Genomic DNA, 263471 nt, shown 5'->3' on the forward strand with positions numbered 1-263471 from the left:
CCCTTCATCTCTTTGAGATGAGTCCTCCCGAACCAGGGACATTTCATCTCCTGTCGGCTTTCCCCAAAGATTTAGTTTAAAAACTGCTCTGCCACGTTTTTGATTTTAAGCGCCAGCAGTATGTTTCCTTCTGGGGACAAGTGGACACCATCTCTTTTGTACAGCTCCCGCTTGTTCCAGAAAGCATCCCAGTGCCTAACAAACTTAAACCTTTCCTCCCTACACCATTGTCTCATCCACACATTGAGACTTCTAATTTGTGCCTGTCTCTCCAGCCCTGCATGTGGAACAGGTAGCACTTCTGAGAAGGCTACCTTGAAGGTCCTGGCCTTAAGTCTCCTGCCTAGCAGCTTAAATTTTTCCTCCAGGACCTTACGACTGCATTTTCCCACATCGTTGGTGCCAGCATGCACCACAAACACTGGCTCCTCCCCAGCACTGTCTATCAACCTATCTACAATATGCGTAATGTCCGCTACCTTCGCACCAGGCAGGCAAGTCACCATGCGGTCAGCACGTTGTTTTGCCACCCTGCTGTCTACTTGCCTAAGGATTGAATCACCAACTACCAAGACCCCCCCCCTCCCTCCCTGCCCAGGGATGGTTCCTTGGCTCGAAAGGATACCCACTCACCAACTGAAGAAGAGGTCCCTTCTGCGGGCACATTCCGCTTATCCTCATCACGGTGCCCTGTTCCCTCTCGACCCTCATACTCCCTGGCAGCAACAGGGCTGCCATGTTTAGAGTGGGGCTCATCTAACACGTCCCCAAGAGTCTTCTCTGATTGCCTAACTGACTTTCTTTGCTTCTCCAGGTCAATCACCTCAGCCTCAAGGGTACGAACTTGTTCCCTGAGGACCAGGAGCTCCTTGCATCGAGCACACACCCAAGACTTCTGTCCTGTGGGCAGACAGTCATACATGTGACACTCAGTGCAAAACACTGGAAAGCCCCCACCCCCCTGCTGGCATTCTACCTTCATGATAGCTTTTTAAAATATACAGTCCCCCTTTAAATCCTGTTGTGTTTAAGTATCCTTGTGTCCTTTTGGAGGGTCCACTTACCTTATTAGGAACACAAGGAAAATAGGGATCCAGGTTCCTGGTCCTTCCTGCGCTTCTTACACAGCCCCCAGGCCAAGAGGCCTTTAGCCCACGCCCTTTGGCTCACGCCTCTGGCAAGGTGCAGCCTAATAATGCAAAGAGTGTGGGGCCACAGTCTGCCCCAGGAACACAGCTACTCTAAGTCAATCAGTAACAATCACCTACAGCCCACTCAAAACAAACAAACAGCAGTTCCTCAGCAACCACACAAACTCTGAATTCTCAGCACCACACAAATCATACAAACTCAGAATTCTCAGCAACTTCCCCAGCTGTTTAGAAAGCTAACCTTACCCTTCCAGCCCTTTTTATCTGTTCTCTCTCAGAGCTCTCTCAAATGTGCTCAGCCTCTGGCAAGGTGCAGCTTAATCAAGGGTTGAGTGCTAGCAGTACTGTTGTGGTTGCATAGCAATGACTACTGACACCATTCATTTCTTTAAAGTTATGGGTGCTCCCTTGTCATTTGGGGGTCAACCCCCCAATTTTTCATTTCAGATTCCCCCACCCCACAAACCTAGGGCTTTGATCAAGTTTGTAGAAACATCCTCCATTGTACTTCTGCAGTTAAGCCATGACACAGATCAGTTAATTTAATTTAATATTTAGATCTATTATTATAAACATCTTAATTTGTTTTCATCTTTTTTAAGCTTAGTATTATTCATTATTTTTAGATTTTTGATATTTTCATAACTCATTGGACACTGCACCTTCTCTTCAGATTTCCATATCCATAATTTCACTATTCATTATTCACCAATCTACTTTACCATAAACGTATTCTCTGCATCCCTTCCAATTATTATTTACTCACAATACATCATTGGTGTTAAATATTCAACCCTATTTAGAAAGCACTATGGCTTTTCAAGATCAATTAATGTATGCTCAATTAAGAGTTTAATATTGTACTTGCTATTCAGATAGTAATTATTTCTGCTTTTCGACCCATTTGTGTATGTATCTGATTTGATTCACACGCTTTATATTTTTATATAGTTGTGTTAACTTTTCAATGAACTGTTATTTATTTATTTTTTAAAAAAAGTTTGTAGAAACATCCGTCTTGTCTGTTTATGAATCTAGTACTTATGATTTAAGTATCCACAGATGAGACCATGTTGAAAATTAGATATAGTAGTAAAATAAGATTGTAATAAATAGAAAAACCTATATGATCAGAACAGATATTTAAATATACTAGGGATATTAGCAGTATGCTATTCTATTATATGTTTGTTTAATTCAGGGCTTTTCTTTTTTTGGTAGAAAAAGCCCAGCAAGAGCTTGTTTGCATATTAGACCACACCCCTTGACATCACCATTGTTTCACACAGGGCTTTTTTGTAGAAAAAGCTCAGTAGGAACTCATTTGCATATTAGACTATACATCTTGATGCCAAGTCAGCTGGAACTTCATTCCTGTGCGTTTCTGCTCAAAAAAAGCCCTGGTTTGATCATTAGTATGCAAGCATGGTGATTTCAGCACTGCTTGTCTTTGAAAGTGTGTTAGAAATTGAGAAGAAAAGTCTGATTGTCAGGACATTTTTGTTAACATCCAGATGGGATTTTTCTAAATGAACAATTAAACTAGGAGTTTTTTGTGTTCTTTTATATATTTCCAGGGGAAAATAATATATAACTATATTTGGAACAAGATAATAAAATGTATTCACTTAAAAATAAATTTACATTCTCAGCACAGATTTGTGCACATGGCTAAATAAGATATTAAAAATTGTTTCGATCATTTTAGGAGATCTGTAAGGAGATTCCAGAAGAAGAAGAAGATGATAATATTGGATTTATATCCCGCCCTCCACTCTGAATCTTAGAGTCTCAGAGCGGCTCACAATCTCCTATATCTTCTTCTGCCACAACAGACACCCTGTGAGGTGTGTGGGGATGAGAGGGCTCTCACAGCAGCTGCCCTTTCAAGGACAACCTCTGTAAGAGCTATGGCTGACCCAAGGCCATTCCAGCAGGTGCAAGTGAAAGTGCAAGTGAAAGAGTTGGGAATCAAACCCGGTTCTCCCAGATAAGAGTCCACACACTTAACCACTACACCAAACTGACTCTCTTGCCAAACCTATGATTAGAAAATGCATGTTAAATATATAGCTTGAGGTTATCATTAAAAAAACCTTGGTTTTTCAATTGTGTATTTTTTTAAAAAATGATTTCTTTCCGTTATAAAAATCTTAAATTTTTTCACTTTAAAGCTTTCTGTAAACTGAAGAACTACTTATGATTTAATTGCAAGCTTATTAAGAATTTGTATCTTTAAACATAGAGATAATGGAGTATGAAGTTCCTATTTGTTCTAGTTCAGCAGTAACTTGCGTTGCTTATGTTTCATTACTTAACAGCAACAGATCATCATTAATTTAAATTAGGCAGCATCTTTTTCTACATCTCAGATGGATTCTAAATAGGAGATGAAATTTAATTTGTCATTTCGGCATGGCCTAAATGTTCATGGCACATATATTTAACTCATCCTGACACAGTTTTCTATGGCAAATTAATCCTTCAGAGTCAGTGAGGTGCAGTGGGAGACCCTGATTCAAATCCCCACTCTGCCATAGAAGCTTACAGGGTGACCTTGGGCCAGTTACACACCCTCAGCCTAACCTACCTCGCATGTGAAGATAGAATGGAGAGGAGTGTGATGTAAGCTGTTTTGGGCTTACATTATGCTCCTCTCCATTCTGTCTTCCCTTCTGTCTATGTACAATGTATTCATGAGCTGTACCTAAACACTCCCATTTGCAAATATTGAGTCAGCCAGGTAAAATGGGTAAAGCTAAAATAGAGGCAGAAAAAAATGCAATTTCCCTACCACATTCCAATGTAGTTGGAACATTTGTTTTAATTTTATTGATTTTTAAAAAATATAGCTAAGATGACAAATGAAGAATAGGTAACAGGTAAAGCAGTGCATCTGCAAAGCATTTGCAGACCAGTTCTACACGTTCAGCCTCACACACTATTTTTCCAAGCTGAAACGGCCACAAGAAGGTCTGTTAACTCTTTTTTCAGGTTCCACATATATTGTCTACAGCATGTGGAGCCCCACACTGGGGCAAACAGGACCCCCACAGATATTTGGGTTAGGAAAATAGCATGGGAGAGAAGGCTACAGTTCCTACTTGCCTCCTGCCATATCTCAGGAACAAGTCCCTGACAGTTATGGCTGTTGCTTATATTGGTATTATTTCCTTTGTTTGTTAAGATTCCATTATTATCATGTTATTGCCACTACATTTATATATTGTACTAACTCCATATTGCAAGTGTATTCACAAATACTAACCCCATTGATTTTTATAGCCATTTGGTATTTTGTGTTCTGTGGGATGCTGCAGGCCAGCAAGTGAAAGAAGGACACAGGGAGACACAACTAATCTAGTCTCCCTGGGCAACACTGATATGAACCAACTGAACTGGAGTGTGTGGGATGTGACCTTGACTGGGAGCAACACTGAGGCCCCTAGGAAAAGAACTTTTTATAATTCAAAAGACTTTTGGTAGGTGTGGGGAAAAGGGGAGACATTATGCTATAACCTATAAGAGCCAATGATCTGCCAGTCCAATTCAATCTGGCAAGACTTGATCTTGCTATGCATGTCATTAGGTTGTGCTGAAGCCTCATCATTAAAAGCTTCTTTTGAACCAACCTAAGGAGCCTCATGTTTGAATTTGGGCAAAAACTTACACCATGCTCCTGATCCAATCTGGCCCTAGAGGGCTTAAAACATTAGTTTGATTGCAATTTGGATTAGGAACCCCCCAACTCAACATGTGTCACACATCTAGTTTGGCCCTCCATGATCCACTGATTGTAGTTTTGTCCTCCAACATGCTCAAATATACCCCTAAGACTTATGCAGGTTTCAACTTGGGATGTTGTTATTCATAACAAACCTGCTGAGCATCTCCATTATTCTCTTGTAATTTACATTCCTGCAATGGACACATTCTTGACCTCCTTATACGTAAGGAAAGAGTTTGGTCAATCTTATTTCTATTTCTTGAAATCATAATTAGTTTTACACTAGAGGTCTTATGAGAGAACAAAACTGTTTTTCGAAGCTGTTCTCATTAATAGTGAGAGAATTATTTTCATAGAACACACTCAATGCTTCTGACCTGTATTTTGACCCCTATCAGTAGCAGCATTTTAATGGAGTCTGCAAAGGAATTTTGTTAAAAGAATTGACACCAAAGGAAGGAAAGAAATTATTCATGCCATGACATGTAAAATTCACAGATTTTATGTGTTTATTCATTTCACTCAGCTCTCATCACATTAATAACAAAACCATCCAGATATATTTTGCAACTAGTTTGGGTAGGAACATTTTCTACTGAAAAGAGAGAACAAGGGAAAGAGCAAATAAAGGCTGGTATTATTTAACTGGGATGCATGTATGAGTTAGGATTATGAAACTATAATTCAAGCATAGAAAAACATCCCTGAATGCTTAGAAATTTAAGGTTCAAATTACATGATAATTCTCTAACTAAGATGACGCTTGAAGTTTTGCATATTTCCATATACTAAATGTAGAGTTTGAAGGTATATTAGGTAACTATTTGAACATTTATAGTTTTTTTAAAAAAAAATCTATAATATGTTCTAAATAATGTAAATATTTTTGTGCTTATGGAGGAGAGACATCACAGTGGTGGCTGTTTCTTCTATTAAATGCAATAAAAATGCTTAGTCTATCCAAGATGTAGATTACAGTTCTATTTTGTAAAATAGCATTAAAACAGTAGTTGCTAAAAATGTCTCCTATAGATGTGAATGATATACAGTCTTAAATCTATGTTCCTTCCAAACTGGGTTAAGAAACAAGCCCTGTCATCACTTTGACACCTTATTTGCTTGAAAGAACTATTCACCATCAGCATTATTAACAGTGCCAAAACTGACACTACAAAACTACAAAGATAACTTTGTTGCTTTTTTTTTTCTGCTTAGAGCTGCATAATATGCAGCCATTGTTTTATAGGTTTGGCTATGTTTGGATGTGTGTTACCAGAGAAAGTCTTTCAGCTCCAGTGTTGTAATTTAAATCTTTTGGTAACAGTAACAGCAGTAATTAATATTTTAATACATAGTTGATAAGACTAATTACTTGTTCTCCAAAAATCCAAATAACTGGACAGGCCCAAAGCATATGTTTCAGAGATGCATCTTGCAAGTTACAGTGCCAACAATGAGACACTTAGTCCTTTACTAAAAAAGGTGCTGTGGTGTCCACTGACCTAACTTATTAAAATACCTCATAGACTGGCCTTGAATTCAGCAGGAGCTCACAGGAGCGCAGCTCCTTAACCTTAACCTTTCTGAGAGTTCCACCTCTTCCTCCCCACCTACCTACCTTGTCCATTGAATAGTAGGTGTAGCTGCATAATAGGCTTCCCAACCCTCCCGCCCTGGCGGGGGACCCCCGTTTTTCCAGCCTCTTCCCCCGCTCCCCAAAAAAACGGAAGCGGGGGAGGGGGGAAACGGCGCCAAGGAGCGGGCGACGCCGCTGCGCAGCTGCCGCCTCTTCTCCGTAGCTGCTCCTCCGAGATGGGCTCAGCCTGAGGAGCAGCTACGGAGAAGCGTGGCGAGCCCCGAATCTGGGTCCTTCTAGGACCCTGAGCAGCAACGCTGGAGGAGCAAGGGGGCGCGCTTTGCTTCTCTGCCTGGCCCCTCTGCTGGGCCTATGGCTGCACGGGCGGCAAGGGGCATGCTGGGTCGGCCTCGCAGAGGGGGCCTTACCGGACCAAAGGAGAAGCTTGTCGTGCACCTCAGCCTGGGAGTGGGAGTCATCGGCCAAGAGGGTGGAAGTGGCGGCGTAGGGCAGCGGCGATCCCAGGCAGGCGCTCTGGCGGAGGGCTTCGCAGGGCGTGGCGCTTTTGCAGCGCCACTCCGCCGCATGGCTCCCGTTGGCCGCCCGCACCAGCCCCCGGGGCCCGAGCAGCAGTAGCCGCCACCAGCCCCCCATCCCGCCCACCTAGGGGGCCTCCGCCTCCGGCCCGGCCCCCCCAGGCCTCGCCATCGCCAGCAGGGAAAAGTGGTGCGTAAAAAGTTTTGTGTAAAGTTGGGCAGGGGTGCTCCTCGCCTCTCCCTCGCCCGCGCCTCCTTTGTTGCCGAGCCCGGCAGGCAAGCAGGCAGGGGGTGAAGGAAGGAGGGAGCGCGCCTTGGCCCGGAGCCCCGGAAAGTTGCTCGGGCCAGAGGAGGAGCCCGCCCAGGAACCGCCCTCTCCAAAAAACACCCCCACCTTCGCCAAGCCACGGGCCCAGGGGGCGGAAGCGCGCCCCGGGAGGGGGGAAAGCGCGCACCTCGCTCAGCCCCAACGGCTTAAGGAAGGGAGGGAAGGAGAAAGGAGAGAGGGGCCAGCGCAGGGAAAGGGGTGAGCCCCACCCCTCTCCCTGAGGCGTGCAAGAGATCTGACCCTCTTTCTCTGCCTCTCTCTCTCTCTCTCTCTCTCTCTCTCTCCTGCGCAGGAATGTTTGCTCGCTGGGGGAGAGGGAGAGGACCCGATCCGGAGTTGCAGTTGCAGCTGGAGTAGGGTTGCCAACCCCAAGGTGGGGGCAGGGAATCCCTCGGTTTGGAGGCCCTCCCCCCCTTCAGGGTCATCACAGCCTTGATCTTGGCTCCACCCCTAATGTCTCCTGGCTCCTCCCCCAAAGTCTCCTGGCTCAAAAGTCCCCAGATATTTCTTGAATTGGACTTGGCAACCCAACTGCATAACTATCCCTGGATGAGCTCCACCACCTATTTTTTTACAAAATGACTCCTGCTCATAGACAAGAGGGTCCCAGACTGTAGCGAAATCTGAATGGTCATATTGTGATGATGAAAAAAATCCTATAGACAAGTCATTTATTTGCTTAAACAGAGTACAATCAGAGAAATACCCTTGGAGACTGTATGAGTCAGCAATTTATGTGAAAAATGAAAAATCCCTTTTTGTAGAACTATCCACATGGTCTTTGCTCCCCTTATCCTTTTACTTTGCCATTCTGTGTGTAGGCTGAAGGTTTGGAGGCTGTGGTGGAATGGTTGAAGCAGAGCCAGCTAAGACTGAATTCTGCCAAGATTCTTTGGCTGGGGAGAGGGTTAGGCTTGAGATGCCATCTCCCTGGACCAACTGTCAAGAGCCTGGATGTGATTCTGGATGCCTCCTTATCAGTGATCTGTCCCAGATTACAAATGCTGCCAGACTGGTGCTCTTCCAGCTATGCCATGCCATGCCATGCCATGTCTCCCTACCTGTCTCACCCCAACCTAGCCACAGTAATCCATGCAATGATCACTTCCAGATCAGACTACTGTAGCTCACTCTACATAGGGCTGCTCCTGAGACTGTCCCAAAAACTCCAACTGATCCAGAATGCAGCAGTGTGAGTCCTCACGGGGACTTGACATATGACACATATCCAACCGCTCTGTTTAACCCCCCTTCTATCTATAGGGCCCCTTCATTGGAGGCAGCGCCAACACCCCAGGCACAGCATCCCTCCTTGTCCCTGCCCAGCGCACTCCTCCTCCCTCCACCCTCGCCTTCAGTGTGGGCGGGCTCAGCCGGCAGCAGCATGATTTGCATCCCATGCCCTGCTGCCATACCCAGCTTCCCTCACGTCTGTGCTTCAGTTCAAGCTTCAAGCACAGACATGGGGAGGCGGAGCTACGCAGCCGGCAGCATGGCGTGCTGTGCGAGTTGTGCCATCGCTGTCTGAGCTTGTAAACTTCCCTCGCTAGCTGAACTTGTAAGAGGGAGAGTGGCAGAGAAAGAGAGAGCAGCGAGAGAGAGAACAGAAGAGCAGCAGAGAGGGGGCAGTGAGGGGGAGAGTGGCAGAAAGGGGGCAGCTAGAGAGAGAATGGGAGAGTGGCAGAGGGGGCAGTGAGGGGGGGAGAGAGAAACAGCCAAGCCACAAGGCCCCCACCACCAAATTTTTTAGCTCCTGGGCCCCTCCAACCAAAATTTTCTGGCGAAGGGGACGCTCCCTGAGGAGCTTTGCACTCAGTTGATAAGAACTTGCCAGTGGTCCATGGCCCAAGAGACATCTGGCTGTCCTCCACCAGGGCCAGGCATTCTCAGAAGTTTTAACTGGCTGAAATGGGGGGGGGGGGCTGGATTTGTGGAGTTAAAGGGAAGGATGGGGTTGGGCCTTTTCCCCAGTCAAGTAAAAGTTTTTTTTTAAAGCCACTAATTATATAGCCTAAAATAAATTCTTTAAAACAGCTGAATATGCCACCAAGCTAAAAAAAAAAAAAAAAAGGAACAATTTTTATAATCTCTATCCATAAGGTAACTGACCCTGACAACAATAAGTAGTAGCATATCTGGTAGGGAAGATATGATGCTCCCATTCCTTTAACATTATTGTACTAAGCTGATCCAAGGTGGGGGAAATAATAGCATGAATGTGTAGCTTGAAGGAAGTCATTCAGGGAATAATCTAAATGTAATAGCATTTGAAACAAAACTGGATTGTGAACATAGGCCTTGAGTTTGTTACTGCACCATTTCTTTTGTCCAAATAACCACTAGAAGATCCCAAGAGACATCAGCTTAGGGGAAAATAGAACTCTTTTAAATAATAATGCACCCCCTAAAATGAATTCTTGCAAAATCCTCCAATGAGATCTTGTAAATTGCATGTACTAGGAACGACCTCAACTTTTGAAATTTCATTTGTGGCTTTATATGAGAACCTTAAATGCTAAGCTATCATGAGCTTGGTTTACTGCAGGATGATAAAAACATACATTGGTGTTCTTGGCTTAAGTCCATGATTCCATGAAGTCTAGTAGTCCAGACCTGGTGATTGCATTTTTAAGCTACCCTCTCTTACTTTTAAACCTCTCTGAGTTATTGCTTTAAAGAATTATGCATCAACTGTACTCTCAGAAATGCATTTTCCACTGAGGTGCGCTGAAAGAAGCTTGTGAGCAAGCTATTTGCCAAGGAATGCAATCTATTATTGACCCGATATTAGTTCCTCTTGGCCTTTTTTAGGCTTAAGACACTTGAGGCAAAAATAATAGTTTTCAGATATCACATACATAAGATCCTTTTATACTGTTTGCAGCTTTTATCTGGAAATAAGTCCACTGATAAAGTGATTCCAATACAGGTAGATTTTCATGTATTTTCAACTGTGTTAGCAATTAAGATATCCAATTCTCTGTTGATTAATGAGCAATTAGTGCAGATAAAATAATAAGCATCCTTTAGTCAAAGGTTTGGATAATACATTTTGTATAATAATAAATATGGTTCCAGGCAACTTCTTGAAATTCACGTTTACCCTGCTCTAATGATGTCAAATATGTAAGCATAGCTCAGGCCCTCTTTCTTTCAATCTTCGTAGATCTAGATTTTGGTGTGCATGGGTCCATAATTTAGTGAAATTAACCTGGTGAAAAAGTGAAAGCAGTTCATTGTTGTCATGTGTGAGAAGGTTCTCCTATCAGAAATGAACATGAGAAGGACAATGTAGAAATGACTGTTTTTGGTTCGTACTTACACATTGTGTACTTTAACCTAATCTTTTTGCCTCCAGCTATGGCAATAGCAGCATACCTGTCCTCATAGGCAGCTCAGGGAAGGGAATGGGTACACATGTGTGCAGGGGTTTTTTTTATATATAGCAGGAATGCACAGGAACACAGTTCTGACTGGCTTGGCATCAAGGGGTGTGGCCTTATATGCAAATGAGTTCCTGCTGAACTTTTTCTACAAAAAACCCTGCGTGTGTGTCAAAGTGAGGAAATAAGTTGTTTCTTTTGGAATGCACATGCTAGCTGGAGAACTGGGTGTCTGAGAGTCAGGTAGCCAGCAAGATTTCCTTTTCCTCATTATTATTCTGAAAAGACCTTCCATACGTTCCATTGTGAAGTATTCACACACACCCCTTATTTCTCCTTGCGAGGTCAAGCAAGTGAAAGATGCAGCCACCAGTTGCTGCAGTGGTGTAACCATTGGATACATGCTAACCATGAAAAGGGGAAGGTATACTTTTCCACAGCCCAAAGAATTATGAGGCCTGGCCAACTCAGGCTACAACTCCATTTCCATGAGGGGAAATGTAGATCATGCTTGAGGATTAATCATGAAACAGATTTTACTCTGTCTGTGACATACTTTCCTCTGTTCAGATTTTGTGAAAATTGCCAGATTAAAGCCATGTTAGAGAAGGAGAAGGAATGCTGTAAATAGTGAATCAGCCCAACCAAAGTCCTTCTCTAGAATGGATAGTGTACTCATGCAGTTAAGATGCTATTTTAGAAGCAGATAATCTCAGTCATGGGAGAAAAAAGCATGTATCCTCTGGGCCCCTGGCTGATTCATTACGTTGACCTATTTGTACAGAAGTATACACGGTTTGACCCCTCTTTGTGCTTGTGCAATCAATGGCTAGAGATATGCACTTGCGGGGTGGGGGGTGGATGGGAATGAATTTTTCAGATTTAGTTCAAGGAAAAGGTATCCATACCAGCATTCTGGATTATTCCACAGAAATCAAACCACACAAATCAAACATTGTCTACTTTTCCCCCTGAGCACTAACCTACAATTGCCTGTTCCCCCCAAACAAACGCAAACTAACTTTTAAAATATAAGGCTACATGGGATTGTTTCAGCTGAAGTCTTTTAAAAACCGAGTTTTTAGCCACCTGGCTTCAATTGTTTTCAAGTTCAGTTTAGCCTAATACATTTTAAAAAACTAAAATTCTTATGTTCAATTTTTTTTTTTTATAAAAGGAACACCTGGGGTGTTTTTTTTTTAATAAACCAAAGACTGGTTATTTATTTGCTTGTATTTTTATTTCTTCATTCATTTATTTTGGAGAATACTCACCCCTAAACTGACAAATATGGACTGATGGAATATGAAAAATGCAGTTTATGTATGACAGTCCATTTGCATAAAGGAAGCATCAATACATGGAATGCTATGCAGAATTAATCCAGAAAGACTATTGATTTGAATGGGTTTAGACTGGAGTAATTTGTATGATATTGTTTCCTAGATTGTCAAAATGAAATGCCATTTCAGCGCCCAGAGAAAAATCTGGACTCTTCAAAAGCAATTGAATTGGAAACTCGGGGGGTTTGGTAGAAAAAGCCCAGCAAGAACTCATTCGCATATTAGGCCACACCCCCTGGTGTCACCATTGTTTCACGTAGGGATTTTTTGTAGAAAAAGCCCAGCAGGAATTCATTTACATATTAGGCCACACCCCCTGACACCAAGCCAGCCAGAACGGCATTCCTGCTCAAAAAAAGCCCTGTGGAAACTAGTTAATGTGGATTTCTGCAAACAAGAATCACCAGCTTCTGGGTCAATCCCTACAATTGTTCAGCAAAGATACAGGACTAAGAGCCAGTTTGGTGTAGTGGTTAGCGCAAACTCTAATCTGGGAGAACCAGGTTTTATTCCCCACTCCTCCACATGCAGCTGCTGGGTGACCTTGGATCAATCACAGATCTTGCAGAGCTGTTCTCTCAAGAGCAGTTCTCAGAGAGCTCTCTCAACCCCAGCTACCTCAAAGGGTGCCTGTGGGGAGAGGAAGGAAAAGGAGATTGTAAACCACTCTGAGACTCCAAATGTAGGGTTGGGTATAAATCCAATCTCTTTTTCTTCAAAAATGTTTTTTATTTAGAATGATCTTCTTCATGGTCTCTGTGCATCACACTCATGGGAGAAGGCGCCGGCGCCGATCACGATCGGTAACTTCAAAGCTGCGGATTTCCGCGCCCCCGTCCCGGTGCGCACGCACAGACACTCCCCTTCCCTGCGCATGCCCACCAGGACAGGAGCGGAAATCCCGCCAGTTCTCTTCTGACCACCGCTGGGATCAGTCGATCTTCGCATCGGTCGGTGGATTTCTTCTTTGCTAGTTGGATTTCCTACTAGAACTGACTTACCTCTATCCGTGAGTGGGGAGGAATCGGTGTTTGTTATTTTTCCTATCTCTAGTTCCCTTTCCCCTTTTTCCCCCCTTAGCCGTTTCCCCCCCCTCACCCCCACGCCTTCCACGCATGGAAAAGCGCTGGGGATTTTTCAAAAGGTGCAGGACGTGTGGCAGCAAAATCGCCCCTCCGGACGGCCACACCCTGTGCCTACTCTGCCTAGGAGAAGCGCATAAACCGGACTCTTGCCTACACTGCGCAAAATTCTCCAGGCAAACGAGGAAAAACTGAGCAGCCCGCCTCGCGGCAGCATTGATGAAGCAAGTACTGGCTCCTCGCGAAATGGCGGCGGTGTCTGAAAGCGCGCCAAAGTCCTCGGTGTCGACGGTCGATTTCGACAACCCCTCCGACGCCAATCGCCCCCTGAAAAGAGTGGGCTCAGCTGCGAGGTCGGATGCCTCCACACCAGCCAAGAGACCTAAGGAGGCCAAAGGGGATTCTTCGGAACCGAAGAAGAAGAGGGTGGACAAGCAGAAGCATGTCAAATCCGCTTCCCGCTCCTCCCCGAAGTCCCCGCAGGACCCGAGGGCGCTACTCGTGCCACTGATAAAACTGCTCGCATCTCCGCGCCGCCAGCAGAGCCCACCTAGACTGCAATAGATGTCGACGCAGATCGCGATCTCGTCGGACTCCGACCGGGATCTCGACCCAGCTCAGCGTTCGGTGAGAGGGGAGAGCCCTCTGGATCTCCTCCAGGCCGATAAGAGCAGCTCTCAAGACCGCAGTGAAAGATCCAGGCGGGATCGATCTCGGAGCCCTTACAGAGTCTCCCCCCTGGTTTTGAGGCACGAATCGGTGCCGACAGGTCATTCGAACAGTTCGCATCGGGATAGGTCCTGGAGCCCTTGACATCGACGGGACTTTAGAGTGTTGAGAGACAGATCCCCAGAAGACCCATCCCCTAGCAGACGTCAGGACTCCCCGGGACCAAGAGCGCCACCCCCGCTGTCTTGGGACCAGCGTCAATGGCAGTACCTATATGGATCCTGCCCGATGCCTTCGATGTTTCCTTGGTTCCCCCCCAGACAACCTGACTGGGACCAACGCTCGGAGGCATCACACAGGTCGAGAACATCCTATCGACCACAGAAACGGACCCCGTCGGCATCAGTATCGAAGCCCCCGGTGGAAGACCCTCCCAAGACAAAGTCACCCAAACCCCTTGCCAAGGAGACCGCACCATCAGACCCGCATCGGGACCGACCATCGCGTCCGTCTGCACAGTCTGACTCTCCCGGGACATCGCCGAGGTCGTCGGGAGACTCGGTATCGGGGGACCCTGATACTTCTTCCCCGGAAGAAAGCCCTCCTTCAAACAAGGTCGGCGAGGACCAACCCATTTCTCCCTTGGAGGACTTAAAATCCTATGGGGACCTGGTCAAAAGAATGGCCCAATCCCTATCCCTGTCTACGATCCAGCCACAGCCCGTCATCACAGACACTGTGTTTGATATCGTGCAAAGGGATACATCATCGGCGGTTGCCCTTCCAATGACTACGGTGCTACTTCATACTGCCAAAACTTCGTGGGACAAGCCTGCGTCGACACCGATATCGTCGCGCAGGCTTGACCACATGTACCGTGTACAGGAGTCTACAGCTGACTTTTTATTTAACCATCCGAAGCCGAACTCTGTAGTTGTGGCATCATCGTCTAAGGCTCGGAAGACCCATGCTTCCCCCCCGGATAAGGAGGGAAAGAAACTTGATGGTCTAGGCCGACGGATCTATTCGGCAGGAGCTCTGGCCCTGAAGGTTGCCAACTACGCCGCTTGTATGGGGCGATACCAATACGCCCTATGGGACCAAATCTCCACACTACTGCCTGGTCTCCCGGAACAAACAAAAACCGCTATCAGGAAGATCCAGGCTGAAGGCATGACTGTGGCTAAGCAACAGCTTAACTCTGCCAGGCATGCCGGCGACATTGGGGCAAAAACCCTTACTTCAGCTGTCACGCTAAGAAGGCATTCTTGGCTTAGATCCACAGCTCTGCAGGCTGATACCCAAGCTTATGTTGAGGATTTACCGTTTGATGGGAAAGGGCTGTTCAGTGCCAATACTGATACAGTCCTGCAGGAAATGGATAAAAGCATCCGCACATCCAGAAACCTAGGGGTACCAGCTTCGTCCAGGCAACAAGGCAAACGCTCCTGGTCGCGATCTTGGACCAAGAAACCCTTTCCCAAGCAGTCAGCCGAACAACAGTGGAGGCCTAAGTCCACGGCCCCTTTCTCCAAACCACAATATGGCAACAAGTCCAAGTACTCCCCAACTTCCTCTCAGTCGTCTCGTCAGAAGGGAAACAGGCAGCCTAAGCAGGGCCTTTGACTGTGTTCCCCCATGTTTCCCCCGCCTTTGCTCTTCTTCAGACCGCACCCGGCTCTGGCCTTTTCACAACTCATGGGCAGCAATAACTTCGGACCAGTGGGTACTATCAATAGTCCGGCTGGGCTATCAAATAGAATTCCAACAGGAACCGAAGGTTCCAACATTCGTTTACACCACTCCGTCGCCAACGCTTCAAGAAGAAGTGACTGCCCTTCTTCAGAAAGAGGCCATAGAAAGGGTCCCGTCGGACCAATTGAGACTGGGGTTCTACTCCCGGTATTTTGCGGTTCCAAAAAGAGACGGTGGCCTCCGTCCCATCATGGACCTGAGGGGCCTCAATTTGTACATTCCACACCAGAAGTTTCGAATGACGTTGCTACCCAACATACTTCCGTTGTTGAATCCCGGGGATTGGATGGCAACCCTAGACCTGCAGGATGCTTATTTTCATGTAAGCATCCATTCATCCCACAGGAAATTCCTCCGGTTCGCCATCGGGACTATGCACTACCAATACAGGGCCCTGCCGTTCGGGTTATCAACAGCCCCCAGGATGTTTACGAAAATCATGGTAGTGGTAGCGGCTCATCTCAGACTACAGGGTGTAGCGGTATATCTGTACATCGACGACTGGCTTCTGGTGGCCGAGTCGGAGGCCAGGCTCCTCCAGCACATTGCAGTAACTCTATCCCTTCTAGAAGAGTCGGGACTGAAGGTGAATACAAAAAAGTCCTGTCTCCAGCCCTCCCAGAGGGTACAATTTATAGGAGCAATCCTAGACACACGGCTGTGCAAGGCCTTCTTACCAGAGAAGAGGGCAAAGGACATCATGGGCCTGGTGCAGATTTTCTTGGAGAGCAAGTCGGTCACTGCTCTTCAAGTGCAGCGGATGTTAGGACTTATGGCATCCACTACAGCTGTACTGACATTTGCCAGGTTCCACATGAGGATCCTTCAGTTATGGTTCTTGAGAGTTTTCAGATGCGGGCGAGACTCCCCTCGTCGCAAACTATCAGTTCCAGAGGAGGTACTCAGGACTCTACTTTGGTGGCAGCACGAGCGCAACCTGCTGCAGGGAGCTCCTTTTTACAAGCCACGCCCGACAGTGACTCTGACCTCAGATGCGTCCCTGTGGGGGTGGGGAGCGCATGTGAATGGACTATGTGTGGACGACAGATGGCCCAAAGACCATTTGCAATACCACATCAACTTCCTGGAGCTTCTGGCGATCCATCATGCACTCCTCTCATTCCGACACTTGCTGGCAGGGCAGACGGTTACGGTTCTGACAGACAACACCACCGCACTCGCATACATAAACCGCCAGGGCGGCACGGTGTCTCGGAAACTCTGCCTTCTAGCCTTGCGGGTCTGGGAGATCTGCAAGGGGATGGACACGTATCTGGCTGCAGCCCATTTGCCGGGAATTCAGAACGGATGTGCAGATTTCCTCAGTCGAGGGGGGGCTTCCATACACGAATGGGAGCTCAACTGGACCTTTTTGCAACCGGTTTTTCAGAAATGGGGGACACCGGAGATCGATGTCTTCGCCACCCGCTACAACAGAAAGTGCGAGAGGTTCTGTTGTCGGGGGGGGGGACCCGATGTCGTTGGGAGACGGGCTGTTGATACACTGGGACAATCGCCATGTTCCCCCCGATCCCTCTTATTGTTCGGGTGGTACAGAAGATTCACAGGGAACGCCCGAGAGGTGTTCTGATCACTCCATGGTGGCCCAGACAACACTGGTTCACCCGCATCCTGCGGTTGTCCGAAGGAGTTTTTCACCAGTTTCCCCCTGTGCCAGATCTACTGCTCTCACAGCAGGGACGGGTGGTCCACCACGATGTTCCACACCTAAAACTGACGGCGTGGAGGCTCCGGTGACCACACTTTCAGAAAGGGTTCAGCACGTCCTCCTTAACTGTAGACGGGAGTCTACAAGGAAGTCATATGCCTATAAATGGACTCGTTTCGTGCACTTCGTCTCTGGGGCGGGGGGTGACCCCAGGAATGTAGGCCTTCCGAGCATCCTTGACTTTCTCCTTACCTTACTCGACAAAGGCTTGTCAGTGTCCTCTGTTCGAGTATACCTGGTGGCCATCTCAGCCAATCATGAGCGCATCGACGGCCACTCGGTTTTCGCTCACCCGACTACAAAAAATTTCCTGAAGGGACTGGTACGACTGTACCCTGCGGTTAGGAAACCGACCCCATCCTGGGACTTGCCGGGGGTGCTAGAGGCCCTCACGGGCAAACCCTTTGAACCTATGGCCACATGTTCGGTACAGCTACTTTCCTGGAAAACAGCGTTCCTGGTAGCTATTACTTCAGCTTGGAGGGTAGGGGAACTAGCGGCACTACGCTGCGACGATCCCTACCCTCAGTTTCGACCAGATGGGGTGTGGCTACGCCCCGACGTGACTTTTCTGCCTAAGGTAGTGTCCACTTTTCATCTGAATAAGGACATTTGCTTACCAGTGTACTTCCCGAATCCGTCAACGGACTCGGAACGATGACTTCACGCTTTGGACGTGAAAAGAGTGCTCTCTTTCTACCTGCATAGGGTGAAACCTTCACGTAAGGACCCTCGGCTCTTCATCTCCTATGCTTCAGCCTCTTTAGGGCAGAGAGTTTCCTCGCAGAGACTGTCAAAATGGTTGACGGAGACTATTAAGCTCTGCTACCTGCTACGCAAGCGACCTTTGCCAGGGCCGGTCAAGGCCCATTCCACAAGGGCAATGGCCACTTCCACTGCATTTATGAAAGGGGTGCCGTTGCGGGACATTTGCAAGGTGGCCACTTGGTCCTCTCTGCATACGTTCATCAAGCATTATGCGCTGGACCTCCGGTGGAAGCATAGTTCATCTGTGGGCTGTGCAGTCTTGCAGTCGCTAACCTGTTGACGGACCGTACAACCCTCCTCCAGGTAGGCTGCTAGCTTGCTATTCTCCCATGAGTGTGATGCACAGAGACCACGAAGAAGATAAACAGGTTTCCTACCTGTAACTGATGATCTTCGAGTGGTCATCTGTGCAGTCACAATACCCGCCCACCTTCCCCACTGCAGGGCCTGTAAGACCTACCTCTTCAAAATAGCCTTCAACTAATGCCAAGCCAAGAAAGTGCCGCTGGATATGTTTTTAGCTACTGAACCTTACTGAAGATTTAATGTTTATAGCACCATAATGTTAATTTTAATATAACTTGTAAATTGTTTTAATGATGATTTTATAAGTATAACTGTTGTTGTATATTGTATTCTTATGTTGTGAGCCGCCCTGAGCCTGCCCTGGCGGGGAGGGCGGGATACAAATAAAAAGTATTATTATTAATGCTCTGACATGTTGATTTTCTCATCGACTTCTTCCAAAGATAATCCCATGTATCCATCTGTATTTCCTTATTTACATTAATTGCCCATTTAATCATTTGAGATTTTACTGCTTCTTCTTCTGTTGACCAGTTCAACAGTAATTTATATATTTTCGATATTAATTTTTCATTATCTCCAAACGGAACCTTTTCCAATTCCATTTGCTCACGTCTAATTCCAACAGATTTAATATCATTCTCCATCAAACTTTTTATTTGTTGCATTTGAAACCAGTCATACTTGTTTAGCTCTTCGGCAGATTTTAATTCAACTTTATCACCTTGAATCTTTAGCAGTTGATTATATGACACCCCTCTCTCTTCATCAGATTCAACTGTTATTTTTATTACTTCTGCTGGCACTATCCATAACGGCTTTCTTTCATCACCATATTTCTTGTATTTTATCCATGTATTTAGTAAGTTGTTTCTAATATAATGGTGAGAAAAAAGACCATCCATCTTTTTTTTCCCATAGTACATATAAGTATGCCAGCTGCCCAAGATGCTTTATGAAATAAAAATAGTTTAAAAATTAATATTAAAAATTCAAAGATATTAATTAAAATCCAATTTTAAAAATGCCCCACATTAGCGTATAAACTGAGATAATTAAAAACAAAGTACAGACAGCATAAAACAACAGTTTCCAGGCTGAAATTGAGTTTAAAAAATTAACACTTTATTATAAACCTGAGTAAACAGAAACATTTTGACCTGGTGCCTAAAACAAAGCAACAAGCAAGCCATAAGAAGTGGATTCCACAAGCAAGGTGCTACTACTGAAAAAGCTGTCTCTGGTTTCCACTTACATCCAGGGCCAAACCTAGACTGTCTGGCACCCTAGCCAAGGCTAACTTCTGCCCCCCCCCCACCCCCACACTGATAATATCACTGAATCACAAGGAGGGCATCCAATCAGTACTCAAAGAAGTCCAACACCCTAGGCAATCACCTAGTTTGCTTAGTGGCAGGGCTGGCCCTGCTTGCATCACCTCTGAAGAAAGGGGCACAGAGAGCAGGGCTTGTGAGGCAGATCATAAGTGACACGCTGGACAATACGGGACGAGGTGATCCTTCAAGCTTCTAGGTATTCTTATCTTTTGATACTGACATTTCTCACTTATTTTCTGAAGTACTTCATATTTAATAATGCCGTAGAAATTATTAAGAATATATATGCTTCTTTCTTCTTTATTCAGACAACCATATCAAAACAGCTTTCTCTCAGATTGCAGTTTAAAACTTAAACTAGATAAGATTCTGGGAGTTCTGTGTTCAAAGTTCCCAACAGCATTTTTACTTTATAAACAGAATTCATGCAAAGGGACTCACAGAATACAGAGAAGAAAGGTTTACTACAGTCTTGCAGACATTCTGTTAATCCCATTGGAGCAAACATACAGGCATAAAATATGTTGCCAGTATGATTGCCAACTTCCAGCTAGGGCCTGGAGTTCTCCTAGAATTATAACTGATCTCCAGACTACAGAGATCAGTTTTCCTGGAGAAAATGGCAGCTTCACTGGGTGGACTCTATGGTATCACACTACTGCTGAACTCCCTCCCTGCCCCCAAACACCCCTCCTCAGGCTCTACTTCCAAATCTCCAAGAATTTTCTAATGCAGAGTTGAAAATCTCATGCCAGTTTCAGTGCAGCAAATAGCAAGTTTGCAGGTCTGTGTCAGACTTAGGAAAAGCTGCTTAGCAATCCTGATCTGAACATGGAGCACAGCTAAAAGATACTTCAAACATGGAACTCCCAAATCATAATATCTGATGGCCAGTGTACCCCAATCTGCAGATACTTAAATATGCGGATCAGGACCAGGTGGAGAGCAACTCTCTCTTTGCTACTAGCCCTGCTGCACCCAGATCAAGCCCACCTGCAGCCAGAGACATCCAAATAGGCCAGCTCACCTGACCTTGGTATTGGGAGAGGTGGTTGGGCAGAGTGCCGAAGATTGGGGAAGAGGCAGACAGAGCACCAATGATGAGGTGGGTGAATAAGAGCAGGGAGGATGGGGAATAGGTTGTCTCCTTCCTGCAAGTTTCTTGCAGATCCCCATCATCTTGTCTAGTTTGGACCCAATGTAAACATTTTTACTTTACTGTCATTTGACATTTCTTTGAGATATGCATTAGATCCATACGTTGATAATTTCTGAATACAACATATTTGTATATGAATACAATTTAGTCATAGAAGTGTTTTCTTTGGGAATTCAGTTTTGCGCATGTCATAGTGAACGAAGACTTAACCAACAGTGCTCTCATAGGAAATGGCCATGCCATGGGAAATGTTGCCCAGGGTTCAGTACGAACTTTTAACACAGACCCCTCCCAACACACCACAGTTCCTTCTTCTCTTACACAGTCTCATGAATCATGACAGAAAAGTTTCTATTTTAATACTGATATGGTTTTTTACATTTCTGAAATCATGCTGGTGAGTTAGTCTGAAAGTTTGATTTCTCTAGCACTTGTAAAATAGGACTTCCTAACTGATAAATTGTTATAAGCATGCAGTTTGGGAGATTTCTGCATACAGATAGCAGTTTTGCATTTAGAACATGTTTCTTTCTTTCTTTCTTTCTTTCTTTCTTTCTTTCTTTCTTTCTTTCTTTCTTTCTTTCTCTCTCTCTCTCTCTCTCTCTCTCTCTCTCTCTCTCTCTCTCTCTCTCTCTCTCTCTCTTTCTTTCTTTCTTTCTTTCTTTCTTTCTTTCTTTCTTTCTTTCTTTCTTTCTTTCTTTCTTTCTTTCTTTCTTTCTTTCTTTCTTTCTTTCTTTCTTTCTTTCTTTCTTTCTTTCTTTCTTTCTTTCATATTGCTACCCTGCCAATTGTTTTTTCCAGGATGACTACTGCTGGGTATTGTATGCTATCTTCAAATGTTGATGTCTCATTCCCTAACTCTAGATAGGCTCAGCACAGTTGTAGCACCTGCTTTTTGTCCACTGTAGCTCAATTTCACAGCCCATTTGTGGAGAGTTAAGTTGAAATGGGGTCTGGCTCCTGCTAAATTCATGGCTGATCTGAATCGTTGAGGTCAGACACTAAATCACCTTATTTTATCTGCCAGAAACTTTAGGATGTTCAGGGGGTCCAGAATTTATAACTGGGGCTGAATACCCAACATTATTTTCTCCTAGCTACCTGTAAAGCTCAGTTCAATTTTATTACAGTCAGCAACCAGATCCAACTGCCAAGAACATTATCAGGTACACAGGTGTTCAAACTAAGCTCCAGTTAAAATAGAAATAGAAAATGTAACAAAAATCTGGATTTTTGTAACAAAAATCTGTAACAAATTCCTGGATGACGCTTCCACTTTGGATCCATTCCAGTCCGGCTTCCGCCCGGGCCATGGGACAGAGACGGTTCTGGTTGCCCTCATGGATGATCTTCGGTGACACCTGGACCGAGGCGGTATTGCTGTTGTTAGACCTTTCGGCCGCGTTCGATATGGACGACCACCGGCTGCTGGCCCGCCGCCTCGCAGACGCAGGGATTCAGGGGCTAGCCTTGCAATGGCTTTCCTCTTTCCTGGAGGGTTGGGGACAAAGGGGGGCAATTGGGGGGGAGCTGTCCCAGAGGCACCTACTTAATTGTGGGGTGCCTCAGGGAGCAGTTCTCTCCCTGATGTTATTTAACATCTACATGCGCCCCCTTGCCCAGATTGCCCGGAGATATGGGCTGGGTTGTCACCAGTACGCGGATGACACCCAGCTCTATCTATTGATTTATAGGAACATCGGGCTGCCGATGTTCCTATAAATCTGGACCGGGCGCTGCAAGCCGTGGCAGATTGGATCAGGTCGAGTGGGCTGAAACTGAACCCAGTGAAGACAGAGGTCCTTTGTCTAGGGTGCGGTAGTCCGGAGGGAGGGATCTCCCTTCCAGCTTTTGACGGTGCGTCACTGATACCAGTGCGCAGGGTCAGGAGCTTGGGAGTGCTACTGGAGTCTTCCTTGACAATGGAGGCCCAGATAGCAGCCACTGCCAAATCCGCCTTTTTCCACCTTAGGCAGGCGAGGCAGTTGGCTCCCTTCCTGGAGCTCAATGACCTGGCAACAGTGATCCATGCAACCGTCACCTCGAGGCTAGATTACTGTAATGCCCTCTACATGGGGCTGCCCCTGTGCCGAACCCGGAAACTGCAGCTAGTGCAGAATGCAGCAGCCAGACTGCTATTGGGCCTACCTCGGTGGGAACATGTGCGGGCTGGGCTGCGGGAGTTGCATTGGCTGCCAGTTGTTTACCAAGTTCGGCCAAGGACCAACCTACCTGAGGGACCGTCTCTCCCCATATGAGCCCCAGAGAGCACTGAGGTCAATGGGAAAAAACAGACTGAATATCCCTGGGCCAAAAGAAGTTAAACTTCAAAGCACCCGCACTCGGGCCTTTTTCGCTGCGGCCCCACAACTTTGGAACCAGCTCCCAGAGGAGGTGCGGGCCCTGCGGAACTTAGACCAGTTCCGCAGGGCCTGCAAGACCGTCCTCTTTAAACAGGCGTTCACCAATGACTAAATTAATGTTTACCGCCAGATTAATAATGTTTACCGCCAGTATCAGATCTAGGAATGTTTTAATCATTGATTGGTTTTAATGTGAATTTAATATGAATTTATTGTTTTATTATTGTGTTGTTCACCTTAAATGTTGTTAGCCGCCCTGAGCCTGCTTCGGCGGGGGAGGGCGGGATACAAATAAAATTTTACATTACATTACATTACATTACGTTATGTTACAAGGTGCTGGTTATTACCTTTAAAGCCCTATATGGCCGAGGACCTGTTTACCTTAGGGACCGCCTCTCTCCATATGTTCCCCAGAGAGCACTGCGATCCAGCTCACAAAACCTTCTGGAAGTACCTGGGCCAAAGGAGGCCAAACTAAAAATAACTAGAGAACAGGCCTTCTCTATAAAAGCACCCCAATGGTGGAACCAGCTGCCGGAAGAGGTGCGGGCCCTACGGGACATTAGCCAATTCTGTAGGGCATGCAAAACCTCTTCTGGCTAGCCTTCCAAGATGGAACCTGAAATAAACACCACGCCATCACTAACATCAATATAACTGAGATAGCAATGAGATGAGATTATTTTAGATTGATTTTAGACTTTTTATATTATGCAAAAACTTAATGGTAAATTTTAAATGGTATAGAAGTGTATAATTGTTTTATTGTTCAACATGGCTTTTGCCACACCCTGTAAGCCGCCCTGAGCCTGCCCCGGCGGGGAGGGCAGGGTATAAATAAAATTTTATTATTATTATTAGATAAAATTACATAGTAAAAAGAGAGTAAAGTATGAAATACATAAAATAACATAATAGATAGCCATATTTGAAATGTGAATCTGGAATCTAAAAATCAAGAACTGTATAATAGACCTCATGATGCAATCTAAGTCAAGGCTTAAAAAGGATAAGACCGAAATGTATTGCAGACTTTGATTGCCTGTTCACAGAATCTAGCTGTTAACAAATTTCATCCGTTAATATTTTATCTAAGCATATCTGGTGCACACCTACCACCGGACTGACTACAAAGGAAAGAATTGTCTCATCTCAAATTTGTTTATAGAGGGGGCAGTGGAAAGAAAATATGTCCCGTTGTTTGCACCTCTGCTTGAGGGCAGGGGCAAATCCTCTCAGAGTATGAAATCTTCTTATATCTCCTTCCAAAATCATGGATGGCATGGCATCACATCTGAACAGTGTAAAAGCCCTCCTGTTAGGGAATCTAGAGTTTTAAGATATTGGGCCATTGCCATGATGTATTTCATCTTCACAGGGGCCCTGAAGCAAGGAGACTTCATTGTCTTGCTGGCATTCCATGTCACAAATCCTTTGACTAATTGTGAATTTGGCCTGCTCAATGGTCTGCAACAAAAGGGTGCCAGGTGAAAGACCTATTCTTTCAAGGCTTCCCTCTATCCCGTGAAGCCAACTCAGTTGGTAAGAATCTTGTGTTATGAGGGGAAGAAGTCCTTTTGGATTGATATGTATCTTAAGACATTGGGAAGCGGATGCCAACAGAATCCTCACCTCAGTCCTCATTTGACCCGTTTCTAGATGGAGAAGAGAGTTAGGAACAGTTGGAGGGGTCTGTACAAAAGAATTTAGATTGTATATTTTCCAGTAAATTCAAGTTTGTGGCCAAAATACCAATGAAAGTGCCATACAGAAGTTGGGCTATTATTTTAGCCTGAAAAAGTTTTGATGCAGTGCGTACATAAAGGCCCCCCTTAGAATGAAAAAAATCTTAATATCACACACATAGTTCTCTTAACACACTGTGCTTTCAGAGGCTCCTTGATAAAAGAAGTGCGTCATCTGCATATAGTAAACTTCATATATGACATGAGCCAAGTTTTGGTGGATGATTTTTATTCTCTTGCTTATAAACAACAGGAGTTTGGACTCATTATACAGCTAAAAAACATTCTTTCTCAAAGTATTGTTTTGAGGATAAAATGAAGAGGGAAGATATATGCCTCCCTGAGCTTCTCAGAGGAGAAGGAGGAGAACAAAGATACAAAAGAAAATCACAGTAATTTAAATTGGGAAAATCCATTTATTTTCTGGATCAAGTGATTAGAGACAGAATAAGTTTCAGAATTTGAAAAAAGCTTCCCATTTTAGTTGGATATCAATAGTAATTATGATTTCTGTTTTTAAAACAACTCCTCTGCTAGATACCATAAAATCAGTAGTATAATGTGGTACCTTTACGGTAGTGCTGAATAGGGATGGGTATGAACCATGTGATGAGCAAAAATTCAGGCAGAATTTTGGACAGTTTGGGGCATGTGAACTGAGATTTATTGCTCACATGTTCGCTGAAAAAATCTCCAAGCTTTTGGGCATGGCTTGGAGAGTGAAACCCACCCAGAATCTCTGGTGCGAAAATGCTAGATGACAGGAGGGGTGATGACATTTTCCAGCCTTGGAAACACAAACAGGGACCCTCCAAAGCTTAACAGGCACTTCTGCCTGCCAGTAACAGAGTTCACTTCCCATTCGTCATAATGGGAGGGGATGATTGATAAGTTTAGAATAGGTGCACATTCACTTCATTGGTGTTGCGGTTTTGGACAGAGAGGGTGTACTTGCATGAAATAACTGTGTTGCTGGGCATGGAGGGGGAATAGATCAGCTATCTTAGGGGCCAGGTGGGTTGCAGCGGTGGGACTAGGACACCAGCCTGAGGCCAGCACCCCAGGCAAGGCACCACACCCGCCCCAACGCCAGCACCAGGAAAGCGTGCGTGCTGCCGCTGTCCACCATTGCTCTGCCTCTTGCATCTGTGACTTGAAAGGCAGAGTGATGGTGGACAGCAGCAGTTCACATGCTGACACCAGGAGCCTCACTGTTGTTTCTAAGCAGACTATTTCTAAGCACGGGTGGGTGGGAGTGCCTTAATCAGTGCCCTCTCCCCAACTCGGTGATCCCAACAGCTGCAAAGGGTGAAAAAATTAGGACTGAATTCCTCTTTCAAATTATAGCATTTTTGTTTAGTGGGATTTTCCAGGTGCCTGCTTCCTTGGTAGTTTTCCTTCCCTTTGAGAAACCAGTTTGGTGTAGTGCTTAAGAGTGGCGGACTCTTACCTGGGGGACAGGGTTTGATTCCCTACTCCTCCACATGCAGTCAGCTGGGTGACCTTGGGCCAGTCACCTTTCCTCTCAGCCCCACCTACCTCACAGGGTGTCTGTTTGGGGAGAGTAAGGGAAGGAGATTATAAACTGCTCTGAGACTCCAAGTGGAGGGTGGATATAAATCCAACCACAGTGAGAAAGGTGATCTATAAATAAAATAAAAAAGAAATGTATAATCTTTGCATCTGTTGAAGAGAACCCCGATTCAAGAAATCATGTTTTCAGTATTTGTTGGGGAAAATAGAAATCCCAGTAACAATTATGTATAGTGCTTTCATTTTCAAGCCAAGTCTATTGGGAACCAGATGAACCCCATTTACCATTTTGATGAAACTAAAAATAAAATAGAAAGGCAGTGGGGAGGGGAGAGAGGGAAGTTCAGAGCCCTGCAATTAATTGAGGAGAAGGCTCAATAGGAGTTTGGTGCCTGTAGAAAGCTTTAAACAGGTAAACCATATTTTTCCCATGACATCCTGAGTCAAACCCCTTCCCCTGTCCACGATTGCTTGGAAGGGTTAAAGTGCTGCTGACTTTTTTTTAATTTGATGCAACAGAGTAATACTGCTACCTGTCTGAAATTATGATGAGTTTGCGCTGAATTAGTAACTGAAAATTAGCTGTGGCTATTTTACTTGTTATAGAATGTCCTGGCTCTAACAGTGCAATCCAAAGTATGTAAGCCCTGTTGAATAAATCTGAGTAGGATTCTATGGATGGCACAGTAAGACAGACCTTGTTGAAGTACTGATAAAATACTCTCAATGTGCAGCTTCCTCTTTGAAAAGGCTTTGGGGCATCACTTTGAACTGAAAAGTATGCTGTCAAGCAAAACACCTTATTGAATTTTTATAGTCTTTTTATAACTCACTATTATGAAGAAAAGTTTTCTAAGCTTGGATTTAATAACTGCAACTCAATTCAGAGTTATTAATGGATTTACAAGATTACTTGTATTCCCAGGTGTTCAGGGCAAAAATATTTTCCCTGGTTTTCTTTTTCAAGACATGATATTGCTTCTGCTTCTTTGATACCTGCCTTTTATACACTGTTTTCATTTTCCCATGTTTTTAAAACTTTGTTCAGGAATGTAGTGATTTTTGCTTTCATCTCTCTGTCAAAATTGTATGAAACCTTCAGTCTAAATTTAACCATGGAGTCAAAATGTGGAAGTGCAAACCTGAAATCTGGCAAAAATTTCACAATTATGAATTTAAACACTGAGCGCTATGCATTTTCATGTGACAGATCTGATAATGAGAGAATGAAGTTGCTTCAAAAATACTTTTAATTTTCTAACTCAGACAATGAAATTTAATGGAGTGGGGCTCTGGCTTAGTGGTAGAGCATCTGTTTTGCATGCAAAAGATTCCAGGTTCAATCTCTGGCATCTGAACATGAAAACCTGGAGGGCTGCTGCCAACCAGAATAGATTATGTGGATAAGCCAATGGTCTGGTTCAACATAAAGCAGTTCCATGTGTTCAGTGGCTTGGATCTGTTGTATCATGAACAGAGTTGTGCTCATGAAATGGAACTTTCCTGTCTTTTTCTGTGCACTGTAGTCCCTTGTGCTCTTCAAAAAGTTATTCCTATAAATCGACAGTCTCAGAAATTATGTGTGGTATGGCACTGGAGGCTGCAGCTAGGGTAATAATAACAATCCTCTAATTATACTAGTGTATTTGTGGATTCAAGCCAATGTGCTTATTTGTTAACCTAAAGAAGGATCCAAAATGTTACTCAAATTATACAGTACTCTCAAACGATAGCTCCACCAATGGATATTTGGGGAGAAAGGGAGGGTTGCAAACTGCTATCAATATTCATACAGTGCTAGCCAGCGAATTGTGCCTGCAGCCCATATCATTCTACATGGCTGCCATAGTTTTTATAAACTCATGAGCACAGCAGCTTTGTATCCCACCGACCCCCAAGTCAGAAGAAAGAGACAGAGAACAGATTGAGTTTTAACTAGGAACACTTTATTAACTATTTAAACTTTGCTGCAAGTGCAAACTCAGAGTGTAGAAATGGGCCAAGGCCACAGGCCACCCCAGACCAGTGTTCCCTCTAAGCTGAGTTAGAGTTAGCTAGCTCACAGATTTTTGTCTTAGCTCAGGAAGGATGACCCCAGAGCACAATAATGTATGCAGTAGCTAACAACTTTAATACCAGTAGCTCACATAGTAGAATTTTTGCTCACAATACTCTGCAGCTTAGCAGGAACATTGCCCCAGGCCATACCTTGCCATATGTTGGGCAAGCCACCTTTGCCCCACATGCAAGCTGCCATCCCTTTAGTTCTCCACCAGCCAGCCTAGTGAACAGGTGCTGCCCTGGAGCTCCCCCCCCTCTCTCAAGTTGCAAAACTTAAAGGGGAGAGCCTAGCCAGGTCAGCCCCCAAGGCAATCCTCATTCCCAGGCCTGGGTTGCAAAACCCAAAGGCTGAGTCTAAAAGATCCCTTAACCCCAACTGTGAAAGCGCCATATGGTGCTCACCGTGTCTATTCTCCCTTTTCCTGAACTAAGCTGCCAAGTGACCAATCCTGTTTAATGGACCTACCACCTCACTTCCTTTCCTCGCTCATTGCCAATGGTACGAAGTAGGCAAAAATAACGCCCTCTCAGTCAATCCAAGGAGGGGCAAAAAATTCCTACTCAGCGCCCCTGCCCCAAAAAAAGGCGACCAGCCAAAGCCTGTACTTCATACCGGGCAGGAGGGTTGACCAATCATGTCATGCAAGAGGAGGAAGCAGGGCGAAGCTACCTTAAAATCCTCCTGGCTCCGCCCCTGCATCAGGATGTCAAGATGTCACCACCATCCAATGTCCTCCCATGCTCCTCCTCCTCCTTCCAGGGAGGCAAAGTGACTCTGCCATGATAGCCTCTTTATGGCTCTGTGGCAGCAAGGAGCTGGATTAGTTACTTATACCCTTTCTCCAAAGAACTCAGAGTAAAATGTTTATTTATTTATTTTTATATAGTATGTCATTCTCAATTTAGAGTTGAGGGGGATTACAATTTATAAAAAGGCCCTCTCAAACAATTGTGGTTCCCCGTTTTAACTTGGTAATAATCCTGTACCTGATAAGCTTCCTATATGAGCATGCCTTGGACACAGCTCTTTTGTTCACTCAACAGTTTATTCATAGCATCATATGGACTTTTTAAATGCTGATTTTTGATATATACTTAAATATATAAGCACGAGAATTATGATGAATATACTGAATGAATTATGATGAAAATACATTAATTATGATGAACTACATGAATATGATAAAAATATAAGTAAGTATATTTCTGTGGTTCACTAGAGCCAGAACCTTGTTTCTTCAAAGAGAATTTCCAAGAATGGCCATTTTAGGAAATTAAATAACAGATCCTTCAGAACTTGAAAATGTTGGTTGTCTTGTAAAATATCCTAGAGATATGTGAAAGTTTTATAATGATTTATGAGTTAATTGGGCTTTTACTGAGGGTACCACTTCATTTCGTAAAATGGCTTTTCATATCTAAGCCTTGATGATCCAAAGCAAAACATTGGTGCCAGCATTTGGCTATTGAATTTCTACCCAAGCCACTTCTATACTTTTGGAATGTTTTTAATCCTCCAGTCTCTTGGGTTCACCCTGCAAGCTTGACTTGCACATATGATGTCTGTAGGAAAAATAATTATATTCACTTTTCATTCTCTCTCTCTCTCGGCTTGGCTTCGCGAACGAAGATTTAAGAAGGGTGCAATAGTCCACGTTTGCTGCAGGCTCGCTGGTGGCTGACAAGACCAATGTGGGACAGGCAGGTCCGGCCACAGCGGCTGCAGGGAAAAGTCTGATTTGGGGTTGGTGCTGTAGCAGTGCGATTCTTCCTCAATCTCCTTTTGTCCTCAAGACCAGCTATGCGTGTGTTCTCAAAGGAAGAGACAGCCTGGTGGATGGTGTGCCTCCATGCTTTGCGATCTGAGGCTAGGTCAGACCACTGGTGATGGTTGATGTGACAGGTGCTAAGGGATTTCTTCAAGGAGTCCTTGTACCTCTTCTTTGGTGCCCCTCTATTTCGATGGCCGGTGGAGAGTTCGCCATACAGGGCAATCTTGGGAAGGCGGTGGTTTTCCATCCTAGAAATATGCCCTGCCCAGCGCAGCTGCGTCTTCAACAGCAGTGCCTCGATGCTGGTAACCTCTGCCCGCTTGAGGACTTCAGTGTTGGTCACAAAGTCACTCCAGTGGATGTTGAGGATGGTGCGAGGGCAGCGCTGATGAAAGCGCTCAAGGAGTCGCAGGTGATGACGGTATAAAACCCACGATTCGGAGCCATAGATGAGGGTTGTCATCACAACCGCTTTGTAAACATTGATCTTTGTGCCTTTTTTCAGATGCTTGTTGCTCCACACTCTTTTGTGCAGTCGGCCAAATGCACGGTTTGCCTTTGCCAGCCTGTTGTCAATCTCCTTGTCGATCTTGGCATCTGAGGAGATGATGCACCCTTGGTAGCTGAACTTCTGGACTGTCTTCAGAACTGATTCACCCACAGTGATGCAGGGAGGGTGATAATCTTCCTGGGGTGCAGGCTGGTGGAGAACTTCTGTCTTCTTCAGACTAACTTCTAGGCCGAATAGCTTGGCAGCCTCTGCAAAGCAGGACGTCATATGCTGCAGAGCTGATACCAAGTGGGAGACGAGTGCAGCATCATCAGCAAACAGTAGCTCTCGGATGAGTTTTTCCATTGTCTTGGAGTGGGCCTTTAGTCGCCTCAGGTTGAACAGGCTGCCATCGGTGCGATAGCGGATGTAGACACCATCGTCCTCATCTAGATCTACTGCGGCTCTTTGAAGCATCATGCTAAAGAAAATCGTAAAGAGAGTTGGCGCGAGAACGCAGCCTTGCTTTACACCTGTGCCTATTGGGAAGGGCTCCGAGAGGTCGTTGCAGTGTCTGACTTGGCCTCGCTGGTCTTCGTGTAGCTGGATGATCATGCTGAGGAACCTTGGGGGACATCCTAAACGTTCCAAGATTTGCCACAGGCCTTTCCTGCTAACGGTATCGAAAGCTTTGGTAAGGTCGACAAAAGTCACATACAGAGCCTTGTTCTGTTCCCTGCATTTCTCTTGGAGCTGCCTGAGAACAAATACCATGTCGGTGGTGCTCCTGTTAGCTCTGAAGCCGCACTGGCTCTCTGGGAGGAGTTCTTCTGCAATGGTGGGCACCAGTCTGTTCAGGAGTATTCTGGCAAGGATTTTGCCTGCGATGGAGAGCAGGGTTATCCCCCGGTAGTTGGAGCAGTCTGACTTTTCCCCTTTGTTCTTGTATAGGGTGATGATGATTGCATCACGAAAGTCCTGTGGTAATTTGCCTTGTTCCCAGCAGGTGACAAGTACTTTGTGAAGTGAGCTATGTAGTACTGTGCCCCCATGCTTCCAGATCTCTGGTGGAATTCCATCAACTCCTGCTGCCTTGCCACTTTTCAGTTGCTTGATGGCTTTAACAGTCTCTTCTAGGGTGGGGATCTCATCCAACTCTGTTTTCACCGGTTGAAGTGGGGTGAGGTGGATTGCTGAATCTTGAACTACGCGGTTGGCACTGAAGAGAACCTGAAAATACTCCGACCACCGGTTCAGTATGGATGCCTTGTCTGTGAGGAGCACTTGGCCGTCTGCACTATGCAAGGGACTCTGAGCCTGATATGATGGACCATATACTGCCTTCAGGGCTTCGTAGAACCCTCTTAAATCACCAGTGTCTGCACACAGCTGGGTTCTCTCTGCAAGCTTGGTCCACCACTCGTTCTGAATGTCTCGAAGCTTGCGCTGGAGGTTGCTACATGCAGCGCGAAAGGTTGCTTTTTTCCCAGGACAGGAGTGCTGAGCAAGATGTGCTTGGTAGGCAGATCTCCTTTTTGCCAGTAATTCTTGGATCTCTTGATTGTTCTCATCAAACCAGTCCTTGTTCTTCCTTGTGGAGAACCCGAGGACTTCTTCAGAGATCTGCAGGACGGTAGTTTTTAGGTGTTCCCAGAGTGCTTCTGGAGAAGGGTCTGTGGGGCAACTGAGGTCCTCAATTCTTGACTGGAGTTTTGCCTGGAAGGCAGCTTTAACTTCGGCTGACTGGAGGCTGCCAACCTGAAACTTCCTCCGAGGGATACCTCCTCTCCTGGGTGTGGGTTTAAAGTGAAGACGGAGATTGCAGCGTACAAGACGATGATCCGTATGACATTCTGCGCTGGGCATTACTCGGGTGTGTAAGACATCTCGAAGGTCTCTCTGGCGCACCAGAATGTAGTCGATAAGGTGCCAATGCTTGGACCGTGGGTGCATCCAGGTTGTCTTCAGACTGTTCTTTTGCTGGAAGATAGTGTTGGTGATGGTGAGCTGGTGCTCCATGCAGAATTCTAGCAGGAGGCGCCCGTTGTCATTGCAGTTGCCAATGCCGTGTTTGCCAAGTACTCCTTTCCAGGCTTCCGAGTCTTTACCTACTCTGGCATTGAAGTCGCCAAGGATGATCACCTTGTCCTCTGTAGGGGTCTTCCGTACGAGGTTGCGTAGATCAGCATAGAACTTGTTCTTTTCTGCAGGATCTGCTTGAAGGGTTGGGGCATACACACTGAAGAGTGTTGCATGCTGCTTGTTTTGAAGTGGGAGGCGCATGGACATGATGCGATCTGAGTGACCTGTTGGAAGGTTTTCGAGTTTGGAGGCGATGGAGTTCCTGACCATGAAGCCAACGCCTGAAAGGCGGCTCTCAGCCTTTGACTTACCCGACCAGTAGAGGGTATAGCCAGCACCGTGTTCTTGAAGACTACCTTCCTCAGGGAAACGGACCTCACTGAGAGCTGCTATGTCGATATTCAACCTGAGAAATTCGTGGGCAACTAGAGCAGAGCGTCGTTCAGGGCGACCACTGACTACTGTGTCAAGCATGGTTCTGATGTTCCAACACGCAAGCTTTAGTCTTTGCACACTTTGTGAGGCAGGTGCATGCCTTTTCTTTGTTGTTATTTTTCGACCGCAAGTAAGGATGCCCGTTGACCGCGGCTAGCCAACTGGGGTGGGGGAGACGAGCTTTGTTTAGGCCACCTTTTCTAGGCCCCTCTCCGTGTGGAGCAAGCAGTGCTGTCCCTAGATAAGGCTGCTTGGTCGTTCAGGGTGCTGCCGAAAGATGCTTTCGTCTCCGGGTTAGCATCAGGCGACCAATATCCTGAACCGCCTACATGCAGGATCGGGACTGCGGCTTCCAGTGGCACCTTCCACCTGCCGTTTCGCCCCTTGCCTATCGCTGCAGGACTTGATGCGTTGTGAGTTGTGTGTGTGGATATGCCCTTCAGGCCTGCGCAGAGGAATTTTTTAGGTGAAGCGCAGTGTGCGCGGTACTGGCTCCACCCTTTCACCTGGGGGTCATCTGCCATGGCCCAGTAAGCCGGGACGCCGGCAGTGAGTCCTCCAGGTGGTAGGTGTTACATTAACGAGCTCTATCTGCCCGGGTTTGATGTTAGAGTTTTCCTTCTCTTAGGCTGACGAAGTTGGTGGGCCCAGCCTGCCCATCCGGTTATACCGCCGGACAATTCGGTCGCACCATGACGTAGCAAACTCTGTGAAAACGGGGGGGACCAGCGAGAAGGTGTTGCTACGGATGCAGTAATGCAGGAGAGGCCATTGCAGTGACCATCTGCCAGGCATAGCCAGACAGTGACCACGCGGCGTTCACTACACCGGGAGAGGAGAGGCTATGTATTGCGCATGCACTTTCCCTGGGGGGGTAGGATTCCCAGAGGGAGCCCACCCCCCACCCCCCCACCCCACTTTTCATTCAATAAAGTCTCAAATGCCAAATCAACATTTCATTGGCACTTTTCTTTAAAAGGAAGATCAACATTTTAAAATGCCTACATATATTCAGGAATACATTTTGGTGGATTAATTGCCAAGGAGCATGGGTGCATTTCCCCCCTCTTACTCCTTTCATTCTTCTCCCCTGAAAGGTAACAGATCAGTTCTTCCAGTTAAACTATAATCAAGGAGCAGTGAAGTATATTGCAGAGAGCACTTCCGGGAAAAGAAAGGAACAGAACAGGGGCGATCCACTCATTCCTACTTTTAAGTTCTCATTAAAAATGTTGGCATGGAAGTGATTCTCAGGATGTTTCCATTGCAGAAACTCTCTTCTGTATCAGACACATGCATACGCAAAAGACACACACACACAGAGAAACCCCTTCAGATTTATCTTATACTTGAAGTGGGTTCTTTTTTAACATCTTTGTCTATATTTCATAATAGCACAACTGTAGTGTCCTGCAAAATAGAAACAACAATAAAAAACACTTTCATATAATCATTTGCTCCCTCATCCCCAAAATAAAGATGCCACACACACAAAAGAGCTTCATCTGGGACTTATTTGTTAAACTGATCTGAGCCTTATCAATACCCACCCCTCAATGCAGGCATCTCCCCATTGGACTACTAGAGGCATTCCATCATTAACGGGCAATCTCACCCAGGCTTCAAGCACAAGGCAGCCTTAACCCATCAAATGATTTCCCTGGTGTGCATGCCAAGGTATGCTGAAACAGGCTGTTATTCCACCACCTTTTCCCCATGCTGGCAAACATGATCATTCAACAGGTGATGCCTTGTCCCTGAGAGGACCTTGTTGCATATCCCCAAGAGATACTGGTTTGGGAAGACTTTCCCAAAAGGGTACTCTCACAATAGTCTACTCATTTAAACAAAATCCTGCACTGTTCCAGCTAATATCACAAGGGGCGTTTTCGCACTCACCTTCAAGTGGCGCGACCACCCTCTTCACGCCGGAGGATCTGCAGGGATTTCGCATAAGAAGCGCCGGAGCAGCCAAAAGAGCCGGCGACTTTCGTCGCAAAAGCCGCTCAAACGTTTTCCTGCTTCTTGGCGGTTTCCGTTTGAGCGGGTTTCGCGACGGAACTTTCCGGCTCTTTTGGCTGCTCCGGCGCTTCTTATGCGAAATCCCTGCAGATCCTCCGGCGTGAAGAGGGTGGTCGCGCCACTTGAAGGTGAGTGCGAAAACGCCCAAGGACCTAATCAGTCTTTATCAAGTCTAATTAGAACACATCACCCTGATAAATTGGTAAATCCAAGAAGTAAAAAAGAATCTGGGCAATTCTGATAGAGTTCAAAAATTCCTGCTTGGTCCAAAAGCAACCAGCTATTTCCCATCTTACAAAAATAACAGAATGGGTGCATGAGCAGCTCTGAATGGCAAGTGCCTCTATAGGGGAGGAGGAAGCTTTAAAAATGTGCTTTCTCCTTTCCTTTGATTGGTGAGGAGCCCAGCCTCCCATCAAACTTTACCATAGAGCTTTTGACAATTCCTAGATCTACCCTATGCCACTTAACCTTTTTTTTACAGGAGGCAACATGACTCCACATGAGATGCTGTGGGGGGTTTTGTTAACTCAGTAGTGGGCAACATCAGGGAAGGTGAAGGGAATGGGACCCCTAAGTCTACTGGCCAACCTACATTTAGCTGCTCCCCTATCTTTAGCTTTCTTCCTTCCATCCCATGACAGTCTCTCTTCAGAGAAAGTCTGGCCCAATTTTGCAGTGGCTGCTGATACCAGGCCCTGTTGCACAGTGGCTGTAGATTGCATGGAGGGTCCAGTTCTATGGCAGCTGGCACCGGGCTAGCTAGACCCAGTTGTGCAGAGGTATGGGTAGTGGTCTCATTTATTAATAATAATAGTTACTATTAACTAATATTATTTTTCCAATTTTCCAAACTTTATTGTATCTATTATGAAATACAAACAAGAGTAAACTAAGCAGAATAAAGCAAAATTACATCAGCAAAATAACCTATCAAGAAATTAAAAGTTAACTACTGTCTATTAAATTTTCGGGACACAAAAGTAAAGCACAATTGGAACAAAAAATCCCATAAAAATCTGTGGCCAAATTCACAGGATCTTCATCGCTGTCAGATGGCCATCGAGCCTCTGTTTAAAAACCTCCAAGGAAGGAGAGCCCACCACCTCCCGAGGAAGCCTGTTCCACTGAGAAATCGCTCTGTCAGGAAGTTCTTCCTAATGTTGAGCCGGAAACTCTTTTGATTTAATTTCAACCCATTGGTTCTGGTCCTACCTTCTGGGGATACAGGAAACAATTCAACAGCATCCTCTAGATGACAGCCTTTCAAGTACTTGAAGATGGTGATTATATCACCTCTCAGCTGCCTCCTCTCCAGGCTAAACATCCCCAGCTCCTTCAACCTTTCCTCATAGGACTTGGTCTCCAGACCCCACACCATCTTCGTTGCCCTCCTCTGGACCCATTCTAGCTTGTCTATATCCTTCTTAAAATGTGGTGCCCAAAACTGAACACAATACTCCAGGTGAGTTGTTACCAGAGCAGAGTGAAGCGATACTATCACATCACATGATCTGGACACTATACTTCTGTTGATACAGCCCAAAATTGCATTTGCCTTTTTAGCCACCGCATCACACTGTTGACTCATGTTCAGCGTATGATCCACTAAGACCCCTAGATCCTTTTCACACATACTACTGCTAAGATAAGTCTTCCCCATCCTATAACCATGCATTGGATTTTTCCTACCGAAATGCAGAACTTTACATTTATCCCTGTTAAAATTCATTTTATTGGTTCTAGCCCAGTTTTTCAGCCTGTCAAGGTCATCCTGTATCCTGTTTCTGTCTTCTACTGTACTTGCAACCCCTCCCAAGTTAGTATCATCGGCAAATTTAATAAGCATTCCCTCTATTCCTTCATCCAAATCATTGATAGAGATGTTGAACAAAACAGGTCCCAGGACAGATCCTTGAGGCACTCCATTTGTCACTCCTCTCCAAGAGGATGAGGAACCATTCACAAACACTATTTGGGTACGATCTGGGTTGAGAGACGGTAGCTCTCTCCCAGACTGTTCCCCCGGGATACTCGGTCTTTCACCAGTCACGGACTAGCGGGCGGGGGGGAGGGGTGGCACTTCTCATACGAGAGACTTACTCCTTTAGGGCTCTTCTGGCTCCACAGATCCCAGGCATTGAATGTGTTGGCCTGATGTGGGATGTTGGGGAGGGGTTGGCGATCTGGCTGGTGTACCGAACGCCTAACGCACCGGCCGGCGCCTTACCATCCCTGGTGGAGGCAGCGGCGGGCTGGGCGTTGGAGCACCCAAGGCTTTTGGTCTTGGGTGACTTCAATGTCCATGCCGACGATGCGGCCTCCAGCCAGGCGATGGACCTGGTGTCATCCATGGCGACACTAGGACTCTCCCAGGTTGTTACAACGCCCACTCATCAGGCGGGACACATGTTAGACCTGGTCTTTGTGGCCGGAATATCAGTGACTGATATTGCAATGGAAGCAGTGCCATGGTCAGATCACTTTGCCCTGAAGGCTCGTATGGAGGTGTCACCCAAAACCTGTTTAGGCGGAGAGCGTATTTTAGCTCACCCACGGAGCCTGATGGACCCGGAACGGTTCCTAACGGCCCTACGGGACACCTGGCTCACTGGCAATTCCCTGGATGATCTGGTAGAGTCCTGGAACGATGGGCTCTCCAGGGCCATCGAGGAGATCGCACCCAGGCGCCCTCTGCGCCCCCGCTCGAAGCCGTCGCCCTGGTTTAACCGGGAGCTGCGGCAACAAAAGCGGGGACTCAGATGACTGGAGAGGCAATGGCGGCGTACTCGAGATGAAGTGACCCGAACATCTTATAGAGAGAGTTTAAAGGCCTATGAGATGACAATCAAATCCGCAAAGAAAGCATTCTTTGCGGCTAAGATTGCGTCCGCAACTTCGCGCCCGGCACAACTGTTCGACATAATTAGAGGAATTACAACGCTGCCGCAAGGCAGACCAAATTCTATTGAATTGGAAATAGGCTGTGAGGCTTTTGCGAAATTTTTTGCGGATAAAATCGCGTCACTCTGCCCCGACCCCCCTGCCAGTTTTGAGACAGTTAGCGAAACCGAGGCCCCGAGCCTGTCTTCGGATTATATTCTGGATGGCTTTAGCCCCCTCAGCCTGGAGGAAGTTGACAGGATTCTCTTATCGGCTCGCCCAACAACTTGTAAATTGGATCCATGCCCTTCCTGGCTTATTTAATCCTGCCAGAGGGATCTCAGATATCCTGTACGGGATATCATAAATAGATCCCTGATGGAAGGGCTTTTTCCAGTGCCGCTTAAAGAGGCTGTGGTCCGTCCCCTCCTAAAAAAACCATCTTTGGATCCGGCCCAATTGGCACACTATCGGCCGGTCTCAAATTTGCCCTTTTTGGGCAAACTTATTGAGAGGGCAGTGGCGATTCAGTTACAGACTTTCCTGGAGGACGCTTCCGTCCTTGACCCATTTCAGTCCGGCTTTCGCCCGGGACATGGGACGGAGACGGTGTTGGTTGCCCTAGTGGATGACCTTCAACGGCATCTGGATCGGGGTGGCTTGGCGGTGCTGATGCTGTTAGACCTGTCGGCTGCGTTTGACACGGTCAACCATTGGCTACTGACGTGCCGCCTCGCCGACACGGGGATTCAGGGGTTGGCCTTACAGTGGCTTTCCTCTTTCCTGGAAGGTCGAGGACAAAGGGTCGCAATTGGGGAGGAGCTATCCCGGAGGTGCACACTCGATTGTGGTGTGCCCCAAGGGGCGGTTCTCTCCCCGATGTTATTTAACATCTACATGCGGCCTCTTGCCCAGATTGCCCGAAGGTACGGGCTAGGGTGTCACCAGTATGCTGATGACACCCAGCTCTATCTACTGATGGACAGCCAACCGGTCTGCGCCCCGGAAAATCTTGATCGGGCACTACAGGCCGTGGCTGAGTGGCTCAGACTGAGTGGGCTGAGGCTAAATCCTGCGAAGACAGAGGTCCTTTGCTTGGGTCGCCGCGGGCCAGGAGGGGGAATTCCCCTACCAGTTTTTGATGGTGCGCCGCTAACAGCGGCGGACAGGGTCAGGAGCTTGGGGGTGCTATTGGAGCCTTCCCTAAAGATGGAGGCTCAGATAGCAGCCGCTGCCAAGTCCGTGTTTTTTCATCTTAGGCGGGCAAGGCAGTTGGCCCCCTTCCTGGAGCGCGGCAACCTAGCAACAGTGATCCATGCTACGGTCACCTCGAGGTTGGACTACTGCAATGCCCTCTACATGGGGCTCCCCCTGTCCCGAACTCAGAAATTGCAGCTGGTGCAGAATGCCGCGGCCCAGCTGTTATTGGGTCTCCCAAAGTGGGGACACATTTGGCCGGGTCTTCAGACCCTGCACTGGCTTCCAGTGATCTACTGAGTCCGGTACAAGGTGCTGGTTATTACCTTTAAAGCCCTATATGGCCCTATATGGCCTGGGACCTGCCTACCTGAAGGACCGTCTCTCCCCACATGTTCCCCAGAGAGTACTGAGGTCGGGAACACAAAATCTCCTCACTATCTTTGGGCCAAAAGAAGCCCACTTGAAATCCACCAGAGAAAGGGATTTCTGCGTTATGGCCCCTACATGGTGGAATCAGCTGCCGGAGGAGGTGAGGGCCCTGTGGGACCTTGTCCAGTTCCGCAGGGCCTGTAAGACGACCCTCTTCCGGCTAGCCTACACCTAGCTAAGATGAGAACTCAATGTAGCTTGCCAGACTTCTGTTTTATATGTTTTATATGTATTTGGAACATTTACTGGTTTTTAAGGTTTTAACTGTTTAAATGTTTAATGGTTTATATATTTAAATATTGTTTAATTTTTATGTTGATCAATTGCTGGAAGCCGCCCTGAGCCACTTGTGGGAAGGGCGGGATACAAGTCATAGATAAATAAAAAAAAAATTGTCAACCAGTTACAGATCTACTTAACTCATTCTCATTCTTTAAAGGAAAACTGTGAGATCACAAGTGCAAAATTCTATTTTTGAAAAAAAAAAATCCTAGGTGCAGAAAAGCAAGGTTTTAAATGGATCAGTGCATCCAGCAATCCTGCCATGGTCATGGCCTGATGTGGGTGTGGATGGATTTGTGATAAATGGGGAAACAGTTGTGAATCAGAGAAAAAGAGGGCTAAAGAAGAGTTGGACATGTATCCAAAGAAAGAATGATTCTTTTACACATTCCAAAACACTACTGTGTTGGTTAGATTGTTAACAAGATTAGATTGTGAAAGGTTTTGCTACTTCTCTCTACCTTCTTTAATCTAGTATTGTACTTCAATTATCTTCCTCTTTTAATAAAAGCAATAGCATTCATAAGTTATTTCCAGTTTGTAGACTGTGGCTCAGAGCAATTCCTTCTACTTTTGTTCTGTAATATATGTATTTTGAATCTTGCAGAGTTATCTGCAGACTCTTGCCAGATTAGATTTGAAGTAAGCTGATTTTTATCAAGCCACTGGGTAATTCTGACCATTTCATCTGACAATTTTAGTACTGTACTGTGGCAGCTGACTTGTGTAAGTAAAGGATTACTGTAGCATCAGTATACTGGAAAAAAAAATCTTTGTGAACATTCTTTCAATGTGTATTCATTAGAGGTAAGAGGTGGAAATCTATCACATTTGTGTTTTAAAGAAAAGAAAAAATCTTGTCAGGTTAAGTACCAAGGGGGTTGGGAGGTAATTTTATGTGGCTAAACTACACTGAAACAAAGATGGTGGGTTTTTTTAAGTGCATGCTATGAAGTGCAGTTTCTAATACATCAAAGTTGCTGCAGTTGTATCCTTCCCATAGTTCATTAAGAAAGCTAGGATGTTCTGCCACAGGTTTCATGGTTAAACTAGTTGCAATGCTATCCAAATATTAAATGCATTACTAAATGTGTATGTTAAATGTTTTTGATTCTGCTTGAGGATGACATTTTTTTTCTTTAATATCATTGCCAAAACAGGGTGCTGTGTTTTCCTTAGGATAGTTAGTGCTGGATTATGAGTAGATAATCTCTGTACAAGTCAATAAGCCTTAGAAGGATTTCAGTAGATTGTTGATAACAAGAAATCTTGTCTTTACGAGTTTTCTTTTTTTATCTTGCGTTTCTCATTCACTTTCCTTACTGTTCCGTAAATGACTTCACATTCTGACAAAGCAACGCTCTGCTTTGTCTTGATATGGTGATTCTGTTTGTCCGGCATGGTCACATGAAGGATATATTATAATTGCTTTCAAGCATCTTCTGGCAGCATTTTTCTGAGCAAAAGAGGGTATGTTTGGGTATACTTTAAAATACATGTATAAAGTATGTGTCGGGGGGATGGTTTTATACAGAAATGCCTGTTGTTTTTTAGAAAATGTAAATTCTCTTGGTTGCTATTCAATTTTTCTAAGAACTTTGCTTTTCAGACTATTTGACAATATTATAGAAAGACGTAGCCCCCACAGGCAGCAGCTAGTTCCTTTTGGTACCGTGAGGCAATTAATCAAGTTACATGATGCTGTCTGTACCGGGTTTCCCATTTAGCTGTGATAGGAGAAACATTTACACAATATTTTATAATGCATGATTCTTGTTCAAAAGATGCCTCTACACAGCAAAAAGAGAGAGAGTAATGTCTAAGGCCATCTTTATGTGATACATTCCTCAAAAAATTATAATGGTATGAAATCCAGAAGCTGATAACAAGAAGCCCAAGTACACTAGTCCCTCACAATTCATGTTTATTTTTGTTTTTCCCCCAAATATAATAATTTCCCAGTTCCTACTATAATTCCAGTTATAATTTTTATAGAGCTGCCTTGGTTTGTATGCTTTGTGCATTTTGGGGGAGGGGGGAGGATAGTTTATGAGTGTACGGTATTGACATGGAAATTGGTTTTTAATTTTTATATTGTAAACATTGTGTCTGTAGCTTGTAATGAGACTTACAAACATCTGCAGTATGATTTCTGAGCTGTATGAGTTTCACGGTGAGCTAGAAACACTAATGTGTTTTGTGAGTTCATGGTCCAAAACTGAAATAAAAGTACCCATACAAATATGCAAATCACTATTTTTATTTCTAAAATGACTTTTTTTGGCTACATAACTCGTATTTCCAACATGTGAATAAATCGCCTGTATAAGCATACTTTGTAAACTGTTCAAATGTAATTTTAGTCATACTGGATTGGGATCTCATGGAAATAATACAATTCAATAAAGCAAATGCAGTTTAATTAAGACAGTGTACTTGTGGGATTGCATGTTATTAAAATATCATTTTCATCCTGTTAAATTATTGTCTTTTTTGGAACATCCTTTTATAAACAACACCATACTGGTTGTAACTGATCAGAACAAACCATATGGTTCTTAGCTGACATAATTCAAAAAGCTGTTCCAGAGAATCCCTTCTAGTTACAGGCTAAGGTTGCAGCTAATTAGCTGGCTTCTCTAGTAAAGTCATTGTCTGGCTGTTAGTCCTGAGTGGTGATATTTAGTAATGAAAAAGGTAAAAGTACTCCTCATAATTATCTTCCCAGAAAAATGCATGCTGTGTATCATATATCTTGGTAGTAACACCGGCACTATTTTCAATGTGAAATATGTTTCAACCTGTAAACCCCTCCATCATTGGATTGACATTAGGGATGTGCATTCGGTTCGGACGAACCGAAAATACAGCCGAATCAACACTGATTCGGCTGTATTCAGAATAGGCTGTAGCCGATTCCCATTGCCGCCTATTATGCGGCAGCTGAATACGGCTCGCTGTATACTGCCGAATAGCTATTCGGAAGTATACGGCTGTCAGTGCAAAAAGCGGGAAAGTAGCTTCTGCAGCCTCAGGGGAGCTGCTTGCCTACTTTCCCACCTTTAGTGGCTCTTCCCGCCTCTCCCATAGCCTCCCTGGGATCAGGGAGGGGGGGAGGGGGAAGAGGAGCCCCAGCAGCCAATCCAAAGCATGCATTTGCAAAATGCATTGCAAATGCATGCTTTGCAGGGCTTTTTAAGGAGTCTTCCTTCCTGGCTGGACTCCATTGCTGCTGTGTGTGAGAGATTGTGCTGCTGCTGGCCCTTGGCTTCAGCTGCTGCCTGCTGCTCTCTCACTCAGCCTTACCAGACTTCCCTGGACTAGAGAAGACAAGGTAAGACAATATTGGGGTTCTTGTTTTTATTTATTGTTGGTAAAAGGACTTTTTAAGACTTAGAGTCCCTTTACTTATCCAGATTTGGGTGGTGGTGGTGGTGGGGTAGCTTATTTGGGGTTAGGGGTTTCTGCTTGGGGAGGGGGCCTGGGGTGGGGGGGTTGCCAATTTGCCCATATCTTAATTTAGTGAGAGGACTTTTAAAAGTGCAGTGTCCTTTTACTTTTCCTGACTTGGGTGGCTTGGATTTCTTGGGGTTAGGGTGAAGGGTTTTTTGGGGGCAGGGGAGGGGTTGGCAAAGTTCCTGTACTGTTAAAACTTAATTTTTTTACTGTTTTAAAAGTATTCAGTGTTTGATTTATTGCTGCTGTGTTGTGCTGCTGCTGTTAACTCTTCTCTTCGGGTTCTTGGGGGGGGGGTGCTGTTTGGCCTAATTTCCATTGTTTAAAAGGCCACTTTTGTCTCCCTTTTCCTGGTTCTGGTTTTAGGGGGGGTGTTGTTGACTGATTTGGCCTGAGCTTTGTTGTTGGTGAAAAGGCCACTTTTTAACACTTGGCCTTTTGTGATTCTGCTGGTTTTGTTTTGGTTTTTTTTAAATTACCTCTGGTTGGTGTGGGGGTTGGCGAGGGTGTGTGTGGGCTGGGTCACTTTCTTGTTTTTATAGAGTAGATTGTGTGTTCTGTGGCAGGGAAGCTGGCACCTGGGTGAGAGACCCAGAACCAGGAGGCTTGTTGTGGTTGGCCAGCTCTCCCCATGTTGTTTGGGGCAGGGCTGGAGAGCTGGCATCTGTAGATTGTGTGTTCTGTGGCAGGGAAGCTGGCACCTGGGTGAGAGACCCAGAACCAGCAGGCTTGTTGTGGTTGGCCAGCTCTCCCTATGTTGTTTGGGGCAGGGCTGGAGAGCTGGTATCTGTGTTAGATAGAGGGATGTAGTGCATTTGGGTCCTCTAGAGATTCTCTGATGTGAAGTTAGGTTTGGCTTTGGGTGCCCCAGGAATTGGACCCCCTGGTCCAATTTTTTTTGGCCTTGTGGGTTTTGTGTGGGACAGTGCCCTGAAGCTGCACAGCAGTTTGGGGGGCTCTCCTCAAAACCCCCTGCTCCCCAGAGCCACTTTTCCCATGACAATTACAGTGAGGAAGTGGCTAATTGGGCTTTCCCCCATCATTGTTGGCAATGGGCCTTTTGGAGAGCCCAAAGACAGGGACCCCCTGGCCCAATCTTTTTGGGATTTGGGGGGGTTGGATGGGAGAGTCCCCTGCAGGTCCCCTGCAAATTTGGGGGCTCTCCCTCAAACCCCCTGCCCCCAGTAGCCACTAATTATGCCCTATGTTGCCATTGATTTCAATGGCCCATAGGGTATAATGATGGAATAGGGGCACCCTCTTTGGGTGCCCCTGGAATGGGATCCCCTGGCGCAATCTTTTTGGGACTTGGGGCAGTTGGAGGGGAGAGTCCCCTGCAGGTCCCCTGCAAATTTGGGGGCTCTCCCTCAAACCCCATCCCCTCCAGGCGGCTTCAAATATACCCTATTTGCCATTGATTTCAATGGCCCATAGGGTATAATAGGGCCGTATATTCGGTAATAGCTGCGCATCTACTGTATATGCGGCTATTCTGAATGCGGTATTCAGGAGTATACGGGGATTCCGAATCCCCCCCCCCCCCCGTATACTTCTGAATCCGTGTAAAACCGAATAATTTTTTTTTTGCACATCCCTCTCAGGGATTAAGTATAACTAGGAAATGTGCAAAATTTTGCTGCATCCTTATCCCCATGCTCTATATTGTATTTTTCACAGAGTTTGCTATGTCATGGTGCGACCAATTTGTCTGGCGGTATAACCGGATGTGCAGGCTGGGCCCACCAACCTTGCCAGCCTAAGAGAAGGAAAACTCTAGCATCAAACCCGGGCAGATAGAGCTCGTTAATGTAACACCTACCACCTGGAGGACTCGCTGCCGGCGTCCCGGCTTACTGGGCCATGGCAGATGACCCCCAGGTGAAAGGGTGGAGCCAGTACCGCGCACACTGGGCTTCACCTAAAAAATTCCTCTGCGCAGGCCTGAAGCCTGCGCAGAGTTGCTTGATGGCATCAGTTGCTTGATGGCTTTAACAGTCTCTTCTAGGGTGGGGATATCATCCAACTCTGTTTTCACTGGTTGAAGTGGGGTGAGGTGGATTGCTGAATCTTGAACTACGCGGTTGGCACTGAAGAGAACCTGAAAATACTCCGACCACCAGTTCAGTATGGATGCCTTGTCTGTGAGGAGCACTTGGCCATCTGCACTAAGCAAGGGACTCTGAGCCTGATATGATGGGCCATATACTGCCTTCAGGGCTTCGTAGAACCCTCTTAAATCACCAGTGTCTGCACACAGCTGGGTTCTCTCTGCAAGCTTGGTCCACCACTCGTTCTGAATGTCTCGAAGCTTGCGCTGGAGGTTGCTACATGCAGCGCGAAAGATTGCTTTTTTCCTGGGACAGGAGGGCTGAGCAAGATGTGCTTTGTAGGCAGATCTCTTTTTCGCTAGTAATTCTTGGATCTCTTGATTGTTCTCATCAAACCAGTCCTTGTTCTTCCTTGTGGAGAACCCGAGGACTTCTTCAGAGATCAACAGGATGATAGTTTTTAGGTGTTCCCAGAGTGCTTCTGGAGAAGGGTCTGTGGGGCAACTGGGGTCCTCAATTCTTGACTGGAGTTTTGCCTGGAAGGCAGCTTTAACTTCGGCTGACTGGAGACTGCCAACCTGAAACTTCCTCCGAGGGATACCTCCTCTCCTGGGTGTGGGTTTAAAGTGAAGACGGAGATTGCAGCGTACAAGACGATGATCCGTATGACATTCTGCACTGGGTATTACTCGGGTGTGTAAGACATCTCGAAGGTCTCTCTGGCGCACCAGAATGTAGTCGATAAGGTGCCAGTGCGTGGACCGTGGGTGCATCCAGGTTGTCTTCAGACTGTTCTTCTGCTGGAAGATAATGTTGGTGATGGTGAGCTGGTGCTCCATGCAGAATTCTAGCAGGAGGCGCCCGTTGTCATTGCAGTTGCCAATGCCATGTTTGCCAAGTACTCCTTTCCAGGCTTCCGAGTCTTTACCTACTCTGGCATTGAAGTCGCCAAGGATGATCACCTTGTCCTCTGTAGGGGTCTTCCGTACGAGGTTGTGTAGATCAGCATAGAACTTGTTCTTTTCTGCAGGATCTGCTTGAAGGGTTGGGGCATACACACTGAAGAGTGTTGCATGCTGCTTGTTTTGAAGTGGGAGGCGCATGGACATGATGCGATCTGAGTGACCTGTTGGCAGGTTTTCGAGTTTGGAGGCAATGGAGTTCCTGACCATGAAGCCAACGCCAGAAAGGCGGCTCTCAGCCTTTGACTTACCTGACCAGTAGAGGGTATAGCCAGCACCATGTTCTTGAAGACTACCTTCCTCAGGGAAACGGACCTCACTGAGAGCTGCTATGTCGATATTCAACCTGAGAAGTTCGTGGGCAACTAGAGCAGAGTGTCGTTCAGGGCGACCACTGTCTACTGTGTCAATCATGGTTCTGATGTTCCAACACGCAAGCTTTAGTCTTTGCACACTTTGTGAGGCAGGTGCATGCCTTTTCTTTGTTGTTATTTTTTGACCACAAGTAAGGATGCCCGTTGACCGCGGCTAGCCAACTGGGGTGGAGGAGACGAGCTTTGTTTAGGCCACCTTTTCTAGGCCCCTCTCCGTGTGGAGCAAGCAGTGCTGTCCCTAGATAAGGCTGCTTGGTCGTTCAGGGTGCTGCCGAAAAATGCTTTCGTCTCCGGGTTAGCATCAGGCGACCAATACCCTGAACCGCCTACATGCAGGATCGGGACTGCGGCTTCCAGTGGCACCTTTCACCTGCCGTTTCGCCCCTTGCCCATCGCTGCAGGACTTGATGCGTTGTGGGTTGTGGATGTGGATATGCCCTTCACACCTGCGCAGAAGAATTTTTAGGTGAAGCGCCGTGTGCGCAGTACTGGCTCCACCCTTTCACCTTGGGGTCATCTGCCATGGCCTAGTAAGCCGGGACGCCGGCAGCGAGTCCTCCAGGTGGTAGGTGTTACATTAACGAGCTCTATCTGCCCGGGTTTGATGTTAGAGTTTTCCTTCTCTTGGCTGGCGAGGTTGGTGAGCCCAGCCTGCCCATCCGGTTATACCGCCAGACATTCGGTCGCACCATGACATGGCAAACTCTGTGAGAAACGGGGGGGACCAGCGGGAAGGTGTTGCCACGGATGCAATAATGCAGGAGAGGCCATTGCAGTGACCATCTGCCAGGCATAGCCGGACAGTGACCACGCGGCGTTCACTACACCGAGAAAGGAGAGGCTATGTATTGCGCATACACTTTCCCTGGGGGGGGGCAGGATACCCAAGAGGGAGCCCACCCCTCCCCCCCCAGAGCCCCAGATACACCCATATCAATTCTCCATTATACGCTATGAGATCGATCTCCATAGGGAATAACAAAGCGCCCAGCAGACATTTCCCTCCCCCCTCCTCCCCCCCATTTCTGATGAGTCTGAAGTGGGGGACTGAAGTGAGTCTGAAGTGCTCCCACCTGTGAATTGGCATCACTACTCACGACTTGCTGAACCTCCAACTTCTTCAAAGTAACACAGACAGCCAAAGGTTCAAGTTTACTTTTTCTATGCAAATGACCTTTGAAAAGCTTGTGCAACCAACAGAGGGTCTGGACTGCTTTCACAGTCACTGGGAGCAGTCATGTTGTTCTGACCCCAGCCCCATTCAGCCTTAAAGACACAGACACACCATCTCAAGAGGAAGCCTTCCAAGTGGAGTCTGAAGCCTCCAGAGGAGGAAAGGTACATGGTGGCTATGCGGGTGGGGCTTCCCCCCGCTGGCCTGCTGACTGGGAGTGGGAAGGAGCCTGGGAAAGTGGGAGAACCCCCCCTGGGACCTGGGGATTGGCAAGCCTACACAAAACAGAGCTCAGAAGACTTATCAATTACTCATGGAGTTTGAGTGTTCTCTTTTGAGTATCATACCATCTGGGTGCTCTCCTTGAAGTTGCTTAAACTACAGATTTTCCCTTTCATAGCTATAAAATATTAAGCTAGGTTTTAACAATATCCTTCTTGGTCAATGTTAATACATTATTTCTCCTCTTATATCTTGTACTTACAATGGTATCATAACCAAATCCTTATGTTTGGTAGGGAGAGTAGCAAGGTGGTGGTGTTGTTGGTATAACTTGGGAAATAGCTAGCAGAAGCTGCCTAAAAACAACTTCTGAATTATCAGTATTATGCCACTCATTATGTAATGTTATCCATACAGACTGGTTTAGTGAAATGAGTAGACATAATGGAAAAGGCAGCCAGGATGACTTTGTGAAAAGGAAGTTCAAAGGCACTCTTGTTGTTCAAGTCAACCATTCTGTACACCCAAATTATTCAATTATGTTATTTGTTTGTAACTTTCCTTCTTAAATTCTACAATATGGAAATTGTTATTTGAACAATGTAAAACATTATTAATTATATGGTACTGTCCAAGGGATTGTCTTCTTTTAATAGTATTCTAAATATAAATATCTAATTTATTTAACAGCTACACACAATTTTCATTTGCTGATGGATTATAGAAGAGTGTTTATTTGGTCTATAGATGCCCATCAGTCCCCAGAAATATAAAAAGAAACTTATTTTTGGTTGGCTGAAGCATTTGCTTTTTGTAAGATACAGATTTCTCTCATTAACATATTGATTGAGAGTTGAAGTAGAGCAGAGGCCCCCAACCTTTTTTATCCCAGGGACCGGCCCCAGGGCTGGCCGGCCCACCACAGCCCCAGAGCCAGCGGCCACCCCCCCACCCCACGGTGCCTCCTCCTCCCCCCGTTTCCTCCTCCTTCCTCTGCCCCGTCCCCCACAGCCTTGCCACCTGCCCCTGCGCAGCCTCACTGCCTCCTGATTTTACCACTTTAAGGCCAGGGAAGGTGAAGCACCTTCCAGACTGACCTCCCCCCCCCCCGGTGATCAGCTGATCCAATCTGCCGGGAAAACTACGGCAGCGCAGTTGTTTCAGCGGTCACTAGCAGCTGCTGCCACAGTTTTCCCCGCTGATTGGATCAGCTGATCAGCAGAGGGTGAGGGAGGTCAGCCTGGAAAGCACTTCATGGCACCTTCCCCAGCCTTAAAGTGGTATAAACAGGGGACGGCGAGGCTGCACGGGGGGACAATGAGGCTGCATGGCGGGGTGGGCACTCATAAACAGGCTGGGGACCCCTGAAGTAGAGGATAGCTTGTCTGGAGCATTAGTGATGGTGTGAATGTCATGACAATCATGTCCTCTAGATTTTTTAAAATGTGTTTAACAGTGACAATCAGCTGTGAGCTAAATCATTTTAGCTATTTATAATTCACCTCAAATGGCTGTGCAATAGTTGAAATGATAAGAATTTCCTTTCCCTGAGGGCTATTGTAATGGTTAGAGCACTGGTTACATGGCAGAGCCATTTCTGAGCTGTTGTCGTCATGAAAATAGTGAATTGAGACTTACTGTCTGATTGTGAATGTACTGTGGGAAACATGTATTAACAATAATTGGAGGAGGAAGAACTCGGAGTTGCCTTCCATTTGGAGTGTTATCATTACTGAAGTTGTCTTCATTAAAAAAAAAGATTGTGGAGTATACCATTGCTAGAAGAAACTTCAAAGCAGGCTATCAAGTCGACCTCCTGTACATTGGAACTCTACTTCATCTTTGGAAAATCCCTTGTGGGGCTTCTTTTGTATTGAAATTGTTCTTTATTGACTGTTTCATCTGTAAATGTTGTGAATTGTAGTACATTACACTTTTTGGTCACTATAACCTTGGGTTGTTTATTGTTGCATAATTCCCAGGTGGGGGCAGGGAATCCCCCAATTTTGAGGCCCTCCTCCTGCTTCAGGGTCATCAGAAAGGGGGGGGGAGGGAAATGTCTGCTGGGCACTTCATTATTCCCTATAGAGACTGATTCCTGTAGGGTATAATGGAGAATTGAACCTCAGCTATCTGGGGCTTTTTGAGGGGAGGGTGTTTTTTGAGGTAGAGGCACCACGTTTTAAGCATAGCATCCAATGATTCTCCTCAAAATACCCTCCAGGTTTCAAAAAGATTGGGCTAGGGCAGGAGTGTCAAACATGCAGCCCAGGCACCAAATCAGGCCCTCAGATGGCTCCTATCAGGCCCCGAACAGCTGGCTGTCATCTGCTTCCTTCTGCATAGCAGCTTGCTTTGAAAGGCTTGCTCAATTGCACAGCAGCTACAGAGCAAAATCTCTATTTTCTCCACTGGCTGGCGTTCCTCCCTGGGGAAGGAAGGATAGAGGCAGAGCTTTCTTTGCCCAGTTCTCTGGATCCCATGGGAGAGATTGATACCCAGCCTTTCCCACTGTGGGGGTCTCACAACGGAAATGTATGCAACATACTTTGTACACATTGCTTATTAATTTTGTTGACTGTTGATAAAATAAAACATTGTCTGATTTTTTTTTTATTTCAGGTATTCTATAGAATATAGTAGTATCATGATATCAAAGAGTAAACTGTCTAGCCTCTGTGTAGATGATGAAAGTCACAAAATTGGGCCACCCACAGACAGGATATAGTCCTGTAAGGAGTTGAAGGATGCTGACAGTTTGGCTTCTTTTGCCTAGTTTATGTGTTTCTTCTTTGAATTTTCTGCATACTTGGGCTATTTTCTGAGTATGCAGAATGATATGACTTTGTAAATTAGCCAAAAGGAAAGGGGGAAAGAGAATGCTAAAAATGGTCTGTTGAGGACTGATTGTGCTCTAGAATTGACAGAACATTGAGAGCATCTGAATGTCAGTTAAGGGAAAAAGATGGAAGAAAGACTAATCAGCCTGCTGAAGCCATTGATGTTCTCATGGTCTTCTGACTTCTGTAAGATATAACTTTTCTTTTCTTTTTTCACTGAATAGGCTTAGGTATCTAAAGATATTGCATTAGTAATAAGCAGGGCTTTTTTGGTAGAAAAAGCCCAGCAGGAACTCATTTGCATATTAGGTCACATCCCTGACATCACCTTTGTTTTGCGCAGGACTTTTTTTGGTAGAAAAAGCCCAGCAAGAACTCATCTGCATATTAGACCACACACCCCGACACCAAGCCAGCCAGACTGCAAGCCTGCATGCTCCTGCTCAAAAAAAGCCCTGCTAATTAGAAAGCATAAAAATTAATATTTGGTCCAGCATTTTGAAAACCTGTACAAGCAAGCATTCTCAAATTAAAAAATAATGAACATTGGAGTTAAATTTGATTCATTTTGATTCAAAGGGATATTTTACATTTGATTCAAATTTGATTCAAAGGGATATTTTACATAAATATGTAAATGAAACCAATGTATGTTCTGCATAAATTTGAAAAATCAGTGCATTTTGTAGATGTTGTTAGATGGGAAATGTACAGCTTACTGCAAGGTGAGTGCAGTTCTTCATGGCTTACAGTTTCTTTGCAGTTAGTACAAGAGGCGGGAGCAATCTGTTTTAGTTCTTTATGAATAAGGAGCATGCTGACCATGCCTGTTCCCATTGTGCTCTCATTGCCACTGTGCATGCTGATGCATTTGCAGGGACTTCCATTGCCCTTCCCACCATTAGTATGCTATTTGCCAGCCTTACAAAACTGGCACTAAGTATACCACACAGTGTTATGCTACTGAGAAATAAAAAGTTAGCAAAAAGCCTACTGATAGCAGGGGGAAATGGCAGGTGCAAGGAGATATTAGGAGAAAATGTTGTTGGCTGTAGGCAAGGAGGTAAGTACAACACTAGGCATCCAGCCACACTGTCTGCAGTTGGTTGTCATTTATTTTGTTGTTGTTTTTATTTTATGGGATGCTGTGCTTGTACTGTGTCGTATGTTCCTCTTTAAAATGGGCATGTGGAGAATTTCACCTCCTGATAGCACAGCAGACATGGCTACAAGGAAATGCTAGAGTGGTTATCTATGCACGATTTTCTTTTAGTCAGAGCAGCCTGCTAATCCACAATGATAATAGCACAAATTAGGGATAAGGAGCTCCATTTTATAGGACTTCCAGGTTCATGTGCATATTTGTGCCAGACCTTGTGGCTTTAAAGGACTTGCTGCAGGTAGATAAGAGGGTAATGTTTGATATTTTTGTCATTCCTATTGGAATGGATTTCAAATCTGTTGTGAATTCAGGGCTTTTTTTCTGGGGGGACACAGTGGAATGGAGTTCCAGAGCCTCTTCATGCAAACAAAATTCTCAAAAAATGTAATGGCAGATTATATAAATGTAATGCCAGATTATAAAAAAGTCCATAGGGGCACCCATGTGTTTCTCCTTCATTTCCCTATTAAGAGTTCTTGTACCTCTTTTTTTGGGGGGGGGTGGGAGCCCTGTGTGGACAGTCACGCCTGCCTCTCCCATCCTGCACTGATGCTTGCTCCCTGATTCACTGTACCAGAAGCAACACCACATGAACAGTGCAGTCCTAAGTAGACTTATACCCAGAAGGAACTTAGTGAAGTTGTACTCAGTATGGTGACATCAAGACTATATTGTATTGAACTCTACATAGGTTTCCCTTTGAAGTCAAGTCACAAGATGGATTGCAGAATGCTGCAGCTTGACTGTTATCATGAGCTAATTGGAGCATGCACATTACCCCAATTCTACAGTCACTCCACTGGCTGCTCATCAGTTACTAGGTTCAATTCAAGGTATTGCCTATCCCATACAGATCACATATCATGGCCATAAATCTCACAAATGTGGAATCATTTATCTCCTTATGTGCTACCATAAGAGCTTTGTTCATCTAAACAGGTCTTCTACAGGTGTCACCAGGGATTTTTTTTTGTAGCAGGAACTCCTTTGCATATTAGGCCACACACCTCTGATGTAGCCAATCCCCCAAGAGCTCACAGGGCTCTTACTACAGGGCCTGCTGTAAGCTCTTGGAGGATTGGGTACATCAGGGGTGTGTGGCCTAATATGCAAAGGAGTTCCTGCTACAAAAGAAAACCCTGAATGCCACGCTACAAAGTGAAAATATCAACAACTACTCATTCACAAGCATTCTCTGTTGTGGCCTCTACCTTATATCAGGAAAGCTCCTTATCTCCTGGCATTCCACACTATGAAAAACTGAATTATTTTTAAGCAGGTAATACAGCTATACTATAATGGAATCATTCAGAAATATGCTTTAAAGAATGGAAAGGGACTGTGGATTACACTGATGTATATAGTATGTACTATCTGTTGCTGTCATGTTATTCTACAATATAATTTCTATATTGTTTAACATATCATGCTAATACTTGTTTAGCTTTGGCTCAGATAACTACTTGGTTTCAGATTCCTGCAATTCTAATCCTATTCTTTATTTATTGGATGCCCCATCCTATGGATTGTATTGCTTTACACTGTGTAAACTGTCTTGAGTTCCAATGAGAAAGATGAATAAGAATTAACATAAAATAAAATGATGAGAATAAATAGATATTTAGGATGTGCACTACATAGGTTCACAAAGTAGAAGGTTCTAGACTTGCTATTTGGCACATTTGGCCAAAAGATGTCCCAAAAAGCCTCTGTTTTTTGTAAAAAGAAGAGCTCTAATGAGCTAATAAAATTTGTTTGCATAATTCTCCAGGAGAGCCTGCGTTCTCCAGGAGAGCCAGTTTGGTGTAGTGGTTAAGTGTGCGGACTCTTATCTGGGAGAACCGGGTTTGATTCCCCACTCCTCCACTTGCACCTGCTGAAATGGCCTTGGGTCAGCCATAGCTCTGGCAGAGGTTGTCCTTGAAAGGGCAGCTGCTGTGAGAGCCCTCTCCAGCCCCACCCACCTCACAGGGTGTCTGTTGTGGGGGAGGAAGATAAAGGAGATTGTGAGCCGCTCTGAGACTCTTCGGAGTGGAGGGCGGGATATAAATCCAATATCTTCTTCTTCTTCTTCTTCTTCTTCTAATTAACTATCAAAATGTTTTTGGAGTACATAAATGCATTTCTTTGAACTGAAAGTTCTATCATGTCCTCAAAATAATCCCGAATTTCCCTCAACCCGAAGAACTAGTGGATAGCATTTCAAAACATTCTGGAAACATTTAATTAACTTCTTTGGAAGAGGATGCATGATATGAAAACTCTCAGTTATTTGATTTTATTGTTTGTTTTCCTTGGTCATAATCTCTCTGTTGTTTAAGATGAAAGAAGAGGTAGAATTACATGCCTTTCTGTGATTAACTGGTATTTCCAAAATTATAAAATGACCTTGTCTTGTTCAAGACTGTTTTTGTCTCAGTACTTACAAATAAAATAGACTGACTCAAGCTAACATTTATAAACACAACTTCACCAACAGAAATGTTTAGAAAGAGCGCAAGTGATGTGGGTGCATAGAAAAACACAGCAAAATGGTCATAGAATGTTGGGGATTTGAAAATAACATCTGCCTTTGAGCTGCTTTCACATAGAAAGAATTCTCTGTAAGGTTGCCATCTCTGTGTTGGAAAACATCTGGAGACTTTGGAGGTGAATCCAGGAGAGGGGGGGTTGGGGACGGGGGAGACTCAATTCCATAGAGTCCACCCTTCAAAGCAGCCATTTTCTCCAGGCGAGCTGTAAAAGGGGGAGCTCTCCAGGCCCCACCTGGAGGCTGGCAACCCTAATTCTCTGTATTGTTTTCATTAATGAAAAGGAACACTTACTCTCAGCTCACTCAGAGAACCAGCTAGGTTCCTTCCATCCTAGATGTGTATATTAGAACCTTGTTTCGGAAAAATTATGCTGGATCCAGAGTTGCCCCCCAAGGACGAAATAACGAGACAGACACCAAGTGTTGGAATAAAATTGGGCCACTTTATTAATTAACTTCATAAACAGCAAGGGTACCCCACCAGAGGTGGCCTGGCCAGGGCTAGGGGTCACTGTGACCGCTCCGCTGCCATATCGGGTGAGAGACCCAGCCCCCCGGCCAGAGCTGAGTGCCTCAGCTCCCTCCGGGCAGGCCCAGCAGGGAGGCCCGCACCAGAGGGCCCAAACCCAAACGCACGTCTTGCCAGAAAGCACCCTTTAGCCGAGTCTCCCAGCAGTCTGCATTCTCCACCCGGGTCTTCAAACCCCAGGGTTGATCATGCCAGACCCTAAAGTCCCCAAAAGGGGGATGCTTCACAGTCCTCCCCGGGCCGCATAGTACCCTAAACCCCAAAAACCTGCCACTAAAGTGACCGCCTATTTAACAGCACCTCCCAATAGCCAAATCCACAATCCACTGCAATGCTATGTAGGGTAGGCGAAAAACACAACTTGAGCAGTGCCAATCAGCCAGGGTGCGAAAAAATTCCTACCCGGCTCCTCAAAGAAGCAACCAGCAAAAGCCTACATAACATACAGGGCGGGAGGGAGGGCAGAAGACGCGCCCGACGCAGACTGAGAGGAGCGCAGGTCTGGCTGTCAATTAGCCAGACCTCGCTTCCCAGCCTGCGCACCAGAACGGGCGCCCTCTGTCTCTCCCCGTCCAGGGAGGCAAACTCGTGCCTTTGCAGCCCAGCTGCTGCGCAGCGGGCTGCACGCACCCGAATCTGTACGCAAGCTGTTCCTGGTCAGGTAGCTCCTGTTTGTCCAAATGCTCCCACAAGGAGGCTAGGAGCTGGGCCCAGTCTTAGTCCTGGATTCTTAGCTATTGGCTGTAGTCTAGAGTACTTTTAATGTTATTCATACCATAATAGGATTGTCAGGTACAGCCTGGCAACCAGCAGGAAACTTGGAGACATGGTGTGTGTGTGTGCATGCGTGCCATAAATGGCAGTGTGATCACTTCTTTAAATTTATTTATTTATTTATTTATTTATTTATTTATTTATTTATTTATTCTATGATTTGTATCCCGCCCTTCCCATAAAAATGGCTCAGGGCAGCTCACAACAAACGATAAAACAGAATTTAAATTGACATTTAACATTTAAAAAGTCAGAACATTTAAAACCTAAAAACCTTAAAAACTTTAACATCAAATGCAATATAATTAACAGGAGTTTAATAAGCTACATTTATTCCCAGTCAGGTGTAGGCTAGCTGGAAGAGGGTTGTCTTGCAGGCCCTGCGGAACTGAGTAAGGTCCCACAGGGCCCTCACCTTCTCCGGCAGCTGGTTCCACCATGTAGGGGCCATTATGGAAAAGGCCCTGTCTCTGGTTGTCTTGAGACAGACTTCTTTAGGCCCGGGGATGGTGAGAAGGTTTTGAGTTCCCGACCTCAGTATTCTCTGGGGAACATGTGGGGAGAGACGGTCCTTCAGGTAGGCAGGTCCCAGGCCATATAGGGCTTTAAAGGTAATGACCAGCACCTTGTACCGGACTCGGTATGTTATTGGGAGCCAGTGCAGAGCCCGAAGACCCGGCCGAATGTGCCCCCATCTTGGGAGGCCCAATAACAGTCGGGCCGCGGCATTCTGCACCAGCTGCAATTTCCGAGTTCGGCACAGGGGCAGCCCCATGTAGAGGGCATTGCAGTAGTCCAACCTCGAGGTGACCGTAGCATGGATCACTGTTGCTAGGTCGTCGCGATCCAGGAAGGGAGCCAACTGCCTTGCCCGCCTAAGATGAAAAAACGCGGACTTGGCAGTGGTTGCTATCTGAGCCTCCATCTTTAGGGAAGGCTCCAATAGCACCCCCAGGCTCTTGACCTTATCCGCCGCCGTCAGCGGCGCACCGTCAAAAGCTGGGAAGGAGATTTCCCCCCCCCCCGGTCCCCGACGACCCAAGCAAAGGACCTCTGTCTTAGCAGGATTTAATCTCAGTCCACTCAGTCTGAGCCACTCGGCCACGGCCTGTAGTGCCCGATCCAGATTTTCTGGGGCGCATACCGGCCGGCCATCCATAAGCAGATAAAGCTGGGTGTCATCAGCATACTGGTGACAACCCAGCCCATACCTTCGGGCAATCTGGACAAGGGGTCGCATATAGATGTTAAATAACATCGGGGAGAGAACCACTCCCTGGGGCACTCCACAATCAAGTGTGCGCCTCCGGGATAGTTCCCCCCCGATCGCGACCCTTTGTCCCCGACCTTCAAGGAAAGAGGAAAGCCACTGCAAGGCCAGCCCCTGAATCCCCGCGTTGGCGAGGCGGCAGGTCAGTAACCGATGGTCGACCGTATCGAATGCCGCCAATAGGTCCAACAACATCAGCACTGCCGAGCCACCCCGGTCCAGATGCCATTGAAGGTCATCTACCAGGGCAACCAACACCGTCTCCGTCCCATGGCGCGGGCAAAAGCCGGACTGAAGTGGGTCAAGGACGGAAGCGTTCTCCAGGAAAGTCTGTAGCTGCCTCGCCACTGCCCTCTCAATAAGTTTGCCCAAAAAGGGCAAATTTGAGACTGGCCTATAGTGTGCCAATTGGGCCGGGTCTAGAGATGGTTTTTTTAGGAGGGGACGGACCACAGCCTCTTTAAGCGGCACTGGAAAAAGCCCTTCCGTCAGGGATCTATTTATGATATCCCGTACAGGATATCTGAGATCCCTCTGGCAAGATTTAATAAGCCAGGAAGGGCATGGGTCCAATTTACAAGTTGTTGGGCGGGCAGATAAGAGAAGCCTGTCAACTTCCTCCAGGCTGAGGGGGCTAAAACCATCCAGAATATGATCCGAAGACATGCTCAGGGCCTCGGTTACGCTAACTGTCTCAAAATTGACGGGGAGGTCGAGGCGGAGTGATGCGATCTTATCCGCAAAATATTTCGCAAAAGCCTCACAGCCTATCTCCAATTCAATAGAATTTGGTTTGCCTTGTGACAGCGTTGTAAGATCTCGAATTATATCGAACAATTGTGCTGGGCGCAAAGTTGCGGATGCAATCTTAGCCACAAAATATGTTTTCTTTGCAGATTTGATTGCCATCTCATAGGTCTTCAAACTCTCTCTATAAGATGTTCGGGTCACTTCGTCTCGAGTACGCCGCCATTGCCTCTCCAGTTGTCTGAGACCCCGCTTCAATTGCCGCAGTTCCTGGTTAAACCAGGGCGACAGCTTAAGGCGGTGGCGCAGAGGACGCCTAGGTGCGATCACCTCGATGGCCCTGGAGAGTCCATCATTCCAGGACTCTACCAGACCGTCCAGGGAATCGCCAGTGGGCCAGGTATCTCGCAGGGCCGTCAGGAACCGTTCCGGGTCCATCAAGCTCCGCGGGCGAGCCAAAATACGCTCTCCGCCTAAACAGGTTTGGGGTGACACATCCATATGAGCCTTGAGGGCAAAGTGATCCGACCATGGCACTGCTTCCATTGCAATATTGTTCACCAATACTCCCACCGCAAAGACCAGGTCTAACATGTGTTCCGCCTGATGAGTGGGCGTTGTAACAACCTGGGAGAGTCCTAGTGTCGCCATGGGTGACACTAGATCCATCGCCTGGCTGGAGGCCGCGTCGTAGGCATGAACATTGAAGTCACCCAAGACCAAAAGCCTTGGGCACTCCAACGCCCAGCCCGCCACGGCCTCCATAAGGGATGGTAAGGTGCCGGCCGGTGCGTTAGGCGGTCGGTACACCAGCCAGATCACCAACCCCTCCCCAATGTCCCACATCAGGCCAGCACATTCAATGCCCGGAATCTCCGGGGCCGGGAGAGCCCTAAAGGAGTAAGCCTCTCGTATGAATAGTGCCACTCCTCCCCCCCGCCCACTAGTCCGGGACCGGTGGAAGACCGAGTAACCTGGGGGGGTCATCTGGGAGAGAGCCACGGTCTCCCCATCTCGCACCCAGGTCTCGGTCACGCATGCCAGGTACACGTCCTGCTCCAGCAGGAAATCCCGAAGGACAACGGTCTTATTGTTAATGGACCTGGCATTGCATAACACCAGTGTCGGAGGCGAGTAGATTCTCCTGGTCCCACTACCTGTCACCGTTGGGATGGGATGCAGGCTGGAAGGTGGTCGAGCACTCTCATGTCTTGGCCTCCTTCGCTTGTAAGTCTGCCTGATCCCACCGCCATACCTTCCCCTCCCCAGGAGCACCGGAATCCCCAGACCAGTCATCTTCTGTGGTGTCTTTTAATGTCATTCATTTTATAGTGGGGGGTGGGGGGTGCCATCAATGGCAGCTCAATCACTTCTAGGAAAAACCAGAAGTAAAGTCATGCTTCTTTAGGAATTGCCAGAAAATATATGGTAAAGCCATGCAGTTTCTGGTGATTGCTAGAAAGAATATCCAGGGCAACAGCCCACTGGGAAATTTCTCTTTTTGGATGGTCAGACTACTCTTAACCTCCCCCCAAAAAACCAACCAGTTGGCGAAACCCTGCTCTAGGGACTGAGTAAATAATAAATTGAAATTTTTTGTTTGCTCGATTGTTGAATTGCCAATAAACCATCTCTGTGGGCGCCTGCAGTTTGAAAAGACAACTACTTTAGATTTGGTGTAATTGATAGTAAGTGAATTACAATTACAGTAGTCATAAAAGGCATTCAAATACTCGGGGATCACTTTTAACCACAAGTTAAGCTGGGTTTCACATCGTAACAACACCGTCAACTTGGCTAAATGTTCAGCTGCTCAAATTAAACAGTTTTTCTTTGCAAGGGGCAACCAATTAGTTCCAGCAGCTATTAAAGTGTTCAAAGCCAAAACGCTTGCCCAAATCCTCTATGGTATCCCTATTTGGATCTCAGCTTTTACCAGGAAAGTGGAGGGCATTCAAGCCTCATTCTTTAGACAAATTCTTGGTTTGCCAAAATGTGTGTCCTACTTTGCTCTCTGCTCTGAAGTGGGTCAGTCTTTGGTGGAGACAAAAGCCTGGATTGCAGTGTTTAAATTCTGGCTCAAAATTCATTTTAGAACAGATCCCAACAGCCTTCTTGATTGTATTAAAAGAGACCCATATATTTCATCCTGGACAGCAGTGCTTCTGTCTAAACTCAATCAATTGGGGTTAGAGGTTGATGATTTTTCTACCGCTGATGAGTCATATATCTTCAGATGTATTAAACTGAGACTATGGGAATCGGAGGAAACGAAATTACGGCCAACTGACCCTTATATTTGCTCTCCAGCTTCCTTAGGTCTTTATGCTTTTTGTAGCAAAATGCCCAATTATCTATCAGACCTAACCACTCCAAGTCATCGCAGGGCATTTATGTTGGCTAGACTAAACGCGTTTCCCTCCAAAGTTTTACAAGGGAGATATCAGCGAGTCCCTTTAGCCGACAGACTTTGCTCCTGTGGAGCAAATACCCCTGACTCAATCCAGCATATATTGCTTGATTGTTCTTTATACCATAACCTCCGTAAAGATTTATTTGGCAAGCTTTCTTTTTCTCCAGATTTGTCTATTCTGCCACCCTGTTATTATTTATTGAGTGATACTGAGGGGGTGGTTAGTGAGGCTGTGGCAAAATTTCTGGCTGACATCCTTAAATTTAATTCTGACCATGTTTGAATGCATCTGTAAGCTCGGTTTTATTTTGATTTTATCTCCAATGTTTAAATTTTTATATTCTGTGTATTTTTATCTGATTCTATTATGCCATTAAAGGTTTGGTATGGTATGGTAAATAATAAATTGTGACATCTTTTCTCTACTCGCGTAGAGTACCTACCACCCCTACAACATCACTCTCAGGTTTAGAGCTACAAGTACGTCAGGCCACCACACCTTGCTATTCTTCTTGTCTCTTTTAAAATCTCCAGAGACCATGACCATTTCACCTTTCAGATCCTCTCTGTCACTCACAGAGACATCAACAGACAGGGAAGCCCAGCCATCACTAACACTTCACCAAGTTATTGGGGCTCATACACTGTTCCATTCACATGCTGCCACAATTTATTCATATCCTAAAATAGATACCAACCGAGATCTTCACTGGTGAGTGTGTATGTTTGTGTTTCTGTCCCCAAGACACATAACCCATGCAACAGACAAGGAGAACTTTTATTTATGGTTTGACTATAACAGGGAAGAAAGTAAGGTAGAGGTTTCTTTTACCTTGAACTTTTGAACTGTTTCCCTGTTCCAGAGTTTGGGGATCTTTTGTTACAAATTGACTTTTTTTTTTCAGTTTAGTTTAAGCTGTCTTTGCCTCAGCTTCACTCCACAGTCATAGACCCCTTTCAGACAACCTTTGTAATCTTTTAGTAGCAGGTTGCTAATGGATTTTTTGTTTCAGCTTAAACACAGCCATTTTAGCAACTGGCTAACAGATTTTGTCTGTTTGTATAAAGCCACATATATCCTGTTGGCAAAGTGAGACTGAGCCATTTTTGAGGGTCTGACTCGCATTTGGTGAGTCTGGGCCCCATTTGCAGCATTGCAGGGGGGAGGGCAGAAAAGGTGAGGGCAGCCATGGCAGCTCTTGCTGTGGTGGAAGAGGGGAGCCAACAATGAGTGTGGGAAGCTGGGGCTCACCCAGCTTAGTGCCAAACCTATCAGAGTCAGGGATACCTGGTGGGGCAGGGGTGCCAGGTGACTACTTAGGGCACCACTGTGCTCCGGGTCCCCATCCATTTGGTGTCAGGCTGTTTGACTGATCCCCCCACTGCTCAAACACTCTGAACTGCGCTTTATGGCTCCAGAGTGAGCCTGCACATGATATGGGAGTCAGCTGTCTATCAAACCAGGCAGCAGGGACAGAAGAGAACTGACAGAAGTGCAGGGTGAGACAATTGGAAGTTGAATGCAAGAAGGGAGCAAATCGGCCATGATTTCAGGCAGTGGGGATGGACAGGAACCAACAGGAGCACAGGGTGATCCAGCTGGAAGTCGAGCCAATTCTCCCCACACACCTGGGATTTGAGGGGAGAGGTGATGGAAAGTATAAGGTGTTGGGCCATGCCCCCATCGTAGTGTTCAGCCGTCCCTCACCCCCACCCCAGGTCCATGGAAACAGCAGGCAGTTCGGTGGCAGCATGGAAGAGTGCCAACATCTAAGGGACCCTCCCCCACCTATTTAGGCATGTCAGGCATCGGGGCAGAGTGGGAGAGAATCACTCCCACCCTGGACTGTAGCCTAGTTCCTCATCATGACCCATCTTTTCTGTGTGGCTGCTGCTTGCCCAAGGAGCCTTGATGGCAGACAGCCATCACAGATCAGTGCAGGGCTGCCAGCAATGCCCTCAGCCCCAGTCAGCAGCCATGCTCCTAGGACTTGGATGGCGGTCAGACAAGGAGAGGGCTGTGTGATCAATCTACACCCCTGTGGTTTGCCCATGAGGGTGGCTCTCCAGGAATTACTAAAAACAGATCCCCATGTTGCCAACCAAGATATGGTGGTTGGAGATCCCCTAGAATTAGTACTAACCAGATTGAAGTGTTCCCAACCTCCAGGCGGTGGATGGCGATCTCCCAGAATTAGTATGAAGCAGTATGTAGCAGATTCACATGCTGCCAATCTCCAGGTGGCCCTTTCAAAAGAAGCTAAGGACAAATAGGTGGAGCCGTGTCTGATCCTTGGAGATAAGCAGAGCAGTGCCAAACTGAAATTGTATCCCTTGGTGAGCTGCCTGAAGAAGGATTCTCTGAAAGTGGATGGAAGCAGCAGCCACACCGGTTTGGAAACTGCAATCACAACTGCATTGGTGAATTGGACTTCAGGAAGTCCTACAAACGAAGAAAAACATTGTATATTGTAAAATGGACTGTAAAATAATTCCAAATTACCATGTGAAAAATACTGTGGTTTAAAATTTTGTTTTCAATATATGTATTAGTTAAAGCTCTCACAGAGTGTTCTAAGTGATATACCAATCACAGGTGGTGGCTAGGAAGCACCCAAAATTGGTGTAAAGTGGTGACATGTGTTGCCAGTCTCCATTCCCCATGTTTCCAACTGCCAGATGGTGGCTGGAGATCTGCTAGAATTAGTACTAACCAGATTCAAGCATGACCAACATTCAGGAGGCAGAATAGGATAAGAACATAAGAGAAGCCATGTTGTACCAGGCCAGGTCTGTAGCTATGAGGGGGCCTGTGGCGGCACAGCCCCCAGACTTCTGGAATAGGCCTTTTTACTCTGGGGCCTCTGCCATGGCTCTAGGGCAGTGGAGAGGTCGCTTCTGGGGCAGGAAGGGCATAAGCAGTCCCAGCCTCTGGCCTGAGTTAAAGGGCCCACCGATCAGCTGTTCACGGGCCCTTTAACTTGACGGGGCTGGGGGCACCTTCTGCTGCTAGCCCCGCACGCTATTTTAATGGAAGGGAAGGGAGGGCTGTGGCGAGCTCACCACCACCTACTCTTTCCCACCAGTAAAATAGCACACAGGCCGGCGACAGAAGCAGCCCTCAGCCCCGCGCGAGTTAAGGGCCCGCAAAACAGCTGATCCATGGGCTTTTTGGTGCGGGGGCTGAGGGCTGCTTCTGCTGCCAGCCCAAGCATTATTTTACTGGTGGGGAAGAGAGGGTGGTGGTGAGCTCGCCACAGCCCTCCCTTCCCTGCCACTAAAACAGTGCACGGGCCAGCAGCAGTCACGGCGAATGGGGGGAGGGTGGTGAGCGGGGGAGCACCGCAGCGGGGGGTCACCTGCCTAGGGCCTATTTGCCCTAGAGCCGCTCCTGGCAGCAGAAGCAGCCCAGCCCCTTCTGTTACTTAAAGGGCCTGTGGCCTTCTGTTACTTAAGGGTCTGTTCCATGGACCCTTAACTCACGCGGGGGGCTGCTTCTGCTGCCAGCCCACACATTATTTTACCGGTGGAGAAGAGAGGGCAGTGGTGAGCTCACCACAACCCTCCGTTCCCTGCCGCAAAAACAGTGTGCGGGCTGGCAGCAGTTGCAGTGATCGGGGGGAGGAGGAGCGGGGGAGCACCATGGTGGCAGCAGGTGAGCAGAGTGCAGCAGGGGGTGGCAGGTGGGGGCGAGTGAGCAGAGCGCCACAACGGCAGATGGAGGCGAACAGAGCATGGCAGCTAGGGGGCACCAGCGGGGTTGCCTGCCTAGGGCCTATTCGCCCTAGAGCCACTCTTGGCAGCAGAAGCGGCCCCCAGCCCCCACATGCTATTTAAAGGGCCCGTGGATCAGCTGTTTTGCAAGCCCTTAACTCACGCAGGGGCTTTCATCTGCTAATGGTGGGGAAGAGAGAGTGGTGGTGAGCTCACTGCAGCCCTCCCTTCCCTGCCACTAAAACAGCGCACAAGCCGGCAGCAGTGGTGGCAAGCAGAGGGAGGAGTGGCGGCGAGCAGAGAGTGGCGGCGGGAGGTGGTGGGGGCAAGGGAGAGGAGAGCTGTGGCAGCTGGGGGCGAGCGGAGCACGGCGGCTGGGGGGGGGTTTCCTGCTAGGGCCTATTCACTCTGCAGCCGCTCCTGGCAGCAGAAGCAGCCCTCAGCCCCCCACCACCACTACTTAAAGGGCCCCTGGATCAGTTGTTTCATGGGCTCTTAATTCGCACGGGGGCCTGCTTCTGCTGCTGGTCCACACATTATTTTACTGGTGGGGAAGAGAAGGGAGCGGTGAGCTCGCCGCAGCCCTCTGTTCCCTGCCACTAAAACAGCACATGCGAAACAGCTAATCCACGGGCCCTTTAACTCACCCGAGGACTGCTTCTGCCCCCAGCCCGAAAGCAAGTTGGTTGGGGGGAGGGCAGTGGCAAAAGAGAGTGGCAGGCAGGGAGGGAGCCACTAGAGATAAGGTCATTTGGGGCACTGGGAGGGGCATCAGTGCACCCCCGAAAAATGTAAATGCCCCCCCCCAACCTTCCAAATTCTGGTTATGGCCCTGGATCAGGCCAATGGCCCATTTACTCCAACACGCTGTCACACACTGGCCAAAAAAAACAGGTGCTATCAGGAGGTTCACCAGTGGGGGCAGGACACTAGAAGCCATCCCACTGTTGCCCCTCCCAAGCACCAAGAATACAGAGCATCACTGCCCCAGACAGAGAGTTCCATCAGTACCCTGTGTCTAATAGCCACAGATGAACCTCTGGTCCCAGACTTAGTACGAAGAAACTGCTTTCTTCCAGAATTGGTCTCCCAGAATCAGTATGAAGGAACTTCTTTCTTCCATTTTCATCTCCTCATTGTGCTTCTGAATTGCAGTGGTGTGCTGTTTAAAATGTTTGTAGTGCTTCCTACAATGCCACTTTCTCTCCCCTGCCCTTTTGGATCATGTGATCTTCTTTACCCTCTCTCTCAACAATCTAAGTTGAGTGCTATAGCACTAAGCCAACATAGCACTTCAGTGTTACAGCAGCACCATGGAAATGCCTTGACTCTATCAAAAGTCAATATATTGTTTTAGCACCATAGCACTCATCTTAGAATATTTGGGGGAAGGGTGAGAAATACTGCATGATGAAAAGGGGCAGAGAAAAAAGTGGCACAGTTTGAAATGGCCCTAGCACTTCAGAGATGGCTCATTAATGGGATGAATTTTGCTGTATGAACCCCCAACCCTGTGTTGCTTTCCTGAGAACTGGGGCCAACAATGGATAACGTTCTGTTTAGAATGGTAATGTGAAAAGGGCCATACTTTTTACCCTTCCAACCACTCTTTTAATTGCTATTATCCTGCTGTCTCCTGAACATTCCATCAGCTCTCATTGGTTGCTGTTATGGAGAGGTAGAACCTACCCTGTCTATCACATAAGTTTTATTAACCCTTAGTTTAATATTTTCAACATGCACTTGGAAACTGAAATTTGACTCATAACACTGATTTTTGTAGTCTGAGGATGTGTTTTAAATGTACTGCCCTACACATCTGCAGGTCTGATTCTGATATTGGGTTTATGCTGTGCTTATTTTTAATTGTTATTCATCATCTCTGTCTGTTTGTTAGAATTCTTCATGTATTTTATAATTACAAGCTGTTTGCAATGTTGTGTAAGATCAGGTAAATATTGATAAATAAACCAATACACACCCTGAATATTAAACAACACCCTTTCTGTAATAACATAATAAGCCTTTCCCAACAAGGATATCATCTTCCGTCTTTGAAGAACATGGTATGCTATTAAAGGAAGTGGCAATAATACATCTTCCAGAATGTTCCTCATAATTCTAATTAGCCAGCTCTGTTCTTAAAATGTAGTACTTAAAACAGAAGTTAATGAGACAGATAAGATATTAATTTGCAAAGCATTTAACATAAAATGCAAAAAATGAAATTATGTAAAGATTTACATGAAGAACAACTTTACATTATTAGAATATTTTACAATCACTGTTTCTAATAGAAAGCAGGCCACACACCCCACACCTCCCCCGCCCCGTATAGATGATAAAAGCTGTACAACAGGGACAAATAATATGAGTTATGATGGTTACATAAAATGCCACAACAGGAGGAGCCTTTGGCTTCTCTAAGGACTTTACAGGTATGGACAAAATAGATCCTTGTAAATAAAGTTTAAACAAATCTCACTATCCCCATCACACTGAACATGGTCAAGAAAGGACAGAATGTTGACAACATCTGAGTATCAACTGAAAGAGGGAAAAAGGAGGGATAATCAGAATGATCACTCTGAAACTGCCCTGCACTCTGCAGGCAGGCCCAGTAAGGTCTTTTCTTGATTGTTGTCTTCAGGTCCAGATAGCAAGGCTTGAGAGCATCAACAGATGCTGGCATCCATGACTTGGAAATGGCAACACAGGTTTGCTCCTAGTGGACCAGTAGATCCAGCACAGCAGCCTTCCCAAGCCTCATCCTAAATAAGCTGGAAGTAATCAGGTACAGCCACACTGCTGGCAGGTGTAGAACTCCTGCAACTGCACTGTGCTGTGGCCAGGATCCTGTGAAAAAGTATCATCCTCCCTGCCTGACTCTGAGGCAGTGTTAGGTTCTGCTGGTCTTTGGGCTGCTTCAGCCTGGGCCTTCTGCCACTGCCACTTTTGCAAAGAGGGGTCAGGTCCCTGGCGGGGGGCATGGACCTGGGTTCAAGACCTGCACAGTTGAGTCCTGGTGGCTCTCTCAGGGACTGGTGGAGGGTTTCATTGCAGGTTCTGACAGAGTGGTCTCTGACACATTGTCCACTTGTGCCTTTGACGTATTAGGCCCTCCATGGTCCCAATGGTCTCCTAATCTGGTGGCCTTGGTCCCTCAGTGTCTTCTGCTGAGTTCAGGTCACTGGACTGACTGAAGTGGGTCATGATGGAGATCTTAGAGGAACTGAAACAGTGTGCTTATTGTTTGCATTGTTTTCACTTGCCACTTTGTAGCTAGAACGTTGTAGATAAGTTTATGGGGCTCCAATGTATACAATTTGAGATTTCAAACGCTTCCCCTCAAAATATATAGGTTTAACTTAGGTTCCTATTATAGAAAGGTGTAGAAAAAAATTCTCATCCATCTTGCTGATTTTTGTCCAAGAGTTAATGGCTACTATTTTACCATTGTTATTAATACTAAACTATACTACAAACCTCATATTTCTGCTCCAAATAATCATTTAGTATGGATGGAATATTTTGTGACATCGCTTCATGAAGAATGCAGCCTCTGGAATTTGACAGATATTTGCAAATCATTATATAAGTCACATGGCACAGAGTGGCAAAGCTGCAGTACTGCAGTCCTAAACTCTGCTCACGACCTGAGTTCAATCCCGGTGAAAGCTGGATTCAGGTAGCCGGCTCGAGGTTGACTCAGCCTTCCATCCTTCTGAAGTCGGTAAAATGAGCACGGAGCTTGCCGGAAGGAAAGTGCAGATGACTGGGGAAGGCAATGGCAAACCACCCCGTAAAAAGTCTGCCGTGAAAACATTGTGAGAGCGTCACCCCAGAGTCAGAAACAACTGCTGCTTGCACAGGGGACTACCTTTATGGCCTGTTTGTATGAACTATTGCACAAACACCTATTGATATTGATGTTTAATACTTGTGTTTATGTCTTATGTTTTATTGCTGTTTTATCTTGCTTGGTCATTGTTTGACACTAACCTGTGAACTGCCCTGAGCCTGCCTTTGGTGGGGAGGGCGGGATATAAATAAAATAAATAAATACCTTTACCTTTTTTATATATAAGCTGCATTATTATTGAGCTAAAAGTCTTCAGCCCAGTTTAGACAATATACTGAGACAAGAATGGGGCATGTGCTACTTGTGTGTGTGTGTGGGGGGGGATTCCTTCTCTCTCCCTTCCACTTCCTGCTCCTGTCCACTACCCTGCAAAGTCACTGCTTCCAGAGCTGTCTTAGCTCCAGGTCGCCATTGCTGTTGCCAAGGCTGCCTAGGCTCCCATCCATGCCTGTATCACCACCAGGCCTGTCATGGCTCCTCACCCACACTGCCAGGGCCACTGCAAGCCCCAATTCCTCCCACTATTGCTTCCAGGGCCGCCACAGCTCCCAGCCACCCCTTCACCAGCACTGCAACCAGACCCAAAATGACTCCTGGCCTCCATCACCAGGCCCACTGTGATTTCTCCATCCCCCATTGAGGCCAACACAGTGTCCAATCTCCCTCCATTGTCACCACTGCTGCAGGCAAGCCCAATGTGGCTACTAGCCTCCCCTGTCAGTCCCACCAATGCTACATGTCCCACCACACCATCATCATCACTGCTACCACCAGACCCACCACCAGAGCAGGAGGAAGAGTTAAGTGCATTGTCCACACTATGTGCAGCCAATACTTTTTTGTTGGGGGGATTTAATCCTCACTGTACTTTTTAACATTTTCAGATTTTTCTGCAAACTTGGGGAGTCCTCTAAGTTTGCAGAAGTATCTGTTTTATGTCAGCGTAGATTTAATATCCACAGATTAGGCCACATTGGGTTATTAGATATAAGATGTTGACTGTGCAGTTCTGGGCCCATGGTTTCACACATATGACTTCTCAAATGCACAATGTTAACTAGAGTAATTGGTGAAATTCATAAGGAAGGGAAGATGTATGAATGAAATATCCAGATAAGTGTATTGTTCTTTCTGTCATTTATATCTCATGATGAGTGTTTCACAGTTGATTATTTAGCAATGAGATATATCTTTTTGTTGATGCAAACTTATTTAGAATTTTTTTCTGTCTGTAGTATAAATCTTATCCTCACTTAACTGAGGATATATACATAAAACAGTTTCTATTACTGTAACTTTGGTTGTTAACTTTTCTGCCAGTATTCTATGTTGTCCAGTATACAGTGCCTAATTATTGAAGTGGTTATCTTTTTTGACAGTTCTTTGTCTATGCTGACATAATGTAAACAGTCATTTTCCTCTATACTCAGAACAGATGTTTTTAAATAAAATTGTATCATCAACAGTACGGAAGAAATGAAGCAAGCGTTCTTAAGGTGTAATGTCACACTAGCTGAAACTAATTCATTTTAAATGAAAAATAAATTTATGTTTGTATGATGCAGAGCATATTGGAAAATCTAACTCATTTTGTGTTAGCAGAATCAACAAGGCAATATATGGCATTTTTAATTTTAAAAATCCAGAAACTCAACTCATACCAATTAAGGAATTTAAACTCTACAAGTTCTGACCTTTTTTGGTATCATGGAATGTTAAAAGTTTTCCGTTAATTTTGAAGGGCTTTGTGCTTCTTTTTTTTGCAACTTGTAATAGGCTTTGAACTAAAAAGCAGAGTGCTTCTAATGAAATGACATTGATCTGCAGATCACTATGTGTCATAACAACACGTGTTACTGACTGAAATGCAGAGGGGATCATAACTTGCAAGGCATAAAAAGGCCACCACTTTATTGGGGAACTAGACCACAAAGCATCCATGCAAATACAACCAGTATAGAGATTATTCTAGCTAATCCATCTACCCCTCTAATTTCTTGACCCGGACTGTACAGGTGTTTAGCTAAGTCAGCTGAATCTCCCTCATTAAGTCCATTTTTAAGTTTGATTGTGTTTGTTTGCTAACTTCGTTTATATTCCGCTTTTCTCCCCAATGGGGACCCAACATTCTCATCTTCTTCATTCTATCTACACAATAATCCTGTGAGGCAGGAAAGACTGCGAGCATATGACTGGCCTAAGGTCGCCCTGCAAGTTTCTATAGCAGAGTAGGGATTTGAACCTGGATCTTCCACATCCTGATCTGACCTTTAACCATTGCCATTCCTTCCTTCTCTTGGAGGGAGAGGAGATATGAGGTATGGTTCTCTCTGTGCTACCCTTGTTTGTTATCCTCTTTCTGCAATACTATAGCTGACAGCACAGTTAGAGCTGTACTTTGATCATGACTGTCCTACTAAGTCACATCTCATAAGCAGATGTTCACCCTTCCCTTGGTATCAGTGCAGCAAGAAATAACCTTTCTTACTTGAAGTTCATAACTTAATAGGAATTTAAGCCCAGGTTTCTTAAGCCTTAAACTCTGACTCTTGGCTACATTTGCTTTATTTGTAGGTATCAAAGGCCCTTTTCACATTTGGATCTCAACCCAGGTTTTCTCTGAGTTTGACTTGCAGCTGTTTGCTTTGCATTTATATCTGGTTATTACAGCATTCGTATACCCTAGGACAACTGTGGGGTAGAACTGGGGTGACCTCAATTAAATGTGGAAACAAAAAACAAACAAAAACCCAAGATAAAAACAGAGGTGAACTCAAGTGTAGTGTAGAATGTCAGTTTGGGGACAGGGTTGAACCAGGATTAAAGGTCTAGTACTGAAAGCCCTTTATACTACAATCCTTTATAATTTATAATCTACATTATAAAGTTGTTCATAGCACATGGTGTACTATTTTCATGACTGTTAGGGAAGTATTTTTTTTGAATGTTTGGATTCTTTGACCAAAGATGACAGTACTAAGATACTTTGGTGACAGTAGAGTACAGTATTATTTTCTTCTTGAATAAGCATAATTCATTAAGTCATATTTCTGCATTATACAAACACTCACATGTTTGTTGTGAAATACTCTTTTGAATACAGAACACACTTGTGCCACACATATTGGCATGTATTCCCCTTCTGCTGCATACTACTGAGCATCCTGAAATGTTGTATCTAGGGGACAGCAAACTGTTAGGAATGGCATGGCTGCAAAGTGGGGGATCTTCAGTTGGACAGGAGAATAGGAGAAAATTGTCATCTTCTCTTCTGCAAATAGAAATGCCACTCTGCTAGAGGAAGTGCATTTTTGGATACCATTAGGTCTGGTCTGGAATCAAAACCTCCATAGTAACCTCCATAACAAGCAACTGTTAAGGGTTTTTTTTGCTGTCAAGTGGCAGCCAATTTATGACAACCCTATAGATTTTTCAAGGCAAGAGACATTCAGAGTTGGTTTGCTATTGTCCACCTCTGCGTAGCAACCCCAGATTTCCTTGATAGTCTCCAATCCAAATTTTGACCTGGGCTGACCCTGCTTAGCTTCTGAGATCTGACGAGATCAGGCTAGCTTCGGCTATCCAGGTCAGGGCTTTAAGTAATAGGACTTACCAGATGCTTATTGTTGGTTCATTCTTTATTAGTCATTTGACCAATCATATAACACATTTACACATAGAAAATGCTAATTTTGTCAGTATAGTCCTGAAAAATCATAATTCTGTTGTGTCCTTTATTAAAAACATATATGACTTTAATATAATATTAAATAACTTTAATGAGTGTTAATATATATGGGGAAATTAACCAGAAAGATGGAAAAGAAGCTACTATAGAATTTTACAGCAAATCCTAGCATGCCCGGCGTGATGACATTACTTCTGGGTGATGACATCATACAAGGCATGACCTGCCCCTGGATGACCTGCCCCTGGTGGAAGCTTGGCAGCCCTACTCACTAGTGTAGCAACCAAGTAGTTGCTGCTACTAGATAGAAAAAGAGATGTCTCTAGCTGGGTCACAGCAAATCTTTTCTCAGGTCTATTACACCATCCATAAAATAACACTAGTGATATAAATACCTAACATGGATATTGTGGAAATGAAAGAGATATGCATTAAAAAGTTTTGTGTATATTAAAATGTTCACTAAATGTTGTGAAATTGTATTTTCCATGAATAACAACCAAAACTATTCTCACATATTAATAACTCTACACAAACTAGTTTTCATTGGTATGGATACAAAGAATTGTTACTGAGATCGGATTTCTTGGCAAATACAAGCTGCCTGATCTCCAACAGTTTGATGTCAGCTATCTAAAAATAAGACTTCATAAAAGTATCATGTGAAAAGTATTTGTACACTTGTTTTCAAAATGGCTTTGTGTCTATGTATGCAGGGGAAAAGAGAAAGTATCTATGTTGAAAAATTGCTTAAGCATATAATTAAAGGTTAAGTATGAGAACAATAGACATCCTTATCAATGACATAGTTGTAAGAACAATAGATTGAAAAATATGACAGGGAAGAGAGATTTTGCACTCCTTTATCTTTCTTCATTGGTAGATATCACATTCTGCAAAATAAATGAGCCAACAGAAATGAAAGCTCAATATTTGTGATAATTCAAGATGTACTATATAATTCTATCCTGAAAATGCGTGCATGTGCCTATGGGTATATGTTTATGAACCTACGTTTCCTTGGTTATTTTTCCAAGATGGTTTTCTGATTATGCTCAAACTCTGCTCCTGCAATTGCTAATGTCAGTAAAAACACTGTTCTTTTATTTTATTACAGCAGTATCAGAGCTTTACTGACATTGTTCTCCCAAATCTGTTAAGGAACAGTGAAATTAAGTTTGTATCTGGGGGTAAACATCTTTATATGACAATTCATTTTACCATGTATTGAATTAGGTTGTTTAGAATTAATACTCTGATAAGATCCCTCATTTTTAAAAACCCATGGAGAAACTAAAGTATAGTGCAAGGGTGGCCAAACTGTGGCTCTTTCACACATATTATGTGGCTCTCCAAGCTCCCACTGACCCGTTGGCTGGCTTGGAGAAGGCATTTATCTCTTTAAATCACTTCTCCAAGCCAGCTTTCCACCTCTCCCTCCCTCTGCCCCCATCTATTTTCCTTCCTTCCTTCCTTACTATGTGGCTCTCAAACATCTGTCGATAATGTCTTGCAGCTCTCAAACATCTGACTGAGTCAGGGGTATACATGGATGCGCAAAGCTATAAAAACATACTTTGAGTGGATCTAATAATGTGATATGCAACAGTTGTTCTGCAGTGGAAAGTGTGAAGCTGCTTTTAGCAGTGCATGAATCTTGATAACATAAGGCAGATATGTTATCATGGTTTAATTGGAAGTTATTCCTATTTATCTGAAATCGTTACTTTGGGAAGTCAAAGGTCTGCACTTTGCAGAAACCTCTGGAATAGAACAGAGAGTCCTACAAGGGTGAAGTTTGCGGCTTGGCAGCTGGGGGATTTGCTGAAAACTTCTGAGTTCGTGTGAAGGGCTGAAGGTGAAGGTGATTGTTGATGATTGATTAGAGTGGCTGTGTTCCCCACCCTCTTTGCACTATTAAGCTGTGCCTTGCCAGAGGCACGAGCCTTTGGCGCGAGCTGAAGGGCGAAAGCTAAAGGGCTCTTGGCCTGGGGGCTGTGTAAGGACCAGGAACCCAGATTCCTTGTGTTCCCAATAAGGTAAGTAGACTCTCCAGGTGGGGAGCCACATAAACAAACAGGGTTTAAAAGGGGACTGCATATTTTTAAAAAGCTATCATGAAGGTAGAATGCCAGCAGGGGGGTGGGGGCTTTCCAGTGTTTTGCATTGAGTGTCACATGTATGACTATCTCCCAACAGGACACCGGCTATGGCAAATCAAATGCAAGACTGTGATCAGGCAGGCAAAAAGGGACTATGAGGAGCATATTGCAAAAAAACATAAAGACCAACAATAAAAATTTCTTCAAATATATTAGAAGCAGGAAACCAGCCTGGGAGGCAGTGGTGCCATTGGATGACCAAGGGGTCAAAGGATTACTGAAGATGGGAAATGGCTGAGAAGCTGAATGCATTTTTGGCCTCCATCTTCACTATGGAAGATGAGAAGTGTTTGCCTGTTCCAGAACCACTTATATTGGAAGGGGTATTGAAAGACCTGAGTCAGATTGAGGTGACAAGAGAGGAGGTCCTAAATGTCAAGCATGTGGTTTCATTGACGAGTCAGGTTTGATACAAAACTATGTTTATTGATAGACCGATACTTTCAGTGTAACAGATTCTTGAGAGTGATGCTAAAGATACATTGATACAATACTTTTAAGGCATACTTCAAAGGGATTCCAAAAGGTGGGAGCGAGGGATGCGCTCTCACACATAAACTATCATAAATGTCTACATTCTCATAGTGTTATCAGGACTCCATCCTTGCTTTCCCCAGATGTGCCACACTCCCTAACTGGAATGTATGGGAAGGTGCTGATTACTCTTTCTCAAATTAGTTTCGTTTCTCTCTGCTTCTACTTTGCAAGCAATAAAGCAAGAAGGGGGAGGGGGAAAGAATAACAGAGTTAATAGATCTTGGTCCTCCGTGATATTTCACAGGCCATCTTTATGGAGGACCCTAAAACAATCAATTACCAATGGAATTCTACCATGCTTGACATACTACCCCCCTTAACATCAATGTCGGGGTTTTTGAGGGAATGTGTTATAGAACTTGTTTACTAAATCAGGGGCTAAGACGTTTTGTTCTGCTACCCATTCATTCTGGCTGGCATGGAAATGTTTCCACTTAATCAGAGAGTACAACACTCCATGTTTCACTTTAGCATCTAAAATTTCTTCTACTTCATGATGACTCTGATTCCCAATCTGGATAGGTTGTGGAGCTGGTGGTCGAGGGTGCCAAGGAGTACCACCCGGGTCTCTTCACAAAAGACTGCAATGAAAGACAGGGTGTATTTTACTAAACATCTTGGGTAACTCCAGTTCTACTGTCACTTTATTGATTACCCTTTTTATTTTGAATGGGCCCAGAAATCTGTAAGCCAACTTCTTTGAAGGCTGATTCAGCAGAAGGTTTTTTGTTGACACAAACACAGAATCACCCACTTTGAAATCCCAGATGGGCACATGGGATTTATCATATTGTTTTTTATAAGCTTCCTTGGCCAGTTCTAGATTCTCTTGGATTCCCTTCCAGCTTCCCTCCAATTTGCCCCACCATTGTTCGAAAGAGGTGGGGGTCTCAGGCCCGCTCTCCTCCCGGCAACAATGGGACAGGCTTGCCTTTGTATCCATTCACAATCTGAAATGGGGAAGCTTTGGTTGAGCTATGCACACTGTTGTTGTAACCATATTCGGCAAACGGCAAGAGGTCCACCCAATTAGTTTGTTGGTGGTTCACATAACACCGTAAATACTGTTCTAAAAGCATGTTCACCCATTCCGTTTTCCGTCCATCTTGGAATTGTACGCTGAGCTCAACCCCTGTTCTATACCCATCAGTTTGCAAAACTCCCGTCAGAAGTTGGCAACGAACTGTGGGCCTCTGTCACTAATGATCTTATCGGGGAATGAGTGGAGTTTCACAATATAGTGGAAGAACAAATAAGCTAGCCTCTTAGCGGTTGGCAATTGTGCACAAGGAATGAAGTGCGGCTGTTTGGAAAAGGTGTCTACTACTACCAGAATTACAGTCTTCCCCTGCGAGACTGGTAGTTCGACTATGAAATCCATTGATACTACGAACCAAGGATGTGTAGCTGTTTCTAGAGGCTTCCCCCCTCTTCTCTTCGCTATTAAGCAAATAGGGCAAGAAGCCACAAACTCAGAAACATCCTTTTTCATAGAGGGCCACCAGAACCGCCTGTTAATTAGGTGTTGTGTCTTCACATACCCAAAGTGCCCAGCCAACTTGTTGGAATGGCAAAATTGCAGGACCTCTGAGCGGAGGCTCTTAGGGACATAGAGTTTGCCATTTTTATGCCAAAATCCATCCTCTCCCTTTTGCACTTCACTCGGCTGGTCTTCCCCTTCATTTTCGGTCTCGGTGGCCAGCCGTCCCCCCCCCCACTTCTCTGTCTCCAGATTCTGCCTTGATTTGGACAGTGTGGTTACCATGGTGGCTACTTGGGAGGGGGAGATCAGGGAGTCCACTACCTCCTCTTTCTGGCTATTGTGCTGAGGGAGGCACGAAAGGGCGTCTGCCAAGAAATTTTTTGTTCCTGGGATGTGCTTCAGTACGAAATCAAATTTAGAGAAAACCCCCACCCGCCTAATTTGTTTCTCAGTGAGTTTACGGCGGCCGGTGAGCGCCTCCAAATTTTTGTGTTCGGTCCAAATTTCAAATGGCAGCTTGGTGCCTTCTAGCCAGGACCTCCAGGTTTTTAAAGCATAGGACCCTTCCATAGGACTTTGTCTTCAATAGTTCAGTGAGGGGCAACATTATTTGAGCGAACCCCGGTATGAAGGTGCGGTAGAAATTTGCGAACCCGAGGAACGATTGGAGCTGTCTACATGTCCTCGGGGGAGCCCAATCTAGTACCGCCTGAACCTTACTCGGGTCCATGGCCAGTCCCTGCCCAGACACCCTGAAACCCAAGTAATCGAGTTCGGTTTTATGGAACTCGCATTTGGACAACTTAGCATACAATTTGTGCTTTAGCAGTGTGCTGAGAACTTCCCTCACTAGCTGCCCATGTGATTGGAGGTCTTGAGAATAGATAATTATGTCATCCAGGTACATCACCACCCCCTTAAACAAATATTCTCTCAGCACTTCATTGATAAAGTTCATAAACACTCCCGGCACTCCTTGCAACCCAAATGGCACCACTAGGTACTCAAATTGTCCCATTGGTGTATTGAACGCCATTTTCCACTCGTCCCCCTCTTTGATGCGCACCCTGAAGTATGCATCTCTCAAGTCCAATTAGGTAAGGATCTTCCCCTCCGACACTGTATTGAGTAAGTCCTTGATGAAGGGTATTGGATATGCATTAGAAGTGGAAATCCCATTGATCTCGCAAAAATCAGTACAAAGTCTAAGCGAGCCGTCCTTCTTTTTCCTGAAGAGGACGGGGGCTGCGTGGGGGGCCATGGCGGGTTGTATGAAACCTCTCTTCAGGTTCTTATCTAGGAACTTCCTCAGTTCCACTTTTTCAGCTCACCCCATTGAGTACAGCTTTGCCTTGGGCAGGGTTTGCCCTGGGATCAGTTCAATGGCACAGTCTGTGTCCCTATGGGGCGGTAGTTCATCGGCTCCCTGTTCACTGAATACCCCCCTTAAGTCTCGATATGCCTTAGGGATCGTCTGGACTTCCTCCATTGTCAGGAAAACCTTCTCATTTCGGGGTGGCGGACTGGGCCCCACTCCTTATTCCAATGATGGGCTTGGCACCTCGTATCATTGAACTCTATTGTCTGGTCCCCCCAGCGGATGTTGGGTTCATGCTTTGCCAGCCACCCCACTCCTAAAACTACATCATTTGAGGAGGATGGGGCTATTACAAAAGCCCCCTGGTCCCATTGGTCTTTAATGCCCACTGGCACCAATTGAGTCTCTAACACGCATGGCTCCCCCCTCATCACTCACCCATCCATTTGCTTGAATTGGATGGCATGCGGCAAAGCTGCCGTGGGAAGCCCCAATGCGTCCACCAGTTTAGGGGTGATTATGTCCCTCGTGCAACCCGAGTCGATCAAGGCTTTCACCTGTATGAACCTCCTGAGTCTGCTGTTTTACAAAATCACTAATACAAAATATAGCGACCCTGTTACTCTCACCCTGAGTGGTGCCGGTTCATCAGCGACCTGCTGTTTGGCACCATTTAGAGCAGGTCGTCCTCGTTTCCCACTGGCTCGTCTTCCCAGGACATCTCACTCAGCTCATCGATGATAATGGTCTCCTTGTCCAGCACCGAGCTCATGGCCCCGCTGCTCTTCGCCACGTCCTTAGGGTGGCTGGTCTGCTTTCTTGGAGTTGGAGTGCTTGTCTTGGTGGTGGTTGACGCTGATCTAGAGGGGTTAGGGCAGCTGCTGGGCAGGTGGTTCGGGTCTCTGCAACAGAAACACTTGCGGATCGCCACGGACTTCCCTGCTCCTCTCTTCACCTGGGTCTTCTTCGCCTTCGTCTTCACCCCTGGTTTCTGGTCACGGCCCGTCTTGCCACTCTGCTGCTAGCGCTGCATGGCCACTCTCTTCATGTTGGTCTCTACCTCTCCCACCAGCTGTATTCACCCCACCAGGGTGGTTGGCCTCGCTTGCTGCAGAGCTCGATCCAGAACACTCGCATTCAGCCCCCGGGTGAAATGCTCGATCTTCATCAGCTCACTCCATCCCCTTACTTTAACCCCGTTGGTGCGGAACTCGGCTGCATACTCACGGATTGACTTAGAGCCTTGTTGTATGTCCCTTAGAGTGGCCAGCACGCGGGTCTCCTGTAGGGGGTCCTCATACTGGGCCAGTAATGCTTGGAGGAAGGTGGCCATGTCATCCAGTTCCGGGCTCATGGCCTCGTACAAACTCACATACCATTGCTTAGTGGCTCCCTTCAGCTTTGATCCCAGGTAGTCCACAAGGCTAAATTCGTCAGGGAAGGTGTTTCCCCAATAATGCATGTAGCTATTGGCCTGGATCGTGAAGTACTCCTCCTCTTCAGGGTCCCTGCCGAAGGTGGCCTCCAACTCCCTCCGTCGGCCGCTCTCTCTAGGGGCTGGGGGTGCCGCCGGTTGCGCCTGAGGCGGTATTGCCAAGGGTCTAGCCGCAAACGGTTGCGGGGCCCTTCTCGGGTCAGTCGTCCTCAGAATACGGTCGACTTGCCTGTTGAATTCTCTGGCCATCAGGGTGGTCATCGCTTGCATCTCATCCCGCAACCCTTTGGCAACCTCTGTGACGTCCTTTCTTACCATCGACCGGAATTCTCGAGCAATCTCGTCTTCCTCATCCCCCGGGCCCATTATTTCATGGGTCCCAGCCGCTTCCACCTCTGCCAAAGGTGGATTGATTTCTGTGCAGGTCGCTGCTGTGCTTCCCTCCTCTCCAGGCTCGGCCGCCTCACCTGCTCCTGTAGCCATCTTCACTTGGCATATGTGCCTGGTTAGGATGGCATCTCTGCGCGGCGGAGTCTTGTCCATTGTGGTGGTAGAGGTGCGCAGTTGCCACTGGCGCGGGATGACCGAGAGTTGTTGAATATGGAGAAGGGAGCCCTTCCCAGCGACTCTCCAGGCGTCCAACACGTGCCACGGTGGTGTTGGTGCTCACGCCCCTTCTTCAGGTTCTGGAAGTTCACTGCTCACTGGAATCTTTTCAGCCATCTGGTTACTAAGTTCCCAGGGCTGTTAAACTTCTTATAGGTTCACTCTCAAAATGTCAAGCATATGGTTTCGATTACAAGTCAGGTTTGATACAAAACTATGTTTATTGATAGACCAATACTTTCAGTATAACAGATTCTTGAGAGTGATGCTAAAGATAAATCGATACAATGCTTTTAAGGCATACTTCAAAGGGATTCCAAATGGTGGGAGCGAGGGATGCGCACTCACACATAAACCATCATAAATGTCTACATCCTCATAGCGTTATCAGGACTCCATCCTTGCTTTCCCCAGATGTGCCACACTCCCTAACAGGAATGTATGGGAAGGTGCTGATTACTCTTTCTCAAGTTAGTTTCGTCTCTCTCTGCTTCTACTTTGCAAGCAATAAAGCAAGAAGGGGGAGGGGAAAAGAATAACAGAGTTAATAGATATTGGTCCTCCATGATATTTCACAGGCCAGCTTTATGGAGGACCCTAAAACAATCAATTACCAATGGAATTCTACCATGCTTGACACTACAACTGATAGACGAATTAAAAACTAGCTCCGGATGGCATACATCCAAGAGTTCTGAAAGAACTCAAAGTTGAACTTGTGGATCTTTTGACAAAAATATGTAATCTTTCATTGAAATCTGCCTCCGTTCCTGAGGACTGGAAGGTAGCAAATGTCACCCCCATCTTTTAAAAGGGTTCCAGAGGAGATCCGGGTAACTACAGGCCAGTCAGTCTAACTTCAATACCGGTAAAGTTGGTAGAAAGCATTATCAAGGACAGAATGAGTAGGCACATTGATGAACACGAGGAAGTCCCCGCATGGGTTCTGTAAGGGAAGATTACTAACCTGTTACTAACCTCACTAACCTGTTACATTTCTTTGAGGGAGTGAACAAATATGTGGACAAAGGAGACCCAATAGATATTGTTTACCTTGACTTCCAGAAAGCTTTTGATAAACTTCCTCATCAAAGGCTCCTAAGTAAGCTCGATAGTCATGGAGTAAAAGGACAGGTCCTCTTGTGGATCAAAAACTGGCTAATTAATAGGAAGCAGAGAGTGAGTATAAATGGGCAGTCTTCGCAGTGGAGGATGGTAAGCAGTGGAGTGCTGCAGGGCTCAGTACTGGGTCCCATGCTCTTTAACTTGTTCATAAATGATTTCGAGTTGAGAGTAGGCAGTGAAGTGGCCAAGTTTGCAGATGACACTAAATTGTTCAGGGTGGTAAGAACCACAGAGGATTGTGAGGAACTTCAAAGGGATCTGTTGAGGCTGGGTGAGTGGGCGTCAACGTGGCAGATGATGTTCAGTGTGGCCAAGTGCAAAGTAATGCACATTGGGGCCAAGAATCCCAGCAACAAATACAAGTTGATGGTGTGAACTGGCAGAGACTGACCAAGAGAGAGATCTTGGGGTCGTGGTAGATAACTCACTGAAAATGTCAAGACAGTGTGCGATTGCACTAAAAAAGGCCAACACCATGGTGGGCATTATTAGGAAGGGAACTGAAAACAAATCAGCCAGTATCATAATGTCCCTGTACAAATCGATGGTGCGGTCTCATTTGGAATACTGTGTACAATTCTGGTCACCGCACCTCAAAAAGGATATTATAGCATTGGAAAAAGTGCAGAAAAGGGCAACTGGAATGATTAAAGGGTTGGAACACTTTCCCTATGAAGAAAGGTTAAAACGCTTGGGGCTCTTTAGCTTGGAGAAACGTCGACTGTGGTGTGACATGAAAGAGGTTTACAAGATTATGCATGGGATGGAGAAAGTAGAGAAAGAAGTACTTTTCTCCCTTTCTCACAATACAAGAACTCGTGGGCATTCAATGAAATCGCTGAGCCAGTCGGGTTAAAACGGATAAAAGGAGGTACTTCTTCATCCAAAGGGTGATTAACATGTGGAATTCACTGCCACAGGAGGTGGTCACGGCTACAAGCATAGCCAGCTTCAAGAGGGGGTTAGATAAAAATATGGAGCAGAGGTCCATCAGTGGCTATTAGCCACAGTGTGTATATATATGTGTGTGTATATATATATATGTATATATAAAAATTTGCCCACTGTGTGATACAGAGTGTTGGACTGGATGGGCCACTGGCCTGATCCCACATGGCTTCTCTTATGTTCTTATGTTCTTAAGAACATTGGTAGGCCCAAAGTCAGTCGTTAGATCAATTTTAAGACAGTTGCAATTGATATGAAGAGCTCAGTACCACCTCGGTCAAAACCTGGGGGGAAACTATGACCAATTTCCCACTCACCTTACGCCGTTCTCACGTTCCTCTTCTCAGCGGGGCTTCCTTCTCATTTCACACTATCTGCCCCGGGGCTGCAAGTAACGTTGGTGTTTTCATGTGGCAAACAGAAACTGGTTTTTAGAGGTTTCTGTTTGCTGCAGAAAAATGCAGACACTTGCAGCCCCATTGCAGATAGTGTGAAATTGGAAGGAAGCCTCGCTGAGAAGAGGAAAATGAGAGTGGCGTAAGGTGAGTAGGAAATCAGTGTATATCTAAGTGCTTCAGCACATGCTTTGCATGTACAAGGTCCCAAACTGAATCCTTAACTTAAGGTAAGAGCCTGTTAGCAGGACTTTGATCCATTCACCAGTAAAGCCAGAGCAGAGCTAAAGTTGGATCAATGATCAGACTCCATATAAGGCAATTTCAGATGGTTGTTTATTATGAGATGCTAAAGGCATACTTTATCTTGAACTTGGAAAAGGAGTAATATTCGCATTAATTAGACTGTTATAGTAGGTAGTCAACTTTTGACATGAGATGGGGCGAAATATTTTAGATGAAAGAACTTTCAAATATGGAAATACTCCAGATATAAGTCTTTTCCTGGAAACAACCACTTAAATGACTGTAATCAAATATGCAAAACCTGGCACTTTAAATAAGAAATTGTTTATTAAAAACTCTCTGAAATGATATAATATGTGGTTGGCAAGGCTTGAAAATGGTTTTTAAGATTAGCAAATGTGGGCATTATTACAGTTCACTGAATCAGTTCAGAAGATATCTGAACCACACTGAACTTTTGCTTCCCTGAGTATCCAAGTAATTTTACAGTTAAAGCTGCTTAGACTTTTAAAAAGTACTCTTCAAATTGCTTTTTCTGTTCCTCTGTTATATTCATCCCTGAAAAAAAACCTTTTGTTTTCTCTTTCTTTCAACTAGATCTTCTCATGATCCATGGCTTGGAAGAAAATGTCTGGGATCAATGCCAGTGGCATTGATCCTTTGCACTACGTTGAACTCCTGTAAAGTTGTGCCATGTACTGTTGTGTATCTTTATGGTATACTGTGTGTCATGGAATGCCCATGATTTGGACCAATTATCACACCTCTCTTTGACAAAGAGAAGTGGAGGATACAATAGACTTGAGCAACTGAATCCAGCACCAAGGACTTTTCCTGAAAGGTAGGACCACTGATAACAATGGAAATTAGGGGGGGGGGGGGTATGCAACCATTTTATCTATAGATTTTGTCAGTATAAGGTAATAAAAATATTATTTCTTTCTCTTATTCCAAGATCAAGCTGAACAAATGGATTTAGTATAATTAACATAGAGATCAATTGCTTTGAATAATTTCTGGTGTCATACCAAGAAAATAATGATTCCTTTAAATTAGGGCTTTGAGGGTGGCAGTGAAATGTCTGTACACATCTTTTGAGAATTTTGAAATTGCCACAATAATAGCATTTTACACTAACATTTAGCAATACAGCAACAGGGATTTATTTTCAGTAAACAAAACAAATTTTAATTTTCTGCCTTGGATTAATCTGCTTAGTTCTTTAGCAGGATCAGGAATGTTTCTTTAATATTGTGTCAAGGGGAATTTGTTCTCATGCACTGAAGCACACAAACATTTGAAAAAACAATATACACCTCAATTGACAGTTACTAGACTAAAATATAAGGTTTTGGAATATATGTATAATATTTGCATAATAAATATTATTATTCAGGTAAACCAGGAGGTCCATTTATTATGTTGTTCCTGCACAATAAGTATAGAATAGGTAAAAGTATGAGTTACACTGGATCTTCTGCAATCAAAATAAATCCTCACAATACTGAGATCAGTCATGGGTGATCAGAGGAAAATAAAACACACTTATGCCTGCATGCATTCATGTTTGGTAGCCTGCCACCTGGTGTATATGAGAATAAAGAAGTTAATGGAGCAGTCTATGTTAACTGTCCCTCCCTCCACCTCCTTCCCTCTCCACCCTATCATTATGCTGCCCGACAGGCCAGGATCCGAGGGAAAAAGATCTATAGGACACCATCCAGATTTTTAATAAATTTTAATGGATTGTTACTCTGTTTTTATCTGCCTTGTATGTTATTTTATGTTGTGCATTGCTCAGAGCCTGGCATAAACTGGGGTGGATAATAAATAACATCTAATAAATCAAAACAAAACAATTTTGATCTGCCCAGAAATGGACTCTTTCAGTGCTAAGATCTGAAATCTGTTAGCGATGATAGCCATAGTTGTAACTTCATGCACAACAGGATTGATATGTGGGAACCCCCTGGTTCAACTGAAAATCATCTTGGTATTTACAAGCTTTTTTGGTGAACATTTGGGAAAATCTAATCTGTTTTCTGAAGTAAGTTTTCTCTGGGCTTATAGTGTTGGTGCATATGCATTGGGTATTTAGCAGCTCTCTAGATTCTGTTAAATGTGTATCACATCCCCATAAAATATTTGCAATTGACACAAACAAATTTATACAAAAGAAAAAAATGGTAATGTAGCTGACAGCCATTGTGGGGAGTTTCATCAAAAGTGAGTGGTTAACATTAAGGAACTATCATTATACGCCTGCAACAAACCATCTGGCTTATGTGTCTGGTCTGCATAGACTGTTCAAGCTTGCCTGCCAAGGACTGCTTGAACAAGAAGGCATTTTACTGTTTCCTGTTCCTCTTTCTGCAGTCAGTTGGCTTAATCATGGCTTGTATTCATGTTGCAGAGGGTAGCTCAGTAGTAGAGCATCTGCTTTGCTTCATGTGTGTACTCTTTAAATATTTTCTTGGGCAGAATTACGATGCCTTTCATTGCCCCATATAACTTCTGTTTCTACCTCTGGTTAACTCAGAAGTGCTACTGTTCTTCTCCTACCAACTGTTCGCCCTCCACAATGAATATGTCTACTGTAAGCAATTTTAAAGCCACACAAGTTTTTTATACGTCACTTGACAAGAGATTTAGCCTTCAACCCAAAGCAAAGGAGTCAGCATAATTCCTCCCCATAGTTGATCTCCTCTATAAGAATGCTTCCACTTCAGTATTTAACACTGAAGCTGTGATCTCATATCAGCAGTCATGGCTTGGCATTGATTAAACTGGATGGTTTTGTAAGAGTTGTTCTATTCAGAGTGTTTGTTTCTCCCAAAAGACAAGAAGCTATTATTTGAAAAAATATAAATCTTTGCAAAAGTTGTATTGTACATAATGTCAGTGCCTGTTAGCAATAACTATGTGCAGCATGTGATCTCCATAAAGAACAATATTTGGACAAAGAATAAAGTTTTAATCCAGTGGCACCTTTAAGACAATAATTTGGGGTATAAGCTTTTGTGCGCATGCATGCTTCATCAGATACAGTAGAAGTGTGCATGCACATGAAAGCTTGTACCCCAGAATTAGAGATGGGCACAGCCTAGGAAAGCCCAGTTCAGTCTGGGACTCATGAACCAGGTGGTCCTGGACTGAACCCTGAACTGAATCCCTGAACAAAAAACTCACTTGAACTGAACTGATTTGGGTGGCTCAGGTCCCATCCCTGGCATGCCTACATGATCCAGAAGTGATGCAAGCATGTTGGTCCCCCAGTGCACTTGTGTCACTTCTTGGTGGTATCAGACCCCACCCTTGATGTGCCTGCATTACCCAGAAATGACACAAGCACATTGGCAATGCACTTGTGTCACAGCTAACACAAGTGTGCTGAGGGTGTTGGGGGCGGGGCTCGATACCACTCAGAAGCCGCTTGCCAAACACACAAGCTGACCTGAGCAGTTACTTGTTTAACTGTGCAAATAATATAAAAAATGTATTTAAAGTAAAATTATATACAACATAGTAGAATTATACATCTTGGCATAATTTTTTAAAAACTAAAATAATGGGCAGTAGAAATGGAAAGCAAAATTCATTTGGATGAAGGAATGATTTGGATGAAGGAATAGAGGGAATGCTTTGGATGAAGCTTATCCAGCTTTGGAGGGAATGCTTATGAAATTTGCAGATGTTACTAAATTGGGAGGGGTTGCAAATACAGTAGAAGACAGACAAAGGGTACAGGATGATCTTGACAGGCTGGAAAACTGGGCTAAAACCAATAAAATGAATTTTAACAGGGATAAATATAAAGTTCTGCATTTCGGTAGGAAAAATCCCATGCATAGTTATAAGATGGGGGAGACTTGTCTTAGTAGTATGTGTGAATAGGATCTAGGGGTCTTAGTAGACCATACACTGAACATGCGTCAACAGTGTGATGTGGTGGCTAAAAAGGCAAATGCGATTTTGGGCTGTATCAACAGAAGTATAGTGTCCAGATCACGTGAAGTGTTGGTATCACTTTACTCTGCTCTGGTAAGACCTCACCTGGAGTATTGTGTTCAGTTTTGGGCACCATATTTTAAGAAGGATATAAACAAGCTGGAATGGGTCCAGAGGAGGGCAGTGAAGATGGTGAGGGGTCTAGAGACCAAGTCCTATGAAAAAGGTTGAAGGAGCTGGGCATCCTTAGGAGGTGGTGGGCTCTCCTTCCTTGGAGGTTTTTAAACAGAGGCTAGATGGCAATCTGACAGCAATGTGGATCCTGTGAATTTAGGGGGGGGGGGCAGTATTTGTGAGTTTCCTGCTTTGTGCAGGGGGTTGGACTAGATGACCCTGGAGGTCCCTTCCAACTCTATGATTCTATGAAAATCCAGATCTTCCTTTCAGTGTAGATAAGGGAAGGCACAAAGTGTCTAAGTCAAGAGAAAGGCTAGAAGTGAGTAGGAAAAGCCTGGATTCAGAAAGGATTTCCACTAAATTTGCTCCTACCTATTCTCCTGGATGACATTTTATCCTCATGCTCATACTTTGCCCTCTCTTTTTCACTGACAGGTGGGAAATGTTCTGCCTTCTCCAATTTTTTCTTTCTTTCCATTTTGTCCTTCAATCCATATCCACACTTTTCTCTCATGTCTTCCCATTCTGTGCACCCTCCACTTCTGTTTGGCAGAGCATGACATCATAGGATCATGCCTATGGTGGCTTTTTTTTATAAAGGCTGAGAAAGTCAGGCTGAGAAAAGCTGAGAAAGGCCAAAAAAGTCTGGAGCCAAAGGGTAGCCTTTGTCACCACTATAACAACACAATCATAGTTGTGATTTCTTCCTTCAGCCTTAGCTTTTCCTTTGAATTTAATCCTTCTGAGGAAGGTCCATATCTATGTTCTGTACAGTACTTAAATCACCATTGTCACTAAATAAAACCTTAGTTATACAACAGCTGTCATGTTCTACTTCTAGGGCCAGCTGGGTTCCAAGCAGGTGAATAGTTGACAATCTGTCTCTTTGTGTATTTGACTCTTTGTAACTGTTGAAAATCGTACAATTGAGCGGTTTCAATAAATATATGTAATTAGTAAAATACTGTTGAGAGTACTCATGAAAAGATGGCACTTGTTGGAAAAGACAATAATGCTAGGAAAATTGAAGGCAGTAGGAAAATAAAAGAATGTAACATGAGATGGACTGACTTAATAAAGGAAGCTATGGCCCTCAGACTACAAGACTGTTAATGATAGGACGTTCTGGAGGTCATTAATTCATAGGGTTACCATCAGTTGGAAATAACTTGACAGCACATAAGACACAAAAATGTAATATAATGTAATATAAGATATAATTTAAGAATGTCATATAAGATGGGGTGTTATATAAAAAACAGTAAATCATTCTAAAAGAAACAAATCCCATCTAAAAGTATGTTTTAGGGTAATAATTCGATGAAGATCCATTCTGAAGTAAATCTTATGTTATTCAATGGTGCTTAGTTCCATGAAAATGCCCTTAGGACTGTAGTAATTATTTCCTAAATATGGTGAAGATCTGGCTTGGTGGGCTGATTCCATAAGGTCTCCCTAGAATATTCTGGTTGCTGCCTCTAATACCTCTGCACATGGCACACTAATGAACACTTCCTATGATGACCTCTGTGCATGTGGGGAAATACACAGAGGAGGCTGTCTTCTTAAGAGTTCAATTTACGCATTATCCAATAGTCAGATCTGTGCTATAAATGAATTCAGTAAGGTAAAATAAAAACATATGTAAAGAGTACGATTTTGCATAAACATTTTTAACACTGAGGACAAATCCCAGTTTCTTTAAAGCTAGTGTACATAAGGAGTCACCATCAAAATCACAACAATGGCTGTCCCCCAAACCTGATTTTGTTTCTAAGTCCTGAGTTCAAATTTATTTGATAAGCCAAATATCTATACAACATTTATTTGATAAGCCAAATACCTAGAAAACATTTTATGTCAATGGGTTTTGCAATTTAGGATAAGTCCATAAACAAATAGGCATATTTCAACAGTATTTATTTAAGCTGTGAATTAGTTAATATTTTCCAAGAGATATTCAGTCCAAGAGAAAGTGATAAGGGGAACTTGATATGGTCATATTCTAACTATCCTTCAAGATTAGGGTTGCCAAGTCCAATTGAAGAAATATCTGGGGACTTTGGGGGTGGAGCCAGGAGACTTTGGGGGTGGAGCCAAGAACAAGGGTGTGACAAGCATCATTGAACTCCAAAGGGAGTTCTGGCCATCACATTTAAAGGGACTGCACACCTTTTTAAATGCCTTCCTTCCATAGGAAATAATGAAGGCTAGGGGCACCTTCTTTTGGGGCTCATAGAACTGAACCCCTTGGCCCAATCTTTTTGAAACTTGGAGGGTATTTTGCGGAGAGGCACTAGATGCTATACTGAAAATTTGGTGCCTCTATCTCAAAAAACAGCCCCCCCAGAGCCCCTGATACCGCAGATCAATTCCCCATCATTCCCTATGGGAATTGTTCATGGAGGTGCATGATAGCTGTGGGGGCGGGGCTTCCCCCGCCAGCCAGCTGGCTGGGGGAGGGGGGAAGCCTGTAAAACCAGGGGATCCCCAGCTGGGACCTGGGGATTGGGAAGCCTATTCAAGATTGTGACGGAACCGGCCCGATTCTGCCTTCAGACCCGGTCCCGTCAACTCCCTATTGAGTCGCAAACCCCTGGAGGGAGCTATTTCTCCTCCGGCCACTTGGGCTCACTGCCACCACCTGCTCAGTCTAGGGGTTCAGATTGAGAGGAATAGGACTCCCAATCCCCCTCTCCAGCTATGAGGCCAGGCCTCAAGGTCCTCTGCCACCCTGTACTTGGGTGTCAGCACTTCTTCGGGGAACCCCTGGAGGATTGGCACCTTACCCAACTGTATGCCTTCCCCCTTCCCTGGGGCCCCCTTAAAGCAGCGTGGTCTAAAGCGGTTGGGGATCTATGTGGTACAGAGTTTGACTGCCAGCATTCAAAACAGTAAAAATATTTAATTAAAAGAGAAAAAGAAAAGAAAAGAAGAACAAAACAAAAACAGTTGCATGTAAAAGGTTAGCACAGCACAGCACCCGCACAGCAAACAGCATGACAAAGAAAAGGTGGTTATAAACACATCCTACTGTCCCTGGTCTAAACTTGCCCTGCCTTGTGGATGACTTACTTGGTCTGACTGCCTGGGGGCCTCCTTTTCCTGCGTAGGCCTCTCCCACAGTCAGGAGCCCACAGACTCACAACCTCCCTCTTGGAGGGCCAGCTGCGGACTGCCTGTTCCCCTCTAATTCAAATAAAAAGAAACAAAAGAACTTCCTGCCTCTCTAGGAGGCTTTCCTCCAAGAGTCGATGGTTTAACTCCGGAAGGGAGGGGGGAGTGAAGGGAAGACTAGGCCGCAAAGCCTGCCTAGCAGTTTCATGTTCCCTCCCAACCAAGCATCATCATGAACTAAGATGGCATTTCTCCACAAAGATTATTTAGTGAGTGTCAGAATTGTTCCATTTCTAGTTTCCTGAAGAACTGGTGGATGGCAGGACCCCATTTTACAGCAGCAGCAATGCAAGCCTCTCCTTTTTCCTCCATGGTGTCAGCAAAAAGCCAGGACAACCTTCTTGTGCTACCAGCCAGGCCATGCTCCTTTCAGATAGCACCAACGTGTCCTCACTTGGTTAAGAGTGAGCCACAGAGTAAACGGGGTGGGTTTGGGGAAGGAATGGGGCTGCAGGGATGGCTGAGGAAAGAAGCAACATAGCAGGCATCTGGAGAGGCCAGGACTGTAAGCAGCAGGAAGTAAGAGACAGCCCTGCAGACAGGTGCTGGCAAAGGCATCTGGCATAATGCAAGGTGTATGAGGGTGCGATGAATCTGCCTACGCCAATGGGAGCTTTCCTCCAATCCCCACTACTTCCAGGTCACACGGGAGGAATGGAAGTGGCCAAGAAGGCAAGGTATCCCACTGGTTATCTAAAGCAGGCCCAGACACAGGCCAAAAATGGTGCAGCTGATCCTGCTTAGAGTGACAAGGAGTAGAGGTCAGTGGAGAGGAGGAGGATCCTGATGTTGCAACCTCTACTCTTCTTACTGAGGCCTAGAAGACCTAGTGTAGGAACAGTTGTGACACAGAGGCAAGAAGTGGACCTGGGGCAGGGATAGTCTCACAAGAACACACACACAGCGATCTCAATTGATTCTGATTGTAGTTCAGTGTCCTTAGTGTAAGTTACTAGAGTAAACATGCAGCTAGTCTCAGATTGACAGAAACCATAATTCCCTATGATATAATGTTTTAAATGCAGTAATGTCTGTGCGTTCACATAAAGTATGATTTCTTTTGACATTGAGTACTTTGCTGATTTAGTTGTGTCAAGAAGAATAACATTCATTGTCATAATATTCATATGTCTTCCATGACAGAATGGCTTAAAACATTCTTTGTCTGAAACCCATTGAAACTTTTTAAAAATATGGTAATGAACTTTTTTTTCAATCATTCTTCAGAATACATGTAAGACTCCAGAATGCAGCGCCTTGTCTCCCACCAATACTGGGCTGTAGTCTACCTAGGGTTGCCAATCCCCAGGTGGGGGTAGGGAATTCCCCGGTTTGGAGGCCCTCCCCCCGCTTCAGGGTCGTCAGAAAGCGGGCTGAGGGGAAGGAAATGTCTGCTGGGAACTCTGTTATTCCCTATAGAGATTTATTCCCATAGAAAATCATGGAGAATTGATCCGCGGGTATCTGGGGCTCTGGGGGGGGCTGTTTTTTGGGGTAGATGCACCAAATTTTCAGTATAGCATCTAGTGCCTCTCCCCAAAATACCCACCAAGTTTCAAAAAGATTGGACCAGGGGGTCCAGTTCTATGAGCCCCAAAAGAAGGTGCCTCTATCCATGATTTCCTATGGAAGGAAGGAATTGAAAAGTGTGCCATCCCTTTAAATGTGATGGCCAGAACTCCCTTTGGAGTTCAATTATGCTTGTCACAGCCTTGATCTTGGCTCCACCCCTAATGTCTCCTGGCTCCACCCCCAAAGTCTCCTGGCTCCACCCCCAAAGTCCCCAGATATTTCTTGAATTGGACTTGGCAACCCTAAGTCTACCTCAGTGCCCTTTGGATGGAGGTGCCTTGTCTGCTTCAGTCCCCCTGGCCCACATACTATGGCCTCTCATACAAAGCAGTGAGGTAGCCCAGCTGGTTGCTCTCTTGGATAGCTGTCACAGGCTCGCCGTGGTCGAGGAGCAGAGTCCAGGTCTGGTCTGAGGCTGTAGCCAGGAGAGTCAGAACAAGAACCGAGTCAGGAAGCCAGAAGCCAAGTCAAGGGTCTGAGAGTGTGGTTGTCTGAAGCAGGAGGTCTGGAAGCCGAGAAAACTGAGCAGGGGCAAGGTCTGAAGAGAGAAGCTGGAGTGGACGCGAAGTTGTCACAGGTGCAACTTGTTGCTTCCAGGGAGAGCCCAGCCCCAAGCAGGGGCTATATGGGCCTCTGGCAATGCTTCAATTAGCGAGTGGTGGAGTTTCTGTTAATACTCAGGGCTCCACAGAATAGATGTAGAAAAGCACACAATAGACTGTGGATTATTAATGAAGCAAACACACTAATAAATATTGCACCATTCTCTAGTTATCAAAAATATTCCAAGTTGAGCAGCAGGCTTGTAGCTGTTCAACTTGGAATATTTTTTATAACAGTTGAATGCTACAATATCTATTAGTGTGTTTGCTTCATTAATAATCCACGTTCTATTGTGTGCTTTTCTAATACTCAGGGTTCAGCAACCACCTTCCCCACGAACAAATCAGCCAGTATAATAATGCCCCTGTATAAATTAATGGTGTAGCCTCATTTGGATGACTGTGTACAATTCTGGTCACCACACCTAGATATAATAGCATTGAAAAAAGTGCAGAAAAGGGCAACTAGAATGCTTTTTAGCTTGGAGAAATGTCAACTGAGAGGTGACGTGATAGAAGTTTACAAGATTATGCATGGGATAGAGAAGGCAGAAGAAAGAAGTACTTTTCTCCATTTCTCTCAATACAGGAACTCAGGCTCACTCAATGAAATACAGATAAAAGCAAGTACTTCTTCACCCAAAGGGTGATTAACATATGGAATTCACTGCCTCAGGAGTTGGCAGCTACAAGCATAGACAGCTTCAAGAGGGAATTGGATAAACATATGAAGCAGAGGTCCATCAGTGGCTGTTAGCCACAGGATATTGATGGATCTCTCTGTCCGGAGCAGTATTCTTGGTGCTTGGGGGGGGGGGGGGGGAGTTGGGAGGTCTTCTAGTTTGCTGGCCCCACTGATGGACCTCCTGATGGTACCTGTTTTTTTGGCCACTGTGTGATACAAAGTGTTGGACCGGATGGGCAATTGGCCTGATCCAACATGGCTTCTCTTGCGTTCTCGTATGTTCTTAAGCATGCATCTTGGTGCTGGGTTGCTAAGTTCTGGCAGCGTCGCTCTCTCAGCTGAGTCACTCATGGAGGTGAGTTATCTGATTGCACCTGCACCTTCTTGGCAGCCAGGCCAGATGCGGGGGATGCTGACTCAAGTGACAGCAGCAAGCTGTCACTTCTGGAGGCATCAGGGGGACTTCTGGAGGCATCAGCTGTAGGCTCTGGTGACACTGCCAACTTGGGCAGGGACTCAGTGTCACCCATGACAGTGGCTTTCTGAAAAAGGAACTCAAACATAGAATTAGAACGATGACTAACGGGTGCTATTGTCCAGTATATGGCAGCATGTCTGCCTAACCAACACTGTTGCCACAAACCAAAAGGCAACTAGAACCTAACATGAATTGCTCAATTCACAAGGCTATCTGTAAGTGACAGCTGATGATCTTTCTCTTAATAACTTCTATGTATTGTATATAAGTATCACTATATAACTAAATATTACTATTACTATTAAATCATTGGGTTTTAAAAAAATTATTATGCCTTGTGTGGCCATAGCCAAGCTACTGGGCTTGACCACCTGACAAGCAGTTCAATACCAATATTTATTTACTCCCAATAAAGATTAATTTTTTTTTTTGTAATTACTGTGTTTTCCTAACTTAAATTCCTTAAAGAAACAAATCAGTGTTAATCAACCAATGCAATTACTTTCTCTAAAACCAGAGGGAAAGTGCTGTCAAGGCTGGATAACTGTGCCTCTGAACCTGTGAATTGTCCTTACAGCCTCTGGCCCAGCGGAGAGAGATGCATTCCCAAACCCTTACAAGGCACACCTAGCCCAGCCATGTAGAAAATAGAAATGGCGGGTGTTGCTTAAGAACCCCATGCCCAACCAACCCACAGCCTCACAGGCTGGCTACCAGGCAAACATGCACCCACTGTCCCCGAGGTGTAGTGATGGGGTTGAGAGTGTGTAAAAGTGAGCCACCAATGTATTACCAATGGGGAGCGGGAGAATCCTTAAAAAAAAAAACATGCTCAATCCTTTGTTGCCTGGTTGCCATTTAGTGCCAGTTAGCCAACTCTCCCCAAGCACCACCACCCCTTGGGCCCAAAAAATCTCTCTGCTCAATGAAAAAGTCATTCCATGTAGTTCACTCCTGGGTGGTTCCACAGATCCTCTCTGCCCTGGACCCAGCAACCAGTTTATTGTCAATCCCCAGTAGAATTTAGTCCGCTCCTAGAGTTGGCAAGTGGTGCAGCTATGTGTTTTCCTCCCACTGATCCACATGCTCTCCTTAAAGGTTACTGGTCATCCAGTGGTCCGCAAAAGACCACATGGCAAAACCCCCAGGTGACCTGTAGCCATTTAAATTCCTGCAGGGACTTGTGATCCTGCCTCATCCCCAGGCCCTCTGGGCCAGGCCCGATTGGCCAATCTGGTGAATGGGTAGTCCCTGGGCCCCTGCAGCCACTTTATAGTCAGCCAACCTCCAAATGACGGAGCTGCTGGCTAGCCAGCAGCCATGTGCTTCATCGGCTTGTTCCCTCCCCCTCCGCAGGCCCACAAATGGGACTCACAGGTAAGTCAAGGGTCCTAGCTTTATTTCATCTGGTGTTTCCTCCTTCCTGCCCTATGTTTAAAATATTCCTTTAATGTTTTTGTATGTGTATTTTAGTTTTGGTTTAAATTGTTTTAATTATCTATTTTTGTTTGGGTTTAATTGTTTTAAGATGTGTTTTTATTATAAATATTTTTAATTCATTAGCCACCTTAAATTTTCCAATTTCTAATTTCATTAGAGTCAATTGACCAGCAGTAACAATATACAAAATCTCATAGTCACAGACCACAGTTTCTGATGACATAAAAGCATTCTCATATCCAAATTCTACCAATGCTAAACCTTAAGAATAGCACTAGTAACAATCTCTACTTTGTTAAAAACTTCAGCTTATTTATTACTAAAAAACCAATATTTTGCTACTGCCTGAGTTACAGACTTCTTAGTATCTTCCAATAAATATTTCAGTAGCACAACATCTGCACATTTCAAATAATTATCCAATTGGGCCTGACCCTGCAGTGTACCAGGTTCAATGTACCGGGTTCAAATTTAGAGAGTAATGGAAATATTAACTGATGTCTTTCTCTGGAACAAAGCTTACAATGTAAAAGAATGTGAGTGACGGTTTCAACTTCCTTTTTGGAGCATATACAGCATCTTTGGTGGATAGGCTGGTGAGAAAACCTTCCTTGCAGTACATTAGAAGGGAGGGCATTGGAACACACCCTAGAAAAGGCCCATGCATATTTTTCATATGTGATATCAGATAGATATGGGGCTGCTGCAAATCCAGAACAAGACTGTAAATTGCTATACATGCTGGGTAAGAGTGCTTCATCGGTTTGAACCTCAATGTCAGTGTACCAAAGATTTAGCTTTACATAAGCCTATTTCTAAAAGATTAACTGGGCATAATCCAATTGATCTCAGTTTGTCCATTATTCTAATAGACCAATAAGGATAAGGGGTAGATGCTAAAAACAAAGGGACCAATCCTGTAGGCTTCAGATGGATTCCTAACCAATAGTAAATTGAAACCATCCAGATTTTCAGTTCCAATTTTGGTATCCCAGCCTCTTGTTTTAAGACTATGTTGGATGTACATTTTGGTGGATTAAATGGTGCTCTGAGAAATTCAGATTGTACTCTTTCTAATTCTCTAAATAAAATCAAGTATCTTTTAACTTAATTCTCAAAATGACTGCCTTAATTGTCTAAAAATTTACCCTGTTATCCCTCCAAGAAAAAACAGAGAAACAGGATCGACCTTCCATAGTCCGTCCAGCTGACCTTGTACTGCAACCTTGAGTGCTTATAATATCTATATTGTTTGTTATACATGATTACATGTTGTTAAAATTTATTACACATTTAACTTGCAACACATTATTGCGTGATTTTTCAGCCTTACTTGTAGTGTAATATTTTGTGATTTACTCTCCACACCACAGCTGCTTTTAAGTACTTCTCTTTTTTTATCCCTCCAAGACTGGCAGAAATGTTGATGGTAACTATAATTTTCCAGTAGTGCAGAAGTTGTTATTCCAGTGACCAAAAAAAAAAAAAAAAAGCATCAGCATGACTTCAACCATTTCAGTTTTGTCATAGGAAGTGTTAAGGAATCAGGATGTTGTTCTGCATGAGTACTCAATATGAAAATATTTGGTAGATTATCAGTTTGTTTAATTATTTATACCCCACCTCTCCCACTGTCAAAAATAAGATATTTAAGATGTAATTGTGATTGTGTTTTTATAGCCATCCATTTCTACCTCCCTGAAATTAGAACAGGAAAACAGATAGCAGAAGAAAGCTTTAAGTTAGGAGGAAAGCACTTTAAGAACATAAGAGAAGCCATGTTGGATCAAGCCAATGGCACATCCAGTCCAACATGGTGTCACACAGTGGCCAAAAAAACCTCAAGTGCCATCAGGAGGTCCACCAGTGGGACTAGAAGCCCTCCCATAGTGCCCCCCCCAAGCACAAGAATACAGAGCATCACTGCCCCAGACAGAGAGTTCCAACAATAAGCTGTGGCTAATAGCCACTGATGGACCTCTGCTCCATATGCTTATCCAATCCCCTTTTGAAGCTGTCTATGCTTGTAGCTGCCGCCACCTCCTACGGCAGTGAATTCCACATGTTAATCACCCTTTGGGTGAAGAAGTACTTCTTTTTATCAGTTCTCACCCGACTGCTCAGCAATTTCATTGAATGCCCACAAGTTCTTGTATTGTGAGAAAGAGAGAAAAGTACTTCTTTCTCTACCTTCTCTATCCCATGCATAATCTTGTAATCCTCTGTCATGTCACCCCTCAGTCGACATTTCTCCAAGCTAAAGAGCCCCAAGCGTTTTAACCTTTCTTCATAGGAAAAGTGTTCCAACCCTTTAATCATTCTAGTAACCCTTATTCAACCACCAAGCCGTTGGAGATAGTACAAACTAAACTCTTGCGCAAGCTTCTGTCTGTTCCCAGTTGTGTGCCAAACACTGCCATCAGGTTGGAATCTGGCGTCCCAAGCATCGAGACGTCTATGTGGTTAAACACCCTTTGTTACTTTTTGAGGGTTCTCTCAAAGCCAGGTGGCCTTCCCCATCTGATTTTTTTCGACTCTTTTGTGGGAACTTGGGAGAAAAGGTGTCTAGATCATTTTAGACTCTGTGATCTCTCCCTGAGTCCCTAGCAGTGATGGAACTGAGGGATGGGAAAGAACTTTTGCGCCTGAGGTTGGTTGAGCTTGAACTGAGATCTGCTAGAGCTAGTCTTTCTGCGCACATTTTCTTAGGGAAGCAAGCCGAAGTACTGTCCCCAGCCAGGTATCTTTTCAACATCACTATCCCAAAATATCGGATAGCTTTCTCAAAAGCATGACTCAACGCACTTTTCTCTTCGGTGCTTTTGGGACGTTACGCTGGGTACCCATATCTGGAAAGATTGTGCCCCTGTAATTGCAATGAGGTCGAAACAACTCTCCACATCGTTTTGCGGTGCCCTAATTACAATGACTTGAGGGCAAGATTAATCTCTCCAATTCTCGGATCCTTGGCGGGCAGGCCGGAGGATGAGCAGATTGCCTTCCTCCTGTCTGACGCTCATTCTGATGTTTCATCTAAGATTGCCCATTTCTGTTATGTTGCTCAGTTGGAAAGGAGGGAAATTGAGACTGTAAATCTTGGTTATGAGTTTTAACAATATGTGCAATAGTTGGCATCAGGAATTTTGTGTAAGAGGTGATGGGTTTGTTTTTATGATTTTGTTTTTGTTTGTATTAAGCTGGTCGGATGACCATGAATAAACTACTACTACTACTAGTTGCCCTTTTCTGGACTTTTTCCAATGCTATAATATCTTTTCTGAGGTGCGGTGACCAGAATTGTACACAGTATTCCAAACGAGGTTGTACCATCGATTTATACAGGGGCATTATGATACTGGCTGATTTATTTTCAATTCCCTTCCTAATAATTCCCAGCATGGCATTGGCCTTTTTTATTGCAATCGCACATTGTCTCGACATTTTCAGTGAGTTATCTACCACAACCCCAAGGTCGCTCTCTTGGTCAGTCTCCTCCAGTTCACACCCCATCCACTTGTATTTATAGTTAGGATTTTCAGCCGCAATGTGCATAACATTGCACTTGGCCACATGGAACCTCATCTGCCACATAGATGCCCACTCACACAGTCTCAACAGATCCCTTTGGAGTGCCTCACAATCCTCTTTGGTTCTTACCACGCTGAACAATTTAGTGTTATCTGCAAACTTAGACACTTACTCCCAACTCCAAATCATTAATGAACAAGTTAAAAAGTATGGGACCCAAAACTGAGCCCTGCGGCACCCCACTGTTTACTGTCTTCCACTGCAAAAATTTCCCATTTATACTCACTCTCTGTTTCCTATTAATTAGCCAGTTTTTGATGCACAAGAGGACTTGTCCTTCTTCATGACTCTCAAGCTTACTAAGGAGCCTTTGATGAGGAACTTTATCAAAAGCTTTTTGGACGTTAAAGTAAACAATACCTATTGGGTCCCGTTTGTCCACATGTTTGTTCACCCTCTCAAAGAACTCTAACAGGTTAGTGAGACAAGATCTTCCCTTACAGAACCCATGCTGAGTCTTCCTCAATAACTTATGTTCATCAATGTGCCTACCAACTTTCCGGACATTGAAGTCAGACTGACTGGTCTGTAATTTCCCAGATCTCCTCTGGAACCGTTTTTAAAGATGGGGGTGACATTAGCTACCTTCCAGTCCTCAGGAACGGAGGCAGATTTCAATGAAAGATTACATATTTTTGTCAGGAGATCCACAATTTCACCTTTGAGTTCTTTCAGAACTCTCGTATGTATGCCATCCGGGCCTGGTGACTTATTAGTTTTTAATTTGTCTATCAGTTGTAGGACTTCCTCTCTCGTCACCTCAATCTGACTCAGGTCCTTCAACACCCCTTCCAAAATTAGCGGATCTGGAGTGGGCAAACACTTCTCATCTTCCTCAATGGAAACAAAAAATGCATTCAGCTTCTCAGCTATTTCCCTATCCGCCTTCAGTAATTATTTTACCCCTCGGTCATCCAAGGGCCCAACTGCCTCTCTGGCTGGTTTCCTGCTTCTAATATATTTGAAGAAATTTTTATTGTTTGTCTGTGTTTTTTGCAATATGCTCCTCTTGGCCCAGTTTTGCCTGCCTGATCACAGTCTTGCATTTGATTTGCCACAGCCTTTGTTCCTTTTTATTAACCTCACTTGTACTAGCTTTCCATCGCTTAAAGGAATCCTTCTTATCTTTTACAGCTTCCATTACTTTGTTTGTTAACCATGCAGGCTTTGTTTCCATTAAATCAAATAATTTGCCATCTGAATAACTTGTACATTTTTTCCAGAAAAAAATGAAATAGTCATCATTGTATGATCTAGAAAGAATTATGTAAGAGTAAGGATAAATATTACCTAAGAATTAGAATAATTGATAAGAATATGTCGCTACATCTCTGCCCTAAAGGATGAATAGGATCAGTTTCCCAGTTAGTTGTCTAGTCACTTGTTTGTTCTATGCCACCTCTCCACAGAATGTGCTCAAGGTGGCTTCCAGAGTAATATGCAATAAGAATATAAACATGATAAAAGTTGTAATAACCAATAAACTATTAAAACCCCTGAAAATTGTGATGAATGTTACAGAAAATAAGGCTTTTGAAGTTCAGTTACACACACACAAAAGCTTACTATGCATGTGTACAACCTGCAGATTCTGTCCCTGAATCTGTTGTCAGTGCCACAAAGACTACTACTAGCACCACATTTTTAATGTGTATGTGTGTGTGTATCCAAAATGACTTCCATAAATGCAAGATATCTCTGATCGGACATTTGTCATCAATGAAGAAGCAAGTTAAATGCTCACACCGAATATTTCATGCACATGCATTCTTGCAGCAACTCAAGCTGTAGTTGGCATACAAGTTGGCTGTCCTTCCCAGGAAACTGCCTGCATCATGATCTGATCTGATTGGCTACTTTCACATGTTCTTTATTTTCATTTTTTTAATGTAGGCCAATAAGCCTTCATTGCCAGTTTGTGCAGGCATGCAGTGCTGAAGGAGGTCCCTATATTAGTTCACAAGCTGCAGGAGGGACTCCAAGTCCTCCTGCAGTGGTGCCCCAGGATAGGGTTGCCAAGTCCAAGTCAAGAAATATCTAGGAACTTTGGGGGTGCAGCCAGGAGCAAGGTTTTGACAAGCATAATTGAACTCCAAAAGGAGTTCTGGCCATCACATTTAAAGGGACTGGACACCTTTTAAATGCCTTCTCTCCATTGGAAATAATGAAGGATAGGGACACCTTTTTTGGGGCTCATAGAATTGGACCCCCTGGTTTAGTCCTTTTGAAACATGGAGGGTATTTTGGGGAGAGATACTGGATGCTATGCTGAAAATGTGGTGCCTCTATCTAACAAACAAACCCCCAATCAATTTTCCATTAAACCTTATAGGAATCAGTCTCCATAGGGAATAGCGGAATACCCAGCAGACATTTCCCTCCTCCTCCTGCTTTCTGATGACTCTGAAGCGGAGAGAGGGCCTCCAAACTGGGGGATCCCTTACCCCAGGATCACTGAAAGCCACCTGCCTCTGAAAGTAAGAGTCAGTATTAAGGTGGAAAACATGCATACAGACAAAAGGTTAAGTTATTAATGGTTAGGTTTAGATTGTCCTTACTTTACAATAACATGTAATTGATTTTTTTAAAATTAAAACGGAGAATGCTGACTTTATGAGTCTGGGTGTGTGAAAGCGTCTTTACTCTCTTGCCAAATTGAAATAAGTCTTGGAGACATTATGGTACACAAAAGCAATCTGTGCATGCAAACACACCCCAACCCCTTGAAACACACTTTCAAATGGATGTGTGTACTCAAACAGCTTCCTTCATTTTTCAGAATCTAAATGAGACACCAAGCCCTTGCAGTTTTGTAGCCCTGCCAACCCATGTATACCTACTTAGTGTGCAGGTAGTGGCTAATAGTGACAGATTGCCACTGTGGCAGTTGAGTGTTATATAAATAATTTGTTTGTGTATGTTTTGTTTTCAGAACTAGGGGGAATTCTTCCATATAAGTAAGAATAGCCTAGCATATAAGCCTAGCATTTTCTACACCTTTGGGCCAACTTGCAGTTGTGTGTGGGAAGGGTGGGGGGTGGATTGCATGTGGGATGCACAATCCTGTCCTAAAGAAGATAAGCTGCCTATGAACTTGTAGGAGAAAATTTAGAAATCTTATGTTGCTTCCTTTCTTTGTATGATTCTATTGCTATAAAATAGCAGCCCTGTGGCGCAGAGCGGTAAAAGCTGCAGTTCTAAGCTCTGCTCACAATCTGAGTTCGATCTCGGCTGAAGCAGGGTTCAGGTACCCAGCTCAAGGTTGATTCAGCCTTCCATCCTTCCGAGGTCAGTAAAATGAGTACCCAGCTTGCTGGGGGGGAAGTGTAGATGACTGGGGAAGGCAATGGCAAACCACCCTGTAAAAAGTCTGCTGTGAAAATGTGAAAGCAACGTCACCCCAGAGTCAGAAACGACTGGTGCTTGCACAGGGAACTTCACCTTTTTTTTTAAGCCACATTATTATTGAGGTAAAAGTCTTCAGCCCAGTTTAGACAATATACTGAGACAAGAACAGGGCATGTGATACTTGTGGGGAGGATTCCTTCTCTCTCCCCTCCACTTCCTGATGCAACATCACCCCAGAGTCGGAAATGACTGGTGCTTGCACAGGGGACTACCTCTTTTTTTTAAAATACATTGTAGTGTTTCCTATATATTTAGAAATAAAAAGATCATTTCCCCATATATGCATTTTTTTTAATTATTGAGTTTCATTATGAATTGTATACCAAAGGCAGTATGGTGTAATAGAGTATCTGACTGAGATCTAGGAGACCCAGATTCAAATCCCCACTCTGCTATAACGTTTGCTTTCTGTCATTCTGTCTTATCATAATCTTTGTCACACAAGTTGTCATATGGAAAAAAATGAGAGAATAATGTATGTTGTTTGGAGCTCCTTGTACTAAATAAATGTCAGGTTCAAAATAGAAAAAATTGACTAAATATAAAAATCATAACAGAATTTTGCATGTTTTAATGCTCATTTCCCTTCCTGCACTACATTTAGATTACACTGTAGGTAGCAGACTGCTGTTGCTAGGGTACCACAACCCCTGGAGGAGATGGGTGAGTGTCAGCATCCTATTTATCTATCTATTTATTTACCTACCTACCTAGGGGATTTTTTTCTCAGTTAACATGGAAGCAAATCAAAGCATGTAGCTCCTGAGTGTGACAATATTTAAAGTATACATGTCCAGTCCATACAAAAGAGTTCTATAGAGCCAGTTTGGTGTAGTGGTTAAGTGTGTGGACTCTTATCTGGGAGAACCGGGTTTGATTCCCCACTCCTCCACTTGCACCTGCTGGAATGGCCTTGGGTCAGCCATAGCTCTGGCAGAGGTTGTCCTTGAAAGGGCAGCTGCTGTGAGAGCCCTCTCCAGCCCCACCCACCTCACAGGGTGTCTGTTGTGGGGGAGGAAGGTAAAGGAGATTGTGAGCCGCTCTGAGACTCTTCGGAGTGGAGGGCGGGATATAAATCCAATATCTTCTTCTTCATCATCTTCTATATTACTGCTATGAAAGATGTTAGTGAAAGAGTAACCTGTCCAAACCTTTGTTCTCCCTCCATCCATTCCCTTTTTACTAACAGGTTCACCTCCTGCTGCTAATTTTTTTCTTTAATTTTGTTTTGGTTTGTTTTGGTTTCAGCCCATTTTAACATTGTTTTTCTTTTGTTTTGGAGAGGTGGGCCTATTAATTTTTGGTCTAAATTTGTTTATCTTAATTTTTTTTTGGCCAGTAGGCATGTTTTAATTTAAAAGAAAATTAAAATATTTATAAGGGGTGCCCTCTACAAGAAACTGTACTTCATATAGCTAAAACAGCTGATCCCAAGTTGTTATTGTTATCGCTTTAAAGAAAATTCCTCAAGATATAATTTATTTTCTTAGGGGAAAATGTGTGCAGCATGCATAGAGTAAATCTTTATTTATGAGATGAAGAGATTGGTTAATTTTGTAAAAGCAGCCAGATTAACTTTGTAAAATGATACAAGACTATGAAATGCTTTGCTTACCTTTGTACTTAAAAAAACCTGTTCGAATATTGGTTCAAATATGGAGGAGGGCATTATCTTAAATGTCCCAAATTCCAGGGAATCTCAAGACCACTTCTGGATTCCATTTTGGAATTTGGGTTTTCATTTATGTTCGGGGTTTGTTTGGTTTTTGGTTGTTGTCTTGGTGTTTTCAGAATCTGGAATTTGGGACCCATTATTTCCTATGTGGAGATTAATACAGTGATCTGGAGTAGCTGTTGTGTAATGTTTTCAGAGATCCCAGTTTTCCCTCACTACTTACGACTCTCTAGGTTTCAAGTCATTTATACAAAGCTGTCCAGTATTACAAACCCATTGTCTCCTATGGGGAAAATATAATGCTTTCTTCACACAAATAAACCAATACAGCTAAATAGAAGCAAAGTCAAATGTGAGAAACTAACTCCTTCTGTTTGACTGGGAGCAACTCTCTTGATCCTTCCTTGGAATCCCATTGAGTGAGAGAGATGTCCCTGTTTCATCCTCCTTTCAGGAAACAGTCACAGTCACAGTACCTTTATTGGCATAATAACAACAGTAATTAATTAATTAATAAGGCATTAGGCTAGTGACTCCTGAGATCATGCTGATCTAACTGACAGTCAGTGTCAAATATGACTTCAGTGCTCACCAGGTCTCAACAAGGTGAAACCAGTTCTGACCAGCATTTGGTAACGAGTGCAAAGATTGAATGTCCAGTGCACAATGACTCAGCACTTGTAACCCATTGGTGCATATACCGTGTTTCCCCGAAAATAAGACACTGTCTTATATTTGTTTTTTCTCAAGAAGACACACTAGGGCTTATTTTCAGGGGATGTCTTATTTTTTATTAAGTATGGTACAACAATCTACATTTATTCAAATACAGTTGTCATGACTTCTGGAACATTGTCATAACTCTCCAGGTATTTCAGTCTTCCTTACCACTCCGCGCCGAAATGCATGGCGTGGCTATGCAGATACGCTGCATAGCCACGCCCATCACTAGGTCTTATTATCGGGGTAGGGCTTATATTTAACAAATGCATAGAAATCGTGCTGGGGTTATTTTTTGGATAGGTCTTATTTTCAGGGAAACAGGGTACTATGTAATATATGTATATAAGCAGTGCTGTACTGGTCAATGTATCCTTCTACTCCTAGATAGTTTGCTTGGCGAAGCACTTTGCTGGTGGATGTAAATAATGTAAAAAAATTGTATATAGTTAAGCACAGAGTGTCGTTGGGCTGCTGCTTGTTATATTGACTCACCTACCAGGGCTAATAATAACAATATTATTATTGGCTGTTCTTGACTGTGCTTTCCAGTGTTTCATCTGGCAGAGACGTGTGAGTTGTTTTGCCCCCCAACTGGCTGCCATAATTGGTTTTGCTTGCCTCCAGAACAGCAAAGCATAGCCCCTGAAGAAGGAAAAAAGAGACTGGAGGCTGGAAATAGACACTGACCTGAAGACTTGTGCTGTGCCACCTGGCCATGGGTAGAAGAGAAAGGCAATTACAAACAAAGTGGAGATGTTGCCTACCTGGCAATATATGTGTCCCTTGCCAATTTCTGATCTGGCTATGTTCCCCTCACACAAGCAGCAAAAGGAGAAAATGAGCAGTTGAGAGGACAGAGAGCAGAGACCAAGATGGGGCATAAAAAACAGTAGGCTACCACCATGGTCAACCAACAGTTCATGCAGCAGGACTTTTCCAATGCGGCAACTAGCGAGCAATTGGAACAGCATAAAAATATTTTTGAATTATAGTTTATTTTATAAGCAGGTTTTCCAAGGCAAATTTTCCAGCTTTTGACACTCAAAGCTCACTTTATTTCAGCTAGGCAAAGGGGAACATAACACATGTATACCAAGGAATCACTCCCCTCAAAGAGCTTTTTATTTCCATCCTGGACAATCTGGGTCTTCTCCTGTGGTTGTCCTCACAGAGTCTTCCTCTCTGGTGACTGATATTGTTCTTCAACATCTTATTCAGTCCTCATTGTTCATTCTGGTTCTTTCTGATCTTCCTTCCTCACTGGGTCAAACTATTAAGTGAAAGACACAATGGATGGACTTTTTAAGGTCTGAAGGCTCCTCTTTTTCAAAACCCCTGCCCCTTCAGTGTTGATTGGCTCAGATGGAATGCGGGGACTTTAAATATATATTGGTTTCAGACCCAGTGCAAAGCAGTTAAATTAATGGAAGGGTTAATAATGGCCCATTAGTTGGCCACTCTGTGAGACAAGATGCTGAATTACTGGTCTGATCTAGCAGGGCTCTTCTTATGTCCTAAAGTTCTATCTTTATCTGGCTCTGTTGACACAGCTAATAAGATTAACTAGAATTACAGTAACACAGTATTAATCTGTTGGGTTTTGATAAGGGCAAAATAGCCTATGTGCTGACCAAACCTGGATAGCCTAAGCTAGCCTGATTGTATTAAATCATGGAAGCAAAGCAGGGTTGGCCTTGGTTAGTACTTGGATGGGTGACCACCAAGTAAGTCCAGGGTTGCAGCACAGAGGCAGGTAATGACAAATCACTTCTGAATGTTTCTTGCATTGAAACCCCTGCAGGATCTCCATTAATCAGCCATGACTTGATGGTAAAAAAGATGGTTTGTAGGGTGTGCTGTAAGCAATAAAGAGCTTATTTGGTCTGACTTTCTTCCATGCATAACCAAGTGCCTTCCACCACAGGTAAGGAAATCACCAGAACAGTGAAAAGTCTTCTGGGTTCACCAAAAGCATCATCATGTTGTAAGAGGAAACTGAGCAGGGGAAATTATCTTATGTATCCTGAAGAAAAAGAAATTAATAAGATCTTAACATCTTCATTTTGTGGTTTTGATTTCATTTCTTTTAGGAGTTTATAGAAACTCAATTCAGTTGTGATGAAATCATTGCCCAATTTAAAACAAACCAGATACTAACTTATGACCACAATATTCCCTCTTATTAAACATATGGTTTAGGCTTCCCAATCCCCAGGTCCCAGTGGGGGATCTCCCGATTTTACAGGCTTCCCCCTACCTATAGCCAGCTGGCTGGCAGGGGGAAGCCCTGCCCCCACAGTCATCATGTACCTCTAGAGCTCTGGCAGGTTTAGAAACCTGCAAACAGGTCCGTTTTTAAAATGTGTGCCTTTAAAGTAGAGCAGGAAACAGGAAGCACTTCACGGGGAACGGTCAGCAGCAGTTTCATCAGAGCACAGACCCTCTGTTTGTTTTGCTTTTGTTTTCAGAGCAAGTAAAGTTGTGGAGGAACCAGACCCAGTAAGTGTGTGTGAGAGAGAAAGAGAGGGAGGGGGCAGGGGATTCCCCGGTTTGGAGGCCCTCCCCCCACTTTAGAAAGCGGGGAGGGGAGGGAAATATCTACTGGGCACTCTATTATTCTCTATGCAGAATGATCCCCCTAGGGAATAATGGGGAATTGATCTGCAGGTATCTGGGGCTCTGAGGGGGATGTTCTTTGAGGTAGAGACACCACATTTGCAGCATAGCATCTGATACCTTTCCTCAAAATGCCTGCCAAGTTTCAAAAGGATTGGACCAGGGGAGCCAATTCTGTGAGCCCCCGAAAAGGTACTCCTATCCTTTCAATGTCCCTTTGAATGTGATGGCCAGAACTCCCTTTGGAGTTCAATTGTTCTTGTTCCAACCTTGCTCATGACTCCACCCCCAATGTCTCCTGGCTCCACCCCCAAAGTCCCCAGATATTTCTTGAATTGGACTTAGCAACCCTAATATGGTTGTTATTATGCAGTTTTAAACAACTGTTAACTTATATAGTCCAAAGCCACAGCAGTAGTTATGAACAGGGAGTTAGTGAGTTAGGAAATGGCCAGGTTTCCCAGCTTTTGCTGTTAATCACTGTGTCACTGTGTTATTAGAAATGTCAGAGTTGTGTAGAATGGTTAATAATCTCTGAAAACTAAATTGCAGCTGGCATGGTCAGTGCTCAATACTGATTGTGCAAAGAAATTTAGCATTACCTATTCGGCCATATAATTACTACTGTGTGGTTTGGATCACACTTGAATTTCTGACCTCCAGGAATATCAGAACTCGGGCCTTCTCAGCCGCGGCTCCTGTACTGTGGAATCAGCTCCCGGAGGAAGTGCGGGCCCTGCGGAACCTTGACCAGTTCCGCGGGGCCTGCAAGACTGCTCTTTTTAGGCAAGCCTATGCTGATATCTGCTGAGTTGCTAAGAATAAGGAGCCGCCATCTACTATACGATTATGGAACCATCTAAACTGGCAGAACCAGCGCCAAACAAGTTTACTGCTGCCAGATTTATTCTATGTAATGAATTATGTATTTTAAATATTTTAACTTAATTAACTGGTTTTTATTTTTAATTTCTTTAATTGTTAAATTTTAAAGTTTTATCCTTTGTTAAATATGTGAAATGTTGTTAGCCGCCCTGAGCCGCCTAGGCGGGGAGGGCGGGATATAAATGTAAATATAAATAAATAAAATAAATAAATAAATACTAATAATCCCTGACAGCCTCCTCCTTTTTTTCCTTGAATGTTTGAGCCTTTGTGGGAATTGTGCTTTGCAAATTTGATTCTAGCAGGCAGAATTTCACTGTAGTTCACACATCTAAGATTTCAAGGCTCTGGCTCTGGCCTAGTGAAATACTGTCCCAAGTGAGATCAGGGTCCTGCAGGACTTGTTGCAATTCCACAGGGCCTGTTAAATAGAGATACTTCACCATGTATGGTTGAGGTGACAGAGATCTAACTACATTGGCCTCCCCTGCTCAGCCTTGCGCTATATATCTGGCACTATTGTTGCTGCTTTTCTGCCACTTGCCACAGTATCTGGTTTCACACATGCCAAAAGTTTTTGGGGACCACTTATGAACTCATGTCTGATTGCTATCTTATGCATTATATTAGCTGATGTTGCATAGGCTTTAATATTGTATAGATTATGTTTCAATTATTTTAAATTGATTGTATATATTTACTGCTGTAACTCACTCTGAGCCCTGCAGTCCAGGGAAGCATGGGCTAGAAATTTAAATTAATTAATTAATTAATGGTGCATTTCTCCCATTAATTCAGTTGCTTGGAATCAATCATATGCTTAATTCTCCCAGAGATCAATAGGGCTTCAGGGTGGTTTGCAAGATGTTTGGGAATTGCCACTTGGATGTGTGCTGAAGCTGGGATCTTGCCATGCCCTAAATAAGTGGTTAAAAGGTATATATATTTAATATAGATGTGTGAATTCTTGTGATATTTATGATTTAGCTAAGGAAATTATGTATCATACTATTCACAGAACCTTTTTTTTATTATTTTTTTGGCTGCACAGTTGCCAGGGTACTAATGGCTTGTGTCTCATAAGATCCCCTCATAGAGTTCCACTTCCTCATCCTTCTCCCACAGCAGCCCACTGAAGCCCCTGAAACTATGTTTCTGGGTATCAGCAGACCCTCAGGAATGGCTCAGGGTGCAAAGTGAGGGTCTGCAGTGGGAGGGGGGATTGGCAGAATTCGCTGCCCGCTCTCTGAAGATGGAAATACCCTTAAGTTTTTTGGACCTGCGTGGCTGAATAAAAGCCAACATAACTTGATTCATTTATGCACCTAGACATTAGTGATGAGGATAAAAAGGTTTTCTGTGTATTTACTAACACTTTGACTTAATAGCAAAAACTGGTGTAGAAACACAATTTGGTATGATAATAATAGATATTACTTTTTAATATTATTCTCACAGTACCATAATTATTCACTCTTGTGGAGTAGGAAGGTACAATCCTGAATATTATATGTAATAGAAATGGATGGTCCTCCCATATGCCCCCCAAAAAAAATCTGCAAGAGGGGCTATTGTCTTTCTTTCCATGTGTTGTAGATGTTGTCTGTCTTTCCATGTGTTGTTTATGTGTTGTAGATAGGCTGATAGACAGGGCTGGGGAGGAGCCAGTGGTCATGGTGCATGGCACCAACGATGTGGGGAAATGCAGTCGTGAGGTCCTGGAGGAAAAATTTAGGCTGCTAGGCAGGAGACTTAAGGCAATGACCTCCAAGGTAGCCTTCTCAGAAGTGCTACCTGTTCCACATGCAGGGCTGGAGAGACAGGCACAAATTAGAAGTCTCAATGTGTGGATGAGACGATGGTGTAGGGAGGAAGGGTTTAAGTTTGTTAGGCACTGGGATGCTTCCTGGAAAAAGTGGGAGCTGTACAAAAGAGACGGTCTCCACTTGTCCCCAGATGGAACCAAGCTGCTGGCGCTTAAAATCAAAAAGGTGACAGAGCAGTTTTTAAACTAAATCTTGGGGGAAAGCCGACAGGAGATTAAATGTCTCTTGTTCAGGAGGACTCATCTCAAAGAGATGAAGGGTTAGCTATTACTTTTCTACTGGGTAATGGATCAGAGTTGTCCACTGAAATGGTGACAAACAGTATGGGCTGCTTGTCAAAGTCTCGAGGCAGCAAGAGGAAGGTTGCGGGCCTACCTTGCCTGAGAAATTATAAATGTTTGTATACAAATGCTAGAAGTGATCAAAGTAAAATTGGTGAGTTGGAATGTTTAGTGTTGGGGGAAAACATAGACATTGTGGGAATTTCAGAAACTTGGTGGAATGAGGAGAATCAGTGGGACACGGTGATTCCTGGATATAAGTTATATCGGAAGGATAGGGAGGGAAGGGTTGGAGGTGGGGTGGCTCTGTATGTCAGAGAGGGTATACAGTCCAGTAAGACTGAGGTCAAAGAATTAGGTTCCCTTCTAGAAATGCTTTGGGTCGAAATAGAGGGCCCAAAAGGAAATTTAACTATGGGAGTTTGTTATCGCCCACCAAATCAAAAGATAGAGGATGATTATAATATGATGGAAGGATTAAAGATAGCGGCTAAGCGTAAAACCTATGCCATAATAGGTGATTTTAACAACCTGCAGATTGATTGGGTCAACATGTGTTCAGGTCAAGAGAGAGAGATTGAGTTTCTAGATGCTCTCAATGACTGTGCTATGGAGCAGATGGTCACAGAACCTACCAGGGGTGGGGCGATCCTGGATTTGGTCCTAAGTAATGCCCAAGACTTGGTGAGAGATGTAAAAGTGATGGCACAGCTTGGGAGCAGTGACCATAACGTTATTGATTTCACCATTTGTATAATTTCACCATTCACCTTGCACTTTTCTGGACACTACCGCACTTTAGACTTCGCCGCTTTGCACTTTTTTGGACTTTTGACACTACCGCACTTTAGTTCTTAGAGCCTCCATAATATAAGTAGTAGAATCTTGCACTTTAACACTTTAACCTACTACTCCGTACCTTATATACAGCAGCACTTTACTTACCGAGTTTCTGCCACCACCAGTCGACGAATTGGTGCCCACCACAGAAGAGGACTGGCCTGGGGATTCCGGTACTCCTGGGGAGGGGAAGGTACGACGGTGGGAGCAGGCAGACTTACAAGCGAAGGAGGCTGAGACATGAGAGTGCTCGACCACCTTCCAGCCTGCGTCCCATCCCAACGGTGACAGGTAGTGGGACCAGACGAATTCACCCGCCTCCGACACTGGTGCTATGCAACGCCAGGTCCATCAACAATAAGACCGGTGTCCTTCGGGACTTCCTGCTTGAACAGGACGCGGACCTGGCTTGCGTGAACGAGACCTGGGTGCGAGATGGGGAGACCGTGGCTCTCTCCCAGATGACCCCCCCAGGTTACTCGGTCTTCCACCAGTCCCGGACTAGCGGGCGGGGGGGGGAGGAGTGGCATTACTCATACGAGAGGCTTACTCCTTTAGAGCTCTCCCGGCCCCAGAGATCCCGGGCATTGAATGTGCCGGCCTTATGTGGGACGTTGGGGAGGGGTTGGGGATTTGGCTGGTGTACCGACCGCCTAACGCACCAGCCGCCGCCTTACCATCCCTGGTGGAGGCCGTAGCGGGCTGGGCGTTGGAGTGCCCAAGGCTACTGGTCTTGGGTGACTTCAATGTTCATGCCGACAACGCGGCCTCCAGCCAGGCGATGGATCTAGTGTCATCCATGGCAACACTAGGACTCTCCCAGGTTGTTACAATGCCCACTCATCAGGCGGGACACATGTTAGACCTGGTCTTCGCGGCGGGAGTACAAGTGAACGATATTGCAATGGAAGTAGTGCCATGGTTGGATCACTTTGCCCTCAAGGCTCGTATGGATATGCCACCCCAAACCCGTTTAGGCGGAGAGCATATTTTGGCTCGCCCGCGGAGCCTGATGGACCCGGAACGGTTCCTGACAACCCTATGAGATACCTGGCCCACTGGCGATTCCCTGGAGGTTCTGGTTGAGTCCTGGAATGATGGACTCTCCAGGGCTATCGAGGAGATCGCGCCTAGGTGTCCTCTGCGCCCCCGCCTCAAACCGTCTCCCTGGTTCAATCAGGAATTACGGCAATTGAAGCGGGACCTCAGACGACTAGAGAGGCTATGGCGGCGTACTCGAGACGAAGTGACCCGAACATCTTATAGAGAGAGTTTGAAGACCTATGAGATGGCAATCAAATCCGCAGAGAAGACATACTTTGCGTCTAAGATTGCGTCCGCAACTTCGCGCCCGGCACAATTGTTTGAGATAATTTGAGATCTGACTACTCTGCCCCAGGGCAGACCAAATTCTAGTGAATTGGAGATAAGCTGCGAGGCTTTTACGAACTATTTTGCGGACAAGATCGCATCACTCCGCCTCGACCTCCCCGTCAACTTTGAGGCAGTTAACGCAACCGAGGCCCCGAGCATGTCTTCGGATTATATCCTGGACGGTTTCAGCCCCCTCAGCCTGGAGGAAGTCGACAGGATCCTCTCATCTGCCCACCCAACAACTTGTAAATTGGACCCATGCCCTTCCTGGCTTATTAAATCTTGCCAGGGGGATCTCAGATATCCTATACGGGATATCATAAACAGATCCCTAACGGAAGGGCTTTTTCCAGCACCACTCAAAGAGGCTGTGGTCCGTCCCCTCCTAAAAAAAGCATCTCTAGACCCGGCCCAATTGGCACACTATAGGCCGGTCTCAAACCTGCCCTTTTTGGGCAAACTCATTGAGAGGGCAGTGGCGAGGCAGCTACAGACTTTCCTGGAGGACGCTTCCATCCTTGACCCACTTCAGTCCGGCTTTCGCCCAGGTCATGGGACGGAGACGATGTTGGTCGCCCTAGTAGATCACCTTGAACGGCATCTGGATCGGGGTGGCTCGGCAGTACTGATGCTGTTGGACCTATCGGCGGCGTTCGATACGGTCGACCATCGGTTGCTGATTTGCCGCCTCACCGACGCGGGGATTCAGGGGCTGGCCTTGCAGTGGCTTTCCTCTTTCCTTGAAGGTCGGGGACAAAGGGTCGCGTTTGGGGGGAACTATCCCGGAGGCGCTCACTTGACTGTGGGGTGCCCCAGGGAGCGGTTCTCTCCCCGATGTTATTTAACATCTATATGCGACCTCTTGCCCAGATTGCCCAAAGGTATGGGCTGGGGTGCCACCAGTATGCTGATGACACCCAGCTCTATCTACTTATGGACGGCCGACCGGTCTGCGCCCCAGATAACTTAGATCGGGCATTACAGGCCGTGGCTGAGTGGCTCAGACTGAGTGGACTGACACTGAATCCTGCGAAGACAGAGGTCCTCTGTTTGGGCCGTCGGGGGCCGGGGGGGGGGGAAATCCCCCTGCCAGCTTTTGGCAGTGTTCCGCTGAGGCCGGCGGACAGGGTCAAAAGCTTGGGGGTGCTACTGGAGCCGTCCCTAAATATGGAGGCTCAGATAGCGACCACTGCCAAGTCCGTGTTTTTTCATCTTAGACGGGCAAGGCAGTTGGCCCCCTTCCTGGACCCCGACGACCTAGCAACAGTGATCCATGCTACGGTCACCGCGAGGTTGGATTACTGCAATGCCCTCTACATGGGGCTGCCCCTGTGCCAGACCCGGAAATTGCAGCTGGTGCAGAATGCCGCAGCCCGGCTGTTATTGGGCCTCCCAAGATGGGGGCACATTCGGCCGGGTCTTCGGGCTCTGCACTGGCTTCCAATAATATACCGAGTCCGGTACAAGGTGCTGGTCATTACCTTTAAAGCCCTATATGGCCTGGGACCTGCCTACCGGAGGGACCGTCTCTCCCCACACATTCCCCAGAGAGTACTGAGGTCTGGGACTCAAAATCTTCTCACCATCCCCGGGCCCAAGGAAGTGCGCCTCAAAACAACTAGAGACAGGGCCTTTTCCACAATGGCCCCTATGTGGTGGAACCAGCTACCGGAAGAGGTGAGGGCCCTGCGGGATCTTACTCAGTTCTGCAGGGCCTGTAAGATGACCCTCTTCCGGTTAGCCTACGCCTGACTGGACAAATGTAGCTTTCTAGATTCTAGATTTTTGTGATTATACTATATAGTTTTAATGTAAAACGTAAAATTTTAAGGTTTTTAGGTTTTAAATGCTTGATTTTAAATGTATTAATTTGTTCCGATTTTATTGTTTTATTGTTTGTTGTAAGCCGCCCTGAGCCACTTGTGGGAAGGGCGGGATATAAGTTACGGAATAAAATAAATAAATAAATAAATAAGGAATTGCCTCAAAAGACCAGCACAACCATGTTTAACTTTAAAAGGGAAAAATTCTCTGAGATGAGGAGGCATGTGAAGAGGAAACTGAAAGGAAAGGTAAATACTGTCAAAATCCTTGGGGAAGCTTGGAGGCTATTTAAAACTACAATCCTAGAAATATATACCACAAGTTAGGAAAGGCACAAACAGGTATAAGAGAAGGCCTGCATGGTTAATAAACAAAGTAATGGAAGCTGTAAAAGGTAAGAAGCGGTGGAAAGCTAGTCCAAGTGAGATTAATAAAAGAGAACACAGGCTGTGGCAAATGAAATGCAAGACTGTGATCAGGCAGGCAAAAAGGGACTATGAGGAGCATATTGCAAAAAACATAAAGACCAACAATAAAAAATTCTTCAAATATATTAGAAGCAGGAAACCAGCCAGGGAGGCAGTGAGGCCCTTGGATGACCAAGGGGTCAAAGGATTACTGAAGGAGGATAGGGAAATGGCTGAGAAGCTGAATGCATTTTTTGCCTCCGTCTTCACTGTGGAAGACGAGAAGTGTTTGCCCACTCCAGAACCACTAATTTTGGAAGGGGTGTTGAAAGACCTGAGTCAGATTGAGGTGACAAGAGAGGAGGTCCTACAACTGATTGACGAATTAAAAACTAATAAGTCACCAGGTCCGGATGGCATACATCCAAGAGTTCTGAAAGAACTCAAAGTTGAACTTGTGGATCTCCTGAAAAAATATGTAATCTTTCATTGAAGTCTGCCTCCGTTCCTGAGGACTGGAAGGTAGCTAATGTCACCCATATCTTTAAAAAGGGTTCCAGAGGAGATCTGGGAAATTACAGACCAGTCAGTCTGACTTTAGTACCGGGAAAGTTGGTAGAAACCATTATCAAAGAAAGAAAGAGTAGGCACATTGATGGACACAAGTTATTGAGGAAGACTCAGCATGGGTTCTGTAAGGGAAGATCTTGTCTCACTTACCTGTTAGAGTTCTTTGAGAGGGTGAACAAACATGTGGACAAAGGGGACCCAATAGATGTTGTTTACCTTGACTTCCAGAAAGCTTTTGCTAAAGTTCCTCATCAAAGGCTCCTTAGTAAGCTCGAGAGTCATGGACAGGTCCTCTTGTGGATCAAAAACTGGCTAATTAATAGGAAGCAGAGGGTGAGTATAAATGGGCAGTCTTTGCAGTGGAAGACGGTAAGCAGTGGGGTGCCGCAGGGCTCAGTACTGGGTGCCATGTTCTTTAACTTGTTCATTAATGATCTGGAGTTGGGAGTAAGCAGTGAAGTGGCCAAGTTTGCGGATGACACTAAATTGTTCAGAGTGGTGAGAACCAGAGAGGATTGTGAGGCACTCCAAAGAGATCTATTGAGGCTGGGTGAGTGGGCGTCAACGTGGCAGATGAGGTTCAATGTGGCCAAGTGCCAAGTAATGCACATTGGGGCCAAGAATCCCAGCTACAAAAAAAGTTGATGGGTTGTGAACTGGCAGAGACTGACCAAGAGAGAGATCTTGGGGTCGTGGTAGATAACTCACTGAAAATGTAAGACAGTGTGCGAATGCAATAAAAAAGGCCAATGCCATGCTGGGAATTATTAGGAATGGAATTGAAAACAAATCTGCAAGTATCATAATGCCCCTGTATAAATCAATGGTGCGGTCTCATTTGGAATACTGTGTGCAATTCTGGTCATTGCACCTCAAAAAGGATATTATAGCATTGGAAAAAGTGCAGAAAAGGGCAACTAGAATGATTAAAGGTTTGGAATACTTTCCCTTTGAAGAAAGGTTAAAACGCTTGGGGCTCTTTAGCTTGGAGAAACGTCGACTGTGGGGTGACATGATAGAGGTGTACAAGATTATGCATGGGATGGAGAAAGTAAAGAAAGAAGTCCTTTTCTCCCTTTCTCACAATACAAGAACTCGTGGGCATTCGATGAAATTGCTGAGCAGTCAGGTTAAAATGGATAAAAGGAAGTACTTCTTCACCCAAAGGGTGATTAACATGTGGAATTCACTGCCACAGGAGGTGGTGGCGGCTACAGGCATGGCCAGCTTCAAGTAGGGGTTGGATAAAAATATGGAGCAGAGGTCCATCAGTGGCTATTAGCCACAATATGTGTGTGTATTTTGGCCACTGTGTGATACAGAGTGTTGGACCGGATGGGCCATTGGCCTGATCCAACATGGCTTCTCCTTATGTTCCATAAACCTGGGCTAAACCCCAGGTTTGTGCAAAATATGAAAAGCGGGGGGGGGGGGGATTAGGAGTTAACCTTTCCTTTCAGGTAGTCAGCAATAACCATGGGCATGTAGATGTCATGGGGCGGGGGGGTTGGAATCGTCACCAAATCTTGGTCTGCCTATAAAGATAAGATGCTGCACAAACAGGCAGAACAAGAGAGAAGAAAGCAGGTACTGTTGGAGGGTAATGGTGAATTCCCCTCCTCCGTGAGTTCCCTTGTTCTATACTTTGGCTTACCACTTATCTTGTTTATAATTAACATGTCCTCTTTAAAACGTAATCTGCAATGCTAGACTGTGTGCAGCTTTAACACTTACAAATATTTAAAATTGATCTACACATAAATTAGTAGTGACCTTTTTTTCTTTCTGGACTACGTGATCACAATAAATGTTTTTCAGTGTTGCAGTTAATCAAGATGATTAAGCAGATACTGTCGCCCTGAAGATAGCTAGTATGAGTGAGTTCTTTTTAAACTACCACTTAGTTCAGAATCAACAGTAAAAATTGCTATATTACATTTTGTTCCAAATGGCAAAGATACCAACATATGCTTAACTGAAAATATAAATCCAAGTGCTAACCAGTCCTTTCTATGAACTGTTGTAAAGTTTTAAGTGTCTCAGATAATAATGCCTAATTATTTTGTACCTTTCTTTAAGTCAGCATCTGAAGCATTTGCCCTATGCTTACAGCTCATGATTTTTTGGCAAACTCTTTCACTCTTTCCAACCCATGAAATTTGCTCAGAATAAATCCCTTAGAAGGTAGGAGGGAAGAAAGAAGAACAAATAGGAATGAAACAGTCTTCATTGCTATCTGGTCTGAGCAATGCTGGATTGCTTTGCCTGAAGGCGAATTTATTTTAATGTGTCTGGTTTGGAGTTCCTTGGAACTGTGGTGGGACTGAGATTAAAAAAAACTTTCAGAATGATTTTCCATTACTGTAATGGTGAAAATATTAAATTGTTTGATGTGTTGTGGAAAAGCTTTGGAATGAAAAATGTTGTGTGCTGAAAAGTTAGGGACCTATATCTGCTCATTCCTGTCAGTGAATGCCATTAAGATCTCTCGTGAGGCAAACAGACTGGCAAACATGTCTTCAGTCACAGCACAGTGGCAGCTGTGAGAGAACAAGATTATAGAGGGTCACAGACATTGTTATACAGTGCATGCTAGCTTTAACTGATTATATGCCATGATAAATATTTTATTTTTGCAGCGTTTGGCAGTCTTAAACTTTTCAGAATACTTATGAAACATTCTAATTGCAGTGTTAAGAGAGCTCTTGCTGGTAACATTTTGTAGTCTTAGGTCACATTGCTTTGTAAATTAATGGATTAAGGAAGCATGAATGAGCACACTGAGAGATTTTGCAATTATTTTGAGAGGGGAAAACAAATTGGTCTATTCCAAAATGATGTATTTTTCTTATGTAAGGCACTGCTTTGGTAATGTGTTGTTTTGTTGTATTTGATATGGTTTTGCTCATTTTGTATCTGGGATTCTATGTTCTTAAAAAATTGGGGTCTCCATTATGGTAATAAGAGAAGGACTGTTTTAACTAAAGGAACTTTTGCAGTGATCCCCATAGCATTTACAGATGCACTCTAGTGTGTAATAACAGGGATGTGAAAATTTAAGCCACTGTATGTATCCATTGCTCTTGGTGCCTCAAAAAGGAAGGTGCTCTGTAGCATTTATTCCCCCTCCCTCCACCAATAAATGGGAAGGGACAAGTACATAGGGTACAGCTTGTGCTTTAGCTGACTGGTGTGGGGAAATTCCATAAACATCACCATTCCTCAGAAAGCATGGCCCCACCCTGGAGGTCTTCACATAGGGAACATAAGCGGTAGCCTAGACATTAGCAGAGGTTAGCCATGTTGCTCTGCTAGAACAGCTAGATCTGTTTCCAGGAGCATCTTAGATACCAACAAGATTTTCAGAGTATAAGCTTTCAAGGGGTAAAGCTTCCTTTGCTAGATACAAGGGGGAATTATAATTGAGTTCTTCTGAAGTTGCTGGAGAATGCCTGCCTACTGTTCAGGGTACTGTTCCTTAAAAATACTGTGGATGGGAGGAACTCTCCATAGTTGCTCTGGCCATGTAGCTTAAACTGCTTTTTACATAGGAGTTTCCGCCCTTAAACTCATTGCTGTTTACTTCTGAGTAAGTGTACAAAGGTTCAGGATGTTGTTGGTAACTTTTCTGATCTCCATAATCAGGGCTTTTTTGAGCAGGAACGCACAGGAACGCAGTTCAGGCTGGCTGTGTGTCAGGGGGTGTGGCCTAATATGCAAATGAACTCTTACTAGGCTTTTTCTACTAAAAAGCCCAATGAAACACAATGGTGATGTCAAAGAGTGTGGCCTAATATGCAAATGAATTCCTGCTGGGTTTTTGCTACACAACAATCCCTTTCCATAATAAAGTTAAAGGAAAAGATGGATGGAAGGAAGGAAGGAAGGAAGGAAGAAGTTCCAGACGTGTCACAGTGCAGCAGCCCTTCTAAGTTCATTGTAGCCAACTGTCAGTGCAGTTTTATGCTTTGCAGTAGAGGTTGAGAGAATTAGAGCAACAGGTGTGTCTCACCAGCTGTCTGGCTTTTCTTGTCACCTCACCACCAGCTAGAAGAGAAATTTGAAGAAGATTTCACTGAACTTGTCCTTTCTTCTGCCAGCTATAGCCCTTCTGATGTTCAAGGCTGATTGAATCTCAGCATTTGAGCACAGGACTTTATTGGGTGATGGCTGTATGTCTCATATGGGCAGCAAGTAGGATAGCAGAGTTTTGCATGAGCCACATACAGGGGTTGACCATATGAGTAGTGTGGTCAGACTTGGGATGTTGAAACGTTCGAAGACTGGGTTGCTAATGGCTATTCAGCCTTTTTGTGCCTACAGAGCCATACCATTGTTCCATGACACGATGCTAAAGACTGCATGTGCAGTATTTCTGTGATTTTCTACATATATATCCATCTCTCTACTGTTGTGCCTGGCCTTATTTTACTTTTTTCATAATTTGCATGGGGTCACACATTTTTTCCATTATATGGTATATGTGTTTGTGCCTGTCTCCAATTTTAATATGAATGAAAACTGTAACCCAAGTTTGGGAAATACTAACATTGTGATATATATCTTCAAGAAAAGTATGCTACAATAGAGAAAGCATTTTTTTCAGAGCCTAACATTTGGCAGCAATAATTCGCCACCCTCCTTCTGAGTTGTGAATTCACTGTATATGCTCAATTGGTAGACAAATGTATTATTTCCCTCTTCTTATTTTTTAAAGTGACTATGGCATCCTGTATTGTAAACAGGGCAAGTTTTTGCTTCTTTCTCCATGAAGAATAGCACTTAAGGACCTTGTGTACCCCCAGCCAGTCAGTGGAAGGCTAAAAGTGCTTTTCTAAGCTAGTACCACTTCCACTAAGGTTGTCAGTTCCCCTTGTTATGCCAGCAGGAGAATTTGGTGGACATTCTCTGAATGGATGGGACATTGCACAGCTTGTTGACATCACCTAGAAGTGATGCTATCACATCAGAGGCATTCAGAGTCAATACTCTGGTTTTTTGGCAAAAATCTATGGTCTCCATAATAAAGTGGTCTCCATAGAGTTTTGCCTCCAAACTAGAGTATCACCACAGAACATCCCTGATGCAATGGCAGCACTTCTGTGTGATGTCAACATGCTGAGGACAACATTCCTAAGATTTTGCTGTTTGCAGTAGGGTTTCCCCAGCTGGCCAGCATCAGGCAGAAGCCCTAAAAAATCAGGGGATTTGCTGCCTGGACCTGGGGGATGGCAACCATACTTCTCACCTACATATTTTTCTCCTATGGCTCCTATATGTGAAGGAGGCAATAACTAGACAGATCAGCTATTAATAAACACTACTTCAACATATATGTTGGTATCTTGTGCCTTTTTTTCCAAAGTGTGGGGGCAACTGAGTGTGAGTGGCACAAGTTGGAGAAGGAAAGAAATGCAAAACCTTAAGGAAAGTAGGAGGAGGAAGGAGAGCTCATCCTCAGAAAGGCTCTGATGGGCAACATTAGGATAATTATGTTTTGTACTAAACACTGGAATGTAGGTCTTGTGTTGAGATACATCAAATATTTCAAGTCATATTGAAGATAAAAGTATAAACTATAGTGTAGTTGTGAAGGGATAACAACTTTATTAAAACAAACAAACCCTGTGAGCAACCCTGGGACAAGGACTGAGGAGCTGAGATATCTTATAGTAGTCTGAACAAAAGCAAGATTAATTATCTCATAAGGCATAATTAATCCTCAATGAGCTTTAGTAAATTGGCACAGAGCTGCTTATGTTTGTAATATGGCTATTAGGTGGATATCCCATAGTAAGCTGGAAGAGCATTAAAGAGGTTGGAGATAATTGTGCACTGCAGGTGGTCATAAACTGCTGCTCTGATTGCTGGAAAAACATGCTAGGGTCACAGAATTACCTCATTTCTGAGAGATGCAAATCAAGCATCCTAGTGTGTTAAATTTTGACTAAATAAGATAGAGTATGCAAAGCTTTTCTGGAATTTTCTGCTCAAATCTTTTATATCATCCAGTGTGTGTGTGTGTGTGTGTGTATGTATGTGTATATATATATATATATATATATATATATATATATATATATATATATATATATATATATATATATATATATATATATATATATATATATATATATATATATATATATATATGTTTATAAAGAAATAATATTAATAATAATATTTAATAATAATAATAATGTAATAATATTTATAAAGAAAGCACTAAAAAAAAGCACTAATGCAAAAATAATACCAATACATCACTTTTCTCCCCTTCCACCCCTTTATCCTGACCCCCACCGGTGTTTACTTAAATTTCTAAAAATACAAGGTAATATCTCTTAAAAAAACCTTTATACTCTAACCTCTTAACCTTTATAAAAGAACATACTAATAATCCAATAAAAACAAAAAACAAAAAAGAGAAAAAAAGATATTTCTTCATTTCTTTATATCTATAGTCCACCATTCCACAAAGCTTCAACTATTTTCAATCACTAAATGTCCCTTTACTTTCCAATGTTTTTCAACGTATAATTGAAATTTCTCCCACTTAATTTAAAATTTCTCCAAACCATAGTCTTTGAAGATTCTTGTAAGTTTGTCCATTTCACTCCAAGACATAACTTTTAAAATCCAGTCCCATTTTTTCTGGTATTTTATCTTGCTTCCACAGCTGTGCATACAATATCCTTGCAGCTGAAAGTAGGTACCACACAATAGTTCTATCTGATTTCGGAAAACTTTCCATTTGTAATCCCAACAAAAACACATCTAGAGATCTCTTTACATCATAACCTAAAATTTTTGACATTTCTTTCTGAATCATTTGCCAGTATTGTCTTGCCTTTTCACGCGTCCACCACATGTGGTAAAAAGAACCTTCATGCTTTTTACATTTCCAACACCTGTCCGACATCTGGTTACTCATTTTTGCCAGTTTCTTAGATGTCCTATACCATCTATATAGCATTTTGAAACAATTCTCTTTAATATTATAACATGTAGATATCTTATGGTCTCCATAATAAAGTGGTCTCAATAGAGTTTTGCCCCCAAACTAGAGTGTTTGGGGCATAGAGTTCTTCCACAAGTGTTCCCATGACTCCATTTGTATTTCTGTGTTTATATTAATTGCCCATTTAATCATTTGAGATTTAACTACTTCGTCTTCCGTAGATCATTTCAATAACAGTTTATAAATTCTTGATATCAATTTATCATTATTACCAAACAACATTCTTTCCAATTCTGTTCATTCTTGCCTTATGCCTTCATTTTTAATATCCTGTTCCACCAAGCTCTTAATTTGTTGCATTTGAAACCAATTGTATTTATAGTCCAATTCTTCTACCGATTTTAGTTCAACCTTCCCAGGATGCATCTTTAACAATTGTTTGTATGATAACCACTTCACTTCGGAGGTATCTGAATATAATTTTATTACTTCCGTTGGCACAATCCAAAGCGGTTTTCTCTCATCCCCATATCTTTTGTATTTTGACCATATGTTCAGCAAATTTCTTCTTATATGGTGATGTGAAAAAAACCATCCTTATTTTTTTCCATAATACATATCAGCATGCCAACCCAAAATATTTCCATGACCGTCTAGTGTCAGTAGTTTTCTATTTAATAGCGTCATCCATTCTTTGATATACACCAAACATACTGCAACGTGGTACAACTTTAAATCAGGCAACTGGAAACCTCCCCATTCTTCTGCATCAGTCAAAATTTTCATTTTAATTCTATGTTTTTTCCCAGCCCACACAAATTCTGAAATCTTCCTTTGCCATTTACTGAATTGTTTGTAATCCTTCACAATTGGGATTGTCTGAAACAAAAACATAATTCTTGGTAGAACATTCATTTTGATTGCAGGAATTCTACCCAGCAAAGACAAGTTCAATTTATTCCATTTTGACAAATCTCCATCAATCTTACGCCAAAGCTTCTCATAATTATTTTTATATAGATCTTTATTTTTCATAGTAATCTCCACACCCAGATGTGGAGGGGTTTTTTGCAGAAACCACAGGTATTCCAAACATAAGTTGTTTTTTTTACTTTTAACTTGACTTCTTAAATTCCAGTAGTCCCAAAATTACCCCTTTCCCTTCTTCTTAACTTTAGAAAGTTGTAGTTAATTCCAGATCTTAGTCCTTATTTCCCAGATAGCTTATTTTAGTCCCGGAGTGATAGATAACAATCTTCTTACCTTGGGATCCAGTATATTCTCTTTAACACCGTCCTTACTGAAGATAAATGAATAGATATTAAGATAATAATAATAATAATAATAATAATAATAATAATAATAATAATAATAATAATAATAATAATAATAAATTTTATTTCTATCCCGCCCTCCCCACCTCGGCAGGCTCAGGGCGGTTAACAACATTTCATAAAAACATACAATGGTTAAAACTTTTACATTTAACAATATAAAACAGTAAATATTAACTTAATAACATTAAAACAATCCAGTAAGTGCAGTTATTCAGCGATGTGGTCTTAACCGCATTGGCGGTGCTTAATTGCCGATCTTCTTAACAGTCCAGGTATGCGAGTTTAAAAAGGGCGGTCTTGCAGGCCCCGCGGAACTGGTCAAGGTTCCGCAGGGCCCGCACCTCCTCGGGGAGTCGGTTCCATAGGGTAGGGGCCGCGACTGAAAATGCCCGTACCCTAGTGTTCTGATATTTAGTCTCCCTCGGCCCGGGGATGGTCATTAGATTTTTCCCAACTGATCTCAGTGCCCTCTGGGGTTCATACGGGGAGAGACGGTCCCTCAGGTAGGTAGGTCCAAAGAAGGCTTGAATCATGATGAGTTTAAGTCAATTTAATGACCACAGAAACCTCTGTAGATGCTGGAATGCAATCCTTCACTGGAGATCCTTCAAAGCCTCAGAGGAGCCCCACTGGAACTCCTTGTTAGCCAAAGTAAATCTCAGAATTTCCAAAGCACGTCTTGGCCTTTTCCCTGTCTGAGAAAAGTAGGCAGCAGGCGTTGGTGTCACCTTCTCTGCCCAAAACAAAGGCTCCAGTCCGCTCCTCTTTTGGAGAAGCGTCCTAACTCTCCATGATCCAACCCGGAAGTCCAGTTTTATATATGTATTGGTGGGGAGCTAGAAACTCCATAGGCTTGTCTTTCACTGACTTGCAATCCTTGAGTCAAAATACTTTAGGTGTTTGAAGATCCGTGACTAGAACTCCCAAGGGTTATTAAAAGTGAAAATATTAGCCATGGACAGCAATTTTGATTCATTCTAAATTGGGAAGGGTAGCAAATACAATAGAAGACAGAGTCAGGATACAGGATGATTTTGATGGGCTGAAAAACTGGGCTAAAATAAATAAAATTAAATTTAACAGGTTATAAATGTAAAGTTCTGCATTTAAGTAGGAAAAATCCAATGCATAATTATACAGAAGGGAAGACTTGTCTGGCCAGTAGTTTGTACAAAAAGGATAGGGATCTTAGTGGACCATACACTGAGTATGAGTCAGCAGTGTGGTGCGGTTACTAAAAAGACAAATGTAATTTTGGCTTGTATCAACAGAAGTATAGTGTCCAGATCATGCAAAGTGATACTATCACTTTACTCTGCTCTGGTTAGACCTCACCTAGAATATTGCATTCAGTTTTGGGCACCACAGTTTAAGAAGGATATAGAAAAGCTGGAATGTGTCCAGAGGAGGGCAATGAAGATGGTGAGGAGTCTGGAGACCAAGTCCTATGAGGAAAGACTGAACAAAATGAGTATGTTTAGTCTGGAGAAGAGAGGTGATACGATCACCATCTTCAAGTACTTAAAGGGCTGTCACCATCACATAGAGGATGGTGTGGAGTTGTTTTCTGTTGCCACAGAAGGTCGAACCAGAACCAACAGGTTGAAATTAAATCAAAAGAGTTCAATTCCTCATTGGAATAGGCTTCCTTGGGAGGTGGTGGGTTCTCCTTTGAAGGTTGTTAAGCAGAGGCTAGATGGCCATCTGACAGCAATGCTGGTTTTGTGAATTTAGGCAGATCATGAGAAGGCAGGCAGCAAGGGTTGCATTCAGTGCTTAGTTCTTGTGGCCCCAGGGAAATGCTGTTTGCCACTTTGGGGTCAGGCAGAAATTTTTCTCCAGCCCAGTTTTGCCAGGATTCCTGGATATTTTTTTCCTTTGTTGCCATCTTCTGGGCTTGGGGCAGGGGTCAGTGGGAGTGTGCGTAGGGAGTAGGTACATTTCCTGCATTGTGCAGGGGGTGGGACTAGATCTCCCTGGAGGTCCCTTCTGATGGAAGGAAGGAAGGAAGGAGGGAGGGAAAGAAAGGGAAGGGACAGAAGGAAGGGGAGGAAGGGAGGAAGGAAGGAAGGAAGGAAGGAAGGAAGGAAGGAAGGAAGGAAGGAAGGAAGGAAGGAAGGAAGGAAGGAAGGAAGGAAGGAAGGAAGGCTTTTTGCCACACTTTTTCCCGACTTCAGTTTTTCCACTTGTGCTGTTTACCGTAAAGGGAAAATATGAGGACCTACATGATGTCATACATTTCTCCTGCAGAGGAAATATGAGTTTCAGGGGCAGGAAAATGGTGCAGGGGAGGGAGGGTTAAATCCCTTTCTCCCATGCTACAGCTCAGATTTAAATTGGGACAGTTCAACAGATGGTATTTACACTTAAAATAATCTCAGAGATATTAATGGATCTTCTTTGTGGTCTCTGTGCTTCACACCCATGGGATAGAGCGCCTGCGCCAGTCCCCGAATCGGTATCTGAAAAGCCCGGGATTTTTCCACACTCGGCGCCAATGGGCATGCGCAGGCGTCCCAGTACAGGGATCCCGCCAGTTCCTTTCTGACCGCTGCGCAGAGAGGTTCACCTTTCGTGTCCCCGGTCGGTGAGATATCGGTTTTTGCCTTTACTCATTGTATATAGCCCGTTTGTTGTTTTCTTAGAGTAGATAGTTAGATAGTTAGTTAAACATTTTTTAAAAAAAAACAGTTTGTGTGTGTGTCTGTCGGACTGCCCTCCGGGGCCTTCCCCCTTGTTTGTTTTCCTCCAAAGTTTTTTCCCCCTCAGAGGACTCTGAGCGGGTTTTTAGCGACTGGAGTCTATGGAAAGTCGCTGGGGGTTTTTCAAACATTGCTGTTCCTGCAGGAAGAAGATTGCCCCCCCCCCCCAGACAGCCATTCTCTGTGTCTTCTCTGCTTGGGTGAAGCGCACCGTGTGGAGTCCTGCCCACATTGCCTCCACTTCTCCAAACAAATGAGGAAGAACCGGGCGGCGCGGCTTTCGGCGGCTCTAACTGAATTGGCACTCCGCCCTCAAAGATCGGCATCGGGCCCGTCGGCATCGACCATGGCAGACACCCCGGCCCCGACGGTCACATCAGCCGATGTGACCCCGGTCGTGACCGAAATGCCGACTGAACGAGGCTCCTCCACGAAACGATCCCATGACGGATCAGTGGAAACGCCCGCTAAGAAGCGTTGGGATGACTCGGGGACCCAAGCATCCGCCCCGAAGAAGGCCAAGGAGAAGCGGAAGAGGCCCCACACTCCATCGCCATCGCACAACGTTTCGGCACTGACTGCCCCGCCGAGGAAGATTCTGGTGTCCCCGTGCCACAGCCCTTCAGCATCGAAAGGCAGTACCCAACAACACCGTCTCTCGATGTCCGAGCAGGAGATCAACCTCACCCAGTGATCCTCGTCATCCGGGTCACGACGTCACAGCAGGAGCGGGTGGATCTCAGAAGTGGAGGCTTCGGTGCCGATGGATCCGTCTCCCCCAATGGAACCCAGAGGCAGACGGGAGCTAAAACCCTCCATGGCACCAAGTCGTTTCCCACCGCTACCATTGTGGGAGCAGCGTCAATGGCCGCCCTGCTATCCGTATCCGTACCCTCTTTATCAGTGGTATCCACTGAGGGAGTTTGCGAAATGGGATCAACAATCCGAGGCGTCCTGTATGTTGAGGCTGTCGCATCATTCCCGAAGACCATCGGCATCGATCCCTCCGGAGAGGCGCACTACATCAGCGGCTGAGACTCGTTGGCGACCATCGATGTTGATCCGCTCGCCGATCCGGGAATTGACGCCGATCCTTTCTGAGCAACAGGAGTCTTCTTCATCGGACTCTGAGAGCGGTGCCGACACCCAGGAGGGTGCTTTGGAGCCTTCGCCTAGGTCCCAGACGACCGAAGATCTGCCAATTTTGCCATCGGAGGATCTGAAGTCCTATGGCGACCTAGTGAAGAGGATGGCAACCTCCCTCTCCCTGCCTGTGACACAACCACAACCCGTCATGGTTGATAATGTCTTCGACATTATGCAGAGGGACACATCCACAGCAATCGCTTTGCCGGTCACCAAAGTGATTCTACAGGCAGTGAAGGAGCCCTGGAAGAAACCATCTTCAACTCCAGTGTCATCCAGAAGGCTGGACCACATGTACAGGGTCCAGGAGACGGGGGCTGAGTTCCTTTTCACCCATCTGAAACCGAACTCAGTGGTCGTCTCTTCTTCATCCAAGGCATAAAAGGTCCACTCATCCCCACCCTACAAGGAGGGAAAGAAGCTGGACAACATGGGAAGAAAGGTTTATTCTGCAGGGGCCCTGGGAGTAAAAGTATCTAATTATGCGGCTTGCATGGCTAGATACTACTACTCCATATGGGAACAACTCACCCCTCTTCTCTCTTCCCTGAGCGAGGACAAGCAGGCGGCTGCCAGGAAGCTGCAGAAAGAAGGCTTTGCTGTGGCCAAGCAGCAATTGGCTGCAGCAAAGCACATGGTGGACGTGTCAGCAAAGGCAATCACGTCCGCTGTGTGCATTCGTCGGCACTCCTGGTTGAGATCAACAGCCCTGCAGCAGGACACTAGGGCTTTTATCAAGGACTTGCCCTTCGAGGGGGATGGCCTGTTTAGCACCACCACAGACAGTGCCCTGCAGGAAATCGACAAGAGCCTGAAAACCTCTAGGAACCTGGGCGTGCAGGCCACCTCAAGGTCTCCTAAGGCAAAGCAGTGGCACAAACCGTGGGCCAAGAAGCCTTTCCAAAAATTTTCGTCGGAACAGCAATGGCAACCTCGCTCCACCCAGCCTGACAGACCGTCGTACTCAGGCAACAACAGGAACCGCTATGGTTCTCAGGCTACTGGCAAGACTAAGGGTGCTCGCCCTCAGAAGCAGGGCCTTTGACTTTCTTGTGGCACGCGTCATCGCTCCACTTCAACATCTATCCGCCTCCGCCCTTTCCTATCTGCCTAGGAGTTGATCTCTACAGATAGGTGGGCTCTGTCCATCATAGAAGAGGGCTACAAGATAGAGTTTCTGCAGATTCCGAACAAATCCATGGTGATCACCACTCCCCCTTCCCCACCTCTGCTGGTGGAGGTGAACAACCTCCTACAGAAACAAGCCATAGAGAGAGTTCCGATGGAGGCCAGGATGGGAGGTTTTTACTCTCGCTACTTCCTGGTCCCCAAGAGGGACTGGGGCTTAAGACCAATTATGGATCTTCGCAATCTGAACAAATTTATTCTGTACCAGAAGTTCAGAATGGCCACGCTGCAAACAATCCTGCCCCTCATCAATCAAGGGGACTGGATGGCGACCCTGGACCTCAAGGATGCCTACTTCCATGTCAGCATTCATCCGGAGTTCAGGCGTTTCCTCAGGTTTGCAGTGGGTTCCCAGCATTTCCAGTTCAAAGCCCTTCCGTTCGGCCTGTCCACTGCACCTCGGATGTTTACGAAGATGATGAGCGTTGTGGCTGCCCATCTCCGTCTCCAGGGAGTTGTTGTTTTTCCATACATCAACGACTGGCTCCTTGTGGCAAAGTCGAGGGAAAGTCTGTCAATGCACATTGCCATCACTCTACATCTTCTTGACACCTTGGGGTTGCAGGTCAATTTGGAGAAATCTCACCTTACTCCGTCAAGGACAGTGCAGTTCATAGGGGCTTTGCTGGATACGAACCAGCATCGTGCATACCTGCCTTCGCAGAGGGCAAAGGACATTGTCAGTCTGGTACAACTGCTTCAGAGGTGAAAGTGGGGCACAGCACAGCAGCTTCAGCGGATGCTGGGGCTGATGGCGGCGACAACAAGCATGCTACGTTTCGCGAGACTGAGAATGAGAGGCCTACAGTTGTGGTTTCTTCGCCAGTTTCGCCCACTCAGAGACTCACCTCGAAAGAGGTTCACCATCCCAGCCGGGACTCTGCAGTCGCTACAGTGGTGGGAGTCAGAGAACAACATCTGCCAGGGAGCTCCCTTCCATCTTCCGACTCCTACTATGACTATCACCACAGATGCTTCCTTGTGGGGTTGGGGGGCCCACATGGAAGGCCTGTGTGTGGGGGGCCGGTGGCCGCCAAAACTGACTCAGTTCCACATAAACTATCTAGAGCTGCTGGCAGTTCACTTTGCCCTACGTTCTTTCCGCCCCTTAGTGGCGAGGAGGACTGTAGCGCTGCTTACGGACAATACCACTGCCCTGTGCTACATCAACAGGCAGGGAGGGACAGTGTCTCGTCAGCTCTGCGCATTGGCGATGGATCTCTGATTTGAGTGTCTCCAGTACGATATCTTCATGAATGCGGCACATCTTCCAGGGGTCCTCAACATTCAGGCAGACTCCCTCAGCAGGGGTGGGGCTTTCCCCCACGAGTGGGAACTGCAGTGGCGTTTTCTGAAGCCTGTATTCCAGCTTTCAGGGTACCCGCAGCTGGATGTCTTCACCACGGCCGAGAACAAGAAATGCCCCAGGTTCTGCTCCAGAGGGGGAGCGGATCCAGCATCTCTGGGAGACGGGCTCCTGCTTCCTTGGGAGGGCCGGTTCCTCTACATGTTCCCGCCTCTGCCGTTGTTGACGAAGGTGGTCAACAAAATAGCAAGGGAGAGACCATGCTGCATCTTGATGACTCCCTGGTGGCCTCGCCAGAACTGGTTCTCGATCCTGCTCCAACTCTCGAGGGGGGTCTTCTACCAGTTTCCGGCAGAACCGGACCTTCTGTCAGCTCAGGGCGGGCATGTATTCCATCACAACGTGCCCCATCTGAAGCTGACAGCATGGTTCATCGACCAGTAGGGCTCTCTGACAGGGTCCAGCAAGTCCTTATGAACAGCAGAAAACCGTTCACCCGCGCTTCCTATGACAGGAAGTGGCGGAGATTTACCAAGTTTTTAGTTGACCCTTTGGTCTCACCTAGCAGTGTGGGATTGGTGGCAATTTTTGATTTTTTTGTTGTCCCTAGTGGATGAGGGCCTGGTTTTCTCCTCTGTCAAAGTTTATTTGGCAGCAATATCTGCCTTCCATGATCCGGTGGAGGGGTACTCCGTTTTTGCGCACCCTCAGTCCAAGAAATTTTTGAAGGGGTTGTTTAGGCTTCATCCACCATCAAGATTGTCCCCACAGTTGTGGGACTTGACTTTAGTGCTGGACAAACTAACCCATTGCCCCTTTGAGCCGATGGCCACGTGCTCTTTGCAGCTCTTGTCATGGAAGACTGCATTTTTGGTTGCCATCACATCAGCACGTCGTGTTGGGGAGTTCACGACGATGCGGTGTGATTACCCTTATCTTGTTTTTAGAGAGGCTGGGGTTTTCCTGGCTCCGGACATTAGTTTTCTTCCGAAGGTGGTCTCTCAGTTCCACCTCAATTTAGAAGTTTGGTTGCCCACTTTTTACCCTAGCCCTTCCTCGGACGAGGAACGTAGGTTGCATGCTCTGTACGTTAAGCGTGCTTTACTGTTTTATTTGAAACGTTCAAAGGTTTTTCGTAAGGACAAGCAGCTTTTTGTTTCGTATGCTGCTCCCAAGATAGGTTCCAGGATTTCGTCTCAGAGGCTCTCAAAATGGCTCACTGAGATGATTAAACTGTTATTTGTTGGCGAAGAAGCCACATCCTGGGCTGTTCGTGGACACTCCACAAGAGCGATGGCGACATCGCTGGCGTTCCTGAGAGGCATGTCCCTTTCTGATGTCTGCAAGGCTGCCACCTGGTCTTCTCCGCATGCCTTCATGAAGCACTACGCGCTGACGTGCATGCTCAGCAGAAGACTCGGTTGGGAACTGCGGTGCTGCAAGCTGTCTCTTCCTGTTGACCGTCTTCCCACCTCCAGGTATGCCTTGCTTGCTAGTCTCCCATGGGTGTGAAGCACAGAGACCACGAAGAAGTGACTAACTCCACTATACCCCCCCCCCAAAAAAAAAGAAAAACCCAGAGGGATCAGTTCAAATTACAAAGCAACAATTACAGTGAAGGTACTAAATTGTTCCAATATTACAGCATGCACAAGTGAACAGTATTGATATGTTCTGAGCATGCAAAGTTCTTCACCATGAGATAAAATGTCGTTGTCAAGAAGTAAGCATCGGCTTAGAAGTATGCCAATTCTTTAAAATAAATTTGCTAACTGTGAAATAGAAAGTCTAGGAAAGTGGATTACGCAGTCTATTCCTTTATTGTATTGAAATTTCACTCTACGTTCTTTCCTCCTTAATTCTGGCATTAAAGGAAATGAACAGGGAATTAAAGGTTGCAGCAGCTAATCATGCATAGTATTCTATGTGAAGCTCCAACATTTTTTTAAAAAATGGATTCCTAAAGAAGCAGTTCTACTCTAGAGCTAAGACTGGACAGGGCTTTTTTTTTAGTAGGAATGCATAGGAACGCAGTTCCGGCTGGCTTACTGTCAGAGGGTGTGGCCTGAATTGCAAATGAGTTCCAGCTGAACTTTTCTACAAAGAAAGCCCTGAGACTGGATAATTTGGAACTCCAGTATCTGAGAAGACTTTTGAAAGAGGAAAATTTCAGAAATCTACCAGGAAATGAACTTGGATTCAGAGTTTAAAAGTACCAATGTCGACTATATATGATTGATACACTTAAAATAATTGTTTGGAACAGATTAGGAAAGTGGCAGATTTTATGTGAAGTCTGGAGGAAATGGGCTATGGGATCTTGTTTAGCAAGGAAGTTTCTCTGATATTTAAAGGGTTGCTTTTGCAACATCATCTTTCTTGGTTTCCACCAGGAATTTGGAAACTAGATTGCTGGCCACTACGGTCTTCAGGAAACATCTGGACCACCTCTTGCAAGCTGCCCTGTAGCAGCAGCGGAAAGGACCATCTAAGATCTGTCTACAGAGAACATAAATTTGAATTTAAGATCATAGCACCAAAATGTTAACTTTTTATGTTTTAAAACTGTTTTATGGTTTTTATGTCTTTTATATGTTTTATACTCATGTATACGTATGAGCATGTAAGCCGCCCTGAGCCTGCTTTGGCGGGGAGAGCGGGATATAAATGGAATTAAATAAATAACTGTGATATAACTGGATTGAGGATGAGATCAGGAGCTGTTATTGCCACGTATATTGTTTGTAGCAGGTAGATTGTGGTATTCTGTTTTTATATACTTTTGTTCCACATTTGTTTCTCACTGCTTTGCTGTATAGTCACAAAAGTTATACAATATTTAAGATTTCTAGTTCACAAAAGTTTATACTAAAATATAATAAAAATGTTTCTAGTATTTAAGGTGCCATACAACTCCTGTGTATTTTTAAATAAATAGAATAGTGTGGCTGCCCCTCAGGAAATATTAAATTTGGTGTCTGAAGTACCATAGGTTGAATCCTACTAGGGTTGCCAAGTCCAATTAAAGAAAAATCTGGGGACTTTGGGGGCGGAGCCAGGAGACTTTGGGGGTGGAGCCAGGAACAAGGATGTGACAAGCATAATTGAACTCCAAGGGAATTCTGGCCATCACATTTAAAGGGACAGCACACCTTTTTAAATGCCATTCTTCCATAGGAAATAATTAAGGATAGAGGCACCATCTTTTGAGGCTCATAGAATTGGACCCTCTGGTCCAATCATTTTGAAACTTGGGGGGTATTTTGGGGAGAGGCACTAGATGCTATACTAAAAATTTGGTGCCTCTATCTCAAAACATAGCCCCCCCGAGCCTCCAATACCCACGGATCAATTCCCTATTATTCCCTATGGGAATCGTTCTCCATAGGGAATAATAGAGTGCCCAGTAGACATTTCCCTCCCCCCATGCTTTCTAAAGGGGGAGAGGGCCTCCAAACCAGGGAATCCCCTGCCCCCTCCCTCTCTCACACACACAAATACTTACTGTGTCTTCTTCCTGCAGAAGTTTCCTTGCTGTGAAAACGAAAGCAAAAGAAAGGGAGGGGCCGTTCTCCATGGAAACTGTTACTGACCCTTTCCAATGAAGCCCTTCCTGTTTCCTGCGCAGCCTTAAAAGGGCACACATCTTACAAAGGGATCAGGAGCTCTACAACAACATGATGCCTACACGTATGTTCTCCCCCCCACTTCCGATTTTTGGAGAGCGGGGGATGAGGCTGCAAATTTGGGGGTCCCCCACCAGGGCGGGGGGGTTGGGAAGCCTAAATCCTACATAGGTTGAATTCTACAAACTGAGAGCCAGTTTGGTGTAGCGGTTAAGTGAATGGACTCTTATCTGAGAGAACTGGGTTTAATTCCCCACTCCTTCACATGCACCTGCTGAGTGACCATGGGTCAGTCACAGTTTTTGAAAGAGCTGCTTTCTCAAGAGCAGTTCTCAAAAGAGCTCTCTGAGCGCACCTACTTCACAGAGTGAATGTTGTGGGAAGAGGAAAAGAAAGGAGATTGTAAACTGCTCTGAGACTCCCAAGTGAAGGGCAGAGTATAAATCCAATCTCCTCGTCCTCCTTCTCCTCTACTTGTACTACTATATCTCCTTTCAACTCTCTGGCAGCAGAAAGCAGGAGTTATAGCAGGTGGAGCCTTGCTTCACTGAGGAAAAGTATCATCAGAACACAGTTCCTAAATTAGTGGAAGGGGCTCCAATTTCATTGGAAGATCCAGTTCCCTAACTTTATAAGTATATGATAAGTATAAATTAATCACTGACTACAAAGCAGTTTATGGACTACAATGAAACACTGTTGCAATAATTTTGCAGTTGAGTAATTGGTGTTGGGTTTCTTCCTTCTGTTTTCTCCATTGTCTTCCTATTACATTTCTATAATAACATTTTGGTTATCCATCAACATTTGAATTTTATCCTATGGGTAGATAATTTAAAAGCCTAAAAACAAAAAAACCAAGCATGAGGCTTAGTGACTGGTGAACTATTTTACCAAGAAGGGTTGTGATAGTTAATCTGTCTCCCAAAACTGCATGGAAATTAGTATATCAGCAGTAGTTTTCCTGTTTTGTTTCTGCTTAGCGTATTTCCTTTCCATGTACTGTACAGTGCACCAAAAGAAGCAGGTGCTTTTGTTTAATAATGTTGCTTCTGTAGTTCCTGTAGAAAAGATTCTATGATTAATTAATTGTACTGTAATGCAGTACATGAAATACAAACCATTTCTAAGTGTCAAAATGAAATTCAGAATTATCATTTTGAAGGACTACACGATTAGATATATAAGTGTTATATTTTACTGTATTTAGCTTTTTAACTTAAGTGAATACAGGATTGAGAGGAATGTCCAAAACTGAAAGAGATGCACTGTTTTCTTAAGTGAATGGTAATGCAGTATCACGCTAAATGGTGATATAGACTATTTACCAAAAGGGGTTTTGGGGGGGGGGTTGTTTTTTAGCTTCTGAAAATGTACTTCCTGTATTTTTCTGCAATGTCAGGCTGGAATTAAATGTGTACTTGTGTAATCCTTTGTAGTTGTGTGATCACTATTCCTGCTCATTATCAACCCTTAGATTGTATGCATCGATAGTTCAAACCATAGGTTCAGGATTAACAAATATTTGGTGTCTGTGTTGGCAAAAAGAATATTATGTTAATTGCCTCCATGTCCTAGAGCAGGGGTCCTCAAACTTTTTAAATAGGGGGCCAGTTCACTGTCCCTCAGACTGTTGGAGGGCCGGACTGCCGTTACTGTACAAGGCCGCGGGCCGTCAGTTCTCCGTCTTCTGCATCTCTCTCCCTTCCCCACACCACACACCCCAGCCTGGGAACTCACCTCACCTCGGTATCACCTCATACTCTGTCTCCGCCGCCTCAGCCCAGTGCCGGAAGTGTGCGTTGCTAACGCGAGTTTAGGTCGAGCGTCACTTCCGGTCTGATTTTGCCATAACCTGGCGGGCCGCATAAACGTCCTCAGCGGGCCGCATCTGGCCCGCGGGCCGTAGTTTGAGGACCCCTGTCCTAGAGCAATGATTTTCAAATCTTCTCAAGCCTCTGAACTTTTGTGGACCTACTCATTGACTGATTCCACCCTCCAAAAAAACCACAAGAATTTTACAAGTTAGCAATTAACTAGTCAATTATTTATTTTGCATATTTAATAGTTATAAATGTATAGCATTATCAAACAAGAGCAGTATTTCATGGCCTTTTCAAACTTATAAAAACGTTCTTTAGAATTTATGTCTTACAGTCCTTTAAAATCCCCAAAAAGGACATGTGCCTTCTTAATTTCTTCTGGAAAGCTGTTCCATGGGGGAGGTGTTCAGTGGCTACAGGGAAACTTCATAAATGGGCAGTAATGGAATGCACCTTTGCAGGTTAGCTTGTGAAAACCAACATATGTTCTTGTGCTGAGTGAAGTTGCCACACCTGACCTCCAATGGTCAATGTTATAAAGAATTAAATTTCTCCTGAAAGTTCTGATCTTGCAGTTGCTACATCCACTCCAGATATAGCAGTTAAGTACTAAAAGTCTCTGCTGTTTCAAAGAGAGCACACACAATGGGTGAGATCACATGAGAGATTTGCTCTGACCTATCCACGCTTCCCCTCCAGATTTAATGTGCATGATCACATGCACACATCTGCCCCCTGAGTCCCACCCATACATACCTCATTTTAGGATAGGCTGGGACCAGATTAAATAGTTACCAGAACTTCCCATTAGCAAATCTCTAAAAAGCATGCAGGGCATAGTTCTCAGCTGCCTGAATGGCCAAGATGCATGATGCACCTGCCCCGCACATGCAGGAACAGTCTGAATGTTCCTGTTGTGTGTGCGTAGCAGCAGGGTTTGGGGCTGTGTGATTGCCACAACGTGCATCAAGGAGCACTGGCTTTTTCAAAGCCAAGATACTGCTGTGCCAAATTGCCAGTGTGATAAAACTTCCATGTCTCTTCTTCTGGAGAAACTCTGGTTAAGCGTATCTGCCATCAGTGGAAAAACTCCACTAGAAGTTATGGTTTGAAACACACCCTAGCTATGAAGTGTGTGTTTTTCCTTGCCCCATTGTGCAGAACTTGCCTCCCAATTGGTTTAGTCAAAGCCTGTCCTAGTATTTTGATTCATGTGGAAAATGGACCTAGAAAACAGAAGAATTTGACCTCTTTTCCTCCAGATGTTGATCCCAAACCAACACTACATGAAAGCTAAAATTTCCTTCTGCTCTTCTAATTTACAAAGTCAATGTCCAGGGTACCTAGCAATAGTGGATTATTCCAAGAAATCTTGGCACTTCTGTGTATCATTCCATCACAATTACCACTGCTGATTATTCTGTCTTATTATAATCAAACATATAATTCTTAATGACATGTAGTCTTTGCTCTCATGGCAGATGCACCCCTGGCTATGCCATTGTGCAGTTAGGGAAAGAATGCTCTCATAATAGCATGTATATTTATCTTGACACATTGCATAGAGCAGTCAAAGACACTGCTATTCTCAGTGCTTTTTTTCACTTGGCACTTGACTGGGAGCCTGGTTATGCTTTCCTGTGTTTGTGTCTCCTTGTTTTGATTTATTCTTTATTACAGTACATTCAAAATCTCCCACAGAGTAATATCAAACATCCTCTTGTAGAAATAAGGGGGAATTATAGCACAAAGTAATGAAATATTGGAATTGAAAGTAGGTTTCCAGAATATCTACCTGCCTTTACATACATATTGATTTGTATAATTTGTTAATAAAATTGAAATAAGAACAAAGTAGGTACAAATGGCTTTTTTGTAGCAGGAATTCCTTTGCATTTTAGGCCGCACACCCCTGATGTAGCCAATTCTCCAAGAGTTTACAGGGCTCTTATTACAGGACCTACTTTAAGCTCTTAGAGTATTGGCTACATCAGGGGTGTGTGGCCTAATATGCAAAGGAGTTCCTGCAACAACAACAAAGCCCTGGGTACAAATAATTGAGGTGCAATCCTAGAACCAATGTGTACATTTATTAGGATAGAAACTAAGCCTCATGTCTGTTTAACTCAGTTATATGGCTGCATCTGCAGATAAACTGCATACCCGCACAATGCTGCATCACTATAAAGTTGACATTAGTACAGCTGCATTGGCATGGGGTTGGAAATTAGCAGCAACCAGGGGCGTGCTGAGGAAGGGTTCTATTTAGTCTCTATGCTGAACCCCCATGGCCAGCATCAGTGTAATGTTACATTGCTGAAACACTCTTTTTCTAAGTATAAACTCTCCTGTTGAATTCATTGAAAAAACAAAAGCAAAGTCTTCTTGCCTGCATCCCAGCACACTTATTCAGCTATTGTGCCTTTCAGACTAGCAAGTCTTTAGCCAATCACAATTCTCCCAGCCCTATATAAAGCTCAGACAGAACCATATACAATTACTTTTTGATATTATATGAATAATAAATTTCCTTGGGTCAATGCAAGGAATTAAGAAATAAGCTTGCATTTTTATAGGCTTTTCTTCAAATCCAGTATAACTATTAATGAATGTTTTTATTTCTATTGTGAAATGCATAGTAGCTGATTATCTAGATATTGGGTTATTTTGCTAGGTACCCTGACATGGTATATTAATTATAATTTAAATGCTTTAAAACATTAATATTTATAATCTTAAGAATCAGATTAATTTAGCACTTTCAGTTAAAGCTCATTTTTATCCATTTGTGGTATAAGAAAAAATGTACATTGTAGAAATATTTTTTTTCTTAAAAGCTGCACTGAAAGGGTGCCTTGAAGATGAAAACATATTGTACTTTAGCATTTGGGAAAATTTGGTTGACTGTCATTAACCCAAAGTTTAAAATCTACCAATAAGGATTTTCCGCCATTTATTTTGGTGGATTAAACCAGGGGGCAAAGTATTTTTCAAAGACTGGCAACGGAGCTGGTTTGTCCTGATGGGAGCTGTGATCACGGTACTGGCAGAAATATTCAACACAGGAGTTTGGATTACATGAATCCCTAGGTATCTTTGCCGCTGTTTAGTAGAAATGGACTCATTGGATAGCTTGTTTGATTGGTTGGCAAAGGAGCAAATGTAGTGTGAAAAAACAAAAGCAAAGTCTTCTTGCCTGCATCCCAGCACACTTATTATTTTTTCTGTTGTATTCACTTTCCACAGTAAGCCTTTTCCTCTTCCTCCTGTTGCATTGTGCATTCCCTAAGCAATCATTTCCTGCATCTGATATACACAGAGAACACAGCACTACCACATCACGTACAAAAGGAAACTGTTTAATTGGGAGCAGTGAAAATGCTTTGTCTATTTAAAAAAGAACCTGGAGTTCAAATGGTGATCATTGTATTAAATAGTATTAATGAGAGCAAGTTCTAATAACAGCAACAGCATGCCTGTGTTTTTCATAAGTCCAATAGTGGGAATACCAGTAGGATACATTTTTCTGTAAGATAAAAACAAGCAGTTTCCAGCATTCCTGCATGTGATTCTTGCATATGTGAAAATTGTGTTTTAAAGCAGTGCCATAATGAATGATCTGTAACAATGTGTTGATCGCAAAATACTCCTTGGTGTAATTCTGGAGCCTGACTAGAGTGCATGTTACAGTGACTATGGGGATGTATCCAGAACTGGCCTCCCTATATCAAATGAACTACTTTATCATGAGGATAGTTTCAGATGGGTAGCCAATGTTGGTCTGCAGTAGAGGAGCACCGTAAAGACCAGCAAGATGTCCAGGATATAAGCTCTCAGGAGTCAAAGCTCCCTTCATGAGGTATCTGATGAAGGGAACTTTGACTCCTGAAAGCTTACACCCTGGAAATCTTGAATGTCTTTAATGTGCTACTGAACTTGAATCTTGCTCTTCATCTGAGGGCTTCTGTCATCTGCACAAGCACCACCAATAGGAATAGTAGAACATTGGGTTTTGAAATTACCCATATAATAATGGAAAAAGAAGGAAATAATTGATCAATAGTCTTAACCCTGCCTTGGTGCAGAGCATCTTAAACCATCTTAAAACATTTAAAACATTTCTGAAACCTAGAAGGAAAGATTGTAATTTTCTTTAACCAGCTCCCCCCCCCTCATCCCTTTACTTAACTCTAACAGTTGGAACAATCTCAGTAAATTTAACCCATACATATTTCCTTACCTATTGTAACTATTGCTTCACAGAATAAACTCCATTCCTGAAGAGATAACTTTGTGGGTCAATATATCTCTGAAGATTATGCTATTTTGCTGTAATTCCACCAATGCATTCAAGTAAATTTTATAATTTACATATTAGCAGGTTACTACTTTACAATTATAAAATGAAAAAAAGTAAAATTGGAGTGCTTAATTCATAAGACTTAATGTAATAAAAATGTCTAAGTGGTCTAACATTTTAATAGTATAACTAGTGGCTTGAAGATTCAGTTGAATCATTTGAATTTTTCCCATAAAAAGTATTAAATGGCCTAATAATATGCAATTTCTAAAAACAGACATGTATCTTTTCTAAAAAAGAGAAACAGTAGCAACAGTATCAAATTTGGAACAAGCAGTGAGCAGTAAATGGAGAAGTTAGGGGAAAATAAGACCCAGAAAAGAAAACAGTGTTATGGGAATCACATGTTTTTGAGATACACAGGTGAGATTGTTTTGCATTATTACAAGACAGAAACTGAAAGTGGTGACAAGTCAAGCTATAAAGGTATGTGACTTGTGCTCGTAATCTGTTTCTTTTACAATTAGACTCATAAAATATATTTTAAAAAACAGTCATTGAATAAGTTAAAACTATGTAATGGTCTATTTTTGCATCTGTGAAAGCAGGTAATGAAACGATAGCTTGGATCTACAACAAATGTAATGTAATGTAATGTAAAATTTTATTTATATCCCGCCCTCCCCCGCCGAAGCAGGCTCAGGGCGGCTTACAACATTTAAAATGAACAATACAATAATAAAACATTAAAATCACATTAAAACCAATCAGTAATTAAAACATTCCTAAACTAACAGTGGCGGTAAGTATTATTAATCTAGCCGTAAACATTAGTACAATCATTAGTAAACGCCTGTCTGAAAAGGGCGGTCTTGCAGGCCCTGCGGAACTGGTCTAAGTTCCGCAGGGCCTGCACCTCCTCTGGGAGCTGGTTCCAGAGTTGTGGGGCTGCGGCGGAAAAGGCCCGAGTGCGGGTGCTTTGCAGTTTTACTTCTTTTGGCCCAGGGATATTCAGTCTGTTTTTGCCTACTGACCTCAGTGCTCTCTGGGGCTCATATAGGGAGAGACGGTCCCTCAGGTAGGTCGGTCCTTGGCCATATAGGGCTTTAAAGGTTATGACCAGCACTTTGTACTGGATCCGGTATACAATCGGCAGCCAGTGCAGTCCGCGCAGCCCCGGCCGTATATGCTCCCATCTTGGGAGACCAAGTAACAGCCTGGCTGCCGCATTTTGCACTAGCTGCAGCTCCCGGGTCCGGTACAGAGGCAGCCCCATGTAGAGAGCGTTACAGTAGTCCAGTCTTGAGGTGACCGTCACATGGATCACCATTGCTAGGTCCTGCCGCTCTAGGAAAGGGGCCAACTGCCTCGCCCGCCTCAGATGAAAGAAAGCTGACTTGGCAGTGGCTGTTATCTGGGCCTCCATTGATAATGAAGGCTCCAGTAAAACACCCAGGCTCTTTACCCGTTGCACCGTCTTCAGTGGCGCCCCGTCAAAGGCCGGGAGAGATATGTCCTTCCCCAGAGTGCCACAACCCACGTGGAGAACCTCTGTCTTTGCTGGATTCAACTTCAGCCCGTTCAGTCTGAGCCACGTTGCAACAGCCTGCAAAGCCCGGTCCAGGTTCCCCGGGGCGGAGGCGGGCCGGCCATCCATTAGTAGATAGAGCTGGGTGTCATCTGCATATTGATGGCAACCCAGCCCAAATCTCCGGGCAATCTGGGCGAGGGGGCGCATATAGATGTTAAATAACATCGGGGAGAGAACTGCTCCCTGGGGCACCCCACAGTCTAGTGTGCGCCTCTGGGATCGCTCACCCCCAATCGCCACCCTCTGTCCCCGACCCATGAGGAAGGAGGAAAGCCATTGTAGGGCCAGCCCCTCTACCCCTATGTCGGCAAGGCGGTGAATCAGCAACCGATGGTTGACTGTATCAAATGCAACCGACAGATCTAATAACATCAGTATTGCCGCACCGCCTCGATCCAGTTGCCGTTGGAGGTCATCCACCAAGGCGACCAGGACCGTCTCCGTCCCGTGGCCCAGCCGGAAGCCAGACTGGCACGGGTCTAAGACAGAAGCGTCATCTAGAAATCTCTATAGCTGCAACGCCACTGCCCTCTCGATAATTTTACCTAAAAATGGTAAATTAGACACCGGTCGGTAGTTTGCCAATTCGACCGGGTCTGCTGTAGATTTTTTCAAGAGGGGGCGGACCAAGGCCTCTTTCAGAGGCGTTGGAAAATGCCCCTCTAAGAGGGATCTATTTATGATGTCCCATAAAAGACATCTAAGCTCCCTCTGGCAAGATTTAATCAGCCAAGAGGGGCAAGGGTCCAGATCACATGTTGTTGGGCGAGCAGCAGAGAGAATTCCAAGTAAGATGGCGACCTAGGAAGGAGCTCAGGTGCTAGAGCCCCCGAGAACCGGGTTCTATCATCCACCTAACCACCCACGAGAAACCCCGACAGGCTGGGATTCGACTCTGGCGAGGAACGAGACACTGGAGACCGCAGAAAATTGGAGGCTACCGATGCCGACGCTGGGTTCCCAGTAACAAACAAGCTGAGCGCGGGCCGCGTTGGCCTACCTGACCGCGAGTACAGCTGAGGCGGCGGAGTAGACTGCAGCCGATCGCGGCAACGACGCGGACGCCCAGGCCAGGACCAAAACCAACACCGTGGCCCGGCGGCCTGGTGACTCGGCGGTCGAGCGGGGACGAGTGCAGTGAGAGCGGGGTAGAGCGGAGTGGAGTGGAGAACGGAGAGCGGGGAACGGGGCGAGTGCAACGAGAGACCCCCCCCACGCTTGCGAAGCGGGTGTGACGGAGGAGTAGCGGCGAGCGTGGAGCGCAGTGGGAGACCCCCGACGCTTACAGACTAGGAGCGACGGGAGGAGTGCCAGAGCGGCGAAGGGGCCGACGCCCAAGAGAGAGCTTTGATGCAGGTGACCTGGGTGCTTCTGCCTGAAGCTAACAACTGGCCGTACAGGCATAATAGGGCTCCATATGAATTGGTTGTCCCTACAGTTAATACAGGAGGGGCCTTACGGCGCGGCGGGGAGTACGAGGGGGGTTTCCACCCACTGCGGGCTCACCAGCCTGCGCAAGATACAGCGAATAAGCCCCAACCACGAGACCTTTACTTGCACCCAGAGCCTGCAACCTCTCGGAACTATCTGGCGCATTTATATGACCGGGCACAACTACTGAGACTTAGTCCTGGACCCTGCACTGTGCACTTTACTTTACTCCGTGCTGACTGTAGCTTGAGTGGCAACACCCCATTATACCTACTGGTGGCTGCTACCCCACAAGGAGCGTCCAAAACTGCACTCACGCCGCACTTTAAGAACTGCCAACCCACTCCGGAATTTAGTAGTTTAAAAATTAATTTATTACTAATTAACTCATTGATTTATTATTATATATTTGAACTGGATTATATAAATATTTTTAGCAAATTGATGGGAATCAGGGAGGGGGTAAATTAATTGCTATTGGAATCAACTTATTATCAAATATATATAAGGAATTGGAGGGGGGGTTTTGGGTTGATTGGAATTAGGGTCTAGTTAGACGGAGTGAGGAGGGGGAGCAATCAGATACCAGCCTTGATAGTGGTTTTATTGCAGCTGCTGCCAGCGAGGAATGGCCGGCTCAGGGATTCCAGTGCTCCTGGGGAGGGGGAGGTATGGCGGTGGGAGCAGATATTATAAGGGAGGAGGACAGAGACAAGTCGGTGCTCGGCCCCCCTCCAATCTGCGGCCCATCCCAAGGGTGACAGGTAGTAGGGCCAGGTGTAACCCGCCTCCGTCATTGGTGCTATGCAACGCCAGGTCCATTAATAATAAGACCTCAATTCTCCGAGAGTTTATGCTCGAGCAGAATATGGACCTGGCTTGCGTGACTGAGACCTGGATCCGGGAGGGTGATACAGTAGCCCTCTCGCAAACAGCTCCCCCAGGTTACTCGGTCTTCCACCAATCGCGGACTAGCGGGCGGGGGGGAGGAGTGGCATTATTTGCACGGGAGGCTTACTCCTTCAGGGCGCTCCCGGCCCCAAAGATTGAGGGTATTGAATGTGCCGGTCTGGCGTGGGGGGATGAAGAGGGGTTGGCGATTTGGCTGGTGTACCGTACGCCTAACGCACCGGCCAACGCCTTACCGTCCCTGCTCGAGGCGGCGACAGGCTGGGCGCTGGAGCACCCAAGGCTGATAATCCTGGGTGACTTCAACGTCCATGCTGATGACCCGTCCTCCAGCCAGGCGACAGACCTAGTGTCTTCCATGGCGACACTGGGACTCTCTCAATTTGTTGTAACCCCCACTCACCAGGCCGGACACATGTTAGACCTGATCTTCGCGGCCGGGATTGTAGTGAGCGATATAACCGCAGAGGTAGTGCCATGGTCGGATCACTTCGCCCTCAAGGCCCGTGTAAATATGCCCCCCCAAACCTGTTTAGGCGAGGAGCCGATTATGGCTCGCCCGCGGAGCCAAATGGACCCGGAACGGTTCCAGATGGCTCTGCGGGACCCCTGGCCCTCTGGCGACTCCCTCGATGGCCTGATTGAGACCTGGAATAGCCGGCTCTCTAGGGCCATCGAGGAGATCGCACCTCGGCGCCCTCTGCGACCTCGGACTAAGCTGGCTCCGTGGTATACCCCGGAATTACGCCAGCTGAAACAAGGCCTTAGACGGCTAGAGAGGCAATGGCGACGTACTCGTGACGAGGCGATTAGAACATCTTACAGGAAGTTTATGAAGTCCTATGAGATGGCAATCAAGGCCGCAAAGAAGACATACTTTGCGGCTAGGATTGCATCTGCAAATTCGCGCCCAGCCCAATTATTTAGAATAATTCGGAATCTGACTACATTGCCTCAAGGCAATTCAAAAGCTAAGGAATTGGAAATTAGCTGTGAGGCTTTTGCGAATTTTTTTGCGGACAAGGTCCAATCGCTCCGCCAGGACTGCCCCGCCAATTTGGAGGCAGTAAGTGGACTCGAAGCCCAATGCGTGTCTTCTGATTTAACTCTGGATTGCTTCGACCCGCTCAGCTTGGAGGAAGTCGACAGAATTCTTGGCACTGCACGATCCACGACTTGTGACCTGGACCCATGCCCCTCCTGGTTAATTAAGGCCTGCCAGGAGGAATTAAGATATCCTATATGGGATATTATAAATCGATCCCTTTCAGAAGGTGTTTTTCCAACACCCCTGAAAGAGGCATTGGTCCGCCCTCTCTTGAAAAAACCGTCATCAGACCCGGCCGAATTGGCACACTACCGGCCGGTCTCAAATTTGCCCTTTTTAGGCAAAATTATCGAGAGGGCCGTGGCGGTGCAGCTACAGGAATTTCTGGAGGATGCTTCCGTCCTAGACCCATGCCAGTCCGGCTTCCGCCCGGGCCATGGGACAGAAACAGTCCTGGTCGCCCTCATGGATGACCTCCGACGACAACTGGATCGAGGCGGCTCGGCGGTATTGCTGTTGCTAGACCTATCGGCTGCGTTCGATATGGTCGACCATCGGCTGCTGACCCGCCACCTCGCCGACGCAGGAATTCGGGGGCTAGCCTTACAGTGGCTCTCCTCCTTTCTTGATGGTCGGGGACAAAGGGTGGCAATTGGGGGGGAGCTGTCCCAGAGGTACCCACTTCATTGTGGAGTGCCTCAGGGAGCAGTTCTCTCCCCGATGCTGTTTAACATCTTTATGCGCCCCCTTGCCCAGATTGCACGGAGGTATGGGCTGGGTTGTCATCAATATGCAGATGACACCCAGCTCTATCTACTGATGGGCGACCGGGCTGGTGATGTCCCTACAAATCTGGACCGGGCATTACAAGCCGTGGCTGACTGGCTCAGGCTGAGCGGGCTGAAGTTGAATCCGGCGAAGACTGAGGTCCTTTGCGTGGGCCGTGGCGGGCCAGGAGGGGAGATTACTTTACCGGCCTTTGACGGTGCGCCACTGGTACCAGTGCGCAAAGTCAAGAGCCTGGGAGTGCTACTGGAGTCCTCCTTATCAATGGAGGCCCAGGTGGCCGCCACTGCTAGATCCGCCTTCTTTCATCTTAAGAGGGCGAGGCAGTTGGCTCCCTTCTTGGAGCGCACCGACCTAGCAACTGTGATCCACGCAACGGTCACTTTGAGGTTAGACTACTGCAATGCCCTCTACATGGGGCTGCCCTTGTACCGAACACGGAGACTTCAGGTAGTCCAGAACGCGGCGGCCAGGCTGCTGGAGGGACTACCACGGTGGGAGCCTGCGCGGCCTGGGCTGCGGAATCTGCATTGGCTGCCGGTTGTATACCGTGTTCGCTATAAGGTGCTGGTTATCACCTTTAAAGCCCTATATGGCCGAGGACCTGCCTACCTAAAGGACCGCCTCTCCCCATATGTGCCCCAGAGAGCACTGAGGTCTAGTTCTCAGAACCTACTAACAGTCCCTGGGCCAAGAGAAGTTAGGTTGAAGGCTACTAGGGAGCAGGCCTTCTCGGTGATAGCCCCTCGTTGGTGGAACGACCTTCCAGAGATGGTGCGAGCCCTGCGGGACCTGAACCAATTCCGCAGGGCTTGCAAAACATTTCTTTTCCAGCTGGCTTTCGAGATAGAACCTGATTAACCCAACGAGCGGACATCTAGCCATCTTGTGTACATTATGATTACAGCATTTTAGCACCTATTTTATATATTTTACCTATTTTAAATAACTTATTTGTAATTGATATATTTAAATTGTCCATGTTGTTTTATGTGAATCATGGGACTCCCATGTCTGTTAGCCGCCCTGAGCCCGCCTGGCGGGGAGGGCGGGATATAAAAATAAAATATTATTATTATTATTATTATTATTATTATTATTATTATTATTATTATTATTATTATTATTATTATTATTATTATTATCATCAACTTCTTCCAGGCTGAGCTGGTCGAAGTGGTCCAGTATTAAATCTGAAGACAGGCGCGGAGCCTCAGGTTCACTTACTGTATCTAATGTGATAGGCAGGTCTTGGCGGAGCGACGAGATTTTATCTGCAAAATATTTCGCAAATGCCTCACAGCCTATCTCTAATTCTCTAATATTTGGTTTGCCTTGTGGCAATGTTATAAGATCTCCAATTACTCTAAATAATTGTGCTGGGCGCGATTTTGCAGATGCAATCTTGGCTGCAAAGTATTCTTTCTTTGCAGCCTTGACTGCCATCTCATAAGACCTCATAAGCGTTCTATAGGATGTTCTTGTCGCTTTGTCCCGAGTATGCCTCCACCATCTCTCTAGTCGTCTGAGACAAAGAAGAGATAACATCAGTACAAGGATCCCTGATCTTTCCAGCTGTCCTCTTCTGCTACAGCCATTTACTACCCTAGGAATAAAAATCATTCAGTTCTTCTTCTGTGAGCAGATCATTCACAAAAGGCAGGATAGAGCAATCAGCCTCACAACTCAATGGCTTTTATTTAACACAGATCCTTTGACTCCAGGAACAAACTTTCCTAGGGTTGTAAATGGCTGTTGGAGGGAGGGGAGAACAAGAAGATCTGAGCAAGAAGATTGCTCAAGATCTGAACAAGGCTGTTATAATGATGTCTTGGAGGTCATTAATTGATAGAGTCGCCATAAGTTGGAAGTGACTTGATGGTATTTTACACACACACATGTATGTTACTTCCATTATTTTACTGGCAATAACATGATTCCACAGCTGGAGTCATACCACTCTCCACCCTCATATCCCCATATAAGGCCCTCCTACAGTGCCTGACAACTCTAATGGGAAATCAGCAGGGGTGGAATTCTAGCAGGAGCTCATTTGCATATTTGACCACATCCCATGGAGGATGTGTGGCCTAATATGCAAATGAGCTCCTGCTAGAATTTCACACCCGGAAATCAGTATGAAAAAACAAAATAGAAAGCAATCTTATCATGGGAGCCAACAAAATTCAATCACTTCACACAAATCTGATGTGCAGCTGTGTTACTTTAAACCAAATTCCCAGTTAAGGTTACTTTTAGTCTAAATTATGTTTATCCTACTTAGCTAGTCTGAATAAAACCACGCCATGAGAAAGGAGGTTATTATAATTAAAGGGAGGGAGAAAGGGTGCTACCTGAAAGGAGGACTGTCAGTGAGAGAGTCTTAAAAAGCCAGAGTGAACACAAAGAAGTAGTGGGTAAATTCTAGGAAGGGAAGCAGAAAAACACACTAAACATGTATTGATTAGGAGGCTCCAGTTATTTCATGTTAATAATGCTGGACTATGGTTCTAGAGCAGGGGTGGCCAAACTGTGGCTCAGGAGCCACATGTGACTCTTTCATACATATTGTGTGGCTCTTTAAGCCCCCACCACCCTGTTGGCTAGCTTGGAGAAGGCATTTGTCTCTTTAAATCACTTCTCCAAGCCAAACCAGCTTGCAGCTTGGAGAATGCATTTAAAGTTAAAGCTTTCCTTCCACCTCTCCCTCCCCTCTCCTCTTATATTTTCCTTCCCTCCCTTCCTCCCTGCGGCTCTCAAACATCTGATGTTCATGTCTTGTGGCTCTCAAATATCTGTTGTTTATTCTATGTGGCTCTTACATTAAGCAAGTTTGGCCACCCCTGTTCTAGAGTAAAACCAGTTGCAGAATTGACGCCTGTTCTGCACCTGAATTTATCTGAAGGTCAATTGGGAAAACTTGCTGTAGGTTCCAATTTGATGCAGAACTGGGATCTGCTCCTTTACTGGATCAGAACTTCAGAGCCAGGTTGCCTCTTGCTGAACTTTGGACTATGTTATTATTGGTGTAAATTTAGGACCCTGTTGGTGCAAATTTCAGAATTTTGACTGTGGTAGGATAGTGCAATCCATCTGTAGGAGAATGGGCACATGAATAAGCCAAAGCTTTTTTTGAGCAGGAACGCACAGGAATGCCATTCCAGCTGGCTTGGTGTCAGGGGGTATGGCCTAATATGCAAATGAGTTCCTGCTGGACTTTTTTCTACAAAAATGCCCTGGAATAAGCTTACCTTAAGATGTTTCTAATGAAGGGTGATTGATTTGACATAGTGATATTGTTGACAGAGAGGTGGACAAACGGTCTTTATAGTTGTACAGGCTTTATAGTTGTACAATTCAAGGAACTGTGTTGTAGAAAAAAATTCAAAAGCTCAATTTGTTATTCTAGAAGCCTGGATCATGGTTTATAGTCCAAATGAGATGAGGGACTCTGGAATTTCAAAAGGGGATTTAATTAATGCATTATGGTGTTTCCAGAAACATTTCTGGATGTAAGGATGTTTCCTGCCTTTATCAATACTTTCTTTCATCAAAGAGCCTTTCTTTAATGTGAAAAAAGATGCATTTCCCCCTTACCTCTGCTGTCTCTGAAACCAAATATTCTCATGGTGCTTTGATCCGCACACTTTTTAAAGTCAGGAAATTTCTGGAAAGTGCAGCCCCAAGTCCTGGTTGGTTGACACTAAAGGGTCTTTTTTTTGAATGTGCGCATAATTGATATTAATGGGAGGCAGGGTGCTATGTAACAACTTATTTTTATCTTGTTTCATCCTGATCTTATCACTACAGTTTTTTATGTATCATTTTCCAGAATACTTGTAATCTAATACCAGTTTGCTGTGAACAAAGTAAGGCTTCTATGTGGCTCCAGCTGGAAACTGTCTTCATACTTCCCTCTAGAAGGGGATTAGTTTTTTTTTTAAATTGTAATGTAGTCATTACAACATATGGGAAGTCTGTGTGTTTTCTAAAGATGTGTGCATGTGAATATGGTCCACATTTTGCAAATGGACTCACATTTGCAGAATGGCCTTTGAACACCAGTGTAATGAAACCACCTCCTCTCCACATTCTTCCCTTAATAGCAGAGCTGCTCTCCCAGATTTTAGTCCATTAAAAGGAATGAGAAACACCTTCTGGGAAACAATACATTTAACATCTTTGCTACAGCTCACATGTCAGTACTAAAGATCTTTGACTGGATGGTTTGGTGCTGTCAGAAGGCTAAAAGTGCTGTCACATGAAAGGCTAAAAACATACACAGAGGTTAAATAGAATCTCAGAAATAAAGAATGTAAGAGCAGTCATGTTGGATCAGACCAGTTGGCCAAGTAGTTCAACTTCTTATTTCCACCAGTGGCCAGTCAGGTAGTATAAGGAAGCCTGCAAGCAGGGCTTACAGGCCATAGCTGCTACCAGCTGTTGTTTGTTCCCCAACAGCTGTCAAGCAGAGACAGAAGACCTCTGAATCTGGTGGTCTCATTTGGCTATCATGGCTAATAGCCGACAATAGACCTATCCTCCGTAAATGTGTCTACTCTCTTTCAAATCCATCTAAGGCAACAGTCATCATCTTATCTAATGGTGGTGAGGAATCATAGATGGGAATTGTGGAAAGTATCAGTTGGGGATCACCAAATTTGGATGACAGAGTGACACCAAACAAAGAGTATGAATCAGTAGTACTCCATAGGGAGAAGGGAGTGACAACAGGAAGATGAGAGAATAGGTTCCAGCTCTCTCTTTCTCTCTGTGTGTATATACGTGTGTGTGTAGTCCTCCTCCCATTTTGTCCTCGCTACGATGCTATCAGGAAAATCAGGCAAAGAAAAATTTACTATTTCAAACTATCCAGTGAGTTTTATGGTACAGTTTGGATTTGAACATATCTAACCAGTATGCCACATTGGGTGCTTTCACATGGCGACTGTTTCCAAGTGGATTTTGCTATTTGTACACAGTAAAAATCCAGTTGCAAAACACGTTATTTAGTGTGTGTGAATGCACCCATTGTCTCTAACTCCGGTTTGTTATTTCAGTCCCAGCAGTGAATGGCTCTATTTTGTTTTAAAAAAATAAGACCCCAACATATCCTTGAAGAGACTCATTATACTACTTGTATTAATTATCTAAGTCTGTTAGTTTCAGAATACATGGGAAATAGCTGATGCAACACTTAACCTTAGTAGGTCAACATTACAATCCTAAACAGAGTTTTAGATCTTTCAAAGTCTATTGAAGTGAAAGGGCTTAAAAGCATATAACTCTGCTTAGAATTTCACTGCAATCCTAAACAGAGTTTTAGATCTTTCAAAGTCTGTTGAAGTGAAAGGGCTTAAAAGCATATAACTCTGTTTAGAATTTCACTGCAAAAGTACACAAGCAGTTTAAGCTAAAATTAATTTTGGGAGTCGGCCACTGTGGGATAATCCCTGGTTTTGATTCCACACAGGATTAGAGAGAATCCTCCTGGAAAATGTAGGACTTCAGGTATCCATAATGCTGCTACCTGACACTGTTACAAAGAAATATCTGCACTGGCTATCTCTTTAGCTATTTTTCCCACACACAAACACACACACTTATACTCCATTGTCAAGATCTCTGTAAAGTATAATGGTATGGACTACTCAAGAAAGCCTTGATTACAGGGAAGTTGAAATAAATGACAAGTAATCTGCCCCAAGACGCTTAGCAAACTCGTTTTTAAAAAGTGGATCGTATGGTGTTTCCTAGTTTAGCCATACAGTTTTCATTTAGTTGTCATATTGGAAGTAAGAATTCTGTTTACAGCAAAACATTTTAAACCTGAACAGTGTGATCAGTAGTGCTAAAAATGACCCTAATGCAAAAAGTCCTTTTCCCCAGGTTTGTAACCAAATTGAACTGCTTTCAAACATAGTTTTCCCTGTGTCTTTTGGGGTAAAATTCTTTATTGGTCTGTCTTGAACTTAGTTTTAAATTAGAATCTGTATGTGTCCCTTACTGGAAGCAAAATGTTTCAAACAACCAATATCATTCATAGGTGCTGTGAACTCTGGATAAGAATTCAAAACCACATCGACACAAAATCTTATGATTCCATCTTTAGATGCACATTTAAAGGAGATGGCCGTGGACAATCTTTTTTGTCCAATTCCTATTTCACCAACAGCTAAAGCCATATATGGCCTTAAACATGCAGAAGAGTTCACAAATTGTTCATAAACAAATATTTTACATATTAAAAGTACACCAGAGTATAAAATGAAAGTGCTATCTCTCTCTCTCTCTCTCGGCTTGGCTTCGCGAACGAAGATTTAAGAAGGGTGCAATAGTCCACGTTTGCTGCAGGCTCGCTGGTGGCTGACAAGACCAATGTGGGACAGGCAGGTCCGGCCACAGCGGCTGCAATATCAATTATTTGACATATTCCACTAGCAACAACAGAATGAGAATAATAATATGGAAATTGTTGTATTTGGTTATTTTTTGTTCAGAGAGATGAATTTTACACATTTTCACTTAAGTAAGATGGTTATCCGGATATATTTGCTAATATATTATGGCAGTGTTTCCCATTTGCAGGGTCGTGACCCAGTACTGGGCCACAGAAGCCTCACTACTGGGTCACAAGAAAAGCCAAAGCTAGCCCCGCCTCCAGCAAAGCTAGCCCCGCCCCATCTCTGTGTTGTGCAGAGAGGAGTCTCTCCTTCCTTCTCCCATACTCCCAGTGTTTGAGAGAAAAGCTAGCATCCACTGGCACTTTAGACCCATGAAGTGTTCTTCAAGGTATGAGCTTTCATGTGCCTTGCAGTTTTTTCTTTTGGGGAGATTTCCCCGGGAGGCCTGGGTGACAAAGAAGGGTGTGTATGTTTTTTTTCAGCTGGGAGGGGTGGGGAGTGGGCATTCCAGTAGCTATTTTTTTTTTTTTTTACCAAATGACCCCGGGCAGAATTTTTGCTGGCTGGGGCCATCTGATGGTGAGGAACGCTTTTTTTTTTCTTTGCCCCCCCCTTTCTTTCCCTGCAAGTGATGTTCTGTCTGTATTCTTGGTGCTGGGAAGGGGGGAAGCAACAGTGGGAGGGCTTCTAGTGCCCTGGCCCCACTGGAGGACATTCTGGTGCTTTTGGGGTATTGTATAAGGGAATTTTGGACTGGCCTGATCCAACATGGCTCCTCTTATGTTTAAGTTTTTTTTCCATATCTTTATTTTCCTTTCCTTCCATTTCATTCTTTCCCTTTCTTTTTTTTCCCCCTTTCTCTTTCTTTCTTTCCTTCCATTTTTACTGGATGAAACTTTTCTGTTCATCATACTGTTGTTGCAGACATAGGAGCTCTACCAATGAAAAGTTGGCACCCCCCAGTTGTAGCCAGGTGGCCTTCTATGAGATTTCTGTGTGAGTGAGTGAGAGTAAGAGGTGTGGGGCAGAAAGAGATTATTGGAGATTACTGAAGTATATCTCAACAGCACTGGAAGAGATGGTACTATGAACTTGGCACCATTTTACTGGTCCTGCTTTTAACAGCTGTCTGACACCAAAATTAAACTCCTCCTGTAGATATTAAAAAGGATGAAAGTAGTTCACTGGCTAAGTATCTGCACAACACGTTGCTTTTAAAGGCATGGGAAACATAGCCACTAAAAAGCTGCAAGCCCCTCATAAATATCCTTTTTGGGATAACTGCAGAAAAGCTTGTATGAACTTCATATAACTTTAAATCAATTCATTAATTGCAATACAATTCTCTGCTACCTTTCACAGCAATTTCCACAAAGAAAAGTATGAAAAATAGCTATCGAAAGATTTTCTTGAAACCAAGCAAGCTTGGTTGTAGCTTGAGGCAGGGTTCCAGTAGTAGCAGCTGAAGGAAGGGCCTACTAAATGTGTCAGCATATTTTGAGGTAGAGCAGCTTCCAGGGCCAGTGTGGGTGGTACACAGTGCTGTCATTCCTGATGGCAATGGCAATAGCACTCCCAATTGCATACACTGGCCAACACTGTTGAGGAAGAGATGTGTAGGTGGTGCAGGCAATTGAACATGGGCATTAGGGGTGCTTGCAAGCTGGAGAAAAATATACAAACAAATAGGTGCATGCAGGTGTGGGGGTGAAAAGAGGACCGCCCCCTTTCCACCCCCATTTTGGCTCAGCATGAGTTGCAGAGAGATTTTTCTGAAAATGAATTTACTTCCGAAGAAGAGGCAGGTTTGGGGGAGTGCCCTGGTAGTGACATCACAGGAAAAGGTGGAGTTTTGGTTCAGTGTGCCCCGGAAGTGACATCACTTGGTCCTTGACACTACAGGAAATGACATAATTCCTGTCTCCCAGCTCCACCCCCAAAATCTCCTGGCTCCACCCCCAATTTTTAGTGGGCCACGAAGGAGAAGTGTAAAAATAACCGGGCCATGGGAAAGAAAAGTTTGAGAAACCCTGTATTATGGTATGATTTGGCATTTCTATGACATAATTTCAGAGTAGTCCTTGGCTTGTTTGAAGAAGTTGCGAGTAATTATCTTATGTATTTGTTAGCCCATGAGAAATTCGAAGAATCTTTCCGATTTGTTGCTCTTGGCTGTGTTTTGAGAACAAAGGAGAACAAGACCTATTCTGATTAAAAATAAACACCCTTTCCCTACTCCAATAAAATCATATGGTTAAGACTTGCTCTCTTTTTACTCAAGAGTTCCTGATCAGTTAAGATACAGATAAATCCTTGTGTCTAAATTTAGAAGCTATGCCAAACATAAGTGAGCTTTTTAATGTGAGTTTAATGATAAAATAATAGAGTCTAAGATCACTTTGGAGGTTTATTTTATGCTAGGATCTTCATGCTGTTTAACATCTCTGCATATGATTTTTCTCCAACATGCCTGAGGAACAAAATACGATTACAGATGTGAAGGAACAAAGCAGATTTTTTGTAAATACTGAAGTCTTCAATATGCAAAACATTGGATTTAACAAATATAATACTTTGGAATCTATTATAACATCTGTATAATGCCATGCTTTTTTGCATGCTAATATATCTTATTATACCTTTTTCATTTGATAATTATTACATAGATAGCAGCTAGCTGATATGACCCTTGGATAAAGCAGTTTGGATTTCAAATTTGGTTCATTTTTGTCCTTTTTGTATGGATTCTCTGACATTGTTGTAATATAATGTGTTCAGATTAATTAATCTATTTCATAGTTGCACTGTTTTCAGTTGGAAACAATTTTTCCACCTCTAATATTCCTCCTTTCTATTGTAATAAAATTACCAAAGAGTGGGCTCCTCATCAAAGACATTTTCCCTACCCAATATTAAGCAGATTGGACAAAAACCCTTGTCCTAGAGTCAATGAGATACATCACACATTTCCATCTTTATTTAGAAAATTTCTATGCCACTTCTCCAAAGAAGCTGCTTGCAGTGGCTTACAAAATAAAACATGATAAAAACATAAAACATTCAGAACATAAAAACAGCATCAAACATTTATCAGCTTAAAACAAGCATCATAAAACAGTTCTCAGACAAGCCCCTTGTCTTGCTGCTGTCACCACAGCTTGCCTCGCTTAACTTCTCACAGACTGTCTGCTTCCTTTGTGGCCACGGTTCTTTCTTTGCTCTGCCTCATTCTCTTGGAATAGATTCTCCTCTTTCTCTGCTAGGCTCTTGAGTCAAGCAAACAGCCCCTGCCATGAGCCCCTTCGACATTGCTGTCCCCTACTTCACGTTGTCCTACTTCACTTGCGGACTCCTAGCCCAAATATGGGGGAGGGGTTCCTTCTGGCTCCCAGCTCCTTCTTCCTGCCCACAGGCATTTTTTCTTGCTCTATACCAGGGGTGGCCAAACTTGCTTAATGTAAGAGCACGTAGAATAAATGCCCGATGTTTGAGAGCCGCAAGACAAGAACAGCAGATGTTTGAGAGAAGGAAGGAAGGAAAATAGATGGAGGGAGGGAGAAGAAAGCAACTTTAAATGCCTTCTCCAAGCTGCCAGCTGATGGCTTGAAAAAGTGATTTCAAGAAACAAATGCCTTCTCCAAGCTGACTGCCAAGGCAGTAGGGGCTTCAAAAGAGTCACATGTGGCTTCCCAACCACAGCTTGACTACCCCTGCTCTATACTCTACAGATCACTCCAATCCACTCACCCTTTCCTTCTGCACCTCCTCTTGGTTCTAGCTCAGTTCTTCATCCCCTGATCCACCCATATCTTCCTTTGTTCTGTCACCATGAGGCTGTCTCATGTCCATCTCAGGCTCCTTTCCACTCTCACTCCCTGACTCCTTCACCTCGCACACGCTACCTGCATCCTTCTCTCCTCTCTGGATGAACCAAGGAACAGGCAGGGGTGGCCACATCTGGCTGGCTCAGTGCGTGGGTGGAGAGACATAGGAACAGGGTAGTGTTTCTGTTGATAGCTTAACACTGAATGGCAGGGTGGTGGGGAGGGCACTTGCCAGTTGTGTTCTACCCTTAATTTTCATCATTCAAGTTAGGAAAAAACAACTGTTGTGTGTGGGATAGGGGGGGAAGGTAAAGGAGATTGTGACCCCTCTGAGATTCAGATTTCATCATTCAAGTTAGGAAAACCAGCTGTCTGGGGTGTCTGACGGGGGGAAGGTAAAGGAGATTGTGATCGCTCTGAGATTCAGAGTATAGGGCAGGATATAAATCAAATAGCAGCAGCTATAGCAGCTACAATAATATCATATGTTGTGATTTTTCTTCTGATGTAATAAAATTTTAATTTTGAAAAGAGGAAGTAGAATCACCAGAAGGGGCAGATATTGGGAGGTGACCCAGAAGTGACAACATAGTGTGCCAGAAATTGACCTTTGACCTGGAAGTGACACCACACCTATGCTGAGCTCTCACCAAACTCTGCCCTATCCAGGCACTGTCCCACATTGTCCTGGCATTTCTCAAGTGAGCAGCCTTGTTTGGATGTTTACCACTTTGTGAACAGAGCCATTCAGAAAATTCTGTACAGGTAGTTTGTTGTTTGAATATGTGTTTGATTTTTAAGTTTTGTTTTGTGATTTTAGTTTGTAATCCACTTTGTGGTGATAAAGACACAAAGAAACTTTTAAGCATATGAATACAGATTTTTAAAACTGTTATTTGGGACATTTAATACATCCTGAATTCTGCTCTTTCCTGCTCTGCCTTCTTAGGGCAGATTTTATCCATACAAGGGAAATGGCTGGCATGCAGTAATCAACACAAGTATTATCATTCAAAAAATGTCCAACAGCTTATATAAGGTTCATGTAATAAAGATTATCTCCATTAATTAAATTGAATCTGCTCAAGTAATTAATCACCATATAATCCATATAATCGAAGTTCCATATAATCGACGTTCAGGCTACTGCACACCCTATCCCACCCATTTTTTTGTTGCTGGAGAAACTCACAGGATGGGACTCATATGGAGTAGTAGCAATAGGGATGAGTAAATGTTTCCCATTTTATTTCTTTTTATATTTGCTTATGTTTATGTCAGTTGCTTTTCTCCACTTTTCCTTGATTTTTGGTTTGTTTATATTGTGAATACATACTGTATGGCCTTATGCAGGATTTATACACTCAATATAATATCTGTCATGAATGAATACATATAATGCCCACATGGTGGTAATTTATTGATATACATAGTTAAAATATGTATTCTTTCAGGGGAAAAATAGGTCAAAGCAAGAAATAAGCCACAACTGTTGTTACCCACCCAGAGCCCATTTGGGAAAGGGCGGGCTATAAATTGAAAATAATTAAAATAAAATAAAAAATAAAGAGTCACAGGTCTAATTAGTATAAGGGGGAAAAGAAAATTTGAACTTGGAATTTTCAGGTCAGGAAAACTGGGATTATTTACTGAAGTAACATTTACTGATTTTTGAATCCCTCAGTTTTGCTAAATGGGTCACCTGAAAGTAGTTTCTGCCCCACAACTAAACTTGGATTAAAATCTGATTTTAAATTCTGGTTAGTGGGATGTGGGGAAGAAGCAACTGTGATTAACCTGCGCATCTACAGTTGTATATCACAGCATTGTCTGTGAATGAGAAGGAGAAGGAAGCAAAGTTCATGCACGAGCTGAGTGACAAGACAGTCTAATGCACATTATGCCACAGGAATAACACATAGGAGTGAAATGGTAGCTATAACTAAAACCAGCATTATTGTCCAAATAATTTGCTGCTGGTTCTGAGATATGAGAATCACCATTAAGATGGAGACTACCAAGACTGACTGAACACAAGGCCAAAAGATCTTTGACTTCAATCTGAGTAGGTGAATTGTGACCATAGTGAAAATTAACCAGGTTGTTCTGGCTGACAGCAAATAGCTGAATGCTTCAATTTCTTTGTTCTGTAAAGAAAAGTAGAATCAGTTGTAGGGGGAAGGTGAATCAGATACTAAACACTTCATACATTAAATTTTCTGTAAAAGGAACTGTGAAGGGTAGCATGCATATCCTTATTTATTCATCCATTCATTCATTCATTAGATTTATGAATTGCTCAATCTCTAAATACACAGGGCTCTGGACGATTTACATCAATAAAAGAATGCATTATTAACCTATTAAAAGGTTAGCCAAGAAATCATTTGATATTATTTATTTAATTATTAATTAATTATTTAGTCACTTATTTCAAGCGTTGCTTCTACATTAATGCTCCCTATGTGCATTTATGGTAAAACAATGCTATTTTAACAGTATCAAAATATCATTGGCATTGAAACCTTCCTGTTAATTTAATCAGATCAGCAACTAATGATTAGTTTTAAAACCCTGTATGGGCAGTTGACTCTACTGTAAATATCATTTATGTAATATATAGGTAGTGATTTACTATAGCTGCAAATGGAATGTTTGTTTGAATCTATAATTATAAAGTTGACTTCAAGATAGCAAATTGAGGGAGAAAAGCTTTCAGACTATCAGAAACAGCAAGTGTACATGTTATTTTTGTTTGTGTAAATTTTCTTTCCATGTAATTCCACTACATAGCTATCCCATACCAAATGGTCTGGCAGCATTTGCAGTTTACTGATAAGTCTTACAGGATAAACGCTGCAACTTCATCTTCACTGGAGAATAAAACTTGAAAAGTTTATATGAAGAGCTGAAAAGCAATTTCAGAAGAATTAATAAAGGTGATGATAATAATAGGATATATGAAGCAATCTGAACTCGCTTAAAATGACTTCAAACGAAGTCAGTTCAGGGATTTCAGTTCCTGTAGGGTAGAGGAAAACAAGCCCCAGTTTTCAGTAAAATGTTCCAAGTACCTCCTGTCACCACTGAGCAACACCCAATGTATAATAAAGATCAGAGACCAGTTGATGGTGCCCTCTTCCATGTGCTGATATAAAGAGAAATAAGCTGGTAGAATAGGAGCTTTTTAGTTGTGGAATAAGAGTTTTTTTAGTTGTGGCTTCCAGATTGTATAATTTTCTCATCTGGATTTTCTCCCTACTGGCTTTCTGAAACAAATTTATTCTGAATGGCATTTAATATTGTATTTCCATTTTTAATTGATAAATTTAAAAAGTACATAAAATAAAACATTTAGTCAAATGGGGAAAAAGCATATAGCATTGGCAGTTTCCTTGACTTCATGTTTTAATCTGCAGTACTGTTTAACTCTGCTGATACTAGTTCTATAATCTGACTGAAGCAGAGGGTTGCTGGGTCTGACCTGGCTGCCGGGGGGGGGGGGGGAGGGAGGGGGGGAGGGAGACTTTGGCACCATAAACTTTTTTACCCAGATTATACAAAGGCACAGTACAACCACCCTAGTTTCAGGTTATACACAGTTTTCAGGTTATAAAGGGATTTGATTCATGGAGGATACATCAATCAAAGCAATGGTGACTGAGGGAAAATTTAGGGTTGCCAATCCCCAGTTGTGGGCAAGGGATCCCCTGGTTTGGAGGACCTTCCCCACTTCAAGGTTATCAAAAATTATGGGGGATGTCCACTGAGCACTCTGTTTTACCCTATGGAGGCCAGTCTTCATAGAGTATAATGGAGAATCAATCCATGGGTATCTGGGGCTCTGGCGGCTACTTTTTGACTACGAAATTATCTGCATAGCATCTGGTGCCTCTCCAAGTTTCAAAAAGATTGAACTAGAGGATCCAGTTCCATGAGCCCCAAAGGAAGGTGCCCCATCCTCCATTATTTTCAGTGGAGGGAAGACATTTAAAAAGGAATATGATGGCTAGAAGGCCCTTTGAAGTTCAATTGTGCTTGCCACAACCTTGCTCCTTGCTCCACCCCCAAAATCCCCAGATATTTCCTGAGTCAGACCTGGCAATCCTAACCTAAAGAAGGTTCTGTTGCCTCCACCATGCAGGAGGGCCACAGGTCACACAGCTCCTGGCAGGAGCCAAGCTGTTCGCCATATGTATGATGCTTCACAACACTTCCATGCACCAACTATCACACCTCAGAGGAGGCATGTTGGAGCATACCTGGGTCAGGAGACAGGGCATTGAGTTTTCACACTCTGTCCACTCATTAGCATACTCAAATCAGCCCAAGGATGCTGGGAACCAGGCAGCCCTTTCAGGCCTCCATTGTGGAAGATCACTCAATATAGACCTGCTTTGCTGGGAATGGCAAAATACGGCCATCCAAGGATTATTTATTTAACTTAAATTAATTTAAATTTATGAATTGTATTTTAATTGTTATTATTCTGATTTTATTGTTATATCATGGTATGTACCATGTCTTGTAAGCCGCCCTGAGCCTGCCTTGGCGGAGAGGGCGGGGTATAAATAAAAATTTATTATTATTATTAAACACTGATGGCAGCCTTTTACAGTGGTCTACTCGTGCCAACCCAAACCCAGAGAAGCCAGTCAGGCCCCACTATCCCCAGAGGGCCCAGGACACCCCTCAGGTCTCTTCTAGGTGTGAACATAATTGTCTGGGGGACCCTTGAATGACCTCACACCTCACTCTGGTGCCTGCCACCCCACCACCACCAAACCTCAGCTGTTATTGCAAGATGCTGTCATGGGTTGGGCGAGCCCAGGTCCAGTCCAAAGTCAAGCCAGAAGAGTCTGAACAAAAGCCAAGTCAGGAAGTCAAGCTAAGGGTCTGAGAGCGTGGTCATCTGGAGCAGGGAGTCAGGAAGCCAAGGAATCCAGTCAGGAGCAAGAGCTGAGGTGGATGTGAGGTTGTCACAGATGCAGCTTGCTGCTTCCACAGAGAACCCAGCCCCAAGCAGAGGGCTAAATGGGCCTCTTGTGATGCTTCAATTAGCAAGCAGTAAAACTCCTGTTGGAGCTCAGGGCTCAGCAAACGTCTTCCTCACAGGTGTGTGTCTTTTCGACAAATCACTAAGTGCAGGCAGAATTGCTCTCTCAGCTGAGCTAACCATGGAGGTGAGTCAGATGGGCTTTCAGCTTGCATTTGCTAGCCAGGTGCAGGGAATGCTGACTCAGGCATCGGCAAGCTGTCAGATCCCAGAACATCAGAGGGGCCAGCTGCAGGCTCTGTTGGTGTTGTCAGCTCAGGTGGCGGCTCAGCACGATCATCGTCGCCCGTGACAGATTTCAGGACACTCTAACCTACTCTGCATATACCAAGTGCATTGTTGCCTGGGGGACTAATGGTCCATGCCATTGCCCCACCCACACTTGTAGCTATGAGTCTTTGTTTGCTTCCTTAAATAGCAGGACAGGACTGATTTCCTTGCAGGATCCAAATTACACCAGCATGGGCCATTTACACTGGTGCAGAGCACCAGTGGCGCTCCACTGCTCCATTGTGCCAGTGCAGTGTAGGTTTGAGATAGGCAGAGACAGGGTAAGGAGAATGAATGGGAAAGACTAATGAGGGAGAGAGGAGCAGTAGCAGTACTTGGGAGAATGCAAGGGGCTGGAGGGTGGTTTCCTGACCCTAAAGAGGAATTTGAAATGATATGCTGCTGTAGAGCCATTATTGGGATTTAGAAGAGAAATGTGTCCCAATCTCAAAACCAAAACAAAAACATAATAGGCACCAACTAGGGTTGCCAAGTCCCCTGTGGCCTTTGGCGGGGGATTTTTTTCACACACACAACACACACATGGAGCAATGATGTCACCCAGAAGTGACATCATCGCACCAGCAATGCAGCGCGCTGGCTGCTTTAAGGGTTTCCAGGAAAACTCTATGGTTTTCCTGGACACACTAGCATAAAATACTCTAGAATAAAATGGATTAAAATTGCTATAGCGTCCAGGAAAACCATAGAGTTTTCCCAGAAGCGCCTAGAGCAGCTGGCGCACACCATTGCTGGTGTGATAACATCACTTTCAGGTGATGTCATTGAGCTGGTGACGTGGGAGGTCCCCCGCCCCCGTAGGCCCTATGTGGGCTGGCAGGTTGGGAACCTCCAGGGCAGGAGAACCCCCACCCAGCCTGGGGGCTTGGCAACCCTAGCAGCAACAAACTAGCAGAATAGTCTCTCAGCAATTTAACATGGTATGGTTCTATATTTTTATTTCATTCATTTTCAAGAAGTCATTATTCTGTTTTGTGGTCTAACATTCAAATCAGCTTATTTGGTTTAGCCAGTGGAGTCCAAAGCAATATGAGTAATCCAGGCACTCTTGATTCTGGATCATGTATATCCTTTTTTCTCAGACACAGGAACTTTGGTGTGAGGATGTTGCCATTACTGTCTGATCCTGATAACTACAAGTTAAGCATGTGTCACTGCCCATTGAGTTTTGTCATCTCACAAAACAACAGTTGGAAAAGTAATCCAGTTCCCTGATATTCTCTGCTTGGCCAGATAGTACTTCATAACCTCCAAAGGAGACACCGTGATAGCTGCAGGCAGTTTCTCTCTCTACTGAGTTGTTCTTCTAAGTGGTTCAAGGCCTGTGGAAATGTGTGGTACTCATCATACTCATTTTGGTGACCTAAGTAGAAAAATCTGTACTGAATTATGGTCAAATCTGGGAAATTTTTGCTAGTTTATTTTAAACTGTTTGTGCTGCTTTTCTAATTTATGTTTGGGGTAGCTTGCAACAACACAGGATAACATTAAAACTACAATAATAAACAGAATAAAATGGATTAAAATAAACAATTAAATTAATATAGCAGCCAGTTAAGAACAATCTTTAAAATGAAAGTCCCAAAATGCCAAGTGAAGATTTCTCAGTCTTTCCAGAAGTCAATTAAAGAAAACAAATGCAGAATTTCAAAGAGAGGCCATTCTGCAGCCTTTTAGTGGTAATTGCTTTCATTGCCTGGATAGATTATAATGGAACTGGCCCTGGTTTGCCAGAAGAGTGTGTGAATCTGTATTCTTTGTTGTTTGTTTTTAGATATTTTAGGTGTTTTAGAAGTACATTGCTAACCTATCCCTTTTGATCCTTCCCCCCCTTTACATCACCTACTTTTTAAACTTTTTGCCCCATAATTTACTTTCTATGTCTTTGATCATCTTTCCTTTACTTCAGTCTCTGTAAATTTAAAACTTTACAATATTGAAGAGAAGTGAATGCTTTATATCCACAAAGAGATTTTAAAGGGAACACTTTTAGAGGAAAAATGGAAATCAAATAGTTTTAAAGGTTTTTGATGTGATATCTTTAATAAGGGCTGAATTTATTTTATAAATAATGTATAAATCATGTATGTGACACATATATCAGCTCATACCTCTGATCTAATTCTTAGTAGCCATTTATACAGAACCTAAAATCAGCTGCAATGTACTCAGTATAGCCAAAGTTTATCAGAGCAGAACTGCATTGTAAGGATACTGATGCATGGCCACAGTTATCTGTACAGTGTCTTCTGTGGGATGCCTAACTCAAGCTGAAGCTTTTAATCTCCCATTTGTATTAGCAGCAAATTGTCACACAGTTGGGGAAAAAACAGCATTGTATAAAAAGACTTTTCAAGTGAAAACAATTCAGAATATTTTCATACCAAATAAAATGTCTAGCGTGAATTGCTTTTTTTTATCAAATGAGCATCACTCATTTGACATAGTGTAGAACTAAATTTGAAACAAAGGGTATACATGTCCATAAAAGGGTTGTGTGTGATCAAACTGTGATTTGATTGCAAATTGTGAACATTATACTCACACACAAACACACACACAAATAAAGCTATTTGATGCTGTATCACAGGGGTGGGGAACCTTTTTTCTGCCAAGGGCCATATGGATATTTGTAACATCATTCGCAGGCCATAAAAAATCACCAACTTAAAAAACAGTGCTCTGCCAAGGAAGAATGGTTCAGGCCAGCAAAATTAATGCAAATAATTGTTTTTCTATTTGAAGTCATGTGGGGAGAGCCTTATCTGGCACACACACATGGCCTGCCGCCCTAGGTAAATGCATAGGTCCAGGGCTTTTTTGTAGAAAAAGCACAGCAGGAACGCAGTAGCATATTAGACTACTTCCCCTAACATTAGCATATTAGGTCACACACTCATTAGCATATTAGGCCACACCATCTGGGATAATCAAGTGCAAACTGAACTGTGACAGTAACTTTCCCAGGCCCTGCAGCAATTCTGGCCAGCCAGCCAGGCCCCAGAGAGGTTGCTGCATGGTACATCTGGACCCTGTGATCCCTGCCTGGCCCTGGGGAGGCCACTGTACAGTGCAGCTGGGTCCCACAATCCTCGCTGGCCAGAGAGGCTGCCACATGGCTCGGTTTGGCCCAGCAATCCCTGAGGGCCACATCAAGTGACCTTGAGGGCCGCATATGGTCCTTGGGACAGAGGTTCCCCACCCCTGCTGTATCAGAACCTTGGTCCATCTGGGTCAGTATAGTCTGCTCAGACTGGCAGGCCTTTGTTAAATGTGTGAAATGTGAACCAGCTGTGACCCACTTGTGGGGTGAATATGTGAAGTTGCCTTATACTGAATCAGTCTCTTGGTTCATTGTAGTTAGTACTGTCTAAGAACAGCAGTGACTCTTCAGGGTCTCAGGTAAAGAGAGGTCTTTTACATCACTTACTACAAAATCCTTTAACTGAGATGAAAGGGATTGAACATGGGATCTGCATTTGAAACAGATGCTCTACCACTGAGCCCTTATATGTTCATGTGTTAATGATTTTCTCACACACTCACAGAAAACAGAGGTGTCACTAGAAGTTCTTATAGTGAAAGGTTAATTCCATACCATGATTTGGCCTCTATCTAGTAACCATATCCCTCTTCACATGAATATGCAAGTGAAAACTTTTCTGTCTTCAGCAGTTTTTCTTTGCTCCTTCCTTACATGATGTTTTTACAGCCTCCTTGTAATTAGCTTCTGTGAAAAATAGAGGAACTTGGAACATCCAGATAAATTGAGACAGTTTTCTGACTCACCCTGGAAACCAGGCTCAGCAAATCTTATTAGTTCTGACTAAGGGATATTAAAAAGAGTCCAAATATTTCTTTGAGGCAAAGGGTGCTGAAATTCTGCATGGGAGTGAAACCTGTGAGGGGAAAAGTGATTAGATGGTTATATGTGTTGGAAATAAAGTTATTTTTGAAGGAAAACTCCAAGGACTGAATAAACGTGTTAAGCTCAAGTTAGAATACCGCTGTTTTATGTAAGATGTCTCAGTGTTATCAGCTACAAATTATATACCCATATTATTTTTAGGAAATGTGGAAGATTACAAATGTTACTGACAGGATTTTTAAAAATAATCTTTCTCCAAAGCTTTTTCCAAACCAAAAGCAGAGTAGCATAGGAACTATTTTTAATGTACTGGTTTCCTATCTTTAAAAAAAGTTTCCATTTACAATGATGGACATTTTTGTCTTGATGTATAACTACTGATCTCTTTACCCATGCTTATACGCAAATGCAGAGCATCTTGTAACACTTCAGACATTTTAGGGAAGAAATGTTTTACAGATCAAAAAGTTCTAATTGCTCAAGTGTGATCTCCTTCAAATTGCTTACTTTTGAAACTGGCTACAATGGATTGGAGAGGGAAAGGGAGGAAGCTCACAAGGCATGAAGGTGGGCAAATGCATTTACAAGCTCTTGGGCTTAGTAACAAAATGGTCATAGGGAATAGTTTAAGGCTTATACACCTGTTAATATCTGTAAAAGCTACTAAGGTAAACTGTTATGCAGCACACCCTTGACTGGATCAAATTCATTTTAACTGAACTGCAGGAGTTTGTATTGCAAATTTGCTTGCAGATGTGGCAAAAGAAAGGACCCTTTTATGGTTTTCATCAAGGGGAAGACTGGACTTTACTGCTTATGACTAGTGGGTGGAGCACTTGTTCTGTGAGGAAATGATAAAAATCTGTGAGTTTTCAATTTAGAAAAAAAAAAGATGACTAGGGGTTAGTAACAGATTTATATAATTATGCATGGGGTGAAAATAGTGGATAGATAATTTTATGTGTGTGTATGTTGTATTTTTCCTACATCTCACATAACATTAGAACTCAGAAGCATCCAAAAAAAAAAAAGAACTCAGGAGCATCCAATGAAATCGATAGGTAATATATTCAGGATGGAGAAAAGAAAATGTGACTTTAGCCAACAAGGAATTCAATTGTGGAATTCATTGTTGGCAAAATAATATAATGTTAAATACTGGGTTCGATACATGAGGAGGCTGTTGTATAGTGATTAAAGCTCTTTATTAGTGATTCAGCGTGTCTACATAGTCCCTACAAACAACTACCAAACACTCAAAGCCTGTGGCAATATATACAATTGGGACAGGGTGAACCCAGCCCCCCAAGAAACTGAAAACATCTTGTGATTGTATCCTTTTTGGATCCTTTATTAGAATATGCATTCTCATTGACAGATCCTAGGATTCTATGATACTGCCTCCCAGTTGGCCAGTTTGAATTATGCAGCCAATCGGGATGCAGATCTTTGGATCCTCTCAGTCTATTGTGTTGTGCCTCAAGCTCAGATCACAATACCCAACATGTACAGGCATGTCTTCACATACATAACACCCCTCCCCCCCAGTCTGCAAGTCTACATACATACATAGTCTTTCAGATGCTTCAGCTTGCATTGCTCCCATGTTGAGCACCAGGGTGCGGGCTGTGGTGAAGTGGGAGCTGGTGCCTGGCCTGAAATGGAGATTCCTGTAGTTTGCAGTGGAGCAGTGGGGAAAGCCAGAGGTTCTGTTGGCAATGATGGAGCCTCCAGGGCCATCAGTTCATCCGGGGTTGTGCAAACTGGCTCCTCAGATGGGACTGGCTCTGCTGGCGGTAGCAGAGGGCTTCCGGCATGCTGTCAGGGGCCTGGCTAGCGTTGCCATCCCCCTGGGGTGTGCAGGAGTGCAGTTGGTTGAGGTGGCATCAGAGGTTCAGGCTGCCCTCTGTTGCAACCTCATAGGACATGGGGCCCATTGCCCTTGTAATCTAGACAGGAACCCAGGCTGGCCCACCTGCAAAGTTCCTCATGTAGACCAGATCTCCCGGGGCAAAACTTCTGGGAGCCCTGTGGACTTCTGTGAAGGGCTGGAAGTCCAAGGCTCTGTCCGGGTAGAGTCAGTCGAGGAGGGTGGAGAGTCACCGGTGCATCAGGAGTTCGGGCAGGCTGCGGTCCCCACATCCAGTCCCCCTGGATGTGGTGGAGCGAGTTCTTGGGAGACTGGACCAGCCACTCCACCTGGCCATTGGTGGCCAGATGGAAGGGTGCAAAATCAGGTGTGCTGGATCAGGTTTCAGGAGACGAACTCCTGGAACTCTGCAGAGGTGAAGGCAGTCCCATTGTCCATGACTAATGTGTCCAGCAGGCCTTGTGTGACAAACATTCTGCAGAGTGCCCAAATGGCCAATCGGGAGGAGGTCAAGGCAACGGGGACCACCTCTAGCCACTTAGAGTGGGAGTCCATAGCTATGAAAAAGAGCTGTCCCTGGAAGGGCCCCACAGAGTCTAAGTGGAGGCGGGACCATGGGTTGTTGGTGGACTCCCAGGCTTGCACCGGAGTGCATGCAGGTGCCAGTCAAGTCTCCTGACAGGGTTGGCATCTCTTTACCCAGGCCTCAATCTTTTCATCTATCCAGGGCCACCAGACGTAACTCCAAGCCAGCACCTTCATCCAGACTATTCCTGGGTGGGTCTCCTACAGGGCTGTCAGAACTTGCTAGCACAGGGGTGGCGGCACAACCACTTGGCTTGCCTACAACAGACATCCTTTATGGGCTAAGAGAGCATCTTGGCAAGATGCAAAAACTGTAAAATACAGACCCACCCTACTGATAGGTCATCCCCTCCACACCCTGTCCAGAACACAGGAGATGATGGGAACTTTTGCAGAGAGGCAGGCAATGTCCTTTGCATGAACGGGCCTGTCAAGGAGGTCCTCTCAGTAGGATCTGATGCGCTGTGGCAGGATCTGGGTCTGTGGACGGAAGAGGCAAACAACTCAGAGCATCTGCATGTCCCATCGTCTTTCTGGGCTGGTACTGCTGCGAGTATTGATACCTGGCCAGGAAGATAAACCAGTTCAGGACCCGGGGCAATAGCACCTGTGGGGTTTAGCAGTCCGGGGCGAAAAAGGCCCAGCAGCGGCTTGCAGTCAGTCAGGATGGTAAAGGGCCACCCATACAAAGTGGTCTGACCATGGCACCATATCTGTTGTAATACAGTCCACTCCAATCCCCGAGACAAAGATAAGATCTAGCTTATGACCTGCTTGATGTGTGGGAGCTGAAACAACTTGGGAGAGCCCTAGTGCTGCCATGGAGGACACCAGGTCCTTAGCCTGAGAGGAGGTCACATCCTCTGCATGGAAATTGAAGTCTCCCAGAACCAATAGTCTGGGATACTCCAATGCCCAAGTGGATATATCAGGCCAGGCAGGAGACTGGCTTTTGCATTAGGCAGACAGTACACCAGCCAAATGGCCAAGCTCTCCTCAGCATCCCACACCAGGCCTATGCATTCAATGCCAGCAATCCATGTCTCAGGGAGTGTTCTGAAGGAGGAAGTCTCCCAGATAAGCATTGCCACACACACGCACACCCCGCCCATTAGTCCAGGACTGGTGAAGGACCGAAAAGCCTGGGGGGGGGGGGCAGCTGCTGCAAGGCAACGGTTTCACCATCCCGCACCCAGGTCTCGGTCACGCAAGCCAGGTCTACTGCCTGTTCCACCAGATAATCCTGGAGGACAGAGATCTTATTATTGATAGACCTGGTATTGCACAGCACCAGTGTCGGAGAAGGGTGTACTTTCCTATCCTTATAGTAAGAGTATGGACAAGACAGCTTTCCTTTATTTTAAATCGTTCCATGCGGTTCATTTGCAGAAAAACCTCACATATAGCCAGTTTCTCAGGCTGCGCCGTAATAGTACAAATTATGCAGATTACATTAGAGCCAGTGAGAAATTGTCAATGGGTTTCTTAAGGAGAAGTTTTCCAGGGAGAACAGTGGAAATAGCCAAGAACAAAGCTGATAGGATAGGCGATCCTTGTTCCAGAAGCGCCAAATTACAAAGGAGAAGCAATTAGTTTGTGGGTTTGAATTTAACCCCTTGTCAACTAGAATCCAGAGGATTATACAGCAGTATTGGCACCTGGTTAGCGATATACCAGGATGCACGTTACCACCCTATGTGGGTTTTAGGAGGACTAGAAATGTTAAAGACATCTTGGTCTATTCAGGCATGCATCCAATAGGCAGATTGGACTATAGCCATAGTGGACACCATGCATGTCAGCATTGCTTGGTATGCACACAGGTATTAGAGGTTACAGAATTTAAACCTTATTCATATGGTCCTATTATCAGATTAAAATATGTCTCTTCATGTGCAACACACAATGTTGTGTATTTGATTCAGTGTGACTGTGGGCTCTGTTACATAGGAAATATCACCAGATAGGTACAGTCAGAATTTTAGAACACTGCTGTTGCATTAAAAACAAAATTTTTGATGCCCCTCTCATTAGTCACTTTTGGGGAAAATTGCATGCTTTTGACAGTTTTAAATTTTTAGTCCTGTAAAAATATGAACCACAGGGAACTTTGGAGGATATACATACAAAGCTGCTCCAGGAGGAATGCAGATGGATTTATAAGCTCAATACTGTGGCACCACATGGTCTGAATAACTGTATAGATTTGTCTTGTTTTTTGTAAACAGAAGATTGTACGGGTTGGTTTTGCTGTAAGGGTCCTTTAATAGAAGTTGCAAATGTGTCTGATTACCATTATTTATACGCATTAGAACACAGCATTCTGCCACTTTGAGCCAGTGTGAAGTGTGAGCCAATTTTGAGAGAACGTTGTGGAGACTATATTTTCCTAAGATTGTTATATTAAGGTTGATGATATTCAGTATCTATGTGTTTAGTTTTGAGCATGGTCTGTATCTTGGGGATATTGGAATCCTATGTACTTTGTATGTGTGTGGGTTAGTTTGTGGTCTGTCTTTTTTCTTTTGACTTTGCATATCACTGTGGAATATCCCTCATTGACAAAGGCTTTGAAACAGGCACAGCAGAAGTCAATGACCTGTCCAGGGAATTCCAGGGAATTCCAGAATATTCAGAAGATTCACCAAGGCTTATCTACATGAAGATATATATTGCATGTCCTTTCATTAATTAGAGACAGACGGACATTTATTAGGACTATATTTAGAGACTTTTTCTTTGTATAGTTGTGATATTGTTATGTGCTGAAATATTAGTTATTTTGGTCCCTATAACCCTAGAGTTGTGTCTTGTTTCTAGCTACAGAGTGACTTCTGTCATTGTATTTCTAGCCTCCAGGTGGGGCCCAGAGATCTGCTTTTACAGCTGATCTCCAGCTGACAGATCAGTTCCCCTAGAGAAAACGGCTGCTTTGAAGGGTAGATGCTATGGCATTGTACCATGTGGGGCCCCTCCCCTCCCCAAACCCTCCCCTCTCCCAGATCCACCCCCAAAGTCCCCATGTATTTTCCAACCCAGACCTGGCAACCCTACTTCTACACCATGAGCAAATACTATATTAGGTCTAGAAGACCACTGGATACTATAGAAGAGAAATAAGGCTTTCCACAAATGGACTTCTGCACTTGTACTGCAGTTGAACTTGTGTTCAACCAGTGTTTGTGGAAAAATAATAAAAATATTATACACAAGTGAAATATTATATAATGACTTGGAATGTTGGAAGAGTTTTGTAGATCCAGGCCTCTGGCAGACCTCTGACTTCCCATCAAGCTTTTCGGGGGCAGTGGGGTGTTCCCTGTCTTTCAGGCATAGCATTTTGGAAAGCATTTAGGTAGGGTTGCCAATCCCCAGTTGGGAGCAGGGGATCTCCTGACTTAGAGGTCCTCCCCTTGTTTCAGGGTTATCAGGAGGGGGGAGTTGAATGTTTGCTGGGCACTCTATTATATCCTATGGAGACTGTTCCCATAGGGTTAATAGAGAATCAATCTGTGGGTATCCGGGGGGGGGGTGCTGTTTTGAGATAGAGGCAACACATTTTCAGTGTAGCATCTGGTGCCACTCTTTAAAACCTTCCCTGAATTTCAAAAAGATTGGAGCACAGGCTCCAATTCTATGAGCCCTAAAAAAGGTACCCCCTGTCAAGAAGGCTCTTGCCATTATTATCTTGAAGTACTTTCACTTTCCAGAGTCTCCGCTTCGCTTTGCTGCTATCTCTATGTAACATTTAAAACATTCCTTTCTGCCTGGTCTCATCTTGCTCTGTCATATATCAATAAAGAGCTATTCATGGAATGAACTGTTTGTGATCAGTGAACTGCCGGGGTCTTGACACCCCCATCCTCCATTATTTCTAATGAAGGGAAAGAAGATATTGGATTTATATCCCACCCTTCACTCTGAATCTCAGAGTCTCAGAGCAGCTTACAATCTCCTTTAACTTCCTTCCCCACAACAGACACTCTGTGAGGTAGGTGGTGCTGAGAGAGCTCTCACAGAAGCTGCCCTTTCAAGGACAGCTCTGTGAGAGCTATGGCTAACCCAAGGCCATTTCAGCAGCTGCAAGTGGAGGAGTGGGGAATCAAACCTGGTTCTCCCAGATAAGAGTTCACACACTTAACCACTACACCAAACTGGCATTTAAAAGGAGCATGGTCCCTTTAAGTGTGATGGCCAGAACTCCCTTTGGAGTTCAATCATGCTTGTCACAACCTTGCTCCTGGCTCCACCCCCAAAGTCTCCTGGTTCCACCTCCAAAGTCCCCCAATATTTCCTGAGTTGGACCTGGCAACCCTACTCTTACCTGTGCTTTGCACAATAAAACTTTCTTCCCATTTCCTTCCTGACTTCCTCACCCAGTCCAGGGAACACTTCTCCTTATGCAGACCAGCTGATGGAGAGGCTGGCCTCCCCCTGTGATTTTTAATGGCTCAGCCACAAAGTGGGCAGAGGGACAATGCACCTGACAGCACTTCCAGCCTACAAAACCTAGCTAATTGAAGGCACGCTCATTAGTTTCTCAATGTCAAATTACCAGCCCATCCCCTGCAGAGCATCTAATGGGGACAATGTTGCATACTACTCAGGGAGTTTTTTGTAGAAAAAGCCCAGCAGGAGCTCATTTGCATATTAGACCACACCCCCAATGCCAAGCCAGCCAGAACTGTGTTCCTGTGCATTCCTACTAAAAAAAACCCCTCTGATACTACTACATTTATATGAGTTAACGATGATCTCCCATTTTGTAAACCAAAAGCAATAATAACATTTGTATTCCTTTGGAATAAAAATGGTATATCAATTGATAGCCCACCTTCTAAAGTTTCTCTTGGATGTATTCCACATTCTGTTGTTGCTGTCCTGCTTGTTGCTTAGTTTTGAAGGCCACTCCAAGTACTCAGACATAACTGTTTACCATGCAAAAGCTGCCATGAACAGTAACTTCTGTTCTCATTGTGTCCTTTTGTTTGAGGCAGGCAGGTATGGTGCCAGGTATGATGTAATTGTAATCCAAAAAGGAAACACTGCTGCAGTAGGAATCCAGCACTATAATGGGAATGCTGAAGGGTGAAAGCAGATCTTCTGCCACACTACAACTATAAATGCTGGGGGGGAGGGGGAGAATCAGCTTACAGTAACGCGGATATTTGGGGACAACAGACCTGAAACAGGGTGATACTGCATCTGCTTCAATATTGTTGTTATACATCTGTGCATTTATGGTAAGGAAAAGGTCAAGACACTACAAGGCTACATGCAGAACGTAGTTTCCATAAACCACTAACATGCTCCTTGTGGGATAATAAATATTGTGACAGCTTTTTCTCACACCTATATGAACTAAATATTAGATTTACATTACAACTGAGAAAGTTCTAATACAGAGCTGGAAATTAGTCCTTTTTTGGCTTATTGGAAGCTGACATCATTTATTGATTGATGGTGTAGCATTTTAATTTTCTCACTACTGCTTTCTACAGTAGTCAGTGTTGCATATTGAAAACTAGAGATGGGCATGAACAGGAAACCCAGGTTCAGTTTCTGAACCAAACCAGGTTGTACCCCAAACTGGTTCACAAACGTGAACCTCAAACCAACCTGATTTGTAAACCAAACCAGTTAGCAAACCACAGGACATGAGGAGCCTCCCCCTGGCAGGGTTCTAGAGGCTCAAAAACCACAGGACATTCCCACTGACTTTCCTCTACCTGCCCACCATGTTTGGTAAAGACTGGACTGAGGGGTGGGGGTCTGAGTTGCAGAACCCCAATCAAGGCACCCTAGAAAAGTGCTTTAAAGGGACCTGTCCAGTGTGGCTTCAGAAGTGTATAGAACAAATCCTCTGCAAGCTAGAGGCATCCAACTTGTAGTGCAACACCACAGAATGCCTCCCCAGATGACCTACAAGTTACATGTGGGTTGGATTTGGGGGTTCCAGGTTACAGATCCCCAAACAAGATGCCCCCAGAAAGCACTTTCAGTAAAGATGTCAAGACAATCTGGTTAGTAGTGGAGCTTTGGAAAGTGAGAGCTGGCAAGTAAGGTCACCCCAGCAAGTCTCTGGACAGACAGATACCACCCTAAGGACAATGAGTCAGTGGTGGGGCTTTGGAAAGCAGGAGCTGGGAGGAAAGGTCACCCCAGTAAGTCTGTGGACGCACAGATGCCACCCCAAGGGCAAGCAGGCGGGACTTTGGAAGGACAGAGCTGGCAGGGAAGGTGACACCTGGAAGTCTCTGTACATGTTAATGTCACCTCTATGACATGGCAGTCCAAGGGGGGGGGGAGTGAAATGGAGAGTTGGCAGTTAAGGGAAGTCACCCCAATACCTTTGGATGCACAGATCATCCTGTTTTGTTTAACATCTTTATAAATGATTTGGATGAAGGAATAGAGGAAATGCATATTAAATTTGCCGGTGATTGGGAAGGGTTGCAAATACAGTAGAGGACAGAAACAGGATACAGGATGACCTTGGCAGGCTGGAAAACTGGGTTAAAACCAATAAAATGAATTTTAACAGAGAAATGTAAAGTTCTGCATTTAGGTAGGAAAAATCCAATGTATGGTTATAGGATGGGGGAGACTTGTCTTAGCAGTAGTATGTGCCAAAAGGATCTAGGGGTCTTAGCAGACCATACGTTGAACATGAGTCAACAGTGTGATGCGGTGGCTAAAAAGGCAAATGCAATTTTGGGCTGTATCAACAGAAGTATAGTATCCAGGTCACATGAAGTGATGGTATCGCTTTACTCTGCTCTGGTAAGACCTCACTTGGAGTATTGTGTTCAGTTTTGGGCACCACATTTTAAGAAGGATATAGACAATCTGGAATGGGTCCAGAGGAGGGCAATGAAGATGGTGAGAGGTCTGGATACCAAGTCCTATGAAGAAAGGTTGAAGGAGCTGGGGATGTTTAGCCTGGAGGGGAGGCGGCTGAGAGGTGATATGATCACCATCTTCAAGTACTTGAAGGGCTGTCATATAGAGGATGGTGTGGAATTGTTTTCTTTGGCCTCAGAAGGTAGGACCAGAACTAATGGGTTGAAATTAAAGCAAAAGAGTTTCCAGCTAAACGTTAGGAAGAACTTCCTGACCATTAGAGCGGTTCCTCAGTGGAACAGGCTTCCTCGGGAGGTGGTGGGCTCTCCTTCCTTGGAGGTTTTTAAACAGAGGCTAGATGGCCATTTGCAGCAATGAAGATCCTGTGTATTTAGGGGAAGGTATTTGTGAGTTTCCTGCATTGTGCAGGGGGGTGGACTAGATGTTCCTGGAGGTCCCTTCCAACTCTATGATTCCCTCAAAGAGGACACGATTCGGGGGGGGGGGGGTTGAAATGGAGAACTGTTAGTAAAGGGAAGGCATTCCAGTGCCTTTGGAACAAGTCCCCCAAGGCAGGCTGGGTGCAGGGATATAGGCTGACACTGATCAGACCCCAAGAAAAAGCAGGTAAATCAAAGGCTTTCAAATGAAGACCAGCAAAGCCAGTGGGTACTACAGTAAAGACAAATACAGATCATCTCAAAACAAAAAGCAGTACAGTATGTGGGAAGCGGAACTGAACACACACACACACACACACACCCGCCAAAGATCAATCCCTCCACTGCAGCTCAAGGGTTGGGGTGGGGGGAATGAAATGAAAAGGGAAGGGAAACCTCCAAAAAAGCTGACAGTAGCAAATTCCCACTAAACCAAAATGCTTGCTATGTAAAAGAGGAATTCAATCCTGATTTTCCCACCCTTTGCACCAAACAAACAAATAAAAACTGAAATGCAACACAGAGGAAGCCAGGCAAAGCTAAGCTCCATAGCCCCTGACTGAGTAGGCTAGCTAAGCGACCCATCACCACCATGCCCAGCAGCAAAGCTCTTTTGTGCACTAGTACACCCTCTCTGTCCCAAAGCACCATGCCCCACCAACAAAGGGAATTCATGCTTATCCAACAGTTACATATATCATCCTCTCACATTATGAGAAATGGGAAGGGAACTCTTATTGGCAGGCAGCATTGCCTGTCAAACTTTGAGGGTCCCTATTCATGTTTCCAAGGCTGGAAAACGTCACCACCCCACTGTTACCTAGCATTTTCATGCCAGCCTTTGTGGATGGATTTCATTGTCTGAGCCATGCCCAAAAGTTCAGAGATTTGTTCACTGAACATGTGGGTAATGGACCTCAGTTTTCAGGCTGCAAACCAGCCAAAGTTTGGTTTGGATTTTGGCTCATCATGTGGTTCACACCTATCCCTATTGAGAACTGCTGTAGTATACAGGGTGAAAAACCAGAAGAACCATGTTCAAATCTTATCTCTGTTGTGAATTTAGTAAACCCATTAGGCAAGTTACTATGTATCAATCTCATATGCCAACTAAACTTTTATGGCTGATGTGAGGATTTCTGAGATTATATTTATGAGGTCCTATAAATATGCTGTAGCACAATATAAATACTTAATATCTGTCAGGCATTAATGAGTATGGTAGATTAGGCATGACAGCAGAGTCAGAAGTCAAGTCAGGTAGCTAAAGGTTTAGTGGTCAGTAACTTTTCACAAAGCTTAGCAGAAACAACATCAGGAACTGCAGAGGGAAATCCAAGGCTAGGCAGAAGCATAGTCAAGGTCAAGTGAGACATTAGAATCCAGAAGGCTGCCCAGAGCAGAGGGGAAGTATCAAAGAGGCAGATACTTGGATCAGCACCTTTAGCATAACCTTCTCACACTACTAGGGTGGCCAGACCGTCCCGGTCTCCCGGGACATTCCCGGATCTGGCCACCCAATCCCGGATCCCGGGCTGCCTATACCGGGACCATTAAAGGTCCCGGTTTAGGCAGCCCAGGAGCCGGTGGGCCGCGGGCGCGGGCGGGGAAGGCGGGGAGTGAGGGAGGGAGCGTCCCTGCGCCTGCGCAGGGCCCCTGCGCACGCGCAGGGACGCTCCCACCCTCATTCCCCGCCTTCCCCGCCCGCGCGCGGGGCCCGGCGGCAGTGGTGGAGGCCTCTCCGTGGCCTCCGCTGGTCGCTGGAAGCCCTCCAGAGACTCTGGAGGGCCTCCAGCGACCAGCGGAGGCCGCGGAGAGGCCGCGGGGCACCCGGCGCTGGTCCCGGAAGGCCTTCCAGAGCCTCTGGAAGGCCTTCGGGGACCAGCGCCGGCCAGCGAAGGCTTCCCCGCGGCCTCCGCTGGTCCCTGGAGGCCCTCCAGAGTCTCTGGAGGGCCTCCAGGGACCAGCGGAGGCCGCGGGGAAGCCGCGGGGCACCCGGCGCTGGTCCCGGAAGGCCTTCCAGAGGCTCTGGAAGGCCTTCGGGGACCAGCGCCGGCCAGCGAAGGCTTCCCCGCGGCCTCCGCTGGTCCCTGGAGGCCCTCCAGAGTCTCTGGAGGGCCTCCAGGGACCAGCGGAGACCGCGGGGAAGCCGCGGGGCACCCGGCGCTGGTCCCCGAAGGCCTTCCAGAGCCTCTGGAAGGCCTTCCGGGACCAGCGCCGGCCAGCGAAGGCTTCCCCGCGGCCTCCGCTGGTCCCTGGAGGCCCTCCAGAGTCTCTGGAGGGACTCCAGGGACCAGCGGAGGCCGCGGGGAAGCCGCGGGGCACCCGGCGCTGGTCCCGGAAGGCCTTCCAGAGCCTCTGGAAGGCCTTCCGGGACCAGCGCCGGCCAGCGAAGGCTTCCCCGCGGCCTCCGCTGGTCCCTGGAGGCCCTCCAGAGTCTCTGGAGGGCCTCCAGGGACCAGCGGAGGCCGCGGGGAAGCCGCGGGGCACCCGGCGCTGGTCCCGGAAGGCCTTCCAGAGCCTCTGGAAGGCCTTCGGGGACCAGCGCCGGCCAGCGAAGGCTTCCCCGCGGCCTCCGCTGGTCCCTGGAGGCCCTCCAGAGTCTCTGGGGGGCCTCCAGGGACCAGCGGAGGCCGCGGGGAAGCCGCGGGGCACCCGGCGCTGGTCCCGGAAGGCCTTCCAGAGCCTCTGGAAGGCCTTCCGGGACCAGCGCCGGCCAGCGAAGGCTTCCCCGCGGCCTCTGCTGGTCCCTGGAGGCCCTCCAGAGTCTCTGGAGGGCCTCCAGGGACCAGCGGAGGCCGCGGGGAAGCCGCGGAGCAGCCGGCGCTGGTCCCTGGAGGCCTCCAGAGGCCAGCGCCGGTATCGGAGAGGCCCGGCGCTGGTCCCTGGAGGCCTCCAGAGGCCAGCCCCGGCAGCTCCCTCCCTCCCTCGCCGCGAGGCAGCCTGTCGGTCACTTCCAGGTTCCTGTCCTGCATCTTGACCGGTGTTATTAGTGACAGGCTGCTTCGGCGTGCCGCTGCGCCGGCCCCCTTGGTCCCACAACGATGGGACCGATGCCACAGGGACGGGCTCGAAACACTCTATAACCCCTCAAAAGAACAGCAGTCTAGCTCGCTTCCCCCGAGCCCTGCCGCCATAAGCCTCAAGGGGGCTCATTTTGCGGCATCTCCCGGCGGGAGGGTGGCACCCGCACGGGACACATATCAAATGAAAGAGGGGGCGCAGGGCTATCAGAAACAGTCAGCGGAGGGAGTCGGGAGACCACCCCACTGGGGGATCCACACCCCGAAAGTGATGAAGGTGGCGCAGATAGAGCCAACAGAGCCAACAGGACAAAATAAATAGGCTGCATTATGCAGCACAGTTGAGAAAGTGCCTTATCCCATATACTGATGAAGTATATACAGGATTTGAGAACAAAATTGTTTCCGGCGGTGATATTTGGGGGATTTTTGGGGACGTCACAGGAAGTGCTGTGAAGTCACTTCCTGTTTCCGGCAGGTGACGCGGGGGAAATGATGTCACAGGAAGTGATGCCACTTCCTGTTTCCGGTGGTGGCATGACATCACCGGAAGTGACGTCACCGGAAGTGATGCCACTTCCTGTTTCCGGTGGTGGCATGACATCACCGGAAGTGACGTCACTTCCTGTTTCCGGCGGCGCGCACGCTTCGCGCGCGCACACCCCCCCCCCCCCAGTGTCCCTGGCTGGCCTTCAGACATTATGGTCACCCTACACACTACAAAGAATGAAGGGTTCAGCCTAGAGGCAATAGCATTATACCTGCAGTAACCAGAAAAAAGCACAAAGGAAAAAAACCCCACAGACATAAATGCTCACAGGAAAAAAGCCGCCATGGAAACATGCCCACATGGAAGTAAACCCACACGGAAAAAGCCCATACTGAAAGAAGCCCACATAGAAAAAAGCCCACATGGAAAAATATGTCAAGCACCATAGATGTTTATAATTGTGGATAAATATTAATCATATTTTATTTTAGGATTAAAATAAATCATATTCGCATGCAACAAGAAGTGACCATTTTGTTATCAATGAACTTTATTAAGAAGGAAAAACAATAATAACAGAAATTAAACTGTACATAGAAATATATAAATAAAATTAAATACTTTAACTTTATTAATTTACAATTTGTCAATTTTTTTAATGTTAATACATTGTGGTGCACCCAGTGACCACAACAAAAGACTAACCCTAATAGCAAAAGCAACAATTATTTAACAACAATAACTCAGATATAATTCTTCATTGCAAATTAGCCAATCTCTTTAAGCAACTAAGTTTATCTTCCAGCTGCTCATATTGTTGCACAGAAGTGGCAACCATGTAATGTAGTGCCTCATATTTCCCCTTTTCTACCTCTAGGCGACCTGCCTGTGCATTAGCCAACGTTAGCTTGTGACAAACCAGGTCCCTCTGCAGTCCATTGAGTAGAGACCACACACTGGAATGACTGAAATGGAACAAGGAATTAAGAGCATTGTGCCTCCACAACAGTTTATCTGGAATCAATAGCTTCATTATTTCAAACATTCTATTATAGGTGTCCATGTTCTTTTTTTTGAAGTAAAATGTAAATACATTGTGAATATGAATTACCCACCTTGGCATGCCATGTGTACAGTTGGTAAAAAATATTGGGCGCTTTATCAAAGGTGCCACCTCCATAGATGGTATCTTTGTTTAATTCAAGCATAAGATCTCTATCACCTAAAATTAGAATTCTGTCTGGATTTTTCCACACCAGAATTGTGAAGTATCAGTTGCCTATACTTTTCAGGTAACCTTGTTTTGGGGTTAGGCAAATTACTGCCTGCTCTGTGATAGCTTCTCTTTCTTAAATACCAGAAGTAGTTAAGGCCTCATAGATCTAAGAAGCTAAGCAAGACTGACTCTGGCAAGTATCTGGAAGGAAGAAATCAATAAATATAGTTGAAATTAATAAAAAAAAAATAGTATAATGGAGAATTAATTCACTGGTATCTCAGGCTTGGGGGGGGGCTGTTTTTTGAGGTAGGTGCACCAAATTTGCAGCATAGCATCCAGTGCTTCTCTCCAAAATACCCTCCACGTTTCAAAAGGATTGGACCAGGGGGTCCAATTCTATGAACCCCAAAAGAAGGTGCCCCTATCATTCATTATTTCCTATGGCGGGAAGGCATTTAAAAGGAGCATGGTCCCTTTAGATGTGATGGCCAGACCTCCCGTTGAAGTTCAGTTGTGCTTGTCACAACCTTGCTTCTGGCTCCACCCCCAAAGTTCCCAGATATTTCTTGAATTGGACTCAGCAACCCTGTTCCACAATTATAAACATCTATGGTGCTTTACATATTTTTCCATGGGGGCTTTTTTTCCATGGGGCTTCTTTCAGTATGGACTTCTTTCCATGTGGGTTTATTTCCATGTGGGCATTTTTCCACATGGACATGTTTCCATGGGGGCTTTTTTCCTGTAAGCATTTATGTCTGTGGGGGTTTTTCTTTGGGCATTTTCATTTGGAATTTTTTTTCCTTTGGGATTTTTTCCTAGAACCATACCTGCAGGCTAGATCTTACTGTGTGCATTATCAGCTGGCCATCCTAAAAGGGTGCTGTGGGGTAGAGGAGATTGGACCAACAGCTGTCTCTGAAAGCAGGCAGCTCAACTGTCTCACAGAATGTAACTCTGAAGCTACTAGTCCCAGGTTCTGTGGTATATGTCCTCACAGCAGTTGACATCCTCTGTTCTTGTATTTGTGTACACCCGTTTGGTGTAGTGGTTAAGTGTGTGGACTCTTATCTGGGAGAACAGGGTTTGATTCCCCACTCCTCCACTTGCACCTGTTGGAATGGCCTTGGCTCTGGCAGAAGTTGTCCTTGAAAGGGCAGCTGCTGTGAGAGCTCTCTCAGCCCATCCACCTTACAGAGTGTCTGTTGTGGGGGAGGAAGATAAAGGAGATTGTAAGCCGCTCTGAGACTCTGATTCAGAGAGAAGGGTGGGGTATAAATCTATGGTCTTCTTCTTGGTGTTCTTATATAAGGGAAGGAAGGAAGTGACCCACGCAGGGCTTAAGTGTGTGGATGTGGGAGTAGGTGGTTGTGAAGGTAGAAGGGGAGAGACAGAGATTATATTATTTGGCCCTTTTCCTCTACCTTCACAATACTTTGGCATTCTGTATTTGTAATGTTCATGTTATTGTTATGTTTTCTCTTACAGCAATCCTGCAACACTGGGGGACTTGCCCACATTGTATAGGTGTGAAAATAGGCAGAAAGTGTGAGAGAGCTGTAGTCTTTCCATATGTGCCCAGAGCTATAGTCTTTTCCATATGTGACTTGTATGGCACAGCAGACTTAAACCCAGCTCTACCCAAACCAGGCTCACCTTTTGCTCCACTAAGCAACATTGACTCTTAATTAATGTTGTTTCTCTTATACATATAATTTAAAAGGCCAGGTTATGTTGAGAGTGAGACAATAACTTCCAGTGGTTTCCAATGAGAAATGACAAATAGATATTGTCTAAAGAGAATGATAATGATGAGACACTCTCCTCAGAACGTAAGGTCCCTAGAAATGGGGAGAGAATCAGATAGTTACAAACCAGTTAGTGTGCTCTGATGTTTTTATGGCATTTTCTGCCAGGCTGCATTATCAATACAAGTTGCAGGCAGCAAATTCTTTTCCTGCTACCAATTCACTCTTGAAAAAAAGGCTCTGTTTTTCTTTGTCAGTCAGAACAATTACATTATATTTATCTGTGTGGAGGAAAGATTGATGGTGATAGGAAATGATTTGTATTTTCTGCCAGAGGAATATAACCCCCAGCACATTTCTTCAGAAGACTAAAACTGCAATTGAAGTTCCCCTTCCCCTTCCAGATTATTTGTTCAAATCCCACAAAAGCACTTTTGTAAAATCAATGTAGTCAAATTGGATGATATTTTAATTGCATTACTTCCCCTTCAATATATTGTTAGCATGTAAAAACTTTTCAATTTAGAATTACTTCCTTCATTTCTCAATTCCTTATTCTTGCTTTCCATTTCATAATTTTCTTATTGACTTGGCTTTTACTAATAACCTTCCATATAGCACTAACATCTCTTGTTAGAAAAAAACTGGAAGAGTCAGGGGGTGGAATTACATAAATCTCTCTCTCTCTCTCTCTTTGTGTGTGTGTGTGTGTGTGTGTGTGTGTGTGAAATGCCTGCCACAGCTAAATACTATAATGGGATCCCCTTGAGCAGAAATCCCCTTGGGCTGTGGATTCTGCATCTACACAATAATTTCCCCCTTGCTTTACCCTTCTGCTGCAACCACTGTCATCTTGACTTCAGTAGCAATATGAGAATTACCTGTAATTATAGGTGAACAAGTGCTGATATTACTATTGCAGATACTAGGGTTACCAACAATGGATTGGGAAATTCCTGGAGCTTTGGGGGTGGACCCTGGGAAGGGAGGGGTTTGGCAAGGGGTGGGACCTCAACAGAGTATAATGCAATAGAGTACAACCTCCAAAGCAGCCATTTTCTCCAAGGAAGGTGATCTCTGCCCTCCAGGGATCAGTTGTAATTTCATGAGATCACCAGACCACACCTGGAGATTGGCAACCCTAGTAGATACTTTCATTCACTGTTCCCATGAGTGTCAGACCTCTGCTTCATTCTCAGCTCTAGGGAATTCCTGGTGATCAGCAGCACATATCACTCATAGGCCCTGTTCACACAGCGTGTTGAGTTCGTATTAAACTGACCCGGTTCTGTAACGAATATCTTTGTTCCAGATATTATTGATCAGACTGCCATACTGCAATTCGAATCACTCCGCAGTGAAACCGTCTTCTGCCGTCCACACAACGGCACCATGCAGTTCTTTTTTTTCTCCACTATTGTGCACATGCGCATAGGTTAAAACATTATGTGGCTATGCGCATATCGCTAAGTAGTAAAAAAAAATGGTGATCGTAAACCGGATGTCTGAGGCTCCTTTTGCTCTGGGACAGCCTTCAGGCATCCGGAAGTTGGTTAATATTGCAGCAGAACTATCCAGACGGAGAAAACTACGAGGTGAAACCGGAAAACTCAAAAAAACACCGCAAAGGAGCAGGAAACAAAATAATCCAGTTCCGAGAAGGTTTTTTTTTTGGGGGGGGGGGCTACCATAAGTTAATATGAGGCAGATGTTGCTGTCTGATCGGCCACTTTAAATCTGGAAGGAAACAGCAGTGACATCTGATTATACTGTGCATCTGAACAGGGCCATAGTTCGGAATGCTTTTTGACTCACCCTGTGCAGTGTGAGTGAACATGTCAGGAAGGGGATTTTGGTAGGAGACTCTGCCCTCTCTGTAAGTTTAGCAGCATGTGCATACACAGAATCTCCATGCATACACTTGTCCACTGCAATCAGAGACCTTGTTTTTGCAGGAGCTTTGTTTGAGTGTGTGGGCACTGCATAAATATAGTTTGCAGTTTTCTTTATACTCACTTTTGAATGTATATGGGGAAAAACAGGGGTAAATACATACTACCAATATGGCAATCATCTGCTACCCATATGGCACATAGTCAGTTGGCACTGAGTATGGGAAAAGCAGTTATATCTTGTAAAAACACATATTTTACAATACAAATTTCAGGAAAGCCATTATTTTATTCAAACAGCATCATGCCATGTCAGAAAGGACTGAAGTGCCAGAAGAATGCATTAGTTTGTCTAAAATTTACTTCATAGATATAGAAATTAGTTCAATATCTGGTGTTGCATTTTCTGCACTTATTCTATGTAAATTATGTGTGGATATTTCTGTTAGTAAACTGAAGGATATAAATCCACTTTCCAAAGAAAACAACTTTTCAATTAACAAAAGGAAGTTGTATTTATAAAGGCAAAACTCCTGTGTCTAACCTCTTGAGGAAATGCTATTTTGTTATTGGAGGCAGCCCAGAAGAACTTCATTCTAATAATACTACTGAGAGTTTCAGGTATGGAGAGCATAAAAGCCAACTCCTTTGCATGTTTACTTGGAAGGAAACACCATTAGATTGTCAGACTTACTCCCATGCACATATTAAATCCTAAGTCAAGCCTACTTTTTTGCTCCTTCCAAGCAACATAGTTTGTTGCAGCAAAATGATCATTTAAATTCACAGATCACAGTAAGAATCAGTAGAGAGATAATTTTATTAATCCCTGTAGAGAAATAAGTGTGTTTCCTTCTAAAAGTTTGAAAAAGTAGACCAATGTAAGTTTCATGGAGGAAATACTGCTATATTCCTTTTAAAGTTTCTAAAAATGTTACTCTGCATTAAAAAAAAATGTTATTATACCTTACAGACATTGTCAACAAGAGTTCAGAATATATTTCCTGCTTCCATCAACTTTACTAAAAACTATTTTATTAAAACTCCTGGCCATTGTCAACCAACAGCTTCCATTTTTAAGGCTTAGCACAGCAGGCAATATGACTTGGCAGAGTGCTGGTAAGCCTTTGTAGGTAATCTTCACCCATCATATGACAGGCTTCAGTTCAGCTATTTTATTTTTTATTTAATTTGTTTAATTTATATCTTACCTTACTCCATGAATGGGCTCAGGGCGGCATGCAAGAATAAAACCAATGATATAAAAGCAATTAAGCAATTTAAACACTTAAAAACAAGATGGTGTTAAAAACATAAATAATCTAACATCTCCTGTGATGTTTCAACAGGTGATGGTGGCTAGCCTGAATTATAGTTTTGATCAGATGGTGGAAGTACATAGGATATAGTGCCCCATAGATAGTAAAGAGTGTCTGGAAAGTACTAGGAAGGTACTAAGGGCAGGGGAGGCCAAGATGGCTTAACGCCTGCTGCCTCACCCAAAGGCCTGATGGAACAGCTCCATCTTACAGGTCCTGTGGAACTGTAGTAGCTTTCACAGGGCCCTGTTCTCAAGGGGGAGCGTGTTCCACCAGGCTGAAGCCAGGGCCAAAAAAGCCCTGGCTCTGCTTGAGGTGAAACAGACATCTCTCATGCCAGGGATTACCAGGAGGTATTGATCTACAGAGTACAAGGCTCTCTGAGGGGCACATATAGGGAGAGGGGGTCCTGATATATGCTGGTCCCAGGCCATGCAGGGCTTTGAAGGTCAATACCATAACCTTGAACTGAATTCAGTATTCAATTAACAGCCATTGTAGTTGGTGAAACACCAGCTGGATGTGTCTCCCCAAAGGCATCACAGTCAGCACCCCCACATTCTGAAACTGAATCTGTCAAAGATGGAAGCTCTATGGCTGGAGAGGACTTCAGGATTGGAGTGCAGGCTTCCAGCTCTTGAGAGGGCACCACTGACACTGGTGCCATCTATCAAGAGCCTGGGCATGACCTTGGATACCTCCTGATCGATGGAAGGCTAAGCCATGCATATTGCCAAGCTGGCATTTTTCCACCTTCACCAAGCTCAGCAACTGGCTCTTTTCTTGTTGTGCCATGACTTCACCGCTTTAATCAGCGGCATCGCTAGGGCAGGGCCAAGGGGGCCATCGGCCCTCCCCCAAAGCATTCTCATTGGCCCCAGGCGACCAATCCTTGCCAGGAGAGGGGAAGAGAAAGGGAGGAAGTGAAGAGAGAGAGGAGCAGGGAATGGGAATGCACCTGCACGCGCACTCGGCCCAACGGCGCGCGCCCGCCTGCCCGCCCGAGAAACACAGAAGGGAGAGTTTGTGTGTGTGTATGAGAGAGAGAGCGCTTCCCCTCCCACCAACGGCAAGCACCGCCTGGTTTGAGAGGCAGCCAAAGGGAAGGGAGGGGGTGACGCAGCCCTCCAAAAGGGGTGATGCCCAATGGGGGGGGGGTGACTTTAATCAGTTACACCCCAGGGTGCAACCCACCCTAGTGACGCCTCTGGCTGTAATCCACACAACAGTCACCTCCAGACTAGACTATTGTAACTTGCTCTATGCTGGCCCTGCCTTGAGACTGACGCAGAAGCTCCAGTTGGTCCAGAATGCAGCGGCACAAGTCCCGATGAAAATGCCATGGATGGCACATATTCAAACAGTGCTTTACTAGCAACACTGGCTTCCAGTGGACTACCAAGTCAGGCTCAGGGTACTCATGGTGTTCTCAGCAAGGTTTCATTCTACTTCTTCAACCCTTCATCTGTGTGTATATCTGTTGCAACTTGCAGGAAGGCCATTTTGTCAGCTAGAGTTGATCCAGAAACTGTGGATAGATTTATCTTTAGAGCAGTATGGCTCCAAAATTCTTTTACTTCACTCTGATGAAAATTCCTTTCAGTTTCCTATCTCTAGTGCTTCTCACATGCACACACACACCTTTTTTTGTTTGAAACTTGGGAAACAACTCTGTTTATGCAACTCTGTAGTAGCAGAGGTCTGTGCTTGTAAATGTGACAGTGTGACAGAGCAGTTCATTGCCAGTGGCAGAGGAGACTGGGGCCGCAGGTGATGAAGGCAGGGATTTTCTCTCCTGTTTTAACAGCTACTAATATACAACAGTGAGACAGAAAGCTAGTCTCCCAGAGAATACCACTTCCAGAGGCACCAAGGCTGACATTAGTATTCTCTATAAAATAGATTATTCTGTGTAGCTTTTATATTTACTGGAATGCCATTACATAGATGTCTGGGCTGTCATATTCAATTTTGCACATAACCTTTATTTAAATGGGGGGGTCAATATTTTTGACTGTTATCATGGAAGGAATGCATAAGTTAAAGTGAGCAAGAAATGTAATCTTGAAAAAGCCGAATTGCAAGAGAAATGGCACTTCTTATTTTAGCATCAGCCTGCCATGCATTTTCCCAGCACAATTACTATTTGTCACTGTCTTGTTCATTAGCTTGCCAGACTTGAGAAAAGCTGCCATACCTTTTGAATAGGAAATGGGGATAGAAAGACATTGGTGAACATACACATTCTGAGATTTATCTGGCCTTTCCCTATATGTTTTGAACTATTGATATTTTTTCCACCAAGTTGATCGAAAACAGACTTTCAGAGAAATACTAGAAATGTGTATAGCGGTGATGGGAAATATTCTTGTATCTTAAATTGAAAAGGATTGTAGTCCAGAGAACTGGATTGACATTATAATTGTTGTCAGTGTGTGTTGTTCAGTGCTTATGTTCACTGCAGCGTTTTGCATCTCTAAGATATTCAGTGTATGTTTAAAACTAGGTCTTAAATCTGATTGCTTAAAAGGAAGACAGGCATTAGTAGCAGAGGTTGGAAGCAGATGCTTAAATTTGTCACCAGATGTAGTAACAAGCAATATAGGCAAGAGGGTTTTTCAGTATAATTACAGTGATTTTAAGTATTTTAAAATAGACACTTTGTGGACCTGCATTTGCTGATGAATATATATCTACAATATGTAATATGTTTAATGTTTGAAGGGAAGGTTTTGTTAGTTTACAAAGACAGAAACTAGTTGGTGAAAATTACCATAGTCAATGCAGGTGTTTAATGAAAAGTGTGTTGGCCCATCAAAAAACTGCCATGTGACCACTTGTTAAGTCACCTTCAGTACTCTTGCTCTGAAATGGGAACAGTAACAAGGTTGACAGGTAGATTCAGATTGGTAACTGTGTTGGTCTGAAGCAGCAGAACAAAGTTTGAGTCCAGTGGCACCTTTAAGACCAATAAAGTTTAATTCTAGGTATAAGCTTTCAAGTGCATGCACTCTTCATCAAATACAGTAAAACAAGATGTCCTCAGCCACTGCATATAGATAGAGAGAGGATGTGAGGGGTGGAGCTTAGTTGCCAGGAAGGGCAAGTTAGAGTCAAGATGCATAAGTAACTGGGCAAATATATCGGAGATTGGATTAAAGCGGTTGGTAAGATCTGTAAATAGCAGTAAATTCATGGAATTAAGACTGTAAAGCACTTTGCATCTTGCAGAACTAAATATCTATTAGTAAATTTCTCAGTTAGCCTTAGTTTAAAGGAAGACATTTTAAAATTGTTATATAATTGACATTACTCTCCAGCTAAGTTAGCTAGGATATATAATGCCAGCAGTAAACATAGTTGGTTTTGTAATGGACCACAAGCCAATTTTGTTCATGTGCAGGAGAGGTATTCATAGGAGGGTTTTCTTAGAAAAAGCTTTTTGTATTGTATATTGTTGTAAGTAACCCTGGGCCATGCTTGCAGGGAACAGGCAGCGAATAAATCCAAATAAATAAATAAATTAGGGTTTGTAGAATCTTTCGAGCTCAAGTGCCATGTTCTACTGGAGAAAGTTTTCCTTCCAGACGTTTCGTTCTCAGCTGCAGAGAACATCCTCAGTGGCGTTGCAGCCAGAGCAAGCGCTCTGACCTTCTTGGCTGCTGTGCATTGAGTGGGGCCAGGGCTGCTGGAGAAGCGCTATTTCTAGGCTGGAGGGGGTGTGATGAAAGGGCAATTGGTTTGTGGATGTGCCCATTGTTTGGTGGGGCTTCCTGGAAGGGTAGTGATAAGGAAACTGGCTGTTGAATGTGACCATTGTTCTGTGTTAATTGCTGGGAGGGTTGGAAGGGGTGTGAAGATAAGGAAGATGGTTGTTGACTGTGCTGATTGTTCTGTGGAATGCACTGGTTGTTCTGTGACTTTCTGCAATTTATAGTCTGTAGGGTGTTTTGCAGAGCTGGGTACCAAGATTGGTGGATGAAAATGCCTTCTTCCTTTCTGTTAAAATTGTGCTGGTGTTTGTAAATCTCAATAGCTTCTCTGTTCAGGCGGGTATGATAATGTGAGACCGTAGAAAGGACTTCAGTTCTTTCAAAGTGGATGACGTGGTCTCCTTCTTGAAGTGCATGTTCAGCTACAGCTGATTTTTCTGGCTGAAACAAGTGACAGTGTCTCTTGTGTTCGGAGAGACAGGTGTTGATACTGCATTGGGTAGTGCCAATGTAGACTGCACCACAGGAGCAGGGTATTTTGTAGACTCCAGGGGTTGAAAGTGGATCTCTCATATCCTTGGCCGAGCGCAGCATGTGGCGGATCTGTTGTGTGGGCTTGAAGACTGTGTCAACATTGTGGCGTTTGAGAATTTTGCCAATGCAGTCGGTGACAGATTTTATGTAGGGCAGGAAGGCTGTACCCACATTTGTGTGTGGCTCGGGATTTGGTGTGGATGGTCTCCTGGGATGGAGGGCTCTTCTAATTTCTTGTTGGGAGTATCCATTGGCCTGCAGTGACTGGTTGAGGTGGTGTAGTTGGAGTTGGCTTGGTTCACAGATGCGTGATGCATGATGGATGAGGGTTTTTACAACTGTACGTTTTTGACAAGGATGATGATTGGAATTCTTATTTAGATAGCGGTCGGTGTGTGGGTTTCCTGAATACAGTGTGGCTGAGTTTTCCGTCATCTTTTTTGGTAATGAGGACGTCAAGAAAGGCAAGTTGGCCATTGTTTTCTTTCTCTACGGTGAACTGGATACGAGGATGGACTGAGTATCAAACTTATCTAAAAGGGTGACAATATATGGCCAAATTACTACCTAAGGTAACACCCGGTTTATACGAAGAACTTGGTTCTGGTTGAAGATGGTCTTCCTCTTCTTCAGTGTTCTTCTTGCCACCAGTCTTTGTCCTGGGTTCCGTTGGACAAAGGCTTGAGTGGTCCGGCAGGGTCCACACCTGGATAAGCTTGATTGCCTCATGGATGGGTGACATCTGTTTCGTACGTGTGCCTTTTGCTTCACTGAAATGGAGTCTTGGTATTGCTGGAAGACAGTTTGGTATTGCTGGAAGACAGCCAGCGTGAGGATCCCGCCAGTTCCTTTCTGACCGCTGTGCTGAGAAGATCTCCTTTCGTGTCCCCAGTCAGTAAAGTAATTTTAGGATTGCCTTTCTTGTTGTATATAGCCCGTTTGTTATTTTCTTAGTATAGTTAGTTAGTTAGTTAGTTGTTAGATAGTTAGTGTTGTAAAAAAAAAAATGTTGGACTTGCCCTTTGGGGCCCAATTTCCCCCCGTTTTTCCCCTCAGAGACTTTCCTGGGTGGGTTTTTTTCTTGGCGTCTATGGAAAGACGGAGTTTTTTTAAGAGGTGCCGCTCCTGTGGGAAGAAGATTGCCCCCCCCCCCACGACCATTCCCTCTGTCTCCTTTGTTTGGGCGAGGGACATCGTGTGGATTCTTGCTCGCACTGCCTGAGTTTTTCCAAACAAACTCTCAAGAATCGAGCGGCGAGGCTTTCGGCTGCATTGGTTGAGTCGGCACTTCGTCCTCAAAAGATGGCATTGGGCCCATCAGTACCGATAGGAGAGGCCACAGCCCTGACGGTCACATCAGCTGATACATCGCTGATCAGCACCGAGATGCCAGTCAAGTGCGGGCATTCCACAAAGCGACCTTCTGAAGGGTCAGTGGACACCCCAGCTAAGAAGCGTTGGGATGACTCAGGGACCCAATCATCCACAATGAAGAAGCTGAAATCTAAGGAGAAGCGGAAGAAGATATCGTCCCGCACTCCTTCCCCTTCTCATGATGCTTCGACATCGATGTCGACCGCTCCACCAAGGAAGATCTTGGCATCACCACATCGTAGCCCTTCGGTGTCGAGAGGCAGTGCTTTGCAGCAGTTGCGTCTATCAGCATCGGAGCAAGAGATCAACCTCATTCAGCGCTCCCATTATTTGGGGACGAGGCATCGCAGTGAGAGCGACTCTGTCTCGGAAGTGGCGGTGTCGGCACCAATGGAGCCATTGGCACCGCTGGATCAGGCAAGAGGTCGGAGAGAGCTGGAACCGACCACCGTAGCTCGCCGCTTTCCACCGCTTCCACCATGGGAGCAGCGCCAGTGGCCTCCATACGCCTATCCATACCCACCGTACCAGTGGTACCCCCCTCGGTAGTTTGCAGACTGGGACCAGCAATCCGAGGCATCCCATATGTCGAGGCTTCCCCAGCATTCTAGGCGGCGTCCCTCAGCATCGACGTCCATCCCGCCCGAAAGACATGGCATGGTGGTGGAGGAAGTCCAGCCTTGGTCATCGGTGTCAATCTGGTCACCCGTCAGAGAGTCAACGCCGGTGCTCTCGGAACATTCTTTGAGGAGAGAGTCTTCATCGTCGGACTCCGAGGTTGGTACCGACGATCTGGACAGGGCTTTGTCAGTCAGTCACAGTCACATTTTATTTGTATCCCGCCCTCCCCCGACCAAGCGGCCAGTGCCTTATACCGCTGAGGATCTTCCCATTTCACCATCAGAGGATCTAAAGTCATATGGGGACCTGGTGAATAGGATGGCACTCTGCCTCTCTCTCCCGGTGACACAACCGCAAGCCGTTGTAGACAACACCGTATTCAACATCATGCAGTGGGATACGTCTACAGCGGTTCCCCTGCCTGTTACGAAGGTCATCTTACAGGCGGTGAAGGAGCCCTGGGCAAAGCCTGCTTCTACACCTGTGTCATCAAGAAGGTCGGACCACATGTACCATGTCCAAGAGGCCGGTGATGAATTTCTCTTCACGCATCCAAAGCCCAATTCGGTGGTCATATCCTCCTCGTCAAAAGCCCACAAGACGCACTCCTCTCCACCAGACAAGAAGGGAAAGAATCTGGACAACGTTGGGAGGAAGTTTTACTCTGCTGGGGTGCTGGGAGTAAAGGTATCTAACTATGCTGCATGCATGGCTAGATACCAATACTCAGTGTGGGAACAACTTACCCCCCTCTTGTCTTCCCTGAGTGAGGAGAAGAGGTCTGCTGCAAAGAAGTTGCAGAAGGAAGGCTTTGCTGTAGCCAAACAACAACTGGCTGCAGCAAAGCATATGGTGTATGTCTCAGCAAGAACCATCACTTCTGTTGTCTGCCTCCGCCGCCACTCCTGGCTCAGGTCAGTGGCCCTCCAGCAAGACACCAGGGCCTTCATTGAAGATCTGCCTTTTGAGGGCGAAGGCCTCTTCAGCTCAACCACCAACAATGCATTCCAGGAAATGGATAAAAGCATAAAAACTTCCAGGAACCTTGGTGTCCCGGCGTCTTCCAGAGCTACGAAATCAAAACAGTGGAACAAACCTTGGTCAAAGAAGCCATATCAAAAGTTCTCCCCGGAACAGCAGTGGAGACCTCGCTCTGCCCAACCTGAGAGTAGGTCCCCATACAGGGGAAACAATAGAAACCGCTACGCTTCTTCACAGACCACCGGCAAGTCCAAGGGCGCTCGCCCTCAAAAGCAGGGCCTTTGACTTTCTGGTAGCATGCATCACCGTCCCCACTTCTTCATCTATCCACCTCCACCCATTCCTATCGGCCTGGGAGTCCATCTCTACGGACAGGTGGGTGCTTTCCATCGTCGCAGAAGGCTACAAAATAGATTTTGCTCAGATTCAGAACCAATCTGTGGTAATCACCACACCCCCTTCCCCACCTTTGCTGGCGGAGGTGAGCAACCTCTTACAGAAACATGCCATAGAACGGGTCCTGGTGGAGGCCAGGACGGGAGGCTTCTACTCTCGATACTTCCTGGTTCCCAAACGGGAAAGGGGTTTGAGACCAATCATGGACCTTCGGAATCTGAACAAGTTTATTCTGTACCAGAAGTTCAGAATGTCCACTCTGCAAACAATTCTGCCCCTTCAGGAAATATATGTTCCTTCAGGATAGGAATTATATTCCAAGCCTCCTATGAAGATATGGACTGCTGCATGTTGTGTCAGCTGTAGTTTCCAACCTCTATTCAAGGACAACCTCATATAAAGCAGATTTCAGTAACAAAGTCAGTCCTGGATTTTATTAAAGCAGTGACAATGATTTTCCAGAATCCTGTTTTCCAAATATGTTCACGAAAGTCATCATTAAATACAGATGGTTAAATACATAATCTAAACTGCTGTACTGGTATATCGGCAACTTCTATAATAAACTGGACACAGAGTGTGTGGATCCTACTAATAAAAGGCAATTCCTTCCTTCCCCCTCCCAATGCAGCTTGAAAAACTCCCTGAAGTGCTGTTTCTGGGGAATAAAGGATCTTCAAGAATATCAGGAGGGGAGCGGGTATTGATGGCCTGATGATATATTGGTGGGATAAGAGAATCCATTAGCAGAAATCTACCATGAGATCCAAGCCAGTGTCATGACTGGATTCACCTTCAGTTTGTTCTTTCTTATCCATCTGCTGGGAAACTGTTAATGACATAAACACAGATTCCAGATGAAAAAGCAAAGCAAAGTGGTGTGTGATCAACATATTGATGGCACTTCATCCCATCTTTAAGATAATCTCTTTCAGCACTTCAGTATAGATTTTAAAGATTAGCACAGAACCCTAAGAGACCTTGAAATACAGTTTGAAGTGTTTTCCATTTGTGGTGAACAAGGGGGAGCAAAACTTTATTCCTACTGTTTGACTTGGAACATTATCTTTCTGTGCATTGTCTGTTGTTTGTAATATTGTTAGATTCTCATTGTCATTTGGCTTTTCCAGCAGCCAACATGCTACATTCCAGCAATGAATTGTCAGTGTTTGCTAAAAAAAAAAAAAAATACTAATTGCATCTACTTATTGGTGTATGTGAGGGGTTTTTAAAAAATGTGATTAACTAACTGCTCATACAGATATCAGTTTTCACTGTGTGCTACAGATAAAATAATGCAATGGGCAAACCAGATCTCTGATCAAATTTGGTTTATATCATTTTATGAGAACTGAACAATGAAGAAAATAACTCAGTGCTTCTAAAAATAATGGCAACAAGGTATAACTGCAAAGGCAAATTTGCAGAGTTTAGTCTCTTGCAAAGCTTTAGTTAAAGAAGGGAGTCAGAACAAAAGCTACCAATTTTGGTTTAGCCTTCTGTAAGCTATTTAGGTCCAAGGATCTTCCTTTTTCCATGAGGGTGTTTGTATGCAGGAAGTGTCACTTCACAGGGAAAAAAAGTTCTCAGAGCTGTCTGTTTCCAGAATTCTGATTTACAGAACACAATAGGGATTTTTACCTTGAGAACAATTGTGTTTCCTTCCCATCTCTTAATTTTAGTAATGCAGTTTTAGAGGTTACTACGCTACTGGCAGTTGCAGGTGGGTGAAGGGTACCCTATGCAGCTGTTTTGTTTTTCAAATTATAATTTTCATACATTCAGAAACCCCTAGGGTTGCCAATCCCCAGGTGGGGGCAGAGGATCCCCTCCGTTTGGAGGCCCTCCCCCCACTTCAGGGTCATCAGAAAGCAGGGGGTGAGGGAAATAACTACTGGGCACTCTATTATTCCCTATGGAGACCAATTCCCATAGGGTATAATGGCAAATTGATCCATGAGTATCTGGGGCTCCTGGGGGGGGGGTCTGTTTTTGAGGTAGATGCACCACATTTTCAGCATAGCATCCAGTGCCTCTCCCCAAAATATCTTCCAAGCATACCCTCCAAGCTCCAAAAGTATTGGACCAGGGGGTCCAACTTTACAAATCCCAAAAGAAGGTGCCCCTATCCTTCATTATTTCCAATGGAGGGAGGGCATTTAAAGGTGTGTGGTCCCTTTAAATGTGATGGCCAGAACTCCCTGTGGAGTTTAGTTATGCTTGTTACAACCTTGCTCCCGGCTCACCCCAATGTCTCCTTGTTCCATCCCCAAAGTTCCCAGATATTTCTTGAATTGGACTTGGCAGCCCTAGAAACCCCATTCTGTTTTTTTCCTGAAATTAGCATGGTAGGGGACTGATATGCCAAAGTAGGAAGTCAAAAGGTGACCGGAACAACTGACAAGTTTGGCCTTGGAGAACAAAATGAAGCTGGGCAAAGGCTAATAGAGTTTCGTCAAGAGAATAAACTGGTCATAGCGAATACCCTCTTCCAACAACCTAAAAGGCAACTCTACACATGGACATCATCTGATGGGCAATACAGAAATCAGATTGATCATATACTCTGCAGTCAAAGATGGAGAAGCTCCTTACCGTCAGCAAAAACAAGACCTGGAGCTGACTGCGGCTCAGATCATGAGCTACTCATTGCAAAATTCAGGCTTAAACTGAAGAAAACTGGGGAAGCCATTAGGCCATTCAGGTTTGACCTTGATCACATCCCTTATGAATATACAGCGGAGGTGAAGAATAGGTTTAAGGAACTAGAGTTGATAGAGTGCCGGAAGAACTATAGACGGAGGTTCATGACGGAATTTGAGCAGACTTCGGAGGATGGTGGAAGACAGGAGGGCCTGGTGTGACTTTGTACATGGGGTCAGAAAGAGTCAAACTCGACTGTGCGACTGAACACAACAAACAGGCATGGTAGAATTCTTCTAAATGATTCATTGGCATAGGAACAAAGTGTACATATTTGAATTTGGAGGCATCATCTGGTTTTGGTTAGTTCATGCAGCATAAACACCTTCTCATGATTTCTATTGTCTCTTTTATTGACTTTATTTAACTGGTTTTGCTCCTAATTTCATGTTTCAATATAGAAGCATTAATTGGAGAGCCTGTTTGGTGTAGTGGTTAAGTGTGCAGACTCTTATCTGGAAGAACCAGGTTTGATTCCCCACTCTTCCACTTACACCTGCTAGCATGGCCTTGGAACAGCCATAGCTCTGGCAGAGGTTGTCCTTGAAAGGGCAGCTGCTGTGAGAGCCCTCTCCAGCCCCACCTACCTCACAGGGTGTCTGTTGTGGGGGAGGAAGGTAAAGGAGATTCTGAGCCACTCTGAGACTCTTCAGAGTGGAGGGCAGGATATAAATCCAATATCATCTTCTTCTATTAAGATTTCTTTCCGGAATTATGAGAATTGAACAAAGAACACAGTAGTTCTAAAAATAATGCCATCAAAGTAGGACTGCAAAGGCAAATTTGCAAAGTTTAGGTGGGGATTGGGGAAGGAAGATTCTTGTTTATGTGATTTTTCAAATAATAATAATAATAATAATAATAAAGTGTACATATAGGGAAAAATGTACCAAATATGTTTTGTTATTGTTTTCCTCAGTTTGAGATGCATTCACAACATAACTCTGTAATACTTAGTAAATTTTCATTGCTCCTCAGGCATCAATGTAGCAAAGTGAAACCCCCCTTTGCCAGTTTCTGAGGTACATAAAACTAGCACTTTGGGGCTCTTTAGCTTGAAGAAACATCTACTGTGTGGTGCCATGATAGAGGTTTACAAGATAATGCATAGGATAGAGAAGGTGGAGAAAGAAATTATTTTCTCCCTTTTTCACAATACAAGAACTCGTGGGCATTCAATGAAATTGCTGAGCAGTCAGGTTAAAATGGATAAAAGGAAGTACTTCTTCACCCAAAGGTTGATTAACCACAAGAGGTGGTGGCAGCTACAAGCATAGACAGTTTCAGGAGGGGACTGGATAAGCATATGGAGCAGAGGTCCATCAGTGGCTATTAGCCACAGCTTATCGTTGGAACTCTCTGTCTGGAGCAGTGATGCTGTGTTTTGTTTCTCAATGCAGGGTTCTAAATATTCTGGTGCTTGGGAGGAGGGCACAGTGGAAGGGCTTCTAGCCCCACTGGTGGGCCTCTTGATGGCACTTGGGTTTTTTGGCCACTGTGTGACACATAGGTCGTTTTCGCACTCACCTTAATCAGCAGCAATGACCCTCTTCACTGCGCAGGATCTGCGCGGATTTCGCACTAATTGCCGCGGAGCACCCAGAAGAGCCGGAAAGTCCCGGCGCTTTTGCGGCGCAAACGGAAACTGGTTTTTGGCGGTTTCCGTTTGCGCCGCAAAAGCGCCGGGACTTTCTGGCTCTTCTGGGTGCTCGGCAGCAATTAGTGCGAAATCCGCGCAGATCCTGCGCAGTGAAGAGGGTCGTCGCTGCTGATTAAGGTGAGTGCGAAAACGACCAGAGTGTTGGACTGGATGGGCCATTGGCCTGATTCAACATGGCTTCTCTTATGTTCTAGCACTGGAAAACTGAGGCCTTTTTCCAAATTGCATTGTAAAAATCAACTGATAAGAATATTTGTCATAAATTTTGTATTTGTAAGGCTTAAAGCCTAAAAATTATAGGCATTACTAGTAATAATTCATCAAGCAGCAACGTGCTTCACAGATTGTAGCTTCTCCAGAGGAGAAATCAATAGGCATTGAAAAGGCAGGAGAATATGAGGGGTGGGCTGCAGAAGAACTATTTTATTTTTCAGACAGAGGGGGAAGCAGTTGAAATGGCTACACAGAACTGGAGAGATAGCAAGGGAGAAAAATGGGGTGATGGTTGTAAAAAAAAGTTTCAGATTTTTAAACTTAAAGAATTTGGTGATACAGCTAGACAGAAAGGAGAAGACAGTTTGACAATCCTTAACACAGAGTGAAGAGAAGGAGCAGGAAGCAGCATGGTTTTGCCCTAAGTTTCTGCCCTCTTTCCCTGCATATTGATTGCAACCAAATAATAACATGCACGCATAGTGTTATGTCTGTTCAATAATGCCTCCAAACCAAATCCCAAAATCAACTGCAGAATGTACTCCCACTTCCTACATCCAACTTGTATACACTTCTTCCCATAACAGCAGTTCTCTGAAAGAAACATAAACACACCTACACTACACATAGTGAGGCTTTGTCAGCATTCCAGAACTACTTGGGAGTTCAGCAGAGATTCTGCTTAGAGGTAGGACAGGAGACAAATGGCAGACTCAGTGGGATGAAAAAACTGTGGTCTATCTGGGATGCTGAGAGAAGGCTACAAACATTTGAAATGGACCTTCAAACCTGTCCTCTTCAAAGTGCCTTTTTGGGGGTCAAGCTGAACCTCCCATTTGCCACTTAGTAAGTACTGTAAACATCTGTATAGTGATAGCATTTGGCACACAGCCAGGTGGCCACCAATCATGCATTCTTGATCACTGTACTGCTCCATGTTATCATAAAGTGTGTGAAGAAATGCCCTCCACCCAAGAATTCATCCTGCTATTTCAGTCATTGTGATTACATTCTATATATGCTCAGGAACCCAGCTGCAAATTTATAACTGGCAGAAAGGAGGGGGTTGAGGGAAAGCCTTTACTTCATCTTGCCATTTGACTAGGGACAATGGGGAGAACACCCAACCACAAGAATAAAACTAATGATGAGCTTTAAAGTAATGCAATTTACAGTAACCCAAATATCTGTGAGAAATAGGAAAAATGCTAAGGATGCACAAATGAAACCTAACTAATCAAAACCTGAGCCAATTTTTTAAATCTTGTAAGAGGTAATTAACCTTAATGAAATGACAAAATTTCTGGATTAGGGTTACCAACCACTAGGCAGTGACTGGGATTACAACTATGGGTGCACAAAAAAGAAGGTATTTTTCAAGTTCGGGTATACTGAACCTGAAAAATATCAGTATTTTTCAGAAATTTTGATTTTTTTTCCAGCTTCATTATACCCTATGCGGATCATTAGAAGAAGAAGACTGCAGATTTATACCCCATCCTTCTCTCTGAATCAGAGACTCAGAGCAGTTTACAATATCTTGTATCTTCTCCCCCAACAACAGAAACCTTGTGAGGTGGGTGGGGCTGAGAGGGCTCTCACAGCAGCTGCCCTTTCAAGGACAACTCCTGTGATGGCTATGGCTAACCCAAGGCCATTCCAGCAGCTGCAAGTGGAGGAGTGGGGAATCAAACCCGGTTCTCCCAGATAAAAGTCTGCACACTTAACCACTACTCCAAACTGGCTCTCAAGGGACACCATGGGGTATAATAGGGAATCAATCTTGGGGTATCTGGGGCTCAGGAGTTTCCTATATTGTTTTGAGTGGAGGGGGGAAAGTGTTTAAAGAGATCATGGTCCATTTAAATGCCTTCTCCAAGCCACAAGTTAACTCCAAAGGCATTTAAAGGGCTCACAATCCCTTTAAACACCTTATCCAAGAGCTGAATTTACCAAGAAGGCATTTAAAATAACTGCAATCCCTTTAAACACTCTTTAACTTCAACTATCCACAGGTCCCAAAAAATCCCAAATATTTTTGGAATTTTGGGGACTTGGACATTTCAGATATCTAAAAAAAAAAAACCCTAGATCTATATTCAGATGAAAGAATAAGTGGAAAATACTGATGATGGGTTTTTTTGACTCAGATATAGCCAAATGCACATCCCTAATTGCAATTCATGTCCAGGTGACATTGATCAGTTCACCAGGAGAAAATGGCCACTTTGGAAAGTGGACTCTATGATATTACACCCCAATTGAAGTCCCGCCCATCCCCAAACTCTGCCCTTCTCAGTCTGCTCTCCCAAAAACTCCAGGTATTTCCCAATCCAGAGCTAGGAATCCCCTTCTGGATCTCCTTATAATGTGTTAGGAAAGGGAATTGTATGCATAGGGCACATTAGTAATGGCTGATCAATGATCTGTTAGTACACACTTTAAATCTTGTAAAAAAAGATGTATAGAAGGTGACAGTAGTAGCAGCAGCATCTATTCCAATAATCTGAAATAATGCTTTTTGGAACAAGAAAGGAGGTATTAAATAATGAGATGGGAAGGGAGAGGCCGTTTTCTGTAGGGAAACTGATCTGACTTCAGCTTTCCATCTCTCTGCACCCCCTCAGTCTCTACCTGGGAAAAATACAGTCTTTTTTCACAGTGTGGACCAAAGCAGGAGGAAAGCGACCTTAGCAGGGTATAATGACGCAGAGTCCACCCTGTAAAGCAGCCATTTTCTCCAGAGGAAGTGATCTCTGCCATCTGGAGAGCAGTTGTAATTCTGAGTGATCTCCAGTCCTCACCTGGAGATTGTCAACAATGGTTCCCCAGGAGAAAATAGCTGGTTTGGAGGGTGGAGTCTATGGCATTGTACCTTCAAAGGTCCCACCCTTTCTCAAACCCCACACTCTTCAGGCTCTACCTCTCAAATCTCCAGGAATTCTGCAACCTGAAGTTGGCAACCCAGCAGCCAGGCCTAGGGTAGCCAACCTCCAGGTGGAGCCTGAAGATATCCTGGGATCACAACTGAACTCCAGAGAACAGATCTCTCTCCCCATCATGGAGAAAATAACTGCTTTGGAGGGTGGACTCTATGGCATTCTATTCATCTGAGACCTCTCTCTTTACTGGCATAAGCAACCTTGATTGCCTAGCAACAGCCCCCAGCTAGCAGCTAGCTAGGCCCAATCCTCGTCTGTCCTGGGGTGAGGTTGAGGGGTGGAGGAAGAGAGAGAGTGACAGGAAGGAGGCGGCAGCCATGGCCTCTGAGGAAACGCTCCTGGTGGGGCCAGGTTTTGCTGCCTATTTGCATTACAGCATCAGTGACGGATCCCTGACTATTTCAGTGGCCTTCATAGTCTATGTATGCTGGGAGGCTGTCTTTGTGGGCCAATGATAGGGCAGCAGAGGTCTATTACCACTGGCAGCCATGACACCTTTTATGAGACCACAGTAGAGCAGAAGCCATTTCTGAGGCCGGTTGACAGAGAGGACACAGAGAAGAGTCAGAGATGTGTCTGTCTCTGAGGTAAGACTGTTTTGGTGGTTTATTCAACATACCTGGGCCTGCATTAGGCAGAGGGGTCAGCCAATGGATGCCAGAAATGCTGACTGACCTGTGTTGGGTCAATGGTTTATGGAGCACATGGAATGCACCCTTCAGCCAGTGGGAGACCTGGATTTGGCCACCCCACAGGGCTTTTATTATAAAGAGGATTATGTTTGTTAGGCTTCACAGTAGGCAATTATTGTACAGCATTGTGATGTAAGATATTTCTTCATATGACTGCAGTCATTGATTTTCTAACTTGCAGAAGTATTCAGAAGATTTGCTGTGAACGGATTTTTTACTGACTTGGTAACTAAGGTTCTGCTTTCTTTTGATGCAAAAGGAGGCACTGTCATGAAAGGAAGAACTGTTGCTCTGGATGGTGATGCTGATAGATCCTATTTAGAATGACTGAAGAATTCTTATCTTGCAGCCCATATTCCATTTATCCCTCAATCACATACATTTTTTAGAAATCTTGCATGCCTGGAAGGTCAATTCATGAAAGAAAAAGAAAATGTTACCTAGGGGAAAAGGTGCTTGCAAAAATTCATTGAACAGATGAGGACATATACTGAGATTTAAATTCTTATTTGCATAAAACACCCAGAGAAATGATGTACTTAACAACTCTAGTTTCAATGAGTACATCTTGTATTTTATCATGCAGCCTTACATGCATCAAGGATTTTGTCACTGAGTATGGCATTCTTCCCACTAAAATGATCATTAGACATGGTTTAATAATTCAGTCGTCCACTTCCTACCAAGGTGTTTTAGATAGGGCCACAATCATCCATAGCCTATTTGCACATTGTGCCGAGTTACACAATGGATTGTCCTTTTCTTAGGGAGATAGTGCAGATTATTAACATTGGAGATTGGTAAACTTCTTCAGGCTTAAATTGGAAAAGTAAAGAATAACTTTAAATACAATACTTGGCTGTGATTACACACACTAAATAATGCACTTTCAATCCACTTTTAATGCACTTTACAACTGGATTTTGCCAGTTCACACAGTAAAATCAGGTTGGAAAGTGCATTAAAAGTGTATCAAAAGTGCATTATTTAATGTGTGTGATCACAGCCTGAGAATTCTAAGAACTCTATTTTTTCTGGGAGTTCTAATTTTGCTAAATTTGCCAACCATTTTCCATGAGAGTCAGTTTGTTGTACTGGTTAAGTGCATGGACTTTCATCTGGGAGAACTAGGTTTGATTCCTCACTCCTCCACATGCAACTGCTGGAGGGACCTTGGGTCAGTCATAACTCTCAGAGCTGTTCTGTTCAAGAGCAGTTCTTGGAGAGCTCTCAGCCCCACCTACTTTGCAGGATGTCTATTGTGGGAAGGGAAAGGAGATTGCAAGCCGCTCTGAGGCTCCAAGTGAAGGACGAGGTATAAATCCAATCTCCTCCTCCTCCTCCTCTTCTTCTTCTCCCAATCACCAAGACTCCCAAAATCACCCCAATCCCACTTATTTATGAAAGCTGATGCAGTAGCAAGGATATGTAGGCAGGAGGAGGGATGAATCCTCTTTCAAAACTCCTTTCTTCCATTTTCAGGTCTTCTTTGCACTTCTGAATTGCTATGGTGTGGCTTTTGAAATGTTTGAGGTGCTTCTGTAGTGCATTGTAGTGCTTTTTGTAGTGCATTGTTTTCCTTCTATGTCGTCCTCCTCCTCTTCTTTGTTCTAATTTTTGTGCTACAGCCAGGGCTTTTTTTTGTAGCATGAACTCCTTTGCATATTAGGCCACACACCCTGGATATAACCAATCCTCCTGGAGCCTACAGTAGGCTCTGTACTAAGAACCCTGTAAGCTCTTGGAGGATTGGCTATGTCAGGGTTGTGTGGCCTAATATGCAAAGGAGTTTCTGCTACAAAAAAGAGCCCTGGCTACAGCACAGGACCAATATAGCAATTCCACGCTATATTGCCAACATTCAAGTGCCTGTTGTTAAAATGGAAAAGAATGCACCTTAAAAAGGGCGGGAGGGGGGAAGGAAATTGTATGATTTGAAATGGCCAGAATGCTTCAGACGTGGGTTATAAATGGATTTTAATACACTGTATGAAACACCTATCCCACTATTGCTTTACTTGGAATCAGGCCAACAATAGATAACAGGTTTCAAACTGCAATGTGAAAGGGGCCAGTTTTGTCAGAATCTGTGGGGTTGGTAATGCTGGGAAATATAGGTGTCTAACATTCGTATGACACTTGAGGATGAAAAAAAAACAATGAAACAAGTAGAGTGAAAGATGTTTATCTTTCATATCCTGTCTGTAAGTTTTGTAACCCACTGTTCCTCCAAGGAGCTAGAGGTGGCACACACAGTCCTCTCCACCACAATATACAAACATATACACTTTGTATGCACAACAACATTGTGAGGTAATTTAGGCTAAGAGAAAGTATGACTGGCCAAGGATCAGTCTTTGAACATCATGGTACTGTATTAGGTTCCATGACCCAACAGGGATTTACATTAAGCTGTCTTCCTAGTTAGTCCAGCATTATGCATTTAAAAACATCAGCTCCTATAACCACTGTAGGTTAAATTGCCACAAGGACTCAATCATTGATCCTTTGTTTCATTCATGTTGTTTTTTTAAATATTCTTACCCCTTGACAAACCACGACAAATTAGTTTTTACCTTAGTTGTCTTAGAGAGGAATTTGAGATGAAAATGTTTTGCCTGTTAAATATATATATATATATATATATATATATATATATATATATATATATATATATATATATATATATATATATATATATATATATATATGGATAATTTGGTTCTGAAATACAGAGCATGATTGAGGGCCTTAGATAATGGGAAGTCTGAGAAATGTAATTGACCTTCATTCCCCATCACATATACACAGCTTTGTGGGTTGGTGCTCACCTGCAATTGCTTTTGCTTTCCCCAGACATCATCGTCAGGTACAGCTTAACTCTTCTCAAGAGCTGTTTGAAGAGAGTGCATCAGAGGCAACTATCAGAGGAGAGTTTTAATTTGAAGTGCTTAAGTTGAAGGCTGTCCTTGGGAAGAGGCATTGCTGCTGAGGAATTCTTCTCCTTCCCCCCAAAGCCACCAGCTACGTGCTGGTTTGACTTTCTAGGAGGCAAAGAGAGTCTCGTATATGACTAGGAGTGTAGGCCTCGTCAGCAGGCCGAGTTGCTTGGATGCTGATATCAGCCCTGTTTCCATTTATAGAAAAGCGTAAAAGAGATTTTCCTTACTATTATTTTTTCAAGGTGAATCTGAAAGGTGAAATTGTCTTCACTGAGACAAATACCTTTTGCTATTTGCAATGAGAGGGGGTTTCCACTTGACTGGATGTGAGCTTTTGCTGGCTACACACTGAAGATGCAACATAAATTGCTGGAACATTTGTAATGATTATCTAACAGGAAATGCTTTGGAATGAATCTTTTTAGCAGATTTGAGTAGAGAATCATATTAGCTAATTCTATATAGACAATATAGGAAGGATGCTTGTGAATCAATTGAAGTATTTCAGAATTTTCAGAACCATTTTGCAAAGAAGGCATAGGTTCATGAATATTTTTGATAAGATATCTGTTAGCAGCCAAGTCAAAACTAACCCTTGGCTGATCAGTGGAACCCTTATAAGACTGTTCTGATTTAGGTGCGGATGAACAAAAGGTGGAATTTCAAGGTCTAATTAAGATTAGAGTGCCAGGTGGCCCACCATAGCAGGCCAATTCCCACCTCTGTACTCCTGCTGCCGCTTGATTTGGTAGCAGGAGCAAAAAGTGGGTAGGGTGTTGTATATAATGGCAGTAGTAAATAGACCCCCCCCTTCCCAAATTATTTTTTAAAAACAGCAGCCAGTAAATAGGCGGGGGGGATTTTAAAATGCTACCAGATTTAATCAGAGTGCAGCCCCCTCTCTCCCTTGCAACCACCAGCCCTTCATTTCATGGGGGCATGCCTGGGCATGTAATAACAACACTGATTTCTTTAAAGCAGTTCCTTTTTATTTACAGGCTTTTTTCATTTACAGACAGTGAAAAAAGGAGTTGCAGTCTATTTACAAGGTTTATTTCAAAAGCAGACAGTAAAAAGCAGCTGCAATATCTCTTTTATTTACATCACAGAAATTCCATTTTTTTCTGGTGCAGAAAAAATGAACAAAAATGCAAATCTTTGATATAACCTTCAACATATTTAACCATTGCACTGTCAGAGTTTTTCAAAATTGTTTCAAGAGTTTTGTGCGAATTCGACGCGTTCCCAACTTTATTCAATAAATCAAATATTTGGTCCATATTCTCTTGCGTGAAGAGCAGACATTTCAATGAATAGGCAACCGAGGTCACAACTTGCATTATCGAATGAATTGACATTTCATCAATTACAAATTTCACCTTGCAGTCTACTATTTATTCAGACCAAGAAACACATGTGTGAGATTTCTGCCCAGGCGATTAAAGCTGGCATCCTTCACAAGAATCATATAAAAATTCATTGATACAATGCATTGTTATCAAATAGCCTGCAACACGAACTAATGCTGACATTGCTGATTTCGGTTATTGGGGTGGTATACAGTCAGAATCTTCAAAAAATGCCATGTTTAAAAGCTTTCTCATGGCAATGACTCATTCCCTGGGCATCATGTCAAATGTTCCTGTTAAAAAGACAGCATTTATTTTAGTTTGACAAGCCCCCACACCCACCACACAACACTCAACAACTGGGGTCCATACCTGCGTGGAGATCTTTGCCTCTGAAGGAATATTCTCCTCTGTGGCTTCAGCCAATTTTAAATTTGAAATTTGTGGCTCAATGCATGCAGAATACTAGAAAATTAAAAGCAGATTTTTTTTCAATTAAAAGCACTATGCAAAGTCTGTTTCCAATAATCTTTTCTACTCCCCCACCCCACCCCCCTATCCCCCTTTCGCAAATTACCTGTGCCATAGAGTTCTCACTTGGAATCAGCTCTTGGGAATCAGGAATCTCTTGGAAAACTTGGGTGCTGTAGGGAATATGTTCCTGAGTGTCTGGGAAATCTTCCAGGAGGCCTTGCAAAATTTGGGAAACGCCATTTTTAGCTAACATGTCAGCTGTTGTCTCCCCGCTGTCCATACTAACGCATGTCTCTTCGTCAAAAACAAGCCCTGGGAAATGGACCTTTGCGGGAACAAATTCTTCATCCTCAGAACCGCTCACATATCTCCTTTTAAAATTTTGTCTCACCAATGGCGGCGGGCTTGAAAGTACCAAGGGTCTGGCCTGAGTTTCCATGTTCTCAGCAAGAGCCTGCACCCATGTGTTCAAGCACAAATGGCTTATTTCCTAAAATAACCTGGTGGGGGGTGGGCCGCAGCCCCCCAGCCCATTTGCTATTGGCTAGAGGTGACTGGGCGTGTTGTTAGAGGGGTCACACGGACCTACTCAGGCCTTCTTAGTGGTGGCCCCCATTTTCCGGGGTGGGGTGCCACAGGCGGAAGTTTAATGACACTGCAGTGGGTGGCGCTGGAGAAGGGGGCAGGGGAGGGGGCTACACATGTGATTTCCGGCCTGCTCAATTAATATGCAGGGTTGCTACATCACAGCGGGGTGGACGTAGATGCTGTTTGGCTTGGCTACGCCATGTGGTGTGAGTCAGTAAGGTCATTTCCTGGTGGAGGTGCTTAATTAATTAAATATGCGGGGTAGCTACGTCACAGTGGGGTGGACGTAGATGCTGATTGGCCTGGCTATGTCATGTGGTGTGAGTTAGTAAGGTCATTTCCTGGAGGAGGTGCTTAATTAATTAAATATGCAGGGTAGCTACGTCATGGTGGGGCATAGATGGTGATTGCATGGGCTAGGTCACGTGGAGGTTGGGCTAGACAGGACACCTCCTGGTGGGAGGTGCTTAATTAAATATGTGGGGTGCCTACATCATGGTGGCATCCTCCATTTGATGCAGTTTCCGGTCACGTGACTCTGGGGTCCTGACCCTGATGATGCAGTTTCCGGTGATGTCATTGGATGTGACGTCACTGGCCACACCCTCTTCATTAATTATGCATGGGGTTGACACAGTTTCCAGTGTTGTCACTGGACGTGATGTCACTGGCCATGCCCCCTTCATTAATAATGCGTGGGGGTCTATTTACTACTAATGGCTGCTCAAGAATGGACCACTGTTTTGTGTACTGGGGTGGGGGGGGAGAGACTGACAAGGATGAAAGAGGACTCATCTCTCCTCCTGCCTACCTATGCTAGACACTGGTTTCCAGACTGCCTGCCCCTCCCCATGCTCCTGGAGGTGGCCAGCCAAGAACTGGCAATCCTAAATTAAGAAATGGTCTGCTGGATCAGACCAGTTGTCCATTTCACACAACAGCCAATCAGTTGCCTTGGAGGGCCAGGAAACAGAAGTATAGAGGCCAATGATGTCTTCTGCTCCTGCTTTCCAGCACTGCTCTTCAGACATTTGCTTCCTCTAACTTACCATGGCTAGTAGCTATTGATGGACCTATCATCATAGATAGTATTTCCCTTATGGTGAAGGCAAATCCAGGCTTCCTATTGCCAGGGCTGTGCTCCATCAACCTTTGTCCCATCAAACCTTCAATCAACTGTGCTTGCATGCCATTGGCTGATTCCACTCTCCCCCACCCACTGCCGGACCCAGAACAGATGAGGATTGGGCAGTAGCTGTTGCTAGGCAACTGACAGGACCCAGAACAGATGAGGATTGGGCAGAAGCTGTTGCTAGGCAACTGACAGGAGCTGTTGCTTCTCTCAGTAAAATGCAACCAAGCTTGGTTCTCTCAGTAAAAGGCAGGGGGGAGGCTTTTCCAAGGCCTATTTTGACTTTTGAGGCAGAACTCATTGGGCCCACTCCTGACTACAGTTGCCAGCTCCAGGTTGGTGGGAAATTCCTGGAGATTTTGTGGTGAAGTCTAAGGAAATCAGAATTTGGGGAGGGGAGAGACCTTGACAATATAATGCCATACAGTCCACTCTCCAAAGCAGTTATTTTCTCCGGTGGGGGGAGATTTGTTGTCTGGAGTTCCATTGTGATCCACGGAGATATTCATCCTCCACCTGGAGGTTGGCTCCCCTAGGCCTGGCAGCACTCTCTGGATGACTTGATGCCACCTGACTGGCATGACTTAACTAGGCCTGGCTGCTTGGTACTGTTCAGTAGCAGCCCCCCCATGACAGCCAGTGCAACTTAGCAGTTACCAACTCCAGGTTGGGAAATTCCTGGAAATTTGAAGGGTGGAGCCTGGAGAGGGTAGGGTTTGCAGAGGGGTGGGACTTCAGGCAAGTACAATGCCATAGACTCCACCCCCAAATCAACAATTTCCTCCTGGGAACCATTGTTGCTAATCTCCAGGTGAGGGCTAGAGCTGACTCAGAATTACAACTGCTTTCCAGATGGCAGAGATCAGGTCCTCTTGAGGTGGGAGGGTGGTGGGAGTGAATGACTTCATTTGGAAGACAGCAAGAGTTGGGAGGGCACTTGTTCAGAGCCTCTTTCTAGAGCCTGTTGTATTTTTCTCCACAACGGGACTTATTCCTAGTCTATAAATATCCCTAATGAAGTAATCTACACTACATCCACTACCAGCCGATTCCACAGTTTAATTACTTGTTGAATAAAGAAGCATTTCATTTTGTCTATCCAGAACATTTTGTCCAACTTCATTGGGCATGTCCAAGTTCTTGTACTAGATAAAAGGTCACTCTATCCATTTTGAGTCTCAGGATATGGACATGTGAAACTCTTGCCTGAAACACTTCTTTATAAACTGTATCACTTCACTGGTTCTGATTTTGCATTTTTAAAAATGAATCATCTGGAAGGGTCCTGAAAACAAAGCCCATATCTCCAAGATACTCATCATTACTATCTTTTCATTTCTTCAGATTTTGAATAGATGTGAAAGAATAGTAATGTTACTAATGTTACTCTCAATGCACAGCAGCCAAGAAGGTCTGAGCGCCTGCTCCGGCTGCAACGCCACTGAGGATGTTCTCCGCAGCTGAGAACGAAACGTCTGGAAGGAAAACTTTCTCCAGTAGAACACGGCACTTGATCCTGAAAGATTCTACAAACCCTAGTAATGTTACGGTTGTAGACAATCACCAACCCACATGGTTACAACTAAATAACACCAGAACATCAAGTGCCTCCCTATGAGTGATCTTGTCAAAACCTCCTAGTGTTGCCTCTCAGCATTGCAGAGGACATGGGAAACCTAGCAGCTAAAATTTGATCAAGGCAAACAGCTTCAAGGCAAAGACCTTGCGCTTCAATTCAACAGGGAAATATGATTTGACAGTGAGTCATCACAGCTCTTAGAAACATTAGCATTGTGATCAATCCCTTGTGTTTTGGTGATATATTTAAGATACCATTCTTAGGCATGAGGTGTTTTTATAATTAAGTTTTATTAAATTTAAACATTACATTTAAGATTTAAAACTGTGTAAAACTGTCAAGAAGGTGAAACGTATTTGGTTTTATGTTTTATACAATCATCTGATGAAGATGAAAATGTTTCCAGTGCTATTGACAGCACCTCCTTAGGTGCTTAATTATAGTACAGTACAGTGATCACATGAACAAAATAGTCATGCCTGATAATGTATAGTTTGGTAATAGCCCGTCACATCATCATTTCTGAGCATAGATTGGGATCATGGGGTTAAGGTGCCATACAGTTATACAAACAGTAGGCCTACTTGTAATTAGACTTGACTCAAAAGGCAGGAGAATAGTAGATAAATAAGATTTATATGAATACCCAGCTTGTTGGGGGTAAAGTGTAGATGACTGGAGAAGGCAATGGCAATCCACCCCCATAAAAAGTCTGCCATGAAAACATTGTGATACAACGTCACCCCAGAGTCAGAAATGACCTTTTAAAGATGTTATAATGTTTGCTAGTCCAGACATCTAGAAACTGATTTAGATTATATAACCTCTACCAACAAACTAGTAGACCAGCCAGAGTTGATGAAAGCATCCTAGTAATTATATCTTAACATATTTGAAGACTTGGAACTTGTGGAAAAAATCCAGTAATGGAGGAGGGGCAATATTTGCTGGTTCCTCTCTCAATCAATCAATCAATCAATCAACCTTTAATGGCATGTAAAAACAGGTTAAAAGAACAATGGGTTGAAAAACAGAAAATAGGTTAAAATACTGGACATCAGGATTAAAGTACATTTACATAAGATCACAGTTAAATGGGACAACAAAACGGTTCCTTGTCTTGACGAATCATTTTGGCCCAGTACAGAAATAAGGCAGTGTTTACAGTTATGTCAGGAGTAACATCCTTCAAAAGAAACTGGACCTTATCTGGATCAGCCAGACCCATCTTATTTAAAAGAATAGGATCCAAAAATCGACCATGAATACTTCGATAAAAGGGACAATACAGGAGAATATGTGAAATGGTTTCAATAGATCCAGACTTACATGGACATAGTCTGGCCGGGTAGGGTATGTTGTGATATCTACCATATAAAACTGCTGATGGCATAACATCAAATCTTGCCAATGAAAAGGCCCTACGCTGTTGAGGACTTTGCAAAGAATAGAGATAGGAAGCCATATGGCCAACATCAAACGAAAACCCTAGACTCACGGGAGAACAAGTTTTATTAGCGGCGCTGTGGAGATTTTGTAATTCAATATCCAGAATTCTGACTTTAATCATACGAAATGCCTCTGTTTGTGAGAGCATGGATAATGACTCTAAAGATAAACCGACAGTGCTAATCTTTTTCTCGATGGAGTCTAGCCAATTAGAGTAACTAGATTCTGAGAGCATTTGAAAGATAAGACTGGAAGGATCGAAGTTATAGTGTATTCGCAACCAATATTTAACAGTTAAGAGCCATGCCCTAGTTTCAAGTGGGACCTGCCCCGATTCTAGGCATAGGGCTGCATAAGGCACACAACATGGCATTCCCAAAATTTTACGAAGAAATTTGGCTTGGATGCGTTCCAAGGAATAATCAAACGCACCAATCCATAATGGCATACCATATAGTAGTTGTGCACATGTTTTGGCCTTAAAAACTTTCAGAGCAGCCGGTACAAATTGATTTCCCTTATTGTAGAAGAAACGACAGAGAGCCTGGGCACTGGCCTTAGCCATATTAGTTGCAGACCTTCGCTGAACAGTCCAAGATGCATTGTATTGGAAATGAATACCTAGATACTTAAAGTGTCTAACCTGCTCTATTCTATTTCCATTAAAGTCCCATTTGAATAATTTCCAAGCTCTTGAGAAGACAAGAATTTTGGTTTTTTCAAAGTTAAGTTGGAGCTTATTAGATTCAAAATACTCAAGACAGCGGCTAAAAAGACGCTTCAAACGCATGCAGGACATTAGTAAAGCGTCATCTGCATACAGTAACAGTGGCACGTGAGTGGAACCAAGTTTAGGGCTATGACCGTCGGTGCCAGACAATGTCAGTGCTAGATCATTAAGGAAAAGGTTAAATAAGGAGGGGGCTAGAATGCAGCCCTGTTTAACACCCTTATTAGATGGAATTTTTGCTGTTAACTTTCCAGCTAGAGAGCATTTAACCTGGCAAGTAGTTGAGGTATGCAATTTTCTGATAAGAAAAAGTAATCGCTTGTCAATATTCATTTTATTCAATTTGTCCCAAAGTAAGTCTCTATCTATGGAGTCAAATGCTCCTTTAAGATCGAGGAAGGCAGTATATAACTTAAGCTTGGCCTTCCTAGTATATTTATTTACTAGGTGGGACAAGATAATACAGTGATCCAGTGTGGATTTCCCATGGCGAAAACCCGCTTGTTCTGGCCCTAGGATTTGTTGTTGTGACATCCATGCAGTAAGTTTGGCTAACAGGTGCTTGGCGTACAACTTGCCAATTATAGAGAGGAGGCTAATAGGTCTAAAATTTGAGGGGGATGAACAGTCACCCTTCTTGTAGATTGGCACTATTACTGCATTTGTCCAGGCCTCGGGCATTAAACCAGTTTTATCGACCATTGTAAAAAGGGCAGCAAGTAAGGGAGCCCACCAATCCGGGTCTGATTTTAGGATTTCAGGGGTTATCACATCTGGACCAGGGGCTTTCCCAGACTTTAGTTGGACAATTAATTCCCTTATCTCATCAGAATCTACAGGGGGCCAATCAGGTAAATCACTCAAACAAAAATCAGATGGTTCTAAAACACTTCTACCCTCCTCATAGAACACTGTTAGGAAATGTTGAAACCAAACATGAGGGGGAATAAGGGACGTGAGGGGAGCTTCCCTATGGAATGCACCAGAAACTATGGTCCAAAACTGTTTTGAATTATTCAAAGTTGCCGCTTGTATCAGTTGCTCCCACTGGCCATTAATATAATCATTTCTCTCTTTTTTTATGAGTTGCAGAAGCTGAAGTTTAAGATCGAAAAAACTTGGGTGCTGTAGTAGGAAGGGCAACAGCCTTAGATTCTCTATAATGACCGTAGGTGACACGTAATAGTTTTTTCAGGTTCCTACAATCCCTATCAAACCAGGGATTTGAGAGGCTTTTCCCTAATTTATTCTGTGAATTCCTCCAAGGTTCTGAATTTTGGTTCAATGAATCAATCATAGACCTTGACTCATCTTCATGCTGATCCTGAGGATTCTCTGTCCCTCAACAGCAGCATTTAGGGGTATTTGGCCTGCACTAGGGAGGAAAGGAAACCTTCCTCTGTTGATGGAAATATCTTCCATCAGTGAAGATTTACTGCAGAATCCAATCTGATTCAAAACCATTCAATAGTTGGGGGGGGGGAGCATAGTTTCTCTATTGTTCCCCTGCATGAAACAATGCACCATTTTTTTCACATACTATGTTAACAATTGTATATTTATTTAATGTATACCCCACTTTTTCCCCTCAAAGGAAGCTAAAAAAGGGCTTACATTATTCTGCTGTTCTCCATTTTATCCATACACTATGACTCAATTTATGTCAGAGGAATATAACTTTGAGCTAAAATTAACATTGTTTTATAATGTGCAAAGAAATGTGACTAAGAAATAAATATTTGGCATAGTCCCAATAATCTGGTAAAGGCAAACAATAAAATATGAGTAAAAATGATCAGAGAGAAAAGTTTGTTAAAAAAACACATAATATATTGAGTTCAAAAGAACAGGAATTCATATATAGTGGTTAGGCGTCCACCAAGACAAACTACTGAAAAGATTTTCAGGTAAATTAAGTTCTAAGGATAGGAGTAGGGAATGCAGGGCCTTGAGTGCAGTGGCTGGAGAAAAATTGCTCAATATTGTCAAGTACAGAGACAAAATAATTAAGGAAAAATTGAGTTTGCAGATGGAGAAAGTAATCACCAACTCCAAATACAAGAAAGAGCAAAACCCTTATCAGGGAATCTTGTAAAATGTTTGCTTACGTGTATATTACTAGCCAGAGCTATTACTTTTTTCAGGCCTTATATAGGCAAAACTTCAAGGTTCAGTTGAACATGGATTGGAATAGGCAGATGACTGATTTATGAGTTCATGTACTGATCTTATGGACATTACTGCTTAATTTGTATTAAAACTACAGTCTAGTGGTTAAACTGTTTCCTGTAACTTTTCCTCATTGTCAATTTAAGCTATGCATTGTTGCACTTCCCCACCTATGTCCCATTGAAGATTTCATCTTTCTTTACTCAAAGAGATCCCTTCCCATCTTCTATTTAAGGCTGCAAATTCAAGGAATAGAATCGGGTTTTTTATTCTACTCCCCACTCCCAGTCCATAGAATTATGTCACATTATGACTATTCTGATTCTCTAAATCCTAAGATCACAGAGATATGATCTGTGATTCTAAGATCACAGAGATGGCACTTTAAAAAAAACACTGATAGTGGCCATGGACTTCTTTACTGATAGCAGAGGAAATCTAAAAAAAAAAAAAGTGTAAACACCCCCAATTTTTAATCAGATGTCCTATGGATTAGGATTAAATCTTAGTAGTAGTTCAAGAGGAGGATCCTGAATGTAAAATCTGATCTAATGAAATTTCATATTCATATCTAATTGTGATGGCATTTTTTCCATTTCTGTGTACATCCTAAACTACAGATTAAAATAGCTATCCATTTTGCATTTGCTAAGAAACTATATAGATTTACAAAAAGCAGAAAGGGCTCTAGGAAAAACTGTCCTCTCATTAAAACAAGCCATAAGTGGGATTTTGAAGTGCACACAGGCAGATCTTCTGCTGGTCTTTTAGAAAGGAATGGATATCACTTGCACTGTTTCTGTAGCTAGCCCCACTGGATCTGACCTGGGTTTGTCCTTTGCTGTACTACCAGTGAGGCAGAGACTGGGGGACCTGCAACAGCCTTCCCAAGCATAGCCAATAGTGAGGCTGGGACTGTTGACGTAGAGCCAAGTTTGTCAAGGGCAGGGATGATGCCCAGGAACAGGCTCCAGCAGCAGACAGTCCAGTTTGGGGGCTGAGCTTGTCAGAGGCTGTGGGCAGGAGGGGGGGCGGTGTCAGCTCTCTGCAAGACAGGGAGAGTTCTCTCAACTCCACCCACCTCAAAGGAGATTGTAAGCTGCTCTGAAACTCTTGATTCAAAGAGAAGGGTGGGGTATATATATCTGCGGCCTTCTTCTATTACTGTGAGCCATTGATCTAGAATCATAACTAAGCATTGCTGTTCTAGATTTGAGAAGTTCTAAGAAGCATCAACACCACAGGATAGATACTATGCAGATCTCTGACAAGTATACAGAAAACTGGGAATTTGTGAGCTGCAGTTATTTTAGTATATGCAAAAACATTCCATCAGATTGCTTAGAAGTGACTAAGGAGATACACCTGAAATGTACCTGTCAGAATCTGTTGTGATATGTTCCATCACAACCTCAAAAGTGCTACTAGAACAACATTAATGTATTGGGCTGGATTCATAATGCAGGAAGTGTTTCTTACTGGTAATTTGTATAGATTAGACATTTTAATGACAAGGAGTATAATCTGCAGCAATTTCATTAGAATTTTTTTTACAGCAATTCATTTGCTTTTTGAATACATACCATTTTTTGTTCCGCATTCATTGCCTCCTCCCATACCACCATCACCGTGCTTATATACACACCCTTGCCACAAGCAATCGCTTGAACTCACCTTGCATTAGACCAACGGTGGCCAAACTGCGGCTCTTTCACACATATTGTGTGGCTCTTGAAGCCTCTGCCATCCCGTTGGCCTTTTGGAGAAGGCATTTGTAATGTACTCAAGGACGAGACCTGTGGAAGGCAACATGCTTTATTGGATGGTACATCACAGAACAGAACGGTGCGGGCCAGGACCCGCTTTATATACATTCTACCCGGAACAGCCCTCTAGCTGGCCAGTCCAATCCTGGCCAGTCAAACTTCCCGCCACTGATCCTGATTGGCGGAGACTTTTTTCGCGCTGCGCAGAGTGACCAAGGGACTTCCCCTGGTCGCCTCTGCAGCATGGCCGCGTGGTGCTTTAGTTAAGCACAAGACACTACACTCCTCCCCCCCTAGTTAAGGTACATAATCCTGCAAGTAGGCTGGAGCCCTTCGTTCCCGGGTTGATCGCCTCGGGGTCGCTTGGGGCGTTGGAGCGGCCCCCGTAGAGGGGGTCTCCTCTTGGGGATTCGCCGCCGGTGGCTGGCGGGCCGGCTCTGGTTGCGGTTCTGGATCGGCCGGCCTTGGGGAATCGTATGTCGGCAGGGTCGGCATCGGCAGGGCCGCTTCTGGTGGTCCCGCTGCTGGCTCTCCCCCGTTCCCCACTTCCCCCGCCCCCGTCGGCTCTTCCGGCAAGGTGCGGCAGTGCAGCTGATCTATGTGTCTCCGTAGGACCTGGCCCCCGTCTGTCGAAACCTCGTACAATCGGGACCCCGTCACCCGAAGTACCCGGCCTGCTACCCACTTAGGGCCGTTTGTGAAGTTCTTCGCATAAACCAGATCCCCTGGAAAGAACCCCCGCGCCGCTTCCCTGACTTCGGGGAAACCACAGACGTCTGTGGCCCGGTCCGGGTGTAGCCTGTCTAACCTGGTTATTAGTCTCCTCCCCATGAGTAGTTCCGCCGGACTTGACCCTGTTACCGGGTTGGGGGTAATCCTGTTATGGAACAGGAAGGCTGTGAGGCCGTGGTCCCAGTCCCCTTGAACGATGCGACCCAGGGCCTCTTTGGTGGTTCGCACCATGCGTTCTGCCTGGCCGTTGGTGGCCGGATGGAAGGGGGTGAATCTAATGTGTTGTATGAGGTACCTACTGATAAACTTTCGGAATTCCCGGGAGGTAAATGCGGTGCCGTTGTCAATGACCAGGGTATTGGGGATCCCGTGCAAAAGACCCTCCGCAAAAGACCCTCCGCAAGGCTCTGACGGCTGCTGCCATGGAGGTGGATGCAACAGGGATCACCTCTAGCCATTTCATGTAAGCATTGACCAGGATGAAGAATATTTGGCCCTGGTATGGCCCGGCGAAATCTAAGTGCAGGCGGGACCAAGGCTGCTGGTTGGACTCCCAGCGGTGGACTGGGGTGCTAGGCGGATCGGGTCGGGATTCTTGGCAGGGTTGGCACCTTCTCACCCACCCCTCTATCTCCTCATCCATACCTGGCCACCATACGTAACTGCGGGCCAGAGCTTTCATCCTCACAATCCCCGGGTGGGTTTCATGTAGGGCGTCTAGTACCTGCTTGCGCATGCGGGGGGGGGGGGGAACCTATGCATCCCTTGTGTGTGGATAGCTCATCTCTATGTGATGCGAAAGGCCTGAACTCACTGTCCACCTTGCCCGTCGGCCACCCCTTTCCCACCCAGTCCAAAACCCGTGTGAGGATACGGTCCCTGCCTGTGGCCCGAGCCACCTCAGCGGCGTGGAGGGGCCGCTCGGGCAGGGACTCTATGAGCATCACAAGGTGGGCTGGGGCGGGATCTGGGTCCGTCGAGGGGAGCGGCAGGCGGCTGAGGACGTCAGTGTGTCCCGTGGCTTTGCCCAGGCGGTGCACCAAGGTGTAGGTGTATGAGTTCAGGAATTGGTTCCAGCTCAGGACTCGCTGGGACAAGGTTTGCAGGGTCTGACGGTCTGGAACGAGGAGGCCCAGGAGCAGCTTATGGTCCGTGGCAATGGTGAAATGCCTACCATATAGGTAGTCGTTGAACTTGTGCACCCCCACCATGTTTGCCAAAGCCTCCTTGTCGATCTGAGCGTAGTTGCGCTCCACAGGGGTTAGGGTTCTTGAATAGTACGCCACCGGGACCTCCCTCCCGTCCAGGAGTTGGTGCTCCAGGACTGCGCCCACCCCGTACGGGGAAGCGTCGCAAGCCAGGATCAGCGGCAGGGCTTCATCGAAGTGGTGGAGCACTGCGTTGGAGACGAGGTCCTTGACTGCCTGAAAAGCAGCGGCTTGTCGCTTTCCCCAAACCCACGGGGCTTGTTTATCGAGCAGCCGGTGGAGTGGTTCCTCTATGGCTGCCTTGTGGGGCAAGAACGAATGATAAAAGTTCAACAACCCCAAGAAACTTTGTAGCTCCGCCTTGCACGTAGGGGCTGGGGCTTGGACTATAGCCTTGGTCTTGTCCTCCGTTGGGTGGATCCCCGCTGTGTCCACGGAACCCCAGGAACTCCACCCTCGGTACCCCTAGGAAGCATTTTTCCTTTTTGACTTTCAGCCCCGCCGCTTGGGAATGGCGGAGTACCTCTCTTAGGCGGTGGCTGAACTCCTCTGCGTCTGGGGCGATGATTAGAACATCATCAAAAAACGGTTGCACTCCGGGGATCCCTTTAAGAAGGGAGTCCATTATGCTCTGAAAGATCCCCGGAGCTACACTAACCCCAAATTGCAGTCTCCGTACCCTAAATGCTCCCCAGTGTGTCACAATGGTCTGCGCTTCGGCTGTCTTCGCATCGACCGGTAATTGCTGGTACGCTTGGGCCAAGTCTAGTTTACCAAAAATCTTGGACCCTGCTAAGGCCACCAGGACATGGCTGACCACTGGGACAGGGTAGGGGTTGTCCTAGAGTGCCTTGTTGATGGTGCACTTGTAGTCAGCGCAAATTCTCACGTCCCCATTGGGCTTCACTGACATGACTATGGGGGTTTCCCAGGACGCATAGGACACTGATTCTAAGACTCCCTGGGCTGTGAGTCGGTCCAGTTCCACTTCTATCTTTGGTTTCAAAGCGAATGGAACCCGCCTAGCCTTGAGTCGGATCGGTCTAATGAGGGGGTCGAGTGGTAAGGTGATGGGTGGCCCTTTGTAACTACCCAGGGACCCATCAAAAACTGCTGGGAACTCCCGGCAGACGTCCTCAAAGTGGTTCGCCTGCAACTGCTCCACCCCTACCAGCTGAATACCTAATGGGCGGAACCAAGCCAGTACCAGTAGGATGGTGAGCTGGCACTTGACCACCAGGATGTCCAGAGGTCCCCAGAAGTTCCCTCTCTCTACCAGTACCCTGGCCCACCCCAAAATGTGTACCGGGGTTTTTTGGAAGTCCCGCAGTACAGTCAGCCGGTCTCAGTTGGAGGCGGCGGGGGCCCAGTTTCCTTAGGGTTTCCTCCGAAATTATGGAGGAACCCAAGTCCACCTCCATCAGGCATGGAGTGCCCTCGATGAGGACCGACATTTTGATCTTATCGGGGGCGGAGAGGGGCAAGTTCAATACCTTCAGGCTGGTTGACGCTGTCATGTGGGCCTTGGTTGAGTCATGGTGCGTGGTCTGTCGTCTGCAGCTTACCTTGGCCCGGCAAGCCCGCACAATGTGCCCCACCTTTCCACAGCTCCTGCAGTCCATGTTGTGATATGGACAGTCCCGCCTCTCGTGGGGGTCGCCGCAGCTGGCGCATTTGCTGATGGTGGGTCTCTCCATCACTTGTTGCCACATGGGGGCCCTTGGATCCGTTCCTTGTGGGCGACGGAGCTGGAAAACCTCTTCATCTTCCGGGTCGCCTGGCGCCATCTCCTCCTGGTGGATGACGTCTCCACGTGGATGGCTGTATGCTTTGGTGGCTCTCTCGAAAGCGGTCGCCTCGTTGAAGGCTTGTTGGAGGGTGAGCTCTTCCTTGGCGATGAGCTTCTGCTGCAGCCTTTCCTCTCGGAGGCCCCAGACAAATCGGTTTCTCAGGGCTTCCTCCCACTTATCGAAACTGCAGTTCTTCGCGATCTGGCGGAGAGCGGCCAGGTAGACTGCAGCCGTTTCCCCGGGCTTCTGATCCCTCTTATGGAAGAGGAATCGGCGGGCGATGATGGACGGCTGGGGCGTGAAGTGCCCTGTGAGGAGTCTGACGATCTCCCCGTATGTCCTCTCAGTGAGCTTAGCAGGGGCAGCGAGCCCTCGGGCAATCTCGAAGGTTTCCTCTCCGCAGATGCTCAAAAGGACGTCCCTCATTCAGTTGTCGTCCGTGATCATGTTGGCCCGCAAGTAGCATTCGACACGCTCTGTGTAAGTCTCCCACCTCTCTGGGTTGGCGGGGTTGAACTCAGCAAGATGGCCCATCGTTACACTCGAGTTCACCATTTCGGTGGCGGGCGTCTCGGTTTCTTGCAGTTCTGCGCCTTCCTCGTCTCCAGCCAGGTGAGCTGCTTTCCGCTTGGGAAGCCCTCCTAGCTAGATCCCACTTTCATCGCCAGTGTAATGTACTCAAGGACGAGACGTGTGGAAGGCAACATGCTTTATTGGATGGTACATCACAGAACAGAACGGTGCGGGCCAGGACCCGCTTTATATACATTCTACCCGGAACAGCCCTCTAGCTGGCCAGTCCAATCCTGGCCAGTCAAACTTCCCGCCACTGATCCTGATTGGCTTTTCGCGCACTGCGTAGAGTGACCAAGGGACTTCCCCTGGTCGCCTCTGCAGCATGGCCACGCGGTGCTTTAGTTAAGCACAAGACACTACAGCATTTGTCTCTTTAAATCATTTCTTCAAGCCAAGCCAGCCGACAGCTTGAAGAATGCATTTAAAGTTGCTTTCTTTCCACATTCTCTTTCTCCATCTATTTGCTCTCTTTCCTCCTTCCTACCTTTCTTGCAGCTCTCAAACATCTGACATTCATTCTATGCAGTTCTTAGCTTAAGCAAGTTTGGCCACCCCTGCATTAGACTAAAGTAAATTTAGATATATTTCTAAAAACAAGTTGTGCTTCCTACTTTTAGCTTTTTTTCCCCCCCACTGTGTAAAATATCTTGGTTTTGAAGACAACACTTCTTAATTTTGGCATGAGGCACAACTGTAAGCAAAATCTACTTACAGCTGAGGATGCAGAAAGCAAACAACTGTAAGCTTATTGTAATTTTCCCAACTCTTTATGTTAACAAAGCTAAACATTGATGTAAGGTGTTAACACTAGGTAAAATGCCTGAGGAAATCTACTCTTTTTTTCTTTCTTGTGCTAAATATCCAGCCTGATGGAGAGTATGGGGGGGGGGGTGGCCAACTGTAGCTCTCCAGATGTTTTTTGCCTACAGCTCCCATCAGCCCCAGCCACTGGCTATGCTTGCTGGGGCTGATGGGAGTTGTAGGCAAAAAACATCTGGAGAGTTACCATGGCCACCCCTGTACTAGATACCTTCAGAGCTTACAAACTGATTTGATTAACCTTTGTGGTCTTTGGCACATCTGGGAACTGTGCAGACTCAGACCTGCCCTGGGAGAAACTTCTGTAGCTTTCTAAATATATGCTCCCACCCCTCAATGGACTTCCTTGCCCAAACACTCAAGTGCAAAGAAAGGGTGAGCACTCATCTCAGTCCTCTTTCTGTGCTGTGGAGACAGGAGCTTCCAGCTTTTCCTCTTCAGTTTTTTCCCCCCTTATATCACTCTTCAACCTAAAATAAAGAAAAAGAATAAGATATAAGTTGAATTATTCAGACAACATTCTCTCCCTTTTGTCTTTCCCTTACATTTGTATGTAATGGAACAAAAGTAACTATTTAACAACTATATTGACAAAAATAGCACACAATGATGACCATTCTGTATGCCTCATGCCTTGGGAAAGGCCATGACTTGCTCACTTGTACAAGCAGTTTATCTTGAAGGCAGTTTATCTTGAAGTTTGTCTCAAAATGGGGATGCCAGCAGGGCTTTTTTTGAGCAGGAACGCAGCTCTGGCTGGCTTGGCATCAGGGGGTGTGGCCTAATTCGAGTTCCTGCTGAGCTTTTTCTACAAAAAAAACCTGTGTGGAACAATGATTATGTCAGGGGGTATAGCCTAATATGCAAATGAGTTCTTGCTGGGCTTTTTCTACCAAAAAAGCCCTGCTACATAATGCTTTGATGATGGTTCAAACAATGGGAGCATCTGATCCTTTCCCCTCATAATCCTTCCCCACACCTCTATGACACCAAGATAGATGAAATTCACTCAGAAGGTTTAGCTGCTCTCATTTTACTGAGAGCATCTCAGAAGTGCTTGGCTTGCATGACCCACTAATTTTTATTCCAATGTTCCACCCCCTGGTGTCTCTTTTTTTGCTTAGGATTTTGGTTCTGGTTCATATTCAAGGCAACTGAAATGTTTTAGGGATAGAATGTCTCTGAATCAGTTTCTGGGCTATGTTTCTGAATCAATTTGCATCCCTGTAATTTAGCATGAAAACACATGGTTATTACTCTCAATCAAGGTAATTTCTAAAAAAAAAGCACACAATTTTTAACAATTCTTGTTTTTTATATTTATCAGTTTTCACATTGCTGTTTCTGTGCTCTGTGCCAGTCATCTCATCTGCAAGTTGTGGTTGGGATCAGGGGGCTCTGTGCAAAGCAATTAATTGCTTGCATTTCCTCACAGACTGATGGGTGAGCTCTCTCATGAGCAATTAGGTACATAGGGTAACAATAATCAGCTGTGTAAAGCAGTGGATGTACATAAGATGTCTGGCTTAATTGTGCTTGCATGAGAGAGCTTCAGCAGAATGAGTTTTCTGGACTGTGGCCACTTGCAGCCAATCAAGAAAAATACACCCATTTATATAGCATCACACAGGCATGTGATTAAGTTTTGTTGAAGCCTTTGTGACTTGAAATGTTAATAAATAAGCCTGTAATGCCTCACTTTATTTTTCTCTGATGGACAGTGTCATTTATACCTGACATTTTATTTTAACAAGGAAGTCATACATTTCACTAGACATTAGAGATTAATAACAATATTAGAAAATGGTACTATGCTATGTGTTTTACTGGAAGCAACAGAATCCACAAGCAACGTTAATGAAGAATAGTGTTGTGCTAAATTTTTAGCATCTGGCAATCATTTTCACAATTGAAATGAGCAGTCCATGCATGTTGTACATTTTCCCCTCCTTTTCTCTGCATTATACCTCATTTGCTACCCCAAGTCAACCCAAGGCAACCATATTTGTAGAAGATCGTTTGCTGATTAAATGAAATCACAATGAAAGGCACATAAATGATATCTTTTGCCTCCCGTGAGACACAGCTAATGACTCTCTTCCACAGAAAGGACATATTATAGAGTAAAACGTATCTGCACTGCTTTGCTGCTTAACACTCAGCAGCCCAGGGTATAGTCAGTTCTTGAACAAAATTTTTAAAAGGCAGATTGCAACTAGCAGATAGCAAGTTAAAGCTCAAATTTGCTTTTCTAGATGGTTGGATAGTAATTGTCCCTGCTATACTTGTTTGTTTGTTTGTTTAAGTATATAAAGAAATACTTAGGAAATTGCAGTAATATCCATAGTGCTACATAAAACATTGACATCCATTTTAGAGCAACTCTGAAGTTATCATATTTTCTAACACTGCATTTGAGAATTGTCTAAAAGGCAAAATTTTACAGGCAAAACTTTACTTGGAATGGATATGCTATGGGAGGGTGGGTATCACAACAGACTGAGGATCTGCACAAGAAACTTACTGCACGAGAAACTTACTGCACAAGAAACCTTCAGCGGTCACCTTGAATCATTCTGGTCACACTTTTCCTCCTATTTTAATCACTATGGCCACATTCAGATGGACATTTTGGCCCAACATAGCCACCCCCAGATTAAACAGGTGTGTTTACAATTGTGCACATCTGGGCCCTAAGCCGCAATTGCACCTACCTCATCTTCTGATGTCTTGACTCCATTTTTAAAAGCCACCAGGTATTCCCTGGTGGCAAATTGTTGAAGCACTTCCATAAGTGCCAGTGTGTGGGTGCCAGCACGAGGCTGGCACTCCAGGCAAAGTGCCTCCCCCACCCTAGCCGCCTGCACCATCCCTCACCAGCAAGCCCGGTAGCACGGTGCAGCTCCTGCACCTCTGAGCACATGCACACACATGCTGCCAGGCCACTGTTGCCCCACCTCCCAGCTTCTGGAAGCTTCTGGAATCCAGGAGATGGAGCAATGGCAGCCAAGCGGTGGATACACATGTTCTGAGGTGCAGGAGCCATTCCACACTGCTGGGCTCACCTGTTTCCCTCATCACAGAGGCAAGGGTGGGAGGGAGGGCTCACCGAGGCACCCCCCTCCCCGGGCTGCACCCCAGGCAGCTGCTAATGGACACACTGGCCCTAGCTTCCATGGCACATTTCTGTGCCATCTGAATGGCCAGGCACACCATGGACACACCTTGCACATGCATGAGTGGTGTGACTGCTCCTCTGGCATGTGTGCAACCTGTGCCTCTCTCAGCAGCTGGGCATGTACTGTCTGTTTGCCTTGAACTGCACCGGCTTTTTTAAAGCCAAGAGGCTGCAGTGGCAAGCAGCCCATCTGCTTGCAACCTGTGATATTCTTCCTGAGGTGGGGATACCAGTACTATAGACAATATTCCACATGTGACTGCATACATATTGACCAACTTCCATAGCTACTAAAATATTCTTGACTGGTCCATTCTTGTCATGATTAGTTTATTCTAGATATATAATTAAGAAAAGCTGGAAGATTAGGAAAAATTCTGGGAAAGTTGGACATCTCTACACATTCAACTTGATAAGAACATAAGAACATAAGAGAAGCCATGTTGGATCAGGCCAACGGCCCATCCAGTCCAACACTCTGTGTCACACAGTGGCAAAAAATTTTATTTATACACACACACTGTGGCTAATAGCCACTGATGAACCTGTGCTCCATATTTTTATCTAAACCCCTCTTGAAGGTGGCTATACTTGTGGCTGCCACTACCTCCTGTGGCAGTGAATTCCACATGTTAATCACCCTTTGGGTGAAGAAGTACTTCCTTTTATCCGTTTTAACCTGTCTGCTCAGCAATTTCATCGAATGCCCACGAGTTCTTGTATTGTGAGAAAGGGAGAAAAGTACTTCTTTCTCTACTTTCTCCATCCCATGCATTATCTTGTAAACCTCTATCATGTCACCCCGCAGTCGATGTTTCTCCAAGCTAAAGAGCCCCAAGCGTTTCAACCTTTCTTCATAGGGAAAGTGCTCCAGCCCTTTAATCATTCTAATTGCCCTTTTCTGGACTTTCTCCAATGCTATAATATCCTTTTTGAGGTGCGGCGACCAGAACTGCACACAGTACTCCAAATGAGACCGCACCATCGATTTATACGGGGGCATTATGATACTGGCTGATTTGTTTTCAATTCCCTTCCTAATAATTCCCAGCATGGTGTTGGCCTTTTTTATTGCAAACGCACACTGTCTTGACATTTTCAGGGAGTTATCTACCACGACCCCAAGATCTCTCTCTTGGTCAGTCTCTGCCAGTTCATACCCCATCAACTTGTATTTGTAGCTGGGATTCTTGGCCCCAATGTGCATTACTTTGCACTTGGCCACATTGAACCGTATCTGCCACGTTGACGCCCACTCACCCAGCCTCAACAGATCCCTTTGGAGTTCCTCACAATCCTCTCTGGTTCTCACCACCCTGAACAATTTAGTGTCATCCGCAAACTTGGCCACTTCACTGCTCACTCCCAACTCTAAATCATTTATGAATAAGTTAAAGAGCATGGGACCCAGTACCGAGCCCTGCGGCACCCCACTGCTTACCGTCCTCCACTGCAAAGACTGCCCATTTATATTCACTCTCTGCTTCCTATTACTCAGCCAGTTTTTGATCCACAAGAGGACCTGTCCTTTTACTCCATGACTCTCAAGCTTTCTAAGGAGCCTTTGATGAGGAACTTTATCGAAAGCTTTCTGGAAGTCAAGGTAAACAATATCTATTGGGTCTCCTTTGTCCACATGTTTGTTCACCCCCTCAAAGAAATGTAACAGGTTAGTGAGGCAAGATCTTCCCTTGCAGAACCCATGCTGAGTCTTCCTCAATAACCCATGTTCATCAATGTGCCTACTCATTCTGTCTTTGATAATGGTTTCTACCAACTTTCCCAGTATTGAAGTCAGACTGACTGGCCTGTAATTTCCCGGATCGCCTCTGGAACCCTTTTTAAAGATGGGGGTGACATTTGCTACCTTCCAGTCCTCAGGAACGGAGGCAGATTTCAATGAAATCTGAATGATGATTTTTTATTTTGGTAATTAGACAGACCAAACAATGCTAGAACTGAATATCATTCACTCATTGGTACAAGTCCCTTTATTGCTCAGAAAATCAAATAAATAAAATAAGTAGGTTCAATATTTTGTTGGAGTTTTGTCTATTCTGGTTCACAAGAGCTTTCTAAGTGCTCAGGCAGAAAGGCTATCTGTTTGTTATTCTGTTAACCGTAGATACGTAGGACAGAAAAAATCAAACTTCTGGATTCAAATCACGTATTCTATCACTGAAACACTGCTCTAGACTTTGAAATGGGTTATTTTAATTGAATTTTGGTAGGTACCTTGTAGATCTCTTGGAAGTCAAAAGGCAGAATAGGGTTAGAACAGATTTGATTTATAAATCAAATACATTCTGGTGAAAAGCAATGCCTTTAAACAGTGTTTAAATGAGTTTTTTAATTAAGAAAATTGATGGTTGTATTCATGCACATTGATTTTAAGGTTGCAAGGTTGACTGTTCTTATAATGGTGGGTATCAGCAAGCTCTGTGACCTGAATGAGAAGCCTGCCCTGAAAATGGGCTGATGGCAACCAAGAACCTGATGTATAAAGAATATAAAAGACCAGTAGGTTTGCATACCTTCCCCACTGAGACAGTGAAAAGAACTTTGATCCAGATGCCTGTGCTAGAATTTAATATAGCAGTCATCATTTTCTCTTACCAAACATCAAATGGCATACCCTTTTATAAAAGCAAACCCATTTTTTCCTATTCTTGACCATAACTAGAGGAGACTCTGGAGGCAAGGCAGTTTCAGTTAAATGTGACCACCCAGCTTTGTACCATCAGCTGCAATTTCTCCATTTGTTGTTGGCTGAGTAGCAGCTCTTGATCTTTGCACTGCTATTTCAATGAAAAGAGAGAAAGGTCAGTGAATGCCATTGATTTTCTCTGACAAGTGCATAACTGTAGTGCTTGAGAAGCTGCTTTTACAGATGGGAATCTTCAGTGGACTCTGCTATAGATGGTTCAGATCACATAAAATGCTGGAGGTGGGCCACAGGCACTATAGGGGAAACTAAATATGCTTTAACCACTTTCCGGGGTGGGGCATATTCAAATCCATGTGCAAAGTCTTGTATTTCTCACAAAATGTTTTCAGTTCTCAGTGACAAACTGTTTGTGAAAAAATTACATCGTGTTATCTGTCTTCATAGTAGCATTTTCAAAACAAGCAATCAATATCTATATATAGAAGGGAAACTGGTGGATGAACTTGCCACTACAGGCCAATTCAGAGGAATGTTCTGAAAGTTCCAGCTGGGAATTTAATTCTCAAGCACACATGGAATGATTCAGATCAGGACCATGGCACAATGAGAAAAGAGGCCTTAGCCTCCCCCAACCATGCCATTTTTATGACCTAAAATGACCCTGAGGAACTACTATTTGCTCTGCTGGAAAAATTTACATGTAGTGATGGCTACTGCTAAGTTTCCTTGAAAAGAACAAATATCAGCTCCCTTTTCACATTAGAAAAGGGTTGAAGCCATTTCTCCTCACATGCTGTGGTCCAAGTATGAATGTGCCTGTGTACACTTCCTGGTCTCATGCCAAAATTCCTGTGGCAGCCAAGTGTCTCAAACATGGGCTTTGTAACATGCAAATCAGCCCCAGCTGACTGTGATTTCTGAATCCTCTAAATTTCCAACTATTTCTCATGAAGCATGCACTAGTATTTTTTATCTTTAACCTTATATTACAATTTTCTAATATTAGAATATCAAAAGATCCAGAAGGAACTGGATTTTGTCAGCCGCCCTGAGCCCATCAGGGGAGGGTGGGATACAAATGTAATAAATAAATAAATATTCCTAAAAGCTACAGGTTGGCTGTAGGAGAAAGCAGGAAGCTGGACTAAATGGGCATCTTGGTCAGGTAGAAGTTATGGGGAGAAAAGAATTGTTCTGCTGTAGTGGATGGACTTAGACTGGATAGACAGTAAACTTAAACCCTAATGATAGACTCATTCATTTAACATGTGCAGTGTATTTGCATGAACACACACACAACTGAAGGGAATCTTCATATTCAGAAACACTAAACCTCTGAATGCCAGTGTCAGGAGGCAATATTAAGACTTTGGCCTCTATGCCTTGTTGTTAGATTTCCAGAGGGTTGTTTGGCTACTGTGTGAGACAGGATGCTGGACTAGATGGACCACTGATCGGACCCAGTAGGGCTCTTATTATGTTCTTAAGTGGACCATTTTGATTTTCCTTCAGCCATGGCAATTTGGAACAGCAATTCTTAAATGTTATAACAGAAAAGCCAATGTGTTCAATCTACTTGAATGGCCTCCTTGGCAGCCACCATTAAAATGAATGGAAACTGCACATGTTCACAAAACTCAATTTATGTTGATAAGGCTTGCTCTAGACATGACATTGCTATTCAAAAGTGCTCCTGTTTCCTGCATCTCCTTCTTGGATACAGACACAGCTGTGCACTGCCAAAAGTCACTATTAGATGTGGCAGAAAAGGAAGCAGGGCTGCCTTATGTGCAGAAAAGTCTCACAGGTTTGGCTAATGTATTGTCAAGTCATAAATATATATATATATATATATTTCCTCGCTCTGTCACATGAAAGAATAATTCTAATCGCTAATAAATCTGGAATGAAAAGAGGACTGTTAGTAAGAAGTGAATTTTCAAGGAGAAATGCACTCAACCATTTCTCAAAACACAGTAGTGATTCTCAGTAAAGGTAGCTATAACTTTTAATATTCCCTTTCTTCCTTCTTTGTTCTCATAAGGTCACTGAAGTCTGAAACTTAACCTCATGGTTTCTGCTGACACTTGGCATTGGCAAAGTTGTTTCCTCTGTTTCATTAATGAAGCTGTTCTTGTTCCTTGTGTCTCATGCAATTTACCTCCACCTTGGCAGTGAAAGAGGCTGCTTCCTCCTGTGTGTAAATGCATGCTAAAGGGCAGATGAAAGGACAGGAATGTGTATGAGTCATCAAAAGGGCTCCTCCTTGAGCTGCTTGAGCTTTGATATTTCAGAATGTTTCTTTTATCAAGACTCAGTAGCATAATGTTGATGTTTATATAAATATTTTATAGTGGTATTTTACTAGTTGTAGGTGTTAATGGAAGTAAAAGATTCTGAGGATATTAATCCCCCCCCCCCCCCAGCTAGTGCTTGTATCTTCTACTCATATCTGCAGGACTAGCCAGTATAGAGCAGTGCTGAAATGAAAAGGAATGTTCAAAAGTGCCTGAATTTTTAGAGAGCAAGTAGTAATAAAGATGCCTATATGTTTTCCTGCATGGTGCAGATAGCACCTGAGGGATTTAAACTGGGGAAATGGCAAAGGAGAAAATGTTAACCTCTTTGTCTGATTACTGTGCCCCAGTCTGATCTGCCCTCAGCATTCTAGTCACATCTTTCCCATATCTCATCTAGATCTGCCCTTATTTTCAAGCAAACAGGCAGTGGATTTGGTAGTCAGTCTCCTTAAGAAAACCTCAGTTTAACATAAGGAGCATGCGGGCCTTTAATGGCTGCATGGTAGGGATAACTTCAGTACCTGAACTTGGGAAAAAATATTTAGATTAAATTTAAAAGACCTTGGGCTGCTATGTTCACATAATTTATTTTCAGATTCCCTTCAGATCCCCAAGTCTACGTAAGAAGACAGTTGTCACCAAACATTCCCTAGAGTGAAATTTAAAGATGGATCTGCAGGAACCTACTTGGGAGACACATTCAGGGAGTGTTAAAGGAAACAAATCAAGTAAGAACAAAACAAAGCCAGTTTCACAAAATTTGCTGAGATTTCTTGATAACAGGAGTGTTTTGCATATCTTTTTGCCTGTGCCCCTTCCAGGGCTTTCACCCAAAAGAAAATGTATCTGGTTTAGGAGAAAAACCACCTCAGGGATTCCAGGGCAGTTAATAAGATTTGCTGGTGTATGCATGTGTTATGTCTTTTCTAAAGTTTAGTCATCTCAAACAGAAAGAGAAGTAGTAAATGCAACAATGTTTGAGCTATATCACTTAAGAATACAGGTGGGTGCTCACACAACTGAAAGTTCCTCTTTACCAAAAATAATCCTTTGAACATTAAATTACCACATTATGGAGAAGTTCAAATTAATATCCTTCACAATGACATCTAATAGGCTGTGGGAAATTTTTCAATTGTGTGACACAGGTTTACCACTTTTATCAGTTGTGAGTAAGATGGCCTAAAAACATTCCTGAATTTCATCTAAGGTGAAAAGTTGAGGTAATTCTGGAACTTGGTCAAGAGAAGCGACTATTGTATATTTGATGGCAGTAAAGATATTATGGATGCTGGTTGGAGGAGCGATCTTAAGTAACAGGTCAGGAGATTTATGACTTGCTCTCATGATGAAAAAAATAGATATGTTCTTGCAAATGTTAATTTGAAGTTTGGCAGATAACCTGTGATGCATCTTAAAAGGACTGATCTGTAAGGTAAATGCCAATAGTACATAACTGACATCTGAAGAATGCTACCATTCCCACCCCCAAACTTGCCTTCAGTGGCCCATACTAATGTTGTTCCTTTAGAATGTAAATCACCTTTCAACAGAAAAATATGTAGAGAAATGTAAAAGAAGAGACCTAAAACTAGGTTTCCATGTACACAGATTTTGTATTTCAATGAATGGCACTTTGGACACAAGGACACTTTGGTTCCTAAAGGTTTATTAACAAAGATGTACTATAGCACTCTTAAATAACATTTTCACTTTTAAAAAGTAAACAGGGATGCTTTGTCAGTTAAGGTCTCCCTGTAGACACAAAATATGAATGTTTTGTTAGATTGTTATTAATTTTTGGCTCAATTAAGTTCAGGCACTCAGCTTTAAAAACAGATCCACATAAACTCTTCCATGATCTTTTAGGCATTGATAGGCTGTTACGATGTCCTTATCCTATACTTCCAGCTCCATTCAAATTGCCAAATAGCAAGCAATGTCTTTGTTTTGCAGTGGCTGTGGGCCAAGAGGAAAGAAACCAGAGTTATTGCTACTTTAAACTAATGGAAATTCTCCCTTAGCCTGAGTGGTATTGCTCCTGCTTTTACATCCAAGAGATCTTGTTTGGTCCCAGTAGAGGGAGATTCCTTACATATTCTCTTTCCTTTCAGTGCTGAATGTTCAGATACTTGTAAAGAGCTATCAAATTGCCTCCTTGTTTCTTTCACTCTGTGTTCTTATTTTTAAACCAAGCTATATCTTAAAAAAAATCCATAGGTCATTCCTTCCCGTGAATTCATCTTTGTCTCAGCTTTTATATGCATTCTTTCCACTCATGCTGACTTCTGTATTGTAGGGATGAGCACTGTATTTGAATTTTTTAAAATGAAAAGAACCTTTTTGCAATCATTTTTCCTAAAATCAAAATGAATAAAACAAACCCAAAGTAATTTGGTTTCATTTCTGCATCTTGTTTGTTTGCAAAGCCATTCTGTTCCTTGGGAAAAGGGCAGCCACTGATAGGGGTCCACTGTGTTGGGGTGGGGGGAGAGATGGAACCGCTAGGAACAGTTTTTTGAGCTGTAGAGGGATAAGGAAACAAGAAAGTTATTCATTCAGGTGGAGATCCTTTCATCAGAAGAAACTTCTCAGCGGATACAAGTATATGAGTGTGTTCATGCAGCTCAGAGAGAAGCTCTGTAGACCCATTATCACAGTGTGCAGGAGAAACATGGAGGGGCAGCAGGCACTTCATTGATAGACTTCCTACATGTACCTGCCTTAACATGGACACAGCACCTACCCCTGAACATGCATACATGTGTAAATGTCAGCACTATGGTTAGGAGCACTGGAAGGGCAGCATTCTTCATCTTAGGGATGCTGCATTTGTGTATACATTTTACCCTTCAGGCAAACATGCATAGGCAGGAGGCAGGGCCAGCATACTCTTCCTCTGTTTGCATTGGTACATTCATTCATATGGGAAACCTGTGGGTTGCAGGAGTCATTTTGCCCCAACTCCAAGCCTAGAGCCAGATCTGGTTGTTTAGTGTAAGGGGAATTCAAGGAGACATCAGATTTTCAGATTCAAAAGTGGAAAGGAAGTCATGAGAAATGAAACTGCCATCTAAGCCTTCCAAAACAAACAACTCTTGCAAAAGAGGAGTATTCTTCTGGGTACTTTCCCCTTCATCTGTCAATCAGCAGTGACTTCACAAAGGCTTTCTTCATTCTTTATAAGCAGCAATCCACTAGCACCTCTTTGCTTCTCCTCTCATGAGTCTGAACATTAGATGGTTCTTTCTGGTGCTTATTGACAAATGTATAATGTTGGTTTTTCCTGGGTTTCTATTTCTAGTGGTGGCTTAGTTTATCTGTCTGTGTCTATTTGTGTAACTAAATTCTATGAGTTGTGTGCAACTGAATAGGGTGTGCCTACAATTGATTTGTCTGAAATGAAAGGGAATGAATTAGGGAACATACTGAGGGTTCAGTACATTCTGTGGAACACAGCAGTGTGCCCACCACCTTGGATGTTTACACTGCATGAATGCTCACCCTTCTCAGAGGTGGAGTACATTGTGTCCAGATGCCTTTTTCTGTTTGCCTCACCTTGGTATATGTGCAGGTGACACATCATTCAGTAAGAACATTGTGCTATATTTGTACTTGGAATGTGGAGATAAAGTGAAGGCTCAACTGGCCAAGATGGTGTGGCATTATGTATCTCTCACTATGAACATCTGGAAAAGTCAGAGTGCCCAGCATGCCTACCTATTCCTAACTGCTCACTGTTGGCAGCAGCATATAGAAGAAGTACCTTTCTCCATGCTTAGGTTCTCAACCTTTCTGCCTCTCGGCCATCACCTCATTGTAGGTGAATGCCTATGCAGCAGCCACTTCTTGTACTGCCATAAGGGTTTCATAGCGACAGATGGCTATTCCAACGTGAGCAAAAGATTAAGGGAAGCTGTGGGCATGTTGCATTGCTCCCATACTTTATATGGCAATAATGGGTACCCCCTATCAATGAGGGCAGGAAGGGTGGCTCTATTTCTTTCATAATCAGGTAGGAAGAATCTCTTGGAGAAGGGAGTAAAATGCTGGAAAATTTCATCCAAACATGTAACAGAAATGTGCTTCCTATTTAAACCAGCAGAAAATGAATGATTAAAATAATGGACAAAAAGAAAACAATATTTTTCAAAACAAGTTTAAACAAATATGAAAGGGTATTTGCACATCCCCACTGCACAGAGATGTTTTCCAAATTGTGCTTAACTTTCCAAGAGCTTTGGGAACAAAAGTGTTTCTTGACATATTGATGTCTATTTCTGTGACACTGCCATATTAACAAGGAATCATACCTTTAACCCCTGGTTGCTACAATGCTATTGCTAATGATATTTATACCAAGTTATAGTTAGAATAAAGCCTGGTTCATGGGGAATAAGGTGGCAGAGAGCCAGAGGAGTAGAATGGATGGCACCACTCAAATCTGTGGGTAGAAGATTTTGGATGGCATTTCAGAATGCTCCATTATTCTCAATGCACCCTCAAAACAGAAAGAGGCACTGCAAGCAAAGACCTTTCCTACCCACTGTGCTCGCTGTATATGTGCAGGAGCTTTATATGCAAGGGAATATTCAAACCTGGAGTCCCCTGCCTGCAGCCAGAAGTGGTGTTATCTATCATTACCACATCATCACTTGATCACATAATTGCCACCTACTTCTGCATGTGTGAATGACACCTAAAAAGACACGATACAGATGGGATAAGGTTCACACTTGCAGTTAAATGATCAGTTTGGTTTCAGTTCTCTGTGGCATTTTATTTGACTTTAACATAAGCACATAAGAGAAGTCACGTTGGATCAGGCCAATGGCCCATCCAGTCCAACACTCTGTCACACAGTGGCCCCCCCAAAAAACCCCAACTGCCATCAGGAGGTTCACAAATGGGACTAGAAGCCCTTCCACCTTGCCCCCCCCAAGCACCAAGAATACAGAGCATCATTGCCCCAGACAGTTCCAATAATATACTGTGGCTAATAGCCACTGATGGACCTCTGCTCCATATGTTTATCCAATCCCCTCTTGAAGCTGTCTATGCTTGTAGCCGCTGCCACCTCCTGTGGCCACATGTTAATCACCCTTTGGATGAAGAAGTACTTCCTTTTATCTGTTCTAACCCAACTGTTTCATTGAATGCCCACGAGTTCTTGTATTGTATTTCACTCTTTTAATGGACAATGCCATCACTCTGCAAATAGCCAACAACAGCAAGAAAAACCTGGAAACCATATCCAGGTCTCACCTTGGTAAAGAGGGACTACAGGAGAGGGATAAAGAAAGCCCTCAGAAATAGAAAGAGAAGATGGCCCATGGAACTCCTCTGTTGTGAAGTACAACAGCAAGTGTGGATCCTAATTTTCTTGCCCAGAATGCTGTTTCAGAAACTGTGTGCGCTCAGGCCTTCAAATGGACTGCAAGCACAGAATGTCATGGTGGTATGCAACAGAGTCCTTTCCAGGTTGCAGGTGATAAGAAACCCATATAACACCAGTGTGTTTTACCCCACAGAACAAGTAGCTGGTCCAGAAAGGAAACAACAGAAAGAGGTACACACACACATTCCCTGGTCCCATTCCATATTTCCTCCTTCTCAAAACTAACATTTAAAAAAAAAAAAAAAAGATCCATTCAGATACTTCCTACCATCACATCTCTTTTTGGCCCATAGCATTTATTTATAGAAATACTTGATTTCTATATATAATATACCTGACTGTTACCATTATTTTGCAGTTTGTAGTATATCAAAGGGATTGTGTTTGTTTGAGTGTTCAAGATTGAAACTAGGGTAAATCCTCCCGTCCCGATATACTAAGGCATTTGCCTCACCTCATTGCACTATAGAAGAATCAACTATGGTACATAAAAAAGATTAGCAGTCAGCTGCTCAGGTTTTCAAAGTGGGACAAACTTCAGAATTCACCAAAAGTATTCAGACACTTCAGAATAATCATAAATGGCAAACAAGAGTGTGTAGCAAAAATCCTTTATGTTTGTGTCTTGCCTGTCCAAAGGAACTCAAAGTGGTGCTGTTGATTTAGGATTATTAGCATGATTATGTTGGTTATTCTTGATTGTGAAATAAACCAATGAGGTACTAACAGGAGAAGAGCTTTTTACTATACCTTTCATCACAAGCTGTACATCAAAAACGGACAGAAAAAGATTATAATGTTCAATAAGGTCACACTGATAGCTATTGTCTATAAGGTGCGACTTTATTGTATACAGCTTTGCAATAAATAATGGCAAATACCAACCACTATTTTTCAGCCCAAGAGAGCCGGAGATTATAAATCTGCAGTAGTGATAAATGTCAAATTGATACAATTGTTCTTTTACAAAAGCAAAGAATTGTTCTGAATTTCTTCACTTTGTTTTGTAAATAGTTTATCACATAACCAAATTACTGTTTGATTTATCAGTACTCCACAGCCACAGTCTCATATTACACAGGGGGTTAATATTTTGAGTTCAGCTGAAGGAAACTGAAGGAACAGACCATGTACTTTTATCCTGTAGATTCTACTGTGATTTACGTGCATCTTATCTAGATCCTATATTGCAATCCCTGGAGGGTAAATCTGATGAAAGCAAGACAGCAAGTTTACTAGCCTCAAATAAGGCTGAAACCATCAAAGTGGTGGCAATAAGTGTGCTTATAAGAGGATAAGTCTGTTTAGAATGTTTAATTAACCACCTTTTTCCCTCCCTTGATTTGATACTGTTGTTGTTATGCCAATAAAGGTTCTGTGACTCTGTTAGGCACACATTTTGGGACATTATTCTGGATTAATCTCTGTGTTTACACAGAATTGTGAATTTAGATTATTAGGTTATAACTTAGATATAACCATTTATGATTGCATCATACATAGAACACTATAAGAGTTAGAAATCAGTTAAGAGGACCAGCAGCACAAAAACCCCTTCCTACAGATTTGAGTGTAATACAGGGATTTCTTGTTTGAGTTTATATACTGATCACTCCTCAAAAATGCAGCAGATTTGTTTGATACTTAATTGGTTAGATAAATTTTTATATCTTCTCTTTGAATCTTGTGTGCAAACTTTCACGTACAGCACAATCTTATGCATTTTTACTTGAAAGTAAATTCCTTGGATTCTAATGGAGCTTACCTTCAAGTAAGCTTACATAGCATTGCATCTTTAATTATCTTTTCCACATATTTGACATTAGACATTAAGCATCTCCTATATAAACCTTGCTAGCGATTTTTTTTAGGGGGGGGGGAGGGAGGGTTTTCAATTGCATGTTTATTGCACCATCTAGTGGATGCTACATGATATTTTTTAAAATCAGTTTTTGAAAAAACAAGCTATGAATTTAGGGACTACTGATCACACTGAACTCCTTTCAGAGTTTATTTTTCTTTTAATGAAAAAAGAGTATGTATGTCATGGTTCTAACTATTACAGAAAGGTTAATTATATATAACAACAATATACATTTTAAATGTGGCCTTTCTGCTCATGGTATGACATGGTAAGGTTTTGATTCATATAAGGTTTCATATTTCTAGTGGGTTTTTAAAAATGATTAAATTGGAACAGAAAACTGGGTACCTGCACCTGTGATCACAAATGCCTTCCTCGCCTAGCTTCATTAGTGACTAGATATTTTCACGGAGGCATTATCAATCACTTCTTAGGCAGAATAGAGTAGAACTGATGAATGTGAGGCTGAAAACCAGCATGCTTTTTTAAAAAAAGGTGTAGATTGCTGTTGTTGAATCAGAGCTGGCATGGAGATAGACACTCAGCCATCAAATTCACTGAGTGACTGTGGTCTGTCACTATCCCTCAGCCTAATTTACCTTGACAAACCTACAGCATTGTTGTAAGGATAAAATGTAAAAGGGTCACACTGTAACAATATGATTTTAATTTCATTTCATTTTTAAAATTTATATCCCACCCTATCCCGCAAGCTATAAAAATGGTACAATTGAATTACTGTGGTAATGTTCTGTGTAATTTAAAAAATCTATTACCTTTCTCAGTCAGAAAAAAAATTGTGTACCATAGAGTTTTGGCCTGGTCTTAGAGAGCCATGATGTCATTTCCAGAATTTTCCAGCAATGACATTATGCCAATGCCCATTTGCCATGCCTCTGTCCCGTTGCAACTCTAATTCTCTGGGATCTGCCCCTCTCTTTTCCAACCCATTTCTGTCATGTCTCCAGAATCCTCATGTAACAACCAAGTGCAGGTTTGTCAGGTCTCTGTTAGGTTGCATTTGGCTTGAAGGTCCAAAGTTATGCATCTCTAATTTATGCAAGATTAGCTTGTTCTAGTAGGGCACACACACTCACACACAATTAGGTCTGTGAAGCTGCCCTGTGCAAGAGCAGCTTTTGAACACAGATTGGCTTTGGCCAGAAGTAGATAAGAACATGTCCCTGCACATGAGTTATATGGGGAGGGTGGAAAGAGACAAAGAGGCTCTATTTGTATACATGGGTTTGGAAGGAAAAACTCCTATATTCTATATAACACCATGCATGAGATCATATTTCTTTTATAACATCCCAGTTCATTTTAGGACAAGTTGCTAAACCCAAAATCAAAGTGACATAGCTAAATTCATTTCTGGAAGGCCTCACTGAAATACATTTCAATCATTTAGGAGTGGCTGCAAAGCAGCTCAAAAAATTATGAGGCGTTTGGGTCACAGAGCTTCTGGAATATGAAATGTGATGTACTTCTCCCTTTTGGTACAGAAAGTGCCAGTATCACTTGAATCCATATGCTTGATGGTAGCTTATAGTTAAAATGTATTATTAATAAAGCATATATTAAAGTCACATGTGGCAGTTTCATATATTTCATATATTCTGATTAAAACAGAATTAATATTGCCAAAAAAACTGATGAGATTTGGTTACTTAATTTATAAATAAGAATCTCTGAGGCTGATCTTTGTGAAATTTTACTTAACAAAGTTTTAGCTTCTTAAAATCAGTTTACCATAAGATTATAGAGATGGCATTAATTCAATTATGCACTAATGTGCCAAATAATTCACACTATTACAAAATTGAAACAAAAAAGAGTCAATTTTATATTGACTCCTCACAGCTATTTAGAGTGTTGATGTGATTTCTGCCAGAGCAGCACAAATCAAAAAGATTTTAAAAGATGAGTCTCTTTGGGGCAATATGACTAAGCTTGCTTGTTTGTTTTTAACCAAGATGTCTGTGGGGGTAGATTAAGCCTCAATGAAATCTTTATCTAGGTGGTAGCCTTTGCAGGGGAGGGGTGGGGGGCTTGTAGCAAGAACTCCTTTGTATATTAGGCCACACACCCCTGATGTAGCTAATCCTCCAAGAGTTTACAGGGATCAAAAAATGAATGGGAAAAAAGAAGCCCAAACCAAGCTATAGGGGATGGTGCACAACAGCTGTCCAATCATGTGAAATCACCCCATGGACGGGATAGGGATGTCTTGCAGGGGAGCATGTGGACAGTTTAGGATGTTTCTTTCTGAGCCGGCCCTATTTGAGATGCCTCCCATGCACCCCAAACTGCCTGACTGTTAGCAGCCAATGTTTTTTGAAAGACAAAATGATGGTACCTGGGTTGTAGTCTCAGAGCAGAAGCCAAAAGGCTACGTGATGTTTTCTGGCTACTCAGGGGTCAGGGACAGCACCCAAGAGTTAAAGGAGTAAAGGGATGAAGCCTACAGAAAATGCTGTTCTCATTTATTGTATGTGCTTACAAGTCTGCTGCCAAAAGACTTTACCATCCACATATGGCCTCTCCAAATCAATTTAACACTGGTAAGCCAGACATGAAATGCATACTGACCCACTGTGACAGCACACATCAATGAAACTTAATATTAAGCAAATGTATTTGGAAGACATATTTTTAATTGATTATCACACCAATTTTGCAATTAGCCAATAATCATATAAAAAATCTTGGATTGAAAATACATACTGAATTGATCATTCACAGAAGTAAGCCAACTGAATGAAGGGTGCAGCTCAAGTCACAATATTCATTATACAGTCAGGGAATTAAGTATTTAGAAAACATTTACCCATTGTGCACACATGCATACACTATACTATTTCAAATATTTTCATGCACATGACACATACCTTCTTACTTTCTTACCCAGAGAGGCAAAAGTGTTGTTCAGATAAGGGTTGATAGCTCTTGGCAGGCACAAAACTGGCAGGAGGTGGGACCTAACTGAGACCCATCTACCCGGGGATGGTCTAATGAGGTCAAAAGGTAGTGCTGAAGTAGCCAGAAGGCAAATCAAAATAAACATATTTAATCTGTGGTGTACAGGAGGGATGGGCATGAACCAAACAACAAACTGTGGTTTGAACATTAACCGGGCCAGCTCATGGTTCATTTTGAACTGGTTGGTTGTATTGTGCCATCTCTGAACCAAAAAACAAACCACATTTTTCCACGGAGATCAGGAATGAGGTCACCAGTTAGGAGAATCTCACTTTATTCTATGTTGGGGGTAGGGAGACACACACACTGCCTCAAGGAGCACTATCCCCTGACCTAGGTGCTGCTGCCTTACCAAACATGACAACAACTTATTTCTAAATTATACTAATTTGCAAATTTTCCTTCTGCTGTATAGCCACTTTTATGTAGCTATGTGTATAAATGTGGCCAAAGAGGTGAAAAAAATATCAAATAATATTTTGCCTGTTTTAGTATAATATACAGGTTTTTGTGGCAGTTTATATTATTAAAACCTTCCCTAACTTGCAGATTGAAATCCAGCAAAGTTTAAACTACTTCAGCACACTAGCAAAGCAATCCAAAACAGAAATCACAAGCTTGCCCATTATCCTGGCTGTACACAGAGATCAGAGTTTGAATACTAAGTATGTAGTTACCAATTGTGTGTCCTTTGTTTGGGCTCACATCCAAAGCTGACCACAAAATAGACTCCAGCTTCAAAAGAGAAGTATTCCAGAGCCTTCTGAGGACAGCAGAAAAATAGGGTGTGTAGATTTATAGGAGAAGGAAGGACTGTAGCTTAACATAGTGTGAAAGCAATCAAATACTCCAAAAATATTTCATGTTGTTAAGAGACCATCCTACAGAAACATCGACTTTAAATGTTGCCGAAGGCAGGTGGTGGTGCATCTGTTATGGCTATGTCAGGAACTAGATTTTATTCCTTTTTTGTTTACCAGCAGCTTTTAGAGATCTATATTTAGACTCCTTTCAGAGTGTCTTTCCCTTTGAAAATGTTTTTCATTTGCTTCAGTGCTATGGAAGTTTTGTTAATGTGATGGATGTTAATGTGAGCATATAGCTTAAACCAAATAAGATTATGGATCTGCCTAGTTCAGTACTGTCACCTCTAAGTAGCAGCAACTCCCTAAACTAGATATTTCTAAGGGCGAAGATCAGGACTTTTTTTGTAGAAAAAGTCCAACAGGAAGTCATTTGCATAATTGGCCACACCCCCTGATGCCAAGCCAGCCAGAACTGTGTTCCTGTGTGTTGCTGCTCAAAGGGCTTTTTTTCTGGGGGAACACAGTGGAATGGAGTTTCAAAATCTCTTTGTGGAAACAAAATTCTCCAACAAAATTTAAAAGTTAATGAGAAGCCCCCTTCATTTCCCTCTTGAAAGTTCCAGCACCTCTTTTTTACAGAATAAAAGCCTTGCTAAGGGCTGTTACCTTGCAAGTTTTTTTAAATCAGAGACAACAAAGATTGACCTTTGAAATCTCCTCCTCTTCCTCCTTCCTAATTTCATGTATTTTCTCAAAATATGTTGCTACTCCAAACAGTGGAATGATCCAGGAATTAAAGTACAGAATCTAGTGCAACAGCACAACAGGACCTTCTCATTTATATTCCCCAAAATGTTGCTGTCTTAAGTAATCAGTTGTGGTGTAGTGTGGTCAGTGAAGACCTGAATATTTGTTATTAGTTCCTTTTACCCTTTAGTGTTTCTACTGAATCTCCCCTCTTATGTTTGTACTGATCCCCTAACAATGTGATAGGGAGTCAAGAATTGTATTTCTTCCTCTCCCACTATCTTTCAGATCATCATCTGTCAGCATACTGAAATGTATTTCTTTCCTTCCTTGTTGTTCATTTGATTTAGTTGATACCAATTTAAAGGGCTTATCCATCATGATACAAATACAGTCACTCTGTGTACACTGCAATGAACACAGCTCATCAACCCAACAAACATCAGCTCACACCTCTTCCAATTTCATTCATTGTATCTGCTAGGAACATATCAAAAGGGTTATGCTGGTGTGAGGCTTATGTGATTCCCTTTCAATTTTGTTATAGGGTTTGGCAATGTTCAGTTTTTCAAGGCCTTCTTCTCCACCTCCATGCAATCATAACTTGAGCCAGCTACTGCATCATTTAACATATGAGCTTCTTTACCACTGCATCCCATTGCCATTTTGATTTCCACCAAGATAAAACCCCTCCACTGAAAAGCACTATATCTATTTTCAGGGAAAACAAAATCACTGGCTGTGGTATTTGATTTGAGAAAGTTGTTTCACTCAAGTAATCTTGGGATGTTTCAGAATTCACAATTAATACACATCCATGAACTTGCCCTATGTTTCCCTTTACAACATTGGCTCTTCATGTTTTAATGCTAAATAAATGTGAACTCTTATTTTCAACTTTGCACTACTTCCCTAGTTTTCTCCATGGTTATGCTGCATTCCCACCCTTTCTTTGATTGCTGTAATCAATGTTGTCCTTTTCTTCTAGAGTTCCTTCTATCCCTGGGTTATGATTAGGTCCTCCTGGTAGCCAGCAATTTCCATACAGTGGCACTTGTAATCAGATAGATTGACTTAGACTAGTTTAAACTGTTTTATTACTGGTTAGCCGCTTCTGTTGCTGCTGTTATTTGGACTTGTTTAATTGCCCCATCCTGGCCTAGATCAGGCTCTGGGTGATGAATAACAGATAAACAATACAAAAATTAAAGTTAAAACATTTCAGTGATAAAAAATTCTTGATGGTGTCCCACTAATTAAATTCTCCTTCCAAACTGTCAGAGCATACATTGGCGGGGGAGGGGGGGGAGGAAAAAACTTCTGAAGTATGCACTTAATTAGTATGGCTACTTATTAGGAGCAATGCTTTCTATGATTTATAAAATATTTAAAATAGATTCTGAAAAAAAATAGGATAATAATTCTGAGAAAGTGTTCCTGACCCTCTTGGGCATATTTTTTTTCTATGAAAGGATCAACAAGATATTTTAATGCTTGCTGTGGTGATCATATATAGAGTAACATTAGTTTTCAATAATTTTTATGTGAAGTATTACATATACATCATTAAGAATTTCAAGTGTTACATTTCCTGCAGATAATTCTATATATATTTTTAAACAATAGAGCCATCATTTTATAAAGTTTAGATTGCAAAGTTTTTAAATTTTGTTAACTCCCAAATTGAAAACGATGTGTATAACATAAATATCTGTCGATGCTCAGTTGATAATAATAAATTTAACAGAGGCAGCAGAAATGTAACCAGTGCTAATTTTCTTTTTCCTTCTTCTCTGTCCCCATCCCATTGCAGAATATGTCAGAACGTCACAATGGTCCTGCCTAACAACAGTACAGTTTCTTCCTTGGTTTCAAATGTGAGTTCCTTTTGGAATCGAGACTTGGAAAGAACAGAGCTTCTCAATGGTGCACCATCGTTCACTAGCAACTATGGCCTCTCTAATGAGAGCTTCTCATTTACCACCATGAAAACAATCAACCAAACTGTTCCTGATCCCCTGGGGGGACATGCTGTCTGGCAAGTTGTCTTAATTGCCTTCTTCACTGGCATTGTGTCTCTTGTGACCATCATTGGAAACATCTTGGTGATTGTGGCATTTAAAGTCAACAAACAGCTAAAAACTGTTAACAACTATTTCCTTCTTAGCCTTGCTTGTGCAGATTTGATAATTGGTATTATTTCCATGAATCTTTTCACCACATATATCATCATGGGTCGTTGGGCTTTGGGAAATTTAGCCTGTGACCTGTGGCTCTCCATCGACTATGTTGCCAGCAATGCCTCTGTCATGAATCTCCTGGTCATAAGTTTTGACAGATATTTTTCCATCACTAGGCCGCTTACCTACAGAGCTAAACGAACAACCAGAAGGGCTGGAGTGATGATCGGATTAGCTTGGGTCATCTCATTCATCCTTTGGGCCCCTGCCATTCTCTTCTGGCAGTATTTTGTTGGTGAGCGAACTGTCGAGAAAGACAAATGTTACATCCAGTTTCTAACGGAACCAATCATCACTTTTGGCACTGCCATAGCTGCCTTTTATCTGCCTGTCACCATTATGAGTATTTTGTACTGGAGGATATACAAGGAGACAGAAAAGCGTACCAAAGAGCTAGCGGGACTCCAGGCCTCTGGCAGCGAAGCTGAGGCAGTGCGCTTTGTCAACAAAACAGGCAGCTCTAGAAGCTGCAGCAGCTATGAACTGCAGCAGCAGAACACAAAACGCTCCAACAGAAGAAAATATGGAGGGTGCCACTTCTGGATGACATCAAAAAGCTGGAAACCAAGCCCAGATCAGGTTGATCAGGAACACAGCAGCAGTGACAGCTGGAACAACAATGATGGTAATGCCTCTCTTGAGAACTCTGCCTCTTCCGATGAAGAAGATATTGCCTCAGAGACCAGAGCCATCTATTCCATTGTATTGAAGCTTCCAGGACATAGCACTATCCTCAACTCCACAAAACTACCTTCATCAGAAGACCTGCATGAGTCAGAGGAAGAACTAGAGAAGCTGGACACAGAGTCAAAAGAGAGGAAAACTAAAAAACTTCATCCAGAAAAGAGAATGGAGGATGGTGGAAACTTACAGAAGAGCTTTCCCAAGCTTTCAGCTCAATCAGGATCAGCAGCACAGCCAGGAAAGGCTTCAGATGGTATTTCAACAGGACCTAAGGCACCACCTGCTTTGCCTTTGTCCTTCAAAGAAGCTACCTTGGCCAAGAAGTTTGCCTTGAAGACAAGAAGTCAGATCACCAAGCGAAAACGAATGTCACTCATCAAAGAAAAGAAAGCTGCACAGACACTCAGTGCCATTTTGTTTGCCTTCATTATAACCTGGACTCCATACAACATTATGGTCCTGGTAAATACCTTTTGTGATCAATGTATTCCTACAACTTTTTGGAACTTGGGATACTGGCTTTGCTACATCAATAGCACAGTGAATCCTATGTGCTATGCACTGTGTAATAAAACATTCAGAACCACCTTCAAGATGTTACTCCTGTGTCAGTGTGACAAACGGAAACGGCGTAAACAACAGTACCAGCAGAGACAGTCAGTCATTTTTCATAAGCGGATTCCCCGGGAAGCTTCATAGAGTAGTATTTTTTTAACAATGGAAACAAATATTAAAGGGATTTCAGGCATGGGAGGGAGGGTGATTACTGGAGCTGATGACAAATATTTCATCTTCAAGGTGTGAAAAGAGCAGCCTGGTGTATGTATCTATCCTTTTAATACTTTCTGTTTAATGTAACTGTTTAAGCCACATTAAGCAAAAACAAACTACAAAGGTTTTACTATGAAACTGTGAGACATCTGAAGGCTGACTTTAAAAATTCCAAGAAGCTGCATAGCAACTATAAAAGCTGCTAAGGATCCAAACAATCCTCTAATTGCAAATCCACTCTGGGATCACAGGTGAGCACATGTAGTCCCAAGGGATCCAGTAGATTCCAACTCAAGTTTTCTGTTGAAATAGGCTTAGCAAAACTAGTTGGGATGTGTGTTTTCCGCACTGTATAGGTTGCCCAAAACTTTCTTGTTGTCCCAACAATTTCCCATTTTTTTTCTGGTTGGGGTATAACATCAATTCTTCCTAGTGCCCAGGTAATTAACCCTTTAACCAATGCAGAGCTTGTAGTCTATTTACCAGGAAAGACAATGCTTGTCTTTCTTGTTATGGAATAATTATGGAATGTGAGAAGTATAAAAGACCTTGCACATTATTTCCCAGATCTCATTTATATTTATTTATTTTTAACTTTTGGTTTTGCCTTAAAGTGGTGAAACCTACACTATTAATACATGCAACAATAAAGAACCGAGCAAAAGACATACCATCCACATGTTTTTGCAGTGGAACTAAACATCATCCTCATTTTTAATATACAGATGAACCCTAAAGAAAAGCTTGGTTCTTTCTCAACCAGAGATGTCAGGCTACATTTAAATGACATTTAAGTGACATTTAAGGCTACATTTAAGTGACATGAGATATTGAAATCTGATTATGGTCTTAAGCCAATTGAGAACACAGAATGCTGGGAATTGCAGTCAACATGAAATGCCATTGTCAGAGATTGTCTCAGCCTAGTTCTCAGATCTGGGTAGTACAAATGTTACCAGGCCAGTGCCCATTGTAGCCTTGGGATTTTTCCAGGCCCTATGGAAATCGGGTGATCCCTGTGCTGATCATGGGGTCTTAGCCCTTTTAAAGGGTTGAGAAGGGAGAGGAGGGAAACACTACCATGGAGTCAGTTTTTGGTTTTGATCCAGTGCCCTTTTTCAGGTGGCTGGAGAGAAGGAAGACCTTGTGGATCTCATGAATGAGCCGTTTTTCTGCAGCTGGTAGTGTATGGCAGCCTTCTAATCAGACTATACCAGCAGATTCTCAGGACCAGACTGTTTGCATACTGAGAAAACATTGTCAGACCTTGGGAAGGGTTATGTATTTTTTAAACAAACAAGCACTTGCCTGGCATTTTCCAAAATGCTTCTGAAAATTTTAAGTACCTTTTTTTACAGCTGTTAGTGGACACTTTTGTACAGAACAATGTAAGAAATGAATGTTAGGCAGGATGCAATTTCCAATAGCTAAGCATTCTCAGAAAGAGACAAAGGGCTTTAATATTTGTAGTTGAGACAAGACCAGTGATTCCTGGTATTTATGATGCAGTCTGTTCCTGTGATCCTGGGCACAACCTACCCCCTTGCTCATGCAATCCTCGTTTGTTGCAGTGATGTTTGCACAGGAGACGCTCCAAGTGGATTGTGCCTGTATTATTATATTTTATAAAAGTCAGGACTTCCCTCAGGAAAGGACTGTACTTTAAAGCATTGTTTCAGATCAGATTTATTTACATTTTGAAAAGTTTATATGTATATTATGATTTCAACAGACCAAGCTTTTTCGTAGCCCCCCCCCCCTTTTTTTTTTACTTGACACTCAGATTTAATGAAATAAAAATGCAGCTTCCTTTCTGAATGGGGGGGAAATCAGTGTTGTGAACACAGAGCTGGTATAAAAGCTGCTTTTGTATTCAGTGTGAGATGGTGTTTACAGATGATTTTGACAACAGTGGAAGTATATTAAATGGTGTCTGTGTATCTGAGCTATTTAATTTCATGTTATGTTTATATGAAGAAATATTTATACATAAATGCCACCACGATGTTTTATTTAAATGTTGATAAATATTGCTCTTCAGTCTTTAATTGTAATGTCCTTTAAAAATGAATCATAAAGGTGTTCTTGGGAAATGAACACAGCTTGCAGGTTGTATTTGAGCACACTGAAAAGAGATTGTTGACAGGCAACCAGTTGTTCATGCACTCTGCTATCTCAGCCTGGTCACATTACTAAGATTGCTTGTAGGTGAAGCGGCTATGTCAGAACTCAGCAAGTCACAGGGCTGGGCTCAGCTGGGTAGGCAGAGTGAAAGGGAGAAAGCTATCAAGCACAACAGGGAGATGGGCTAGGATTGTCACAGCTTTCTCCACTGAATCGCAGAGCCTTTAAAAGCTACGTGGTATGCATATATTCAACAGGTAAAGCTTTATCTCTCATAAAGAAGCTGTGCAAAGGAAGGCTTTACCTATTGGATTTCTACCTATGTCACCATACTAAAAGGCACAAGACCTCTGAAGGCAATATAGGGGTTTAGAATCTCTCTCTCTGTATATATCTTCCCTTACATGGTTGTTGTAAGGATAAAATAGAAAAGGGAAGAGCCATGTAAACCATCCTTCGCGAAAAGGTGGAATGAAAATGTAATAACTAAAGATGTGTTTGCATTGAGTACATGGCAGCTTTGGATATTTAGGGCTACCCACTAGGAGAGCTGGGTAAGGGATGCCCCCTCTGAGTTTGATTGACTGTCAAGTTGCATTTCAAAGAAAATGTATACCCCTTCCCCCAAGAATGACATATTTAGTTGTGCTTTAGAACAAAGCAGTAGACATGTGCACCTTTAAGACCAACTAAGTTTTATTCAGAAGCCACAATGTCTTTTTTTTTAAAGACAACAAACGCTGCTTTGGAAGGGACAGATTGGGAGCACAGAAACAGCAGGTTGGACTAATCCGTTCATTATTCCTTCCATGCTCTAAATAACCTTCCAAGCTGCTCCATCTCATGCAGTTTCAGCTATGCGTGCCCAAAGAAAGAGGCATGGATTTTGATATGCCTGGATCCATGGTCCCCAAAAGACACCCCATAAGATTGCAGAGAAAGTCCTGTTTGCCACTAGAATTGTCACTTCTTAAGAAGCTGCTGGGTACAATATTGTAGGTTGACATGACAGGCTCCAGCCCTTTGGCTCTTGGCCTTTACATGGGAGAGGAGGCTATCCACAAGCAGGTTTGTGCTACTTTTTGCAGGCTCCTTAGGAAGGTCTGAGTTGCTCATTATGAGCCACAACTCCAAAGTGTTTCTGAAGAACTAAACAACACATCATTGCTCACACTGACCTTTACTACCATTTGTACCTAAAGACATATGAGTACATATGTATATTGCCATATTGTTATATTTTACTACTTAGGGTGATGCAGTGTCCTTTCTCAAACGTAAGGCAGATAGATTTATAGAAAACAGGCTGTCTTGCATATGGTTGATTTCATTGTGAGAGAGTGTTTTCTTTCTTTTTTAAAAAATCACTGTCTCGCATCCTTGTTGAAAGCAACTGTCACCACTGTTTACACTAGAGCAAGCACGCGGGGATTGCTTTCGGGGAAAAAAAATCTGACATTTGCTGTGATGTGTGAAGATGTTTGCAAATGTTATTTATAATTGTAGTGCAACCATAATGTCCAAAAGCTTGATGGAATAGTGCAATTCTAAAGGAATTCGTTTTTTAATGGTATGTGAAATACAGGAGGTACAGACAAGCTCAGTTTCAGAATCACACTGTCAGCAAAAAGGACCTACTCTGTACAGGTCCCAGCAGTCATACAGCTTCAGAAGTGCCTTAGGAACAGTATCAGAAAGTAGAAACTTCTGTAACTTGTGAGCAGCATCTGAATGCTAAAACAGCTTGAAAAATTGTTTTGAGCAAAGAATGCATGAATGGACGAGCTTTTTTCATTCCTTCCAGTCCTTTCCCCCTGCACTTCGTTAACTATAATAGCAATGACTGTGCTGGTGCAACTGTAACAGTTACCAAAGATGTTGGTGCAAAATCTAATAGATTCCTGCCTGACAGCCATTCCCACCAGAAAAGAACAGACCAAGGAACAGTCCATGTGGCTGGTGTTGCCATTGTGGATCAGGCAAGGGAACACAGGACCTATGGACAGCAGGACCTATGGACAAAGGAATGTCTACTTTAGAAAGTTGGGGAAAACCTTGGATATGTGTTTATGTATATAACAGAAGGCAGTAAAGAAGCAGGTATGCCATACTAGCTGGAGGCTCATTCTGTAGACTAAAGGGGCACTGGCAAGATCATTTAAGGGTTTAATGTTTTGTCCAGACTCTTTCAAAGAATATTTCAAAGGTATTCTGTGACGGAAGCCCTCTGAACATGGAGTTGCCTTTTGTCCCCAAGGTGGCATGGACATTTGTATGATTAAAAGAGAGTCACAGAACCACAGGGTGGTCAACTCACAACTCTTATCAATGTTTTCCTAACAAATGTTCTCAAGGTTAGTGGAAGCCTCCTAGCAGGCCTTACTTTCCAGGAATGTGGTATTTGTCCCCCAAACTCTGTGTACCTCAAATCTTTTTTAAAAGCATCAGAACAGTGTGTCATTATTCCCCCAACAAAATGTAAATGTTTATTAGCCACCTTGCTTCCTTACAAAGCTCAAGGCAGATTACAATATAGGTAGAAAGCAGAATACACACAGAAAATATAAAAACCCAAATTAAAATGACTATTTAGTTGTTGTTCAGTCGCACAGTGGAGTCCAACTCTTTGCGACCCCATGGACAAAGTCACACCAGGCTATTCAGAACTATTAGTAAATGTAACCAGATGTGGTAGTAAGCTTATGTGGTTAGTAAACTTAGTAACCTTAAATTAGTGAAGTTAAAATGTGGTTAGTAAACTTAACCACTGTTGCCTCTAAGCTAGCTCACACTTTTATAGCCGCTGACTCACACATTTTTATCTTAGCTCAGAAAAAATGGCCACAGAGCAAGCTAATTTATGCAGTAGCTCACAACTTTAATGCCAGTAGCTCACAAAGCAGAATTTTGGGACACAAGACTCCACAGCTTAGAGGGAGTATTGAACTTAACCATCTTCAGCTGCTTCCTAAAAATCAAAAGTGAGGCAGCCAGGCAAACTTCCATGAAGAAGTTGTTGCATAATCATGGGGCTGCCACTAAAAAGGCCCTATTTTATTTACCTAATAGCAGACCTTGAAATCAGCAGGAGCGCAGTTCCTGGACCTTTCTGAGGGTTCCCCCTCTTCCTCCCCACCTACCTTGTCCATTGAGTAGTAGATGCAGCTGCATAACAATCCCTGGATTAAGAGAGCAGGCAGCCAGCCGGCCACCAGGAGCTTTGCCACACCCCCAAAAGCCCTCATTAACCCCTGGAGAAGCCCACACCACCCTTTCTCCTTATGTGATTTTGGGTGGCAGGTGGCTTACTGGCCTTTTGACTATGGAGGGGGATAGCCAAGGAGAGCCCCAGGTGAACAAGGCCTGCTTGGGCTGACTGGATCTCTAGCCAGCCCAAGCAGGCCTCACTTGCCTGAGGCTCTCCTTTCTTGTATCTGGTTGCTTTTGGCAGGTGGGGGGGCAGCATATGCTAATGAGTTGCACTAATGATTTCCACCACCTATTTTTCTACAAAACGACCCCTGTCCACCAAGAAAACTTTTTTGATGGATGGGACAGTCAGAAGTGCCTCTCCCTGTGACCTTAATTCCCAGAGAGGAGTACATGGGAGAAGGCAGTCCTTCAGACACCCTGGTTCCAAGCCCTCAGGGTCTTTAAAGGTCAAAACCAACTCCTTGAATTGGGCTTGGGAGTAGATCAGTAGCCAGTATAATTACTGTAATATCAGGGTCACATGTCTGTGAATCTCCATCAAGCAAAAGGGACCTATTCAACTTGTTCCAATAACTGCAGTGCTGGCCAGGTGCTGAACAACTATCCCTTCTCCATCAGCTCTGGCAATGCCAGCATAATCATTTTGGGAATATAGGAGGGCCAATTTGAATGACCTCATTCACTCTTCAGTTACTGGACAGTCAGTATTATTAAGCTGATGTGGTTCAGTGGGGAAAATTCAGCTCAGCCCTAAATACTGGTGCAACTGCTCAAGCAGTGATGAGTTTAAATGAATTTGCAGGATCAAGAATATAATCCAAAATTCAGAGGAAGTTAAACCCAACTGAATTCTATGCAACTGATAAGAATGTCAGCTTTTGACAGTTTCAGAATTACACTTTGGCTTTTTCCATGTAAAATTCACTTTTGAGTTTCTTTATAAAAAGAGAACCCTGTAATAAGGTCAAACTACAAAAGAACAACATCCTAGATCAAAACTGAGTACCCATATGTTTCCCCTTTGGCTCAACAGCAGTTTTAGTAGATCAATTTAAATTGAGGAAATGGTGCAAGAAGAAAGGTTTTATAAGTTCCTTCCTTAGCATGGTAGTCTCAGTTCATGTTTGACCCCCATCCTCTAGACATTTAAACAATTGGGAGATAATTTGGCTCCAGTTATTACAGTAGAATTAAGAATACTTGCTACTTTCAGGCTTAGTTTGCTCTATACTTTATCACTTAACGATAAAGACACAAATGAAAACTGAATGTAAGTCTACTGTATGTTTTAAAATTGAACTATTTTATCAACTCAGAGGTGCCATTGTTGAAAACATTGCTGAAAAAAAACACACACATACATTTTTTTTCATTCATGAACACAAAACCTAACACTTTTAGTTCCGCTTAGCTTCTATACCATCCGTAGGTGTAATAAGTTATAAACAGCATGCCCCCCCCCCCTTTTCTAAACTGTATTCTTTTTGCCTAGAAATAAACAGCATGAAAAGTTGTGGTTTATGGGATTTTCAGTAATAACACTTCTCCCCATCAAGGACACTACTTATCACCATAAGGAGATGGAATTCCACCCCCGCCCTTGTTCTGGTCCATAGCTCAGGGGTGATGCCCCTCCTGAATCTGCTATCCCCCCTAACCTTAAGGAGAGCTGCAGGAGACACACAGCCAGGATTGGAGCTGCCAGGCAACCATGGGATTTTCAGAGCACCCCACTCCGATCTCCCCTTTTATTCTGAGAAGTGAGTCTGAGCAGGGCAGGAGCAGCATCAGGGTGATGTGGGTCTGGAGGCACAGGAAGCCAGGTGAATGGTCAATCTGAGGAAAGGCGGTGCAGCACACTGGACCATGAAAAAATCCTGACTAAGGGGCTACCCTTGTTTGTCTCTTGCACATTAGCTGTTCCTTAAGCTTTTGAATTCTGAACTTCATGTTGTAGGTAGGATGACCTGGGAAATATTTACTGTCAAAAGTGTACAAGGAATGCAACCCAGGCCTGAATCTTAGTAATTCCTCTCCTAGTCTAGTGTTAATGATGATTAGATCCAATGGATCCTCCTCCAACAGCCCCTTGTTACCAAAGAAGACAACAGATGACATATCCGTTTTTGACACAGTAAAATCAATACAAGGAAATTTTATCTTTTGATTTACGTACTGTGAACAGTCTTGAGAATGCGCCACTGTGCAGTTTAACTGCAGGAGTTTGCAAGCCTTTTTCCTAACATAAGAAATTCCCAAACGTAATGAATAATGTGTCAATTTGTCCATAATTCTTTATAAATCTGGCACTCTAGAACTACTGACCTGAGGATGAATGAAGAGAATTTAAGTCCTGAACACTGGATGTTAACAGGACAATATACTAATATTCATGGTTTTCAACAACTTGGTTCTGTAAACAGGGTTTCTCTTGCCAGATTGCTTTTCTGCTTATCAGGGTTTTAAAAAAATCCCACCCTAAAATCAGATTAGGCAGCACCTTTTCTTGTTAGATTTTACCCGCACAAGTTCTATTGTAATTTACAAGTTGCTTTTGCTCTGTATAACCTTGATAACAGCTACATTAATGGAAGCTGAGTTTCATTTTTTTCTTCAGCTGCCACTTATAGCCCTGCTAGCTTGATAAAGATAAAAATACTGATTTAACATAAAATCATATCTGATTGTATTAGACAATGTACCAGGCAGGCAGTGATGTAAGGCTTACATAATCATAATGTGTCGCTTCAACTGTTTCAAATACATTTCCCGACTCCTCTTTTTCCTCCTAAAAATTTGAGTGCTGTGGCGGAACACTAGCTCTGCAAATATGAATGAAAAGCAATCACCATAATACAGAGTACAGGATTTGGGCATTTAAAATGCTGATGCATCGATGCTTAGTAGCTGGCAGCACAAGGAAGCCAAATTCTGTTGCGTTGCAACAGCAGAAAATCCCATGTGGATATATTGTTAACTCTCTTCCCAAAGCCCTGGCATCTTGGGAACAGAGCTTCATAAGGAGGCCCTGCAGAGGCCTTAAGAGAGCTTGAAAAGATTGCAGGCAGCTAGAGTGTGCTCTGGAGGATTTCAAGAAAGTTGTTTGTAGGGCCTGCAAAGAAGACACACGGTGACTGAGACAGAGATACCAGAGCCAGTGTCAGCATACCCTGATGTAGGGCAGCTGTCAGGGTCCATGGATCCTGATGGGGCCCACTGCTGCTGATTCTCTACTCACTTATCTCCTCTAATGCTTGCACTTACTCCCTTCCAATGCCTGCTTGTGAGTACTTTCCCATCTGTGCTTCCAGCTGCATAGACAACCTGGCACTGCTGGAGAAGGGCATGTGGGTGGTTCACAGAGCATCAGCATTGCTGGTGGACATGTCAGTGGCATGCCAAGCTGCGACCAGCACCACTGGGGAAATGACATGCAGGTGATGTGGGCAGCTGTGACTGTAGGCCAGGAGAATTTGCATGTGGGCAGTGGAAGGATGCACAGGCAAGTGTGGGCATGTGGGTGGGTGGGTGGGCATGAAGGGGACATACTAGTGGGTATGGGGGGCAGGAACTCTCTGCCCAGGCCCCCCCCAAAACCTGGAACTGGCCCTGCGATATACAAAAACAACTTGCAACAAACATGGAGGGTGCTTAGGAGATATTGCTGCTCAAATGCTCTCTAGCTGTTTATAACTTGCTTTTAGCAACATGAGCAGAGTCTCTTTGCTGAACTGGGCTCCCTGATTGATTTTTCACTGTTTGCTGAGAAGGATACTTAAATAAAGTCTGGGATCATGCGCCAGTGCTCACAACAAAAATGCACACCTGCCAAAAATGGCATTTGGTTGTAATTTTGGTATCTGCCTGATGAACTTACAAGTGACATGAAGTGCAAATTTACAATGCCTACCAACTGACTTGAAGAAACAAGGAGCTGCATGATGTTCACGTGCCTGGAATGTTGTCTGTCAAATCTTTCAGATAATTATTTTTTCTTTAGAGCTTGGCTAGAAAGCACGTAGAGTTGGTTGGCAAGTGAAATGAAGGATAATCCTTTTGCGTTTTGATCCAAGCTGAGTGTCTCCATGATTGCCTCTGCTTCAAATGTCATTCTGCAGGCTTGTATCCTGTGTGCCCAGAAAGGACAGGAGGGAGCATCTCCTAGAGAGGATTAGATTAGTGTTTTAATATCACTTTCACTCCTTTGTTAAACTGCTGTTGTACTGAATACACTTGACATTGCCAGACAATTCATGGCAATCTCAGACTTTCCTGTCCCTCCTTAAGAGTTCAGACACTTCTATTTCTCCTGGGCCCCATGTGCAGCTCCACTGCTGCTTGACCTGTATGCAGGGGCCGGGTGTGTGTGTGTGGGGGGGGGGGGAAGCTGATGGATGCTCCAAAAACAGCTGTGTGTCTTTGTGATATGAATTTCCCTGGCACAGTATCTTGTTGACGGAGGAAGGGAGGGTTAGAAGCAGCTCCTCACCTTGATGTCTCCCCACCCTATCCCCACACAACATGCAGGTGCCCAACCAAAATATGCATACTGCAAAATCTGAATGTACTGAAGCCAGTCCCTCACTGGTAATTTTCCCAGCAGTATTATTTACAGAGCGCTTAATTATACTGGAGCTCATTTAAATCTTTCTTTCTTTCTTTCTTTCTTTCTTTCTTTCTTTCTTTCTTTCTTTCTTTCTTTCTTTCTTTCTTTCTTTCTTTCTTTCTTTCTCAGAACTGAATTCCCTGGGCATTGGTTGGTACATTTATTATTAATGTCCAACCTTCATGACAAACCAAGTAACACAACCAGCCTAAGCCCATCAGAGCTGACTGGCAGTGGTAGCAGCTACACTTGGAGTTTGGCATCATTCATCTCTACAGCCACTCAGGTCCCACAGCCCATTCTGCTGTTGCTCTTGCAGAGCCATTTCACATCAACAAACCCAGTTTATCACAGTGGGTCACCTCTATGGGGAGCTACAGCCAATCCTGGCTTACTTGCAGGGCTGCCCTGCTACAAGGCAAACTAGGCGATTGCCGAGGGCATCAGTCTTCTGGGGTTGCCAGCCTGAGTGCCTCCATGTGACTCAGTGACATCAGTGGGGGGGGGGGGGTTAGCCTTGCCTAGGGTGCCAGCAGTCTAGGACTGGCCTTGCTCACTGGTGAGAGATGCATGTATTTTCATAATCATGCTTGACAGTTTTAGGTTAACCAGAATGTCTGGAGGGACTTTCAAACTGGCTGGGATTAGAATCAGCACAAGGGATAGTCAGCCAACAATCAGAAGAGACCACAAGAAGGACTTGAGGCTAGGAGGACAAATGCTAGACACTGAACAGAGATAGGATCCTCTTCACTGGAATGTGTCTTGCTTATAACTGACCTACAGATACATATAACTGACCTACAGACATTTAAGATGTTCACAATCCTTCCAAACAACAGGAGCACAACTGCAGTTATATTATGGTGGGTAGTAACATATATTTTGAAGTGGGGTATGGCCTTTTTTTCAAACAGACTTGGCAAAACAATATGTTTAATTATATAATGTGACTTAATTAATGGCTGAGAGGTTATCTGATGCAAAGTCTTGCTACATTCCCATTCAAACTGCCGACTAACACGAAAATACTGTTAAGATCAGTGAAATTGGGCAGGGTATATGTAAGGGGATAAAAGTCACTTTAAAAAAAATTGTCAGCAAGTTTCACAAAGTGTTAACCCTTGCACCCTGTTCTGTGGCCTCAGGGATCTCCATTTGCAGTATAATAGACAATGGCAGGCTAGACTCCATTCATACAATTAAAAACATCTGGATGTATCAGATTAAACAATGACACAAAATTGTAAATGATGTGATTGAGTGCAATTGTATGTATATTTTTCAAGTCTTCAGAATAGTTGAAGTTTTAACTTATTTGAAGTTTTAAGTTGCAATCTATTCATATTTTGAAATTTTGTACAACCTTGTAAAGTTAAATATTGTGTCACTTGTAACTTATTTTTGTTGCCATATACTGACACATGCTCATTTCTATATAAAGTGTATTGTTTATTAATTGCTTCTAAGGCAGCAATAAAAATATGAAATTGTTCTCATGTATTTGTTCACTTCTGTTTTCCTTTTCTTTTTTTAAAGTTTCAGTAGTTATGGGTTTTTTAGAAGTCTTAGAACTATTTCCCAAATGGTCATAATCAGCTACATAATGGAGGATCTAAACTAAACTAGTTGCCATTCAGATGATAATGAAAGGTTCAGTGTTCACAATTTGGTCTCCAGTATTTTGCTCATTCCTTTTTTTTCTGTGAAGTATGAAGTAAATGTAAGAGGACCTTCAAAAATCCAACAGATAGGTGGAATAAGAATTAACATCAGCATCACAAAGCACATCAAAAAACATCAAAACAGCTAATTTTAAACAGATTTTAGAATTAATAGACTTCAAACCTGCCTAGTTTCTCTGATGCATTTGTATTCTTTTTAAAAATCTAAAGTAAACCTTTTCAAGAACAAAACTGCTTTTAAAAGTCTGTTCAGATTTGCAACTTGAAATTCCCTTGTGGTGCTGAATGCATTGATGTCTGTAAACCAGGGGTGTCAAACATACTGCCTGCAGCTGGATCTAGCCCCCACAGGGCTCAGATCTGGACCACAAGTAACTTCATTCTCCTGCCTCCTTTTCCAGAAAGCCGCACTGTAGCTTGCTTTTCCCCTCAACTCCCCCAGTAGTTCTTTGCTTACTGCTTCTTGTTCCTACCTCTTACTTCCTTCTCTCACCCCCCTCACAGCTCCCTCAATGGCTGCTTCCTGCTTCACGGGGGACAGTTAAAAAGATCTCTCTCATACACTCACAGAAAGAGAGCTTCTGCTTACTTTTTTGGGCTTCTCTGTGGGGGAGGAAGGGAGAGGGAGGAGAAAGACAGAGAACAAAGTTGGAGTCCCATGGCAGCTTGAAGTCCAACAATGTCTTATTTGAGGAATTAGCTTTTGTGTGCAAGCACACTTCTTTTTGGAGGGAGGGAGGTGAATGGGTGGATAGATAGATCGGTAGGTAGATGTGTGTGTGTGAGAGAGAGAGAGAGACCTATGATGAGCAGAATTTACATTAAGGAAATTACTTTGTCTTATTATGAAAATATTTTTTAAAGACTGGATTCCTCTGCTCCTATCTAGACTTCATTTTCCTTCAAAAATAATCTGATTTGGAATCAGAACGTTTGGATAATGTTTGTATAATTGAAAATTAAAATAAAGATTTTTTGAAAAGTTTTTCCTGGGCTGTACCTCTTCAGGGTAACATCTTCACATACACAAAATATTTTGCGCCCCATCTGGAAGAAGTAACTGCACCTTATTCAGGAAGGCATTCCAGAGTCTCAGGCCAACAGCAGTAAAGCCCTGCTCTTCAGAACTAACTGATGTTCTTATCTCATAGAGTAGAACCTGATCTACTGAACTTAGGTTTGCCAATTAAAGCAATTTAGGTTTGCCAATTAGAGAAAAATACCCTCTCCCTTTAATAGAGGCTCAATGTGTGGAAATGGAGTGCTGAAGCATTTTCTGACATGGGGCAAATAACGTCACCTGACAAATAACGTCCTATTAAACTTCTATTAAAGGGACAGGACTAGGGATGGGCATGAACTGAAAAACAAACCATGGTTCATGGCTTGTTTCAAACCAGTTCATTTGGTTGTGTCATTCCTGAACCCATAAATGAACCACCTTTTGCCACGAAGGTTTGGGAGGTTCATTTTTGTGGTTTATTCTTCAGACAGCCAGGCACTGTTTCAATCAGTTCCAAGGCAACACAGGGGGTGGACTTATGAAGAGCCCTAGAAACACCCAAAGCAGCTGTCCATAGCTAGATTGGCAGCTCTGGGAGCCAACCACAGAGTTTCCATTCTGCTCTGTGGGATATACCACACCCTGACTCAGCTGCTTTCACTTTGCAGCATGAAGAAGAAGATATTGGATTTATATCCCGCCCTCCACTCCGAAGAGTCTCAGAGCGGCTCACAATCTCCTTTACCTTCCTCCCCCACAACAGACACCCTGTGAGGTGGGTGGGGCTAAGAGAGCTCTTACAGCAGCTGCCCTTTCAAGGACAACCTCTGCCAGGGCTATGGCTAACCCAAGGCCATTCCAGCAGGTGCAAGTGGAGGAGTGGGGAATCAAACCCGGTTCTCCCAGATAAGAGTCCACACACTTAACCACTACACCAAAGTCGTCATGAAAGCAGAAGAACTGTTTGTTCCATGGCTGATTTAGGGGAGGCTAGAGGGACTCATTCTCCCCCACCACCACCACCATACCGGGACAATTTTTTAAACACCTCTCCCAGCTGGGAAGGTGCTCCTTGCTATAGTTTCAGGGACCAAACTTGAAGCTAGAGCCAAGCTTTCTGGGGGAACCTGCTTTGGGGAGCTATAACTCAGACATCCCAAATCCAATCTTTGCCAAACTTTGAGGACAGGTGGAGGAAAACCTGCTAAATATTCCTGGTGAATTTGGCATATCTAACTTGCAAGGAGGCAGTTCTACCACTTCCCAAACTAAACAAATCAGATGAATCATTAACCAATTCAGGAAAATGGTGATTCATGTAAATTCATGGTTCATGAAATCAAATGAACCATGAACCAGCTTGAACCACCAGTTTCCTGGTTTGTGTCCATCCCTAGACAGGACTTTTTTCCAGACCAGTTGGCATTGGCAAGCCTGTTTATAACTTAGAGGAAATCTTAAACTTGCTAAATAGGTCAGAAAATTTTGATAAGTCTGAGCTCCCTAATTTCAGGGTAGCTTCTACATCCAAAGAAATTTGTCAGCTTCTGCAGTAAACAACAGCAACCCTTTCCAACTGCACGATAGTTGGAGAAAAAAAAACCTCTTAAGTGCAAAACATGAGTGTATCCTAGATCTGTCAGTGTTAAAAATGTAATGAGATAAGGTACCATCAATTGCAGATGGATTCTTTCTGATCATATACCAGGAAAATTTTTGATTAGACTTTTCCACTGCTAAAAGAACCAGCTGAAGTGTATACAAAGGTGGGAAAGTTCAACTATATAGTCCATCATCCCAGCAACTACCATTTAAAGCAGAAGCTCACATAAATGTCATTCAGACATTTCAGATGAGTTATTTGAAGAAATATCTATACCCATATTTTTAGAACACTCGACAATTTCCCAAATCTTAAATTGGGCTATGCTCATTAATTGGAGAATCATAGTTGATAGTTGCACTATAAGAAATGTCACAGGGCAGTAGCTGTGTTAGTCTGTTAGGCCAAAAATTCAGAAAAAAAGAGTACATCATAAATTTTTGTGTACTGAAATTTGCTTCAAAAAGTGTGTGCTCAGCTTGCAAAAATATATAAGCAATGGACATGGAGGGGGGTCAATTTTTGCTTGTTTGAGTTAAAAATATTGTATTTTGATTTCAAACATGTCACTTATAACATCCAGGAAACAGTGGGGGAACGCTTCACGTTTCCTGGGTGTACTATTACAGCGCTAAGCAGTAGAGCATACGAAAGCTCACATTCTGAATAAAACTTAGTTGGTCTTAAAGGTGCACTTGTCTACTGCTTTGTTCTATTGCTTCAGACCAACACGGCTGCCTACTGGGATCTATTACAGAGCTGAATGTCAGTGCTCTTTAAAAAACAACAATACCACACACGAAAACTTCAATCAAGCATGTTTTATGAGACTACCACTTTGCACCAATGCCAATTAACTTTCATTTAAACTTTAGACTACGTTCCATTGAGGAGTTATTTATCCTATTTATCCTACTTTATATCCAAAAAGATCATTGGCCCTTAGAGAAGGGCTTCTAAATCTTTTTTTATTTTGTCATCACTTCATGCCTGAGATTGTTGGGACAATATATTATCTGATGATGATGATGATGAAGAAGTATTCTTGATGTTTTAATGGGTGTTTTAATTTAGTGATTGGGGGAGAGCTTATTTGTAATTAATTATTTGAGTTATAAACTACTTTGAAATTTTGCTAAAGGCAGAGTATACATTTTAAAATAGACTAGGTTTCCCCTCCAGTTTTTTTCATCTTAACATTCACAGTAAAATATTTTGTGTACATTCCTTTACAATTATAACGCAGTGTTTTCTAGACATCTTCTCTTTCAAAAAGAAAGAAAAAAGAAACCTTGTTGCAGATTTGTTTTTTACCCAGTGTGAAAGCAACCTGAAGTGCAGGTAGAGAGGAAGCCAAGATTTAGAGCAAAGACTTCAGCAAAGGATTCCACAATGTTTTCTCAGCTCTCCAGGCATCTATTCATCTATTTTGATGTAATCTTTCCTGCACTACAGGTATTCACAAAGAGAGTCTGTGATCTGGATAGAAACACACGTTATCTACGCACTGGAATATAAGGGAAAGATCAGCACAGGAGCAAATATAGCACTTTTCCTCCAGGGGTTACACAATAGATACATTGGAGGGCTGGATGAGGAAAAGAAGAAATACTTGAACCTTGTCCCTGATAAGCAGGGTGCTGAAGTTGGTGCCATGTTTATAAAATAATGCATTTCCTATTCTGAACCTTTGTGTGTAGGTCTTTCACCCATGCTAAAATGGATTATCTCACCTTTTTATTATAAACTTACAAAGGTACAAAGAGTTGCCTTCCCCTTAAAACAAGTGGTGATGGTTCATGAACAGACCTAATGAGTAAGTTTCATGTTCTACCTCAGACAAATATATATCCACACCAATAAGTACATGACTGCATATGACCAACATACAATTTGTGTACATTGCACACTTGATCTTAGCCAAAAGGCCGAGAAGCAATGTGTACATTAATCATTGAAACTGCAGATGTAGTGGTTAAGAGTGGTAGACTCTAATCTGGGGAACTGGGTTTGATTCTCCATTCCTCCACATGAAGCCTGCTGGGTGACCATGAGCCAGTCACAGTTCTCTCAGAACTCTCTCAGCCCCACCTTGTGAAGAGATGAAGTGAAGGAGGTTGTAAGCCACTTCGAGACTCCTTAACATGGGTCGTTTTCGCACTTACCTTATTCCGGAGTGACGTCCCTCTTCATGCGCAGCGTCTGCGCGGATTTCGCACTACTTGCTCCGCAGAACCCAGAAGTCCCGTGGCTTTTGCGTCGCAAATGTAAACCGCCAAAAAACAGTTTACATTTGCGACGCAAAAGCCGCGGGTTCCGGGTTCTGCGGAGCAAGTAGTGTGAAATCCGTGCAGACGCTGGGCGGTGAAGAGGGACGTCGCTCCGGAATAAGGTAAGTGCGAAAACGACCATAGAAAAAACCAACTCTCCTTTTTCATCATCGTCGTCTTATCCCATGACTGCTAAGCGTACTCAGCAGTTTTTTGTGAGACACCTTGTCAAAAGCCTTCTGGAAGTCCAAATATATGATTTCTACCAAGAAACCATTATCTACATTTCCAGGAAGAACTCCAAAAATGTGATGAGGTGGGATTTGCCTTTGCAGAAGTTATGATGATTTTGTTGAAGAGAATAAGTACATTATGACCACCTAGGCATAGAAAGCTCTAGCTGAAGTAATATGACAGGATACTTTCTAAAGTAACTTTTGATGGGAGATTAGGGTTTAGGCCAGGAGTCCCCAGTCTTTTTGAAGCTTGCGAGCACTTTTGGAATTCTGACACAGGATTGTGGATGCAATCACAAAATGGCTGTGACCGACAATGTCAGAGAGTAAAATAAAGCACAACTCTAATAAGTAACTCTTCAAAATTTCAGGCAAAATTTCAGGCAGAATGAATATATTTTTAAAAAATCTTGCATATACACAGCTTATTTTCATTCATTTAATGTAGATCTTTGTGCTGTGGTGGCAGCTGCTGTCAAAGAAACTTCTTAAAATTCTGCACAGCCACTAAAATCTCCAAGGGCCAATTAGAAGCCCTGAAGGGCAAAAGCCCCTCATGGCCCTGTCCACTTAAAAAAAAACTGTTGTGGGTACCAGGAATCTGGGGCTTGCAGCCTGCAGCATAGCTGCTAGGCTGCGTTAGCCCGGTTTGCCTCCCTGGGAGGGAAGAGTTGGAGCTTGCCCGTTTGGGCACGCAATGTTGGGGGCAGGGCTTAGCCGTTTTAACGGCTAGCTCCCCACTCCCTCCTGTCAGTCCTGGGAAGATCGGAGCTCCCTTGGTCGCATTGTGAGGCTGTGCGTCAGGAGGTTTCCTTTCGCGGCTGTTTTCAGCGTGGGGAAGGCTTGGCGGCGGCATCGTCGGCGCTTTTCTGAGGACGTCAGAAGCATTTTGGGCTGAGTTTGCCTGGGGGCTGGGGTGCTCTGCTTGGGGCCTGGATTGTTGGAGCCTGGGGTGGCTGGCCTGCTTCCTTGCTTCTTCCTTGCTTGGGAGGGAGTTTTTGGGTTTGCTTGAGTCCCAGGTGGGGGTGTTCACAGTGAGTGTGTTGCTTCCTTGGGTGAAAGGGGGAGTGGAGTCTGCCTTTGCACCCCTTTATTGAGAGGGGTGACTGCCATTGTGGAGGCCTTGAGGGACGTGGCCCGCCTTAACCCAGTTTGGTTGGATCTTAAAAGCTAAGCAGGGTTGACACTAGGTGGGATTGGGATTGGAGACCTACAAGGAAATCCAGAGTCGGCACCAGTGTTCCTTCAAAGTGGGGTTTAGCGTGAGATAACTCACAGTTTTTGCTTTGGTGGGCAGCCATTTTAGTCCCTTTCCTTGTGAGGGAAGGTAGTGTTGAAAAAGGCACTAGAGTGGCCATTTTAAGTCCCTTTCTTGTTGAAAGGGAGGCAGCCATTTTAGAGGGTATTTGTGGGAGGCCATTTTGTGGTTCTGTTCCTTCTGCAAAAATGGCAGGAGGTAAAGGGTCAGGTAAGCCCAAAGGTAAGAAGCCAGCGCCTAGGCCACCCAAGGCGCCTGCTAAGAGGCCACCACACCCGTCATCCTTGTCTGATGAAGAAGGCAATGTAGTGGTGGACGCTAATATTATTAGTAGGTTGCAGGCTTTAGAGCAGGCATCAGGTATCCCTTCTCCAGGAGGGCAGGAAAAGTTAGAGCCTCCAAGAAGGGTATGCAGGCTAATATTCTTACCAGACTGTCTATTCTTGAGGGCAGGGCTGGTGGAGTCGCACCTGGCAGGGATGTTGGACTCTGCGGTCCTGATGTGGGTGCGGTGGCAGCGGATGGAACATCGGGAGTCGGTTTGCCATTGGTTCCTGCTGGATTTGGAGGTAGGTCTGGGGACAACTGGCAGGTTGGGGCTGGGCAGGCTTGGCCATGGGTAACATGGGGACCTGCCTTGGTAGCTGGGCAAGGTACTTCCGCGGTGAGTTCGGGGGTGCCTGTTTCCCCGGGAGTTGGTTCAGTTCCGAATTGGGCTTGGCCCTGCGGGCAAGGTGGTCTTTGCGCTTATCCAGGGACAGGGCATATTGGCATGGCAGGTTCCCTTATGGGAGGACCTTCTCCTTAAGGGATGGTGCCCTTTACAGCTTTGCCCTTTGGGGATGTTGCCTTGCCATTAGGGGACCACTTGCTTCACGCAACCAGGGAGAAAATCTTGAAAGGGGAGTATGTTGATATTTTTTCTCTGCTCTTTCGAGAGTTGGAGAAAAAAGATAAGGAAGAGCTGGATGAGAAGGAGAAATTGAAAAAATGGCTGCAGGTTATGTCCCTGGCTAGGCCTAATTTGGGTGATCGCTCTGATAGCGGTCACCTGGTAAGTAGGTCAACGGCATTGGCTTCATCCAGCTCTGCCAGCAGTTCAGAAGGCTTTGTGATGCTATGGCAGGGTTACGCTTGCCTCAGCATAGAACACGGGTTACCTGCAGCATGAGGGGTGATTTGAGGGTTTGGCAGGAATTTTTGGAGTCCTTCAATGGAGTCTCCTTTTGGAGAGAGGACATGAGGCTCGAAGCTGAGCTTCAAGTCATGTCTGATGCTGCTGGGTCTTTGGGTTTTGGAGTCTATTTACATGGACACTGGTGTGCAGATAGTTGGCCTGACTCCTGGGTAAAGGTAGGTGTGAACCGAGATCTTACGTTTCTCAAGTTCTTTCCTATTTTAGTCGCGGTTTGGCTATGGGGGAAGGATATGACCAATCACACTGTTCATTTTTGGTGTGATAATGTGGCGGTAGTCCATTTCATTAACTCCCTTTCAGCCAAATCCTGGCGAGTTATGAGGTTGGTGAGGGCCTTCACTCTGCGTTGTTTGCGGCTTAATATTTTGTTTTTAGTCAAACATGTTCCTGGGGTAAGTAACGGGGTGGCTGACGCTCTCTCTCGTAAACAGACGGAGAGGTTTCATCAGCTGGCCCCAGATGCCAACAGAGAGGCGGTGCCAATGCCCCAAGAGCTATGGCTGATTGGAGAGCCGAGGCCTGCAGAGCGATAGGCTTAGCCATTGCGCCCAGCACCAGGAAGTCTTACGAACGGGCTGTGCGTCAGTTTGAAGACTTTAGGGCTGAGGTAGGGTATCGCATTGTTTGACCCCTCCCGGTGGAGCAGTTGCTCCACTACTGTGTTTCGCTTCAAGGTAAGGGATTGGCCATGCGATCCATTAGGAGGCGCCTGTCAGCACTGACTTTTGCCAGTAAGGTGCTGGGTTATAGGGAGGAGACAGCTGACTTTCAGCTTCGAAAGATGCTGGAGGGGTGGGCCAGAGAGGCCGGACCCAGAGTGGACACGCGGAATCCTATGTCTCCGTCGATTCTGTGGGGTTTGAGAGGGGTTTGGGATGTGGTGTGTGCATGGTGTGTGCGTGGTGTGTGCTGCCGCCATGGGGTATCCTTCCTCTTCTATTCAGCGCTTGGGCCGTTGGCATTCATCGGCTTAGAAGAATGCCAACGGCTTCGACCGTTTCTTAGGCCTTAGGTAGCTTATTGGTTGCTACTGGTTATATGCCTGTTTAACTGTTCTTTCTCTTTAGATGCTGTTGTTCCTGGCCAGAAGAGCCGAGTTCTCATCTGTGGCCATAGCCACGTGTTTTGGGCCGCTCACCAGGCGCGGAGAACTTTGGTCGGCTCTCAGCTGGGACTCAGCCAACATGTTTGTATTGAATGGCGGGGGCACTGGGGCCTTCAGTGGCCGGGCCTGCTGCCTTTGTTATTTCAAGATAGTGCGGGTCCTCCTCCTCAGGTTTTAATTGTTCAACTGGGAGGCAATGATTTAGGGCTTTTAAAGGGCAAGGCCTTAGTTTGGCAGGCCCGTGACGACTTTCAGCACATTAGGGAGCGATGGCCTGGGACCATTATAATGTGGTCATCCATGCTGCCCCGCCTGGTTTGGCGTTGTGCTTGGGACCCTGCAGCTATTGAGAGGGCCCGGTATAAGGCTAATAAGGAGATTAAAAAGGTGTTAGAAGGGGGGTTGGGCCACCATTTGCCCCATCCGGACATTTCGGCGAAATTTCCTGACTTCTATAGAGGGGATGGGGTGCATCTCTCAGAAAAGAGTAACATGCTTTTCCTGAGAGATTTGCAGCAAGGGTTGCAGGTGGCTTTGGGCCTCCCAGTGGGCGCTAAGCCCTAAGTAGAGACTTGGCCTTAGTAGTGGCAGGTTTTTGGGGTTTAGGGCACTATGCGGCTAGGGGAGGACTGTGAAGCATCCCCCTTTTGGGGAATTAGAGGTCTGGCATGATCAGCCTTCGGGTTTGGAGAATGCAGACTGTCCTGGAGGGTGCCTTTCCGTTGAGACGTGTGTCTGGGTCTGAGTGCTCTGGTGCGTACCTCCCTGCTGGGCCTGTCTGGAGGGAGCTGAGTCACTCAGCTCTGGCTGGGGGGCTGGGTCTCTCGCCCGCTAATGGCAGGGGAGCAGTCGTGGTGACCCCTAGCCCTGGCCAGGCCGCTGGTTGGGTGCCCTTGCCGTTTATTTGATATTTAATAAAGTGGCCCAATTTTATTCCAATGCATTGTGTCTGACTCTTTATTCCGACCTTGGGGGGCAATGATGTCAGTGAGTGCCATGGTGCATATAGACTTCTCACTGGTTTGCACCATGAATGATCTGAAATCAGGTCAGTGTGAGATGTAATATGAATACTGTTTAACATCTGTTAAAATGCAAAATATTGT

The 263471-nt window shown here is 44.2% G+C and overlaps 1 protein-coding gene across 1 annotated transcript; it reads left to right on the plus strand.

Moving 5' to 3' along the window:
* Positions 1–82811: 82811 nt before the first annotated feature.
* Positions 82812–242848, plus strand: CHRM3 (cholinergic receptor muscarinic 3). The gene is made up of 2 exons (XM_060243367.1): positions 82812–83013; positions 240183–242848. The coding sequence occupies exons 1-2, from the start codon at positions 82886–82888 to the stop codon at positions 241990–241992; spliced, it is 1938 nt and encodes a 645-aa protein (XP_060099350.1). The 5' UTR covers positions 82812–82885; the 3' UTR covers positions 241993–242848.
* Positions 242849–263471: the final 20623 nt, after the last annotated feature.

The sequence above is a fragment of the Heteronotia binoei genome, chromosome 1 (genome assembly GCF_032191835.1).
Source record: "Heteronotia binoei isolate CCM8104 ecotype False Entrance Well chromosome 1, APGP_CSIRO_Hbin_v1, whole genome shotgun sequence".
NCBI classification, from domain to species: Eukaryota; Metazoa; Chordata; class Lepidosauria; order Squamata; family Gekkonidae; genus Heteronotia; species Heteronotia binoei.

Bases quoted from the DNA above. Each gene is read 5' to 3' on its own strand.
- CHRM3 (XM_060243367.1), top strand. From the start codon at position 82,886: ATGGTATACTGTGTGTCATGGAATGCCCATGATTTGGACCAATTATCA. The intron at 83,014-240,182 runs GTAGGACCACTG...ATCCCATTGCAG, and splicing joins CCAAGGACTTTTCCTGAAAG to AATATGTCAGAACGTCACAA.